A 278,690-nucleotide genomic window follows, 5' to 3' on the forward strand; every position below is an offset into this window, starting at 1 on the left:
ATCTTGTCCCTGTCATCCCTCCCTCTCTCAACTTCCTGGCCACCAAGAGATGAGCACCCATATGCCACTTGGCAATGAGTGACCATCCTTTACCAGTGAGATGCTCCTGGAGCTGAGGCCGTGGGATAGCCAAGTGGTGATAGCACAGGTTTGTCCCAAGATGAGTTATTTCAATGGTCTATGCCATGCCTTGGTCTGCTCATCTGTAGAGTATGCTAAACAATGGTACCCAGGATGACTTATTTCAATGCTCTATGCCATGCCTTGGTCTGCTCATCTGTAGAATATGCTAAACAATGGTACCCTCCACAGGGAGGTTCTTAAGGCTAACAGATAATGTGCTCAGAATTCGGTTTGGCATGAAACTTGACTACATTAAATGTGATCTATTCTAGCTATAAGCCACATGGGGGATTAAAGTCCAAATCAATGTCAGGCCTAGTGGTACAGATCTGTGGTCTCAGCCACACGGGAAGATAAGCAGGAAGATCACAGTGCAAGGCTTGCATGGGCTACAGGGTGACTACAAGGCCATCTGGGCCATTTAGTGAATCCCTGACTCAAAAAGGTTAAAAGAGGGCTGGGGGAAGGGGTACTATAGTACTACTACCTAGTCTAAGGCTCACTCTCCATTACCAGAGAGAAAGAAAGAAGGGTGGGAAGAGAAATCTATTAAAATGGCCGGCCGTGCTGGCTCACACTGGTATTTAGCAAGCGTTCATCATCAGCCTGGGCCGCTGTTTCATAAGCTGGGTGTGGAAGTGTGCACCTGTGATCCCAGTACTTGGAGATAAATCAAAAGGAACTTGAGTTTAAGGCCAGCCTGGATTACACTGGGAAACAGTCTCAAAATAACAATAGCAAAACCCCAGACTTCAGTTATTCTGTTATTTCACACAATGGGAGTGGTTTCTAAATGTATTAACTGGGACAGACAGCCAGGCCATCATGGGATGGGGGTTGTGTTGACTGGCCTATAGACAGCGACGTCTCCTGCACACAAACTGCTTGGTAGATTCATGGTTCAGTCAGAAGAGTCCACAGCTCCTGGAAGGACCCTCACCTCTCTTCTAGACCTTCCTACTCAGCCTTTGAGATCGGGGTGCCTCCCATTAGAGGGATTAGGAAGAGAATCGAGACCGGTGAGAAACGGTGGGATTAGAAGCTAATGAGAGAGCAGCTGAGAAACCTGATCTCCGCAGGCTGCCAGCCTGGGGGAAGTGGGCAGCTGGAATGTGAAGTGGGGTGGGGTTGGGTGTAGAGAGTTACCTAACTGCTCCAGAGTGATACACCAGGTGCCCCAGACAGTGGGAAATAGCCCAAGGTGGGCCATTTCCCTGTGGTCCCAGCCGTATCAGGGGCATGAGTCAGGCAGAATGCCAGCAGGCAGCATCTGGAATGTTCCACATCCACCTCTGGAAAGAACCCTGAGAACATTCAGAAAAGAAGCCCGGATTGCCTCAAAACTGAACATCTAGGATGCCTACGTTAGGGAGACTGGACCTGGGACAGTCTTGGGCAGAGTGGCTTAGGCTAGTCTAACTATGTTAACTAAAGCTAGCTCAGGATAGCTTCTGCTAGTTCTCTTGAGGCAGCTTTGTTTGTTTGTTTGCTCTGAGACAGGGTCTTGCTATGTAGACCAGGCTGTCTTTGAACTTATAACCCCCCTGCCTCAGCCTCCCAAGTGCTGAGATTATTAGGCACATGCTGGGTTGGAGCCTTTCATAGAGACAGTAATTGACAGTTTGATATTTCCCTTACCAGTGCTTCTCAGAATGGGAAGAAAAGAGTCCCCCATCAGTGAACAACCCTGGGCAGTCAATCTTCTCATCCATGGAAGGAGGAAGAGCAGGCAGCCTCTGTTAGAAATGACAGACCCAGGAAACACCAGGCTGAAAGGTTTTACAAGAAAATCCAAAGCAGTCCTGGGCCTCAGGCCCATCTGGTGTTAGAATGTGGAAATGGGACGGGACAGAAAGTGAAGGACACAGGAACCTTCTGAGCTACCCGCCATGGAACACCAGCTTCTCCACACCTCGGTGGATGCCTCTTGCCTGTCATATATGAAAATCCCCTAAAGACATCCTTGCCCATAAAACCATGCTCCTGTCCCACCTAAACTCTCAGAGCTAATGGAAGTTGTGCATAACCAGAAGCCCCATATAAAGGTTCTGGGAAGACATCAGGAGCAAGATGCCTGGCCTTTCCCGATATTCAAGTGCAGAGGACCAACTCTTTGCAATGGAATCTGAAAGACATCGGAAAGGTAGCACCAGTCCTGTGGAAAAGACCAACCTTCACCAAGGTCCTTTGAGTTCCAACTTCTGTCCCAGCTAGCTTTTCCCCCTCCTTTCTACAGTGCCAGGGGTTGAACAGAATTCCCACTGAATAAGTACATGAGGCAAGCTCTCTCTGAACTGCACCCCATCACACAGCCTGTCTGCCTCTTGACTACGTGTACTTGCTACAACTGAAGGGTATGAACTTCTTCCAACTTTTAATATGGCTCAGGTGCTGGTCAGCGGGCCAGGCATTAGACTTCTGTTCTGCGGGAGCCAGCGGAGACTTTTGGGACATCCTTTGTTAGGAAGACAAGGATACTGAAGCTTAGGGATCTCTACCCCTCAGGAGTAGAGCTCATCTTTCACCCATGGAAGATGACGCATCTTCCACAGACGCATGGAACTCTCCCATCTCCAGGTCACTGGGGGCTAGAGAGCTCTGAGAGGGGCTCCCAGGGAAGACCAGTGCCTCCTTTGCAGCTGCTGCATCTGGCAGAGGCCCTCTGGGCCTGCCATTTCCTCCAGACCTGTCCCAGAGCCAAACACGGGCCCTCACTTAATCTCAGTTATGTAATGTGCAATCTAAAGAGTTGTCCCAGGGGAGGCGCCTGAGCCACACCCAGGAGTGGGGGAAAAAGGCTCCAGCTGGGTCTGGCAGACAGGTGAGGCTGAGCTCCTGCCTTCAGTAGTCACTCACTGCTCCTCAGTCTCAGTCAGCACCATGAGTGGCCGAGTTGGAGACCTGAGCCCCAAGCAGGCAGAGACCCTGGCCAAGGTGAGAGATTCCCCCCACCCTGTACGATCTCAGGGGAAACGTCTGAGGGATGGGGTGGAAAGGATGGCCAGGACCTGCCTCCATCTGTTGATTCTGCATGTCCTTGACATGTCACCTCCAAAGGGGGTTTCATCCTCCACAGCCGAGTGACATCAGTCCTGACCAGAATGATGTTAAGGGGAAAGCTGCACTCTGGCATCCTGTGGGTGACATGTGCAGAAGTCGGCTCACACTCACACAGGAGCCAGACCAGACTGCTTTACCTGGCAGTTGTCCCCACTACCTCCTCCCTTCCTGCCCACTAGGTGGGAGCTGGAGGATGCAGCCCTCTGCCCTCGGATGGAATCTTTTTCCCTGGGACCCTGAAAAGAATGCTAATCTGTAAGAGCCAGACGAGAGAAACAGAATAGAGTGTTTGGTGTGCCCGCAGCTGAAGGGAACAAGGACCCTTGATCATGAACCCTGCTCTTCCTTCCTTCCTTCCTTCCTTCCTTCCTTCCTTCCTTCCTTCCTTCCTTCCTTCCTTCCCCCTCCCTCCTTCTCTCTCTCTCTCTCTCTCTCTCTCTCTCTCTCTCTCTCTCTCTCTCTCTCCCAGAACCATGTTTTTGTAAAGAATAGGAAGATTTAGCAAATGCACCAAGTGAACCAGGGAAACCCCCAGGATCCTGTCTACTCACCCATTTATGGATTTCTCCTTCCACTCACCCTTCTCTCTAACCTTCTTTTCACCTGCCCATCTTTCCTTCTATCTACATTCATCCATGCATGCATCCATCCATCCACCCATCCATCCACCCACCCACCCATTCATCCACCCACCCACCCATCCCCATCCACCCATCCATCCATCCATCCATCCATCCATCCACCCACCCACCCATCAATTGATTGATCCTTCATTTTTCTCTCCACCCATCCAATCGTTCTTCCCTCCATTCTGACTTTGCTCACACACCATTTTCCACCTCCCCATCTGAGCTGCAGCCCAGCTCTCCTATCCATCCATTATCCCATGCTTCTCTCAAGCTGAGTCAGACTGAGAGACGGGGGAAGGAGAGGTGGATGGCAAACCTTTGAGTTGGGAGGTCAAGGCTCAGTGTGAGAAACATTAACAGGAATATTTCTTTTCAGTTCCGAGAAAATGTCCAGGATGTGCTGCCTGCCCTGCCAAACCCTGATGATTATTTTCTTCTTCGCTGGCTCCGAGGTGAGGAAAGAGGTGGGGGGTGGGGTTGAAGATCGGGGGGCGGGGGGGCAGCAAGAGGACCTGGGTCTCCACAGCGCTGTAACAATCTGTGACTCTCAGAATCTGACTGCAACAGCTTAAGTTTCACAAGTCTAAGGAAGGGGAAAAAGAAGCAGAGTCCGACCAAGCCCCCAGGGTCCTCCATTGCTCTCACTAGTGGCAGGTAAGGCAGCCTTGTCCTACCTTTCTTTGCCTCTTCTTCCCTCAGCCAGGAACTTTGACCTACAGAAATCGGAGGCCATGCTCCGCAAGGTAAATACCATCCTGGAGATTTGGAGAAAGTATTCAAATGGGGGGAGGGGACAATCAGTGCCTCATACCCCAAACTCCATGTCCTGTTCAGCATGACGGGAGCTTCACAGGGCCTAACCACCCTTTTCATCTTCAGTACATGGAGTTCCGGAAGACCATGGACATCGATCACATCCTTGACTGGCAGCCCCCAGAGGTGAGCTGCACCCCTAAACAACTCAGTTTCAATTTACATATCACCCAAGAAGTTGCTGGTCACTGGAGACCATGAAGGAAAGACAACAAGCAGAGGTGATGCCCTTAGAAGCCATTAGTCCCATGAAGCCTTTTCTGTAAGAATAAGAAATAATTCCTGTGTCAAGAGTTCCAGCAGCCAGGCAGTGGTGGCGCACACCTTTAATCCCAGCGCTTGGGAGGCAGAGGCAGGTGGATTTCTGAGTTCGAGGCCAGCCTGGTCTATAAAGTGAGTTCCAGGACAGCCAGGGCTACACAGAGAAACCCTGTCTCGAAAACAAAACAAAACAAACAAAAAAGAGTTCCAGCATTGGCCAGGTGATGGTGGCAGACACCCTCAATCCAAGCACTTGGGAGGCAGTGGCAGGCAATCTCTGAGTTCAAGGCCAACCTGGTCTATAGAACGAGTTCTAGGATAGCCTAGGCTACACAGAGAAACCCTATCTTGATAAACTAAAGTATTTTAAAACTCCCTGAATGAGTTCATTTAATCATCTGAACACTATAAGGCAGGCGTTATCGTCCCTTTTGTCCAGTAAAAATATTCAAGCAATTGCCCAAAGTCCCACAGTCCCATTGTGAGTCTGGAGTTTGAACTTAGGCCTGTTTGGCCTCCCAAACTTGTATCTGGGTCACTATAACCTGTCAGTCCCTCTATGCTCCAACCCCAGAGTTTCAAAGTGTCCTGTCCAGGTGAAAAGCAACTGCTGGACAAGGGTCCACCACTGGTAAGGGTAGGACCAACACTAGGGTCACAGTAACATGATAATCATAGCTGTGGGCAGTATGTCATCATTGCCAGCACTGTCTTGGAGAGCAAGCATCTGAACCATCCTATGCAAGAGGAGATGGGATGGAGCTCCATCACTTGCTCAAGGACATGGAGCATGGCAACAGCAGTGCATCTATTTAAGTTATACCTGCTGGCTTTCAGAATGACATTATCCATTACTAAACCAGACATGAAAGACATTGCAGGCAGGACCAATATGCCCTGAAGCCTGAAGCCAGGCCTGGCTGATACTGGGCCTTTTGTATTCACAGCTGTAAACAAGGCCCTCCCTTGTAAGAGCCTCAGTGGTTTCACTTGGGACCAGGCAAACCAATGTTTTATCCCATGACAGGATATATAGAGACTTGGGTATGATAAGTTAGTCAGATCTGGGGACTCCTAGGGAGGTGTGTGATTCCAAGGGTCATGTATCTTTCTATGCCCAGGTGATCCAGAAGTACATGCCTGGAGGCCTGTGTGGCTATGACCGTGATGGCTGTCCTGTGTGGTATGACATCATTGGGCCACTAGACCCCAAAGGGCTGCTTTTCTCAGTCACCAAGCAGGACCTGTTGAAGACCAAGATGAGGGACTGTGAACGTATCCTGCATGAGTGTGACCTGCAGACAGAGCGGGTGAGGGTCTGACTCGGTGGGGTGAGTGACTAGAGGTAGGAGAGACTGCCATGGCCCATGGTCCCAAGAACACATCCATGTTCTCTCTACCATGGTCAGAGGGGTCTCTGGTCAAAAGCCCCCACTGCTTATCAGCTGTGTGACCTCAGAAAGTCCCTTACCTCTCTGAGCCTGTCTTCTCCCTGTTGACAGCGTAGTCTGCACTGAGTAAAGAGATGGCAAGACAATCCTCAGCTGTTATGGGGTTACAGCCTAATAAGCCATCCCAAGTTAAAAAAAATACCATTGGTTGGAGATACACTTAGAACACATAACCCACCCAGCATCATAGCTTAGCCTAGCCGGCCTCACATATGCACAGAGTACTTTACTAGTCTACAGCTGGACACCGGAAGACAGCATCCTCATGAAGATCACTAGCCCAGAAAAAAAATTAAAATTCAACATTCAGTCTAAGGGTTTGTGTGAACGTATGTTGCTTCACACCATCGTAAAGTTTTTAAAAATCATTAAGTCCAACTATTGTCAGTGAAAGGATGGGTAGATGGATGATGAGAGGTGGATGATGGGTAGAAGGATGATGGGTGATGGGTAGGTGGATGGTGGGTGGGTGGATGGTGGGTGATGGGTGGGTGGATGGTGGGTAGGTGGATGGTGGGTGGGTGGATGGTGGGTGGGTGGATAATGGATGGTGGGTAGGTGGATGGTGGGTGGGTGGATGGTGGGTGGGTGGATGTGGGTGGGTGGGTGGATGTGGGTGGGTGGGTGGATGTGGGTAGGTGGATGATGGGTAGGTGGATGGTGGGTAGGTGGATAATGGATGATGGGTAGATGGATGATGGGTGGGTGGATGATGGGTGGGTGGATGATGGGTGGGTGGATGGTGGGTGGGTGGATGGTGGGTGGGTGGATGGTGGGTGGGTGGATGGTGGGTGGGTGGATGGTGGGTGATGGGTAGATGAATGAGTGTGGAGATGTACTTGTTCTTGTCCACTTGCTACTCTGGGGATGGAGTGGAGGTTGGAAGCATCCTGAAGAGTCATGTACTTGAGCTGCCAATTCCCAAGCCTATGCTTGACCTTGAGCATTGCTCCTTGCTCATCCTCACAGCTGGGGAGGAAGATTGAAACCATTGTGATGATATTTGACTGTGAAGGTCTGGGACTGAAGCACTTCTGGAAGCCTCTGGTGGAAGTATACCAGGAGGTGAGGAGGCCCAGGGGTGGACACACTCACACACATGCATGCATACACACATATGTACATGCACATACGTGCACACACATACAAGTTCACACCACATACACATACAACACATACATACACATGCACACACACATGCACACACACGCACACACTCACACTCACACACACACACACACAAATGCACACACTTGGGTGACCAGCTTGGCCTGCTTTGCCCTTACAGTTCGCTTAAAGCACAAATTAATAAAAGGTGGTTTCCTTCCTAGCCCCACCCTTAAAAGAAACCTTAATAGGTCTCCTGGGGAAAGCACAAGAGAGCACAGAGCCTGTTTCCACAAACAGTTCCAGCCCTGTCAGTCCCTTGTTCTGAGCCCTGGGCAAGTTATCTCCTGTCGGTCATCCCTACCCACCCTACACCCTCCATGCTTCTGCTTCCTCCACTCCAGCCTGGGGACAATGAGACCCAGGAGTGAGCCTGTAAAGCACATGCACAGAGCTGGGCAGAGTCTGAAGCCTGGCACACTGCAGTCACCATGGTTACCATCTGTTGTTAGAGTGGCTGTGTGGTTACTATGGACATTTGTTTCTAACCATCTGAGGTGGATGCTGTCCCTCAGAGGCCAATGGAGGTGATACCTAAAAGGGTCTTTCCTCTAAAACCTCCAGACAGGATACAGCAAAGGAGGGGGAGTGGAGAAGGTGTGGGCTCTGAGGGGCTCTCTTGCTTCCACAGTTCTTTGGCCTCCTTGAAGAGAATTACCCAGAGACCCTGAAATTCATGCTCATTGTAAAAGGTAAGTGAGGTGTGGCTCCCCATCCTGAGGCCTCCATAGGGGTGTCTTTCTTGATGCCTCTTCCTGGGGCAAACCATCTGGTGTCTGGCACAGAGAAAGGCTCAGGAACTGCTAACATCTAGTTTCACTCCAAGAGAGGCAGCTCTAAACTCAGCCCCCCGCCCCCGAAACGTCTCTTCACTTCCCTATGGCCATCTTTCTTTCCTTGGGTTGTCTGTGGCCCTAAGCTGCCCAGGGTGGCCTTGAACTTACTCTGAAGCCCACATAAACTTGGCACTTGCAATGTTCCTGCCTCAGCCTTCAGAGTGTATGGAATTACAAAGCTACACAACTATTTATTCTCTTTTTCTTTCTTTTCTATTTTTAGGGGCATTATTTTGTTTTTGTTTGTTGTTTGTTTATTTGTTGAGACAGGGTCTTGCTATGTAGCTCTGGATAGCCTAAAACTTATTATATAAACCAGGCTGGCCTCAAACTCACAGAGATTACCTCCCCATCCCTCCCAAGTCCTGGGTCTGAAGGCATGCACCACCATACCCAGCTCATCCTGCTTTTCTGAGCAAGTTATCTTCTCCTTGAAGGCCTCTGAGCCCATGCCTGTGGTTCATGTTCCTGGCCTGGCACAATTCTGGGGGTTCACTAATCATTCAGGTTGCTGTTGCTCAGGTATGTAGGTTGGTAGAAATGTGGCTTGTTTGGTAGTTGGTTAACTCATTGCTTGGCTGACAGTTTGTCTGAGTAGCTAAGTAACTGGGGATGGGTTGAAGGATTGACTCGGATGGCTGACTGGCTTTTAGCTTGGTTGGTTGTCTGGCTAGCATCTTGATGACTGGCATGTTGGCTGGCTGGCTGGTTTGTTCTGCAGCTGGATTTGCATGGCCAGCTGGTTATTTGGAGATTGACTCTGTCTGAATGGTTTGTAGCTGGATAGAGAACTGGATCAGCTACTTGGTTGGTGGCTGATTAATTTTCTGTCTGGCCAACTTGTTAAGTTTGGTGAATCAGTAAATTGTTTGTTAGCAGGCTACCTAGTTTGTTGGCACTTGGCTGGATGTTGGTAGACTGGTTAGCTTATTGATTGTCTGATGAGGAGGCTGATGACGGGCTCACTTGTGCAGTGGGTAGGTGACTGATAGATGGCTAGTTAGTTGGCTTTCTTGGGTGTGGGTCTGAGCTGACCAGGTTCATTATGACTTCTGTATCACTGGCTCTGTCCATTGTGGAAATGTGGCCCAGTGGCTTGATCTCTCCCTGTATCTTTCAGCCACGAAACTGTTCCCGGTGGGCTACAATCTCATGAAGCCATTCCTGAGTGAGGACACACGAAGGAAGATCGTGGTGTTGGGAAGTAGTAAGTCCTTCCAGAGCCCTGCCCCCAGGCTTCACACCGAGGCTGTAGAGTAAGGCTGGTCCATCCCCATGCTTCACACCTAAGTTGTAGAGTAAGGCTGGTCCATCCCCATGCTTCACACCTAAGCTGTAGAGTAAGGCTGGTCCATCCCCATGCTTCACACCTAAGCTGTAGAGTAAGGCTGGTCCATCCCCATGCTTCACACCTAAGCTGTAGAGTAAGGCTGGTCCATCCCCATGCTTCACACCTAAGCTGTAGAGTAAGGCTGGTCCATCCCCCAGGCTTCACACCTAAGCTGTAGAATAAGGCTGGTCCATCCCCAGGCTTCACACCTAGGCTGTAGAGTAAGGCTGGTCCATCCCCAGGCTTCACACCTAGGCTGTAGAGTAAGGCTAGTCCATCCCCAGACTGCTACAGCTAGGCTGTAGAGTAAGGCTGGTACATCCCCCAGGCTTCACACCTAAGCTGTAGAGTAAGGCTGATCCATCCCCAGGCTTCACACCAAGGCTGTAGAGTAAGGCTGGTCCATCCCTAGGCTTCATACCTAGGCTGTAGAGTAAGGCTGGTCCATCCCCAGGCTTCACACCTAAGCTGTAGAGTAAGGCTGGTTCATCCCCCAGGCTTCACACCATGGCTGTAGAGTAAGGCTGGTCCATCCCCAGGCTTCATACCTAGGCTGTAGAGTAAGGCTGGTCCATCCCCAGGCTTCTACACTTAGGCTATAGAGTAAGGCTGGTCCATCCCCAGGCTTCACACCTAGGCTGTAGAGTAAGGCTGGTCCATCCCCAGGCTTCTACACTTAGGCTATAGAGTAAGGCTGGTTCATCCCCAAGCTTCACACATAAGCTGTAGAGTAAGGTTGGTCCATCCCCAGACTTCTACACCTAGGCTGTAGAGTAAGGCTGGTTCATCCCCAGGCTTCACACCTAGGCTGTAGAGTAAGGCTGGTCCATCCCCAGGCTTCACACCTAGGCTGTAGAGTAAGGCTGGTCCATCCCCAGGCTTCACACCTAGGCTGTAGAATAATGCTGGTCCATCCCCAGGATTCACACCTAGGCTGTAGAGTAAGGCTGGTTCATCCCCAGGCTTCACACCTAAGCTGTAGAGTAAGGCTGGTCCATCCCCAGGCTTCACACATAAGCTGTAGAGTAAGGCTGGTCCATCCCCAGGCTTCACACCTAGGCTGTAGAGTAAGGCTGGTCCATCCCCAGGCTTCACACCTAGGCTGTAGAGTAAGGCTGGTCCATCATCCCTTCCAGTGCTCAGCACATTGCCTACAGCCACAGGCTCCTTCTCCATCTCATTACATAGAATGGAGACACTTCCTACGCCCCATTCCCTGCCTTGGCCTCGGGTGAGTGAGAAGCAAGGCCTCCCTGTCCCCTCACGTTTCAGCTCCACTGCTTCTCAACCTCGGCTCTATGTGACCTGGCTTTCTTCCTGCAGTTGCAAACCCAGTGCTTTTAATGGCAACTCTGACTCTGAAGAATACCACCTTAGGTTATCCTCTGACCTACATGCACATGCACAGATGTATGTTTGTGTTGCATGCACATGTGCACCTACACATAAGCCATATGGACAATATAATTTGGTTTTATAAAACCAAATGTACTGGGCTAGAATGATGGCTAGGCTGCCACCAAGGTCGATTACCTGGTTGTCCCCAGAGCCCACACAGTAGGAGGAAAAAATTGACACCCACAAGTTATCCTCTGACCCCCCACATGTATGTTGTGATCTGTGATTCCCCCACAGACCATAAATATAATTTTAAACATAACAAAATAAAACATATATATTAAACATAGATTTTTAGAAGGAAATACAAACAGAATAAATCATTTTAAAGGTATTATTTGTATTTTCCTATTTTCTCAATTTTGCATAAGTAAAAAGTGATAAGAAAAATGTACTTTTAATTCTTCTTTTTGTTTTGCATTTTAAGATGCAGTGGCCTCAATCTCATCATCCTCCTGCCTCAGTCTCTTGAGTGCTGAAACTACTATCATTGTATGCCATTCCCCTGACAAGAGTTGTTTTTAAAAGTGGCAAAAGTGGGTTGTGGGTATCTCAGTCACCAGGCATTTACCCAGAACATGTGAGGCCCTGAGATCCATCCATGGCAGTGTAAGATAGATAGGTAGATAGATGGGTAGATAGATAGACAGACAGACAGACAGACAGACAGACACGATAAGATGAAGAAAACTAATTCTCTCTCTCTCTCTCTCTCTCTCTCTCTCTCTCTCTCTCTCTCTCTCTCTCTTTCGAGACAGGGTTTCTCTGTGTAGGCCTGGCTGTCCTGGAACTCACTTTGTAGACCAGGCTGGCCTCAAACTCAGAAATCCACCTGCCTCTGCCTTCTGAGTGCTGGGATCAAAGGCGTGTGCCACCATGCCTGGCAAGAAAACTAATTCTCAAACCCGATCAGTGAGCCAGTCCCAGTACTTGGAGGACAACCATCCCTCAAGCAGAGCATTCAGTTCCTCTAACTGTGGAGGAAAATCTAGGAACAGTGGCTGGGGTCTTATGCTCCTCACTTTCTCTTCCTTCCCAATACCCCAGCTCCTACCTCTACCCATTTCCACTAAGAATAAGAGCTTGGTGGGTGAGAAAGCAGCCTGGCTGTGGGGAGGCACCAAATCCTGGAGCAATATGGACCCAAGTCCTTTGTTCCTCTGAGGCCAACAAGGCTCAGTAATTTGGCCCTAGTGTTCCAGGCACGGTGCTGTTTCCCACTTCCCACTGGAGGGAAGGACAGTGCCACTGCCAAAGGATTAATTAAGGTTAGCTGCAGGGCTAGGACCACAGCAATCCCCCAGCACTCAGGCTCACATTATACCTCACAGTTGTGATGGTGAAAGAGGCAGGTAACTCTCTCGACAGAGCTGCTCCCACCACAAGATCTCAACAGGTCCTGAGTTCATGGTGCTTTAAAGTCCCCTTGAGACATTCAAGCAACTCTCAGTTTTACTACTCATGACTTGGAGACCTTCAAGGTTGTCCAAACCCATCAGCCAAGGCCAAACATATTCCCATAGCAACTGGATGCTAGGAATAACACTTCCTACAGCCTGAGGTCTAGGTGACTTGGGAGTTATCCCTGGCTGTCTAACTCCCTCAGTGTTTAGAGACACATGTTCAGGGTGTCCTGGTGGGTATAGGAGGCTGTCTGGTCCCTTCCAGATGTGATAAGCATCACTGAATCTTCCTCCTCCCAGACAGCTGGAAGGAAGGTTTGCTGAAACTCATCAGTCCTGAGGAACTGCCTGCCCATTTTGGGGGGACTCTGACTGACCCAGATGGGAACCCCAAATGTTTAACCAAGGTACGCAGAGCCTGGGGCCAGGAAGGGATTGGAGGAGTATAGCTGGGTTCCTTTCCTACCCACCTATTCATTTTACAAACATCTCAAAATAGACCACTGGGTATAGAGAGCAGGTGTTGAACTAGGTGTGTCCAGTTTATCGGGACTTGATAATGAGAAGATGTACAGAGAAAGATGAAATGGAGAGTTTTTTATTTGGAATTAAGCTGAAAGAGGCTTCCAGAGGATTGCTAGCCCTCTTAGAGAGCCAAGAAAAGGTTTGGGGAAGGGGAGTGAGAATCTTCCCAATAGCAATAAACGTGTGTCTCGCAAGAGAAATGACTCCAGAATCTATTATAGATCAACTACGGTGGGGAGATCCCCAAGTCCATGTATGTGCGAGACCAGGTGAAGACCCAGTATGAGCACTCAGTGCAGATTAGCCGTGGCTCCTCACATCAGGTGGAGTATGAGATCCTGTTTCCAGGCTGTGTCCTCAGGTAGGAACAAATGGCCCCTCCTCCCATAGCGAGGCTCTGGCTGCTCAGGAGCCCGTCACACTGAGCAGCAACCTGTCCTCTTCCAGGTGGCAGTTCTCATCTGACGGTGCAGACATTGGCTTTGGAGTTTTCCTCAAGACCAAGATGGGGGAGAGGCAGAAGGCTGGGGAGATGGTGGAGGTGCTAACCAGCCAGCGCTACAATGCCCACATGGTGCCCGAGGATGGGAGCCTCACCTGCTCAGAGGCTGGTGTCTGTAAGTCCACCCGAGCGCTGGCTCTGGAGACAGGAACCACCTTCACATGGTTTAAAGGATTAACATGGGCAGTGGCCCCTTTCCCCAGACACATAGTCCAGGTTAAAACCCTCACTCATTCTCAAGTCATATTCATGAACAGTTACTGTGTGCCAACAGTCAGACACATGGACCCCAAGGAACTGAGGATGCTTGGATCACAGGACACAAGCATGGGACAATAGGGCAGGTGGCACTTTTCTCATGAGGTCAAGAGAAGTAAGCCAACTTATATGCAGCCTCAACGCTGAATGTCATATGACCCCATGACAGTCTCAATGTAGTTGCACAAATGCAAAACTGTACCCAACCTGGGAAGGACCATTGTTGGTGTCACCCGTTGTCTGAGGATTAAAACCATTACCTCAGGCTTTGCCCAGCATGTGCTTTGTCCAAGAGGACCAGGAAGCTTCTGTTGCTCTCAATATATGCTTCATTACGTGAGCATCCAGGTGTGAATACACCTGAATTAGCATCCATTGTTCTTGCTATCTGTTGATGTAACTATAGCCAGGCTGGGTGATTGTCAAGAAGAGGTAGTTTCTGTTTATAGGTCCTGCTCAGGGCAACAGGTCCCACGGGGAGGTAAAGGACCAGCTCGGCGAGCACAGCCAGTAGGAACTCACCTTTCCATCTGTCTCCTAGATGTCCTGCGCTTTGACAACACCTATAGCTTCGTCCACGCCAAGAAGGTCAGCTTCACGGTTGAAGTGCTTCTCCCAGACGAGGGCATGCAGAAGTACGATGAGGAGCTCACCCCTGTCTAGGTGGATCCCCAACTTCTCAGAGGCCCCAACCCTCTGTTTTCTCTCTTCTCTCCTTTAATTCCTAAATTGATCATTAGTCCGGCTTACTCTGTGACAGCAGTGAGCAGAGAGAGGTTGCCCGGAAAAGATTTATCTGCTGTAATCAAAATCTAAAGTTATGAAAGGTTGGAGGTATAAAGATTGCAAAAGAGAAAGAACCACGAAGGGAAGACAGGAGATGGGTGTCCTTGGGGCCCAAGAATAGGAAAATGACTCTACTTGGCCTCATCTCTCCTAAGACGTTTGCACTTGAGTCCCTCCCTGTGAGCTGTGAGCATCTTGGGCTGAGATTATCAGAATCCTTTTTATTTCCATTCACTGAATAGTAGATGCTTACTGTAGTTCTGTAAGTTAGACAGAGGACCAGAAGTCAGGGAGCACGAGGCTTACAGAAATTATAAGAGAGACCAGGCAGCAGATTTCAGCACCCCGGACAGCGCCGCCCTTGCCGAAGACTCGTGCCATCCAACCTAACAGTGGTTTCCTTTTGGGAGTCTCAGACACAAAAGCTCTATACCTCTGGCAGGAGGTGCTGGCTTCTGATTTTGACTGACCCAGGGGCACATTATTCTCATAATCACTTCCTTCCTTTTGAACTCACGGCTCATATTTTAAACCTTTTATAGAACTTCCCTGGGGCTGGAGAGAGGTCCTGAGTTCAATTCCACATGGTGGCTCACAACCATCTGTGATGGGATCTGATGCCTCCGGGTTGCAGGTGTACATGCAGGCAGAGCACAAAAATAAATCTAAAAAAAAAGTTAAAAAAAGAACGGAATTTCTCCCAAAGCAAAGAAAGTCAAACAACAACATAACAATAATGGCTACTGTTTGCTGAGGATTGTCACTGTTCCAAGAGCTTTACAAGGTAGGCTCATGCCATCCTCACACCACCACAATACACTTTATCAGAGCCACTTTATGAGTGAAAAACCAAGCTCAGAGGCTAAGTAGCCACTCGGTGACATATAGTCTTAAGCAGCAGGTCTAGGACCTGAGGATTTTGTTCTTTATTTAGTCATAAGGCATTGCTCTAAATTGCTCCATAATGGGCCCTCATATGATCCTGCTCTGACAAGAAGATATGGAGTGTTTTCATTGCCCTGCATCTTTGAGTAGAGCTATTGGATACTCCCCATCCCTCTAAGCCCTTTTTATAAATAGAAGAGATAATCCCCCAAATTGGGCAGCCCAGCTAGTGGAGACCCACAACGTGTGAGGAGGTTCTTCAAGAAGCCGCACAGAGAAGCCGGGCGTGGTGGTGCATGCCTTTAGTTCCAGCACTCGGGAGGCAGAGGCAGGCAGATTTCTGAAGAAGAAGAAGAAGAAGAAGAAGAAGAAGAAGAAGAAGAAGAAGAAGCCTCCCAGAGGGCTGGAAGGGCTTGTGCCCCTTGTCCAGTGACCTGTCCTCTGCTCACACAGATACGAGAATGATCACCTGATGCTTTCCATGCCCCTGGAGACCTGGGACAAGGCAGACAGGGCCAGGGTTCTAGCTTCTTTTTCAACTTCCTGACCCATGCTAGGTGCACAGACATTGGCTTGAGCCCTGGCCCTGACATAACTCTTGCCAAGAGATGATTAATTGATTAGTTAGTTCATAGAATGAAAGGAGGCCAGAACCCAAGGGCTCTGTTGCTTCTATGAGATGCTCTGTGGAAACAGACTAAGAGCTGAGTGCAAAACCTGACACTCACCAAGATAACGTCATTCTGTGGCGGGGAGCAGAGTCATGCACAGACCTGTGCCTACACTTCAGGACACAGGCTCTTGTGACCATCTTATATATAGGGACTGTCTTAGGGTTTCCATTGCTGTGATGAAACACCATGACTAAAAACAACTTGGAAGGAAAAGATTTATTTCTCTCAGTTTTACATAACAGGTCACCATCAAAAGCCTCCCAGAGGGCTGGAAGGGCTTGTGCCCCTTGTCCGGTGACCTGTCCTCTGCTCACACAGATACGAGAATGATCACCTGATGCTTTCCATGCCCCTGGAGACCTGGGACAAGGCAGACAGGGCCAGGGTTCACATAAGGCAGGATCCTGGAGGCAGGAGCTAATGCAGAAGCCGTGGAGGCACGCTGCTTACTGGTGTGCTCCTCATGGCTTGCTCAGCCTAGTGGCACCAGACCAGGGCTGCCACCACCCACAATGAATTGGGGATTCCCCAGTGATCACTAATTAAGAAAATGCCTTACAGCCAGATCTTATGGAGGCATTTTCTGAACTGAGGCTCCTTCCTCTCTGATAATTCTAGCTTGTGTCGAGCCATGACAGAAACTGAGCTTCCAAGAGCATTGGCCTCATTTTCTTCAGCCAGTGGTTGGTAGAATTGGACCAGGGCCAAGGTGTCCTCTTCACCTTGTGACCTCTAGTTTCCTGTGTGATATCCCAAACAGGGTGAGAGTTCCTCCCGCTTTCTGAGCAGGCACGGTAGGGGAAAGTAACTGAAATCACAAAAGAAGAGAAGAAAGATGGGAAAGAGAAAGCTTTCAGACTTTGAAAGACTCTTTTTGAGTGATATTGGATGGTCCTTAAAATGTATTCATTACCTGACAATAAAGTTTAACTGAACATCCCATATCTTTTCAAAACTATTTACCCGTTCCTCCGTCACTCCTCTTCCTCCCATGCCAACCCTTCCTAGAATCCCCTGAATACACATCTCCTCGACTCCATGTCTTCTTTTGCTTCAACTCCATGTCTCCTTTTGTTTTTCTAACCCACTAAGTCCAACCAGAGCTGCCTGGATGCTCGATGCTCATGGGTATAGGACTCTAGCCACTGTAGCATGGGCAACCTGCCATGGGCCACACTGTTGAAGAAGATAAACCCTTCCTTCCAGAGGCCACCAACTGTCAATAGCTCTCTGGCTTGGCAGCAGACCTTGTGAATCCCATCCCTTTATGTACTGGAGTATTGCATGATTGATGGTATTGCATGATTGATGGTATTGCGTGTGCTGGCAACTGCAGCTACTGCAAGACTGAGTGCATTGGTCCCACCATACCCAGAAGATTCACTAGCCTCTGACTCTTAACAAACTTTCTGTCCCCTTCTGTGCCCTGTGCAGGGAGTGACAGGTGTACTCCACTTATTCTCTGCACTCTGGCCAGTCGTGAGTCTGTACTCACCTCCGTGTCCTGAGTAGAGATGATCCTCTGCTGGACGTGGGAGTTGCATCTGGGCATAAGGTTAAAAACTTAGAAGGCACTGGGATACTGCATCCCTTTAGCAAAGCAACAGCAGTTGGTTCTATGTGCTCTCCTGTCATGGGTTCTCGGCCAGGTTTATTGTACCAGCGTGAGCTGCCTCCTGCAGAATAGACCTTCATTCCGATTGGTTACTCCAACATCATCCATGTTGTCACTGCACTGTGGGCGTATCTCCCCAGACTGCTCATAACTGTAGCTGACACCATACTCATCTAAGACTCTTAATGGCTTCTCTGTGCCTGTATAGCACCTCCTGGCACTGTGGAATCTAGCCATCAGGGAGGATGTTTTCGGATCACTACCAGTTTGATTTCTGTGTCCTGTAATCAAAGCGTGTGGTGTCTTCAGCGTGAGGCTCTGCCTGTCCCAGTAAGGTCTGGGTAACCAAGAGTGAGGACAATCATTTTACTGTTTGGGGGGTCTGCGGACCCCACACCAACACCATGACAAAAGGTATTCCACGCCTGTCACTGGCACATTTGTTTAATTATCTATGGCTTCTGGGAGGAACATTCTGTGTAAGGTCATGCTAAGGAAAACTTTTAAATACACGTTGTTTAAGGAAGTTTATAAAACAGTAGCTTTCACAGAGCTTTTCCATATAACTTTTCCCAAACACCCCTCTCCCTACGTCACACTGTGCTTTATCTGGCAAGTCTATAATGAAGAATGAGGGAGAGAAGCAAGTGGAGGGGGACTGGAGAGACAGTCCAGAGGTCAAGAGCACTTCCTGATTTACAGGGAGCCTGAGTTTGTCTCCCAGCTCAGATGCAGTACTTCAGCTCCACAGGAGCCAGCTCCCTCTTGTGGCCTCTATCAGCACTGCACTCATGTACTCAGGGTAAATTGGCCCTCGGAATGCAGTGTGGCAGCACCCACATTTTGTGCAAGGCACGATATGAGAACCTTGGAAGAAAATGGCTGAGCATCAGGGATACAGAGCTGGAGAGAGGGGACCCCCCCCACCTCGTGCCCACTGAGGCAGTGGAGTCAGAAGACAGAGTATGAGCTCTCTGCACACTGGGAGCCAGTGAAGCTGTGAGCGGTGGTGTTGGTATTTTTTTGTTAGGGCTCCTCTCCCTGCAGCTGAGCAGAGAGACTCACTACCGGAAAGATGGAAGTGTGCTGTGCAGGTGTAAAAGAAACCCAAGGTTTTGTTTCTTCTTTCTTCCCTAAGAACCCATTGCCAGGGAGACAACACCAAGGGTCCATGTCTATCTCCTAACACATAGTGCAAGAGAACAGGAGTGCCACATGAAGTGACGGTGGGGACAGACCTCTAGAGAGATCAGAATCTTCATTGTAAATTTATTGAAGAATTGCTTGGAGTTGGTCATGGTGGAATATACCTGTTACCTGACACTTGGGAGGTGGGGACAGGAAAAATCAAGAGCTCAAGGTCATCTTTGGCTACATAGGCAGTTTGGGGCCAGCCTGGGCTACACAACTATACTCCATGCAACATTCAGAGCGCATTTCTAAGATATCCTCTAGAAACAGGCAGGGCTTGGCCTCCTTATTTCGTTTGGTAAACCAGTGTCTCCAACACCCATTTCCTGAGGTGACCTCAAAAGAGCCCCAGCAGGAAAGCAGAGTGACATGAAGAAACTCCCCAGCAGAGCCTGGGGTGCCCCCATAGCTCCTCGCCCACACCTCTGAGCAAGAAGTCATCGACACAACACTCCGTGTCTTGGGTCACCTTGTGCTCCTGGATGGGTCGAGACCTGGAAACCAAGACTCAAGGAGTTAGGTGAGTTGTTCAAAGTCACACAGCTTATGGAGTCTGTCCCTCTGAGTGCTCCAGGCTTCAGCTCTTTCCTGCTCCAGCTCGAGACACCCAAGGAAGAACCATTGTTTTAGCATCCTGACAGCCAGAGGGAGGTTGCACCTGTGGAGCAGTGGTTCTCAGCCCTCTGAATGCTGCAACACCTTACTCTAGTTCCTCAGGTTGAACCATAAAATCATTTTCATTGGCAATCCATAGCTGTAATTTTGCTTCTGTTTTGAATTGTAAATATGTCTGCTCTCCCGTGGTCTTGGGTGATCCCTGTTAAAGGGTCATTTGACCCCCAGCGGGGTTGTGACCCACATGTTGAGAACCGCTTCTCTAGAATGACTCTAGAATGTCTTCATTCCTGCAAAATAGCTCACAGTGGCAAAGCTTTGGGCTTGTCACCATCATGACATTTCCTGGAAACATTTGATTTGGTTAATTGGTTGGTATTGTTTTATTTACGGTCTGAGACAGTGTCTCTTTATATAGCTCTAGCTGTCCTGGAACTCACAATGTACACCAGGTTGATCTCAAACTATTGAAGACATTTACGGTCAGTGTGATACTGTTACTGAAAGACCCACAACGTGAGGACTCCCCCACGTTCTGACTCAGGAGAGGCGACACCCCAAAATCACCCACAAGAAATGGTTTTGCTGCAAACTGCAAGAGGATTTTTATTCAAGAGCGCTCTCGGGCCCACGGTCATACACCACTCAGGGGTAGAGGACCGTGGCGCCCCGAGTAGCTGGATAAGGGGGTATTTAAAGGAAGAAACCACAACTCAAGGAAGTGGGGAGGGCATTGTTGGAAGATACCAAAGATACCAGTTAAGAGTCACAAGGAAGTGCAAAGTCACATTGTTCAGGTTATCTCTTAAGACAGTTTCTAAGAGCCCCTAACAATAGCACATACTTTGAATTAACACTCTTTGAACCCAGGAAACGTGTGGGTGGAGGGATCTCGCCATCTGTTTTATGATTAGCATACCTTGGAGCATTGAGTCACAAAGGTCACATTTCCACGCCTGGGCCTAAAGGCCTAGAATTTTGTTTTTACGTTTTACTTTTTCATTCCCCACTTCTACTTGTTAGTAGTTCTAGTCTTTCATTACATTACTGCACACTTGACATTCTGTTCTTGGGGCACTCAGCACAGGAAACTATAATGAGGACTCATCTCTACCTCGTCTCTTTCCAAGTCTCAGTGTGTAGCATAGGCTGACCTGGAACACACCATCCTCCTGCCTCAGTTTCCTGAGTACACAGATCACAGAGATCACAGACCTACCCTGGTTCACCACTGTGATGGGGGCATCCAGAGAATGCTGCAAGCTGGGAGAAGCAATTATGTGGACATGGTGTGTCATGGGGAGAGATAAGACTCCAAGGACGGTGGCTCTGAGGGGCCATCAGAAGTCAAGGAACGTGTCTACCAAAGGAGGACTTGGGAAGATTCAGCCCCACAAGATCTGGTCAGAAGACTCTTCCTTTAGGCACAGAGCAGAAAAGGGACCTCCTACACATTTGTGAGGGTATGGTCACACACACACACACACACACACACACACACACTTCTGAGGTCACACAAACATTTTTTCATTAAGGTGCAAAGGAGGACAAGGTCTTGCTCTGCAGCCCAGGATGGACCTCAAACTCACATTCTTCCTCCCAGAGCCTCTTAAGAAGTGGGACTGCAGGCCTGAGATAGCATGTGTGGCTCAGAAAATCCTTACAGATGGAATCCCTCAATGCTTTGCTAAGACTAGCAAGTCTTACACCTGGATCAACCATCAGGCGAGACAACTCAGTCATTTTAAAGTGGATACCTTTTGTTACACTAGTGGGAGCCAGCAGCAGTGGAGTCGCCACCCAGATGAACATCTTTCCAGCCATTCTCCTGTGATCTTTTTGGTTGCTTCAGATAATTAGGAATTTCACACCGAGGGGACAAAGGCTCAGGAGCATTAAATGACTTGTCCAAAGCCACACAGCCTATGGGGTTCGTTCTGCCCTGACTGAAGAGTGCCACAAGCCAAGTGGTGGCATGGGGGTGGCCTTGGGAGCTTGTGCCTGCAATGACAACTCAGGAGCAGTTCGCTAAGAGACTGGTCACTATGAGCAGTTGAACCAGCTGACAAGCACATGTTAGGATATGCTGCCCCCTAGTGGCTATTTTGAGTGTTCCCTAAAACTAACCAGGACTTGCCTGGGAACCCAAATGCCAGACTGCTTGTTCTAAGACAAAAAGGCACAAGGGCTTTTTGAGCTCCTTGAGGCTCATATGAAATATCTCTAGAAGGTTCCCCTCCCAAAGGAACTGGTACAGCAGACGAGGGTAAGTCCCACACCAACAGAGGCCAGCGGGGGCTAGAGTGGACCCAAGGCATCTTCAGGAAAAGGTGATGGGCAGAAGGCCACACTTTCTGAGAGTTGGGAGCAAGGATATGAGGCAGGCAGACCTTAGCCCCTCTGCTCTGCTCTGCCTAAAGCCACAAGTCAGGTGTGACTGACCCTGGCCTGAGCCCTCACAATGTAGGTTCTACCAGAGAGGCAAACTCCCACCTGGGCTGTATCAGCCAGACTCCTCCCTGTCTGGAGGGTTAGACTTCCTGTTTCTCCAAGCTTCAACTAGCCTTGTCTCTTACACTAGAAAGCCACCCAGCTCACTGACACTGATGACAGAATCTGCTCCTGGTGACACCAACATCATCACCTACTGTGGGTGAAATGGTGGGGTCTGAGGAGCCCTTCCCACCCAGCAGAGTTTTGCAATAGTGATACCTGATCACTCAGTCTTTCTAAGTCTTGACTGTGGAAATGAGGCCCTCTCCACAGGGGGACAGCCCCGTGTATAGCAAGGCCTGTGTCTACTATGTGGACTCAGGCCAGGCTGTGGGGCTGTCCCTTAAACCTGAGACTGCCTAGGAACAGTTGTGTTCCTCCGTCCCTAGCAGAGGGTTCACGGAACCGCTAGGGCAAAGGGCATCTTCGAAAAAGAGTAGGCAGCCCATCTGAGATCTATTTGCCCAGCTTCTTGCCTGTGGAGCAAAGCTGGCTGGTAGGAACTGGATCCAGAGCCAGCTGCTGGTTTTTCAGGGATTAATGAGCTGTCAAACAGCCATGTCAACCTTCTATTGTGGTGACAAAAATGCCTTTCATAACCTGAGGGAGGGACAATTGGCTTTCATGGTTTCTGAAGTTTTAGGTTGTGGTTGGCATCCGGCACTGTGAGCCTGGAGGAAGGCAGAATGTCATGGGGGAAAGGATGTAATTGGAAAGAGACGCTCAGTCTTGGTGCTGAGAAGCAAAGACTGAAAAGGGCAGGGTAAGAAGTAACCTTCGGGAGTAGAGCTTGTGTGTGTGTGTGTGTGTGTGTGTGTGTGTGTGTGTGTGTAGGAGATGGTAATCACTATGGGCACTAAAAGCCCAAATGATCAGAGTGCTCATCCCTTGATGCAGGAGCAACCTCCCTGGGGCCTTTCCCATAGAACACTAAAAAGACATTGTCCTCCAGCCAGAGGCCAGGGAGGGACGGACCCGCCTCATTGACAGCTATATCCCAAGGCTTCTAGTGAAGGAATGCAAGGACCCAAGCAGGGCTATCTTGTCTGAGTCAACACCATCTGGCCAGAACCTCCCCTCTGTCTACTGCCCCTTGACGCCGGGTAAAGTCATACATCAACTGGTTGCTATGTGAACAAAGATAAGCCCCCAGCCCACAGGAACAAGGTCCTGATGCCCTTTTGCTGACATGTAATCTTTCTGTTAATGTTTGAATGAGCCAATCCCATACCTTTGTTGAAATTCCTCGCACCCCTATCCCTTTTTCTTCCATAAAAACCCCTAACTTTTGAGCCTCGAGGCTGACATCTGTTATCTCCTGTGTGAGATGCATGTCGGTCCAGAGCTCCGTCATTAAACTACCGCGTGTATTTACATCAAGGCGTTCTGTTCGTGATTCTTGGGTGCACGCCTAGTCGAGAGTTGAGTGGGGGTTTCCCCACTAGGTTCTTTCACTAGAAGCCACTGAAGGTCAGAGTTCTTCAGCTGCAAGTGGAGGTGGGAGTGCTATGATTCGAACCCACATTTTCATTAGCTGTTATCATCAATGCCGGAAATGAGGGATTAGAATGGAGAAGTCAAGAGCAGCAAGCCACTGGGAAAGCTCAGCCTTCACAAAGAGGCCCAGGCAGATTTCAGCCCAGAGAGTGTTGGAAGTGTTGAGCAATCCTCAAACCCAGAAAAGCCATTCCTAAGAACCGTCCTCTTCTATCAAGCGTTGATGCCATGACAGGTGGCCCTGAGATTGTCACCAGTTGTACCAATCTGGAGAAGCTGAGGTTAGTAGAATTCTAGAGACTCATTTGTTTGCTGTTTTGTTTTGTTTTTGTTTGAGATGGGATCTCATTATGTAGCCCTGGCTAGCCTAGACTGTGTAGACCAGGTTGGCCCTGAGCTCACAGAGATCCACCTGTCTCTGCCTCCCAAGTGTTCAGATAAAGGTATATACCACCATGCCTGGGTAACCAATTCTGTCTCATGACCCTTCCTCAAGCTGTCCCTTGATTTTCCTCTATTAGAGTGAGAAGCCATTACCCTTGGCTGACACAACCTCTCTCGCATGGTACAATGTTAAGGGTCGCTGGTGAATCTCAGGACAATCTATAGGGCCTCCAGGACTCCAAATGCTTCTAGCCCCTGAGCCATCTCCTCACCCCTATTGAGATTATGTATATCTGCCGTCAGCAGCCTCACTGTTGGTCTTCCTTTCTATGCAGCAGCTACCTGTAACAAGTTGCTGTCTATGTATTAAGTAGATAATTCCAGAGATAAGTAGTGTGTAAGTCTTGAATAGCTCTTATGTGATTGTGTATGTGATTGTCACCATTTTATTTTATTATTGCCACTGTAGTTGGTTGCAAAAGACTCTCCTGTAGCATGTAGTTTAAAAAAATAATCCACACTAATCCGGCTAGGCACTGGTGCTCTCCCCCACCCCCATGGTTCCTGCAGCCAGCTGCTGCCAAGCTACTCCTATCTTCCCAGGACATCCACCCCCTGTGGCTAGCTGGCAGAAAGCCAGCTACCACTAGTTCAGATTCCCCTAGGCCCATAAAATGATAACACCAGAGACTTGTAATATACCAACCAGGTTTATAAGAGTAAATCTCCAACCCCAAAATGCCCACACAAAGAACACAAAAGTCAATTGATATAAATACACACTGCACACCTAGATCAGGCAAATGTACCTACATCACTCTATTTCCCATCTATGAAACCCCCAGCTACTTGTGGCTTCTCCAGACCATGTGGGTCAGCTCCATCCCCTCCTTCTGGTTCCATTTCGTCTCTCTCATTCTGTCTCATCTGACCTCTTCCTCCTCTTTCCCTTCTCTAAAACTTTGAGCTCCACCCCCTCCTTCTACTGCCCAATCACAGGCTTTAGCTTTATCTGACCAATTAAGACTTCACCTACGTACAGGCACCCCTTTTGAGGGAGCAGAAATAACAGACAGCCACTAACAACATTCTCCTGAGAGCCAAACTGCCACCATCCTCATGAGTTCAACTGTGTCCACTCACAAAAGACAGTCACAGCTGGGCTTTGTTGACTTGACTGTTTTTCACAGGACAGTGTCCAGCCACTTCTCTCAGCTAGGTCTGTGCAGGCCTGTTCTAGTGGCACGAGGCCTCAGAGAACGGCTAGACATATCTAGGTCAGAAAGGACTAGGGAGATGGTTTCATCTCTATAGCCATGGGGAAGCCATCACCCATGCTGGGTGCAGGTCTTCCTGTGTGTGCTTTAGGGTCATTTGTGCCCCTGTTTGCAACTCCTCAGGCATGCTCTGTAAGCCTAATGAGATCACTGGCTTCCCAGGGAGAACTTCAGTGGAAATAAACTGGTTTGTTGCTGGGGAGATGTTGCCTAGTTCCCTGCAGGGGGTTGGCTTTTAGGACATAATTATTATAGTTAAATCCCTATTCCTGTGTGTGCCAGAAGAGACACAGTACAGAGAGTCTGCTGGCATCTGTGGTTTGAGGTGCTATTGAAAGGAATAGCTTCTGGCAGTCAGCTATAGCACATGATCTCCCCAGCTGTGTCCCAGGGCTTCACGTGGATGGTTTCAGAGATGACAGGATGGGTGTATTTTCGCCATGGAAATGAACAATAGAGTCTTCCTATCCTAAGGCAGCCAGTGGTTAAACACTGACTAGCAACATCCTGCTCTGGCTCCCCTGCTAACCCAGGAGGAGGATAGATGGCACGACTCACCTCTCCAGATCTAGATCCTAAGGATCAGAGAAGGCAAACGACCTAGCAGAGGCCTCACAGCAAAACAGCTACAAGTAAGGCACAGACATGCTCTGTCTTCCATCCATTTCCTTGGATTTTCATTTCCTTTTTAATAGACAAACAAAACTCCATTGTGTGCCACATTTCTATTCTTCACTTGTCTGTGGGTGAGCCGGCTCCGTTTCCCAGCTATGGTGAAGAGAGTGGCAAAGAAAATGGATGTGCAAGTATCTTTGCGTGAGGATAAAGGATTCTCTGGGTCTAAGCCCAGGAGTGCTGTGGCTGGGCCAGATAGCCATTCTCTTTTTAATTTTTTGAGGAGTCTTCATACTGACTTACATAGTGGCTGCCCTAGTTTGCATATCACTAGCAGCGGATAAGGGTCCCTCTTTCTCCATATCTTCTCCAAAATTTCCCAATCACTTCTTACAAGGCCTAGAATCCAGTTCAGACTCCCTGCCACCGCTCTTGAGAGCCCCCATCACTTGGACAATATGGCCGGTGGTGGTTTGAATACACTTGGTCCATAGGGAGTGGTACTGTTAGGAAGTGTGTCCTTGTTAGAGGAAGTGTGTCACTGTGGGGTGGGCTTTGGAGGTCTCCTCCTATGCTCAGACTCCACCCATTGTGGAACAGTCAGTCTTCTGGTTACCTTTGAACCAAGATGTAGAACTCTCAGCTCCTTCGCCAGCACCATGTCTGCTTGCATGTTGCCATGCTTCCTGCTATGATGATAATGGACTAAGCCTCTAAAACTGTAAGCCAACCCCATTTATAAGAGTTGTATTGGTCATGGATCTCTTCACAGCAATAAAACTCTAACTAAGGTACCAGGGACTAGGGTATTGCTGTGACAGGCCTGACCATGCTTTTGTCTGGAGGAATGTGGATTTGGAAACTTTGGATTTGGGAAGCAGTGGAATGCTCTAAGAGGGGCTTCATGGATCATCCTAGTGGGAATATGAAGGATGTTGGTGCTGAGGGGGATTCGAACCGTAGGAGCCTGACTCTAGAGGTTTCAGAGAAGAGGAATTTAGTATGTTGCCTGGAGATCATTCTTATGATATTTTGGTGAAGAATGTGGCTGCTTTTTGCCCTTATCTGAAGAGTCTGTCTGAGACTAAGGTGAAGAGATTCAGATTAATTGCATTGACAAAGGAAGTCTCAAAAAAGTCCAGCATAGATTTTTATCCTCTGGTTTACTCTCGATAAGAGCAATTTAAACAAGTATAGCAAGGTTAGAAAGAAAAAAATACAAAATGTATCATTCAAAGAGTAAAGGGGTCCCAGGAAGTGGAGTGGAGCTAAACCAAGGATATTAAATGGGCTTGGGACATGATCCCACCCAACTAAACTTATTCTTTGTGTTTGCAATTAGACAAGAGATAGTTATAACATGTTAGACATTATTATTATCAGGTTATTGTTTTCATTTAGACCTTTAATCTGGAATGAACTACAATCCAGAAATGAAGGACACACCTGGGATCCATATCTTGAGGCTGGAAGACATAGGCTTTTGATCCAGATATTTTTGTTTTTATTTTTGTTTAGTTTAGTTTTGTTTTGTTTTTCAAGACAGGGTTTCTCTGTATAGCCCTGGCTGTCCTGGAACTCACTTTGTAGACCAGGCTGGCCTCGAACTCAGAAATCTGCCTGCCTCTGCCTCCCAAGTGCTGGGATTAAAGGTGTGCGCCACCACCGCCCAGCAATCCAGATCTTGACAGGGGATGATGCAAGCTTTTGATCTGAATCTCGAGGCATAGTGGCTATGAGAAGCTTAGGTCCAGGCATGGTGGTACATGTCTTTAATCCCAGGAGACAAATACAAGCAGATCTCTGAGTTCAGAACCAGCCTGCTACAGAGAAAGTTCCAAGTAAAGAAAAGCTTAAGTCCATCCAGGCACGGCAGATCAAGCCTTTAATCCCAGCACTCAGGAGATAGGCATGCAGATCTCTGAGTTTAAAGTCAGTCTACAGAGCAAGTTCCAGGATAGCCAAGCTTAGTTAGAGAATAAATTCACTGAAAACAGAAAGCTGGTAATAATGTAATAGAACAAGGAGGGCATGTTGCAACCCCAGCATGCAGCAGAACTCCACAGCTCCAGCCACATGGCATTAGATTTAGAGTAAAGAATAGAAGGGGTTACTAGGGCAATTGATGCTTGTTATCTGGAACTTAGAAATTAGTTGGGATGAAGAAGAGACCAGTACCACTGAGGTGAAATATTCTGGGAAGTGTTTTCTGAGAGCACAAAGAAGCTGTGTTCCAAAGATAGCCAAGGTCATACCTTTTGCTGCAGCTGAACTTGGTAATGTGTTAAGAGTCACTGGTTTTGAAGGCAAGAAAGTGTCATGGATAGTAGCTGAGGCTTGGCACCATGAGAGGCCAGGGAAGGCCATTGGTGAGGGTGCAGCCTCCTTTGCAGTTGATGGCCCAGGATTGAAGGGGTCATGCAAAGAAGTTGAGGCTTGGCATCATGAAGAGCCTATGAGAGGCCATTGGTGACATCTAGTCAAAATGATGCCAGCATTTTGGAGATGCCAGTACTATGAGATGATCACCAAGAACAGCAGCAGCAGTGGAGTGGAATCAAGCAGAGCCTAGAGTGCTACAGAAGGCAGAGCTGGAGAAGTGACCCAAGTCCTTTGGAGCTCAGATCATGTGTGGATCCCAGACACTGAAACAAGAAGCTGTAAAGTTGAAGTTGCCTTGGAGACCCTAAAATGTTAGAGATGCCAGAGCCATGGGACACCTGTCAAGAAAAGCTGCTAACAGGGAGTGGAACCAGCCCAAGAAAAAGAAGTGTATTGCGATCATCAAAGCTGAAAGGAGTTGGACATCAGACATGGAGATGCAGACCTTGGAGTCTGTCTAGCTGGGTTTTTATCTTGGTTTGGTCCAGTATTTCCCCACTGTGACATAATGTGTATTCTGTACCATGATATGTTGGAAGTATGTGATCTTCTTTTTTATTTTGATTTTCTAGATTAGAGTTAAGTAAGTGATTACATGAGTCTTGGAAGAGACTTTGAACTTTGGACTTTAAAACAATGTTGAGACTGTGACAGACTATGGGACTTTTGAAGTTGGACTAAAAATATGTTGCATTATGCTATGGCAAGGTATGGCCCCCATAGGCTCATGTGTTTGAGCAAGTCTTTGGAGACCAGGAAGTGGAATGTGGTGGTTTGAATACACTTGGCCCATAGAGAGTGGTACTGTTAGGAGGTGTGTCCTTGTAGGAGGAAGTGTGTCACTGTGGGGATGGGCTTTGGAGGTTTCCTCCTATGCTCAGACTCCACCCATTGTGGAACAGTCAGTCTTCTGGCTACCTTTAGGTCAAGATGTAGAACTCTCAGCTCCTTCTCCAGCACCATGTCTACCTGCATGCTATTATGCTTCCTGCTATGAAAATGGACTAAATTTTTGAAACTGTAAGCCAGTCTGAATGTTTGCCTTTATAAGAGTTGCCTTGGTCATGGTGTCTGTTCAAAGCGATGAAACTCTAAGTCACCACCCCACCCACAACACAAACACCTCCCACTTCTCTCCACCTAGACCTTCATTTCTGACTCCTTTTTTCCCTTTTTCTTTTCCTTGGATCTGATATTGCTCTTGAACAGGCTTGAACACATCCCTCCCTTGTTCTCCCCATAGCCCTTCCTGCAGAGCCAGGAGACCAGCCCACTTCTCCCTCAGTTTACCTGTTCCAGAGGAAGCACTGTGCTGTGGTCGCAACCCTGCTTATCCCCAGGAAGAGGAAATGAAAAGGAGATGCCATTTTTGAAAGTTTTATTAGGTTAGCACTTGGGTTGTGATTGTCCTGCCTCTCACCAGGCCCAGCAGCTCCTGCAACAGGAACAGGCTGGCCAGAGACTCTGCCCTGAGTGTCCCAAATACTGTACCTCTGTATCTTTCCCTAAGTCGCTCAGCCACACTACCACAAAGTGACTTAGAATAGCCAGAAGACTGGCTCTCACTTGTCACATGATCTCAGTATTCCCTGCCCTCTCTGGGCCTTAGTATTCTTCTCTTCCATGGGAGGAACTAACTTTTCCATCAGAAGGTGGGCCCGGGGCTAAGAGGAACTTTAGTGAACAGAGCACTTGCTGCTCTTGCAGAAGAACCAGATTCAGTTCTCAGCACCCGCATGGGGGTTCACAAGCATCCCTAACTCCAGTCCCAGAGGGGTCTAATCACCTCTTTTAACCTCTAAGGGTTCTGCACATACATACAGACATGCAAGTAAAACACTTATACACATAAAATAAATACTTTTAAAAAAAGATTTCAAAAGACAGGCCCAGCCAGAGTTCGTTCCCACTCAGCACAACCGTGGCCACTGAGGCAGACAGAATTGGGTCCCACCTCAGAACTCACTGCCACTACTCCTCGGGGCCTTCATCTCTAAGCTCCCATCAATGTGAACCCACCCAGATGGCAGTGCCATGGACCCCAAACAGCCACGTATCCACATTCTTTGATGTGAGTGGGCCGACCCCAGGCAAGGCACAGGGCAGGGTCAGGGGGTGCTGGGCTTCTCCACTGACGGGTACAGCTTGCGCAGGCTAGAGTCCAGGAGGAAGTCCACTGACCTACAGAGAGAGAAGGCCTGGTGAGCAGGTAGCCAAGGATGAGGAGATGCAGGAAACACAAGGGCTAGGGGAAAGACTCTCGATGCATGGTACCAACAGCAACCATGTCAAGATACATTCGATTATTCTCTTCCCTTAAGGAAGTCATGCTTACACCCCTCCCCCCAAGGATAACAGCCATATTCCTTTTTTTTCTACAGCTGGAGAAATTGAGGCACAGTGGGTAAAGGACTCACCATGAGGTTCAGGGTAAGCTATGCTCCCCTCCAGCCTACCCCTGCCACCACTGAGGTGCTCCCACCCCCTCTCTTTCTCTCTCTTAGATTTTTTAAAAAATAATTTCTGTAGCTGAGCAGTGGTGGCACACACCTTTAATCCCAGCACTTGGAAAGCAGAGGCAGGTGGCAGGTGAATCTCTGAGTTTGAGGCCAGCCTGGTCTACAGAGTGAGTTCTAGGACAGCAGGGCTACACAGAGAATCCTATCTCAAAAGAACAAAACAGGGGCTGGAGAGATGGCTCAGTGGTTAAGAGCACTGACTGCTCTTCCAAAGTTCCTGAGTTCAAATCCCAGCAACCACATGGTGGCTCACAACCATCTATAATGAAATCTGACGCCCTCTTCTGGAGTGTCTGAAGACAGCTACAGTGTACTTACATATAATAATAAATAAATCTTTTTTTTTTAATTCTGTATTTTTTATGTATATGCATGTTGTGCCTGCATAAACACCTGCATGCAAGAAGAGAGCATCAGACCCCATTACAGATGGTTGTAAGCCGTGGTGTCTTTTCTGAGAATTGAACTCGGGATTTCTGGAAGAGCAGACAGTGCTGTATCCACTGAGCGTTCCCTCCAGTCTGGTCCTACCTCTAGTGCTAAAAGCAAGCACACAACACAGGGTTGGCTACTCAGAAGGACAACTGCTCATACATGGGCCCCTCATCTGAGGGAGCCAATGAGAATCTTCCTTGGCATCTTGGCTATCACTACGGAGAAGTTTTAATGGGGTGTAAGATGTTGTAAGGGACAGGACACCATGAGTCACTGGGACATGGCAGGAGAGTGAAACCCACAAGGACGGGACGGGGAGAGATGCTGAAGGATGGATGAAGGTTGGGAAGATGAAGGATGCTGTGTGGCAGTAGCGCTCAGATGCTTGGATCCAGCCGTGCGGAAAACATCCTAAGACTTTTATTTTGTATTTACCTTGCAAACTAAGTTTGACTCATGCCGATATCAGCTCCCTTCAATCCAGCACTCCTGGCTAACTCTGGCTATTTTGCAGCACTGGTCTTTATTTCTGTGAATTTACTTGACCTTTGTCCAGTACCCATAAGGCACTCTGCTTCCTTTTCTGCCGCTCTGCCGCTCTAGCTGATAAGAGCACAGATGGCCTCTCTACTTCAACCCTGCCTCTGCTGCCCCGGTTTTGTGCCCACAGTTCACAGCCTAACTCTACCTGCAGAGTGACTGGTCCCTGAGACCAGAAAGGCCCCTACCTGTCGATGGGGTGGATTATGACGGGGATGGCCAGCAGTCCAAGTGTGGTGGTGGTCCATTTGCGGACAGTCGGGGGCCAGTGGGTCATAGTACCCAAGACATAGAGAGAGGCAGCACACAGACGGTTGATGGTGAAGCCTGGGATAGCCACAGAGGCCAGAGACTGCCACACAAAGGTGTCGACCACAGCCAGGGCCATTCTGGTGTTGCGGCCTGCTTCAGGGCTTGGCACCTGAAAGGTACAAAGACATTTAGCCCAGCTGGGGCAGAGGTAGGAAACCTATAGACAGAAGCATGCCGGTGGACCAAGGAGGAAGAACATGCGGAGGTAGTAGGGTAGAAGGCAGCTGGGTGGAGGACTGGGCTGTACTACATTCAGGGTTGGGGGTGATTTGCCCACATCCAGGAGAGGTACCAACTGTCACCTCCTACCCAAATGGTTTGGTCGGGTGGGGATGAACAATCCTACAAACAAGATTAGCTTATGGACTGCACTATGAGACGCTAACGGGGATAGGGCTGTCCCCACTGCAAGACTGCATACCACCCACACTAGGATGGGTTGGAAAGGGTTAATTAACACTCACCTCTCCTGCCTTCTTGCCTTTGTCTATGGCATCGGCCAGGACATAGGAGCTGGACACACCATAGCTCAACCACACCACAGCTGCAGGAACCAGCGAGCGGAAAGCCTCCCCCACCTCATTGGCGTAGCCTGGAGGGAAAAGGCATTTAACTCTCTGGCCCTTTCCACAAGGGGGCGCTACACAGAAAGCTGCTTCTAACCCTAACCTCTTAAACTACAGTGCGGCAGGTGACCTCAGTCAAGTAACTTTACCTTTTGGTTTCTAGGCCCGCGGACTGACACCGACAATGAAGTTCATGGCTCACTGATCAAAGTCCCCAGCCGTGGTTCTGGGGATCTGCACCAGGGAGGCGACCGGAGGCCACCGAATCACTGAGGGTGGGCTCCACTGACCAGTATCAAGTGCCAGGTCTTTTAAGGCCTTACCTCAGCCCGCTCTTACAGTCAGCACCCGACAGGAGTGCCTCGCATTCAGCCCTTTTTACAGAAGAGAAAACTGAAGCTTAGGAAGAGCCTGGGAAAGGCAGACTTGCTAGGAGTCCAGATCCTCTGACGCCATGGCTAGTGCACGGTCATGGCAGAGGGCAACCCACACACTCGGTTTGTGCCTCCAGAAGAGCCCCGTGGACAGATCTGAACCAACAGGGTTGTGTGACCTTGGACAAGTCCCTAGCCTTCTCCTGAGCCCTGTCTCCAGGCCAAGCCGAATAAGAACTAAGCCCCTTTTCAGACTCCAGATCGGCAACCCGGTCCATTGCTTCCCCCCCCCCCCCGCCCCCAGCCCCTCCGGAGTGGTGGGGTCGCTGCGTCTGTCACTCCCACGCTCACCCAGGTAGCGCACCCACGTGTCCCGGTAGAGGTCGCGCTCGGCGCCCTGCCGCTGCTGCTCCGACATGACTTCCCCGGCAAGGTTGGAGTCGCTGCAGATTAGAGTCTCACCACAACTGTGTCTCCACTAGCACTTGGCTAACACCAGGCAAGAACCCGCCAGTAGTCCGAGGCTGAAGGACGGGTCCCGCTATCGCTAACGCCACTGCAGGGAGTGTCTGAAAATTGCCTTATACAACATCCAAGCCCCTCTCCTAGGCTTGGGTTTTGCAGACAGATGGTCTTGTTTTCTCTGAGCAGTTAATGCAAAACTCTCCCAGACATGACTAGTTTTTGGAGTTAAATAGGTCAGAGTTCCAATCGGAGAATGGAATCTTCTTAGGTGTGCGGCTTCTAGGAAAGGTGTATTTCTCTGAGCCGCGGTTCGTGTGTAAATGGGAGGCGTGCCAACATTCACTGCCTTAGACAGTCGCAAGGACTAATTAATTATAACAGTCATCATGTGTCCAGTAGACTCAAGTTTGCTTCCTTAAGCTCTGGCACTAGCGTAGGGTCCTACTTTACAGTAGGGAAATAGAGACACAAAGAGGACAGCCACTCTCCTGACTCATGCAACTGTTAAAATGGAAAAGGGAGCTAGGGAGTTATTACAAGGGGCAAAAGCACTCTGAATCCTCTGGGATTTCAGAGGGGCAATGCTATGGCCCCTAGAGACAAATCCTACTTGGGCCGCCTAGTAGATGTAAGCCACTTACACACACACACACACACACACCGCCCCTCCCCCCACTCCCCACCCCGGTCCCAACGACCACGTCTGTAAAGCAAAATGGGTGAGAATGGAGAGATGGCTCAGTGGTTAAGAGCGCTTACAGCTCTTCCAGAGGGCCGGAGTTCCAGTCCCAGCATCTACACGGGTGTCTCACAGCCATCTGTAACTCCATCTCGGGGGAATCTGACACTTCTGGTTTCCACAGGCAGCACCCACCTCCCCCAAACACACACACCTATACATTCACACATGAGACACACAGATAAATTCAAATAAATATGGCCTTAAATCTCTTATAAGCCAGGCATGGTGTTGCATGCTTTCATCTCAGAATGTAGGAGGCAGAAACAGGTAGTATTATGTGCGTTCGAGACCAGCCCTGTCTACACAGGGAGTTTCAGGCCTGGTTGGAGGCTACACAGTACAAAAAATATCCAGCTAGGTAAGAACAGGGTCTTATCTAGCTTTGCACAGTTCTTTTAGCTTTTTTAGATCCGAAAGGTGTATACCGACTCCCTTCGGAAGCCAGTGTTTTCAGCCCGTGTCTTCTTGAAACTTGTGGGTCACCGGGGACTGAGCCCGGCGCGGGTGGGAAGGTAGAGTGCTGGAGCGGAATTAGGAGACGGTCCCTAAAGCCACGTGACGCTAACCCTCGGCCTCCCTCCCATTTAGTACCCGCTGCGCCGGTCACCGCGGGAGAACCGCCCAACCCGTCTGGAACCACCGAATGGGGCGGGGCCTCCGCCCTCACCGTGAAGGCTCTCGGGAGCATCCGAATGCCTTGAACAAAGATGGCGGACGACGCTCACCGGCTGAACCAATCGGAAGGCAACTTGTTAGGACTTCGGAGAACGTTGTCGCGAGAGGAGAGGAAAGGGACGTTACTGTCTCTCTGTGCGTGCCTGTGTCCGAGTGTCGTGAGAGTAGAGGGGAAAGGAACAGAACATGTGTGTGTGTGTGTGTAATTTTAGCCTGCTACTTGGCATCTGAAAATTTGGGGTCTAATGTAAGAGACCGCTAGGAAGCCGGCGATGGGCAATGAATTCTGCTCTTTGCTTTGAAAATTGATCACTTTATTCATTGGTTAATGTACCTAACAGCATTGTAAACCAAGGCCAGGCTGTGCCCCTGAGATGTGTGACTAGATCCTGGGTAGCCTCGGCCCTCTCTGCTTGCCATCCCTGCACCTGCCCAGAGCTCCCTCCGCTTCCTGAGACGAGGCTGGGCCAACGCCTCGTTCAGAGGAAAAGGCAGACCCCGCAAGGGCCTGGGGCATCCTTCCTGAATTCTGGGCAGCCTGTAACCTGGCTCTCAAGTTGTGTGGGGTCAAGAGCTTTTTATTGCAAGGTCACCTGTGCCTGGCCCCCCTCTTTACCCTGGCTCAAATGTTTGCCCAGCTATGGCTACCTTCCCGGGAAACCGCCCACCCTGGCTACCTGCATCCCCAGGCAAGAGGAAGCCACTGCTGCTATTACACGCCTCCACAGAGAAGGGCCCACCAAGCCCTTGCTCCTGTCAGGAGACTGGTTCTCAGGCACTGTGGGAGACTGGACTGGGAAGTGCACTCAGTGCTGTCTCAGCCCCAATTGTCATCTTTGTGTAGGGCTGCTCAAGCGGAGGGTTACTTAGTGAGAGGCTTGGGGCCCACCCACCGCCTCCTTGGTCCTTTCCTATCTATGATCCCTGAAATTAATTACCCTTGTGCTTGTGGAGGGTTTAAACAGGCAGCCAGTGGAACCCAGGAGTTAATGAGGTTCTGGGGGGGGGGGCTGTTAGCCTTCCTTCCAGTGCTGACTTGGGTTACTCCTGAGATTGGGGGGGGGGGGGGACGAGAGACTCAAGGCTTATGACAAAAAGTTTCAAAGAGCTTTGGATACCCATCACATCTAGTGGCCTGCTACCTTGCAACCATCATTACAATCATGGAGGTTTGGTCCATGTTCATTTAGGAGCAAGTTTCTCCCCAGCAGCTGGCTTCCCTGAGTATGACATCCAATCGCTTCACTTCTTTCTAAGTTCTTCCCTGCCACCATCCTGTGTACCCTTCCCTCCCTGTCTCAGCTGTTCCTGGGCAGGTGAAGTTGGCAAAGTCTACAGGGTAGACATCATTACAGCCGGTCCCTGGAGACCCCTTAGTATTCTGACGACGAGGACCCATCTAGCTATTTATCCTCATTCTGATTCTGAACAGGAGCTCCGTCCAGTCTGAAGTCTTCCCTCCAGCCCAGTTTCTTTGGGCTAATTGGTTGCAGGAAAATGACTAAAGAAACTGACAGGAAGACATTGGGGGGGCCAGGCCTGCTGCAGGGGCGAGGTGTTATTTGGGGGTGTCTGCCCCCTGCTGGTTCATCTTCTCTTCGGCTGCTTTGTCTGGAAGCAGGACCTCCACGGTGAAACTGACTTTCTTGGCATGGATGAAGCTGTAGGTGTTGTCGAACCGCAGAACATCTGAGGAAGCAGAAAACCAAGCATTCAGGCAGTTCCCCCCAGAGGTAGAGGGTGGTGAAGGGACTGGTTTGTACTGACTGAGCAAGGTGGTGTGGTAGGAGATGGAGGCGAAAGTGGTGTAACAGCCCTTGGTCCCCTGGAACTCAGTCTGGATGAGTGTGTTCAGAAAGTGAAAACTGGTGTGAAAATGCAGAACAGGCCAAGTGAGACGCGGGACAGAGACTCACATCTGTAACAGCTTGGAAGGAAAAGGTCTCCAAGGCCAAAGTCATGGCTTTGTTACACAGGCAGAATAATGTTGGCAGCCTCAGTGCTTGTGAGGATACAGTCTATGTGTGAAACCATGGGTTTGTAGTCTATATGTGTGATCCCGTTCTTCCTCACAACTCTGAAGTCAGCAACAGTCCGACTTTAGCTCAGCTCCAAGGGTTCTAGGGCACACGGTGAGCCACAGTGGGGTTGGGCTTCCTTCTGGTTTGCATTCCTGACTGTAGTACTGTCTCGTTTGGACCCTGGGAACCCCAGCCCGTTCTGCTTCCCTGCAGACTGTATGAATCAGCTGCTTACCCTCTGGGAAGATTGACGGGACCAGGATGCTCGCTGCACGCCTGCCCATAATGACAAAAGGATGGGCTGGTCACAGAAGGAAAATTGCCCAAGGGATTTGTGCTGTAATCCATATAGGGAAACACTTTTCTGACATAAAAAGAAAGAGCTTTAGCTGGGCATGGTGGTACCCCTGTAATCCCAACACAGGAAGGTAAGGGTCAGAAGTTCAAGGGCAGCCTGTACTATATATACACTGTTTGAGTCCAGACTGGCCATATAGACAAAGGACAGGGTGTTGGGAGGAATGTCTAAGATACATGCAGAGGCTATGATAAGTGTAGAACAATTTGTAACATTTTTGTTAATTTCTGTGTAAAACCAAAACGTTTTGGCCTTTTTGTTTGTCTACACTCAGAGATCTCTGATCCTAGCACCCAGGAGTAACTCCACAGCCCTTTTGAAGGGAAGGTTTTCTCACATCCTGTGGTGAATGTGTCTGAGCAAGCACTTGCCAGGCTTGTTATGGAAATGTGTCTCTGAAGGGACAGACACCCTTTGGTAGGCTGGCAGGTGAGAAGGCTGTTAGCTGTGCTTTCCTCTGGGAAGAGGGTGGACTCAGTTGGCAGAGACAGCTTCTAAGCCCTGGCAGTTGAACAGGCTTGCTTTCATTCTCAGCCTGTCTCTTTGCAAGCTTGTTCCATTTCACTCAAATGCCCCTTCAAGACAGCTAAACACAGAACAAAAGCAGCAGGGCCTCCCTTCTGGGCCGCTTTCTGGCTTTCTTGACGTCTTCCCCTCTTCTCACCCCTGGATAGATTGCATGAGGCGGGTAGTTAGCACAGCACCTACAGACTCCTAGTCCCTCGTCTCTGCAAGGGGCCCTGCAGATGCCCTACTCTTTCCTCTTGGTTCTGATGACAGCCTTGGCAACCCAAGTTCACTGTACTGTGATCTCCTTAGACCAGCACTGAGATGCAAGGGCCTTACAGCAGGCACAGAGGAAGGGGCTGTCACTGCCACTCCAGCATCCGAATGTCTCAGTGTGACACTAGTCATGTACTCACAGGCTCATGGAGACCCAAGGGAAAGATGCTGTTCCTTAGGGACGCAGAACAAAAGGTATCCTCTTGCCCTCCCATGTTTGTAGTGGAAAATGTCTAAATTACAGGTCTAGAGCCAGAGGTTTGGGTTAGAGCTCTTGCCTAGCATGCAGGGAGCTCTGGGTTGAGTTCCTGCTGCTTCATAATTACTCTATTCACATTGGCTTCCTTTTGTTTTCCTTATATTCCAGATAGAGTATTGATTTTAAAGCTGTATGTAGGGGGCTGGGGAGATGGCTTAGCGGTTAAGAGCACTGACTGTTCTTCCGAAGGTCCTGAGTTCAAATCCCAGCAACCACATGGTGGCTCACAACCATCTGTAATGAGATCTGGCGCCCTCTTCTGGAGTGTCTGAAGACAGCTACAGTGTACTTAAAGCATACAATAAATAAATCTTTAAATTAAAAAAAAGTTGTATGTAGGTGTGTTACATTATCTCTGAGTTTCATTTCAGAATAGTAATGGGGACAGTAGACACTGTAGGAAGGAAATGTTGGTTCTTGGATTCAGAACTACTTCTCTGGGGTTACCTGGCCCTCAGAAGCACGGCCCTCCCACCTAATCCATGGTCTCTACAACCTTGCCTCCAAATGACACCCGGTCCTACCTCTCCTCCCATGCTGCCTTTCCATCTGGGAAGGGGAACTTTATGCTGTGGCCTGACTCTGCTCCTCCATCAAATAAGCAGACCCCAGGCAGGTAAGCGATCTTGCAGGGAACAGATCCAAGGAGGAGGAAAGTCAGCAAATAAGCAGACCCCAGGCAGGTAAGCGATCTTGCAGGGAACAGATCCAAGGAGGAGGAAAGTCAGCAAATAAGCAGACCCCAGGCAGGTAAGCGATCTTGCAGGGAACAGATCCAAGGAGGAGGAAAGTCAGCAAATAAGCAGACCCCAGGCAGGTAAGCGATCTTGCAGGGAACAGATCCAAGGAGGAGGAAAGTCAGCAAATAAGCAGACCCCAGGCAGGTAAGCAATCTTGCAGGGAACAGATCCAAGGAGGAGGAAAGTCAGCAAATAAGCAGACCCCAGGCAGGTAAGCAATCTTGCAGGGAACAGATCCAAGGAGGAGTAAAGTCAGCAAATAAGCAGACCCCAGGCAGGTAAGCGATCTTGCAGGGAACAGATCCAAGGAGGAGTAAAGTAAATTGAGGATTTGCAGTTCCATCCTGGTTGTATTGAAAGCTGTTTATCCTTCAGATACGAGAGAGAAGCAACTGAGTTGGAGCCCTCCAGCCCCTCCATGGCCTTTGGGGAAGCACTTCCTTGATCTGAGACTCTTATCACATCAAGGATAAATGTCTTGTTTCTTGGACGGTCTGTGGCTAGGAGCCTCTAGTATCCTCTCTTAGTGTCTACACTAGTAACATAATGTGTAAGAGAGCATCTCTTGTCTATCTCTACCATAGCTTCTTCATCTCTTAAAAATTTATTTTAATTTATGAGTGTCTGTCCTCATGCACATTAGAAGAGGGCATCAGATCCCATTACAGATGGTTGGGAACCACCATGTGGGTCCTGGGAATTGAACTTGGGACCTCAGGAAGGTCTCTTATCTGCTGAGTGGCGTCTCCAGCCTTGAGCTTCCTCGTCTTTTAAAGAAAAGTAAACCTCCAGTGTATAATGAGCTTTTTCCTTTGTGGATGACAGTGTCTAGCCTGTGCTAAGCCTTGTTCTTAGTGCAGCAGAGTGCATGCATTCTCCTGAGATCTGGCTGCTCTCTAAAAAGGGTGACCCTGCTCCCCGGGGAGCTGGATTGTGTACAATGTACCTGAAGGTAGGGAGCACCAGAACTGCAGGCTACTGGGTAGAAGGATCTGCAGAGCTAGTACAGATAGCCCTGTGCCGCTGCCTCAGCAACCGAGCCCAGGATGTCTCCCACCTCCCTCATAGCCTCCGGGAATGCTCTGCTCTCCAGTTGTCCTGGTAATAATAACACTGATGGGCACAGGTGCTGAGTCGCATGCTCTGTCTCTGACATCACACCATAGCCTCACAGATCTTATCACATGTGAGCTGGCATCTCTGTAAGATCCCAGTTGCAGCAATCAGGAAACAGACTTAGGAAGGCTGAGTCATTTGCCCAAGTCTACACACATAGCCAGCGGGGCAAGCCCAGCTCAGATCTGAATGCAAAGCCCTAGCTTGGCACTTTTCTACCCTCCATCCTTTGGCTCTGTCAGGAAAGAAATTAGAAATTTGCCTGGCTTGTGTGTGGCTGGCATACATTTGTTCTTTTTATACTATTTACTAGTACTATACTATATATACTATATCATACTATACCATACCGTACCATACCATACCATACCATACCATACCATACCATACCACATAACACTGTAGAATATAGTTACAGAAATAGTGGAAGAGAAAGCCCTCTATAAGTATCCTAAGTTAGTGTAGGTTTCCCAGAGTTCCTTTCTGTATATACTCTTTCCCCTCAACCTCAGTAAACATGTACCACACACGCAGCATTTCACATTTACCTGCTTAATGTGAATTAACATCTTAGCTGTCAGTGTGTCCTTTTTAACGGCTCCATGGTGCTTTGCTGTAATAGATGGACCTTTTTGTGGCTATATGCTGTGCCACTGGCTTTATCAGCTGCTAGGAACTTCTTGGTCCCTCTAGCTTTATGTATTTGTAAAGGTTTCTGTTGGACACATTTGAGGACTATAACCTCCGGGTTGAAGGGATTTAAGCCAATACCAAATGACTGTCTGTGAGGGTTTCTGACATGTGTAAGCTGCCTTCCCGTGTCCTGGACCTGCTTTTTGGTCAACCTGGAGGTGAGCGGTGCTCAGATTTCAGGGCTGGCCTTTTTTTGGCATGCTATGCCCTGTGGAGATTCCCTCCACCCACACAGTCAGTTCTGCGTCTCCTGCTTCTAACTGTCTGGCTGCTGTCTCGGACCTAGTCAGCCTTGGACAAAGCCTGTGTACTTCAGGCTGGCCTTAACTTACAATCCTGTCTTAGCCTCCTAAGTTCTGGCATTGCAGGAGTGCTCCACCATGCCCAGCTCCCAGAAGTAGATGTTCTGAACTCCTGTTCTCACCTGTTACAGTGATTCACCTCTTCTTGGGAATATCAGGGCAGAGGCCTAGCCAGCTGTTAGTTATCTGGGACCCCTTAAGCAAGGCACTGCATTTTTACAATTCTACTTTTCCTGTGCCAGGACAGGTGACCCCAGAGAGTGCCCCTTCCTGCACTAACACCGTGAGGTGACCAGTCCTCTGAGGAAGGGATACATCATAAGCAGAAAGGTAATGTGCTTCAAGTGTTGCCAAGACTCAGATACTTACAGATGCCTGGCTCACTGCAGGTGAGGGTTCCATCCTCAGGCACCATGTGGGAATTGTATCTCTGGTTTGGCAGCACCTCCGTCATCTCCCCTGCCCGCTGCCGTTCCCCCATCTTGGTCTTCAGGAAAATCCCAAAACCCACGTCTGATCCCTCCGACATAAACTGCCACCTGCAGAGGACATCCACCCGTGTGTGTATGTGTGTCCATAGCAGCTGGGTTCTTCCACCCCAGCCTACCCACTGGCGTTTACAAAAGCTCGGGTCCCTAGAAGCAGCCAGTCCTACCTGAGGACACAGCCCGGGAAAAGAATCTCATACTCCACTTGGTGGGAGGAGCCTCGGGAGACCTGCACGGTGTGTTCATACTGCTGCTTCACCTGGTCTCGCACGTAGTACTGCTTGGGAATGTCGCCCCCATAGTTGATCTAGAAACAGAGCCCGGGGTGAACTGGGGTGCACATCTGAGCTAAGGTCCTCCCCACTGACATCCAGCCGGTGGCCCATACCTTAGATTTACACTTGGGATTTCCGTCAGGATCTGTCATGGTGCCTCCGTATTCCACAGGCAGCTGGTCAGGGCTGATATGTTTGAGTAAAACCTCCTTCCAGTTTGCTGGCAGGAGAGAGAAGGACAGAAAGGTGTCACTAGGCAAGACTTCATACCTGATGGCCAGCCCTGAAGAGGCAGAAAGGTGGTGGGCCCTACCCTAAAAGGATATATGTGTGTGTGTGTGTGTGTGTGTGTGTGTGTGTGTGTGTGTGTATAAAGTGTATGTGTGTGCGTGTGTGTGCGTGTGTGTGTGTATAAAGTGTGTGTGTGTGCGTGTGTGTGTGTGTGTATAAAGTGTGTGTGTGTGTATAAAGTGTGTGTGTGTGTGTGTATAAAGTGTGTGTGTGCGTGTGCGTGTGTGTGTGTGTGTGCGTGTGTGTGTGTGTATAAAGTGTGTGTGTGTGTATAAAGTGTGTGTGTGTGTATAAAGTGTGTGTGTGCGTGTGCGTGTGTGTGCGTGTGTGTGTGTGTGTATAAAGTGTATGTGTGTGTGTATATATAAAGTGTATGTGTGTGTGTGTATAAAGTGTGTGTGTGTGTGTATAAAGTGTGTGTGTGTGTGTATGTGTGTGCGTGTGCGTGTGCGTGCGCGTGCGTGTGTGTGTGTGTATATAAAGTGTGTGTGTGTGTGTATAAAGTGTGTGTGTGTGTGTGTGTATAAAGTGTGTGTGCGTGTGTGCGTGTATGTGTGCGTGTGTGTGTGTGTGTGTGTGTGTGTGTGTGTGTGTATAAAGTGTGTGTGTGTGTGTGTGTGTGTGTGTGTGTGTGTGTGTGTGTACACACATGGAGCACAGTTGTGGGCAGGAGAATCATCAGTTTGAGGCGGGAAGGTGGCACTTCCGGAGCATGTGATATGTGCTTATGGAGTTAGGAAGAGCCACTACCCAGAAAACAACCCTGTCTGGTCCAGGATTCAGAAACTGGGTGCTGCTGTCATCACGGCGACTGACCAGCTCAACAACCTCAGGAACCTACTGCATTCTGAGCTGCCTGCTGTGCAGGATTGTGAGGGCAGCAGAATGAATTGAGGATATCTAAGAGGGCTTTGTAAATTAGTATATTACCTCTCCCAAAAAAGGATACAAACATCAAAATAAAAGCCAAATGGACAAAGGTGGGAACTGTATTCCATGCAGAGGAGCACACGGCCGGACCAGAAGTCTTGAATCCACGGGTTCTCACCCAGTGATGCTGATCTCCCCTCTTCTCCCACACTTCACTGGGCTGAGTCATGATTTACTGAGTGAGTACCTCACTGGAGAGTGACCTCTTAAATGGGCTTACTTGTCTGTACTCTGCCCACGTCACTTGTGTTCTTGTTTTGAGCAGATTGGCTGCTTTTTGTTGTTTTTCGAACCAAATCCTCTCCTGAATGGAGCAGCAATGCTGAGAACTATTTTCCTAAGAAAGACTAGCCTGGCACAATACCTTAATACCACAAACCACTCTAATTATATAGACTATCAGCTGACTATCAGTCAGCAGCTCCAGGCCGGGGACTAGCCTCACGTCCTCTGCACAGATGACTGTAACTCTGACTGTCCTGTGTCTGCCCACCCTCGGGTATCTGTGGCCTTGGGGTGATTTCATTGACACTGCTAAACTCCAGTGACCACCCGGAAGTAACTTTTATCTCTCCTCTGTTGGGGATCTCGGTTCTTCCCAATGTGCCTAAGGCACATTTGGTTGAAAGAATTTTAAGTGTGGGTAGGAGAACAGACTGAACCTCCTACATAGCTCTGCTGCCAGGGAACCAAACCACCTCAGCACTTGGTGGGTGGTAGCAGCAGTAAAACCAGAAACCATAAAAACTGATTGCTCTGACTTTCTATCTTCTCCCGGCTGAGCGGGAGAGCTGGGTTAAGGCAGAGGCTTTCCCATCTCTAGGAAATACCTCCACAGCCAACACTGGCACTCTGGCGCCTAAGCCCCTCTCTTTGTAACAGGGTCTCAGTAACCAAGGCTGGCCTTGAATTCACTATGTAGTTTCAACCTGCTTCTGCCTCCCTAGTCCTGAGATATCATAAATGTATTTTTGTTCTTTTTTTAAAACTCTATTGCTGTCATATGTGTGTGCAGTGCATGTGTGTGTTGGGGATGGTGCATGTGTGGAAACAGGACAGCCTTTGGGAGTTGTTTCTCTCCTTCCACTGTGGAACCTGGCAGTCTTGACTCAGGTCATGAGCCCTGGATGACAAGCATCTGCCCACCTGTGGAACCAACCCAGCCCATACTGTTGTTTTGAGACAGGGCCCCACTAGGAAACCTGGGTTGGCCTTGAACTTAGAACCCAGCCCAGACAGGCCTGGAACTGGAGCTTCTCAGCCTCCAAAGTGCTGGGATCATAGCCGTTCACCACCTTCCCAGCCCCAAGTTGCCGCTCTCACTTGACCTTAGCCCAAAGGTCAAGAAGCAATTCACTCTTTAATCCCAGCACTCGGGAGGCAGAGGCAGGAAGATTTCTGAGTTCGAGGCCAGCCTGGTCTACAGAGTGAGTTCCAGGACAGCCAGGGCTACACAGAGAAACCCTGTCTCAAAAACAAAAACAAAAACAGAGACAAAAAAAAAAAAAAAGAAGCAATTCACAACCACCCTGTGCAGTGCGTTATTTAAAGCAGCCTTGTAGGCACCTTCAGAATCTCTATTACTCCTGCCAGCTCAGCTCCAGAGCCAGTTTCAGTCCACCTTCATAGCCATCAGTCCACTCCTTGTTGCCAGGGGACCTAGTTCTTGTGTGTCTTCCTGGCTGGTTTTGGGGTCACACATTCTCCCCACTTCTCTGCATATACAGTCCCTACTTCTTTGCCAGTGTCACTAGTGACTTCCCACTCTTCCCCATGAGCTCCGTTTACTCGGCCTGCACTTGAACTTGGAAACCCCCCCAAAGTTCACTTCAGACTCCTGCATGCTCAGCATAGGTAGGTCTTGCGTGGCCAGCCTCAGTGGGCCCACATTCGTCCCGAGAGTTGTTCGCTCCGGCCGAATACTACTATCCATTCATTATGTGAAGCCCATTGAACTCTGATGTTTTGCTTCCTAGGTAAGTTGTAAGCCCAGCTAGCCTTTCCTCCTCTTTCCCTGAGGATACTGCCTCAGTTTACATCATCTCTTGCATGGGCAACACATGGCATGCGACCCGGCATCTGGCTTTCATGGCCTTGCTGCTGAGTACAAGCCAGTTGTGGAACTCTCTGCCAAGCACTTCTCTGGTGCTCAGGGCCTACAGAGTCATGATCTAGCCTCTCAGCATGGTGTCCTGGATTGTGGCCTGGCTCTGGCTCCCTTTTCAGTCTTGACTTTTGCTATACCCGGCTTTGTAGTTTTTACTTTTCTGCTTTGTTTCATGTGGCCAGCTCTCTCACGTTGCTGTATTAGCTTGGGCGGACATGGCTCTCATATCAACTCGGGAGGGATGGGTGTTGTGCCAAGGTGTGACTGTACATTGTGGTTTCCTCTTTCTTCCATGTATCACACCATGCACGTTTGTATCTCTCTTCCCTGAGAGCTAGCCAAGGGACTCTGTCTTAATAATCCTGGCAACGCAACACCTCATCCTGGATCTGGCACAGAAAAGGTATTTGTCCCAAAATGATCTCCATGGCACCCTCTTGATGCTCTTTCTAGTGCCTTCTGGTTTGTTCCATGGCCTTTTCTCTGAAGTCCCCTTTCCCCTAGCTTAAGCCCCTCAAGGATAAGAATCCCATTGCTCTCTGACTGCATGGTGAGCCCAGGGCTTGCTTCTAGAGTATGTGGAAAAGAAAGTATGTCCTTATGAAAACAGGAAGGTGGGGAGCCGCCAGTTACCATGCAGACGTGGCCAAGTCCAAGAACCACACCACACACAACCAGTCCCACCGCAAATGGCATAGAAATGGCATCAAGGAACCCGGTCTCAAAGATACGAATCTCCTAAGGGGGTTGACCCCAAGTTCCTGAGGAACATGCACTTTGCCGAGACGCACAACAAGAAAGGCCTGAAGAAGATGCAGGCCAACAATGCAAAGGCAGTGAGTGCGCGCGCAGAGGCCATCAAGGCCCTGGTGAAGCCTCAGGCCATCAAGCCCAAGATGCCAAAGGGCCCCAGCCGCAAACTCAGCCATCTGGCTTTTATCGCTCACCCCAAGCTTGGGAAGCAGATTCAAAGCTACATTGCCAAGGGTCAGAGGCTCTGCCAACCAAAGCCCAAAGTTCAAACCAAGGCAGAGGCCACAGCTCCAGCTAAGGCCCAGGCTTCAGCTCCAGCCCAGGCTCCCAAAGGTGCCCAGGTCCCTGTGAAGGTCCCATAGGAAAGGCTCCTGCCAACGTGAAGACAGACAGACTGCTGTGGCACACCTGCCTGCATGCTATTTGCAGATTACCAGTGACCTATATTGTTTTTACAAATAAACTTGAGGCAAGGGAGAAAAAAAAAAACATAACAGGAAGGCACAGACTGTCTCCACTTGCCCCTGTGTCCCAACTACTCCTAAAGCAGAAGACAGCCCCCGAGGCTGTGGCCATACCTCTAAAGCCAGAACCAACTCGGTTCACACACCTCTGTAGAGTCTGGGCTACTTACCCCCCAGAACCATGATCTTCCTCCGAGTGTCTTCACTTAGGAAGGGCTTGATGAGGTTATAGGCCACAGGAAACAGCTTGGGAGCTGGAAGAGACAAGACCATGTGAAGCTGAGAGCAAGATTAACTCAGTACCACCCACCTCTGCCCATGGGCTCAGCGGCTCAGCGTGAGGCTCAGCCAGGCATGTTTGAGGTCCAGCTCCCAATCTGTGCAAGGGTTGTGACCACCTAGCTTCCCACTATGGCAGCACCAGCCTGAAGCCTACTGGGCCTGGTGGCTCAAATGCTCTGGGAGCTGTAAAGCATCTGTACAGGTTAAGGTCAACGTCAGGCACTTGGGACCTTAACCTTGGGTCAACGTCAGGAACAGTGACCTCTTTGGCTCACTGTTCACTCAGTCTGCCCCCAAGTAATAGTTTCAGTCTCGTGTTCCCATGTGACTTCATCACCAGAACTTCGCAACTTACCTTTAACAACAAACAGACGCTTCAGTGTTTCAGGATAATTTTCTTCAAACATGGTGAGGAACTAAGGGATAGAATTGGTCTAGTTTCAGTAGCTCAGGCCTGCAGGCCACGGCGCCCCCCCCCACCCTCTGAGTAAGCCAAGCCTAGCTGAGCAGTTCCTCCTGCCCCCACACCCTGCCTCTCACCTCTCCATAGGCCTCCACTGCAGGTTTCCAGAGGTGCTTGAGGCCGAGTCCTTCACAGTCATAAATCATGGTGATGGTCTCTATCTTCTTCCCTAGCTACAGGGAACAGACAGACAGAGGCAGCCATCACTCCACCCTGCTGGAGAACTAATTCAGGGTCCATGCTGACCGCTCAGGTACACACAGAGCAAGCAGTGCATGGGGGCTGGACCCAGGTTTTTCACACGCAGGTATCACCTATGGAGGGATACTGACCTAGACAAACTCCTCATCTTGCAAATGACTGGGTGGATCAAGATCATGTCTGAGGTCCCCTCTGTCCTTTGGGTTCTCCTGAGGGCCTCTGTCTTCCTGCCAATGACTGTGCTCCCTGGTAGCACCAATGCAGCCCCTGGGCCTCTCACTCAGGCATAGATGCTCTCCATCTTGCCTAAGCTCTAAGGAAGCAGCAAGTTGAACCTCTCTTGTGTGCCCAGCCTCTCAGGGGTTCTGTACTGAGTGGGCTCTTTGTGAGCATCTAAATAATAGTGCTGAGAGGCACCCACACTTTAATACTTCTGCAACTTGTGGGTGGGGGGTAGGGGTGGGGAAAAAGGTGAGGGACACCTCCGTCTTGGTCCTCAGTCCTTCCTTTCTTTTTAAAAAACTTACATTTCTCTCTCTCTCTCTCTCTCTCTCTCTCTCTCTCTCTCTCTGTGTGTGTGTGTGTGTGTGTGTGTGTCTGTCTGTCTGTCTGTGTGTGTGTGTGTCTGTGTGTGTGTGTGTGTCTGTGTGTGTGTGTGTGTGTCTGTGTCTGTGTCTGTGTCTGTGTCTGTGAGTCCATGCTACAGTGTGCAGTGCAGAAGACAATTTGGGGACGCTAGCTCTCCTCCTCCACCCCATAGGTTCTCAGCCTTGCTGGCAAGTCTGTTTACCGGCTGAACCATGTCTTCAGTCTTTGTCTTAGCAAGGGAACTGTCGCCCTGATCTCTTGAAAGTACACTTGGAAAAGCAGGGGTTCTGGGTCCATCTGTGCCAGGAGTACCCCCACCCCCATACTTGCCCAAGGGTAGCTTAGTTCAAAATAAGATCTCACTGGTCCTCACAGAAACAAAAGTTCTCCAACAATGTATTGAGATGGTTTTCTTTGTCTTTCTGGGTTTTCTGTTGAGCTGAGAATTAAACCTAGGCCCCTGCCTGTGTGAGGCCAGCTGCCTTTCACTGAGCGATATCTCCAGCTGTAATAATTTATAGTTTTTGCTTTTCTTTTGCTTGTGTCTAGGGTCTCACTATATAGTCCAGGCTAGCTTCAAAATCAAGACCCTCTTGCCTCGGACCTGTAGATCGTGGGATTGCAGGCGTGTTCCACTCAGCTTGCTGCAATGCAAGGTGGTTTTTGCTGTAGTGGGTGGGGAAGCCCTGAGTGTGCTGTGAGCGCTGTACCAACTGAGATCCATTCCTCGCCCTAGTGAGGTCTTCTTAAGCCAAGCGTCTTCGGGTAAAGGACTGCCTTTCATTCCCAGATCTTCCCTGTACACCGTTCCTATACTTTGTGGGAATTCATTGTGGCAATAACAGATGGGAATTTTAAGTTTTACTTAGCAAAAGCATGACAATATGGAGGTGCAGTTCAGTGGTGGAGTAGAACACTTGCCTAACACACACACAAGGCCCTCCCTGGGTTCAGTCTCCAGGCAAAGGAATGGAGGGAGAGAGGAAACGAGAGAGAGAGAGAGAGGAGAAGAAAGATGGATTGGTGACATTATGTTCATCTAAAACCTTGAGATGTCAGGTCTATGAAAAACAAACCCTGAGGCTGTGCCTCCACCCATATGTGACATCCTGCCTCTCCAGGAATGCCTCCACCGTGATCCAGTCACTTTCGGTGGCAGGTAGGCCACCTACCCACCTTTGTGGTCTGCTGGATACACTCCTGCAGAAGCAGCTCACAGTCTCTCATCTTGGTCCTGAGCAGGTCCTGCTTGGAGGCGGAGAACAGCAGACCTTTGGCATCCAGAGGGCCGATGATGTCGTACCAGACAGGGCAGCCGTCCAAGTCGTAGCCACATCTGCCGCCTGACAGATACTGTTGGATCACCTGGCCAAAGACATAGCAACAACACCTGGTGGGCAGGCCCAAAACATCCACGTCTTTCCCGGGTTCACTGGTCTCTCCTTCCACCTCTCTCCCTTGGGTGCCCGAAGATACCTATTTTGCAACTCTAGGGACTCCTTTGGCAATTTCAGCCATGATATGAACTGTGAGTCTTAGAAGCATCCTTACACAGGAATGGAGTGGGATAATTTGTCCTCACCTCTGGTGGCTGCCAGCTGATGATTTTGTCAATGTCCTTTTGCTTCCGGAATTCCACATGCTGCAAATACACAGATTTAGGAAGTACGAAGCGGAAGAATTAGGAAGCATGAGGTGCGTGGTGGGGGTGGGGTCTTGAATAGGAACTAGGTCAGCACAAGCCGACCACCAGACCACAGGTGACCCCTAAAAGGACCTGAACAGGAGTAGAAAAGGAGGCCCCAGTTTCTTCAGCTACCTCAGCAAGAATATCATTGTTGATTGCTCCAGAGGTAGGAAAACCTGATATTTCCAGGGAAGGAAATGCACTTTGTCCCTCAGGGATAAAGCAACAATCGTTGGCTGGGTCACACAAACCAAAATCTATGATGGGGTGGGTGATGGGTAGGCAGGAGAAGTCCAGGCAAGATGTGAGTCAGATGGGAGGAACCGTGGTAGCAATGGATGCTCACCTTTCGGAGCATGGCCTCTGACTTCTGCAGGTCAAAGCTTCGGGCTGCAACAAAAGCATGGTCATGGTTGGGTGTCAGACTGCAGGTCTTAGGGACCCGCTTTCAGGCTGGGGCCAAACCCCCTTGTGTCCCCCCAGCCAACTGTCAGCTTTGGCTCAGAGCCTTCACTGAGGGCTTGCAAAACAACACAGCCCTGAGTCTGTGGAGTAGACAGGTCAAGTTCAAGGCAGTTGGGAGTGGGGTCAGAGTATCTGGGCATATAATCAGGTAAAGGGTCATATCTCAGAGAAAGTGAACCCTGGATCCTTTTATCAATTGGCCATACCCCACAAGGACAAAATCTATCTCTGCCACCGCATAACATCGAACCCTGAGAGATTGAGCCACAGTTCAAAGATGAACACAGCTACCCCAGAATCTGGGGCCAGAGTTGGCCGAACATCTTGGAAAGGTAGAGGAGTTGATATGCCTCCAGCTAATCCTGACATTTCTCTAAAGGACCCACACATTCTTTAAAGGAGTATAACGGGTTTTTGAGTCAGTTCACCTGGGCCCACTCCAACAAGTTGTTCTCAAATCTGAACCCAAGATTTCACTGTCCCTGAGGCCACTCCTGATAACCAGGGTTGCCATGAGTACCAGTTGTATGTTGCTCTCTACTCCAGAGACAGGGTTGTCTCCGGTCATGCAACAGCCCTCCCAAAACATGCATTCTGTGCGGTCCTCCAGGGCCTTCCCTCCCGCGGTGCATCCTGTCCTTGGAAACGTCTTGTCTCACACTCGACTTCGTGACCATCCTAATGCTTCCCTTTTGGATGTTGTCCCCCTGGTCAGGGCACTCCCCAGTGAACCTCATGAGCTGAGCCCAGGTCTTGTTTGCCCCTTCTCCGATAAACCCTCAGAATTCTCTTGGCAGCAGTCATGCCTTTCATTCAAGTGGAGCTTAGAGTCAACTGAAACCCCAAATCCTTCACACCTGTGTGCCAGCTAAGCCTCCACTCCCTCTATAGAGAGGCGGGCCCTTCAACGCATCTCCCATCTGTTCACCACAGTCCCCTTCATTTCATCTATTCAAAGAGTTTCTGAGACTGAGCCATTTGGCCTCTGATCTATGACCTGTCCCTCCTGGCTGCATGTCCTCCATGGATTTAATTGGCATCTAGATCTGCTGATAGCCCTGGAACCCAGACTTACAGGCTGCCCTTTGGGCTGTAAACGACCCCTTCGCCATTGCTCTCTGGGAACGGGAGCATACACCCTGACTCTGCACTCCTGAAGTCCGATCCTCTATCTGGGTCAGGATGGTATGTCTAAAGGTCTGACAAACCTGGGTGGGGTGCCATGGTAGGCTGAGACAGCTGGCTCTCAAGTTTAAAGTCAGCCAGGACTACATAGGAAATTCAAGCTTACTCATGCTATGTATTGAAACACTATCTTAGAATGAGAGAGAGAGAAGAGGAAAGAAAGGAAGACGGGAAAGGCCAGTGAGATGGTTCAAAGGATAGAAGGGCATACTGTGCATGCCCAGCAACCTGACAACTTTAGTTTGCTCCCCAGAATTCCTGTAATGGAAGATAACTACACAGAGTTATCCAGTCCCCTCCACATGTGCACCGTGACATACACTCCACATCCCCCAATCTCTCTCTCACTGTCCTTCCCCCCTTGCTCACCCCACACATACTACACATCTTAAAATACTTTTTAAAAACGAGGAAGGGTTGGCCAGGCCACCGCCACCATGCATGCCAAGTCCTTGCTGGCAGATCTGAGCAGCCAGTCTGGCAAGCTGGGCTTTGGAATTTCCTCACTACCACCCTTCCTGTGCCTCCAGCAGCTGGCACAGCCTTTGGACAAGTGTAATGCTGGTCTGTGTTGCAGCACCTCCACTGTGTGTGTTTTACCTTGGACAAGATACTATGTATGCCTGACCATACATACATAAGAAGCTAGAACTGGGGCTGATGAGATGGCTCAGTGGGTAAGAGCACCCGACTGTTCTTCCGAAGGTCCAGAGTTCAAATCCCAGCAACCACATGGTGGCTCACAACCATCCGTAACAAGATCTGATGCCCTCTTCTGGAGTGTCTGAAGACAGCTGCAGTGTACTTACATATAATAAATAAATAAATCTTAAAAAAAAAAAAAAAGAAGCTAGAACTGCACGTCCTTTTGTAACACAGGAGATAGACCATGAAAATGAGTTTCTCACAGAAGAGAGGAGGACCCTTATCTCCCGAGAGAACAGGGATCCAGTGGTAGTTAACAGTACGCATCCTTATCTGGGGAAACTTCTCCAGTTGACGATTATCTGCCAAGAATCCAACCTTCAGGGTCTTCTCTGCTGTGTCTATTGAGTCCGGTCTTTCTAGGCCCCTTCCACGCTGCTCACCAGCACCTGAAAGCCTGGCTTGGGGCACTGAACAATAGCTTGGCCCAGGAGCAGCCAGGTTTGCCCATCCCATGGCCCTGTAAGCTGCAGACTCAGCTATGCTATGCTCTCTCCCAGGGCTCCTACTGCCTCTGTTCCGTCTTGCTCACTGACTTTCCTTGCTGGGGTGGGTACCCAGATCTCACTTCCAGCCAGAGAGGCAGTGGAAACTCAAGTGTCTGTGGAGAGGGCCAGCAAAAAAACTGAACCCCAAGCTCATACCACATTCTACTGCAAAGGTCTCCTTTAGAATCAAAGAGGTGAGGGGGGAATAAAAAGAGGTTGGTTTTTTGTTTTTGTTTTTGGGTTTTTTTTTTTTTTTTTTTTTTTTGGCAACAAAAGCCCTAATTTAAATTCGGAATAGGGTCTGATTAAGCCAGAGCTGCTGCCCAAAAAATCGGAGACACAATACACTACAGAGAGGAAACTTCCTCTGCTTTATGAAGCAGACGTTGAAACCAGAGGTGTAACTCAGAGATAGAAAAGCTTGCCTGGCTGGGTGGTGGTGGCGCACGCCTTTAATCCCAGCACTTGGGAGGCAGAGGCAGGCATATTTCTGAGTTCGAGGTCAGCCTGGTCTACAGAGTGAGTTCCAGGACAGCCAGGGCTACACAGAGAAACCCTGACTCCAAAAAACAACAAACAAACAAACAAACAAACAAATAAAAAAAATGCTTGCCTGGCATGCACCAGACAGACCCTGGATTTGATCCTCAGCAGCTCAAAGATGATTACGAGGCAATGCTTGCCTTCAGGAACAAGCAGCTCCCTTCAAAGAAGGAGCTGTGGCTTGCTGGAAAAGGTGCTGGCCCTGATTGTGCTTTGTGCCCTCAGGGAAGTCCCCTGCCCTGACTAAGTTTTCTCATCTGGAAAATGGGAATGGCCATCCTACAAGGGTATGGCTAGTCCCAGGCATAGGCCCTGGCTAAACTATCAAATAGATCTTATACAAGTGGTTCATGCCATCCCAGGATAATGCTAGCAAACGTTTAGTGTCTAGGAAACCAGCTGCCAAGACCCCACACTGGCCCGAGTGGCAGAGCTGTCCAATGGCTTTCTCTCTCTCTCTCTCTCTCTCTCTCTCTCTCTCTCTCTCTCTCTCTCACACACACACACACACACACACACACACACACTCCTCTGCCTCCTAGCAGCAGCTCCAGGACCGGATCATCTTGGAGCTGGCCCTTTAAGGAGACTACTATCTTCCCACTTTCCCTGCCCACCTTCTTCTAGCCTTACCCTTTCAGCAAATGCTAAGCCAAAATTTCCTCCAGCATAGACTGACTTCATTGCCACCCCCACACCACCCCTCCACCCTCTCTAGGTGGACTGGGAAAGGGGCCAGATCATACAGGTGGCGGGGTAAGGGTGGGCCAATGACACTTCCAGAGGCCCATACGCATCGCTCTCCTGGGTGCACCTGTCCTGGGGTGTTGCTAGCAGGCCTCCAAGAATAAGTCAGCTTTATTAAATTTCTGGAAACAAAAATGACATCTATTTGTCTGTTGCTAGTCTTCCGGGGCCCAGAGATGTGTGGATATGCCACAGGGCAGGTCTTGTCCTCTTAACGTTTATGACAGAATTCTACCTAAAAACTGGAGCTCTGCTCATCAAACTCTGGAGAATTTTCTCATTTATATGTCTGGCAATAAAATTTCTATAAAGAAAAATGAAAGTGTGTCAGAAGAGTCCGGAAGTTGGTACCTGCCTCGAAAAATGGAAAAGGAGAGGGAAGAGGACACAAGGTGTAGGAGTAGGGGCCGAGTCTGATCCTGACACTAGCAGCATGTCCCCACCATTCCACAGTTGGTCCTTGTCATGCCATGTCTTGCAAAAAGGTTAGGCACCCTGCCTAATCCACTTCTCAGAGGAGGAGCCTAGAGATCTGTGACCTTGGCCCAGATGTCACAGCCACGCTGGCACATGGCTAAAACTAGAACTCAAGACCCTGGTCTGTGGAGGGGGGAGTAATGCCTTCCTCAGTCCCCAAGCACAGTCCCCTTCATTCAGGCTGACAGGATCAGGACCCCTGGTTTTAATCTCAGCTCTGGCTTCAACTTTCCACATAGTAGGGCCTTTCTGGGCCTTAACTTTCCTTATGTCTGCAGAGCAGACTTACAAAGTAAACGAAAAGGCTGCTGACAGTCCAGACCCAGAGACTCGCATCTTCTTCCTGCCTGCAGCTCACCCAGCAAGTCCCTTCACCTGTCTGAGCTTCCGTGTCTGTATCCTGTAGAAGGGCTGGGGCCTGGGGGGATTGCCAGCTGTCTTTCTGTCCCAGCCTGCCAGGGATTCCAGAGGACATCCTTCTATTGTCCAGAACACACCCCTGTCCCAGCCCCTCTTCCCTCACCTCGGAGCCATCGAAGGAGGAAGTAGTCATCTGGATTGGGCAGGGTGGGCAGCACGTCCTGAACATTTTCTCGGAACTATAGGGAGAGACAGCTGGGTGAGTGGGCGGGCCCATCTCCCTCTGCCCAGAGCACTCCTCCATCGGGGCCTTTGCCAGAGCCCTCCTTTACAACGATTGTAGACACTGGCTGTGTTGCAAGGGGAGCTGGGTAGGAGAGGAGGGCACAGAAAGGGAAGAGGACACTGCCCTGCCTCACTTATGAGCATATCTCCCTGCTAATCTGATGGGCAAGTGGGTGTGTTCCCAGCCAACAGTGAGAGATAGCAGGCACTCTGGCCATGCCACAGCAAACGCTGTCTGTATGCCAAGCACCTGTCATGTGTACAGCACTGGTCTTGGCACTCTCCCAGAGTCTTACATCTCTCCCAGAGCCCCTAGAGGTGTCGCTGTCCCCATTTTACAGATGGAGAGATGAAAGACAAAGAGGCTCAGCAACACTTCCAACATCTGGATGCAGATGTGAGTCCAGATCCAGGCTCTTTCCTCTGCAGCCTTCCTGCCGCCTTGGTAAAGGAATGGGGAACAAAGGAAAGGAAGCTGGTAGTCTCAAATGACTTTGTTCAAAAATGATAGTGGAGCTAGTTTGAAAGACTACAAAAGAAGCCAAGGGAGGGGGGTGGACAACCATGATGGAGCAGACAGCTCCTGCAGGTGGCCACAAAAGGGAAACATACTAGGAAAGCCACCAAGGGAGGTGGACAGTGACCCAGGATAGCCACCCCTATCCCTGATCTCTCACTACCCAGTAGTAAACAGGCAGCCCCAAGCCTCCTACAACAGCAGAGACCTTTATCTGGTTACTGACCTGTAGGACACCTCCAGAGAGGACCAATGAGGACTGGCCACCTCTGCCCTTTGCCTTAGGTCAGCTAGGTCTAATCAGACCCTCCCATCCCCCAAAAGCAGCTCCCAGAGTTAGGACAATGGTCATCTAAACAACAAGCAGAAGGCCACCCTTCACCAAGGACCTCACCTAGCCCCTGGCTTAATCCCCACCAAACCTATGCCCAACAGACTTAGCCTGCACGTCAGCAGCAAACCTGGCATGGGAAAAAAGTCACACACAGCAGCCACATCTGCTGCCACACTCTGGAATAAATAAGAAACTGCACAACTGGGAACACTGGGGCTGGACCCCATCAATTCTGATCCCGTGCAACTGAGGAGATAAAGTCTTTTGGCCAGAAGTGCCAGCTCCCGAACTTGAATGGAGTAGATAAGTCCCTGTCTGCCCAGGTGCCAAGGCAAAGCCTGGTCAGGTCCTTTCCTTTTGAGTGGCATCACTAAGTTCAGGCAAGGGTCTGGGTTGCCAGGGTGGGGAGAGCTCTTCTCTCCGAAAGGATTCCAACCTAGTGAATCCCGGACATCTTAGACTTCACACACAAGAGGTGCCCGACAGACAACTCCTCTAATTTCATCGAAGAGCACAGCACACAGGACAGGGTTTGGCCCAAGGTCGCACAGTGACTTAGTGCCTTGAAAGAGCTAGGGGGAGTTTGCCAAGGAACTGTCAGGGACCCTTCCATATGCCACTGCCCCAAAAGAGAAAAACCTCCCGGAAATGGGAGGAAACCTGGGGCCCTGCCCCTGTCCCACGGCCCTGCTACCAGTCCCTGCCAGCCCGGAGGATGAATGTTGCCTTTGTGCCCTCAGCTGCCTCCCAAGGCTTCCAAGCAACCACTTCTTCCCAAGGGGGCACCTCTGGGGCTGCTCATGCTGAAGATCGCGATGACCAAACTTCCCGAGGTCCTCACCCTGAAGGAGAAGCGGTCCGCTGGGCACTAGCCAAGCGGGGGCGATCAGTCGCCCGCCCGCGAGGACAGTCCCTTACAGCCGCTTTTCAGCCAGGAGCGAGGGCCACAGACAGACCAAGAGCAAGCTCACCTTGGCCAGTGCCTCCTCCTGTTTGGGGCTCAGGTCACCGACTCTGCCGCTCATCGTGGCTCAGCCTTGGGGCGCGGTGCCTGCGGCAGCTGATGGAGCTCCGACTCGTTTGCCGCCGCCGCAGCCGCTGGAGTAAAGTCCCAGTCTTTGGCCGAGGCCCCGGGGCTGGCGGCCAAGACCCGCCTCTTAAAGGAGCCCGAGGGGCGGGGCGAGACGCGCAGAGGCCCTGGATTGGAGCCAGAATGCTTGCTCATACACCTGAGGAGCTACTTGGGTCTGGATCCTCATCCTAACCAAGAGGAAGCTGGAAAGCTCTAGCAAACGACGTCTTCTAAGGTGCGACTCCACAAGGCTGGACCGGGCTGCTCTCATAGCTTTCCTTACCCCAAAATGTTGACAGCTCTCTGGTGCCCACTGAAAAGGGATGCCCCTTAAGCGTCTTTCTGCCTGTAGGAACTGTGGTGTTCACTCTGCCATCTGCTTATGGTCACTACTACCAGCTCTGCTTGGGAGTGAGAGTTGACCCCCAGGGTTGCCGATGTAACTCAGTGGCAGAAGGCTTGCCACTGAGTTACGCGCACGACCTTAAGTCGGATTCCCAGCACTGCATGGTCATAGTGGCACATTCCAACACATACCTGAGATCCCAGCATTGGAGAAGCAGAAGTTCTGATCACCCTTAGCTTATTTATTGGGCTTGAGGCAAGCCCAGAATACAAACAAATAAACCAAATGGAGTGGACAGCCTTTTCCCTCTACCTGCAGAGCAGGCATGGTAAAGACCATGGCATCTAGCTGAAGAGAAAGGAAGACCAGCCTCCCCACTAAGACCCAGGTCTCTGCGTCTGATCTTCCCTGCTCTCTGGGAGCCACACCTGAAGCTCTCACATCTCAGTTGGCATGCTCTGCTTCCTCTGTGGAAGTGAGGAGGCTCAGGTTTGAGGGCCCGTGTCCCACGGGTGTCTACGGGGTCCTTTGCCTCACTGCACTGTTGCTTCTTCTCTAACCGAGGGTGATCATGGGCAGGAGGCTAATGGAAGTTAATGTACACAATTCTCAGGTTTGACTTCTTGTGGCCACCTCCTTGCTGTCCATTGCTGGCTGCCTAGCCAGATCTTGGCCGTAGGCTAGACAGAGAGGAAACCACACTGGAAGCCAGAGCCCACAGCAGCCCTGCTGTGCTTATCTGCTTCCCAGCTCTGGCCAAGAGCCTGCGGACTCCCCGCTAGTGACAAGTTTGACTAGTGAGTGGGTGGACTCTGACAGCTGTAGCCTAGCAGCCTCTTGTCCAGCCTATACCATCAGACTGCCTCCCGCCCCCCAGTTACTACTTCTGGCTCACACAATAGAGTTCATAGCCTTCTCCTGCTAGAGCCCTCGCCACTTTGATCTTACTTCCATGGTGATACCTGGTCACAGGGCCAGGGCCATTTTGTCTTCCTACTGTATGCCAAGCAGGAGGCATTGTTCTGGAACCCAGGAATATTTAGACACCACCTTTTGGTCCCAAACTTACTAAAGAGAACACAAGAGCAAGGCAGATGGCCAAGAAGAAGACAATCCTCAACTTCTTTCGGCACAGTAGCCTGAGCTAAGTTCTGGTGGCAGGTGCAAAGTGTAGCTACAGTCAGAGATGTGGAGGCAGCAGAGTGACCAGGGTGGGGCAGGACACGTGGTGCCTAAAACCTTGGTGCGACCTTCCTTAGGAACATTGACCTTCTAGACCGTGAGACCCACGGGACACACTGCCTTGCTTCAGTTATCAGAGTCCTACAAACCCTGCATCCTGCTCCTATAAACATGGATGGAGCATGGTGGAACACATATGTAATACAGCACTCAGGGCTAAGGTAGGAAGGCCAGCCTGGGCTCAAAGAATGACAAGTATTGGAGGGGAAAGCAGGGGGGACAGAAGGGGAGGGTCTTGACGCTCTGTGCTGGGGGTGGTCTGGAAGGAAAGTGAAGTCAGCCCCATCTCACAAAGCTCATGTGGCCTCGCCTAACAGCACAGCGGCAGGGATGGGGGCCAGGGTGGGGAATAGGCTCAAGGAGGCCATGGCTTGCCCAAAGTCAGCAATAGCATGACAGATGTAGGGTACTGGGCGATGGGAAAGTATCAGTTGGACCCCTCCTTCATGCTGGCATTAATGCAGAGGTAAACCTCAGCTGCCTCAAATCCAGGTCTCCCACCTGTCTCTCCTCACCCAGAAACAAGGCAGGTGGCAATAGGCCTGTTCTTGGCATAGGAAAGGACCCTGCTGTGCCCCTAGTGTGGCTTCCTGATCTGATGAAGGGTGGGCGGAGGGGTAGCATGTGGCTGGCAGGCCCAGAGGCTGACCTCAGCAGAGTTTCTAGGCAGTGCAGGTGTCCCTGGTCACTTGGCTTCTGGCTTGGTACAGGGCAGAGCTGCCTTCCTCGCTGGATGTGAGGCCTTCAAGAGCCTTACAGCCTCCCAGGGCCAGTGTAGAGCCTACTAAAGAAAGTAGAACAGCCCCTTCTGCAGCCCCCAGCAATTTAAACCCCCGTGCAGAAGGCTTCTCTTAGAAGGGCTGGTCAGTCCTCTAATGGGCAAGTCACATGGTGTATGGAGGAAGCTGAGGTGAGGGGTGTTACAGAAGAGCACCTGCAGTCAAGACGAACCTGCCTACAAGGTCCACTCAAAAAGTGACAAGGGGCATGTTTATTCCAAGGGACTCAGTCCCTAAAGTCTCTCCCCAAGCCCAGAAGCAGTGGATAACCAAGAAAAAGACTGAGCAAACAACTCGCCCCTTCCAGCTTCCGCTGAGATTTGCCATGTTCAGCCCGTGGGGAGGCCAACAGTTAATCTGATAATATAAATCCTAGATAAACAGTCTGGAGACTCCTCGGAGCTGGCTACTGAGGCCCTCTCCTTCCTACCTTACCTTTCCTCCATTTCCCTCCCCCTGCTCTGCACATCTCCCTCCCTGCAAGGTATACTACTTCCCTCTGCTCAAGAGCCATCACTTGCTGACCCTTCAGAAGTCACCCCATCCCACTGTCTGGCTTCAAGGCTACTCCATCTCTTCCCAGCATTCTTTGCAACCTGAACTGCCAAAAAAAATCCCCATTTCCATACACTTCCTTATTGGTCAGAGATGTTCCCTGCTGTTCCCTAAGCACATGTCTCCCCTCCGCCCCTGTTGACTACTCTTACTTCTTTCAGCCAGCTCTTGCTTGGCCCTCAAAGCCCTGACCCAAAGCTGTTGCCAGCACCATCTGCCCTATCTGCCCATTGGAATGTGACCTCTGCCAACCAGAAGCCCTCTCTTGTCCTTCACCAGGAGGACTCTTCCCTGTTGTGACTGTCACCTGGACTGACAGGAAGGACCTGACCGCCAGGGTAAGGCTGCCTGCCTGGACGTAAGCTTTGGAGGCATAATGTGTGTGGTTCTGAGTGCACCTTGCTGGGGACTGAGGCAGAGGAGGTATGGACAACTAAGAGAAGAACTCAGGAGCTTTAATTTTAGGAATTAGGGCATTGGGATTTAAATTCTTCTAGGGAGCAGCACTGGGCACAGGAAGAGCTCTGGACTGGAAGTGTCAGCCTTGTTCTGTACCTCAGAACTAAAGTGTTATGGGGGCTATTCAGCACCAGCATGCATGGGTGTGACAGCAAGAACGGGGGCACCGTGTTCCCTCCGTGGTCACTTGCTTGTGCCTCCGGGGCCTCCTCACCCAATGGAGAACAGTGGCCTCAGAGTCAAAGTCCCTCCCCTGGTGCCCTGACCTCAGATCTCCTGATGCCCATAGCAGACAAAGTGGTACAAAGATTGTCACAGGGGTGTGAGACAGAAACACAGCCCGCTCTTTTAAACCCTTCAACAAATATTTGTGGAACACTCTACTTCCACAACCCCAGGGCCATAGGAACTTTCTGGAAAGCCCTTGAACTCAAAGGGCAGCCCCAGAGGAAGGTCCTCTCCTCTTAGCCCTGCCTTGTGGGGCTGCAAGGGCCTCAGGTTACCTCTCTTCTCCAAGTGCTAGTAGCCTAGCATGCAAACTAATCCTTGCCTTTTCCCCTGGGGCCACTGTGGGAAAGTGGTGAATGCACAGGGAGGGCGGGACGTCGTTGTTATTATTATTGTTGTTGTTGTTGTCATGGGTTATTTGAAGACAATGAGAAAATGAGAACTAAGTCCATCCCTCTCTCCCCTGGGTTGCCACTTCCTCCTCCGTTCCCCAGTCCACCCTGGCTTTGTCAAGAGATACCAATCCTCTCCCAGACCCACTTCCCACACCTGAAGCCCTCTGATTAAGTCCCTTCCCGGGTATCACTGTCTAATCCCTAAGTCCTTTCTCACCAGTCTCCGGTTGTCTCAGAGAGTCAAATCCCTTTAGAATGAGGTGGCCCAGTTAGCTGCCAAGGGAGAGGCTGGGGGCAGGGATCTGGGGCCTCTGGACTGCCTCAGAGGAGACTAGAGGACTGGAAGGGTCCCTGAAAGCCTTACTTCAGTCTGGGACTAGTCGGCAAGAGGCTGGGGACTTCCCAAGTGAATGTGTGTTAACACGTCTGCTCTTACCCTGCATCCAAGATGGAGGCCAGTTCTCAGCACCAGGTCTGTTCACTCCCCACCATGGACTTGGGAAACAGAAAGGTGGCCCGCCAACTCTGGAACCAGACCACCTGGTTCTGTTACTTAACAAAGTTAGTTGTCACAGTCCTCAGGTTCCTATTGAGAAATGGGAGTGAGAACCTCACTACCTCACCACTGGGGTTAAGTAAACTAGTTTATGGAAAAGATACCTAGAACCTAGCAAACGCAGCAGCTTCTGTCTGCTCTCACTTCCTGTTTCCTGCCCCAGACTTTCTGTAGGCACCACCCACAAATCATCTGGGAGTGGCTTTCCTGTGCCTGACTACAGACTGAAGTTGCCCCGACCCCCATGCCTACCTCATTCTGTTTTGTTCTCCGTGTGGCGCTCAGCTGTGGTCTGGAATGGGATGGCAGGGTATGTGATTAGGGTTACTCTCTGTTCTCAAGGGCAGGAGCCGTTGTGGGCCAGAGCCATAGCTGTGTGCTCAGTGTCTGGACCTCAGGTGGATGGACAAAGGAAGGGCCAGTCTGTCCCTTCCTCCTCACACTGTGTGACAGTTGCCTGCTGCCACTCTTCATCTGGCCTGTGTGACCCTGGATGACTGACCCAGTGACCCTCTCTGGGCATCCAGGTGGGTAGAGGGAGCTATGATGGCACCCCAGGGACCATCAACAATTCTCCTGTGTTGGTTTGGGTTTCATGTCTGCAAGGTGGAGAGACTTCAGAATTCTATGCATGCCATCCCTAATGTTTAAAATTCCTACCAACTCTAGAACCAGAATGTCTCTTGTTATCAAATGGAATCTCAGGCCCCTAGGCCTGGGATTTGAGTGACCTGGGCGTTTCTTCCCTTAAGGCTCTTTCTGTACAAAATAACCCACCAAACCGGGAGTTCCAAGGTAGCAACCTTTCCCCTGGGGCTAGGATGCCCCCTGGTGGTAGTGTGCAGCATGGCTCTCCCGATTGTTAGAGCGTATAACCTGCATGTAGTCTGCACTTCCGGCCAGCACCACAGTCCATGGCATGCCTCACCTACCCTGATGTCATTTGCTGGGCCTTACCTGCTGGAGGAACTCATTTCACAGTTAAATGAAGTTTCACTGTTAGGTGGAGTTTTGGAGAGGGGGGCTCACCTCACTGACTTTACTGTGTTCCTCATTACTGATACCAGTCCCCTCATCTGCCACTGGGGGACATATCTATCTCTTGCCTCAGTCTGGATCCTCCTAGGGCTTTAAGACTTAAGAAAAGATAGAAACTGGGGTCCCCTCCGTTTCCAGGCCAGGGTCAGGAAGCCTGGTATAACCAGAAACAAGCGGGTTGGAATCAGAGCATGTGGGGTGAAAAGGCCCAAATCTTTTCATCCAAGATCCATACAAGCTGGCCAAAGGACAAGTGGCTTGCTTGGAAGCACGTGATGGGGAAATAGCTGTCCTGTCCCTTCTGGCTCCCCATCCTGTCCCAGAAGTCAAGCAAGCTTGAGCTGCAGACCTGTCTCCTTCAAAGGCACTGAAGGTGTTGAGCATCCCGTCTGTCCATTGCTGGGAATGGATGGTCTGCCTTGCTCCCAGTCCTTGCCTTCAACAAGACCACACCTCTTAATCCTTCCTAAACAATTCCACCAATTGGGAAACAAGCATTTAAATATATGAACCTATGGGGCCATTCTCATCCAAAGCACCTTGACCCCATAGGCTCGTGGCCATATCATAATGCAAAATTACTCAGTCCAAGTCCAGAAGTTCCCATAGCCTTTTGGTCTCGATACTTTAAAGTCAAGAGTTCAAAGTCTCTTCTGAGACTGAAAGCAATCTCTTAGTTTTACCCCCTAATTTGTCCTTACAAATTCACATATTTCTAACATTCAATGGCAGAAAATATCAAACCATTCTGAACGGCAGGAAAGGGAGCACAGAGAGGAAATATTGTACCAAGGGAGACCAAAATCTAGCAGGGAAAATTTCAAATTCTGTGGTTCTGCCCTTCTAGCTTTGCTGCCTGCAACATCTCCCCACCCAACCTCCTGCCAACCCCAGGCTGGTTCCACTCCCTGTCTATGGCTCTCCTTGCAGGTACCCACAGCTCAGTCACCTCCTACATCATGGGGTCTCCAGTGCAGCCCAGTTTTTACCTTCACAGCATCATGGAATGGCCTCTCAGGGTCTTCAAGGCAGGGACTTCCCTGCCACACATTGCCTGGCCTCAACAGCTCTCTTTAAGCATGGAGGAAGATTCCACAAGCTCTTCACTTTTATTTCCTTCGTGACACTGAAACCAGACACACATGGACAGCACTGCCTAGCTTGACTGTGCCCTTGGGATGGAACCTGCCCCCCCCCCTTCAGTCACACTAGCATCAGCTTTCATTTGTGGCTTTTTTTAAGAGCAGAAAATTCCTAGGCCTTCTCCTCTCACAGTTGTGAAGCTTAACTTGTGGGGTCTTGCCCGGGGACCCCCTCCCTTCATTCCATTTCAGACAGGTCTCTCCTTAATCTCTTTTCCTCTTTCAGCACCAGCCTTGGCTCCAACATTAAGTTACCCTGGTGCCCTTTCTCTCTTTAAGCTGTGCATTTTGCCTTGTTTGCTCATTTTCATTGTAGAGTGATCACTACTAACTCACATGACAGAGTCAATGTTAGTCTGTCTTGAAATCTCCTCTGCCAACAAATTTAGTCCATTGTTTTTCAATTTAGCCTCAGGCAAATTCTTGGAACAAGAGCAGAAAAATAGCTACAGGCTGCCAAAATATCACAAGAATGGTCTCTAGCCCAGGTGCTAATATTGTCCCCTCTGACATGGGCCACCATAGTCTCCACTGCTCTCAGTACTACTGCCTCCCAAGCTCCTACTAGGATTCCCCATTAATCCCCATTTACAGTGTTCAACCATTTTCCTAGTCCAACGTTTCAAAGACTTCTATATTCTTCCCCAGAATAGCACAGGCAGGCCCTTCATAGCAAGAGGCTGCTCCCTGCTACCAGCTTCTGTCTTAGTTACTCTTGATTGCTGTAATAAGGCACTACCATGACCAAAGTAACCCATAAAAGAGTTTGTTTAAGTGAGATAAGGATCCAGAGTGTTCCAGTCCATGATGCTGGAGCAAAGCATGACCATCGTTGGCTAGAGCAGCAGCACAGGTCTCGTCTCGATGGCAAGTTGGAGGCAGAGATTTCAGTGGGGCTTGCATGAGGCTTTGAAAACCTCAAATCCTGCCCCCAGTGACTCACGTCTTCCACCTCCTAATCCTTCTCCAACAGTTCCAGCAAGTGGGAACCAAGTGTTCAGACATGTGAGCCTCTGGGCGCCATTCTCATTCCAGCCCTCAGGATGCCTCCGTTGCTTCTTCACCTTTGTTTTTGAGGCAAGGTCTCTCATTGAACTGTGAATTCTGTAATTTTTAAAAAAGATTTATTTATTTATTTTACATATATGAGCACACTGTAGCTATACAGATGGTTGTGACCCATCATGTGGCTGCTGGGAATTGAACTCAGGACCTCTGCTCACTCCAGCCCTGCTCATTTGGCCCCACTCACTCCAGCGAACTTGGTATTTTTGTAGACTGGCTAGGGTTACAGAAACCCATCCGTTGCCGGTTTTTATGTGAGTACTTGGGCCTGAACTTGGGTCCTCCTGCTGCCTTAGCAACCGCATTACCCACTGAGCCATCTCCCCAGCCTGTGTTTGACTTCTTGAGAACTTGCCAGCCATGGACAAGGATTCAAGTTTCCCCACACCTTCACTAACATGTACCATGTTCCAGCTTTTAAGGAACTGTCACAGAGTGTTTGAGTAACTGTCTTCAGAGGGACTATACTGTCGTATGTTTCTGCTGAGGAACCATTTTGCACTCATTTTGCCTGTGACATTGCCTATGACTTTATCATTCTATAGGTTGCTGATGAAATAGTTCCATTTTCCACTGAATGATCTTGCCATCTGTTCAAATCAGTTCTGTGAAACCTGAGAGATGGCTCATAGGATAAAAATGCTAGACATTCTTCTAAAGGACCCAGGTTCAATTCCCAGCACACCCTTGGCCAATTATATTTGTAACTCTAGTTCCAGGGGACCCATTGCCCTCTTCTGGCCTCTGTTGGTACTGCATGTACACAGATATACATAAAATAAAAAGAAATCCTAAAAAGTAGAACAGGAAATCAACTCTGTGGATGTATGGATGATTTCTATCTAGACTCTCGGTTCCTCAATTCTCTTCCATTGTTCACTGGCTCTCTCTCTATGTGTCTTTAAGATTTTTTAGTTTATTAATTCTGTGTTTTCATGTTGGGGTGGGTATGGGTCCATACGTGAGTGTCAGTGCATTAGAAGGTCAGAGAGGTCATTGGATCCCCCTGGAGTCGGAGTCATGGATGAGTGTGAGCTGCCTGATGTGTGTGCCGAGAGCTCCAGGCCTGAGATAGAGCAGGACTAGCTCTTGGGCACTGAATCATCTCTCCATCCTCTGTCATGTGAGCGCCACATCATTGGACTGCTGGAGTTTTCAGAGTGAATCCTGTGGCTCCTGATTCTGGAGTCCTCTGTTTCAATATGCTCTGGATATTTGAGTTCTTTATAATTCCGCAAGCACTGGGGCTGGGCTCAGTCCCTTCACTGAAGGCCATTACAGCTGTGACAGGGATTGCACAGTTTTTCTGTTGCTTTGGGTAGCACTAGTGCTTTAGCAATATTCCTTCTGCTACTCCATCAGTGCAGACGCCTTTCTGGGTCTGTCTGTCTGTCTGTCTGTTTGGTCTTCTTATGCATTTCAGTAACATTTTATAGTTTCCAGCGCACGCGTCCTTTACTTCCTTGCTTGTATTAATATCCACAGATATTTCATTACTTTGTATAATATTACTATGTTAGGTTACTACCTTAATTTATTTTTAAAATTGTCTGTTGCTGGCAGATAAAAGCAGACTGACTTTTGTGTGTTGATCTTAGACACCCCAGTGAGCTTGTTGGGCTTCTTCTTAAGAAGTTACCTTTTGGGCTGGAGAGACGGCTCATTGGTTAAGAGCACTGACTGCTCTTCCAGAGGCCCTGAATTCAACTCCCAGCAACCACATGGTGGCTCACAACCATCTGCAATGGGATCCAATGCCATCTTCTATTGTATCTGAACACAGCAACAGTGTACACAGATATATGAAATAAAATAAATAAATAAATCTGTAGAAAAAAAGAGGTTGCCTTTTTCCTTTTTTTTAAATTTTTCTTGCCTTTATTTAAACAGTTCTCAAAACATTTGAGTGAATTGGGCCTCCTTTGGTAAGCAAAGGACCTGAAAATCATATTTAAAAAATGAACAGGCAGTCTTCATCCAGGACAAGGTTTGATGATCCCTTCGCTCCTTCCATACTTTGAAGCACCCAGTATTTTCATATCGTCTAAATGCTAGAAGAACAAGAGTCCATCTGTGGTGGGATGTGTTGTCACTTGCTGATAATTAGTTGAAATACCATTATCTCCTTGTAACAGCCTTAAGAAACAGCCCTTTAAAGGCATGTATCTGTAGCTCTTATTCCCTACTATATATATACAGATTACATAAAGGCCGACACATCCACATTAATGTAAGCATTAAGCACTTGCTGTATGGGAAGATTTTTGTTCTAATACTAGCAGCACAGGGTTACAGTGTATTTTTTAACACTTAATCGCAGGTATATTGAATATAGCAAGTTTCATGGACTCCTGAAAGAAAATTATTTTTATTTAACTTTTTACTTTTTTTACTAATAACTTAAGAATGGTTCTGGTTAAGCATTGATATTTAGAAAGAAAAGTAAAAATCAAACTTGTTTACTGTTGCTCTTTGCCGTCTGGCAGCGTTTTACACACAGGCTTCCGTCTTCAGAATACCCTGGATTCCGTAGGAAAACCTTCTAAATGAAGTTTTTTACAATAGAAACTTCCCAGCAGTCAAAATTTGGACTGTAAAAAAAAATACATGCAAAACATACTTTTCTGGAAACACTTAACTTTGAACAAAGCGCCGAACTACACGAATGCAGAATGAAAACAGCATTTCAACTCCACCAAAAGTAGTCGGCATAAAAGGTGTAAAAGTCCCCTAACTTCACTAGGCACTGTTCACTTTTTAAACAGGAGACAATAGAAAATATTGTCCACAAACAATATCCCAGCTCTATGGCAGGTTTCAGAAAGTCTTCAACTTCATGCTTTAGTAGCGACGAGGTGAGTAGGATCGTGATGGAGAATGTGACCTGTATCCTCCACGACTGTAGTAAGGAGAAGGTGACCGTCTTCTGTAAGTCTCATCCCTGTCTTGAGCTGCTCTCCATCCACCTCCCCCACCTCCTCCTCTGTGTGATCTGCTGTAATAGCCCCCGCCATCATACCCCTGATCGTATCCTCTGTCATAATAGTCTCGGCGGTGTGAGCTGCCATAAATGGCTCTCCCCATATAAATTCCTGGTGTTGGGGTATGGGGCCTTTTTGTTATAGAGAAATCGACTCTAATTCGTCGCCCATCAAGCTCCATTCCACTGGCATGTTCTTTAGCTTCCTTGGCATCATCCACATTTTCAAAATATACAAAGGCAAATCCTCTTGAACGTCTAGATTGCTGGTCATATACAATAGACACATCAGCAATGGGGCCATAGTTAGAGAACACTTCTCTTAGGTCTCTTTCTGTGCTGTATAAGCTCAACCCAAACACGCCAAGACAACAGTTGGGGTCAGGATTTGCCCGATTCCCAACATGACGCCTTCGAGTAGACATGGGAGAATGGCTGTGGCTGTGGCGCCTGCCATAATCTCAGCTGTAAGACCTGCTCCGGATCGTCTATGCGAGCGAGATCGTGATCGTGACCTTGTATAATGCCTTCTAGAACTTCTTCTGGATCTAGACCTGTGAAAATTTCCCTGATCCGTGAGCACTTCCTCTTCGGGAAGCAGAACGGGAGCGCCATTGTTCTGCTCGCCCCTGCCGCTCATGACTCCGGGTGGGTCGCTGTCAAGAAAAAACCAAAACCAACCAACCAACCAAACAAACAAACAAAAAGTGCCTTTTGTACTTAGCATCCCGTAAGAGTCGTTTGTGCTGCAAAGCATTCATCTCTGGTGCGTGATAGTCTGCATATGAAGAATGCGCTCTTCATCTCTTCTCCTAGTCATAGAGAGCTGGGCTATGTCCAGTCTTTCACAGTGCAGTCTCGCTTTGTACATCACAGTGGGGTGGTTCTCAGCCAAGACCTTACATGGGAATTATCTCTCTGGAAACCCTTTTACAACTAACAGAAACAAGCCTGCCTCCAGTGGTACTGATACGGAGTGACTAAGTATGACTTAGGGGGCAGAGGTTTGGAAGTTGGACTGTTGATTTGAGGCAGGTCTCGCTATGTTGGCAGTGCTGGCTTTGACTCCTGGGCTCAGTCCCTCTGCCTCAGCCTCCTGAGGATCTGGGATTGCATGTGCCTGCCACAGCATCCAGTTTTATTGCTTGTTTGCAGACGGGGTCTCACTTTGTAGCTCAGGCTGACCTTGAACCCACAATCTGCTTGCTACTAAAATGCTTGCTATTAAAATGCTTAGTGTATGGGCATGTCCCAGCATCTTAGGATTAGTTAGGCTTATTTTTTAAGATTTATTTTTAAAAATAGTATTAATTGTCTGCGTGGATAATCATTATTCTATGTGGGACCGTGAAAGGCAGTCTGCTTTGGTTGAGTGAGGCTTGCTCCGGAGACTCAGTAGAAAACTCTACAAGGGACAGAGCCACGTTCCCAGAGACAGGTGCCTGACACCACAGAGGCCCCAACTCCATAATTCTGTAACTATCAGTCTGGCAGACAAATCCCTAAACCCCACCCTCACAGTTACCTGACAATAGCCAGGCATGCTCCTCTCCACAGCTACCCTGCAACTACAAGATAACCCAGCCCACTATGAAAGGAGCTGCTTGGGACCTCCTCTCTCTCTTAAGCTCTCACCTTTCTTACTCTAATCTCTAGCTCTCCTTCTAGCCTTCCCTTCCCCCCTCTCTCCACGTGGCCATGGCGGCCTCTTTCTTTTACCTTCTCTCTTTCTCTCTGCCTTTCTACAATAAAGCTCTAAAACCATAGACCGACTCTGCTCATCAAGGCCCTTAAGTGTTTGAACAATAGAACCGCGTCTAACCTCCCGCCAGAAGGCCTTCCTGCGCTCCAGCCACGGACTATCCAAAGACTCCCGCCTGCGTGGGAACCACCCAGCGTCCCCTCTCCCCCTGCCTTCTGCTCACTTCTGCCCTGAGGCTGACCAAGCTGCCCATGGGGCCTCCACTTTGTTCTCAGTTCTTCTGTGGTGTCCAGCGGCGTCTGGGATGCCCAAGACTGAAAGCCTGTTATCTCTGGCCTCTGTGAGACCCAGAGACCTCAGACTGCCTCTTGTCCACCTCCCGTGGGCCGGGGACCATGGCTTCCCACAGCCAGACACCCACTCTGGGCCGCTTGGAAAGCATACTGCAGTTCACCACGTCTGGCCACTCAGAGCACCGGAACTCTGGTGGGACGCAGGTTTTCTCCCACTCCCTTTATTCCCTCATGCCCACTGCTCTACAATTCTAAACTAGATACTTATAACTAGAATGCCTACACAAATGTATGCATCCGGTTTCCCTTGGAGAAAATAGTTTTCTAGTGTGGCTGTTCCTTGCTAGCACAGCAGCATAGCTAAATCCTAACCCCTCAGCTGAGCGGAAATTCTAATTCCCAAACAGTACCTGACATTGTCCGACTCCAGCTCACAGGACTTAAAATTCTTGGTTTTTTTTGCTCAATAGTTAATTCTGCCAGGTTGTGGTGGCACACGCCTTTAATTCCAGCACTTAGGAGGTAGAGGCTGGTGGATCTCTGAGTTCAAGGCTAACCTGGTCTACTTAGTGAATACTAGTCAGGGCTACATAGAGAAACTGTCTTGAATACTCCCCTCCCCTCAGAATAATTACTTTTAGTTTTTCAACACCTCCCACACCACGAAGGACTGAATCAAGGGCTCATGTATGTAAAGCACGTGTTCCATCTATGACCCACATCCTCGGCAGACTTTCCACATGTATAGACCATTCTTGTCCCCTTGTCCATCCAGTCCTATTGATGGTGTCGCCTTCGTTTACCTGAGCGTTATACATTCCGGGGATGAGTCGTTTAGCTACAAATATTTTCTTCAAGTTTGGGGCTGAGGTTTCTACCACTTTACTTATTTACATCCATGCTCATGGAGGGTTTTTTGTTTGTTTGTTTGTTTGTTTGTTTTTTTGGTTCATGTACATGTCTTCCTAGCTGGATCTCCACTCATACACTGAGGCAGGTCTTTCACTTGGACTTGAGCTAGCTAGCTTAAGGGGTTCTCTGTTTCCAGCTTCAGGAGCTGGGATTATAGCCCAGTGGCCACCTAATATTTAAACCAGTGTTTAGAGGTGATCGCTGGTTCCCACACCTGCACCGCAGTCTCCCCTGCTGAGTGGTCTCCCCAGCCCTTCTTTTGCCTTAGTGTGCTATTTTTCACTTTATCGTGGGCACATTATTTATTTTTAAATACTATTTATTTATTAATACTTTTTGTCCAATAGGGTTCCTATAGCTGTGATAAACACCATGACCAAAAGCAACTGGGGAGGAAAGGGTTTACATGGCTCTCACTTCCACATCATAGTCCCTCACTGAAGGAAGTCAGTGCAGGGATCTGGAGGCAGGAGCTGATGAGGAGGCTATGGAGGGATGCTGCTTACTGGCTTGCTGGCTTGCTCCACATGGCTTGCACAGCCTGCTTTCTTAGAGAACCAAGAACCCTGAGGTAGCACCACCCACAATGGACTGGGCTCTCCCCTGTCAATAAAGAATGAAGAAAATGCCCTACAGCCTGATCTTATGGAGGCATTTTTGGGAGTGGGGGTTAAGATGGGGTTTCTCTGCATAGCCCTGGATGCCCTGGATGTCCTAGAACTCACTCTGTAGACCAGGCTGGCCTTGAACTCAGAGATCCAGCCGCCTCTACCTCCTGAGTGCTGGGATTAGGGTGTGGGCCACCATTGCTTGGCTTGGAGGCATTTTCTTAACTGAGGTTCTCTCCTCTCATATGACTCCAGCTTGTGTCAGGTTGATATAAAACTGCCCAGCACATTTTTATATCTAGTTCTGCATGCAAGGAGATCGCATGTATCATGGCACATGTGTGGAAATGTACGTCAAAATATGGATGTGAGTGGGGGAATGTCAAGTCATGGGTGAAGGCCAAAGGACACTGCAGGAGTTGGCTCTCTTCTTCTGTCATATGAGTCCCAGGGATAAAACACAGGCCCTCAGGTCACCAGGCTTTACCCACTGAGACATCCTACCAACCCTATTTTCTATGTAAGAACTTTTTTCATTTTTATTTTATTCTATGAGTGTTGGCCTGCTGCACAGGCATGAAGTGTACCATACACATGCAGTAGCCTACAATGGCCAGAAGAGGGCGACAGATCCTCTGAGACTCTCAAGCAATTGTGAACTCGCAGTCCATGTGGGTGCTGGGAATTAAACCCAGATCTTCTGAAAGAGCAGCCAGTGCTCTAATTACTGATCCATCTCTCCAGTTGCTACACACGTCATTTAACATCTTTTTTTTTTTTTAAAGAGGGTCTCACTGTATAATAGGCTGGTCTCAAACTCCTGCTTTACCCTCCCAAGTGCTGGGATTACAGGCATGCCCATCATAATGTAGTTTTTCTGTCATTAAAAACAAACAAGCCGGGTGTGGTGGCGCACACCTTTAATCCCAGCACTTGGGGGGCAGAGGCAGGAAAATTTCTGAGTCGGAGGTCAGCCTGGTCTACAAAGTGAGCTCCAGGACAGCCAGGGCTACACAGAGAAACTCTGTCTTGAAAAAACAAAAAAACAAAAACAAAAACAAACAAACAAAAAAAACAAGACCAAAAAAACAAACAAACAGCTCTCAAGCACTTGAAATCATCAAAATCGTGTTCTCTATTAAAATGTTAAAGTTGTATTTGAGTCTTTAATTCACATGGTTTTCCTTATGCACGGTGCAGTAGGGGTCCAATTTCACGTCTTTTCCCGGTGGTACCTAACTTTGTTGTGATTTAGCAAAGAGCAAGCCATAGCACCTCCTCCCAGGTCCCCAAGTGCAATACCTCCTCTGACAACCAATTTTACATATGTGCTGACTGATTTTATGTCAATTCCCTGTTTGCAGGCCAGCCGAGCTTCTTCTCTACATCTCTGTCTCCTTCTGGGAATATTTTAGTCATTGCATCCTGGTGGCTAACCAGGTTTCTATTTTCTGTAGATTTTAATATTTTATTACAAAGTGGGAGGGGGTGTTGCAGCTCATTAGCTCTTTGCCCTTTTATCAGGGTACAATTTGTAAAAGGCTCAGGTTTCAGATTGAGCCAGCTACCAGCAACCACAAACCTCTGGGCTGAAGGACAAATTTTCGGACAAAAGCGGAACCTTCTCATTCCAGTAAGCACTGGCGATCATGTTAGAAGCAAGGCAGTGCAGGTTTAGATCAAGTCCATTTTACAGGCGAGGACAGCCCAGTGCTCCGTGCCACTATGGCTCTGCCTGGTTTGTACAGCTTCGTGTGCCCAGCCCTCCTCCCTGCTCCTTTAAAACCATGGCCTCAGTCTCCCCATCTGCTTTCTGTGATTCTCTGCAGCCTGCTCGCTGATCCCATGAAAGAACACTGACCCAGAGGAGGATGAGACATAGCCTTGACAACACCGTAGGTCAATCAGCCCAGACCCTTATACCTCCCTCGCCCCTACATTTCTCCAATCCTGAGACAACCGCACCTATCTCCACTGACAGACAACTTGGTGAGCTCTCCAAGGCTCTAAGGTATTTGCTCCATCGCAGCTCCTCAGGCCTCCTACATTAGGTTTCTCAGGAGCCACCAGGAGGCGCTCTCGCTGTCAAGCACCAACTCAGCCCCCCCCTCCCCGCACCGCCCCCTCCGGCTGCGGCCCCGCCCCTCCCGGTGCCGAGCCCCGCCCTGTCCGGCGCGGCCTGGCTCACTCTGTTCTCCCGGTCCCCGGGACCTTAGACTACGGCCTCGCCACCTCTCCGGTCGGATCATGGGCTCTGCCGATCGCCCCGCGCTGAGGTCGCCTTCGTTGCCGCCCCCTCCCCCATCGCCGCCGTCGCCGCTGCTGCTACTGCTGCCTCTGCTGCCTTTGTGGCTGGGCCTGATGGGCCCGGGAGCGGCGGCGGACGGCAGCGAGCCGGCGACCGGGGAGGGACGGGGCGGAGCCCGCTCAGTGCGAGTGGATGTGAAACTGCCGCGGCAGGACGCCTTGGTTTTGGAGGGCGTCAGAATCGGTCCGGAAGACGGTCCGGAACCTCTGCTGGGTGGCCGCCTGCTGCTGGTGAGCTCAGCCCCGCCTAAACTTGCCATGACCCTCGGATAGACCCCGCTGTCTTCATCCAGAAGCTAGCCCTTGACAGCCCAGAATGCTACTACTTCCCAGCCTTCAGGAGTTGGCAAACCTGACAGCCACATGCCCCTTCCACACTCATTCCCGTACCCGTACCCTGACCTTGCGTGCTTTGTGGCAGACCCGGGCTGCCTCTTCTATTCCCCTTGCCTCCTTCTTTTCATGGCTCCTCGTTACACAGATGGATGTCGTGGATGCTGAGCAAGAGATACCCGTAGATGGCTGGATTGCAGTGGCATATGTGGGCAAAGAGCAGGTCGCCCAGTTCCACCAAGAGAATCAAGGCAGTAGCCAGAAGGCATATCCCAAGGCTCTGGTCCAGCAGGTGCAAAGGGTGTTTGAGGGAAGGGGAGAAAGAAAATGCATTCGAAACATCTGCTAGAGCCAGGCTAACAGGTGGCCTATGAGGAGCCTTTCCAGAGAAGCCCTGGGCCCGAGTGGGTCAGCAAACACCAGTATGGAGCATCAAAGCAGTGTGATGGGGAGGAGGTGGAGAGACTTGCTGGGGAAAGTGGACCTGCTCTGGTGATAGGAGCTGGCAAGGGTGGAGAGCTGCTTTGCTAGGACTAGGGCCAATGAAAAGAATTTTGGATCCTACAGAATGAAAGGAGCATAAGTTTCTCACACACATGATAATGTACAAATTTCTTAAAATCAAGAATATTCTTTATGTAACTATGGTGTAGGAAAGTTAGCATCTATAAAATGTTGTGATCTATGTTCCATAACTAAATATTGCCTTAGTCCACAACCATCGTGTGTTGCCTTTGGCTGTCATTATCTCTTCGGCCTCCAAAACCATCCCTTAGCTTTGGCTTGACTTCAGGGAGCTTATAGCTAGTCTATCCAGATGTCGGGCTCCTGAGAGCTGGGGCCGTGGGTAAGGCAGGTGTGTGACAGCCTCCCACCTTCCGTCTTCCCTTGCAGATGCGTCGAGCCCTTTTCCTGGGAGCCTCTGCCCTGCTTCTCCTCATCTTAAACCACAGTGTGGTCCGAGAGGTAACCTGGCTTGGACTGTGAGGGTGAGCAGGTGAGGGGACAGGGGCCGGAAGCCTGCTGACCCTGCCTGTCTCCTGCAGCTGGATGTATCCCAGCTTCTGCTGAGGCCAGTGATTGTTCTCCATTACTCCTCCAATGTCACCAAGCTGTTGGAGGCCCTTCTGCAGTGAGTTCCGTTTGTTCTGGGTGGTCTGATGCCTGAGTGCTGTGGGTCTCTTGCTTTTCGATGGGCTCTAGGGGAGGAGACTATCTCTGAAGAAGGCCCTTACCTGTTGGCCCTTAAACTCCTAAGGTTGAAACTGGGGGATGGCATGGGAAGGAGAGGCAAGATCTGGGAAAAGAGCTGCCCTATGGGCAGAGGGGACTAGTCCAGCATGAGGAAGCTGGATGCCTGGCTGACAGGCTATTCCTTGGTCTGGCTGCGTAAAAACACGGGCAAAGAGCAGCCAGGAAAAGTCTGGGAGCCAAATCAGAAGGCCTATGGCAACAGTGTCCTTGTGTATCCACTGCAAGAGGATGAGTGTAGGCCTCCCTTCCCAAAGGCCTTCTGTCTGCTTCCCACCCATGACTCTCCTCTCAGGAGGACCCAGGCTACTGCTGAGATCAGCAGTGGAGAGTCCCTTTCAGCCAACATCGAGTGGAAGCTGACATTGTGGACCACCTGTGGTCTCTCCAAGGATGGCTACGGAGGCTGGCAGGACTTGGTGTGCCTGGGAGGTGCTCAGGCCCAGGAGCAGGTAGGCCCAATGGATCCTAGGACAGCCCTACATACATTCGGCTGATTACTTAGAGTGGATCATGTAGTAGTAGATGATTAGCAGTGCCATGACAGTTGGCCTAGGTGGTGGGCAATGGCTGCTGATGCCTTCATGGTCTCTGCTCAGTGTGGCCTTCACAACTTTCTTACTTGAGCCAGTTTTTCCCCAATGGGGATAGAACCAGGGCCATGTACATGCTAAGCAATGTACAACGCTTCTGGTAGACAATGTCACCTCCACTGGGTCATGTCTTGCCACCTACAGTGTGCCTTACTCTCCAGCTCCCATACGCACCCTGACTTCCTGCCTCTGGGCCCGACCAGTGATTGGTATTCGATCCTCTTCTCAGTCCTCCGCTGGCTCGTGGACCCCTCATCGCTCATTTTGCCTTCCTGCTTTGAATGTTTGCTCCTCTGCTCATAGCCCCACTGTCTGCTCAGCATGCCTGGGCTGTGCACTGCCATAGAAGCTCTAAGCCTGTATGTTAGAGAGAGTGACTGTGTGTCCTTGTGGCTATGGCTGTGTTTTGTGTCCACATCTTCCAGTGCTTGTCTTCCAGGGATTCAAGGTGTTCAAGTCCACAGCATTTCTTGAACCCCAATCTGTACAGGTTGAAGGGAAGTAGACATACTCTCTTCTTCTACTGCATAGATTCCAATAGTTTGTGATGTGGGCCAGTTTCAAGTCAGACAGGTTAAAACCCTGGCTCCTAAACTTTAGGTGAACTACCTAAGCCAGGTGCTTTCCTGTTCTCTCTCTCTCCTCCCTCTCACTCTCTCCTCCCTCTCTCCCTTTCTCTCCCCCCCCCTCTCTCTCCCCTCACTTATTGGGGGGACGGGAAGCATTTGGTGAAGGGCAGAGGGATAGGTTACATCTGGGAGAAGAGCAGGCTGGGGAAGGGCCTCTGTGGCCTGGAGGTGAGAATGTATAGCTTAGTCCAGGCTGGCAGGGACAGAGGACAAAGCTGAATAGCTGAGAAGGTACTGCCAGCCAAGATGGGGGTGGCTATTCCATGTTATACAGCCATGGCAGGTGAAATGTTCAAATGATAGCCGGGCAGGCATCTCTAGGAACTGCCCTGAGCTGGGAATGTGGAAGTTGCGCTGAATCAAGTCCTGGCTGCTCCAGACCACAGGCTGCAGAGAGGCTCTTCTTGATGGCTGACTGGCCTGCCACACTGTAGTACACACTGCACAGTAGTCTGCACTGTGGCCAGGGAGCAGCTAACCACTGTCATTCCGTAGGGCTGACCCACAAGCTGGCAGCAGGCACAAGCTCTTCCAGGTCAAAGCAAAAAAGACCTGAGCCCAACCTTGGGCTCAGACTAGATGCCACCACTCCACTGTGATTAGAGGGGAAAGAGGCCTCTAATGATCCCAGTGCTGTCACCCCAAGCAAGGGCTGGTTTTGCTGCATTCACAGCTCCCAGACTGGTCTAGGATGGTAGCTCTTTTGTCTGGTCATTTTGACCCTTCTCCTTTGCTGTGATGGGAGTCAAACCTATGTTAGGAAGAACAGTCCCAGGATTTATAGGGCTGTTCGGACATCCCCCCCGTCTGCTGTGACAAAGAGCTACTAGGAAAGCTGAGGACTTTGAAGTGAATTGTTTTTCAGTCACAGTACATCTAAACTCGGTGTAAAATGGTGTGCCTGGGTGGGAAAGCCCCTGTGGCTTGCTGCTTCTGCCACTTCAGTTTCATTCCCCCAAAGACTGAGTCTCCAATATGACTATGTCATACTAAAGGGCCTGGAGGACTACCCAGGACAGCAGCAAGAGAGCCCATGGCCTATGGGTATGAGGAGGGCTGGGCAGGGGGAGCACTTACCCTGAGCGTCAGGGGATGCTCCTGGAGCAGTAGGTCAAAGGTGTGAAGAGAAGGGACAATGAAGATCAATTTTCATGACAGGGGAAGTGTGGCAAGGCAAGGGACAAAGGAGACCAAGGCATGGCTGTCAGATTGCTGGTGATGTCCTGGGCGTGGGGGTGGGGAGTGCTTCGTGCTTCTGGTTGAAGAGAAAATGACCATAGCACAGAAGCACTCCCACCAGCTTTGTCTGTGGCTTCAGGTGACCATCAGCTTAGATGACGGTGAGTGGAGGATGTAGGGACTGAGAACAGCCGAGGAGGAGATCTGTGCTGGGGCACAGTAACAGGGTATTAGGGAGACATGCGACTCTCCATGGAGCTGGGGCAGACCCGGGAGAGCACATAGGCCAGTGGCATGGAGACTTCAGAAGAGCAAGCGAGGGGCTTCCACAGGCAGAGCCCCTCAGTGTTTCGGGGGTTAATATCCCTGGGGGAAGCATGTGGAGCGTTCTCAGTGCCCTGACATCTGCCTCCCTTCGCAGAAGCCCCTGCAGCAGCTATGGAACGCCATCTTGCTTGTGGCCATGCTCCTGTGTACAGGACTTGTGGTTCAGGCCCAACGGCAGGCGTCAAGACAGAACCAGCAGGAGCCTGGAGGCCAGGTGGGAGCCAGACGGTGGAAGCCCTCATACCCGCAGCCCTTGGGCCTGCAAGACTGTGGCCATCTTCTTCCCACAGGAGGATTTGTTCAAACGCCGTGTGGTTCGGAGGCTAGCATCTCTCAAGACTCGGCGCTGCCGGCTGAGCAGGGCAGCACACAGCCTTCCAGAGCCGGGCACTGAGACGTGTGCTGTGTGTCTAGATTACTTCTGTAACAAGCAAGTTAGTACCTAGGCACAGTCAGCTACAAGCTGGCCTGTGGCGTCCCCAATCCTGCTCCCAAGAGACCCTCAAATCTCCAACCAGGACTGTCTTCCAGTCCTTATTATGGCTGGCAAAAGCATACCTGGCAATGGCCTAAGAGTGCTATATGCACAGTCCCGGTGAAGGGCACAGGTCTAGCTCCCATCTAGAGCCTGTGCCCCTCCTCTCACCCTGTAGTGGCTCCGGGTACTGCCCTGTAAGCATGAGTTCCACCGAGACTGTGTGGACCCCTGGCTGATGCTACAACAGACCTGCCCACTGTGCAAGTTCAACGTCCTGGGTGAGCACCAGGGGCCAGGTGGGATCCTGGGCTAACTCCCTAAGCCCCACCTGATGCCTCTTTCCCTGTCTTTCCTTTCCTTACAGGGAACCACTACTCAGATGACTAACTGCCCCAGTGGAAAGTCTGCAGTTCGGGACGGACCCTTCCCAGCCTACACTACAGGAGAGTGGGATGGACAGACCAGCTAGCCCTGTGGGCAAAGGAAAGGTCCCACCATGCCCATGGCGGGTAGAAGGGCCTCCCAGCTCCAGGCTGAACACAGAGCCGGACCCAGCAGGCAAGGAGAAATCATTAAGAGCCCTTCTCTGCAAACCTGGGGTATTTGTGTCTGTCCTCATAGGCGGCTCCCACAACTCTGGGAAGAACATACGGCCATTACACCTGTCCCCAGCACTCCGGAGCGTCAGTGTTGAGTTTTATGCTATCTATTGGGGGATAGATGAGGGGAAAGATGTGTGGCCATGGGACCCACTGGCAGGAACCTGTCTTTCAGGCCAGGGCCTGATCAATGACTTTAAAGTGAGCCTGCTCCGTGACCTGCTGCCTGTCCAGCTGAGTTCTTCCAGGCTGGCTGGGTTCAGAGGCCTTAGAAACCATCTAGTGCTGTATTTCTTGGTTGGGCTAAATGTTACTGACCAGGATACTTGAGGCCACAGAATCTATGTGGTGCATCTGCAAGGGCATCATTAAAAGGAAAAAACAAAAACACAAAACAAATGTTTGGGTAGGGAAGTTTTAATAGTAAAATAAACATGGAATCTATTTTAACATAAATCTGTTAAGACATAAATCTGTGTGATGCTTTAAGATATTAAGGAAAAGATGGGTATGTGGTGACATATGCCAATAATCCCAGAAACATGGAGGTGGAGACAGGAGGATTCATAGTTTAAGACCAGCTGGGCATAGCAGTGCACCCCTTTAATCCTAGCACTGGTAAGGCAGAAGCAGGCAGACCTCTGTGAGTTCAAGGCCAACCTGGTCTACATAGCGAGTTCCGGGACAGCCAGCACTATACAGAGAGACCCTGTCTCAATATAACATCACAAAACAAAAAGTTCAAGGCTGCTGGGCAGTCCCTGCAATCCCCTTGTTCTTTGTCCTCTGGGAAGGGAAACCAGAGGATCATGAACTCCTGATCATCCTTGGCTGCACAGGGAGTTTGAAGTCAGCCTGGGCTACTCTCAAAAAGAAAAACAAACAAAATACCAGTCACCTTGGTTTCTCTTGCTGGGAACAGGTAGAATTCTTAAATTCCTCAAGGCCTTGCACTCCTGGGCTGCACAAACATACCTTGCATAATCTTTAAAATATTGACTCTAAGACATTTTAGCCCCTGTGAACAGGTTATGTAAAGTGACCTTCAGATGAGAGAGGCAAGGACTGGGGCATGGGGAGCTGGTAGAGCACTTGCCTAGAATGCACAAGGGCCTGAATTCAGTTCCCAACACTAAACACTAACAATAAAAATGAGGAAAGCATCTGACCAACACACAAGCCCACGGAAAGCAGGAGGAAGTAGAGGACCTTGGGGCATCCCATACAGGACACACATTGTCTGCTGCACACCCTCCATTTCTTTCTCTTTTTCTTTTTGAGACAGGGTTTGTAAGTGGCTCTGGCTGTCCTGGAGCTTTCTCTGTATACCAGCCTAGCCTCAAACTCAAAGAGAGACTCCTGCTTCTGCCTCCTGAGTGCCAGGATTAAAGTGCTACCATGCCCACCTCTGCTGCCTTCTTGAAGATGGGTGGTACCAATAAGAAGCCAGGCAAGGAAGGCTCCTTGAAGCAGCAAGGCTCCAACCCCACAGCCTAAGCCTAAGCCTAAAGCTCTGTCACAGCCAGGAGCTTGTAAGAGGACTCTTGCCCAGAGCCATCTAAAGGAGCCATCCTGAGTGATACCTTAGTTTCCCCCTCTGAGCACCCTGAGCAAAGGGCCTGATCAAATAGATGGACTTCTGGACTTTTTTGATTGTTTCCTATCGTTTTATGCCTGTCCATGTGTTGTCTGAGTTAGGTCCTTGCTATATGGCATAGGCTAGCCTCAAGCTCTCAGTCTTCCTGTTTCAGCCTCCCTAGGGTATGTGTCACCTAAATGAGAAGGATCTGGCCTACTGCCTGGCACAAGCGAGAGTGAGTAAGTAGATGCTGACTCAGCAGAGGCATGGGATCTTCAGCAGTCACAGGGCCTCTCTCGGGGAGCTGTGCCCAAAGCTGGCTCTCCCCAGGTAGAGTGGCTCAGAGCCTCCAGTCTCCCCCAGAACCCTTGGGCTGTTAAGAAGCAGAGTTGGGCCAGCAGTAGTGGCGCACACCTTTAATCCCAGCACTTGGGAGGCAGAGGCAGGTAGATCTCTGTGAGTTCAAGGCCAGCCTGGTCTACAGAGCTCTAGGACAGCCAGGGCTGCACAGAGAAGTGCTGTCTTGAAATACACCCCTCTCCAAAAAAGAAGCAGGTTGGGAAACCTTCACTATTGACTTAGGCACTCAAACCTACACAATAAATAATGCCACCCACACTAGGTGAGTGTGCCCTGAGAAATCCTCAGTAAAAATTTAGAGCCTGTCCATCACAAACAACACAACTCAAGGTAGGCTAGTGGCTTGCTTAGAAGAATGACCACTGTGTGCATGGTGTGGCTGGTAGCATCCTTGCTCCATCTTGTGTCATCCTGTAACTGGGTGAGCCCCACGGCTGGCTAAGGTATCCAAAGGCCTGGACTGTCCTCCAATGATTTGGTGGGGCTCTGACTTCTAGGACTTAAGAGGGACTTCCCAGTTGTTCCTAGAGGAACAAGCTCCCGGTGAGCTGCCTGGTGCCCTTTGGTCCTGTATCAGATGTAGAGCCCAGGTGGAAGGCAAAGGCAACACTGCTCTCTGCCTGCCTTGCTGAACCAGAGGTCCAGCTCCTAGCCTAGCTCGTTGTTTCAGATGTGTCCTCATACCCCAAGCCCTACCCCGAGTGCTGGCCAATGGATGTGGAGTTACCCCTCAGCCGTTTCTATGGGACACAAAGGCTGGGCTTCACTTGGCTCAGATGCTGCCTCTCAATGTGGTCCTCCCACAGCGCCTGCCAGACACAGACAGGAAGCTCCCAACTCACGCGAGGCTACCATTGGCCAGCAACCAACATGGTGGGATCACGGAGGACCTTACCCAACAAGAAGGGGAGGTCTGTTCCTCCAGCTCAGCCACACTGAGGCCAAGATCGCAGTGGGCAGATGGCTGGGGCTTTTATTCCATGGGGGACTGCTAGCCACCTGCCCTCCAGCCCTACCCCTGCTGCGGGTTACGTGGGCCGCTCCTGGGGCTGGTATGTAGAACCAGCCTGACGGTTCGGTGAAAGCTTTCTCCTCAGCCTGGCCAAGGCCCTTATGGGATTCTGGGTGCAGGATGCTGAATGACTTCCATCCCCCAAAGAGAACTTGCTGGGCAAGCCGCCGGGCTGCCGAGACGGGGATGTACGGAGCCCGCCAGGATGGGTCCTGCCTGTGCTGCTTGTCCTGCTGCCAGGAGACTGCCGTCTGCCTGTCAACCTAAGGGAAGAAAGGAACAGCAACCCTGTGATCAAAGGCACCATAGCACTTATGACTTATCCGCCTGGCCTCAAGGAAAGCCTTACTCACCCTGAGAATGCACTCTGGGCCTGGGCTGGAGGGGTTGCTCCCTGGATGCCCTTGTAGGGAGGGGACCAGAGCTGGCCCTGCGGGACCATCTGCAAAGAAGGCAAAGTACAGAAGGGCGCAGGAGTCCCTCCCTACACTATAGAATGCCATAAGGTAGATAGAGAGGCAGAATCCCAAGCTAAACCCACAAGTCCTCTTCACTAACAGACAGGGCTTGGGAAGCCACCCAAGGGCCACCCTCAGCTGCAAACTCTGGGGCAGGCAATATATACTGACTCTTGAAGTAAACTCATGAGGGGCTGTAGTGGGATTGTGAGCTAGAAGGCTTGGTCTTTCATAGTCTCATACTTTCTGACATATGGAAATCCTTTTTTAACTGTGGCCTAAAGCCACATGTCATGAAGTGGCTCTCACGACACAATCTCAAATCCTGCCTGGTGGGAACCCTTTCCAAATAAAATACCCAAGCCCTTCAAAGGTTCACCTTGAGGCCTCCCTGCTGGGCCACCTCTCGGATTTTGGTCAGCATCGACTGGAGCCGCTTGTTCTCCTCCTGTAGGACCTGGATACGGATAGCATTGGCTTGCACTTGCCTCTCCATGTCCTGCGTGACATTGCTAGAGCCTGCAGAGACAGATTTGAGCCCCACCTCACAGAGTCTGCCTCTGTGTCCAGTTGGACAGGGCCTCCGAGGGTGGAGAGGGATAGCACCCCAGGCATCCAGCACTTATCCTGTCCAGGCTTTTACCCCACCCTGATGCCAACCTGCTGTGACAGCGAGAGCCAGGGAAGGCCTAGAACTTGCAGGTTTGGATGTTGAATAAAACAGTGGGTCTTGGGACTAGAGAGATGGCGCAGTGGTTATGAGCCCTGGCTGCTCTTCCAAAGGTCCTAAGTTCAATTCCCAGCAAGCATTGTGGCTCACAACCATCTGTAATGGGATCTGATAGCCTCCTCTGGTGTGTAGGCATACATGTAGACAGAGCACTTATATACATAAAATACATGAATAAATCTTTTAAAAAAATAGAATGGATTTTATTCAAGGCCACTTGTCTTTGGCCTGGCAATGGTACTACTGGGTCACAGGAAGTCGCCATGTATGGTCTTCCTTACACTGTGGCCAGTGGGCAAATGAAAAGCATCCAGCTCTACAAATTCAAGCAAGCTGTTGCCCATACTAGATCTCAGCTTTCTAGTTCATAAAAAAGGTGTCGGCTGGAGAGATGCCTCAGTGCTTAAGAGCACTTCCAAAGAACCAGGATTTAATTTCCAGCACCCACATGGCAGCTCACAACTCCAGCTCCAGAGGATCTACCCTATCTTCTGGCCTTAAGGCACCAGGCACCAACACAGTACACAGACATAGATATATGTATATATACATATGTATATATGTACCCAAAACATCCATACGCAAAAAAAAAAAAAATGATTTAAAAAAAAATTTGTAGGGCTGGGGAGATAGCTTAGCAGCTAAAGAAAGATGTTTGCCACCAAGCCACCTGAGCTTACTTCCTGGACACTTAGACCCATGTGGCAAAAGGAGAAAACCAACTTCCATGTTTGTCTTCTGACCACACTCCTGAGGTGGCAGGTACACACATACAATGTAAATGTACAAAAAGGTTTTTAATTTTAAAAGAAGAGGGTCTGGGCCAACCTCAGAGGCAGTTGTGGGCAGCAGACGGGCTGGCACTAAGCGTTCAGCAGTGACTTCTCACTGACCAGCTTAGCAACACTGGACCTCCTGACAGCTCTGGGGAGGATCCATCCAACCTAGGGCCTTAGAACTCTAGAAATGCTGGCAGGAGAACCGAAATCACCTGACAGGATCCTGTGACAGTGTAGGTGCCCAGTGATCCTGACCATAGGGTCCAGGATACTGGACAGTTGGGCCTGTGTCACTAAAAATGGTCCCATGGTATATGACAGTAGGAAAGGAACTCTGGAAGTTGAGAAAGCCTGGCATGTGGGCAGAGCATGTGCTGAAGGAAGACAGGCCTGTGCCCTGCATCGGCTCCAGAGAGGTGAGCAACAGATGAAGTGCTGGTGGCTCTAGAGCCACACGGCTCAGGCTTGCCCTCCTGCCCCCACCCCCATCTCCTCTGGCTGAGAGTGAGAACAGCAGCAAACCCAGTCACATCCAGGCAAGCTCCATGCCCAAACGGGCCCCACCCTGCCCTTAGCAGTACCCCAGGCCCCTACTTTGGATCTGGGCCTCCTCTGGCTGGTGCAGGTCTGGGAAGGCCACCAGCAGCCGCTCCCGTTCCTTCAGCTCCTCCAGCTGCTGCCGTAGCTCAGAGATGGTCAGCTGCAGGTCTGTAGTCACCTGTTCCAGGTCCTGTTTCTCCTGCTGCAGGCTCTGCAGCAGTTCCTGGGGCAAAGAAAAGCTCAGACCTGGCTTTAAGTTCCCTTGGGGACACAGAAAAGGCACACACACAAAAAAAAAACCATCAACAATGCTAGAGGCTCCTCAGAGGTGAGGATTGCCTTCTCACCCTACCCCACTGCACCTGCTGGGCCTGTAGCTGGCACTGTTCCTGCTCCCTATCGCTCTGGAGGCTCTGCAGCTGCTCCTCCAACTCAGACCGCTGGGCCTCAGCCTCATCCAGACTTCCCCGCAGCTCTTCCCGCTCCTGGTCCAGACAGTCCAGCTGCTGTAGCAAAGTCCTCTGCTTGGCCTGCAGGGACTAAATAGGGATGGATATGCAGGGCGGAGGTAAGGACCCTGCAGCCAAACTAGCCTCGTTGGACTAAGGGGGCTACAATGTGGTGTCTACAACCTTCTGTGCTATGCTTGGATACAAGAGACCAGCACGCAGTTGTTAACATGCAGCAGGTAGATGTATGCCCGTTGGGATAAGTCCAGGACACACTGTCTAGAAGGCAGTGGATGACCCAACTTCTTTCCAATCATACAGTTCCCACTCTCTTCCTTAAGTCTCCAGTGTCACATCTGCCTGTACCCTGGCACCTATTAAATATAAAGTCCTGGCTCTGCCTCTCAGTGGCCTGGGGCTCAGTTTCTCCATTTACAAACTGGGAGACAACAGAAGTATCTACTTCCTTCTGTTACAGCAGGGAGTAAGGATAAGAGGGCTGCAAAGCCTGAAGCCCAATGTCCAGACTGTAAGCCTCACCTCCTGATGACGGACCATGCTGTCGACGCGGGCCTTCTCCTTGTCCAGCTCCGTGCTGGCCCAGCGGATCTGCTGGCTAGCCCCGTCCAGCCGCCCCGCCAGCAGCTGCACTTGCTCCTCCAGCTGCTGCACCTGCCTCTCAGCTGCTGCCCTACGCTCCCCTTCCTCCTCCAGCTGCTGAGCCTTGGCCTCTGCAGGATTGAGGGAGCAGATACAAAAGGGAGCCCTGGGTGGGAGTCTCTAAAACACCTCTCACTGGGACTAAGGGGAGGTCACATCACAGATCTGAAGCCCAGATCACAACATGGAGCTCAGGAAACCATGGGGTGGGAATGGAATACAGAAGGCACTCTCTGCGCACTGATATTGTGACTCCAGTTGGGACCATCATCAAAGCATAGAAAGTAAGAACCTTCCGCTTGTGGTTCCTATTCTCTCTGCTCTAAAGGCTTGCAATGGAAGCGGAGGTACATGCCTGGCTATACGGTGAGTTGGAGATGTGAATGGGGGTCCCACAAAGGGGCTTCTTACCCATGGCCTGTATGGACTTCTGCTGCTGCTTCAGGTCTCCCTCCAAAACGGCCACCTTTGTCTTTAGGTCACATGTTTCTATAGCAGCCAAGAGAGAGGCCTTTAAGAGGATTACTTGGGCCCATGGCCTTTAAGCCCAGTGCAGCCTACATGGTGAAGGCAACCATCTAGTGTGCAGGGGCTACTTGCATTGTCAAGGGAGACCTGGGGTAATTCTAGGGGGCCTTGGGTCTTACACACTCCACAGGAAGCTTGCTGCATTACCTGTGGCTCTCTGGACCCAGCACTCTCCACAGATATAATGGTGAGACTAAGAAATGACAGTGACTTCTTGCCCTAAGCCTTCAGCCAGCAACAGTGGGTCCCAATACCTTCCTTTTGCCCAAGAGCTTTTGCCAAAGCTAAGAGGCTGCTCTGTTAAGGCCGGGTGTTGGGGTAGGGTTAGGAATGACCACCTGGAGTGAAGTTAGAGTAACAACCCAGCCCTCTCCCCTTCTGATGGGGCATGTCTGCAGCTGGGCTCCAGGAGTTAGTCCCTAAGAGGACAGAGCCCCAGTGGCCCAGTGTCACCAGCTGGATGTCTACACCCTTCCTGCTGCCTTCCTGTCCAGGGACTTCTGGCCATTCCCTAGCCTGGGTTTTTTCCATGCAGATTGCTGGTACTCAAAGCCTGGTCTCTGACAGGGAGGAGGGATGGTCATCTTAAGGTCATGCCAGTGTCTGGCCTCTGGGAGTAGACCTGTGAGCAGCTGATGCCTGTCATGCTCGCACTTGGCCAGGGTCCGCTCAGCCTCCTCTGTCTGCCGCTGCCGCTGCCCTTGCTCCTGCTGCAGGGCCTGCTCCAGCTTGCTCACCTGCTTCCTCAGCCCATCCTTCTGCCCCTCAGCGTCTTCCAGCTGAGCCCTGAGGGGCCCAACAAGCTGGGTGAGGGCCCCCACATGTTTATTGAGACGAGTCAGGTCTTTGCTCTGCTCTGCTGCCCAGTGGCCCACGGTGGCAGCTGGCAGTGGTTTAAGCCCCAGGCTGTCCTTCACCAACTTCTGGAACTGGCCCAAGGATGAAGGCAAGTTTTGGCTCTGACACAGGCTGATAACAACCTTGCCCACCTCCCACAAGCTGCCCTGGACACTGGTGCAAGCATCACAGGGCACCAAGGCTGTCTCGACGGTCTGGGAGTAGACGCTCTTAGTTTTCTCAGAGGTTCCACCTGGGCTCCGCAGGGAGACTCTGACAGGGATGCTCTGCAACCCTTGGCAGATCAAAGGCAAGCCTGGCACCGGGGAAGGGGGCTTGATGAACTTGGCAGTCATACATTCCGGGCTCCTGGCTGGTTCACCCTTAGCTGTGGGCTTGGTGATAGAAATCTCCCCTTGGTTTGCTCTTTTCTGGGGTCAAGAAAAGAAAGGGAAGGCAGATGAGAGAGATAGGCATGGAGTGACAGCCTTGCCCAATGCTTAGATCTTCAGGTGTTAAGTAAACTTGCATAAATCACAGAGAACCTTCTTTTTCTCTCAAACGCAACCAAGGCCTGGCCTCTTCTCTTCTGCTCTCTCTGCTCGCACCCTAGGCTTTACCTGGTTACATATGCAGGGAACTGAGAGGGTACCGGTTAGCTGTACCGGTATCAGTCACAGCAATGGCTGCTGGGTTCTTCCTGGTCTCATGCCACCCTAACCTCTCTGTATCAGGCTCCTCCCCCTTGCAGTGACAGTATGCTTTCTCACGGGCTGACTGAGAGACTTGATACCCTGTTAACAAATCAGGCTCATAAAAAACCCACAGATGCAGGCGGTGGTGGTGCATGCCTTTAATCCCAGCACTTGGGAGGCAGAGGCAGGCGGATTTCTGAGTTCAAGGCCAGCCTGGTCTACAGAGTGAGTTCCAGGACAGCCAGAGATACACAGAGAAACCCTGCCTCAAAAAACCAAACCAAACCAAACAAAAAACCAAAAACCAAAAACCAACCAACCAAACAAACAACGCACAGATAAACACACTGAGGTTCAGACTGGGAAGGCATTTTCTAAAGTCTCACTGCATAAATGGCAAACCCTGAAACCTAGACATGACTCCCAAGGCCTGCTTTCTTGACTGCAAAGCCAGCGGGCCTCGAATGGGAGACATGGGCAGTGGGGAGGCGGCAAAGGATGAGGTACATGCAGTGGTGTGGTAAGAAGCTAGAATTGTAACAGTATGTGAGGGCACCCACAGTTAGGGCCGGGATGACCCACCTGGGGGACTGCCTGCTGGTAGAGCAGGCCCAGCCTAAGCAGGTTGCTCCAGAAGCGCCGTACTGTAAGTCCCACGGACATGCATGGCCCTGCAGCCCGGGCAGGAGGCATCATCTGCTCCACACTGAGGTTTTCCAAGTAGCTGGCACAACTCTGAAGCAGCAGCAGGAGCCTGTGGGCAGAATTGCTAGGGTGGGCTGGGGCCAAGGTTGGTACTAATACAGTCTTCATATACCAGGGCCTTTGAGTTCTCGGGGATTGGCCTGGACATCAAGAACCTAAAGAGAATCCATGCCAGCTTCATGTTCAACCCAGGGCCCACTTCCCATCAGGTGCCCCCTGTAGCTTCTGTCATGTGGTTCCCTGGTTGAGCAAGGAGCTGAGGAAAGGCGGCCTGGCTTGGAAAGCTCTAGGTGAGTAGCTGCCTTCCTTTACAGATGACAGAAAGAAACTGCAAGCGAATCCCAGTGTCCCCAGGCCAGCTGGGCAGGGCAGGGCAGGGCATGTGCATGGTTTCCTGGTTCCAGTCAGAGGCAGCTCCTTCAGGCTTAGCAGTCTTGTGACAATTGAGACTTGGGGTGAGGACAGCTAGGTCTCTTTATGCTAAGCTCAAGTTTCGAGTAAGTACTAGTGTTAGGGGACACAGGTGTTAGAAAGTATACATTTTCATGGCTAAGACTTACCTTAAAGGCAGAACTGTATGTTTGTGACACACACCTGGATGGTAAGGGGTTGGAGCAGGGGGTGTGGCATTCCAACCCTGAGGCCTTGAGAGGAAGTACCCACTGCCTCCAGGTCCGACCTCTGGGTCATCGGGACAACATTGGGAACAGTCTGTGTTCTCTGAGAGCGGCCTATGGTGGGAGATGCTATGATCGATGTACCCTTAGCCAGGGGCCCACCATTGATATGTCCTGAGCATCTCGAAATGCCACACTGCTGGACAGAGGCCACGGCCTTTGCTCTTGGGTTCCCAGAGTGAGCTTAGATTCAGTGGCCTCTGGCAGAAGTTCCTTTTAGACACAGGAATCACTTATACACAGAGGAAGCTAGTACTAACTCAGAAGGAGGCAGAGCTCAGCGGGGGAGGTATGTCAGCAGCACCTTTTACAGAAAATGGGTGGTCAGGGCCTTGGTGGGTGAAGGGGTGCCCTGCCAGAGCCAGGCAGGCCTGGAGGAGCAACAGCACAATGCCAAGCCAGGGGAGAGGATGTGTTCTGTGCTCATCCAGCAGCCCTGTAGAGGGTGCTTTCATATCCAGAGTGCCTCCAGGCATTACAGGACTACCCTGCCTTCTGTCTCCAAGAAGGTCACCCTGCAACACTTGGGATGCCCACTGGTCCCCTCCTGCTTTATTAGCATGGGCAGGTTTTCAGTGCCAGGAGCCTTGGTTGTGGTCCTCACAAGGAAACTTTAGTGACAATGTAGAGATGGTGGGGTGACAGGGAAGAAACTGGCCTTTTTCTAGCAGGGCTGGGGATGGGAAAGACACCTCCCGTTTTTGGTCTTGCGATGCAGAGAGAGAAGACGGCTCACAAGATGCCAGAGCCTGGGATGAAAATGCTATGCAGTAGTGTTCCCGACACACAGAAACCTGAGGTGAAAGCAGGCAGAGTTGTAGTATTGTGGGAAGTAAGAGCAGAGGGGAGAGTGGGGATAAGGACAAACACTCTGAGGCAGACAGGACAGGGAGGCACAACACAGTACATCTCTCAATGTCCAGGTTTGGTCCAGGCCTCACCTGTCAATGACCAGCTCCAGCAGCACGGCATGGGACAACTGTGTGAACTCAGGGTCACCTGGCACATGGTCATAGTGCTCCAGAAGGGCCACCATGTCAAGGTCGCAGGCCACACGATCAGGGAACTTCCAGGAGGGGAAGCGCACAGGCCCAGCACGAGAGAACACATCCACAATGGTGCCCTGCAGGTCGGTGAGGTCCTTGCGCAGGCTGTCCATACAAGCCTGGCTGCCTAGCAGGTGTGCCATCCCCACAGCTCCTGGGGTTGAGAGAGGAGCCATGGCCAGCCAAAGTGGTGTGGCTACTGCCAGGAGAGCCTTATAAAACCCCCATCCTGCCTACATGTTCCACATCTACCTCTGAATTTAGGGAGAAACCCTGAGTGATCAGCCTTTTAGAACTTGGTTCTGGATGTCTTGGCCAGCCTCCCTTTCACCAACTCCTCCCTGTGACTACCCTACCTCCAGAGAACCTGCTTGCCCCAGGCCTGCCTTGCTATATGGGAGCAGGGATGGATCTCCTACCTATAGAGAATAGAGGAAGCCCTGAATGAGTGAAGTCCTGGATAGATGTATGCTACTGATATGAGGACAGCAATATCAAGGACTGCAGCGCCTCAGACCCCGAGGGAATGGCAAGCTATCCCTGAGGTACTGAGTTCAAGTGTTGACAGTGCATGTCCACAACCGCTTTCTCCCTGCTCCCTGCTGCTTCAACATAGCTGGCTGGTCACAGCCTGAAGACTGAACACCTTCAGAGACTGTGTCTACCAAGATTAGCTTAACCTGTCTCCTTGATACAGCTACAGCCCCACAACTGTGCTCCTTGTTTATCTATTGTAACCCTGCCTCCTTGTTCAGCAATAACCCTCCCTCCCTGTTCATCACTAATAAACACACTATCCGTCTGGGATGCTGTAGTTTCTCTATCCCAATCTTAGCTTTTCTCTGTGTCTGTATTTTCTTCATCCCATGTCAGGTTTGCATCAGGAGTCATGGCAGTAGACACAGCCAAAACACATCACAGCTTCAGCATGACAGGGGATGCTAGAACCCCACTATCCACCACCCCAGTGAGCACATGCACTGTGCCCTTTGAGCTCATTACTACATGACCTGATCACCAAGTCTGAGACTTGAGGACCAGCCTGGGCCCAAAGGTACTGGGAAACTCAAGAGATACCCAGGGTGGTCTGTAGCCAACTCTGGGTTTCCCAGATGACTCCTTCTGCCCTTACCTCTCACAGATGTTTGCCCATGAAGCTGGAGTGGCTGACTATGTCCAGCTTTTGGACTAGGCTGGGAGGCCTGGGATTCATGCAGGTGCCTGGCTTTCTGGCTCCTGGCTTCCTGATTCAGGGCCGGCCGCAAGCGGCCCTCCCATCCCTGGGAATGGATATACAGGAGAGTGAGTGAGGACTCAGTTAAGAAGGCATCCTTGAAGGATGGGAGCCATATGCTGGAAGAAGAGCTGCCCCAGGTGAGAGGAAGGGGTGAGGGAAAGAGTGGGGAGCACGCCGCCTTCAGCCCGTCCAGAGTGGGCAGCTTCAGTGGGTGCTGCCCCTCCCCAAAGCTGCCCCTTTTATATACAGACAGGCCAACACTTGAGTCCAGAGAAGCCACTCAGGCAAGGAGGAATTTATAGTCTAACATCTTTCTTCCATCCTTAGGCCATGTTGCTTCTAGAGCAGCCGTGTCCAAACACACACACACACACACACACACACACACAACCAAACCAAACCAAACCAAACCAAAAAATCCCTATAGCACAATGAATGGCGCCTTGAAAACTAAGAAAACAGCAGAAGCACAAGGATACTTTCCCATCCCCCTCTTCCTCTCCCTTCCCTGAAATGCCGTAAAGCAGGCACTCTGACGGCCCTCCCTCCGTCCCTTCATGTGATAAGCATCCTCTGGAAAAGCTAGGTGGTAAGGAATAGCACAGGAGAAGAAAAACAACCAAACCTGGAGCCAGTAAGATGGTGAGGCAGGTGAAACACTGGCAACCTGAGTGTGACCTGCAGAGCTCATCCAATGAGACAAGGAGAACATCGATTCATAAAAGCAGTCCTCTGACCGCCACACAAGCACGGTTACACATGTGGACACGCACACATGAACACGTTTATATTAGTAAACAGGTGAAGTTTTTAAAAGGAATAAAATTGAGCAGGTCTATTTTGGTGTGTGGCTTGTCTGGCACAGGCTTATCTACTGGTGGCTTGGTTACCCGATGGTGAGCTTTGGGGAGGTGACTGATATGGAAGGTTTTGACGTATTTATTAGGTCCATAGATGCATAACATGATGGCATTTCTGGGAGGTAGTAGAAAGTAGAAGATGGGGAAGAAGTAGGTCACCAGAAGTGTGTCCCTGGGGGCCATGGCTTGCCCTGGACCTCCTGTCTATAGCAGGTAAAGAGCCTCCCCCTCCACTTGCTCCTGCCATCTCACCACCAGCCCAGAGTCAAGGGGGAACTTAAGTCTCTGAGCTAGAGAGCCAAAATGAATCTTTCCTCTTTGAGGCAACAAGAAGAGATGCCCTAAGCTTCCCCTCTGCATTACTGTTAGAGCATAGACTTTATCTTCCAATTATTTTATTTTGAATGGCTGTTCATAAAAATACAAAGATTTGGGGCTGGTGAGATGGCTCAGTGGGTAAGAGCACCCGACTGCTCTTCCGAAGGTCAGGAGTTCAAATCCCAGCAACCACATGGTGGCTCACAACCATCCGTAACGAGAGCTGACTCCCTCTTCTGGAGTGTCTGAGGACAGCTACAGTGTACTTACATATAATAAATAAATAAATAAATAAATAAATCTTTAAAAAAAAAAAAATACAAAGATTTCCTTGTGTCTTTGGGGTCTTTGCTTCTGAAAGCTCCAAAACATGAAAATGTATTTAATTTTTAATTAATTAATTAATATATTTTAAAGAATGTGATAGTTTGTTTTTTGTTCTTTGTTTTTGTTTTTCGAGACAGGGTTTCTCTGTATAGCCCTGGCTGTCCTGGAACTCACTTTGTAGACTAGGCTAGCTTTGAACTCAGAAATCCACCTGCCTCTGCCTCCCGAAGTGCTGGGATTAAAGGTATGCGCCACCACGCCTGGCAGAATGTGATAGTCTGGATGAAAATGGTCCCTACAGGCCCATATGTTTGGTTCCCAGTTAGTGGAACTGTTTGGATAGGATTAGGAGGTGTGGCCTTGTTGGAGGAGGTGTGTCATTGGGGGTAGGCTTTGAGGTTTCAAAAGGCCCAGTCTCTATCTCTCTGCCTGCATCTTTCTCAGACACTGCTCCAGCACCCTGCCTGCCTGCCTCCATGATAATCATGGATTCATCTGCAGGAGCTGTAAGCTAGCCTTCCGTAAATGCATAAATGCATCCTTCCATAAGCTGCCTTGGTCATGGTGTCTCTTCATACCAATAAAACAGTAACTAAGACAAAGCATTTGAAATGTCTTTGTTATTCTATGTTACATTTCTGAAGGCTTTGCCTGCATGTGCATCCCTGGTGCCTGTGAGGTCAGAATAGGACTGTGGATCCTCTAGAGTTGCCCGTGGTTATAAGCCACATGTAGGTGCTGGGAACTAAACCTGTGTCCTCTGCAAGAGCAGCCAGTAACCTGAGGCAGCTTTCAGTCCTTACAGCAAAATACATTTTTATGCTTTTCTGTCTGTCTGTCTGTCTGTCTGTCTCTCTCTATGTTTATGTGTGTTTTGTGTGTGTGAGAGAGAGAGAGAGAGAGACTCACTATGGACATATAGACCAGAGAGAGAGAGAGAGAGAGAGAGAGAGAGAGAGAGAGACTGACTCACTATGGACATATAGATCAGGCTGGCCTCCAACTTAGAAATCCACCTGCCTCTTCCAAATGCTGGGATTAAAGATGTGTGGATCCAGTCCTGCCTTTCTCTTCTCTTTCTTTTATTTTCTTCCCTTTTCTTTTCCTTTCTTTTCTCTGACTAGATGTCTTATTAGTTTTAAGGTTCTCAGTCGTGAAGATGAGTAAGTTAAAATACTACTTTCCCTCACCTAAGCCACATCATCAGAAGGAGTATAAAGGAAGCTGCTGGAGAGACGGCCCTCTTGTAGAGGGTTCAGGTTAGGTCTCAGCACCCTCAACCATTTATCTGTGACTCTGGTTCCAGACAATGTGACGCCGTTTTATCTTTGCAGGCACTGTACACATGTGGTCGCCAGACATGCCTGCTGGCAAAACACCCACACATACTAGTATAAATAAGTCTTTTTCAAAAGGATTTTGTTTAAAAAAAGAAAAACACTAGAAAGGGACTTTAATTTATTTAGCACAAATTACTAAAAATATTACTTCAACATGAACTCAGTATGAAATTAATATTTTCATACATTATGTTTTAATTTTTGAGACAGGGTCTCACTATGAAGTTCTGGCTGGCCTGGAACTCACTACATAGACCAAGCTGAACTTGAACTCATAGAGATCCACCTGCCTTTGCCTCCCGAGTGCTCGGATTAAAGGTGTGTATCACTATGCCTAGCTAGTCATTTTTTAATTAATTAATTTTATTTATATTTATTTACTTATTTGTATGTTGTTTGTGAGTGCCCATGGAGTCTTACAGGCTGGATCCCCCAGAGCTGATGTTACAGGCAGCTCAGCCACCTGACACAAGTGCTCAGAATTGAACTCAGGTTTGGCTGTCTGAATTAGCAATCCATGCTCTTAACTGCTGAGTTCTCTGTCCAGCCTGGCTTTTTTAAAAAGACAGTTTGGTGGTGAGCATGATGGCCCATGCCTTCAATTCTAGCTAGTTCAAGGCCAGCCTGGTTTACAATGTGAGTTTCAAACAGAGAAATCCTGTCTCACAAAACCAAAATCAAAACAGCAGTCTGCTTGGCTGGCCTGGACCTTGAGGAGGATGACTTCCAAGACTTTCAAGTTCCAATCCTTATGCCTGTACTTCCCAAGTGCTGCAATTAATTATAGGTGTGCACCACCATATCCTGCAGATGCTGGTGTCTGAACTCGGGCTTGTGCATGCTGGGTAAACACTGTGCTTACTGAGCTAGACCTCCCAGCCCTTTCACGTTTTCTTTAATATTTATTAAACCACCAAGTCAAGTGTTTATTTGAACCTCATGGTTCATATCAATTTGCACCAGAGACTATTTCAATTATGAAATATGAAATTTATAACTATTTTTTTGGTGATTTGAAACAATGTCTCTCTACATAGTCCTGGCTGTCCTGTAACTCACTATGTAGACCAGGCTGGCCTCAAACTCAGAGATCCACGGTCTCTGCCTGTCAAGTGCTGGGATTAAAGGTGTTTACTACCACACCTGGCCCTATTTCAAATCCTTGAAGGCCACTTGGGACTGGCTAGTGGTTAAAGTACAGCAAGAGGCTCAAATGCTTTGTGTTCATCAACAATAAGATGGAACATCTGCTACCTGCTAGGGTCAGGCAGGGCATGGTGACACAGGCCTGCAATCCTAGCACTTAGGAGGCTAAGGCAGGAGGAGTGCAAGTTCAAGGGCAGCCTGGGCTATATGTGAAACTGTGGAGGAGGGGAGAGAGATCCTTCAGGAACACTAAGTACATCTGAGTTTCCCTACAAGGAATAACACTCACATCCAAACAAACACACTGAACTCATATCTCCCATGCGTTGGCTTGGCAACTGCCTCTGGAGAGATAGTGCAGCCCAGGAGATTATGTCCCCAAGGAATGAAGTGGGGACAATGGGGAGAGCAACAATGAAAGGAAACATCCTGGAAAGGCCATGAAGGAAAGAAAGCAAGCAAGAAACCCCAGTCTGGGGAGAAGCAGATTCAGGAGGCAAAGCACTTTAAATTCCTGAGCCAAAAGTATTGATCTGTTTCCTGGGCCACCTTGGATACCAAATCCCATGACAGTCTGGGTCAAAACATCAAGAATATTCAAAAGTAAGCAGAAATTATGGATTGGCAGTAGAGCACTTGCTTGACGTATAAAGCCTTGGGTTAATCGTCAGCACCAGAAACATGAGCACACACAGAATATTCAAGGTTACTGTCTATTGATTCCTTTAAAAACAGAGAGTATGCTGCAGTATGCACAGGCAGATGCATAGTGTGGAAAGTGAAAGAGCCTATGACATGGACTTGCTCTGGGACCCCACAGGCGCTGGCTCTAATGGAACCGGCTTGATATGAGAGGGGCAGCAGCTAATAATGTTACCTGATGTTTCCTGATTCCCAAAGAAGGGTAGGAACCTTTCCTTCTCTCTGTTCAAACCTCAAGTCCCCCTTTCTCAAGCAACTGCTGCCACATCTGCAGTCCATGCCAGCCTGCCCACTGAGATTCAGTCACCACTAAGAAAACATTTTGAAACTCTAAAACCACCTACATGGCGATTTCCAGTCTCTGACTGTCTTACTTAATGCTTTACTGCTGTAAAGAGAAAACGTGACCAAGGCAACTCTTATAAGGATGATATTTAATTGGAGCTGGCTTACAGGTTCAGAGGTTCAGTCCAGTATCATCAAGGGAGGAGCATGGCAGAGTCTAGGCAGATGTGGGTTGGAGGAGCTTAGAGTTCCACTTCGTTTTCCAAAGGCAGCTGGCAGAAGACTGGCTTCCAAGGGGCTAGAAGGGGTAATAAAGCCCATACCCACAGTGGCACACCTAATCTAACAAGGCAGCACCTATTCCATCCAACAAGGCCACACATACCTCTTAATAGTGCCACTCCCTGGGCAAAGCATATACAAACCACCACATTCCACTCCCTGGCCCCCATAGGCTTGTTCAAACATATGAGGCTATGGGGGCCATACCTAAACACAGCATCATGCAAAATACATTTAGTCCAACATCAAAGGTTCCCATACTCTATAGCAGCCTCAGCAATGTTCAAAAAAATTCCAGGGGCTGGAGAGATGGCTCAGCGGTTAAGAGCACTGACTGCTCTTCAAGAGGTCCTGAGTTCAATTCTCAGCAACCACGTGGTGGCTCACAACCATCTGTAATGGGATCCAATGCCCTCTTCTGGTGTGTCTGAAGACAGTGCACTCATATAAATAAAAATAAATAAATAAAGTCTCTTCTAAGATTCAAGCAGTCTCTTAACTGTAATCCCATATAAAGTCAAAAATACTGGGACCAAAGCAAGACAGAAAACCAGCTGGGCAAACTCCAAAGTCCATGTCTCCACATCCAATGTCAAAGCGCTCTTCAGATCGTCAGCTCCTTTCATCCTTGCCGACTGCTGTTGGCAGATCTGGCAGTCAGCAGCAGCAGACTTCATTCTCCTGGGCTGGTCCCACTCCCTGCTAGCAGTTTTCCTTGGCAGGTATCTCATGACTCTGGCATCTCTAACATCTTGGGGTCTCCAAGGCAACTTCAACTTTACAGCTTCTTAATCTAACTTTTATTCCAATGTCTGGGATCCACACATGATCTTTTGGGGATCCTCTAAAGGGCTGGCATCACTTCTCCAGCTCTGCCCTCTGAAGCACTCTAGGCTCTGCTTGACTCCAGCCAACTGCTGCTGCTGTTCCTGGTTATCATCTTATCGTACTGGCATCTCCAATACACTGGGGTCTACCACTGCAACTAGGCTTCACCAAGAGCCTCTCATAGGCTCTCTTCATGGGGCAAGCCTCAACTCCTTTGCATGACCCCTTCAGTCCTGGGCCATCAACTGTAACTGTAACTGCACCTTCACCAATGGCCTTCCCTGGCCTCTCACGGTGCCAAGCCTCAGCTGCTCTTCATGACACCTTCATGCCTTCAAACTAATACTGCCTGGGTAACTCTTACACACTGCCAAGTACAGCTGCAGCAACAACCATGGCTATCTCTGGAACACAGCTTCTTTGTGCTCTCAGAAAACACTTCCCAGAAGATTTCACCTCAGTGATGCTGGTCTCGTCTTAATCACTAATTTCTTAGCTCCAGCTAACCAGCATCAACTGTCCCAGCAATCCCTTCTACTCTAGACTCTAAAGCCAGAGCCACACAGCCAAATTCTGCTTCCTGTGGCTGGAACCTGATCCCCTTTATTATCTTACCAGCTTTCTGTTTTTCAACTCCCTCACTGCCTAAGCTTGGCTATCCTGAAACTTGCTCAGGAAATTGACTTTGAACTCAGAGATCTGCATGGCTTTGTCTCTTGGGATTAAAGATATGTACCACTACGCCTGAATTATGCTTTTCTTCATCTAGAACTTGCTCTGTCCCAGGCTGGCCTTGAACTCAGATCTGCTTCGTTTTTTGTCTCCTGGAATTAAAGGTGTTAGCACCATGTCCTGGACTCTGTAAGGAGGGATGCAGAGGAGGTGGTGCTGAACCAAAAAATGGGGCTAAAGGTGTAGTAAGTGGGACTCTATGGCATCTTCAAAATGCCAGGCCAAACAGGAAAGAAACAGGGGCGAGGGGTGGGGCGCTGAGGGGGCGAGGAACCGGCCAGAGTCAGGAGGGAAGTTCAGAGTCAGAGGATGTGGAATGGCTTACCTGTCTCCGGCGTCGCAGCCTCAGCTCTGTGTCTGTCTGGCTCACAGAACTTCCTCCAGAGCGTCTGAGGCTCCGAGAATGCCTCGCAACTCTAAGTTGGGAGCCCAGGCCGCTGCCTTGGCAACGGCGTACCGCGCCACGGAGCAGGCGGGGCGGGGCTGGAAGTGCGAAACGGCGAGAGGGCGGGACCGGAAGTGCTCCCGCGGCTTCTCTCTCTGGGTCGCCGCCATCTTGTCATTGAGTTGGATACTTCGTGTGGTGATCTTTAATCTTGTCGTCGCACCGGTTGTCGCCACCGAGGTGGACTGGCAGCCCTGAGCGTCGCAGTCATGCAGGCCGGACCCGTGCAGGCGGTACCCCCGCCGCCGCCAGTAGCCACTGAGTCCAAACAGGTATCGTGCCCCGCGCTCCCTGCCTGCAGGCCTGCTGGAGGCCTCGTTCCTCCCCTCCGCGCGGGCGCTGTGGCACTGCTGCTGGAAGCTCAGGCCACCCCGAAGGACATGGAGGGACTGCAAGTCCCAGGAGTCAGCGCGCTGAGTTGCCTTCTGGTCTCGAAAAAGATATCCCTAGAACCGGACTTTTCAAAACCAGCATGCGGACCTGCACCCCCGGCTTCCTCTGGGGTCTTATGTGAACCACGAAGCCTCCATTCAAAAAGAGGAGAGCTAAGCAAATCATTCTTTCCCCTAGATTAGGAATGGCTGCGTAAATACAGTATGGCTAAGGAAACTTGCCCTGTTTTGTTTTTAACTGCGTCCTCGGATGCTAACCCAAGAGAGTCTGCAGTCTACAGGACAGACGTTCCTGTCAGTATCATGGAGCGTTTATGATAGCCTAATCCGAGCCGGGGACTTGAAGCCCTTACTACCTTTTCTCTGTTTTCACAGCCAATTGAAGAAGAAGCATCGTCAAAGGAGGATCCCACCCCTTCCAAGCCAGTGGTCGGCATTATTTACCCTCCCCCGGAGGTCAGGAACATCGTCGACAAGACTGCCAGTTTTGTGGCCAGGTAACAGCTGCTTCTGCACAGAGGGAACTTGTAGTATAAAGGTCTTTTAAAGCAGCACAGGGGCATCATGGGGAGTTCTAGAGGCTCTGGCTTAGACTCCTTACTTCTTCCAAAACCACAGGAGAGCAATGAGGTAGGTGATAGATAGGACTGGTATGGTTGACATACCACAACAGTAATCGCAGTGAAAGCCATGCCTAGCTGTGTAGTCACTAGGAGTTTCTGCTTCCAAAACAAGTCTGTGGAAATTCCTGGTAGCTTCTTTGTGGCTGCTGATGTGCATATGCTGTGTTAACCTGAAGAAAGAAAAAGAAGAGTTGATTATTCTCATTGTGAAAGGACGACTTTCCCAGAGCCTCAGCTGAATCCAGAGCAAGCTGTTCAGCATGTTAGCTAGTTTCCAGGCAAGGTGAACATTGGTCAGGATTCCTCAACCTCCTCATCCCACATACTTCTGCACCCTTGGATGGAATCTTCTAAGGGCCACTTGACTTCCAACGGTCAACACATCTCCTGGCTTAGGGCACTTATAGAGTATTCTTTTGGCAGCCAGCATCATTATCCAGTCTGCAGATGTTTAGTTTGTCCTTAGAATCCTTAAAAGAGAAAAATCCTATTACCACACTTAGAAATGAGGTGATTTCACAGTCAGTCTGAATTTCTGGCTTTTCCTGAACCAGGCTGCTTCTTACATGGCAGAGCTTCTTGGCCTTGAAGTGTGTACAGGACGTGTGTTGTCCAGGACCCACACTTTGTCACTCCCTTTAGCGAGCATCCCTACCACCTTGAATCATTTAATACTGTTTTGTTCCCACCTTCCTAATGAAGTGACACATCAAAAGAGATTCTGATTGGTAAATTGTACTGTGCACACCGTGAGAGTTCAGATCACTTTGCAGACTTTAATTAATTTGGATTTTCACTGAAAAGATGCCTCACGATAGGGCATTGAGTGTTGTGTGTGATTGGCTAATATTTAATAATAACCCTAATGCCTTCCCCCCTCTCTCCTGTGATGCTAATAATTGGGGAAAGGCTGTTGCATAATGAAGAAGAGCAATCTTACTGTGAGGACAACCCCTGTCAGCTGTTGTCACCATTAGCTGTTTCCTTCTGACCATGGCATCCTTTTTAGATACAGTAATAGCAACACAAGTACTGTCATGTCTTGATTTTCTTTGCATGCTAAATTGGAAACATTTCCTAATTTTTAGTTTCCCTCATGCTGCATGCTTTCTATGGAAAGGTTGCAGTGTCCAGGCTATGTGTTTTCTTTTGAGACGGTTTCCAGTGTTTCCACTTGGTCAGTGAAGCTGTAAGAGGAGTTTGCACACTGTCTTTCCCTTATAGAAGGCTTCTTCTTTTTTGTTGTTGTTGTTGTGTTTGTTTGTTTGTTTGTTTGTTTTTCAAGACAGGGTTTCTCTGTGTAGCCCTGGCTGTCCTGGAACTCATTCTATAGACCAGGCTGGCCTCGAACTCAGAAATCCGCCTGCCTCTGCCTCCTGAGTGCTGGGATTAAAGGCGTGTGCCACCATGCCCGGCTAGAAGTTTTCTTTAGAAGGAACTCTGTGTGAAACAGTAACGGCTAAGAGAGCATTGAAAGCTTCAGGGATTGGGGAGACACCTCAGTTCAGTCAGGTGTTGAGTACAAGAACTTGAGTTTGGATCCCATGGTGTATATTCCATGGATACCCATGTTAAAGCGAGATTGAGCAGTGGCTACGTCTGGTAACCTCAGTACTGGGAAATAGAGACACAGATTCCTGGAGCAAATTGCTATGCTTCATATTCAATGAGAGAGCTTTTGTCCTTTGCCTCAAAAACTAAGGTGGGGCCAGTGTATTCATGTACTCTGAAGGTAGGAGCAAGTTGATCTCTATGTTTGGGGCCACCCTGGTCTTCATAGCATTTCAGGTGAGCTGGAGATGCATGGACCCTATCTGAAATAAATATTCAGATAAATCTAAATAAAATAAGGCAGGGAATGATTGAAGAAGACAATGGACATCAGCCTCTGTACAGGTGCACACAAGCATGCACTTAGAAACATCTCAAGCAGTTTTCCCGAGTAGCTTCCTATAATTATGTTATCCTGCTGTCACAGCCAAAAATAAATAAATAAATAAATAAATAAAATAATAATAAAAAAACACAACTAAATTCTCTTAAAAATAAATACTCATTACTGGGCATGGCATGATACATACCTGTAATCTTGGTGCTAGAAAGGACTATTGGAAGGTAGAGACTAGCCTTGTAACACAGTGGGCCCTGTTTTAATGACAGGAAATGGAGGCTGGAGAAGTGGCTCAGAAGTTAAGGCCGCTTTCTGCTCCTACATAGGACCTAAGTTTGGCTCCCAGCACCCATGTCAGGCAACTCACAACTTACAGAATCTGAATACACATGCATGTACACATGCCTACACAGAGTCAATTTTCCTTTCCTTTCCTTTCCTTTCCTTTCCTTTCCTTTCCTTTCCTTTCCTTTCCTTTCCTAGAAAAGGAAAACGAAGTGGATTGCAGCCAGTCATGGCACATACCTTCAAGTCCCATAATGTATGAGGCAGAGGCAGGTAGATGTCTGTGAGTTCAAGGCCACTCTGGTCTTGTGAGTTTTATATCAATCAAAGCTAAAAACAAAAAATAAATGAGTTGGTTGTGTAGCTTAGTGATAGAGTGAGTGTGTGTTTCCATGTATAGAATATGATTTCTATTTCTAGTAGTGTAAAAATCTCACCATGTTTCCAGATGGGTTTTTTTATCCGTGGTGATCATTTTTGTAGGGATTCTAAAATCTGAAGTTGAAATGACTCCATGGATAATGTTTGCAATACAAGCATTAGGACTTGAGCTTGGGTCTCCAGCAACTGCAGAAAAGCTTGGGGGAGGGGGGGTGCTTGGGGGAGGGAGGTGCGCGAGTGCGCCTGTGTGTGTGTGTGTCTGTCTGTCTGTCTGTCCCCAGCCCTGATGAGTAAAGGTAGGCCACTCCTTGGAGCTTGCTGGTTGGCCAGCCTGCCTAACCGTGCCATAATGGTGAGTTCCAGGTTCAGTGTAAGACCCTGTATCAAAGACTAAGAATGAAAATGATACAGGAGGCCTCTGGTCTCCATGTGAGCATAAACACATGCGTTTTCCCCCCGCCCCCTCAGAAACTGCAAATAAATTCAGATCTTGCTTTTGCATGTTTTACAGTTAAGGGGCAGGTCAGAATCTTGGTCTGAGAGAGCTGGTATTTAGATCTCTCCTCTGCTAGGCCACATACTCAGGAGGCAGGCGGTGGGTATCTGCAGTCAAGTCTGACTTTGTAAAAGGAGCTTTTTCTCTGTCGAGTCTTCCCATTCCTGCATTTTCCTTTCAGAAAGCTAGATTGGAAATTACCTTCAAAAAGCCCTGCCAGCTGGGCTGAGTTAGAGTCAGGCTCTTCTGCTGAAATCTGTCTCTTGTGTTAGAGGATCTAATTCTAAAATTAACAGTAAGCCAACTTAGAGCACTGGAATTTCTTGGAATAAGAACATCTGCCTTCCCTGATGTGTTGAGACCATGGCTTAGGAGGCAGTACTGCAAGAGACAAGCAGACCTCCAGGCATGGGACCTGATCTGGCAGGACCCAGAGCTGTATCCATCCTGCTTGTGTATGGTTTGCATTACATAGGGAGGTAGGAAATGCTTCTTTCCACAGCATGAGGTTCTAATTGGCCTAGTGCACAGTCAGATTGAGACCTCATGTATTAGTCACGCTACAGGGCGGGACCAGAACTTGCTAGAGGCCAAGGCTTCCACAGTCTCTGCCTCTGGATCTGTGGTGATGGCTAATCTTAACCTTAAAGTTGCCTGCATCTTGTCTGCTGCTCTGTTTAATTGACAGAACCATGGGTGTGAAAGTCTGGAGAAAGCATAGCCTATCTGTCACTAGTCCCTGGAACCTTGGCTTGGTATATTTGGGGCACCTCTGAATGCAGGCTTCTGGCCAGAGAATCAGGGGAAGCCCCCAGGGTATCTCCTGATAGGCCAGTCATCTCCAGTGTTGGTGGAACTGCCCCTTCTAAGCTACACAGTGGTAGCTGCCCTCTGTGTTTGCAGACCATTGTATTCAAAAAGTCTTGAGCATCTCCTTAAATACTACTTAAGTAAATGTTTTCAGTATTTGAAGATACAGAGGAAAAGTGGTATTAGCCACATTTGACATATGGGAAAAAGTAGTGAACAAGAAACTTGAAGGTATCTTGTGTCTTTTTAAGACTTATGTGCCTTTTAGCAAGTGTGATACTCGGAGCTAGGTTTGGTGGCACACTTAACTGCACCTAGAAGTAAAGGTAGGCAAGTCCTGGCAGGGCCAGTCCTTAGCCTGGACTTGGGAGACTGTATCTCAACAAATAAGAGAAAAAAACTATGGTTCTTGAGTTATATCCACTGAGACCCTAAATATCAGGATTCTCCAAACATTTTCATTATCCTGGAGTACGGCATTTCTTTAGTGTGGGTATACACCCGTATGTGTGCATGACATGGACACACACATACACATGGATCAGACAGAGTATAACTTGATGAGAGTCAGTTCGCCCACCCTTTTACCAACTGGAACCAGAACTCAGAGTGTCCATCATGTCAGCAAGGACCTTTACGCACTCAGCCACCACACTGTAGCCTTATCCAGGATATATACAGAAGATAGAAATCTTGCAGAGCAGTTTTTCCTTCGTGAACCTCCCAGTCATAAATGAAGTTACTTTAGGCAGTACTTGGGCAAGACATTAATACTTACTAGCTGTTCAAGGTTTTTATCCTTTTTGTTTTTATGGAGCTTGGTACCCAATCCAGGGCCTTTTCGACCTTAGATACGTACTCTACAGTTATGCTGCATTCTTAGCCAAAGAATAAGTGTTTTATTACAAGAACTAAGCAGTTGCTCAGCTGATTGTGGGTATCAGAAGTGGCAGGGGAGCTAAGGAACGGCTGTGGTGGAAGCAGCCAGGCCCACACTGTCTGGTGGCACCGACTGATTCCTTGATGCTCAAAAAACAAACAGCTTCCTCAGTGCTCCAGGGCAGCTCTCCTATCCTTAGGCATGGACTGCTTGGTGAGTGGGTGGTGGCACAGATGGTGAAATAGAAGGAGATTTGGGTCTGAGTGGTCACAGAGGTTGTAGAATTCTTTTTTTTTTTTTTTTTGGCTTTTCGAGACAGGGTTTCTCTGTGTAGCCCTGGCCGTCCTGGAACTCACTCTGTAGACCAGGCTGGCCTTGAACTCAGAAATCCTGCTGCCTCTGCCTCCCAAGTGAATTCATTCTTTGGTATGTTGTTTATCTTATTTTAATTTTTTACAGAAATGGGCCTGAATTTGAAGCTAGGATTCGACAGAATGAGATCAACAACCCCAAGTTCAATTTCTTAAATCCCAATGACCCTTACCATGCCTACTACCGCCACAAGGTCAGCGAGTTCAAGGAGGGGAAGGCTCAGGAGCCCTCAGCTGCCATCCCCAAGGTTATGCAGCAGCAGCAGCAAGCTACGCAACAGCAGCTGCCCCAGAAGGTTTGCAGTCCAGCCTCTCTTTGTGGGTTAGTGGGCGGGCATAATTATCTCTGCTGTGCACGATCACAACCACCATGGGCAGAAATAAAGTTACCATCAGCTTCTAGAAGCTTCTGCACACTGGTTGTGAAGCTCTGTCCTCCAGGCTGAGGTTGTGAAGAGCCCAGCAGAGCAACTGTTTAACCAAGGCTTATGATTTATTGACCCAAGGAGTGAGGGTTAATTTAATTGTAGTGTAGGAGCAACCTTTTGGCCCAGCTCAGCTGAAGGAAGTGATGTAGCCTTGTGCCATTCCTTCCCTTCTGTTGGGGCTGCTTCAATACCCAGTTGGTGCTGGGGCCCAGGAGTACTGACGGTCAAGAGTGTCTGTGAAGACAGAGAACCAGTGCGTTTTGTCAGCTGGGTAGAACTGGCCTGGTCTCATCATTTTGCACCTTTCTCAGACTTCTGTGGAAAAGGCAACCTTTTATTTGGCTGTGAGAAATAAAAGTTGAAGTCATGTTTGAAGCCTTGCATTGCAATTGCTGCTTGTAGGGCCTAAGGCTGCTGTGGCTTTCCTCATGTGTAAAACTACTCACAGTACCTGTTAAGTTTCCTGCTTCTCTTGGAAGTCATCAATGGAATTTTTTGCAGTAGGAATCACTACACACACATGGACCTTACTGTATTTCCAGCCTCTTAAGTCGTATTTTACATCTGATTTCCTATATATATTTGCCACCTCTTTAAACCTCTGATGTCAGGACTGGAGTAGAGCTGTAGACTGTCTCACTTGAAGCAGATTAGGGAGTTGAGGCACAGTTGGGTGAGACACTGATAACACCAATCTTCTAGCAAGTTCCAGTGATATTCTCAATTAAGAGTCTGGCTGTTCTGCTTCAGGGTTAGTTTACTCCTGTTCTGTTCGTGTTCTATACTCTCTGTCTTAGGTCCAAGCCCAGGTGATCCAAGAGACCATAGTACCGAAGGAGCCCCCTCCTGAGTTTGAGTTCATCGCTGATCCCCCCTCCATCTCAGCCTTCGACCTGGATGTAGTGAAGCTGACAGCTCAGTTTGTGGCCAGGAATGGGCGTCAGTTTCTGACCCAGCTGATGCAGAAAGAGCAGCGCAACTACCAGTTTGACTTTCTCCGACCCCAGCACAGCCTCTTCAACTACTTCACAAAGCTGGTGGAGCAGTATACCAAGGTGCTGGGTTTGGGTCCGGGGTAGTATAGTATCTCACCACTGGGTATGCAGCATCCACTCTGTCAACAAGGATATTTGCTTTGTGTGACATATGAATCCCAGCTTAATGTAAAGTTTTGGTTTAAAATGCTTTTATATATTTGCGAATGTGTGAGAGAGAAAGTGCGAGTGTGTAGGTGCTTTTGTGCCCTGCCATGGAGGTTGCTTGGCATCAGAAAACAGCTTTCAGTTCTCTCAAGCTTCCATAGCAAGTGCTTTTACCCTATGAACCATCTCGTTGGCTCTAAATCTTTTTGTTTTGTTTTGTTTTGTTTTGTTTGAGACAGGGTTTTCTTTGTGTAACAGCTCTGGCTGTCTTGGACTAGTTTTGTAGTCTAAGATGGCCTCAAGCTCAGAGAACCACCCGACTCTGCCTCCTGAGTGCTGGGATTAAAAGTGTACCTTAAATCTTTATTTCCCCCCCCTCTCTCCCTCCCTCCATCTCTCTCTCTCTCTCTCTCTCTCTCTGTCTCTCTCTCTCTCTCTCTTGACAGTGTCTTACTGTGTAACCCCAACCCTGACTGACCTTTGAACTCACTCTGTAAACCAGTCTGGCCTCAAATTCAGAAATCCTTTTGTCTATAGGATCAAAGACATGGGTCCCCACATCCAGCTTATATTGTTCTCTTTAAATACCTCTTGGTATTGAAGAGACGTGTTTATAAACTGCTGTTATTAGGTGGTCATTTGCTGTGTGACAAGACTAGGTAGCACTATCTGCTTTTAGGTGTCTGCATTGCCACTTGTCTGCTCCATGGCCTGAGAAGCAAGCTCTTAACTGTTACCTACTTTAATTCTCACAGAACTTTTAAAGTGGTGTTCTTCAACTTTCACAAGCAGAAACCAGCTAAGAGCCATGGTTTCATGGGGCTCGGGTTCTTCTCAGTGGTAGAGTTGCTTCTCTAGCATAAGGTGCTGGGTTCAGCACTGTTCTTAAGGAAAAAAGACCAAAAAGGGATGAAGTGTGAAATCATTCATGATTGCTTGGCCTCAGGCTTGTAAGCGATGTTGCTGAGATTCAAGCCTTGGCTGTCTTTATCCTATGGAGTAACTTACATGAGAAAAAGTTCAGTATGAATCAACTAACATTGAAGACACATGTGCAACATCTTCCCAAGGGCCCTGATAATGTGTACAGCAGCCACTGTTCTCAGTTATCCTGCCTGGAGTCACACAGATGCTGCAGAGCTGGGACTGGAGAGCTGGCACTTTTCTTTACTCTCAACCCTAGGTCGCACTGCTGCAGTCAGGAATCAACATGGCAAGCCAGGCATGGTGGTGCACACCTTTAGTCCTAGCACTCTTTGTTGTTGTTTGTTTGTTTGTCAAATGACTGGGTCTCCTCCTATAGTGTGGTTTCATTCTGTAGACCAGGCTGGCCTTAAACTCAGGGAGATCTGTCTGCCTGCCTCTACCTCCTGATTGCTGAAATCCCAGCACTCATGAGGGAGGATCACTGAGTTCAAGGCTAGTTCGTGCTGCATAGTAAGTTCTAGGATATCCTTGCCTACAGACTGAAATTGTCTTTAAAAAAAGAATCTGATACAGTAATCTAACATTTAAAATTTGTCAGAGAGCTGGATACAGTAGCTAACACTTGTAATTTAAGTTCTATGAAGATTGAGGAGTACTAGGAGTTCGAGGCCAGCCTGAGCTCTTTGAGAAACTTTCTCTTTTAACAATAAAATGTTTGATATGTTACAAAGGCTTCTCATCTGTTGTGGGTTTACCAGTGGCATGTTTTTCTTGTTTTTCTTTTTAGTGGAATGGCCTACATCTGTTACTAATATTTAGAAGCAGTGCTAGAGATTTAAGTTGAAAGGACTTATAAGTACTGTCTCTGAAGAATAAAGTTTGAAGTATTTTAAAATGTGTTTTTGCCAGGCATGGTGGCGCACGCCTTTAATCCCAGCACTCGGGAGGCAGAGGCAGGCGAATTTCTGAGTTCGAGGCCAGCCTGGTCTACAGAGTGAGTTCCAGGACAGCCAGGGTTACACAGAGAAACCCTATCTTGAACAAAAAACAAACAAACAAAAATGTGTTTTTAGAAAATGACCAAATCTAGGATCTGGTAGAGCAGTAAAGCAATGACCGAAACCTAAAGCCACAGGATTCTAAAGTACACAGTCTCGGGGTTGTGGATTTTTAAATGTTGTTGTATCTATTTGTATTTTTTGTGTATGAGTTGTTCTGCACCACTTGTGTGTGGGGCCGTGGAATTGAAAAAGACTATCAGATCTCCTGGGACTGTAGTTATAGATGTTTGTGAGCCACCATGTGGGTGCTGAGAATCAAACACAGACCTCTGAAAAACAGGCCCTGCTCTAGCTGCTGCTGTCTCTCTAACCCATATCAGTTCTAAGTATGGCCTAGGTTCAATTTGAGCTGCTTCCATAGTAGAAGTTCTCATCTCTATTTTGTTACTTTTTTGTTTCTTCCTCTGACTTCGGCTATTGGCATTGACTCATAACTGACTGGCACTGGAGAAAGCTGTTCTACCAGATAGATTCTAGGGGTAGGGATCCAAAGAGGGGCAAGGTAAAATTGTGCTGCTTTGTGGGTGGAAGCTGGGAGGATTGGAATGGCTGCTAGAATAAAGACAGTCGGTGTTCCATTCCTCGGGAAATGCACGTTACACATTATTTGTAGTTCTAGCAGTGAGAAGACAGGAGTCTGTCTTGATGGAGATTCTTAGTGGGTAGGAGAATGCAGGTGTGGAGCCTGCGTGTTGGATGGAGATAGCTACTCTGCGTAGAGGGTATAGAAATACTGGGAAGAAAGGAAAGAGGTAGCTGCGGTCCTGAACGGGACAGCAGAGGAGGACTTTTCATTTTCAAAATGATAAAGGTACATCAGTGTCACTTAAGCAACTATAACAGCCTGTTCTAGGAAACCTGCCTATGGTTTAAGTACTTTTCTGGGAGTCCTAGAAATGGCTTTCTCTAAAGGTGCTTTCTTAAGTGGAAGCATCAACATTGGAGAAGGAAAAGCACGTTCTAATTGTTAACTTGCCTAAAAGCTCCACAGGTGGAGCTGGGATTCATCTCTTGTGTCCTTTGATGGGCCAGCAAGGCGGCCTCTTTGTCTTAGATCCTATGTGATATATTGACAGTTGCTCTCATCCTCTTTCAGATCTTGATTCCACCCAAAGGCTTATTTTCAAAGCTCAAGAAAGAGGCTGAAAATCCTCGAGAAGTTTTGGACCAGGTAAACACAGAATTTCCTATTACCAGCAACCATGCAGTGGGTTCTCTTTGTGTGGGTTTTGTTTTTGTTTGGAAACCATCTTTGAAGCAGTTCAAGTTGACTTTCCCTAATCTGAAATTTTAACACTCCAGAATCTGAAGCTTTGTGAGCACCTACATGACACCAGGAATGCAAAATTCCACATCTGACCTCATGTGATGGGTCACTTCCAAAGTGCAGGTACACCGATGTCATGTAAAATTAACCTTCAGGCCTGTGCATGAGATCAAGTACAATATGTACGTATTGTATGTAATGCCGTTCAGGTTTAGACATGAGTTCCATCCCGGGGTTTCTAATTTATCATGTCTATGCAGATATTCCAAAACTAGAAACACCACTAAAACAAACACCAAAGCATCTCAGGCGAGGAGGGATGTCAGCTTGAACCTAGGCCTGGGGTGTGCGTCTCCTTTGTTCTCTCCAGAAGCCTTAGCTACTTTCTCTTCCCTCCTCTGGGCAGAAAACCCTTTTCCCAAGCAGCTCCCTGGACGGCAGGGGGACAGGCTCCTTTTGAAGTTACCAGGGTTTCACAGTTGAGCAGGCATGTTGGTGCTGCTTGGTTTTAACTGAGAGCCATTTCTCAAGACTCTCAGATTGGGGCTGCTTTTATAGATGCCAGGTTTTCTTTTTAAATTTTTAAAAATGTTTGCCAGGTGTAGTCCAACCTAGTCCCTAGTCCAACCACAGATTCATAAGTTCAAGGCCACTCAGGGCTAGAGAAGGAGCTCCTGTCTCAAAAAAAAAAAAAAAAAAAAAAAAAAGCCCTCCCCACCCCCAAAAACGTCTTTCCGTTTCATACATATAAATACTGATTTTTAGATGTCTTTGCCCCTCCCCCTTTATTTTCTTTCATTTTCCTCTGCACCTTCCACTCCCCTTCCTACTTTCATGCCATCTTTTGGGGACAGGGAGTGACCTACTGAGTTTAGTGGAGAGTTGTTTACACAAACACGGGATGAGACATTTACTGGAGCATGGCCCACTTATCAGGGACTACACCACTGAAGAATATGACACCCTTAACCTAAGCCACCCCTAATGGCCAGCAGTCCACAGTCCCCCAAGGAGGGATGGCATTTTTGATGACCCGCTGGAGGGTTCAGTGTTGTGCGGGTAGCCACAGCTGCACAGCTGGGGTTTGGGTACAGAAGCTGACTTCTCTGCATAGCTCCCATCTTCTGGTTCCTACACATTTTTTTTTTAAGATTTATTTATATATTATACGTAAGTGCATTGTAGCTGTCTTCAGACACACCAGAAGAGGGCATTATCCGATCTCATTATGGATGGTTGTGAGCCACCATGTGGTTGCTGGGATTTGAACTCAGGACCTTTGGAAGAGCAGTCAGTGAGTGCTCTTACCTGCTGAGCCATCTCATCAGCCCCTCTTACACACTTTGTATTTTCTCTTGTACAAATGATCACTGCACCTACGAAAGGATAATATGAATGTCCACGAAAGGATAATATGAATGTCCCGTTGCACTGAGCATACCACTGTCCTTTATCTCCAGCACGAGTCTCTGCATTGACTGCCGCAGGGTGTAAGAAGTTTTTCTGCTGAGAACTAATCGTGATATAAACTTTGATAAACTTTGAACACTGTAACAACATGATCACCTCGCAATAAAACAACAACAAAGGGCAGGGGTTGGGGGATGTGATTGGTTTCCCCTAGGGCCAATGCCATGCAGCCACTTGCAGTAGCCACTAACTTGTGACCAGGTTTACAGTACCAGTTACTAGGTTTTCACGCATATTTACTGCAAGGAAGTTTGCTGCTGCGAGCACAGAATCCTTTTCTAACTCTGGTGGAAGTCCCCTTATGAATATAGGGGGTACAACTCCCTCGGAAAGATATCATGACGCCTCACTGTAGGTGCTATTTCCTGTCTCCATAGGTTTGTTACCGAGTAGAATGGGCCAAATTTCAGGAACGTGAGAGGAAGAAGGAAGAAGAGGAGAAAGAGAAGGAGCGAGTAGCTTATGCTCAGATTGACTGGCATGATTTTGTGGTGGTGGAGACAGTGGATTTTCAACCCAATGAGCAAGGTTGGTCTGGCAAGAGAGTGCCTCTAGGTGGGAGCCAGAACCCTAAAGGTCCCAGGGAGCAGCAGAATCAGGCACTGGACTTTATTAGTATTTGTTTCCCTCTATTTCAGAGGGCTTCATTTGCCCAAGTTAAATGCAATTCAACAGCTTACTACTATGTTAGGTTCTGATATCCTATAGGTAATGAAATGAGACAGTTCTGCAGCCTCTGGGGAGCTCACAGACATAAGGGTGGCCTCTTTTCTTCTCTTTGTTTTGTTTTGTTTTGAGACAGCTTATGTTTTCTAGAGGAACAGAACTCAGAGAATGAATCTGTGTATATAAAAAGAGGATTAGAGGGACTTACAGGCTGTGATCTAGGGACAGAAGGCTGGATGTCTCAGCTGGTCTTCATTGGAAACTTAACTAGGGAAAGAATGTTTGAGCAGCAGGCTATGTAAACTTTGCAGGAGTGTGAGCAAGCGGGTGAAAAGCAAAAGCCTCCTCCCATGTCCTTTGACATAGGCCGCCCTAGCAGGTATGGCCCAGATCAGGATGGGTCTTCCCACCTAAGTCCCTCACAGGCTCAGCTGCTTGGGTTTTTAGATAATTCCAGATGTAGTCAAGTTGACAACGAAGAATAGCCATCACACAGGGTCTATATGTAGCCCTGGCTGTCTTAGAACTTGATGTGTAAACCGGGCTGATGACAAACTCACAGAAAGTCCACTTGTCCTTAGCCCTCCAAGTGTTGGATTCAAAGCTGTTTGATTGTAACATAGCCAACCCTGAATGCTTTTCTCCCTGGATTACCCTTTTCAGGAAACTTTCCACCCCCAACAACACCAGAGGAACTGGGAGCTCGGATCCTCATTCAGGAGCGCTACGAGAAGTTTGGGGAGAGCGAGGAAGTGGAGATGGAGGTTGAGTCAGATGAGGAAGATCAGGAGAAGGCCGAGGAGACTCCTTCCCAGCTGGACCAGGATACTCAAGTACAGGACATGGATGAGGTAAATTCCTAGGGAGGTTAAGCTTGACCTTTTTCCTGGAGCCAAGGCTCAAAAGGTAGTGAACTCGGGAGACGCCTTACAACTGTTCAAGCCCAGGCAGCACATCGCTTCTTTCCAATTCCAGAAACAAAGATTGAGTCATGGGAAACATCTGAGAGCGGTGCCAGCCTTGTATGTTTATTGCCTTCCCTTTGGCTCAGCGTCCCTGGTCCCAAGCCACCCTCCAACAGCCCTGCTAGGGGATCTTACCACCCTGTGCTTTGATGCCTTTCTAGTACTTAGGCCTAAAGGATCACTAGTTCCCAAGCCTGTCTAAATGTAGCCTACACATCCTTTCAGACGTTTCTAACCCTTCCAGCCCGGCCCTCCAATAGCACAGAATCCTGAGCCAAGCTGCTCTCCCCACTCTGAAAGAATTTGTGTACAGCTTGAGAAGAAAGGGCCCCAGTGTCTGTGGGAATTGACTCCTTCTCCTTCTCCCAGCATTGCTCTGGGGGCAGCTACCATTTAGTGCTGACTTGGCTCCTGTGTTTCTCCCCTGGATGTGAAGTGCACTTGGCCTCTTGGGGCTGCCTGGTGCCAGCTGCTGGAAATGCCTGGGTGGAGCGTTAGCACCGCGGTCTCTGATGTTCCCATTCATGTTGTGAGGAAGCAGCTTGGCCTGCTGCCGCCTGACCTTAGCTGCCCCAGGAGACTTAGCACGGGGACTGGCTGGCAGGGACTAAGGCTCCTTGCCACCCTGAGAGCTGCCAGTGGTTTTGAGCTTTGGGAGGTGGCCTTTCATTTCCTGAGTTGTGACATTGCTTTGCTTTTTAGGGTTCAGATGATGAAGAAGAAGGGCAGAAAGTGCCTCCACCCCCAGAGACACCCATGCCTCCACCTCTGCCCCCAACACCAGACCAAGTCATTGTGCGGAAGGACTATGATCCCAAAGGTACGGTCCTGCCTCCCAGTCCTTGTTATATTAAAGAGAGTCGTGGTTGGTTTTATGTGCTTTTCAGATGGGCTGTTTCTAGGAGAGTTTGAGGTGGCCCGTATGTTACAGGCCTCATGGTGGGAAAGAGTGCAGTCATCTCCAGGTTCACGTGGTAATGAGTGGATGTTTTCCGTGAACGATGTCTGAATACACCGCTTTCTTAACCCAGTATTCTTACTTAGACATCTGTTTCCTCTAGCTTCCAAGCCCCTCCCTCCAGCCCCTGCTCCCGATGAGTATCTTGTATCCCCCATCACTGGGGAGAAGATTCCTGCCAGCAAAATGCAGGAGCACATGCGCATTGGGCTTCTTGACCCCCGCTGGCTGGAGCAGCGGGACCGCTCCATCCGAGAGAAGCAGAGTGATGATGAGGTTTATGCACCAGGTGAGATGGGATGGAGGCTCCCAGCCTGTAGCTTCTTTTATGCAGATACAAAATGGTTGCGGTCAATGAGAGTTTGGGAGGTAGGTAGGTATAGCCTATGATATTGCAAAGGATGTATGTATTTCCCAGGACACTGTAGAGGAATCCTCCAAAATCTGGCACTGGCAGGGATGTCACTTGTCTGCTGGTATCCAATAACAAGATCTAGCAATCGGAATATTTATTCCTTTGTTCTTTTGAACTTGTGGTTAAAGCTCCTTGAGTGACACTCACTAATTAGTCTCACTGCCAAGTATAAAGCAGAAGGATAGGACTGGATGAGGTGGTGCACACCTTTAGCCCAGCACTCTGGAGCCAGAGGCAGTTGGATCTCTGTAAGTTCGAGGCCAGCCTGGTCTGCTTAAGAGAATTCCAGGACTACACAGAGACCTTGCCTTTGTGAAGTGGGAGGTGGGTGTGCTACCTAAGGCTTGGGACTTGGTCTTCGGTCCTGTTACTAGGAGTTGGACAGGCATCACGTCTTAGGCTTACTGCTGCTCTGGCCCTCCCCAGACCTAGAGGATGATGACATGTTGGGGCCCACAGCCTGTGCTGTGGATCTGCTCACTCTACATTCCCAGAAAGCTGCTGACTTGTCAGAAGGGTGGGTACATGCTTAGTTTCCCTTCCTTTCTATTTTGTTGTGTAAGGTCTGGATATTGAGAGCAGCTTAAAGCAGTTGGCTGAGCGACGTACTGACATCTTTGGGGTAGAAGAGACAGCCATTGGTAAGAAGATTGGTGAAGAGGAGATCCAGAAGCCAGAGGAGAAGGTGCATTTCCAGTGAATCCTAGTGCCTTCCTGCCCTCTGTCTCCCACATGCCAGTTCATGACAAACTATGTCTTCGCTTTCCCATGCAGGTGACTTGGGATGGCCATTCAGGCAGCATGGCCCGGACCCAGCAGGCTGCCCAGGCCAACATCACCCTCCAGGAGCAGATTGAGGCCATCCATAAGGCCAAGGGCCTGGTGCCGGAAGATGACACTAAGGAGAAGATTGGCCCCAGCAAGCCCAATGAAATCCCTCAGCAGCCACCACCTCCATCTTCAGCCACCAATATCCCCAGCTCAGCACCCCCCATTACATCAGTGCCCCGGCCACCTGCGGTGAGTCAGAGGCCACCCTGTGACCACATGTTCTAAACCTTGGTCCTTACGGTGGGATGATGCTCTCGTGTAGGAAGGGCAACTGGTTTACAGTAGGGCTGGGATGCTACAGTGGGTGGAGTTGAAAGAGAAAAAATCAAGTTGAAAGTGGAAACTTCACCGGGTGGTGGTGGTGCACACCTTTAATCCCTTGACTTGGGAGGCAGAGGCAGGTGGATTTCTGAGTTCGAGGACAGCCTGGTCTACAAAGTGAGTTCCAGGACAGCCAGGGCTACACAGAGAAACCCTAAGTAGAAACTTGTAGCCTGATTTTCTACTGCAACGGAGATTTGGATTAGTGAGTGAGCTGAGAGGCAAATGGGGAAGCAGATTTGAGGCAGAGGACTGTGGGCTTAATGGTTCTTTGAGAACTGGTGGTCTATTGAGTAAAGGAGGTCAAGGTCAGCCTCTTTAATGGTGCTGTCTGCCATGAATTGCTGGTTGAATCTGAACCACTAAGTCCCAGGTAAAAAGTATTACCCTGGAACTCTCAGCATCAAGTTTCTATCATTGGCCTGAGGTGAAACTTGAGTCTCAGTGATGAGCAGAGTCCAAGTTGTCCAACCCCCATCCTGAGTGACCAGTTGGTGTGTTCTTGAAGCTGAGCCTTGGCTTCCTGTGGCTTATGTGTCTCCTCCTACCCTCAGATGCCACCTCCAGTCCGCACCACTGTTGTATCTGCAGTACCTGTCATGCCTCGGCCACCCATGGCATCTGTGGTCCGGCTGCCCCCAGGCTCAGTGATTGCCCCCATGCCACCCATCATCCACGCACCCAGGATCAATGTGGTACCTATGCCTCCTGCAGCACCTCCCATCATGGCGCCCCGCCCACCTCCCATGATTGTGCCAACAGGTCGGTGTGTAGTGTTGCTTTCTCATCTCATGGGTTAGTCCATAAAGCTGTGGTTAGCCTTAATGATGGCTGTTCCCACTGAGTATCCATCCCAGAGGAAGTCTCAACTGGGACCTGGGAGCCATATTTCTTGTGAGAGACAAGAGACTGAGATGGCATAGCTAGTGTGTCTACATTTGGTGGTCGGGTCCTTGACAGGTCCAGAAGCCTGACAATAACTATTTTTTGGCTGACCTTGCACTGCCTCCCCTTTCCTGCTGCCTAATTCGGGCAGCCTCCCAAGGCTCCCTGCCAGGGAATGTGCTGAGTGACAGACTCATCAAGGCATGGCACTTCACACCTCTTACAGAGCAAAGCCTCGAAATCACCCGGCAAAATCTCCCTAGTCCTGCCTCTTGGGCCTCTTCACCTCTTCTGTACTCACTAGGCAACTGTTCCTTGTCCTTGCAGCCTTTGTGCCTGCCCCACCTGTGGCTCCAGTCCCAGCCCCAGCTCCAATGCCTCCTGTACACCCCCCACCTCCTATGGAGGATGAGCCTCCATCCAAGAAACTAAAGACCGAGGACAGTCTCATGCCTGAGGAAGAATTCCTGCGCAGGAACAAGGTCTGTGACCCAGGAAACTGCTTGTGCCCTGCAGTATCCGGCAGCAGCATGGGTTACCCAAGCCCCAGTTATGTACTATCCCATGCCTTTAGTTCCTGGGATGTCAGTCAGCCATACGAAGCTTCTGGGGATGTTTGTAATGTGAGGTCAGTAGCTGGGAGCTTGTGGTAGTGTGGACTCCTGTGGAGATGCGGCTGCTAAGACATTATCACAGGAGTGAGGTGACAGATCACTAAACCAGCTCTAGGAAGTCTCGCTCAGCACAGTTATTAAATTCAGATCTCTCTCTCCCTGCTCTGGGAAGGTGCTCATTGGAGTAGGATTCTGCTGGCATTCTGGAATAAGGACTCTATATTGGTACTGGTGGTCTCTGACAAAGCTGTTAGGCTTTGGTGAGAAGGCAGTGACAGTCCCAAGAGATTTGGCCCATAAATTTGACAAACTAGCTAATGTGTGTCTATTCTTTGAACACCTACCAAAGGTTCAGACTATTCTCTTTAGTGTTCCCACCAGTCTGTTTTGACACAGGCAAGCTTAGGTGTCTTGTCTGCTGAGTTTGAAACCAGTACTTCACAGACCATATCTTTACCCTGCTGGTCCTTGAGTTTGCAGAATTCAGTGGAATTTTAAGGAATATTTAAGGAATGGGAATGAAACAGTATGATAATATACACTTACAATCTCAGAACTCTAGAGGCAGGAAGTTTGAGGTCAGCCTAGGCTAGCCCTGACCCCTACCTTTAAGCCTGTCTAGAAAAATAAAGAAGAAATGAAGCCTGTGTAGTGTCACACCTGGTATCAGCAGTAAAGGGGTGAGAGGGGCAGGAGTCGTTGTTTGGATGAGCAACTGATAGCACAGCATAGTTCCTAATTGGCTTGGGGCTTTCCAGACATAATGAGCACTGCATTTTGCAGGGTCCAGTATCCATCAAAGTGCAGGTACCCAACATGCAGGATAAGACGGAATGGAAGCTGAATGGTCAGGGGCTGGTCTTCACTCTCCCACTCACAGACCAGGTATGTTTTGCCACCCCCAGTTGGTACAGGTGCTTTGGAGTCAGTGGGTTGGGTCAGCTTTTTCCAGATGGTCTTAACAAGAGAATGAATGAACTTTCTGTGATCCCACAGGTCTCTGTCATCAAAGTGAAGATTCATGAAGCCACGGGCATGCCTGCGGGGAAACAGAAACTACAGTATGAAGTAAGCAAGGGTCCTGCCCCTTAGGTTCCAATTCCTCTACCATCCCTGAAACAATCTGTAGAAAGTATGATGGAGAGAGACCTGGATGAGGCCATCCTAGAAGTGATCCAGCTGGAATGCGGGGGCAGGTGGACCTAATAGTGCTGGGTTCTGACAGCATAGTATAATTCGGGTCTAAAAGCCTTGGTCTCTGGATGGGGAGCAGACCAGTGATGGGATCTTAGGCAGCCTGGTTGTTTATGGAGGTGCAAAGGGGTATTCAGGTTTTCTGGGGCTTCCTCTCTTCCTGTGTGAAATAGGGTGTTGAAAAAGATAATCACTAAAGGTCTTTTGACCTGAGAAGTCAGCTGTGCCTTTTAGTTTGGTCATGGCTAATGTTTGGGAAGTTGAAAACTAAACCAAATGTTGACAAAGTTCCTTACTTTGCATCTGTTAGAAAGAAGGAAGGAAAAAGAGATGTTCTAGAAGAAGCCAAAGTTCCATACTTCGCTGACCTTCCCTTAAGCTTCCATAGTAGTGAAGTCTAGAATAGCAGTAAGCTCAGTTGTGTGAGGCTGCATGTGGTCAAAGACAGGTGGTGTCCATTAAGACATTTGTCTGTCTTCCAGGGCATCTTCATCAAGGATTCCAACTCCCTGGCTTACTACAACATGGCCAGTGGTGCTGTCATCCACTTGGCCCTCAAGGAGAGAGGCGGCAGGAAGAAGTAGCAAGAGATACTGCAATTGAAACCTTGCCATTGTACCTCTTTGCACCACCAATTCCAGGAGTGTCCCTGGGGCCTCAGGCACAGCCTGGGCATTTGTTTCCCTCAAAGCCAGTCTACGGAATGAATATCTTGTTTCAATTCTGGATTGGAGGTCCTTCAAGGAAGTCCATTAGAAGTTGAATACCCAGGGTTGTCCCACAGGACAGTTTCACACTATCGAGTGATGCTTAGTTAATAGAATATGGTTAATGCCATTCATCATTTTGTATCATGCTTTGGTTTCTTGAAGCCAGGCATAGTACATGCATGCCTGTGATCCTGGGACTTGGGATGTGTGGGCAGAAGAATTAAATGTTCAATGTTCACCTCGGCTGTATAGCTTGAGGCCAGACTGGGCTGTGTGAGATACTGTGTTTTGGTTTTTTGTTGTTGTTGTTGTTTTTGGTGGGTTTTTTTTTTGTTTTTAATTAAAAACCGAACACTTCTTGGACCTTCATGGAAGCAGTTTGTCCCTGCCATCCACAGACTGGCTTAGAAAGCTCTGCCATTCTTACCTATGCAGGGATAGCTAGTGCACAACAACTCTCCTAAGGACAAGGGTGAAATTCCAAGTCAATTAATAGGGAAACAAATGGATCGCTGAGCTTTGGGGTCTCTGCAGTCTTGATGCTTATAATATGTTTTTGCTGCCATCGTGCCTTTCAAGTACTTCTAAAGCATCGTGGCTGGGGAGATGCCTTGGTGAGTACAGTGCTTACGGTGCAAGAACTGATGTAAGAGCCACTAGAACAAGCCACTGCTACCCTGTGCACTAGGAGACAAGACAGGCAGAGTCATCCTAGCAGGCCAGTGAATGAGAAAGACCTGGAAGGCAAGGGTGAACACCTATGGCTGTCTTCTGGTCTCCATGTGTTTGCCGCAGCATGGCTTTATAGAGATACGCACGTTCTATATTTGTACGTTTTATATTTGTAAAGCTTCAGGACCCTCCACCATGCAGTAGCCATAGAACAAGGATCAGTAGCTTTTTCCATACCTCAAATCGCCCATCACTTGATAGGCATAGCAGTTTTAGTGGTTTGCTCTAGGGTGGGCAAAGGCCGTTCATTACTATGTGTGTGGTTAATTATGCCAAATCCACATACTGACCTAAGGGCCTTGTATCTAGTTTACTACTACTGTGTTGTATTTGGTATTTTTGTTTTTCTTTGGTTTTGTTATAGCTCCACTGGAACTTGCTATATAGGTTAGGCTGGTTTTGAACACATTGAGGTCAGCCTGCTTCTGCCTCCCAAGTGCTGGAATTAAAGGCATGGACCGGCAAGCTTGACACTGCTTCCTGTTGAAGCACTTGTGTAGCACCTGTGGAGTCCTTGTGTGATTATTCTTGTTCGAGGTACTTAGGGCAAGTCACATGCCCTCCATCCCATGGCTCAGAGATGAAGAGTAAATCCAAAACATGTGCCTCGCTCTTGGTCACTAACTGCTGTCCTGATGTGGGTTATTATTTTTGGAGTTGTGGTCTTGTGGAGGCATGGGTGGTGTTGCTGTGTGTATTCAGAGGGAGGGGAGAGTGGAGAGTGTGTTGATAAGCTGTAAACAAAGCTGGTTTCTTTTTGGAGGACTGCATGTGCTGAAAGCTTCAGAGTTCCCAGTCCAGAAGCAGTATTCTAACTCCCAGCCCCTCCACCTTTTCCTTTCTCAGCCGAGGCCTCTACAGCACCAGTCACTTGGCTCCATTACACATTGTTAGGCGCACATTTAAGATCATTGATGTCATGCTAGTCTGTACCCCTGTGTGACTTGGCCTAGGAACTAGTGCAAAATTTGGTTTGTTGGTGTGCTTTTCTGGTTTAGGAGCCTGAAACAAGCACACTGTGCTAGAGACTAGTTGGGTAGCACCAGAAATCCCCTGGAGGGATTTCCAGGAGGAGGAGGGGGTACTGTTGTATGGGAGGAGCATCAGGAAGTCTCAGAGAATCCATGCCTAAGAGCTCCTTTTTGGTATTAAGGACATGGCATTATGTCAGGGCATATGCCTCTATAGATTGGCAAACCCCACAGTGCCTCTATGGCTGAGGCTGTGACATGAGACCAAGAATGTGACTGGGTAGAATGCAAGTGAATGGGCCCTTTGATCCAGGCTCGGGAGCTAACAGTTCCCAGAATTCCTGAATGAGTGCCTGTCCTGACTCACATTCACTTGGAGGCTCATTGACCACAGAGCCTTGTGACCTTTGGTGGCCACAGACCAAGATTGTTTTCTAGCACTGCATGTCCTACAGTCTTGTAAGTTTAAAAAGTGCTTATCCAAATGTAAGTTTTAACATTTTTATAAAAATAAGTTGTTCTATTAAAAAATAAGTATCATTTTTATATGTATTATGTATAAATTACTTTGGTCATACGCCCTCCATTATCCTCATCTTTTCCTAGCAAACACTTCTTTCCAACAAGTTTCCTCATGTTTGTGTCTGTGTGGTGTGTGTGTCCCACTGCATCTAATTAGGGTTGTTTATTTGATCAAGGCTAACTAATGGCTATACCACTAAAGAATATACCTTCCTCTTCCCAGCATCTGTTACCTACCTGTAGGTCTTCAAGGAGGGTAGTACCTTAGGGTTACCCCACTATCATCTCCCGTCCATGATGTTAAGTCCAGTTTCCTGCAGGCAGGCCTGGTGCTATGAATCCATAGGTACAACAGCCATATCATGATGAGCTCCGTTGACTACAAACAGTGCTGATAGATTGTTGCTTTCAGAGGACCTTAGTTCCCAGCATCCATGTCAGGTGGGTCACAACACATAATATACACATACATAGGGGAAAGAAAAAAAAAAACTTTAGAAGTGTTCTGGAGTTTAAAGAAATTAGCATTGAGAAGTAGAGAGATACTTCAGTTGTGAGAATGCTTACCAAATAAGCATGTGAACTTGAATTAGGGGGCCTACACCATACAAAATGGAGTCACATCACACCGTATGTTACCTCAGCACTGGGGGACAGAGACACAAAGATCCCGGGAGCTGAATTGCTGAGTTCATTGAAAGACTAGTTCAGAGAATAAGGTGGAGTGTAATTGAGGGAGACCTTGCCATTTCGTGGCTTTTCACACACCCATATGCACCTGTGTACACACATGTACCCTGACACACACCAAATGTGCCTTTCTTGTTTCGAGGCTTAAGAAGCAAATAACTGACATCTCTATTCTTTCAATGACTTTGCACAAGGACACATACTAATTTAGGACAGCCGTGAAAGTGTGCCATGGTTGAAACTGTTAACTCCACTGCTATCCCTGTAGGCTATGGTGGGGAACAAGACAAACATGAACTTGGAAGTTGTGAACACTTATTACCTGTGCCCACTGTTTACTGGGAATTACCAAGTATCAAGTGCTTAAGAACATGTCACACTAAAATCTCAAAATAAAGTTTGTTTTTTTTTTTCCTAGTATTTCATTTTACTGATGAGGAAATAGTCTAAAAGAAGCTGGGCATGCTAGTTCCAGCTCTTTGAATGTGATTAAGCAGGGCAATTGTTTGAGCCCAGGAGTTGGAAGGCAGCCCAAGTAACAGGCCCTGGTTCAGGAAGAAAAAAAAAAAAAGGGCCTTAGGCCTCAGAATGGTCTCTTCTGTTTCTGAATCTGCTACCCTGAGATTTCTGGGTATCTGTGTGGTGTTTACACTGTCAACTTGGACTAGATTTTGGAGTTACATAGGAGACAAACTTGTGGGCATTTCTGTGAGCTTGTTTCCAGGAAGGTTGACCTGGAGAGGAAGACCCACATGGGTGACAAGTTAGGGAAACCATTCCATGGGCTGAAGTGCAGGAAAAGAGCTGGTGGCACATGCCTTGTATCTCAGGGGTTACATAGTGGATGGAGACTTCTCTCAAGACAGGGCGAGAACAAGGAGAACTACTAACTACCCCCTCTCAGTAACTGACTGGATACTCAAACTGTGACCCCAAATACATGAGCCTCACTCACTAATAAAAGTACAATCTGTATATTTGCCCCTGGAAGGCTGAGTGATAAGGTGTTTGGGAGATAGAACCATAGGACCAAGATGAGGTCAAACAGGGATACTACATTATCTGCTGGTTCTATCTGGTTCCTCTCTCCATCCCTGGGATAGGCACTCTGTGCCTCCTGGGATCTCCGTTCAGCTATGGGAAGGAGGAATTTCCTCCCAGATAGTGTTTTAAGAGCAAAATGGCCTATGCCTGCACCTATGTCTGCTATTGCCATTTGTATGGAAAACCAGAAGCAATTGGAATGTAAACTGCAGGCCTTCAAGAATGTCAGGCTATGTGGCATCAAAAAAATGGGTGGTGAGTCATTCTGTGCTAAATCCCTTTCTTGGAGCTTGTTTCAGACTCTGTAGCTTGTCTCTCCTCGTTATCTAGGGAGAGTCAAATGACCCTGGGAAATTATACAAAAGATGAATGAGGAACCACTCTAAGAACTGACAAACTTTAGGACTGAAAGTTGTATGCTGGGGTCAAGTGCATAGGAGTGTAATTGGCCCAATTCTTTTTCTTTTTTCTTTTTTTTCTTTCTTTTTTTTTTTTTTTTTTTAAAGATTTATTACATGTGAGTACACTGTAGCTGTCTTCGGACACCCCAGAAGAGGGCGTCAGGTGGTTGTGAACCATCATGTGGTTGCTGGGATTTGATTGAACTCAGGACCCTCACATAAGAGCAGTCAGTGCTCTTAACCACTGAGCCATCTCTCCAGTCTCAATTAGCCCAATTCTAATAGAAGCATTTTGTGACAACTGAGGTTCTAGAACTGCCATAAACTAACCTGGGATCTTAGACAACTGACTTGACTTTATAGAACCTCGGTTTACCTACCTGTAAAATTGGGCAAGTATAAAAGTACTAAAAGACATGTACTAAAAGTGCATTTTCCCCCAAAGAAACTCCTATTCGGTAAAGGTCATTTCCAGTCCTCCCTCACTCTCTGGTAACCATTATTCTTTGTACCTACAGATTTGCTGCTTCTAGATATTCCAGTATCTATGATTATTAATGATTTTGTGTGTTCAGTTTTTGTTTGTTTCTTTGTTTAAGACAGGGTCTTGTCTTGCTTACCCTTTCTTTTTTGCTTTCAAGATATATCTACATTGCATACTTATTAGTGCTTTATTCTTTTCATGGCTGAATTATGTCCATTGTATGGACATACCACATTTATACACTCTTAATTGGTGAAAGTCATTTGAATATTTTTTCTTTTTCTTTTCTTTTTCTCTCTATTTGACCAGGTAGCATTATTTTCATTTTTCTTCGGTAGAATTTCCTAGGAGGAGGATGCAATGTTTGCACAACTCTGTACGGATGCTAAAGAACCATGGGACTGTACCTTTTTTTTTTTTTTTTTTTTTCGAGACAGGGTTTCTCTGTGTAGTCCTGGCTGCCCTGGAACTCACTTTGTAGACCAGGCTGGCCTCAAACTCAGAAATCTGCCTGCCTCTGCCTCCCGAGTGCTGGGATAAAAACCACCACGCCCAGCTTTGTACTTTTTTTTTTTTTTTTTTTTTTGAGATAGGATTTTTATTTGTAGCCCAGTCAGTCTGTCCGGAACTTGTAAACTGTTTTAGCCTACAGAGTACAGGCATCTGTTATCATGCCTAATTTATCTTTAATTTTTATGTATTTGTGCATGTGTAGGTGTGTCGGTGGGGTGATGGAATTTAAATATAGGAAGTATGTATATACCTTAAATAGATGGAAGTGGTGGTATGCTAACCATATTTCAATAAAACTATTGGGGAGTCAGGCAGGATAGCCCACATCTGTAATCCCAGCACTTGGGAGACAGGGAGGGCCCTAGACTACATAGTAAAGTCAAAGCCACTTTGGAGACCCTATCTCAAAGAAAAACAATACAAATCAACCCTCACCAGAAAGGTGTTGGGAAGAAAAAGGTAGAGCTTAGGTCTGATATATATATATGTGTGTGTGTGTGTGTGTGTGTGTGTGTGTGTATGTGTATATATATATATATATATATATATATATATATATAATTTGGTTTTGGGTTTTGGTTTTTCGAGACAGTGTTTCTCTGTGTAGCCCTGGCTGTCCTGGAACTAACTCTGCAGACCAGGCTGGCCTCGAACTCAGAAATTCGCCTGCCTCTGCCTCCCAAGTGCTGAGATTAAATTAAAGGCGTGAGCCATCTTGCCCGGCTGTTCTGTATTATTCTTATAGGGTCTCCCACGAGCTAATTTGCATCCCCCTAAGCAGAACAGCCAGGTGGTTCAGATCCCTAAGCCCACTTGCGTCTCATCACTGTTCTTGAAAATGACCTGGCGAAGTAGCGCTACCCACGACCCTGTTTCCCATGGAGGCAGAGACCTTAGGACCTCTAGGGAAGCCCTAGACCTTCTGCCAGAGAGCAGCAGCAGGTGACACACCAGCTCCGGGCCAACCCGGAAAAGCCAGACGAGCTAGTCCAGGTGAGTTTTTGTGATTGGCAGCCAGGGAAGGCGGGCCCTTGGTGACGGTTGTCCCGCCCCCTCACGTCGGTCCACTTGGCGCCAGGCTGGAGGAGGGGCGAGGCTCGGGACCCTCGGCACCCATTGGGCGCGTGGTGGGAGCTCCCTGGGTATCCGCCCCCAGCTTTGTGGCAGCCAATGGGCACAGTGCGTGGGAGGGGCGTCGGCAGCGTCGGCGGAGGCCGGGCGGCTCAGGCGGCTGAGGTGGCCGCTGGCGCTCTGGTGGCGGGCGCGGCCGATATGGCGAAAAGCAGCAGAGAGAATGGGCCGCGCGAGCCCGCAGCAGGCGGGAGCCTGTCTGGGACCCGGGAAAGCCTGGCCCAGGGCCCCGACGCCGCCACCGCCGACGAGCTGAGCTCGCTCGGCTCCGACTCGGAGGCCAACGGCTTCGCCGAGCGCCGCATCGACAAGTTCGGATTCATCGTGGGTTCGCAGGGCGCCGAGGGCGCGTGAGTAGCTCTGGGGTCTGGGCCGGGCGCGGGACCAGCACAGGCGTGGGCCTGACCCACCAACGTGTCTCCACTGTCCCAACCCCACAGATACGCCGCAAGCGGCAGCCTACTTTCTACCTACGAACAGAAAGGCCATTCCCTTCCTCCTGGTCTTCCCCAAACCGACTGATCCATACCCTCCAAGGAGAGTATCCCCGATGGGGGTTTCCCATCTCCAGCTCATAATCTCGCAGGTTACTCTGGCCTTAAAGCTTTGCCACCCCCTGACACGCGCACAGATGGCTGCCCCATACTTTGCCCACAGCTATTCTCCATCTCCCCCTACCCCACAGAATCCTTGTCTCGCCACCTCAGTATCGGCACCCCAGGAAATCTTAAGACTTCAGGACTCCGAGCTATTCCAGGTCGCGCTAACCCTTACCTCCAGACACATATCTCAGAAGGATTGACACTGGCCAGCCCCCTCCCAGAGGGTCCCATCTTGACTCCCAGTTTCTTTTCATCATGGAAAGGTCTCTCCTCATTACACACCCTCTGCCAAAAGGCAGCTTTGTCCATTGTCACAGGCAACAGGTGGGCCGACACTCCTTCCCAGTAGTTATAGGGCACCTCAACTCTAGGACTCCCCTGTCAGCTTCATCACAGGGGAGCCAGCCAGTAGACTCCCAGGCTGCCGTGTTTATGTCCTTCCTTCCCAAATCCAGATCTAGGACTGGAGAAGGAGGGAGACAGCACCCCACCCTTGAGCTACCAGGTACCCAGCTTTCCATTAGAGAAAGCTGAGGCAGGAGTAACACCTTCCCTCCAAGCTGAGCATGTTGGGCTACAGATTTGTACACAGCAGAACCCCTAGAAGCCCGCCCTCCCAGAGACTGCGGATGCGATCTGGTGGTCTCTTCAGGAAGATGGCCTCTAGATCCTGCTTTCATTCCACTTGTCTTGTGATAGGAGACTAGCGCCATACCCAGAACTGACAAGCCTCCCTGTCATAGTGTACCTCCCAGTTTATAGAGCCTCACAGGCACCATGGAAGCCCTACGCCAGTATATATTCTCCCTCTCCTCTGACTGATTGTGACTGCCCAGGATGTCCCCAGCTGTTCTTGGGACTTACAGAAGTGCTTGATTATCTTAAGAACCCACTCCATGAAGCTGTCCCATATAAATGTCACTTCCACCATATCACCCTCCCTCCCCAAGAGTCTCTTATTCACGAGGCCTCCTCCTCCTTAGAAGGAGAAAATTTTAAATCCAGGCCTCTGACCTATGTTTCCTCCCACCCACTGGATCTGTCTCTTCCAACCTTTCTTTCTTGCTCACATTAGACTAAGCCTGGTCCAGTTCAGAACCAGGAGAAGCCCTCATTCTCACCTTTCACCCTGTATGAGCTTGTGGGAACCTAGAGAGAGGGTTTAGGCTGTGTTTCAGTTGGGGCAAGATCATCAGGGACCCTTCCTGGGCCCTTCCTCAGGGATCAGGGGCCCAGGAAGGGTGAGGTCTTGAGGGGGTGGGAAAGGAATTCTCAGTTTTATCTGTGGGGTCTTGGACGTAACAGTCACGTTTGCTGGTAAATTCTAAAGCATGAGAACTCTTCTGTGGTTATTGGATTTTTACCCAGATTTCAGGGTGCAGGGCGATATGATAGAGTGAGGAAGGGCCAGATTTAGGGATCCTACCTGCTGGCTGTGTGACCTTGGGTAGATCTTGAGTCCCTAGCCTGTTTAGTCAAGGGAAAAAGTAGTGTGTATACCCATTGCTGCTGAGGAACATGAAACCGGATATATGGAAGCATCCCGCACCATGCCTGGCACAGGAATAGCCCAAGAAATCGCTTTCTTTCTCCTTCTAAGGGTCTGAGAAATGAAGAGAAAAATTAGGGCGTACCTCTGGTATTTGTGGGAAGAGACGCAATGGGAGCACCTCCCTTTGGCTCTCATCCCAAAAATCTCAGCCTGCTGTTCATCTTCTCCACCTTCCAATAGCACACTTAGGATACAACCCCACAGGTGCCCTCCACGTCTCTGATGTCTGTTAGGCCAAGTCTGAAGTGAGACCCTAGATCTGTTTCTGTCTCCCTGCCTCGTTTCCTTCAGCTTGTCCATTAGCAAAATCTCTGGTATCAGAGAACTTGGATCTTCCTTGTTTAGTTTATACTGTGTTTTGAAAAAAGCCAAAAGTAAGTCCCTGCCCAAGGCCATACGAGGGGAAGTTTGTGACCGCCCTGAACCTAGTCTCGTGGTTGAGGGCTAGGAGTACATGTGCTATCCCAGAGAAGTGAAACATTAGCACAAATGGCCTGCAGAATCCGGATGGAGACTCTGTCTCCAGATTAAAGGTCTGTTTCAGACATCGGGGGCCAAAGGTTGTCCCAGCACAGGTCAGTTTTGGTGGTTGTCAAGGTCTGTGGGAATAGGAAAGAAAACAGAGGCTTCCTCACTCTGGTGTCTGTTGCATACTGGCCTAAAGTATATCATAAAATTGTGAGCTGAGCTGGAATAGATCTTAAGAGATTGACTAGTATAGCCTTTATATAGAAGATAAACAGAGGCCAGAGAAGCAAAAACTTGCTTAAGATCACATAGCATATTACATACATAAGATCACATAGCATATTACATACATAAGATCACATAGCATATTACATACATAAGATCACATAGCATATTACATACATAAGATCACATAGCATATTACATACATAAGATCACATAGCATATTACATACATAAGATCACATAGCATATTACATACATAAGATCACATAGCATATTACATACATAAGATCACATAGCATATTACATACATAAGATCACATAGCATATTACATACATAAGATCACATAGCATATTACATACATAAGATCACATAGCATATTACATACATAAGATCACATAGCATAGAGCTAGAACTGGGATGCAGGATGTCAGACTCCCAAGTCAGAGCCGCCCCCAGCAGGAAATGAGTTGGCAGACAGGTAAAGTGAAGGTAACTAACAGGAGTCTGCCTGCCATCACCTTCCCTTGCTTCCTCAGCACTTCAGACACCCTCAGCAGTGTAGGAGGCTAACAGGAATGACCAGAAGGGTAAAGCATGTTGTCATTAGTCCAACGAGCTTAGGGCTGGACCAGCCAGGCTTATTCCAAGTCAGAGACTGAATGAAAGTGGACTTAGAGATGGCCCTATCACACAGACCAGTGTGAAAGAGCATTAGCCTTTCTTTCTCAGTCTGTTAGGGGAAAAGCTGGGGGTTCAGCACAGAGTTCCCTATGCTCTTTCACCTTTTCATTTTGCCATTCAGCCTGCTCTGTAGGGAACCTTTAGTGGGCTTGAAGTGTTCCCTGACTGCTCTTGAGCACTGGCCAAAAGCAAGAAAGCAGCTAGCCCATGAATGGCCCTGTGGGTGGCACAGGCACAGGCAGTGAAACCCCAAGAAGACCAGGTATAATGAGCAGGGAAGGGTAGGAAGGGAAGAGCAACCCGTCTGATGGTCTTTCTGCAGCTGAAAGTTGGTCCAGAGTGGTCCTAAGCAAAACCCCTGGTAGCTGAAGAGGTAAATCCCTAATATTCCTCTCCTTTTTCCATGTGACTGTCAGCACTAGCCTGAGGCTGGAGCTTCCTTCCCACCCAGCCTCAATCTGCTCAGTATGTAGGCCAGATGAGTCAGAAGTTATGCTCTTTGGGATCCTGTGGGCATTGGCTTCCTGTTAGGGGAGCAAATGATTTGAGCTGAGCTCAGGGAGAAACATCTGGAACAGCATGTTGTCTTCTTTAACCCCCCAGTTCCCTCTACTTCTAACCAATTACGTCAGACCAGTGACTTTGAAAGTCATAGAACTGGCTTAATTGGCATCCTTACAGATTGGGCTATGCCAGTTTTTGTAGAGGTGGGGCCAGGCCCCTCCTGGCAAGCCAGAGCCTGCCTGTTTGCTGCCGTGCCACCGCCACCTTTTTTACTTTGTAAGCTCAGACAACCCACTTCTCTTGGGCTTTGACAGGTCCCAGGAGAGCACGGAGCTGGCAGTGAGCATCCCTGGGTAGCCTGTTTGGAAGAATATGGCTGTTTATGTGCGGTCCAGGTTTCTGACTCTAGACCATGAGCCCCCCCCCCCCCCCCATTTGTTTCTTTCCATGTTCTTCTCTTGGCCTCTAAGGAAAATCCAGTTTGATGGCCCTGTTCTCAGACAAGATCTGACTTGGTAAAGGAGGAGCCAGCTCACCAGCTGCTGTCCTGGGAAGGTGCCTGTGTGTCCACTTGCTAGAAACCCTAAGCTGTGGGAAAGAGATAAGCGGTGGAGCCTGCTTGATGTTTTGTCTTCCCAGCATCTGGCCTGAAACATGACCTGGGGATGGGGGACAGCAATACCTGGCTGAGGCTCAGTCACCCAGTCTATTTCCCTCTCCTCCCTCAACCTCTGGAGCCTGCTTGTCTGTCTGACCTTGACCATGTTGCTTCATTTCTGGACCCCATTGTCTCACCCATGTAAAGGTTATACTAATACTGACCTTTGGGGCTTGCTGTGAGGTTTAAATGAACTGATGTGTAAAAAGAGCCTGAGACAGAGAGGTGCTCAGTGAATCTTCTTCCCTCATAAAGACTGGAGTAGTTAGAGAAGTAATGCACCTCCCATCTCAGGTTACAGTGAGGCCCTGCCCTGTGGGCAAGAGAGACCCATAATTCAGGTGAACCTCACTCTCCATTCTGAGCCCAAGCGCCTACAGAAAAGTGTGCCCCAAATTTATCACCTGATAAATCCTGAAGCAGCTGGACCAGGTAGGTTTTCCCTTCCAGGTCGGTTCTGTGGAGGATCCTAGAAGGGGGAAAATTGGCCTGGCTGCCCCACTGGCAAACCAGCAGACTGGGTTAGAAGCTCCTTTACCCAGGGTTTTAGAGCAGCTGTCAAAACTTGGGTTTCTCTTTCCTCTTTCCTTTCTCCACTTTTCCTACCCTGACTCTACCCTGCTCTGTTCCTTGTCTGGCTCTTTAGAGGCTGGCACAGATTGGCTCTTTACTTCTGCTTAGGTGGTGAGGTAGTCAGCCGATGCAGCAGCCTGGGGAGCCAGCCAGCCAGCCAGAGACTTTGTTTTGCTAGCTTAGATACTTACGCAGTGAGATTGTTTCCCAGACCCTCTTTTGAGTGTCTACTCTGCCAGATGCTGTGATCGGGGCACGCTGAACAAGACCTCTCTGTCTTGTTGCCCTCAAGGACTTCAGACTGGTTGGAAGACAGAACCACAAACAAATCTTAGCAATGTTGAGTGATAAAGGCTGTAATTGAGGTGTGCAGCTGCTCTTAGAGTCAACAAGAGGAAGCAGCAGCTTTGCCTACAGGAGCCTATGAAGAAGTGCCATTTGATCCCAGCACTCAGAAGTGACAAGCAAGGTTTTTTCATTGAACAGAGGACTTATGTGCAACATTCCACCAAAAAGCCAGCTGTTAAAGAAGTTTAGTGTGCTAAGAGCAGAGGTGGCAGGCAGGATGGAAGCAAGGTTAGGCTTGGAAAAGAGGCTAGACAGACAGCCTTGAATGCCAGCCTGAGACCTGTGTTTTAGAGGAGTTAGTTGTTGAAGATGGCAGAAAGAGGACTTAGATCTCAGGTGATGAGAGTATCATGAGAATCCAAGATGGGCCAAAAGAGCTCTGGTAGGACTCTGAAGAAATCTATAGCCAATGGGAGGCAGAGCCTGGCAAATCATTTAGAGCTTGATCGTGACTAGCCCCGTGAGTGAGAGGTGGAAAGGCCTCTTACAGGGCCTATCCTAGAGTCCTTACAGTGGGCTGCTGCTGACTTAGCTATGTCATATCCCTAAGGTGCATAGCTTGGCTGGAATGCCCAGGGCACATGAAGGGGCTCTTTGTGTCTTTCTAGCTGGAGAGAGAGTTGGCTGACCTGACTGGGGGAGGCAGGATGCTAACACTGGGCTTTGTGGTTGCTGCCTGGTAAACAAATTGGATGGTAAGAAAAGCTGCAAGGAGAGCCAGGCTCCTCTCCAAGAGGCTCGGAGTGAGCCTGAGGACAAAGGAGTCCTACCTTAGGGAGCTACAGCAGCTAGACAGGGGATTTGGGGCTTTCAGAGTAGTGTAAACTGATCAAGGGGAGGCAAATGACAACCAAGGCCAGTTTGAGTTAATGGATTTCTTCTACCTGGTTTCTTGGCTGGAACCGGTGAGTACTGGACCTATGAGAAGCAAGCTCTAGGGGCACACCAAGTTTTAAGAGATTAGAGATTCTGGCTGGAAACATGGCTTTAGGCTCCCATATGGAGAAAGTACTCTTAACTAAGTACAGGGGTACTTGGTACCAGCTTCCCAATTGACTCCTATGGTTCATGGCTTAAGCAAGTCCCCTCATTCAGTTACAGGGCTACTTCCCAGCATTTACTATGTGTGTAGCCCTGGGTCAGCTTCTGTATAGAAAGCAGTCTTTCTTTCAAATGACTTAGAGTCTAACAGGGAAGTCATACATTAGACAAGTAGTTACAGGTGCAGCTGTGTACAAAGGATTGTGAGGCTCAAACAAGATAACTGGATTAAGAACACAGTACAAACAAAGGCCTCTGAGCAGGAACCAAGAGACCCAAGTCCTAGGCCTCCCTGAGCTACTAAGTATCTGTGTGACCTTGAGAAGGCTGCTTGGTTTTTCTAAGCCTCAGTTTCCCTGCAGAGAAACTAGAGCTCATCCATCTCAAACATTCTGAGAAATGACCTTGGAAAACTGTTTTGGTAGGTAGCCCAGGACAAGGGCTTACTGTGGCACATTCTGCAGAAACCAGTGCTTCCAGAATATTTTGTCCCTCTTGTGTAAGATGCCCCTTTGTGCACAGGACCAGTGGTCTTCATAGATGTGGAAATGTGATCAGATTGAGGGATGTTTTATCTCTTTGTTTTTTTCTATCAGATTTGTCTTTCTTAATCTAGTTATTTTTTAAAAGCTTTTAGTTTTTGAGATTATAATAGAATTACATTATTTTCTCTTTTCTCCCTTCAAACCATCACACATACCCCAACCCTTGTTCAAATTTTTGTCATTCGTGTGTGTGTGTGTGTGTGTGTTCCTAAATATAAAATAACCTGTTGTCAGTACAGTGTTATTTATATGTCTGTTTTCCAGGCTCACCGTTTGGTATTGGATAACTAAGAGGTGAGCTCTTGCCTGGGAAAGACTATTGCACTCTTCAGCATTTCTTAGTTGTCTGTGGTTCTTTGTATAGGGATGGGTCCCTGTGTGCTTTCCTTCTTCCTCATTAGCATGTCTCGCTGTCAGCGCCGTCCTTGTTCAGGTCATGTTTGACAGCATGTTGGTGATACTTCCTGGGTATTTATTTATTTTTGAGACAGTGTCTCGCTGTGTTTCCAGTGCTGACCTGGAACCCCTATGTAGACCAGAATGGCTTTGAGCTCAGGGAGTTCTGCCTGACTCTGTCTCCTGAGTGCTGGGATCAAAGGCCTGTATCACTACACTGGCCCATATCATCTTAGTCTTTGGTAGCAGTTACAGAAGTAATGGGAAAAAGTTATTTGGCTTTGTGTACAGACAGGAAAACTGACTGAGCAATGGATGAAACTAGGCCTGCTATCTGGGGTCCCAATTTTCCACCCTACTAAAGCTGATAGCTTGTGGTCTCTCTTCCCTCTTCCTGTCAGCCCAGCCTCAAATGCTTACTTGTCCTAATAGGTCTTCTGTGTTGTTTTGGTAGCTGAGTTGTCACAAGGAAGAGGGAAGCTCTTTCTTGTCTCGTGTACACACACACACACACACACACACACACACACACTCCCTTACATGTATCCTGAGATGAGACAGGTACAGCTGAGTGTGAGGAATCCAGAGAGGGAACCTAGATTCTGGAAGGTCCTCCTCCTCGGTGCATCTGGGTCCTGGTCACTGTATGGATACAGCAATCTTCCTACTCTGCCCTCTGGAAGATGCTTTTTTTTTTTTTTTCCTTCCTTTTTCCTCCCTGGCTTGACTTACAGGGAAGGACAACCTGGATGTGAATCTGGGAAAGCCCAAGTTTAAGACATCAGCAAATTTAGCTTCCAGTCTTCCTTCTGACACTTTGGAGGCATGTGGCTACCTTGAGTCCTTCAACAGGACATTGGTGGCATTGGAGACAGAGGTGTTAGGAGGAAGACATCTGAAAAGCATCCAATACATTATCTGTCACAGAGGAAGGGCTCTGTGTCCTTGGTGCATCATGGTGACTTTCATACTTTTACACATGTGTTTTTAAAATTTATTTTGGGGTTTTCAAGCCAGGGCTTCTCTGTGTAGTGCTGACTATCCTGGAACTTACTTTGTAGACCAGGGTAGTCTCAGAACTCAGAGATCCATCTTCCTCTGCTTCCCAAGTGCTAGGATTAAAGGCATATGTCACTACACCACAAGAGCCAGGCAGATCTCTGTGCGTTTGAAGCCAGCCTAGGCTTCATAGTGAGGCTGTCTTGAGGTACACACATACATAAAGTAGACTCAGCTCTCTCCTACTTTCTCCCTCTCTCATTTGGGCTTCTAATGCAGTTATAAAGAAGTAAGTACAGGCATGAAGATTCAGCTCCCCTCGTGTGCTCTGCTCACTCATCCCATGGTCTTGGGGCTAAGGCAGGAGAGCTCAGGAGCTCCCTGACCTACCAGAGCAAGTTGGGAATTCCCCATTAGTTCCTTATTGAGTCATTTGTAGCCAGGCCCTCTGACAGCCCTGCCTCTGGGACTGTTCTTTCTTCTCTGTGGCCTGTGAAGAAAAAGCAGAAGTGAGAGCAGAAGTCTCCTGAGAATTTCAGGACCAGTGTATGGTCACAGGGTTGTCTGGTCTTGTACCCTGCTAGTAGTCACCTGAGGAAGAGTCTGCCTCATGATTACCACCGGCACTGTTGCCACCAGCACGCTCCCTTGATGTGCCTTGTGATCCTTTGTCCTGGCTTCCCAGTACTTCCTAGGTGACCCTTCCATTCTCTCACCTTTGCAGTCATAATGCTATTTTACAGAGGAGCTCGCATGTAGCCCAGGCTGTCCCTCGCCTTCTCTCACTTATTTCTGTGAGATGTGCTTGTCAGTATCGCCCTGCTTTATGTCACCAGAAGCCTAATCCCAGATTGCTAAAGTGACTTGCAAAATGTCACACTGCTTGTGGGTTGGAGTCCATTGAGCTCTCTAGTCTTTTGGGATCAAAGCTTGTGTGCATCCAGCTGAGTAGACAACACTGAGTCCTGAAGTTGGGTAGCATAGTCAGAGAAGAGCAGAGGGTCTAGCCTCCCCCGCCAAGGCTTGCTTGCTGTAAACCCTAGGCAGCAGTTATGAAATTCAGATTGCTGAAAATCTGAGTTTTCTCATGTTTCAAGTGGGGTTGGTAATTGGAGAATGACTCTCATGGGCTTTGTTACCAGGGTTAAATGAAATGATATCAATTGGATACTGAGCAGTGGCTGATGCTTAGCAAGTGCCTGGGAAGCATTATCATGGACATGCAGTTAGTTAATTGAATAGGAGAGCTGTAATGTTGTAAAAGGCCACTTGAAGCACATCTGAGCTCAGCCCTCACAACCTACAGCTGCTGTAAGGCTGCAGAGGGAGTGCTCCTAAGTGTTTATCTGTCTTGTCTCAAGGCAGAGATCAATATTCCCAGCTTGTTGCTGAGAACTCAGGCCTGAGGTCACAACGCAAATCGGTCACCATGTGTTCATCAGGGGCCAGCCAGGTACCAGGAACTGTTCTTAGCCTGAGACACGTGGCGAAGAATGGCCTGATGGGGCTCTGGAGAAGCAGATCTCCTCGAGGAATGCTGCCTCAGCAGAGCGCAGGTCAGGTGGGGAGGCCCGACCTGCTCTGCTGGACCGCTCACATTCCCCACACAAGCCATGCCCTTCCTATTAGCTTGCACTTGCACATACCTTTTGCCTGGTATGTACTTTCCACTTCTCTCAGCCTAGCCACTACCTGTCAGCCTTCAAACCCCAGTTTAAAAGTCCGCTCCCCAAACATCTCCATCCTCACCCTGGGGACTTCTTGCAGATTCCTCGCACCTTTCACAAGCTCTGTGTTAGCAGTTTGTGTGCATGTGAGTTATTTATCCACCAGCTGCCTCTCTGAAACTTTGGCTATATTTTATTAATCTTTATAGCAAGGCTGTGGAGATCTGTGTATAGAATGCACTAGGCTGATTGTGCTGTCCTGGAACAGTTAGAGGCTGTATAGAGTTGAGAGGCAGTTTTGCATGAGGTCTTCAGTGGTGAATGGAAGCCAGTTAGAAATGGAGCGAGGCTGAGGGGAGTGGCTCAGGGAGGGGACACCTAGAGGTAAACCCAGGAGTGAAAGGGACAGAAGGATTGGAGAGCCAGGGCCTATAGTTTCTGTTGGAGGGGGAGCAATAGGGAGCCATGAAGAAGTTCCAGCAAGGAGGGACCTGTGTGGACACAGTGTCAGGACAGTTAGGTGAGATCTGTCAGTAAGGGTTAACAGTTTGATAAGGACGGCCTGGAGAGTCTCATATAGATCAGAGTGGACTCTGGGCATCTACAAGGGAGATTGTGACCCAGGTACCCAGCCAGTCACAGGCAGAAAATTTCAGGCACCACTCTGCCTGGCTAGGGTTGGGTTTTAAGGAAATGATATCTTCTGCCAAGAAAAGACTCCACAACTTCTTATAGTTGTCCAGGAGAACTGCCCTGGGGGGTTTTGCTATCTGGGCCCTTTCCCAGTTCAGTGGACCAGAAGAAGAGGGATTCCTAGATTTTTGGAGTCTGTAAGACAACAGGGTGGAGCTGAGCAGAGTGGAGTGCTGGGCAGAGGCCCAGGATGCCAAGGCCAGTGAAGGGTGGAGAGAACCTGTTTACCATTGTGCACTGACCCAGAGCCGGAAGGAGCAGAGCCAGTAAATGCCTCATGGGAAAGAGAGGCAGGCCCAGAACTTGCCTCCACTGGGAGCTAGGGAGAGTAAAGTAAGCTGGACTCTCTCACCCAGGAGCCACTGACAGCCAGCTCCAAGGCAGAGTGGCCAGCACTAGACTACTCCAGACATCACCTTTCCCTACCACTCACAGCATGTCCTTGGGCAAGTCACTTACCCTCTGGGCACAAGACCTCTCCAACTATCTGCAGAGATTTCTTGTGGTTTGTTTGTTTGTTTGTTTGTTTTTAGAGACAGGGTTTCTCTGTGTATACCCTTGGCAGTCCTGGAACTCACTCTGTAGACGAGGCTGGCCTTGAACTTACATAAATCCACCTGCCTCTGTCTCCTGGGTGCTGGGATTAAAGTCCCATGCCACCACCACCTGGTTGGAAAGAGTATTCTTAACTGTGTGGTCTGTTTGGCCTGACTAGTAGCCATTTGCATACCCTAACCTACCTTCTCCCATATTCTAATTTCCTTTCTAAGAAACTAACTTTCTAAGTACTAAGTGATGTACTTTAAGGCATCACTATCTTTTACAGTAATGAATGCTAGAAGTTGTCACCCAGTGTATAGAGCAGGCCAGCCTCTTTATCATTTCTCTTCCCAATTCCCCTTCCTTCACTGTCTCTGGACTCATGATTAACCATACTTTCTCTGCATATTCCTAATTTTCCACACTTTGCTTGGACCTCCTTGGGTGATCTTGTCTTTATCCTGGAGACCCAGCTGTCATATCCTTCTGTCTTTCTCAACTTAAAGGACAGAGAAGAGTGGGGGAAGACTGTGTTATGTATGGGACACACTACACCTATTAGACAGGAAAGACTGTGTTATGTACGGGGCGCGCTACACCTATTAGACAGGTGAGTGACTGCGAGGCAGCCTCAGCCTCAAGGACATCTAATATGGGCAGATTACTTAGCCATGCTGAGTAGAGGTAATAAGAGCAACTTCCCTGGGGAAATGTATGCCCTGTAGTGGCTCAGCCAAGTGACTACATGGCCAGTTCTTGAAACATGTCATCTTTATAGTTGTTCCCTGGGCTGGTGACATAGCCACCATGTTACAGATGAGAAACTGGAAGCTTAGAGAGTAGGGAAGCCTGTCTCTGTTTCACACAGCTATGAAAAGAAGTGATAGAAGTTAGGAATTACTCTTTATGTGTCATAGAGTAAATGACATCATCTCTTGGACCTCTGTGACTTCCCAGGTAAAATGAGGGTGATCTTGTCCTACATACCTCCAGGAACTGTGTTTGGGGACTAGTCAGATGAGGAAATGAGTGAACACTGTGTCTGCAAATATAAGTTGTGAACTGGCTGCCGTTTTCTGACTAGCCACAGAATGTGTTTACCCGTCATTGTAGTCCTGTGTAATACAAGGTGTATATTATGGTTCCACTAAAGATGAAGCAGAGTTGGGAATGCGCCCAGGGTTTAAACCCAGCTGTCAGCAGGTTGGGGGAAAGCACCAGCTCATGGTTTTCAGCTAATAGATGGAGGAACTAAAGTGCATTCCTAGGTCCGTTGATCTCAGGGGTGTCTTCACTCTCTATCTTCTTCCATGTCCCATTTAGTATCCCTGGCGAGTGAGATGAAAAGCATCAGTCTTGTGGTCTGTGACTTTAGGAAGAGCAACAGCTTCAGGTTCACAGAAGTGAAGCTTGTAGGGAGGGGGACCAAGGATAATGCCCATAACGAGTGTAAGGGTCCTGGGCACGTGCAGTAGCCTTACTAAGTTTGCCAAGTCAATGTGTAGAGAGCAGAAGTCTAAAAAGACAGGCAAGAGAAACTTCCAGGAACCTTAGGAACTGGGCTTGTGGAAGCTTGTAGACAGTGGGGTGTGTGACGTATCCCTGCCACCTTGAGCCACAGAATGGCTCAGCACAACTAAGTCTGGTAGCCTAGGAACCTGGCTGGTGTAGTCAGTTCCCACCTTTGTCTTCTCTGAGCTCCCTGCTCAGGAGGCAGAGTTAGTGGCAAACAGCACTTTACCTGGGCATACCGTCTTCACCTGCAGTTGGCCGTGCCTGCAGTGCCTGTCCATCCTATTGGCCTTGCTGAGCAGTGTTACACATAGGCAGACTATTCACTGTAGCTGTGAAAAGAGAGGAGAAGTTAGACTCTCCCCAAGGCCTGGAGATATTGCACGCAGATAAAAGCATGCAACAACATCTGGAAAAGGGTCTAGTTTCCCCACAGATTACTGCAGGGAGTCAGAGACAAGCCTGAGTTATGTGGCAGAGAGAAGCTCTGGTTTAGCCACTTAGTTTCTAGCTTTGCCTGACCCTCTCTGATCTAGTCAACTTTCTTTATTGTGCAAGTGGAAATTATAGTTAATCTATGAGGGCACTTTTTCATTGGGCATTAGAAAGACAAAGAAAATTACTATAGGTAGAAGTGCCTTCTATGCCTGAATATAATACATGTGAAAGTAATGGAATCCTAGAGAAAGCCATAAATAGAGTTAGTCCAGAAGCTCAAGACCTGCTTCAGTCGGCAGGGACAGTACTAAGTAATATGAGCAAGCCCACAGTGTCACTACACTCATCTCAGATGTGTGTCTCCATCCATTCATGCTTAGGTATCGGAATCGATCAGTTTCGAAGGATTATACGTAACTTTACATTTCCTTTTTATACTTATTTAGTTAGTGTGTGTGTGTGTGTGTGTGTGTGTGTGTGTGTGCACACGCACACACAGTGGTCAAAAGACTACTTAGAGGAGTTAGACATGTAGATCTCAGAGACTGAACTCTGGTTGTCAAGTTTGGAGGCAAGTAACTTCACCCACTGAGCCAGCCACCTCACTGTCCTATAATTAGCTTTTTTGTTTGCTTGAGTCTCAGTGGGTAGTCCAGGTTAGCCTCAGATTCATTGCATTACTCCTGTTCTGCCACTCAGGTGCTGGAATATATGCCACTATGCCCAGCTTACCTAATTTTAAAAAACTGTATGAAATTGATTTGAAAAACCAGAGTACATATTTATACACGTAAGGACAACTCATTTCATAAAACATTTCAGTTATATGTATGTTCACAAAGTATAAAATGTGAATTTTACTGTAGGTCTCAGTTCAATGTATGAAAAACAGTGTTCTAGGTCAGGGTGAAGTTGGAGAACAATAAATGACATTCGGGCATACAGGTGGGCAGGCTGTGAGGATTGTGTGGGTTTAGCTTCTCATTGGGTAGGACTGGGTCTAGAATATGGCCATGGAGTTAGACAGCCCTGGGTGTAGTTTGCTTCTTACAGCTAGATCTTCTGAAAGGTTCTTAACTTCACTAAGTCTGGGATTCTACTCTTTTTTTGTTTGTTTGTTTTTCAAGACAGGATTTCTCTGTGTAGATCAGGCTGGCCTCGAACTCAGAAATCCACCTGCCTCTGCCTCCCAAGTGCTGGGATTAAAGGCATGCACCACCACTGCCTGGTGTATTCTTTTTTTTTTTTTTTTTTTTTTTAAGATTTATTTATTTATTTCATGTATGTGAGTACACTGTAGTAGCTGTACAGATGGTTGTGAGAGCTATCATGTGGTTGCTGAGAATTGAATTTAGGACCTCTGCTCGCTCCGGTCCAAAGATTTATTTATTATTATAAATAAGTACACTGTCTTCAAACACACCAGAGCAGGGTGTCGGATCTCGTTACAGATGGTTGTGAGCCACCACGTGGTTGCTGGGATTTGAACTGAGGACCTTCGGAAGAGCAGTCAGTGCTCTTAACTGCTGAGCCATCTCTCCAGGCCTGGAATTCTACTGTTAATGAGGACAATGATATTGTCATGGGGGTTATATTAAGGAAATGTACATGTGATACACACGTGTAAGAGAAAGAATTAGCTAAGTAGTAAATGGTGACTAATGCTGACTGCTGTTTTCGATGTCGCTATTATTGGGGGTTTGATAGTCTATAAGACCCTGAAAGAGCGCTGTGACTGAGAGCAGAGAGAAGAAAGGACATTCAGACTAGGGTGGGTGGGTGACGAGATAAGTATGTGTATGTTTGGTATAAGAGGGCCTAAGCATTGTGTAGCACCAGAAGGCATTGCTGAAATTACAGGGAGAAGTTAACAGAAAAGTTTTGTCCAAGCATGGGAAAGAACGTTTAGCAGTAGAAGCTGTTCAGTGCCAGCTGTCCCTGAAATGGGACACCTGAGCTTGCACCCGGCTTCTCTCTCAGTAGGAGCAGTGGCTCACACATTCGTACTACCAGGGGAAAGCCACGTTAGGGCTTCTCACCGACATGCTGTTTGAAGACCTCCCATCCTCCCAGCTTCACCCCACAGCTCCCGCTTGGCATCCCTCCAGAGTCAGTTCACAGCGTAGCCTGTCCACGGATAGAAGAAAAAAGCCGAGAGAAGGAATGGGAGAGGGTGGCTTGGTGGCTTTGGTAGTGAGTGGTTTGTCTTGTTTTTGTTTTGGTTTTAGATTTTATTTTTATTTGCTGTGTATGTCTACATGTATGTTTATGTACCAGTGCCTGTGAATGCCAGAAGAGGGCATCGGATCCTCTGGAACTGGAATTGTAAACAGCTGGTAGTGTCATGTGGATGCTGGGAACCAAACGTAGGTTTTTTCTAGAAGAGCAACCAGTGCTCTAAACTGCTGAGCTAGCTCTCTAGTTCCCACAACACTTCCTTGTTGTAGAAAGACTTCCTTCACCCAGAACAGGTCCTTACTGAGTCTACTGAGGGAGCCTTTATTTAACCTTTTGAGTTTTAAAAAATGGACATTCCGTGTCTAGGGGCTGTGTCTATTTCTGCCCCGCCAATATCCAGATTACATTCTCCTGTTGGAAGAGAAGCCATTTAAATGAGTGTATTTCCTCAAAAATTTCCCAGTTTAAGGTTTTAAATTTAAAACATTTCGAGGCCAGCTTTATCTACAGAGTGAGTTCCAGGACAGCCAGGGCTATACAGAGAAAACCTGTCTCGAAAACCCAAAAATAAAAATAAAAATAATAAGATAAACCATATCTTCTGATTAATATACACATTGAGAGCAGTATCAGTTGTTGGCTTTCTGAGATCCTGCCTCATAGTTGGTAAAGCCTAGAACCAGCGCTGACTTAGAATCTAGGAACATGACCTTTTGTTTTCTACCCTATTTGAATTCTGGTTTGATGCTTGATACTGGGGCTTTGAAACTGCCAAAGCTATCAGCTGACGTCGGTTGAAAGAACTCTCAGCATGTTCCTCTCTGATTGCACTTGAACGAATAGGTATCTCTGAGGCCCACAGTCATATTTTACCAACAAAACTAGACCCCAGGGTTGAGGTGTCATACAGGCCGGATTTAATCATGTGTGGAGTCTTTGGCAACTAGCAATTTCAGTTGTAAGGTTCATCTTGACTGAGCCTTAGTTTTGTTATCTACGAAGAGGGCTCAATCAGATGTTATCACCTTCATGACTACTAAAACTTCCTGTTGCCTCTTGCGAGCGCCCTACCCTCTGTTTAGTTAACCAGAAGGCTCATCCCTCACTTGTTGCATACTCGGATACTGTTTTTGATATAAATGTCATCATGTCTGGGGGTGTAGTGTCCTTTGGTTTCTGCTTCTTGGGTATTCGGGGGTTGCCTGAACACGTATATCCTTTGGTAATGTACTTGACCTCAAGGCTTCAGCACTGCTTTTTTTTTATATCAAAGAGAGAAAGAAAGAAAGTGTCTTTGTGTCTTGGTTCTGCCTCTCGATGGTGAGAGATAGCAGCTTGGAGCACAGTGACTTGTGTCCTTGTTGAGGGGCCCAGTTTATTATCCTAGGCAAGCTCCTTCTCAGCTGTCCTGTTCCAAGGCTGAGTTCAGGCTCAGTTCCCCAGATAAAGTGCACTGAACCAGAGGACTTGCCTCTTTGTGTCCTGGAGGCCTCAGCTCTGCCAGGGCCCCTCCCTCTGTTCTTGCAACCAGTAAAAGTCACAGCAACATGTTTCCTTCCGGCAGAGAGAATCAGAAACTCCAACCCTGGGCCAGGCCCAGCTCTACCATGTCCTGTTCCCAAGAGCTCCCTGGAACTGCCTCAAGTGCCTCCCACCCCGTGTCCCTGTCTGGAAAGGCATATTGGGCTGAATCTCATCTTTAGGCTATAGAGGATCTGGCTTAGAATTGAGTTCCAGGTTCTTTACTGATTTTCTGTTTGACTCTGAGCAGGATTCTCTCCCTGAGTATTTAACCTCTCTGAGCCTGTTTCTCAGACTCTGTCATGTCAATCCTTCCTTTTGTTCGTTAGTTCTTCCTTTCTTTCTTTCTTTTAAGTTATTTGTTTATTCACTTTACATCTTGCTCCCTCTCCCCTCACACCAATCTTTTCTTAATACTGTCAAGTACTTTAAATTTTTGTAATGATTTACTTGTTTTTATTTTGCATGCATTGGTATTTTACCTGCATGTGTGTCTGTGTGAGGGCGTCTGACCCCCTGGACCTACACAGTTATGAGCTGCCCTGTGGGTGCTGGGAACTGAACCCTGGGGAGCCTCTAGAAGAGCAACTGGTGCTTTTAACCACTGAGCCATCTTTCCAGCCGTTTATTTATTTAGGATGTCATCTTTCCCAGCTAGCCTTAAACTCCTGCCTCTACCTCCAGAGAGCTGACATTATGTCCAGTTTATAAAATACTACTTTTCCTTCTTTTTTTCTGGTGGTGTTGAGAATTGATGAGAGTGCCTGGCAATTTAGGCAAGTACACTACCACTGAGCCACCTCTCATTACACCATGTACTGTCTAACTTGAAGAAACAAACAAACAAACAAAAAACTTCACAAAAGCACAACAAAGCAATAGACAAATGTAAGGTTTTGATAACCTAATAGTTTAAAGTGCATCTGAGGAAACTGTATGTGAGAGAGTTGTGCATGCACAGTTTGTGTTGTATGGTTGTCCGCTTTGCCATCACTCTGTAGGCTGGATGAGAAGGCATCTGTAGAACGCCTGCATGTTGGTCTCCTTTTCTTCTCTGCCTTTGAGAGTTGTGTGAATGCGGGCATCCTCAGGGCTTATCCCCTTCAGAAGCCTCACGGAGGAGCGAGGTGATTCTGCTTTCTACTTAAGACAGGGTCCCTTCCCAGCTCACCTCTGCCTTCTTTGGTGCTGATCTGCCTGGACTGATCAGTACCCATCAAATGTCAATTCCACAAGGGGCCTGGGGACAAGTCTTCTTAGCCTGTTTAGAAGTGACACAGCTGCTCAGTTAGAAGGTGGCATTTGAAGGGACTTTGAAGTGTCTGTATGACTTTAGCACGTGAAGACACTCAGGGAGCATTCCAGCCAAGGGTTTGGCATGCGTGGAGGTTGGGTGATGGGGAATAGCAAGGGTGTAATTGGGGAAAGTCTGAGTAACCAGCTTGGCTCAGGTGAAGGGGCAAGCATGTTATTTATGTATTTGCTTGACTAGTTTTTCATCCAGCTTTCCTCCTAGTGTGCTGGCCCCCTGAAGAGGCTTATTTACTAAGGCAGGCCCAGGACAGGAGTGCTCAACTCCAGTGCAAAGGCACATACTCAGTCTCTGCCCAGAGAGGCACGGTATCCCTGGCCCCCGACACGTCAGGAGAACAGGCACTTGCCCCTGTTGTATCTGGCCTGTGACTTTTGTGGCTGGGGTAGCAAGCACTCTGCTCATCTGCAGTAGGGCACCATGAGTCTACAGACCTGAAGGAGGTATACAGACACAGGCATTGTGCTGCTGGGCTGGCCAGGTTGCTAGCTGGGGCTAAACGCAGGGTCTTCGCTTCTCTTGACACATCTGATACCCTGGCCTCTGATCCACAGACTGGAGGAAGTTCCCCTGGAGGTGCTGAGGCAGAGGGAGTCCAAGTGGCTGGACATGCTCAACAACTGGGACAAATGGATGGCCAAGAAGCACAAAAAGGTAAGGGACCTGGCCTTGGGCCTGCGGCTGGGGGTTAACAGTCTGGGAGGAGAAGGAAGGAGATGAATGTCACTGCAGGAAATCAGGGGCCTTTCCGACTGTTAGGCTGCCGAAGGTCCTCCACTAAAAGTGAGCGGCAGAAGCTGGCTCTAGGGTGGAGCAAGGTTTGTACCTGGCACATGACTTCAGAGAAGACCACAGAGAACTCTAGAGTTAAACCAACAGCCCTCACGGGTAACTTTGCTTTACCCCTGCCAGAAGAAGGGCTGAAGATCTTCCTAGTATTGGTGCAGCGAATGTGTGAGGGATGATTCATCTCTTGACTACAGTAATCTGGCTAACACCCCAGTGAGATTCATTCTAGCGGTACTCTCGCTTTACCAGTGGCCTAAGATTTGAAGACAGGCAGTAAGCTTTAGTTTCTACACTATTAACTACCACAGGAAGGGCCTTCTTCACCACCTAGACAAGTTGGTTATTTTCTACTTGTCTCCTGGGCAGAGTGGAAAGAAAGAAAAGTAATCCTACAATTTACAAGTAGTTTTATAAAAATGAGAACACCCATTCCCTGTCTCGTTAGAATGTCCTTAGGTCCGGGCTTGCTCATCCTATGGGAACCCCACACTCACCCACCATGCTGAAGCTGTGCGTTGGTGTCTTTGGGAGCCCTTTGTGGTGCTTAACTACTACCTGACCACTCATGGCCACAGACTCTGTATATTCCAGTGCACAAAGTTAGGCCATTACCCCAGTCTAGTTCTGTTTGCCCAGGCAGGGCTGGAAGTCAGGAGTGAGTGTGGGCTCAGTCTCACACCTTGTCTTCATGCGTGAGCTGTGTAACTTAGGATTAGATGTCTTCCCCTTTTCAGACACAGTCGTGAGTACAGTGGGAGTGATAAGCCCTTTATGAGGATCCTTGCAAGGTGGTGACAGGAAGTGCTTCACAGACCGCCAGGGGAGAAGCTCCCGAGCCTGAGCTCATTCTTGCTGTTCTGAGCTCAGTTCCTGTAGAGTGCGTGATAGACTCTGTGCTTAGCATGGGAAAGGAGAGAATCAACCCTCCCTCTTCTCTCTCCCCCTCTTCACCCACCGAGTGCCTGCTTGCATGTGTGCTTGTGCTTGTGCTTGTGCTTGTGCTTGTGCTTGTGCGTGTGCGTGTGCGTGTGCGTGTGCGTGTGCGTGTGTGTGTGTGTGTGTTTGCTCTAGAGATTGGGCTGGTCTCTAACTAGTTTGTCTGCCTCCCTAGTGCTAGGAGTATAGGCATGCACCACCATACTTGGCAAGATCAGTATTTTTAGGACACTTATTCTCCAGTTGTTCCCTGGTTAATTTTGGGGTTCTGCCTTCTCTTTCCTCCAGTTCCTGATTCTTTTGTAGCCATGGGGAGTACCTGCCATGGAGCATTCAGCAGCCCTTCCTTTTCCCTTTGGCTTCCCCTACACCATGGGTTAAGGTTAAAGGCTGCCTTTGCCCAGCAGAGGCCTTCAAAGTCACGCTTTAAGTAATTCATTGTACTCAGAGACCCAGATCAAGACGGCTACCTCAGCTGTAGGCACATTGGCTCTCCCCTGGTAACTCCTGCCCGGCTTTGGAAGCATGGCTTCTTCCAGTACAGGAAGGATAATAACTGTTTTGGAAAGTAGGCTCAGACCCAACATTTCTCCTGGACATATTCATAGTCCTGGTAGGAGGGTGTCTTCTTCCACCTCCCAGTCGTGCTCAGGACAGAAATGGGGGCCTGTAGGGAGTCAGGGATCTGCCTTCCCAGAGTTCAGCAGGCAGGGTGTCATCAGGGACCTCCTTTCAGTTTGCTGTAGAGATAGGTAGTTTTTGGAGTATCTGGCAGCACGTCCCATGTGCTATCCTAACTCATGCTGCCCGTCCTCCCTAAGGCAGGTTGATGACCGTCTCCAGCACCTTTGTGCAAAAGACTAGGTGTCTGAGAAAGGCTAGGTATCCCCTTGACTCTCTATCCCCTGCCCTGGCTGTGGCGTCCATGAGGGTGTCACAGTGGGCTGAATGTGCTCCGTGACCGTCCGACAACTCGCACATGTGATGGACTTGGAGAAGGATAGCATACTCATTTTGCCCAAGTGTAAGATGGTGTAGGACCTGAGGCTCTGGGCTGTCCTATGTCCCACTGCCAAAGCCTGCCGAAAGTGGCTTCCTTAAGATGACCCTTGTCTCACAGCAACAGGAAATTGTCCTCAGTGTCTGGTATTGTTCTCTTCTGCTCTCTTCTCTCCCAGTTTTTAAGCAGTCGGAAGCCCCAGCTTGGCTCTTGTGAGTAGCCAACTGCTCTTCATGACTGACTGCATTCTACAGCCTGCTGTCTGTCTCTTTCCTAGTCCTTAACCCGCTCCAAGCTCTGGAAAGTTCTCTTGCCTATGTTGGTCATCAGGAAGGTCCTTTGTGCCCCTCTTCAAGAGGGACTATTTGAGGGGCTTTCCAGTTGAGGAGAGTTAGGCAGCAGCTGAAGCCCTTGGCCTTTCTGCACCGAGTATCTTTCTGGGATGATGTGGAGAAGAAGCCCCACACTAAGCACAGTTCTCACTCTGATAGAGCCTCTTCCAGCTTCATTGTGCATTCTAGAGGAATATGTAATGTCGTTCAGATCTTAACCCAGGTGAGAGGCGGCTGGCCCAAGGTCAGTGTGGGATTCAAACCCACATCAGCTGCTCTCATGCCACAAGCACTTGGCTCTTTGATCTCAGGCCAGGCTGCTTCTCACAGAGGTAAGAGAGGATCACTGTCTGTCAGCACTATCCTCTCTGCCACCGTCCCACATGCTCAGGCCCTCTGCCTTTGCACTCACCCACCTGGGAAGGCAGGTGGCTTCCCTGAGAACTTCCTTTAGGATCAAGCCCAGGAGGAGACCACTCCTTCCCCTCATCAGGCCTGAGGGTCTAGTGAGATAGGAAGTGCACAGAGCTGCATCTCCAGCCTGTGTGCCACAGTGTGGAAGTGGTAGGGTTTCTGATTATGGGATGAGATTTCCCTAGTCTGAGGAAAATGTTCTGTTGTTTATTTTGTATTTGTTTCAAATTGTCATAGAAGTATAGATTGTACATTGAGCATATTCCCACCTGTACCTCTTTACTCTCCTTTCTCTGCCTCTTTAGTACCTTCTGTTCCCTTAAACAGTTTTGTGACTTCTTAAAAGACATGGTAGTAGGCTGTCTATGACAGCACATGCCTTTACTCTGGATCTCTGTGAGTTCAAGGCCATTCTGTACTACACAACAAGTTCCAGCCTAGCCTCCTGAGTGTTCGGATTCAAGGCATGTGACTGATAATGTCTGGCCTCTCCGAGGTATACCTGAGGAGAAGGTTTTTATTGTAGACTTGAGGGAGAGTCTTTCCAGGGGCATCTGGAAAGTCCAGCATAGGGAGAGAAATAAGGAGACTGAACATGGCAGCAGACTGAACTGGGCAATGAAGGAGGTAGGCGCGAGAGGGAAAGAGAAGAGAGAGGGCAAGAGAGGGGACCAGGGAACAAGAGCACAGGAGCAACAGAACTGGTGGTGGGATGGCAGGTTATATAGGGAGGAGAAGCTGGAGGGAGGGAAGCAGCCAAGCAGAGAAGTTTAAGGTAGGGAGTGTGGTCAGAAGAGCTGAAGGGATCCACAGATACTGAGTGGGCCTGAAGCCCTACATTTACATTGGTGGGCTAATAGCATCACAGTTAACTGTCTGTCCTGGTTTCTTTGAGATCTGACAGCACACACCATCATACTTCTTTGTATGAGGGATTTGAGGAAAGTTTGTTGTCTGCAAGGATCCCAGAACACATTTTCCATGGATACTAAGGGTTGGCTATAGTTCTGGGGCCCAGAATTCTGTGGTCTACCTCTGGAATGCCTGCATTGTCATTAGAGAATAAGCACTCTGCCATCACCTGGTGGCAGCATGTCTAATTGCAGTCCTCATCCTCCCCGTGGGCTCTGCTGTGCAGGGCAGAAAGCCCCAAGCTCTTCCCTTTCTGCTCTTGTGGGTAGGCTCACTGAAGGCCCAAGCAGAGGAGCTGCCGGGGTGGGTGCATGAGCGCAGCTGTTGTTTTGACTTTCAGATTCGTCTTCGATGCCAGAAGGGCATCCCACCTTCTCTGCGCGGACGGGCTTGGCAGTACCTGTCGGGAGGCAAGGTGAAACTTCAGCAGAACCCTGGGAAGTTTGATGTGAGTTTTCCTTTCTTTCTTCACCAGCCTGTTGTATCTCTGGGTTAAGCATCTCCCCTGGCAGTGGATCCCCTGTATACTATCCTAGACCTCAGTAAGATGGACATCTTTGCTCACAGGCCTGACTGCTCAAGAACCACATTGTCCCAGTCCGAGAACCATGCCTACTGAAGCTGTTGTTCACTAAGGCTCTGCCCTTAGCAGGCCCCAGTAGAATAGACTCCATTACGGTTCTGCCACCTTACTCTAGCCTTTCTCTCAATGGTTAGTCAAGTTTGCTTTCATGGTTGAGCACAGTGCATTTCTACACAGCTCTTGGTCATCAGGAAGTGACCCCCAACAGCTTCCCCGGTTGATACTTTGAATATTCCAAGGGCTGTGTGTTAGGACCACAAAAGCCTTCACTTTTCTTGTCCTCCATCTTGTACTCTGTATTCTGTCTCTAAGCCTAACTTAGACATGATCCATTAGGTGGTCTTCAGGGCTACTTGGGGGTCAGAAGCCAGTCAGTCAATCAATGGTCAGAGACCATGTCTTCTCTATCCCTTTCCCTATCCACCTACCCATGGCTGGCATGGTACAGTATTCTTCAATTCACTAAGCTGAGCAACTAAGCCTGGAGAATACCATAGACACATTTGGCTTCCCTGGGGTTGCCCCAGCTTACCTGCCAGACTTGGCCCAGGCATCATGGCTTCCCCCAGGGTGTTGGGACTAATGGCAGGCAGTGAGACAGAGCTGCCAGCCACTAGGACTTTGTTGATATCCTTCATACTTCAGTGAATAACTTCTCTCTGGCCAGACCTGTTGTCTGTGAAGAGTGTGCAGGGGCAGGGCAGGGCATTCTGGAGTTTACACTGTTGACCTAGAGAGGCTCAAGCTATTTGTTGGCAGCACTTGGGCCTGGGGACAGAGAACGTGGTTAGGTGACAACACTTAGCTATGAATCAGGGTGATTGATAGTCCCACATAGCACCAAGGTCAGGTCCCACAAGAGCAACTTCTTGACTCTAGAATATTCCTTCTAGTAGCTCTGTCTCCTGTATTCCAATGGACTCTGTCCTGGTCAGAGTTGGTGGTTCAGGAGTGGGTGCTCCACCCACACACAGTCCAGAAGGCTCAGAAGGCTGTGAGTAGCTAGCCTACTGGGGGCACTGTCAAGGAGTGTATCCTTGGTGCAAGGAAGTACAGAACTTTGTTTTGTGTTGGAGGAGTGGTTGTTTTTTTGTAGGGGGGTAGGAGGGCTTGTTTGGTTTTTGTTTTCTGATACAAGGTTTCTCTGTGTAGACTTGGCTGTCCTGGAACTCACTTTGTAGCCCAGACTGGCCTTGAACTCAGAGATACTCTGTTTTCTAAGTTCTGGGATTAAAGGCTTGTGCCACCACTTCCATGACAGAAGCACAGAGCTTTGTTTGTGTACAGAATAGTGACCAAAAAGGGACTGGTCACCCCTGAGATGTCTGGTAGGATGCTGATGAACCCTAGTACCTGGACAAGCACGTAACACCTGGCAGATGTCACACTCCCTTCCTGAGCAGGTGACACCTGCAACACAGGATGCAGGCAGCAGAACAGCTGGGTTTGGTAGCTCTGATTCACATCTGCTCTCAAGTCCCAGCTCCATTTTTCTAGTCAGGAGGCCTTGGATAAAAGACTTCCACTTAACCCTTTAGTTCTCTTGTCTCTGAACAGAGTGTAATGACGGGATCTGTTTTGGGGTAGGGAAAGGGCCAGCAAGTTCCATATGTATTGGATACCCAGTTCTGCATCTGGCTCCAAGCAGAGGTAACACCTGTAGCTCTTGTTGAGAAGAAGCTTTCTGTCTGAAGGACAAAACATTATCCCTGGATAAACTGAGCCCTGACTACTGTGATTCTGGCCACAGCTGGAATGGATGCTTGCTCCTAAGACTTCCAGGAGTTAGGATTCCTCTCAGGCTTCCCAGGGTCCTGCCATTGTTGCCTCTGTGGGTTTCCTTACATGTCTTCAGGAAGGCCTGGTTCTATGATGAAATTGGGGGCCGCTGGTGCCTAATCCGGTCCCTGAGACAGTTGCCTTCTACCAAGGGTGCTCCTCACTGCTTCCTGACATTATGCCCTGCTTCCAGGAGCTGGACATGTCTCCTGGGGACCCCAAGTGGCTAGATGTGATTGAGCGTGACCTGCACCGGCAGTTCCCATTCCATGAGATGTTCGTGTCCCGAGGAGGCCATGGGTAAGCAGGCTAAGTATGTGGGCTAGAAGGTGGCGCTAAGCTGTCTCTTCGACTGTCAGGAAAGGTACAGTGAGCTTGGCCGCATGGGTGTGAAACTCTACTGTTGCCCTTTACCTTCTGTGGGCTGGCAGTGTACTGACCCACTTTTGACTCTTGCGGCTGCTTGCGTGATTTACTCTCCGGGCTGTTAGAACTTTCCTGGTCAGGCCCTCTTGATGTAGGGGAAGGGATAAGTGAGGTTGGTGGACAGAGTCAGGAGGGGGGTGATGTATTGGGCAAGGACAGAAGTATCCAGCAGGGTGGCCCTCTCTAGCCCTTCCTCAGTCTGTCTCTATCCGGCATCCAGCCCTAGTCCAATCCTTGCTTTCTGTTTGAATCCTGTCATTGGGTCGGTCACAGGTCGGAGGGTGACTACAAGCACATCCTTTTCCGGGAAGGGCAGGGCAGGTTCTGAGGCAAGCCTGTAGACATGGAGTACAGGGAGGTGATGGGCAGTAGTCAGCTCTTGCCTTCCTATCCTGCTTGACCTCTTCATAGCCAGCAGGACCTGTTCCGTGTGCTGAAGGCCTACACGCTGTACCGCCCTGAGGAGGGCTACTGCCAGGCGCAGGCACCCATTGCTGCTGTGCTCCTCATGCACATGCCTGCTGAGGTACCTAGGACCTAGGCGGGCGGGTGGGCACTGGGACCTAATTCCAGCCTCAAGGGCTCACGCCTCTCTCACCCACAGCAAGCCTTCTGGTGTCTGGTACAAGTCTGTGAGAAGTACCTGCCTGGCTACTACAGTGAGAAACTGGTGAGTACCTACATAGCCTGAGATGCTCCAGGCTGAATGCCTTCTGTGGCTGCTCCAAGGCCCTCCCCCTTCACTCATAGCCACCCCAGGCTAAAGCCCCAAGGCCTGATAGAAGCCACTCTTGTACCAGTTACACGCTCACCTCCATCTGTGCCTCGGCTCCCGGCCATGCCTCATTGACCTTGGCCGAAGAGCTTGTTGCAGCTCCACTCTGTCCCGCCAGGATGCCTTTCCCTCAGCCTTCACCCCATGCGCGGAGCTTTCCTTGACCTTGACAAGCAGGAGTTCCCATTCCTGTAGTGTTTGGGACACTCAGCCCCATTGTCCCTCCCCCATTCTGTGTCCACGGACTATTTCAGTCTCCCTGAGGGGACCGTCTTGTGTCTGGTCTGTCCGTCTGTCTGCCAGTGCTCTATAGGCTCTGGCTACCTGATGAATTACTCCATGTTGGCCCAGTACTAAGAGCTCACAGGGGGCTGTGGTCATGGCTCTGTGGCCTTGATGTCTCTTCAGGAGGCAATCCAGCTGGACGGCGAGATCCTCTTCTCACTGCTACAGAAGGTGTCCCCTGTGGCTCACAAGCACCTCAGCCGCCAGAAGATTGATCCCCTGCTGTACATGACAGAGTGGTTCATGTGTGCTTTTGCCCGCACGCTGCCCTGGAGCTCTGTGCTGCGAGTTTGGGACATGTTCTTTTGTGAAGGTACCAGACTATGGTGGATAGTGGGGGGTGCAAAAGAAGCCCCAAGCCTCCTTGAACTCATCACCTGCCTCCCCGCCCCGCCCCATACAGGAGTCAAGATCATCTTCCGCGTGGGGCTGGTACTACTGAAGCATGCACTGGGCTCCCCAGAGAAGCTCAAAGCCTGCCAGGGCCAGTATGAAACCATCGAGCAGCTGCGGAGCCTCAGCCCCAAGATCATGCAGGAAGCCTTCCTGGTTCAGGAGGTGCGGACCTGCGTCTCCCACCTGCTATGGGAGGGAGGGGAAGCTGGCAGTTGACTTTGTATGGCCCTGCCCCAAGGGTTGACTGGTAGGCCAGGTCAGGCGAGGTGGACAGGGACAAGAGGCACTGTGAAGTGTCCCCACTAGCTAGGCCACTCCACTCTGGGAACAGAGCAGAGCTGTGATCTACAGCCCCCTCAGTTTTCTTTTTGGATACTTGTTTTTCAGAGGCTACAAATGAAGAGATACATACATGGCCAGCTTCTATGGGGGATCATGGCCAGGCTGATGACAGTGCATGTAGCAGGGGCAGACATACAAGGTCATCTGTGCCCACTTCCAGCACTGACCCCATTTTACACTTGAGGAAGTAGGGCTCAGAGAGGCAAAATTTCAAAGTGACTTTCCTTTGGCACCAGCTGAAAAGTGATAGGGCTGGAACTGGAGCCAGGCTGCCCTAGTCAGTAGGTGACATACTGGCTAAGAGTGGGGTTGCCCATGTCAGCTCTGCCCTGCCTCCTGTCCTAGATGTAAGGAGAGAGGGGTGTGTGGGCTATAGGTAGTGTCTCTTCTGAGACCGTGGCTCTCATGTTTGGCACTCAGACCACAATGATATCTTCCCTTTAGCAGACAGGTAAGGGAAGCTGGTGGGCAGGAAAGCAGAGGGGAAGGTCATCCTTCCGGTGCTCACCTGCTCCTCATTGCCCCAAAGGTGATAGAGCTGCCTGTGACGGAGCGCCAGATTGAGCGGGAGCACCTCATCCAGCTGCGGCGCTGGCAAGAGACGCGTGGTGAGCTGGAGTGCCGCTCTCTGCCCAGGATGCATGGTGCCAAAGCCATCCTGGATGCAGAGCCTGGTCCCAGGCCTGCCCTGCAACCTTCACCTTCCATCCGCCTACCGCCAGATGCAGCCCTCCTCAGCTCCAAGGCTAAGCCGCACAAGCAGGCCCAGAAGGAGCAGAAGCGGACAAAGACCAGTGCGCAACTGGACAAGTCCCCAGGCCTCAGTCAAGCCACAGTGGTGACTGCTGCAGGAGATGCATGTCCTCCTCAGGGTGTGTCCCCAAAGGACCCGGTCCCCCAGGACCCTACTCCTCAGAACTTAGCCTGCCACCATTCCCAGGAGAGCCTGACCTCCCAGGAGAGTGAGGACACCTACTTGTAACCCCGGGAGCTCAGGCCTCCGCGGGGGTCTTCTCACGTCTTACACGGTTCAAAGACTGACAACACTCCAGGTCCTCTGCGCCTGAGGAGCCAACTGCTTGGCCCGTGGGCTGGGATAGGATCTGGCTGGTCCAGTACAGAGTCTGCCTGGGCCTCCTTATTTATTTTCTCTTGAGTTGAGCTGGTCCAGCCAGCACAGGCAGAAGCTGTGGCCAAAGGGGTTGGGTCTCAGCCCCATCCTTCTGGGGAGATGTTACCCAGGGGTAGGGTGCTGGCATGCGGGGAGGCGGTGGGGTACTCTTTGTGTAAAATAGATATATGGTTTTGTACGGAAATAAACAGGCTTGTGTATAGAGCTGTGTATAGTTAGGACCCAAAGGGCTATCGCCCTTCATCCCGGGAGCCCCCCTGAAACATACAGGAGCACGGAGTCCAGAGCCAATTACTGTTCTTGGCTCTTCTCTCTCGACCCATCTTTCTTCCATGTTCACCTCTACACAGAAGAGTCAGTCCAGGCTAAAGCCCACCACTGGGCAGAACAGGAAATAGTCCCCAAGGCCTTGCTCTGTGCTTCTTTATTGGGGATTGGGGGTAAGATCCTGAAGAGGTAGCTAAAGGCTCCAAGGCCAGACCTAGATGCTGACCATAGCAGGGAGTAGGGAGAAACAGACTTGGAGGAGCTTCCAGGCGTTGCCTGGGCCTAGGCTGCATTGTCCTGGTACAGCTGGGAATACTGAGTCTGGAGAGGCGAATGGTTACCTGAGGTTCAGGGCAGCTTCACATTCTCTGCCTCCTGCTTCTCAGCCCTGTGGCTCTCCACTCTGTCCACACTTGCCGTGGTGAGATGAGGAGCTCACTTAAGACCCCAGTTAACTTGTGAGCACTCACACAGTATCAGGGGCTGCCGCCAGGGCAAGGTACTGCAGGCGCCTGACACAAGCCTCCACCAAAGAAAGACAGGTGAGGGGAGAAGTGGGCCTCCTTGATAAAGCGCTACTTTCTGTTGGCTGACACGGTCCACATGCCAGGCTGGGCTTGTGTCTGACATAAGAGGAGTTCAATGTCCTCCTCCTCCAAGTGCCACATTTGCACCCAAGCCCCTCACCCAAGTGAGCAGAGGGCGGTGGAGGGTCAGGCAGGTGCTCAGCTACAACCTGATAGTTGGCGGTGAGGAGAACAGGGTGTCCCTGGGAGAGGCCCCCCTTCTGCTGAGGAAGCAGCTTTTCTAGTCAAACAATAGTGGTTGTTCCTGGCCTGAGACCAAGCTGGGCCAGACCATAGCAGGGGACAGGGAGGGAGGGACAGACTCACAGGGAGCTTTTAGGCATTGCCTGGGCCTAGCACGTGTTGTCCTGGTACAACTGGGGAGACTGAGGCTAGAAAGGCAAACGGTTACCAGAGACTCTGGGCAGCTTGCACACTCTCCACCTCCTGCCTCTCACTCCTGTGGTTTCCTACTCTGTTCACACTTGCTGTGGTGAAATGGGCTCAGCCTTTGAAAAGCACCCCCCAACCCCCTTAGTTCTCCAGGGGACAGGCCAGGATGTGACGGCTGCACACTGTTCCATGAGAATTATCTGGAGCTAGCAAAGCCAGGAACAGGACTGAGCCCAGCTTCCTTCTGCCTGTGATGCAGGGTCTGGAGCATCAAGTCCTGCGTGGGCCTGTTGGGTCTTGATCACACCCAAGGCCTGCTTTAAACTACCTTGTTTAAAGCCTCCAACCTGAAGCCGAGTGTCTGGGCCAAACAAGGGCCCTTTGGAGCATGCCCCATCCTGCCGTGAAATCAACCTGTGCTTGCTCGTTTCTGCTCAGCCTTGGGGTTTTCTTAAACCTTGATCACTGGGGTGTCTGCCAGTGCTTAGGGGCCTTCTTGGATCTGTAGCTAATTTAGATGTGTTCAGGCCAGTTGAGTTCTGCAAATGATGAGACGCTTTAAGAAAACTTCAACAGGGAGGTCTCTGGTTTGATACCCAGGGAACCTCAAATACTATGGCCTGTCCCCTCAGTGTCTGAGCCCTGGGCATTCTCACTTCAGGTACTTAGGGTTGTCCCTGGAATAAGATTCAGAATCTAGGGGTAAGGGCTGGAGAGATGGCTCAGCAGTTAAGAGCACTGACTGCTCTTCCGAAGGTCCCGAGTTCAAATCCCAGCAACCACGTGGTTCACAACCATCCGAAATGAGATCTGATACCCTCTTCTGGTGTGCCTGAAGACACAGTATACTTACATATAATAAATAAAATTTAAAAAAAGATTCAGAGTCCATAGTATGTTGCTTAGACAGGAGAGGAGGACCCTTTTTCGGTTCCTCCCCTCAGTGGGGAGCATTCTATTTCAGAAGTTGTTTGACTAAAAACTGCCACACCGGCCAGGTTTTGCTGGTCGAAACAACAACAAGATAGGGTTGCAGTACTATCAAACCAACCTTGGGCACCCCATTCTTAGGGATCTTTAGTCCTTACTGTCCTTGTCAGCTCTGCAGTCCCTGCCCCCTACCCCCGGCAATAAAAGGAAGATAGGCTCCAACTCAGCTGTTCCGCGGGTCTCCAGCCTAACCTCCCCACTCCGGAGATTTATGGACAGCTCTGGCCCCAACAGAGCTCCAGCCCGGCTTCCAGCCTTCCTACAGTCCAGACAGGGTTTTTCTGTGTAGTTCTAGCTGTCCTGGAAGTCACTCTGTAGACTAGTCTGGCCTCGAACTCACAGAGATCTGCCTGCCTCTGCCTCCCTAGTGCTGGGATTAAAGATACACACTTACCACCGCCAGGCTCTGCGTTTTAGTGGCTTTAACCATAAAGCCCACGTGCGAGCCTGGAGGATAGACAGGGAGGGGACCAGGAGCTTCCAGCACGTTCCCAAACCCAACACAGCGGGCGTCCAGCGGAAAGGGCGTGTCTGGGGCGTGTCCTTGAAGGACTCAGATGGGTGAGGGCTAGAAGAGTGGCTTTGGCAGAGTTTGAAGGCAGCCCGCAGCGCCCGGTAGGCAGGGCTCAGGAGGAGGCGTGGCCACTTCACAGTGGCTGTGGGGCGTGGCCGCCGAAGTGTGGATCCCTGGCTGGGCGGACCGGTAGCGGGCGGTGCTTCTTTAAGCCCGGCGCCACCGCATCGCCTCCTGCCTAGGTCTCGCTGGCGGCCAGGCCGGGGCTGCCGTATCTGCGATGGAACTTCACATCCTAGAGCACCGGGTGCGAGTACTGAGCATTGCCCGTCCGGGCCTCTGGCTCTACACCCACCCGCTCATCAAGCTGCTCTTCCTGCCCTGTCGCAGTCGGTGCGCACCCGGGTTCACGAGCGCAGGTCGGGCGGGTGGAGGCTCCTCTGCCCCTCTGGGCCAGGGGCGGAGGACTAGAGTCGCCGCGAAGCAGCGGGTACCGGGTGGGGACGCTAGCCACTCTGGCCATCATCCAGCCTGGGCCTTACCCTTTCTGCGACGCCGCCTATCCGGCCCGGAGGGCCCCGCTCCCAGGGCTTGTCAAGGTGCAAACTGCCTGGAGTAGGCAGTGTAGTGGGGGCATGTGTTCCTTGGCAGGCTGTAGCCCCTTTCTAGTCTCCTCACGTTAACTTTTGAGAGTTGTCCAGGGGGACCCAAAGCCTTCCACTTCTGTGGAATGGAGGGGAGATCCCAAATATGGGATCTAGACTCATTGATCCAAGGAAGAGAGTGAGGCCCGAGTGCGGGTCCGGAAGGCTCCTGGTGGGGGGTCCTTTAGTGCTGCTGGAGCAGACTTCATTTGCTGTCTCCATTCCATTCACTCTAGGCTGAAAGTCTTCCCACCCCTTCCCTCCTCCTAGGTGCAAGTTCTTCAGCCTGACTGAGACTCCGGAAGATTACACTCTCATGGTGGATGAGGAGGGCTTTAAAGGTCGGAACTGGTTCCTTGTTTGCCTCTAAGCAGTATTCTTACTAAGTTTAGGGATCCAGCTTCCCAGAGAGCTTAGACCCCAAAGGAATATAGGTCCGGGTTCAAACCTTCCATCACTCACTGAAGTACTGTGTGGGATGGAGTCGTGACCGTTTGACAAAATTTGTGAGAGTTTTATAAACGTAAAACCCACACGGAGCTGAATATGAGTCCCAGGCCAGCACAGGTGGCCATGGTGTCTCACAGTTTTAGGGGAAAATAAAGGGGTTCCTGCAGCTGTTTTACCCTGAACATTATTTCTTCTTGGACTTGTCTCCCCAGTGGAAAGCAGCCCCTCCCTTACTGGCTTGGGAAGCCTAGGCGGCTGAGAGTTAGGGAAGGAATGCAGGGGCAGGCAGCAAGCCCAGAGCAGGGTCCAGGGCCTCCTGGCTGAGTCTGAGTGAACAACAGCTACCCTGGCCCTTGTCCCTGTTCAGGACTGGGACCGGGGAAATGACTTCTGGCTTCCATGTCTGCCTGCTTGCCCCATCCTCTAAGGCCTGGAGTCTCAAGCTAGCCACCTAGAGTTTGGCTGAGCCTCCCTCCCTAAGGACTTAGATTCCCTGTTCTGTAGGGAAATCTGTCTGCAAGGGAGCTTTCCCATCAGTTGGTCACTGGGTGCCCTCTGGTGGTGCTTTGAAGCCCATGAAGTCCATTTTGCAGATAGGAAACAGACTAAATGGTGTTTGTAATCCCAGCACATAGGAGGCTGTGGCAATAAGATCAGTTTAAGTTAAATCTCAGCTTAATCTACATTGTAAAGGCGCTGTCTCAAAGCAAACAAAACGCCCCAAAACACACTTGTCTCACACAGCAAAATGGTGTAAAAAGAAAAAAGAAAAAGAAAAATCTGGGCCTTGAATCTAGTTGTGAGTTTGGAGTAGTAATGCTCACTGAGAATGCTCGCATGATGCACACCAAGGTAGAAACGATAGGAACCGGCCCTGAGCTCTGAGTCTGTCAGGAAACAGATCTGATGGGCAAGGTTTAAACAGAGAAACTGAGAGGCGGAGAGAGCTGACTAACCAGGCATGTACCTCCTGCCCACAGAGCTACCCCCATCCGAGTTCCTGCAAGTGGCTGAGGCCACATGGCTGGTGATGAACGTATCTCACAGTGGCTCCGTGGTGCAGGCTGCTGGAGTAACCAAGATTGCCCGGTCTGTCATTGCCCCGCTGGCTGAACACCATGTGTCTGTTCTGATGTTGTCCACATACCAGACAGACTTCATCCTGGTGGGTTTTGGGCAGGTGCTAATGCAGGTCATACGCAGAGGGACCTGGTGTTGCGTAATATGTGTCCTTTGCCTTGACCCAGGTACGGGAGCAGGACCTGTCTGTGGTGATCCACACACTGGCCCAGGAGTTCCAAATCTACCGTGAAGTAGGCGGGGAGCCTGTGCCCGTTACTGGAGACGATTCCAGCAATGGCTTTCCCCAGATCCAGCACGGTGAGGTCTGCCCGCCAGCACCCAGATTTAAGTGGGACCTTTTCCCACGGGAGGGCTTGTCTTTTAAAAGGGTGCAAAACACTCTCACTGTATGAGATGGGCTAGCCTTTCCTTGACCTGCCACCAGGGGTCGCCCCAGTCCAAGATAACCTTGTGGCCCCTGTCTCCTGAGCAGGGCCCAGTCCCACGGTGCATCCCATTCAGAGCCCTCAGAACCGCTTTTGTGTCCTCACACTGGACCCTGAGACACTGCCGGCTGTCGCCACCACCCTCATCGATGTCCTCTTCTACTCCCACAGGTGGGTCATGCGTGCACGTGATCTCTGCCTCCCACTACTGTTTCCTGCCCTCTGCCTTTTGTCTCATCCCTTCTGTTACTCTGTGTCATGCTCAGTGCCTTAGGGTTCTGACAGCCTGTTAGGCCTCAGCCAGAGGTGTCGGCAGAGCCACTTCCCAGCCATATACTCCCAATCCGGCTCTCCCTCTGCTCAAGGCCTCTGGCCGTTGGGGCTTATCCCTCAGGAAATCAGGGGTCTCTCACAATGAAGTAAGAGATTCAAGGGCCTTCCCAGAGCTGTCCGGCTCCTCCTCTGTGGTCTGCTCGTTAGGTAATGTTCCCTGCCATCATATCTCTTAAGTGTCCCCAAGGAAGCGGCCTCGGGCGGTCCTGAATCAACGTCCATTCCGTTCTTCGCTTTCTCCCTCATCGAGGGGTACATCTCCATTGTCATGGATGCAGAGATCCAGAGAAAGTATGTAACTCCTTCCTTAATTCTCCATAGACCACAGACCCTCAGCCAGCCTCAGGGAAGGTGGGGGAGGGGTGCCAGGTTCCGAGGTTAGCAGGACAGGCCCTATGGGTCAGGCTAGATGGGGGTGCGTGAAGTGCCTTTCCCATCACCCACTGCTTCCCCAGGTTCCCCAGTGACCTCCTGCTGACCAGTTCTTCTGGGGAGCTGTGGAGGATGGTGCGCATCGGGGGACAGCCCCTGGGCTTCGGTGAGGTCCACTCACTCCCTGGGGGGGGCGGGGAGGGCAAGCCTGTGGGTCTTCACAGCATCTAAGGTAAGCCACCCGTGTCTCCAACCCTCAGATGAATGTGGGATTGTGGCCCAGATTGCGGGTCCCCTGGCGGCTGTTGACATCTCTGCTTACTACATCAGCACATTCAACTTTGACCATGCGCTGGTGAGGACCTGGCTGGGACGGAGGTTCCAGCAAGCACACTGAGGTCCCTTGCGGGGGGAGGGGGGGGGCAGCATCACAGCTAGTTTAGGGGGTCGGGCATCCCTGGCCAGAGTTAGCCTGGCGTTTCATGCTGTACACTCCCTCCAGGTTCCTGAAGACGAGATCGGCTGTGTCATTGATATTCTCCAGCGAAGGCAGGAAAGCCAGGCTTCCAAGGACCCATAGGGAAGCACCAGACCCCCAGCATTCCCGTAAAGCCCCCCGGGGCTCCAGAAACTTTTCTGAGCTTCAGAACAAGTCCCTGGTCCTGCCAAGGGATCCTGGTTCTGCTGTCTGTCTGTCAGCTGTATGGAGCTGGGACTCGTGGCCATGCCTGGTTCTGCTGTCTGTCTGTCAGCTGTATGGAGCTGGGACTCGTGGCCATGCCTGCCCACAAAAGATACCTTGGTGCTTGGGGCTTAGATCCCCGACCCAACATTTTCTATGTGACCTCAGCAATGCACAGAGCCTGCTTGCCTGCAGCTGGAGCCGCCTCTCCCCTGGCTAAGGCTCACATCCCCGGGCCGGGCTCTGACCTCCAGCCTGCACTGCTTTCCTAGCCAGATGAGTTCAGCAGTGCACTCCCTTCGCGGGACTCCGAAGGAAGAATTAAATCTCACTTTTATTTTCATGACTGTTTATATAAATAAAAGACTTGCGGATTTGTGCCCTCTGGTTCTGAGTGACAGCTGGCGTCATGTCTTGGTCTCTCCCAGACTTGTCCCCCCGTCCTTGGCTTTTCAAGCAGTTTATGTATGTGACAAATGAGGAACTGAAGCCTCCAGCACATTTGTGACTAAGTCATGTGGTTCATCTCTAAAGTAGAGCGTCTCTTAATTCGTAGTTACTTACAGAACAACCTAGAGAGTTCCCCACACTGGGAGAAATTCCCCTGTCCCTCTTACCTAAGAGTCCCCTGGCTGGATCCTGGAGAACCTATCCAGGAGGTCTCAAAGCACCTTTCTCCAAGGCTGCTGTCTGCAACCCACGGGCCTTGCCTGAATGCTTATGCCCCTCTTACGGAGAAGTCACACACTTTATGACACTTGGAATAGTGGCCAGCCAGGCCTTTTGGGGTTTTTTTGTTTTTTTGTTTTTTTTTTGAGACAGGGTTTCTCTGTGTAGCCCTGGCTGTCCTGGAACTCACTTTGTAGACCAGGCTGGCCTCCAACTCAGAAATCCGCCTGCCTCTGCCTCCCAAGTGCTGGGATTAAAGGCATGTGCCACCACGCCCGGCTTTTAATGGATTACTTTTTTTTTGGTTTTGGTTTTGGTTTTTTGGTTTTTCAAGACAGGGTTTCTCTGTATAGCCCTGGCTGTCCTGGAACTCATTATGTAGACCAGGCTGGCCTCGAACTCAGAAATCCAACTGCCTCTGCCTCCCAAGTGCTGGGATTAAAGGCGTATGCCACCACGCCCAGCATAAATCTTTTTTTTTTTTTTTTTTTTTTTTGAGACAAGGGTTTCTCTGTGTAGCTCTGGCTGTCCTGGAACTCACTTTGTAGAGCAGGCTGGCCTTGAACTCAGAAATCCGCCTGCCTTTGCCTCCCAAGTGCTAGGATTAAAGGCGTGCACCACCACTGCCCCAGCCAGGCCTTTTGCTGCTGAGGTGCAGGGCTATTCGGGCAGACGGGACCCTAGAACCCGATGGAGTCCTCCTTATCCTCTATTGCTATGTACCTGGGCACATCTGGGCCTGGATTTTTCTGTCATGGGGCCTCCCACTCAGTAAGATCAGGACTCCATTGCAGGGGCCAGGGCTGCACACATGCCCTGGGAGGTTATCAGGGACCTTCAGCTCAGCCCCGCCCATGCTCGGGGGGGGGGGGGGGGGGGGGAAGAAGGGTGTGACTTCTGTGTACCCAGGTCATGGTGAGTCCCTAGAAAAGCAACCACACAGGCAGTCTTCTGGCAGGATGCCCACCTGGCTCAGAGGACCCCCTCCCCCAAGGCTAGAGCCTCAGGTTGCAGATCAGATGAGCCTAGAGCACAGCCCGGCATGGTGAGTGCGTGGTGAGAGGCCTCAGTTTCCCCATGTGCAGGAATCAATTCCTTCCGGGACCCTGGGAGGGAGTATTTCTTTGGAGTTTGTCTGTGGTTGGGAGTGGGATGGAGAAGTCCTGTCTCCTGTAATAGGGAAATAGTGTAAGCAGGCTTGGGGGTGGGCAGCCTGCACTGGAGGTGGGCCAGGACTTCCAGGGCTGCTCAGCAGGAGGCAGGAGCAGGAGGTGGATTTGTCTGTTGCTAGCACTGCTGCATAGCACACGGAAAGCTGCTTCTCTCACTGACCTCCGCTCTGGCCTCTGGGGAAGAAGGGCTGTTAAGATGATGAGCTGTTGATTCACACATGATAGTCTTGTCCTCATTTTGCATAGGGGGAAATGAAGCCCAGAGAGTGACTTGTTTAAGGTCACCACACAGGGATAACAAAGTAGAAAACAAAATAGAATTCTAGAAGGGTCTGGGCTGAGAGGGAGGGAGGGAGGGAGGGAGAGAGAGAGAGAGAGAGAGAGAGAGAGAGAGAGAGAGAGAGAGAGAGAAACTGACTTTAAGCTGAGCCCTGTAGGGTGGGTAAGATTTTGCAAGACCCCTTGTAATCCCAGCTGTCTGCATTGGTGGCTGGGTGTCTGCTGCTGGTGACCGTAATTGTGTGGGCAGGCACGAGAGGTCTGGCCCTGTCTCCTCTCTGACCCTGGGCTGGACAGAGTGGAGATATTGAGCAATGACCCCTGTCTGTGTCACTTTCCCAAGAGGATCATGGTGTTGGGGTTCTGAGCCATGAGTACCAGTTCTAGGGGTGTCCAGAACTTCTTTTTAGGGGGTTAGTTGTGGCATCATGTAGATGTGGGTGCTGTGTGTATGTGTGTATGTATGTGCAAGTGTGTGAGTATGTGTGTGAGTGTATGTGTGTTTGTGTGGGCACTTGTGTGAGTGTGTGTATGTGAGTGCATGAGTATGAGTGTAGATGTGAGTGTATGTATGTGTGAGTGTGTGTATATGTGAGTGTGTAAGTGTATGTGTGAGTGTGTGTGAGAGAGAGACTGTGTGTGTGTGAGTGTGTGTGTGTGTGTGTGTGTGTGTGTGTGTGTGTGCTGGGGATCTCTTTGGTGCTTACATGATAACGTGCCCTCTGCCCCTATTGCTTTTCTCCAGAACCCTGTATCCCATGGAAGTGCTGGCCTGTGGCTCTCCTGCTGCTCCAGCTCTCCTTGTTGCCGCCATCTCCCCCACTGTCTCCTTTCCTGCTGCCCCAAAGCAAGCGCTTTCTACCTAGACCCGAAAATGCCACCCACTTTCCAGTCCCTCCCTCCCCCATTGCCTCACAGCACTTTCTGGGTGTTCTTCTTCCTGGTCTCCTGGGACCAGTGCCTCAGTTTCCCTGTCCTATCACTGCACCTGTGAGTTGTCCCCCACATGTCTCCTGTGGAGCACGGCCCCACAGCTGAATTCCTTCTCCTTAGGAAGATGAGGTGGGGGCTCCCACTTATGCATACAACCTTGGAGAACCTCTTGACTTTCCTGAGGTGTCTGAGTGTCTCCCTCCCTCTCTCCTGCATCTTTCCTTCTCCCTCCACCCTTCTTCTCTTCCCAGGGCCTCTCCCTTGCTGAGCTTCCCCAACCTTGCTGTGATCTGAAGCTCTTCCTTAGTTTCCTTCTTGGTGTGTGTGTGCTTGCATGAACATGGGAGTATGTGTGTGTGGTGTGCTTGCATGAACATGGGAGTATGTGTGTGTGCTTGCATGAACATGGGAGTGTGTGGGTGTGCTTGCATGAACATGGGAGTGTGTGGGTGTGCTTGCATGAACATGGGAGTGTGTGTGTGTGCTTGCATGAACATGGGAGTATGTGTGTGTGGTGTGCTTGCATGAACATGGGAGTATGTGTGTGTGCTTGCATGAACATGGGAGAATGTGTGTGTGGTGTGCTTGCATGAACATGGGAGTATGTGTGTGTGCTTGCATGAACATGGGAGTATGTGTGTGTGTGCTTGCATGAACATGGGAGTATGTGTGTGTGCTTGCATGAACATGGGAGTATGTGTGTGTGCTTGCATGAACATGGGAGTATGTGGGTGCAGGGATGCACATCTCTGTGAAGGAAAGAGGTCAAAGTCAGGTGGCTTCCTTTATGGCTTGCCACCTCATTTTTGAGATAGGGTCTTTCACTGAATCTAGAGCATGTTCTTGCTGGCCTGGCTGACCAGTGAGCCCATGGAACATGCCTGTCTTTGACCCCCCAGTCCTAGGGCTTAAGATGGCCTCCAGCATGCCCGGCTTTCACATGATGCAGGGATCTGACCTTAGGATATCATGCTGGCACAGCATACACTTCACTACCACGGCTGTCTCCTTGGTTCCCTAACTTTAAAAAAAAAAGTTGTCTGTTTTTTTGTTTTTTTGTTTTTTTTTTCTGAGACAGGGTTTCTTTGTATAACTCTGGCTCTGTCCTGGAACTCACTTTGTAGACCAGGCTGGCCTCGAACTCAGAAATCTGCCTGCCTCTGCCTCCTGAGTGCTGGGATTAAAGGCGTGCACCACCACCGCCTGGTCTATTCTATCTTTATGAGTGTGCCTGCATGCATGCATGAATGTATGTGCACTACTTATGTGTCGTGCCTGCAGATGTCAGAAGAGGTCATCAGTCCCCAGGGACTGGCTTTAGAGGTGTCTGTGTGTGGATGCTGGGAACTGAATTTGGGTCCGCTGCAGGAGTAGCAAGTGCTCTTGACTGCTGAGCCATCTATCTCTCCAGTCTCTTCTCCAATTTTTAAATTGAGATGACATTTGCATAATTTAACTTTTTTTTTTTGTCTTTCCTGAGAGAGGGTCTTGTTTGGAGGTCAGGCTATTCTGGAACTCATGATCCTTCTGCCTCAGTCTCCTCAATGCTGGGATTACAATGGGTGTGTTGATAGCTATTTAAAAGCGAGGGATTCAATGGTATCTGGCACATTTGCTCCAAAATCTTTCACCACTCCAAAAGGAGGCCCTGTAATACATTGGCAGCCAGGCCACTCCCATCCCTCCCTGCCCTGCCCACAGCCAGTCCATAGTCTCTCTCTGCATTGCCCTCTGTGGTTTATATTGATGGAACCATACAACCCAAGTGAGACTTCTGTCCTTGCTTCAACTTAGCTTAATGTTCTTTGTTTTATGTGCACTGGTGTTTTGCCAGCGTGTGTGTCTGTGTGAGGGATCAGGTTTGGGAGCTACAGACGGCTGTGAGCTGCCATGTGGATGCTGGGAATTGAACCTGGGTCTTCTGGAAGAGCAGTCAGTGCTCTTAACCACTGAGCCATCTCTCCAGCCCCCACCTCACTGTTCTTGAGTGTCCTCTGCTTTGGGGCATGCCCTCCTCATGGGTGTTAATCTCCATTGTACAGCATGCTACATTTTGTTGGTTTGTTATCTTTTGAAGAAAGTTGGGAGTTGTCCACTTTGGGCTCTTAAACGCCTAGTCTGAGTAAGGTGGTATGGTTCTTCCATCTTGATTTTAAGTTCATTCAAGAACAGAGTGACCAGGAACTCCCCTAACACCTTCCGATTCATTGACTGGTGCCAGCAGGAAGCTGTGTGGAAACAGGGTGCTCTGATGGCCTTGGAGCACAGGGTAGGTTTCTTTTCTGTATCATGTGCAGTTTCTTTGGGGTCTTTACACAGCCCTCTCCCAAGTCATTTTCTCAGTGGATTTGCTGGTTGGCCTGGGATACTCTCCCCTTCCACATCTTGTGTGTGTGTGTGTGTGTGTGTGTGTGTGTGTGTGTCTGTCTGTCTGTCTGTCTGTCTGTCTGTCTCTGTGTGTGTGTGTCTGTGTCTGTGTAAGACAGAATTTCTTTGTGCAGCCCTGCCTATCCTGGAACTCTGTAGACCAGGCTGGCCTTTTTATTTGTTTGTTTATTTGTTTGTTTGTTTGTTTGTTTTTGGTTTTTCGAGACAGGGTTTCTCTGTATGTCCCTGGCTGGCCTGGAACTCACTCTGTAGACCAGGCTAGCCTTAAATTCAGAGCTCCACCTGCTTCTGCCTCCTGAGTGCTGAGAATAAAGGCCTGCACCACCATGCCCAGCCATGACTTCTCTTTCATGTTTGTCTGTCTCTGGGGCTCAGCTCCTAAATGTAAAGAGGCAGTGATGTGCCTGGTTTGCATGCATGAGGATCTGAGTTCAGATGCCCAATATCCAGGCAAAAGTTGGGGGCTGTAGGGCAGGTCTATAGCCTAGTATTGAAGGCAGAGACAGGCAGATCCCTAGAGCCTGCTGGATAATCAGTCCAGTTAAACTGGTAACCCAAGTTCAGTGAGAGACCGTGCCAATAAATGCATACATACATCATACATACATACATACATACATACATACATACATACATACATACTGTGGAGAGTGACTGAAGAAGACACTGGACATGGACTTCTAGCCTGTACAACACACACACACACACACACACACACACACACACACACACACACACACAAGAAAGTGGGAGTCAGCCCTCCATTGGCAGCTCCTTTTGTGAGACAAGCAGGTGCTGCCTTTGTGGACCGCATGCCCAAGTAAACTTTACAAGGGAGGGAGACGTGAGGGAAGTTTTTTATTTTTTTTTTCCTTTCAGTTACTTTTCCTGGAAAGTGTTGCAATCTAGAGTAGTCAAAAAAGCAAATTTTTGAACATGCTATAAAAAAAGAGTTAAAAAAAAAAAAAAAGGAAAGAAAAGAAAAGTCAAGGAAAAAGTCAGCATGTTTTCAAAGCTGCCCAGAAGCCAGATCATGCACTTCGGTGACAAGGGTGACAGAAACTTGATTCCTTGGGAAAGGGACCTACGAGCCAGCTGGACTTCCTGAGATCAGCTGCTCTGACCAGCAACCCTGGGTGCTGTCCTTCTGGAAGCCTGGCCACAGACTTGATGCACACGTGCCAGCAGAGAGTGCCAGGGTTCTGCAGGCTTGGAGCCATGAGTTCCTGTGCTGCGGCTTCTACAGATGGTCGCAACTGCATGGCCGTGCCGATGATCCCTAATGCTTCTCCAGCACCTGCCATTACCTCCCCCTCCCCCACCCTGTCTGCAATGTGAGCACTGGACACACTTTCCCTCCCTGTTCTCTCCCCATCCCAGTCTGACACCTGGTGCCGTGCCATTTAGCCCCACTCAGCATGGTCCCTATCCCTCCTCCTGGGGAGAGGCTGTCACTTTTGCTATCCCTGAGCCACTGGGCAGCATGAGTTCTGGACAACCCATTGAACGTGTTGGTGGGTCTCTTAGCTTAGGAAGGCTATCTGGATTCCAGCCTGCATCTTCTCCCCTTCTGACCAGCCTGCAGAACTGAGGCCATTTACGCCTCAGTTTCTCCATCTGCAAAATAGAACTGACTCCTAAAGTATCTGTGAGGATCCAGTGATGTGCCGCTTGTGAACATGTAATTCGAAGCCTGGCACATGAAACATCTACAAACCTAAGCCTGCCCAGTTTATTGGGGCCGGGGAACCCAAACATTTCAAGAAAGAATCTGATATTTCAAAATAGGGGTTCTAAGGGCTGGGCAGATAGGTGGATTGGTGCAGTGTTTACCAAGCGTGCAAGAAGGTCTGGATTCAATTCTCACACCTTCTAGGCCTTTGCATGCAGTAGTGGAGGCAGGGAGATGAGAATTTCAGTGTCAGTGACATAGTAGCTCAAGGCCAGCTTGGGATACATGAGACACTGTCTCAAAAAAAAAACAAAAACAAAAAAACAAACAAACAAACAAACAAAAAGGGCAGGGTATTTCTATGTTGTCATTACAAGAAAAGTGGGGACACAGCTAAACTCCTATTGTGTTACTGTGAGACATGGTGTTTCCCTTGAAGTGACACAGCTCTGGGGGTGGGGCTCTGCCTCTCGCCTCACAAGCACAAGCTGGGCTCATCATGGGTGTTGGGGGTCACTGGGGGCAAGCAACCCAGACACTGCTGGACCACCTCTGCTCTGTTGCTAGCTTGTCCGTCTGCCTGTTGTCACCGTCCCCGGGGCTTCCCTCTGTCTGGGTTTCCCTGAGGCAGGTCTAGTCACAGGCTCTGGGGCGGGTGGCTCACCAGTCTGGGTGGTGGGGACAGAGAGAGTCACAGATCTGAGACAACTCTCCAGTCATCTTTTTTCCCTCTCCTCTGAGTCAGGCTTCAGACCCCCTGGCGGGGTCAGTTACTCAACACAGAGCACACCTCTTGGCAGGCCAGGTCCCAGGAAGACCCTATAGCAACTAGACAACATGGGATCTCCTGGGCCCCACGACCTCTCTGACCAGGCATGTCCTTGCTCACTGGGACTTACGTAACCCTGCCTTTCCCAACTGCCCCAAAGCCACTCAGTGACATAAACCAGTGTGTGCCTTTGTCTACCCCAGGAACTGCAAGGGACGTGTTTACCAAATGCCTGCTGAGGGCCAGGCTCAGCCCTTGAGTGACACTAAGTATCTCAGGAGGTGCCTGGACCACTTGCTACAGTTAAAAAAAAATTCAGATACAACCCTTATATCACAGGCTAGTCCTCATTCTGTAAAATAGCCTCGTCCATAGAGTCATCTGCAGAGCTCTGTGCTTTTCCCTCAGTCAGGGTTATGACGTCATCTCTACCACCAGTTCTAGAATCCTCCTCAATCCTCCTCAAACTCTGCTGACAGTCACTCCCATCCTGGTTCCCAAACCCTGGTGCCATTCTGCTGTCTGTCCTGACGTCGTGTGTGAGCATCACTATGCAGTGTTAACAGCCTTTCTTTTCTTTCTTCTTCTTCTTTTTTCTCTTAAGCTCTTTTGAGACAGGGTTTCTCTGTATAGCCCTGGCTGTTCTGGAACTCGCTCTGTAGACCAGGCTGGTCTCAGATTCACAGAGCTCTACCTGCCTCTGCCTCCTAAGTGCTGGGATTAAAGGCTTAGGCTATGACCACCTGGCCTAGTTTTGCTTTTTTTTTTCTTTTTCTTTTTCTTTCTTTTTCTTTTTTTCTTTTTTCTTTTTTTGACAGTCTCAAGTTTTTATTCAGTGGGTCTCTGTGTCTAGAAGAAGGTGTTGGGGCTCTTGGTGGTGAAGCATGGTTTGTGCTGGCGCCGCCACAACACACCATGGGGCAGTGGGAATTTGATTTTGGAGTCGTGGAACTGCGGCGGCACTTGCCAGCTGCAATGTCTTCCACCTTCATGATCTGGGTGGACACAGGCACGGTGTCAGGCACCCATGTCTCAGCAGCACTGTGGGACTGCACCAGCAGTGGTCAGGTCCCCGTACTCCCGGTACAGCTTGTGTGTGTCACTGCGGGAGTTATAGCGCGGCCAGATGCCAAAGTTCTTCACGAGCAGGGGTAACTTCTCAAACACCTGCCCGCAGTACACAATCTCCCCAGATGACTTCTTCATCTTCTTCAGTTGCGACACGAATTACCAGAAGTGGGACTTGGCCACCACATGGGTGCAAAGATTTGCATTCCGTACAGAGGTGCTGTGTGGCATTTTGGGATTGGCAAGCAGCGCCCCACCACCTTGTACTCCGGAACCATGCTCAAGGCCTTCATGGCACTGCATGCTCATTCACCGCCAGTCACAAAAGGTAGTTTTGCTTCTTATTGGAACAAGGGTTTTGTTTTGTTTGCCTGATGTGGTGGTGCACACCTGTAATCCTAGTGTTTGGAAGGCAGAAAGATTGTTGTGAGTTCGAGGCCAACCTTGATTATAGTGAATTGCAGATTAGTCTATGGACTAGCTATTTTACAAAATGAGGACTAGCCTATGGTACAGAATGAAGGCTAGCCTATGGTACAAAGGACTGAGTTTAGGAGTGAACTGGCTGGGCGTACTCTTTGTGCTTCTCAAAGTGCTTCCCAGGCAGTCTTGCATGTCTTATACAGCCTTCTAGTGTCGCTGTGTCCTCACCACACCTGTTCCTTTCTGTCTCTGACTCCACCCTGAGTGGTGCAGTGTGGCTCTGTGCCTTTATAGTACCTCATGATATTGAGCAATCTTCCATACACTTTTTTTTTTTGACACAGGGTCTTTCTACATAGCTTTGGCTGTCATGGAACTCACTCTATAGACCAGGCTCACCTCAAGCTCACAGAGCTCCAACTGCATCTGCCTCCTGAATGCTGGGAATAAAGGTTTGTGCTTCTACCACCAAGTTCCTGCCTTTTTTCTCCAGGAGGAAATGACTGATCAAATCCTTTGTTTGTGTGTGTGTGTGTGTGTGTGTGTGTGTGTGTGTGTGTGTGTGCGCGCGCGTGCGCGCATATGTATGTATATGGTATGTATATGCATGTGCACGTGGAAGCATTTCGTGTGGGTTATGAGAATGGAGGTCCCACCTGTGCTGTGCAGCCGGCACCTCCCCAGCACACTGCCCAAGTCATGGCCCTGCCTGGCTCCCAGGGCCTCTTTTTTCTTTTTTTAATCTTTTTTTTTCTTTTTAAGATTTATTTATTTATTATATACTATAGCTGTTTTCAAACACACCAGAAGAGGGCATCAGGTCTCATTACAGATGGTTGTGAGCCACCATATGGTTGCTGGGATTTGAACTCAGGACCTTCGGAAGAGCAGTCAATGCTCTTACCTGCTGAGCCATCTCGCCATCCCCTCTTTTTTTCCTTTTCAGGATCTTCTGTACCACACATTTGCCTTGATCTCACTGTGAGCTGAGGTTGACTTTGAACTCCTGACTTCTGTTTCTGCACCCCAAAAGCTGAGCTCACAGGCATGTGTCACCAAAGCTTGGCCTTCTGCCCATTTTTAATCGGATTGTTTGTACTCCTCATTCAATTGTGCCATTGAAGTTTACAGAGAAGAGAAACTGAGGCCTGGGAGATGCTGTCGACAGCATCAGGCTCACAGGCAGTAGAGGCTGGACCTTGAATCAGTGTCCACCTCTGCCACAAGAGTACAGCTTAAGCCTCAGCAGAGCCAGTCCGAGCAATTAAAGGGGCAGGGCCCTCACAGCCAGAGGGTGGGCCGGAAAGGCTGGGAGATAGCAGTTCTGAGGAAGCAAACCCACCCTCTCTCTCTTTCCACATCACGCGGACCTGGCTGACGTGGCCCAGGAAGAGGGGACAACCCGGGCCCTGTGGTTGAAATTCTATTTATACTGACTGTTGCAAGCCTTTCCTGCTGGCGACAAGGACGTCACTGGGCACTGACCTCACCAGAATCGCTGACGCATCTTCCCTCACGCTTTGCCTGGATGGTAGTGAGGCAGGCCTCTCATCCTCTGGGCCACTCCCACTGTCCCTCTGCGTACAGTACCCTCCACTCCTGTCCCCATAGCCAACCCTGACTGTTCTTACAACCTGCCATGGGCTAGCCTGTTCCCCAAGTCAGAATGTACAGTCCTACCTCACGGCATCAGATGTGACTGTAAAGAAGCAAGCAAAAGCGGTCATGGGTGAGCTCTGATTCAGCGCCACTGGATTAGGAAAGAAATTAGGAGGCAGGAAAGTGGCTCTATCAGTATAGGGCTTGCTGTGCAAGAATGAGTACCTAAGTTCAAATCCTCAGAACCCATGAGAAAAGCCAGGTGTGGCCATGCAGGCCTGCAACCCCAGCACTGAGTAAGGACTGGAGCGGGAAGTGCCTAAGGCTCTCAACTGCTAGCCTAGCTCCAGATAAGTGAAAGACCCCATCTCAAGGGATGAGACAGAATGACAGAGCAGGCTGAGTGGTGTCCTCCTCTGCTTACAAGTGTATCCATGTGCATCCACACACCACCTTCACCACACAAACCATATGAACACACACACACATACGATATACATACATCCACATCTACCACACACACCATACATACACACCATATACACACATGTACACACATACCCCCACACCCTATGTATACACAGATACCATAATAATGCACCATATGCACTATATATAAATGCTATATAGACACACACATCTACACACCACCTCCACCACACACACATCAGATGAACACACACATACACCATATCCACATACCAAATCCACCACACATAACATACACACACACATATGTGTACATACCCCCATACCCTATGTATATACACATACCATATGCACCATATATAGACTCCATATATACACACATATTCACATACAACATACATACATACATACATACATACATACATACACACTCTTTATACAAAGGTAGAGAGTAATAGAGGAAGACACTTTACTCTGCTTAACTATGACCTCTGGCATCTGCATGTACAACAGGAGTATATGCACTTCCCCTCATAAATACATACCCACCCGTATATCACATAAAAAGAATTCAGGAAACTGAGTGGTGGTTGTGGTGGTGGATACCTTTAATCCCAGCACATGGGAGGCAGAAACGGGCAGATCTTTGAGTTGAAGGACAGCCTCTTCTCTAGAGCGAGTTCCAGGACAGCTAAAGCTACACAGAGAAATCCTGTCTCAGAAAGAAAAAAACAAGGAAAATAAAAACAAAGAGATCAGGGGACAGAAAATGCAGAAGGGGGTGAATGGTTATATAAAGGCACAGTGGAAATTTGGCCACCTATAAGCCAAGAAGCAGCCACGTGGGGTAGCACATTCCAATGATCCCAAGATGGGGAACGCAAGGCAAGAGGACTGAGAATCTAAAGCCACTCTGGGTTGCAGTGTGAGCTGGAGGTCAGCCTGGGATACACAGATGAGAACAGGCCTGAGTAAATCAACAGCAAAGGAGAGGTACCTGGGAGCATCCAGCCCCAGAGATAGCCTACTCAAATGTCTAGCCTGTACAATGGTAGGAAATACATTGTGTCCTTGTCAAGGCTGCACAGCTTGTGGCCCCCATATCAGAGGACTCATTAACTGTGTGCGGGAGGGGGGTGAAAATAGAAACCAGGAAGAAATGGGCTCCTCCGGAAGGAAGGCAGACATGCTCCTTTTGAGATTCCCCAATAACACCATGTTTTACATGATCTGCCATCTAGGGAAGGATGCTGTCTACAGGAGGCCCTGTGGAGGTTCCATGCACACACCACACAATTTTTAGAAGGGTCTGCGGCTTCTGCAGATTTTGGTGTCTTTGGGCAGAGGCCCTCCCATTTTGATAGTTCCGGGAAATAAATATGCACACAAGCCTTGCTCTTGACCTTAGTCCCAGTGGCCTGTCCAGCACAACCCTCTGGCCCCCAGCTAAGACATGCCTTCAGACACCAGGTAAATAAATGCACGCTCTTCCTTTCTTCCTCTCCTTTTCTGTAGTAGGAGGAAACCCTCAGGGTGTTAAGCTCTGAGGCTAGGCGCTGGCCTAGGTTGACGTGGCAGCCCCTTTGACTTTATTTAATTGAATTTATTCCCTTTGACTTTATTTAATTGAATTTATTTATTTATTTATTTGAGACTGTATGCCCAGCTCCTGATTTTGCTTTGAGATCAGTCCCCTTGTCTATCCCAGGCTGGCCTCTGATGCACAGTCCTGTCTCAGCCTCTAGAGAAATAGAGATTACAAATGTGTACCACGCCATCCGGCTCTGGACACCTCCCCCAACTGTGCAGGTGTCCTCCAACAGGGCAAGTCACCCCTTGGCACCTTTATTCTAAACAGAGGAGGTAGTGTATGGTCCATGGGAGAGAGGAAGGAACAACTGAGGTGAAGGAGGGTCTCTTGCCAACATATGGGTTCCGAGAAGCACGACATAACACTCTCCGGCTAGATCTGGGGCTGCTTGGAGCTTCCCTCTGTCTCCTTATCACAGTGAGAGCTTGAGTGTAGGGGTATAGGGACTGTCCCAGGATGACATCACGGATATGAAATGCAGAAGGATCCCTGACCAGGGCCCTAGGGAACAGCACCCTGGAGTGGGCAGAGGTAAGAAATTCAGTAGGAGGAAATGAAGACTTCAGAAGGATCTAGTCTAGACTGTACTGGGGAGTTGCTAACAAGGGGGACACTCTGCTAGGTGCAGAGAATATGTGGATGGGGGCACAGTCGCCTCCTGGATAGGGAGTGGGGGGGTTGTTGAATGAATATATGAGGGCCAACAGCAGGTACAGCCTAAGGATGCTCATTCTAGCTTGGCAGATGTGCTGTGGCTTCCAAGCATGGCCTGTGGATCTGGCTCAGCCTGGGCCTCAGTCCCTCAGTGCGGAGAAGCAGAAGACCCACCCATGATGGATCGCTATCTTTCAGAGAAAGTGAAACCTTGTGTCCAACTGTCGCAGCTCCCCCACCCCTCCCTCCAGCTTCCCCTCTGAGCTCACAGCTTCCCGGTCTCCCCCGCCCCCTCCATCCCATCCCCTGAAAACCAGTACTTGGAATTCAAGCCTAGTCTTTTCTTTTTTCTTCAAAGGCTTTTTTGCCTTTTATGTCCATGTTGGCAGTGACCTTGAGGGGTGAACCAAGGAGTGCTTTTCTCTCTCGCTTTCTCAGGTGGGGCTCAAAGTAGCTGAGTGACTTGCCTCAGACAACACAGCGACACAGCGTGTCACAAGCTTTGAACCCGTTCTCTAATTTCTCTTGCTCCAAGGGTCCTAAAGGACCCTGTCTACAGAGAGAGGATCTGGGATTGGGAAGGCTGGGCGAGGACAGTTAATAGAGACAATGGAAATGAGTTGGGCTAGAAGATGCTGACCTGGGATTAGAGGCACAATCTTTGGGGCCCAAGTCTGGCTCTGTGCCCAGAGCCTGGTGGTTTCCGCTCACAGATGTCCCGACAGCCCAAGCGAGAGGGTGGGAAGGGCACTCAACAAGGAAGATGTCTGGCTCCCTTTAGCCCTAAACCTTCGTGTCCTAGGAGGTTGGTAGTTTCTGGACCAGGGGTGGCCTCCCTTGCAAGTCGTGCTCTGACCCCTGGACTGATCCCTGAAGATGATACGGACCCCCGTGCTGCCCGCTCACCCCAAGAAGGCTGAGGCTGCGGTTTACATCATCCTTGGGCGTGGGGCTGACCTCGAAGAACGAATTCGAAGAAAACGGGAGGAGGAGCGGGCATGTCATGGCGCATGGCGCCCATTGGCCGCCTGGGGAGACTTTGGTTTTTGGGGTCATGTTCCCAGAAGGCCTGCCCTTCCCCCTCCCCCTCCCCACCCACCTCACGAGATGTTGGCCAATCGCCCCGTCGGGCATAAAGTGGCTGCCAGCCTGCAGGACACCCAGCCAAGCTGTGTCACCCCTGAGAGGCACGGGCCAGAGTACCAGGACCCAGTATGCAGACACGGCTTCTAAGAACACTGCTCAGTAAGTACTTCCTTCCTTTCTACCATCCCAGGGCGCAGCTGGGCCAACTGGCTGCTGTAGGCACCCTCTGCCCTTGGGAGCTGTAGATCAAGTGAAGGATGTGGACGAGAGGGAGAACTAGTAGGGCAGGGATCCACTGAGACCCCAGCATAGCCACAGGTGGAAACGTAGTATTTCTGGAAGGTATTCCAGAGGGAGGCGTGAGAGAGACCATGCCGGGGACCAGGGCATGAGGGAAGAGGAGAAAGAGTGAGAAGAGTCTGGAGAAGCCCAAGGCAGGTAGGGGATGAGCAGAGAAGGAAGTTCCAGATCTGCGCGGAAATGGAGCAAGGGGCTCACTTCTTGCTCTGATTCAATTCTCGGGGTCTGGGGCAGATGCAAAGTCAGCCAAGCCAGAGGTCCTTAGATCATCCCGCCACTCATACAGCCACACCCACACGGGGACAGGCAAGCAGAGCCATCTATGTGGGAACAGGTCCTCCCTCTCAGTAAGGTAGGAAGTCTCACCTGCAGACCAGAACCCCCGGTGACCGGGGCAGGTACTGCAGTGCCTCACCTAGGTCTACGGGCACACCCCCACAGGCACTGGTCCATGTGCACCTGTTACAAGCTCGCTGTGGACCCTCACTGGCAGTGTAGCTGCAGACACGGGGGAAGATGGGGAGGGGACTTGTGGTTGGCACGCCTGGGCTACAGGCCCTCCCCAGGGGCGAGGGGGTGGGGTGGGGTGGGGCTGGTTGGTTTGTAGGAAGGGAAGGATGGTGTCGTAGCCTTCCGGGCCATTGCACCACAGGCCCCTTCCGACCACGTGGCTGCCGGTGCCTGTGAGGGTGGGGGCCTGCGAGCTGGAACTATGATCATCTGCCCTCACCCCTACAACCTTCTCCTGGGCTCCCAGCAGTCCTGGTGTGTGCGTGTGTTAGGGGTTCGTGTGTCGGTGGCAGGAAGGGCAGGGCGAGTGCTGAGCATGGGTGACCTGGACAGGCTTTCCTCTCGCATCTTGCTCACCTTTCAGCAGAATGGCCGTCAGCACTGGCTGGCCCAGTGAGTGGAGAGGTGCTTTTTCTGGCTCTGTGAAAAGAGCTTAGGTGACCTGCTGCCCTGGGGCTGCACCTCAGGACAGACCCCTGGTCAACTCTATTCTGCCTACAGGGAATGTTAAGGTCTATAAAGTAGTCAGGAACTTAACCTGTCAGTCTTAGGACAGAGCTAACCCTTGTATGAGGCCAGATATCTTATAGAGGACTCTCTTGTCTGTTCGTTATGCCATAAAGTCAGGACAGGGATGCTGGAGGCTACAACCCAACCTCTCCCCGAAGAGCTGCAGGGAAATTGCAGCCACCACCATCTCCTTCACCCTGTTTGGTTTATGGTGGAAGGTGGTAGCCCCAGTGAGTGCTTCTGTGCAAACCCAGACCCTACTGTGTGCCCAGCTCCTCCCCTGGGCTGGACAACCACCAGTCAGGTAACTGATGCGCTCTTCTCTGCCCAGGTTTGACCCTCAGTCTCCTCATCCTGAGCATGGCACTGGCCAATCGTGGCTGCTCCAACTCTTCCTCTCAGCTCCTCAGCCAGCTGCAGAATCAGGCGAACCTCACGGGGAACACAGAATCACTCTTGGAGCCCTATGTAAGCCTCAGCCCTTAGGGTACCTGAACCTCAGAGAATCTTGGGGACTAGTGAGAGAGTGAACACATGGAGGACCAGGAAGGGGCAGGAGGGGAAACTGAGGCATTCTAGGGACGGCAGAGCTGCTCCGCTCCCAGTTGGTTTTACGAGACAGGGTTTCTTTGTGTAGCCCTGGCTGTCCTGGAACTCACTTTGTAGACCAGGCTGGCCTCGAACTCGGAAATCTGCCTGCCTCTGCCTCCCTCCCGAGTGCTGGGATTAAAGGCGTGCGCCACCACCACCACCACCACCGCCCGGCCCCAACTCCATTTCCTGACTGTCTGGAAAGTTTGGCATTTGGTTCTAGGTTCCCAGATGCAGCAGTGAGTGAACCTGTCAGGGCTCCTGCAGCCCCCACCACACCTAGGGACCCTCACTCTATCCACTGCAAGCACAGTCACCCCAGGGCCCTGACAGCCCTCCTGCCCATCTCTGCTGGCGTCAGATTTCTCTTCATACCTTGGTTTTTGTTTTGTTGTTTTTTTTTTCCATCTCTTTGTTGGGAAGATCATACAAGAGCTTGTGTTTTTTTGTTTGTTTTGTTTTTTGTTTTTTTGTTTTTGTTTTGTTTTTGTTTTTTTCGAGACAGGGTTTCTCTGTGTAGCTCTGGCTGTCCTGGAACTCACTCTGTAGACCAGGCTGGCCTCGAACTCAGAAATCCACCTGCCTCTGCCTCTCAAGTGCTGGGATTAAAGGCCTGTGCCACCACGCCCCGCTAGAGCTTGTGTTTTAAAGGCAGCCAAGACGGGTTTCTCTGTGTTTGAGGGGTTTTGTCATGCATTCCTCCATCTCTTCCTTCCTCAGATCCGCCTCCAAAACCTGAACACACCTGACCTGAGAGCTGCCTGCACCCAGCACTCTGTGGCCTTCCCCAGTGAGGACACACTCCGGCAACTGAGCAAGCCTCACTTCCTGAGCACTGTGTACACCACACTGGACAGAGTCTTGTACCAACTGGATGCTTTAAGACAGAAATTTCTGAAGACTCCGGCTTTTCCAAAGCTGGACAGTGCCCGGCACAATATCCTCGGCATAAGGAACAATGTTTTCTGCATGGCCCGGCTGCTCAACCACTCCCTGGAGATACCTGAGCCCACACAGACAGACTCTGGGGCCTCACGGTCCACTACAACACCAGATGTCTTTAATACCAAGATAGGCAGCTGTGGCTTTCTCTGGGGATACCATCGCTTCATGGGCTCAGTGGGGAGGGTCTTCAGGGAATGGGACGATGGCTCCACACGCAGCCGGAGACAGAGCCCGCTCCGGGCCCGGCGCAAGGGAACCCGCAGAATCCGGGTCCGGCACAAGGGAACCCGCAGAATCCGGGTCCGGCGCAAGGGAACCCGCAGAATCTGGGTCCGGCGCAAGGGATCCCGCAAAATCAGACCTTCCAGGAGCACCCAGAGCCCGACGACCAGGGCCTAGGTTCCCTGGTAGCCTGAGGACACACTGACAGACAGCATAGTCTGGTGATACAGGATGTCGCTCTCAGAGGCTTTCAAAGCTGCTTCTGTCACCAGGGGTCACACAGAAGAGCACTTTAAGGGGTGAAGTTGAGTGTCCCCTACTACCACTCAGGACTTCAAGGATAGTGAGGTTATTGTGTCCCCACTCCAAGCCTCCAGTCCTAGTGGGGTGGCTGGGTCGGACCACGTGGGGCCGGAGGTTTTCCATTGATTCAGGGGTCTGATGACACAAGCTGATTCACCACAGGGCTGGCTGGGCTGAACCCCTCGGGCTGTTGGTCCTTTCCTCTCATGACTTGAAACTGTTTCCTCCAGACTTCCTCCTTTCCCTGTGGCTGGGTTCCAAAGAGAGGTCTGATCCGGTGCTCTCTCTCATGCCTTATCCCACTCAGGACAGATACCTGGACCTCTGGGTGACCTCACACTTGGCAGTTGCGACAGGGGCAGGGTGTCCTACCAAGGAACACTGATCTGGGCGTTCAGGGAAGAGAGCTCAGAGCCTAGCTTGTTCCCTAATTCTCTGTGTGACTGTGAGCAAGACACTTTATTTATCCGAATGTCAGCGTTCTCTGTGGAAAGCTGTGTTGTGTGTGTGGGTCCTTAGGTAATAGCCCCCTCTGCCTGTCAGCTGCTGGACTCTGACATAGGGTGGACATCAAAGTCTCTGTAAATGGGAACCTGTGGTGCAAACGGTTGTGGGGTGTGTTTATGGGAGATCTCCCAGTGCCTAAAAGCCCTGTTTTGGGTCCTCGCTGCATGATGCTCCCTCTGGTGATGTGTTGTGAAATTTTTCACAGGCTGAACCAGTCCTCTTGAAAGGTCTCAGAAGCTGGTGAGCAATTACTTGGAGGGACATGACTAATTTATTGTTTTATTTTTTATCAGTTTAATCCGTTTTATATTTATAAGGCCTATTTATAATGTATATTTAATGTTAATATTTTGCTAACATATTTAAAACCTGTCTTGTTTCTAAAGCTGGTGTCAGTCTTTTATTATGGGAGGGGGTTTTGCAGCCTTCCTGATCTCAAGGTGGCAAGGGCCAAGATGCCAGTTCTCTAGGATGGGCTAGCAGTCACATGACACACAGGGCATCTCCTTTTTCTTAGCTGTGTGTGTGTGTGTCTGTGTATCTGTGTGTGTGTGTGTGTGTGTGTGTGTGTGTGTGTGTGTGTGTGTGTGTCTGTGTGTGTCTGTGTGTCTCTGTGTGTGTATGTGTGTGTGTGTGTGTGCCTTGTGATAGGCTTTTCCTGGGGAACTGCAACACAATTCATCCCAGAAAGGGAGCCCATGACAGGCTAAAGTCCAAGTCCACGGTGATGAACCGATGAGTTGTTACTGGTGTTATATACAGGAGAGTTGGTGAGGGCTTACTTATGAGAGCAGGGATGGCCCCACAGCATCAAAATCTCTAAAGAGCCCACCCAGCACCCTGACAGCTGGAACAGGAGCCCCGAGCAGGGTGTGGTCAGCAGGCAGCCCACTCTCCCCTCCCTGTGTGCTCAGCGCCCTTCTCAGGCAACACTCACCTTTATTTTCTTGGGAGGGATCCCCCAGACTCGAGGTTTTATTCTCCCTGACCTATGAGCTTTTGCTTACCTCCAGAGGCTATTGAGCTTCCAGGGAAACTGCGGGCGAATACCAAGCGTCTTCCTCAGTGACTGCTCACCTTTTGCTAGAGGTTGTTTCTGAACCTGGAGCTGTGTGTTTGCTAGGATCGCTGCCAGAGAGAGCCAGAGACCAGGGTGACTTTCCCGCCCGGCTTGTGGGGTTACAGACACATGTCACCTGTCCCCCCTTTAAAAGATTTTATTTTTATCTGTGTATATTTGTGTTGGGGGAGGGGGTTGTACATGTGAGTGACTAGAAGAGGTTGTCAGATCCCGTGGGACTGAAGCTGTAGACAGTTGAGAGGGAATGCAAGTCCTGAGAACCAAACCCCAGTCTTTTGAGGAACACTAAGTGTTCTTAACTGCTGACCCATCTCCCCAACCCTGGAAACAGATTTCAAACAACCAAACTTTGCGTCTTTTACAAAAGATGTATTTATTTATTTTAAGTATATGGGTGTTTTATCTGCATGAATAGATGCATTCTAGAGGGGGTTATCAGATCCCGTGAGACTACACATGGCTGTGAGTCACCATGTGGGTGCTGGGAATCGAACCCAGGACCTGGAGAAGAGCAGCCAGTGCTTTATAATAGCTGAGCCATCCCTCCATCCCCCCAAACTTATACATTTAATAAAAGCTAGATGGATGAATTCCCCCACATTGACAGTCATGTGCACTGTATGGCTGTCTTTAAACAAGTCGCTTGTCTTTCAATTTAGTTTTTGTTTGCTTGTTTTGGTCTTTTTTGTCCCTGTCCCTTTTTTTTTTTTTTTTTTGGTTTTTGGTTTTTGGTTTTTGGTTTTTGGTTTTTGGTTTTTGGTTTTGGTTTTTGGTTTTTGGTTTTTGTTTTTTTCTGAGACAGGATTTTTCTGTGTAGCCCTGGCTGTCTTGGAACTCACTCTGTAGACCAGGCTGGCCTCAAACTCAGAAATCCACCTGCCTCTGCCTCCCAAGTGCTAGGATTAAAGGCATGCCATTTTTGATGTTATAGCTATGACCTCATGTGGAGTGGCTGGCTATAACTCTAGGGAAGACTGGTCTTTTAATATATACAGTATCAGGACTCTTATCTGTGAATACTACCGATCTGTTTTATTACATTGGTTTTAAACCAGATTTAGTTTGCAAAAGTAAATGGAAAACCACATTATAAGGAAATTAAGTAACAATATAGAATTCCTTCAAATTTTAGAAAATAACTTTCTCTTTATGTTATGAAATACTAATAACATCAATAGAAATGAGATTAGAACTGTTAGAAATCAGGATTTTGTAGTCCTTGCAGGCATTACTAAATCTTTTTCTTTTTCTTTTTCTTTTTCTTTCTTTCTTTCTCTCTCTCCCTCTTTTTTTTTTCCATTTAGGGTTTCTCTGTGTATCCCTGGCTGTCCTGAAACTTGCTCTGCTGACAGGGTTGTCTTTTAACTCAGAGATCTCCCTGCCTCTGCCTCCAGAGTGCTAGGATTATAGAAAGGTATGAGCTACCACCACCCAGGAAACAAATCTTTCGTATGTATGTTTGTAGCCATGTAGCCATGTAGCTCTGACAGATCTGGAACTCGCTTTATAGACCAACCTGGCTTTGAACTCACCGAAAGTTGCTGTCTCTGTCTCTGGAATTTGTATGTGCACCACCAATGTCTGCCATCTTTTTATTATTTTAATGGTAAGAAATGGAAATAGTAGTTGAGAAGGAGTAATTGTCATGTTAACCACTTCATTTCTATTAATGAAATATAAATATTATTTAATTAATATTTTAATCTTGGCTAGTTGCATCATAGGACATCTTAGATATTAATTTAACTAAGAAACAGAGCACTTCAAATATAGAACACTACAAAATTATTAGAGTTGTTTTTTTGAGACAAGATACACTCCAGTCTTCAGTGGTCTAGAACCCACTCTGTAGATCAGACTAGCTTCAAACTCACAGAGATCCTCCTGCCTCTGCCCCTGAGTGATGGGATTACAGGCATATGCCACTCTGCCTTAATATGAATTTTTAATTTAAAATTTAAAATTATCTCATTCACCATCTTTATTTCTTTAATCTAAGTGGTCACGCTAATTAAGTAGCCTCTCTTAGTCCTTGCCATAATTTTGTACTTTTGAATGGTATACTGGATATGTGACCAAACGTAGTAGTTGGAATTGGAACTTTGTTTTCAAAATATTTGTTTTACTATGAGCCAAAAGGAAACTGGAACAAGTTAGCAACTTGAGCACTCACATGCCAATCTTGTCCCAAGTAAATGGAGTAAAATATAAGGGCATATAGACAGCTCATACACACATAACCATGCAGAAGACAGATTGTGTGTGTTTCTTTCCTTTCTTTCCCTTCTTTCCTTCCTTTCTTTTTTCTTTTTCTTTTTCTTTTTCTTTTCCTTTCTTTTTTCTTTTCTTTCTTTCTCCCTTCCTTCCTTCCTTCCTTCCTTCCTTCCTTCCTTCCTTCCTTTCTTTCTTTCTTTCTTTCTTTCTTTCTTTCTTTCTTTCTTTCTTTCTTTCTTTCTTCTTTTTTTTAGCCAGAGTTTCTCTGTGTAGCCCTGGCTATCTTGGAATTCACCATGTAGAACAGGCTGGCCTCAAATTCAGAGATCTACCTGCCTCTGCCTTCTCTAAGTGTTGGAATTAAAGGTGTGTGCTGCCACCACCACCCGGCCAGAAGACACATTTTGAAAAATCAAAACCCAAGATTTTGAATGTTCTTGTTTGTTGAAACTGTTATCTCTTGTAATCCTCACTGTAGAAATGAAACAACAGAAAGGTCTTTAGCAAACATATATATTCATTTTTTTAGACTTTTTATTGAAAACAAATGTTTTTATACAATATATTCTGACCAATAGATCCACTATTTATTTTCATGTAGTCCACATAATAAAACCCTTCCATTTAACAGTTTTATATTAAGAATATTTTGGCAGAGCTGGAGAGATGGCTCAGCGGTTGAGAGCACTGACTGCTCTTCCAAAAGTCCTGAGTTTAATTCCCAGCAACCACATGGTGGCTCACAACCATCCGTAATGAGATCTGACACCCTCTTCTGAAGTGTCTGAAGACAGCTACAGTGTACTTACATGTAATAAATAAATAAATCTTTAAAAAAAAAAAGAATATTTTGGCAGTAGGGTGTGTGGTGCATACCTTTAGTACCAGCCAGCACTCGGGAGGCAGAGTTATCTCTGTGAGTTCAAGGCCAGCCTTATCTATAAAGGAAGTCCAGGACATCCAGGGTTGGTACATGGAGAAACCCTGTTTTGAAAAGACAAAACAGGCAAAAGAATATTTTGGCTAGGCAGTGTGGCACACGTCTTTAGTCCCTGCATTCAGGAGGCAGAGACAGTCAAAATTATGTGATTTTTTGTGTGAATCTATGACTAATATGCAAATGAAATTAAGTTTTAAATGAATGCAGTTAGAACCTATTTTGGGATGCAACCCCTCTCTCTCTCTCTCTCTCTCTCTCTCTCTCTCCCCACACACATACACACACTCTGATAAATTTTATAGATCAATAAAATCTTTATCCTATGACTCTTATATAAATAATTAGAATTTTAAGTTTTTATAAAACTCTCAATAGACTCAATGACATCATTTTGATGGATTTTAAGAAGTTCAGAGCATCAGGCCTTTAGATTTTATTATTATTATGTTTATTGTATTTATTTTATGTGTGTATTTTGCTTGCAAGTATGTCTGTGTACCACTTGTGTGCCTGGTACCTGAGGAGACCAGACGAGGAGTCAGATGCCCTGGAACTGAAGTCCCAGATGGTTGTGAGCTGCCGTGTGGGTGGTGGGGATTGCACCCGGGTCTTGACTACTGAGTAGTCTCTTTACCAGGCTTTTATTTCGTTTTATTTTTGGTATTTTGTTTTTTGAGACAGGGATTTTTTGGAATTCACATTATAGACCAGGCTGGCCTCTAGCTCAGAGATCCCCCTGCCTCTGTCTCTGAATGCTGGGATTAAAGGTGTGTGCCACCACGCCCAGCATTATCAGGCTTTGAAGTACACCACTAAAATACAGTCAGTAAGTCCTCCCATGTATATTGTAATTAGGAATGCCAAAAATAAAAATAATTTAGCACACAATAAAAATGAACTTTAGAAAATGAAATGGTTAGAGTTTGTTGAATTGTTTTTCACATACAATACATGAAAACAATTGTCATAGGCATTACACAAGACATTACATGGAATTCAGGGTACTTCAAACAGTAGGTTATATCCCTCTATCTTCAAGAAGCGGGCTGGGTGTGGCTCACCGATGAGCACTGGCTGCTATTCTAGAGGGCCCAGGATCTATAACAGGACTTTCTCAGACCCTTCAGTGATATAAATGACACAGAGGCTTATGAATATTTTACAGCTTAGGCCTTTTGGTGAGCAGTCTGCAGACCACTCTAACCCTAACTCTCTGTCCTGCCACGTGGCCAGGGCTACCTTTCTGCTCTGTTTACCTTCGTGTCCGCTGGCTCATTCTCTTGTGTCTCCATTTTTCTCCCAAAGTCCCTATCTCCGTCTGGACATTAGGTTTTCCATTTCCTGCCAGGCTATTGGCCGTCAGCTCTTTATTACAGCCAATCAGATACAATTCCAGATTGCCTTCGGCAGTTGAGTAAGGAACAAATATTTACAAAATAAGAGATGGTTGATGGGTCTTAGAAATAACAATACTAGGTCCTGCCAGCATCCAGCTCTCTGCCAGTGCAGAATTAACAATTGAATATACAGAGACACACCTTCACACAATGTGCCCCAACAGGAATCAATTCCAGATGTGAGAAAAAGTTAGCAGCTGTATACTCAGCTTTTTGGCAGTTGACACAGCCGGAGTCATCTGGGAAGAAAGATCATCAAACCTGCCTCCATTGGATTGCCTGTAGGCAAGTCTGTAGGCATTTTTCTTGATTAGTGCTGGTGGTCCTGGGTTCTATGAGAAAGTAGGCTGAGCAAGCCAATAAGCAGCGCCCTCCATGACCTCTGCATCCAGGAGCTGATGCAGAGGTCATGGAGGGTGCTATGGAGTTCCTGGCACCCCCCCTCCCTCCCCCAGTGATAGAGTATGAGAAGGTATAAGCTGAAAAAACCCCTCCCCGCTCTCACGTTGCTTTTGGTCCCTGTGTTTTCTCACAGCAACAGAAACCAAACTAAGATAGTAGCATAAAAGATCAAAAGATGCGTTTGTCATGCAGGCTTAAGATAATATCACTTCCTCATTTAAAAGCTAAACAGCCCAGGGAGAGATGCCTTTACTGATGAAAATGTTTTTCTCAATGTATCTTTAAGCCAAAGTATGTATGTGTGCATGCATGTATACATATATACATACCTATATACATATACATATATGTATGTGTGTGTATGTATAGATATATACTTTTAATTTACAGTGAGGTAAATCATATTCCTCATGACTGTATTTGTATATGAAAGAAAAACGAAAAGAAAAGAAATGAAAGAAATGCAGGTTTTGGGGTTAGGCACCAGCTAGTGTCCAGTAGCCACCCAGGTTTTGGTTTCCTAATCTAGGCGTGGTGATACTGGCCTGCCTCTTCTCTTGACGCACAGACCTGTCCCATATAGCCAGTTCCCCAGCTACCTTTTTAAAACTCTTATAAAGTGAAACCACGTGGAAACTTTACATATTTTGACCTTAAAGGTTAGAGAAGTCAACCTCTCACTCAGAACTCTGTGGGGGAGGGAGCAAGTGGAGTCCTGTGTATACCGCTGGCTTTCCAGACGGCAGAGGAGGCGGGCAGGAAAGCAGAGAGCAGTGGTAAGACAGCAGAGGAGAAGAGTGCTCAGAAGCAGCTGTTGCTAAGATGCTGCTTTGCGGGCCAACTCTCAGCGTTCACTGGGATGGCCACCCCATCCCTCACCCCCTCCCAGCCACTGGGTCTCAGGGTAGCACTGTACAGACGTACAAGGGGGTGGGGGTCAAGACATGTCTTATGTGCATCTCCCCAGATGAGCTACCAAGGTTCCCCTCAGACCCAGGAATGAGGTGTGTTTGTTGGGTTTCCCATAAGGCCATTGTGCTGCAGGGTTTCCTGGTACGTCTGGTTGGAGGGAATTTGATTTTCTTGTCTTCAGTGTCTTTGTGATGGACGGAGCTCACATGTTCCTAAGCTGAAGTCAGCAAGGTTGCCACAGGCGGAGGCCACAGAGAAATGTAAAATTTGGTATTTGAAGAGTATCAGAAAACAAAGGCCAGCTGGGCGGTGGTGGTGCACGCCTTTAATCCCAGAACTTGGGAGGCAGAGGCAGGTGGATTTCTTTTTTATTTTATTTATTTATTTATTTATTTATTTATTTTTGGTTTTTCAAGACAGGGTTTCTCTGTATAGCCCTGACTGTCCTGGAACTCACTCTGTAGACCAGGTTGGCCTTGAACTCAGAAATCTGCCTGCCTCTGCCTCCCAAGTGCTGGGATTAAAGGCGTGCGCCACCACGCCCGGCTGGCAGGTGGATTTCTGAGTTCAAGGCCAACCTGGTCTACAGAGTGAGTTTCAGGACAGCCAGGGCTACACAGAGAAACCCTGTCTTGAAAACCCAAAAAAAAAAAAAAAAAAAAAGGAAACAAAGGCCAAATGGTGGTAAATCAAATACTACCAAAATACAACCCAAAAGTTCAAAGGTCTGAATGTGAACAGGAGCCGAAAATGAATCAGTCAGAATTCAAGAATATCTTGGAGCGTGGAGCTCCCGAAAGAAGCAAACAAAAACCAATAGATGCCTCAAACCAAGCAGAAAGGGTCTACCAAACCGGATCCTTAAACAACTAGGCCAGAATAGATAAATGGACATTGACCAAACCAAGGGAAGTCTGAGAGAGCTGGGGAAAGTGCTCACTACAGTTCACGAAGAACACCGGTGAGCTTGGACTCTGTGTCTCTCCAGGTGACTCCTGGTAAAAAGTAGATGATTATTTTCAGAGTCCCGTGTTGGGTGCTAGAACAGTTAACTTGGAAACCATTCTCATCTCAAAGGATTTGCCAAATGCTTTATTCTGGAGCCGAATATGAGTGACCATGGACTGGAAACACAGACTTCCACCACTTGGAATTCCATGTTCCAATGTGGACATAGCTTCTTACATTTTATAGTAACAGGACAAAGGGAATCACAAACTATGACTAGAGAGATGGCTCAGCAGTTAAGAGCACTGACTGCTCTTCCAGAGGTCCTGAGTTCAAATCCCAGCAACCACATGGTGGTTCACAACCATCTATAATGAGATCTGATGCTCTTTTCTGGTGTGTATGAAGAGAACATATGTACATTAAATAAATAAATCTTTAAAAATTTTTAAATAATAAAAATAAATCTTAAAATGTCATAAATAAGATACATTTCAAATACATTAGTGGAAACATCAGAGATTGTGTGTGTGTGTGTGTGTGTGTGTGTGTGTGTGTGCATGCCTTTGTTTATGATGAGTCTATATGTGCTAACAGCTGTATATGATGGGTGTGCATGTTGATAAGTTTGTGTGTTAATATGTGTTGTGTATTTTTCTGGCCTCATCTTGAAGCCTAAATGTTAGTTTTGAAAAAGACACTTAGAAATGTATTTTTTTGTGATGGCGTATGTGGGAATAGGGTGTGTTTCTATGCTGGCTGGTCATGTGCACAAGCCAGGTGTACTACCGTCATGTGTGTAGGAACAGAGGGCACAGGTCTGCCTGGCGCTTGGGTCACAGTAAGTGTTGTCAGTGTTCTTGGAATGATTCACAGCCACACCCCTGCCACCAACACCCCACTGGCAGGTCAAGAAGACACAGCACATAGGACACAGTGGTTGGCAGTATAGCAGAGACAGGCAGACCTAGACAGTTTGTTCTCCTTTCAGATCCTTCTGTCTGTCTGTAAGACAGTAGGCAAATTAAGGGTCCCAGAACCGCAGACTGCCCATCTGTGGAACACACAAGGCAGAGCTTATGAGTTGATGTGGGTTAACCTGCTTCCTGATGCATTTGCAGTAGAGTTTATGCCAGAAGCCCAGGAAACCGGGGCCTCCAGGCCTACAGATCCTGCCTTGGGAGAGGGACCAAAGGCACGGGAGGTCCTTCCCACACACCCCTCCCTCCCCACCTTCCTTCAAATTCAAGGCTTCTTCTTTTCTTTTCTTTCTTTTTTTTTTTTTTGGTTTTTCAAGACAGGGTTTCTCTGTGTAGTCCTGGCTGTCCTGGAACTCATTCTGTAGACCAGGCTGGCCTCGAACTCAGAAATCCGCCTGCCTCTACCTCCCAAGCGTTGGGATTAAAGGCGTGCGCCACCACCGCCCGGCTCAAGGCTTCTTTTTTTAACTAACTTATTGCATATATATATATGAATGTATATATCTCCATATGCCTTAGGCATGTAGTAAGTTAGTATGTTCTTTTCCCTATAAGGGGCCCTGGATGTAGCTCAGCAATGGAGCACTGGCCTAATATCGGTAAGGTTCTAGGTTTGACCTCCAGCATTACTAGAAAGAGACAAATGTACATGACCTGACCATTCCCTGTCTCTCCCACTTTCTGAAATAGGGGACACAATGAGACTGACATGGGACTCGGTTACCAATTCGAGGCTGTAGCTTTGATGCCTGAGAGTCCCATGTAGGTTCTCCAGCAAGTAGCTGTGGGCTGGAACCATTAGAACTCAAGCCCCTTCGGCCCTGAAACAATGGCATCTTTCTGGTCCTATCTCTTGCCTCTGCACTAAGCTCCAGGGCAAGGGGCAGACAGACAGCAGACCAGGAAAGGAACCAACAGGAGCCTATAAGGTTGCATGAACCGGGCAAACACAGGGGATGATGTAACCCTGACAGCAAGGATCAGGCCATGTGGGTAGTCAGGCTAGTGTCTGGAGAGATGACGTCCTCAGTGTGGTCCGAGTGACGTGCAGGTATGAAGGGGACAGCTAGGGCAAAGGCCCCCTGTATTTAAGGGTCAGAGGTGAGCAAGTAAAGGACCGTGCTTAATCACAAAGCCCAGAGAGGAAGCGTGTCTGACAGAAGCTCAGAGGCTAGAACCAGAGGAGGCGCCCAGAATTCCCATGTAATCATGGAGGGCGGCTGGCTTCCTATTCGGCAAGTACTTCATGGGGAGATCCATTACCCACACTGGCTGTCCCAGGGCTCCCTCCTACCATATGGTCTTTGCCTATGAAATTCCTGCTGTCTTGAATGCTGTTCTGTTTGTTTTGTTTTGTTTTGGCTAGACTAACCTTCCTTCTTTACAGCTGTCAGCTCAAGGGCATAGGGCTGGGGCCATGGCTCTGAGGTTAAGAGCAGACACACTGTTCTTGGAGAGGACCTGGAGTTTGGTTCCCAGCAACCATTCGGGTGGTCTGTCCTGCCCACAGCTCCAGCTATAGAGGGACCCAAATGCCTCTGACCCCCACAGGCACCTGCCCTTACATACCCACCCACATAATTAAAGATAAAAGAAATCTCAAAAGCAAAACCTTAGTCTTTTTTTTTTTTTTTTCTGCCCAGGTCGCCAAGTTGGTTGTGCATTTTCTCAAAGCTGATTCACGTGGACGCGTTCTCTCTGTGATGTCTGCGTCCCTGAGGACTTTCCCAAAAGGCCTGCGGTGAAAGAGGACAGGGTCATCATCGGCTGCCTTCATTGTTTTCTAGCCAAGCACAACAATATGCAATAGGAGCTTAACAAGAAGGGAGGAGATAGGCCCAGCCCTCAGCCCAGAGAGGATGGAGGATGGCTGCTCAGGAGCCAACCGGAGAGTCCACTCTGCCCATCCCAACATCCCCACAGCTGGAGCACTGGGTTTGCCAAGTCAGTGGACTGGCTCTCTCTCACAGCTGCTCTGACCACAGAGGAGAAGGGGGCTTTCCTTGGCCTGAACTGCTGGGAAGCTGTGGGTGGGAGGTGGCACCCCCAGTTTCCTGAAGCAGAAGGGGAGCTGGGTCTGAGGCAGGCGCTGAGGTTACCCACAGAGAGGGCAGAGGTTGGTCTGCAGAGGAAGGGCAGGGAGGCCTATGGCTGCCCCACCCTGGCTGAGTTCTGCACCCCTATCGGGGAGGGCTTCCTGATTTGCTTTTGGCCTGGAGCAGCAGTCATCCTGGGAAGTAGCTGAGGATGCTCCTGGCTCTGTGCAGGAGTCTCAGGTGCATCACCTAAGTCAACAAAGATCTATCTGTCATTCATTGAGTCACGTGCACGCGTCAAGCTGATGTCTCCCAAGGTTGGCTGTTGTTCCTCCCCAACTCCAGGAGATGTGGAGGCGTTGTAGATCCTAGCTTGCCAGCCTCTCTGCCAGCCCTGTCCACAGTCTGTGTTGTTTACACCCCTCCCACAGAATTCCAGCGCACCCCTTCACTCTTCTTCCATTATTCAGTGTTCCTACTCCACACCCTGATGCTTCACCTTCCTCTCACTCGATGCTCAGCCTCGGTTTCCCTGCCCCAGCCAGACACCTGCTCCTGCCACACAGTTCAGACACCTCGGCCTTGGCACATCTCTTCCCTCTCACAAAACATCCACAGCTCCTCCCTGCCTTCTAGCCAGGAGCCTCCATTCTAGACTTGTCAAGGTCCAGCACTTCCCGGATCTAAAGCTGGGCCTCTTCTCAGGTCCCACGCTTACGTGTTAGTCACTGCACTGTAGTGGCTATTCCTCGTTGTCAACTTGACTAAATCTGGAATGAACTACACTCCAGAACTGGAAGTGATCCCAATGTGGAGGCTGGGAGATACAAGTTTCTGACCTGGATCTCAGCATGGAGATCTTGAGGTGTAGTGGCTATGAATCCCAGAAGATTAAGACAGGGAGACCTCTGAGTTCAAGGTCATCTGGGAGAAAGCAAGTCCCAGGTCCAGGCGTGGTGGCTCACACCTTTAATCTGGGCCACACCTTCTGCTGGAGACCTACGTAAGGACACTGGAAGAAGGAAGATTTGCTCTCTCTTCTTTGCCTGCTTGCCTTGCGGGACTGAGCAACTGCTCGATCCTTGGTCTTCCATTCACAGCTGCTGCTGACCATTGTTGGGGAGTTGGACTATAGACTATAAGTCATCAACAAATTCCCTTACTATATAGAGACTACCCATATGTTCTGTGACTCTAGAAAACCCTGACTAATACACTGCTCTATGGCTGTGATGAAACAACATGACCAAGGCAAGTATTACAAAGAAAGCATTTAACTGGGGGGGGGGGGGGGTTGCCTGCTTACAGTTTTAGAGGGGAGGGTTAGTCTACTGGTGCAGGAACAGTAGCTGAGAGCGTCATATCCTGATCCACAGGCATGAGAGAGAGAGAGAGAGAGAGAGAGAGAGAGAGAGAGAGAGAGAGACTAGATCTGGCATTGGCTTTTGAAACCTCAAAGCCCAACCCCACTGATGTGTCTCTTCCAACGAGGCCACACCTCCCAATCCTTCTCAAAACAATTTCACTCCCTGGTGGGTGACTAAGCATGAAAATATATTAGCCCTTGGGGGCCATTCTCATTCAAACCACCACAGAATCCCTGCCCTGTAGTTGGGCTACCTCTCAGGCCCAGCACACTCCTACCCTGCAGCCTGCCTCCCCTTCAGGCCCAGCACACCCCTACCCTGCAGCCTGCCTCCCTCTCAGGCTCAGCACACCTCTACCCTGCAGCCTGCCTCCCCTCAGGCCCAGCACACCCCTACCCTGCAGCCTGCCTCCCCTCAGGCCCAGCACACTCCTACCCTGCAGCCTGCCCCCCTTCAGGCCCAGCACACCCCTACCCTGCAGCCTGCCTCCCCTCAGGCTCAGCACACCCTACCCTGCAGCCTGCCTCCCCTCAGGCCCAGCACACCCTACCCTGCAGCCTGCCTCCCTCTCAGGCCCAGCACACCCCTACCCTGCAGCCTGCCCTCCTCAGGCCCAGCACACCCCTACCCTGCAGCCTGCCTCCCCTCAGGCCCAGCACACCCTACCCTGCAGCCTGCCTCCCTCTCAGGCCCAGCACACCCCTACCCTGTAGCCTGCCTCCCCTCAGGCCCAGCACAACCTACCCTGCAGCCTGCCCCCCCCCTCCGGCCCAGCACACCCCTACCCTGCAGCCTGCCTCCCCTCAGGCCCAGCACACCCCTACCCTGCAGCCTGCCCCCCCTCAGGCCCAGCACACCCCCCACACCCCTACCCTGCAGCCTGGGCCCCTCTAAGGCCCAGCACACCCCTACCCTGCAGCCTGCCTCCCTCTCAGGCCCAGCACACTCCTACCCTGCAGCCTGGGCCCCTCTAAGGCCCAGCACACCCCTACCCTGCAGCTGCCTCTCTGAGCCCTCCCCCACTCCCTACCCCTTGCTCTCCTGCAGCTCAGGTACCCCCATCTCCTTGGACTCAAGGGAAGGGCTGTGGGGCTTCCCTGTTTCTGGCACCCCCAGAATGCAATATGTAGAGTCTGCACAGGTCCTGGGCACATGTGTAATGACATTCAAGACGACCCGCCATGCAAGTCTCAGAGACAGGGCTCTAAGCAATTGCTTCTGAGCCCCAGTGGAAGATGAGCCCCTATAAGGTGGCTTACACAAATACACTGGTGTACTCTCCACTGTCCTGAGAAGGGACAGAGCACTCGCTGTACTCCAGGGAGCAAGTCCCAAGGCCAGGAATACAGAGAACCCCAGCCAGTTTGAAGCTGAGGTTTCTGGAGTTCTTTGGAGGGGGTGCTAAGAGGTTTGGGGGGGTGTATGACAGTCACAGACCTAGTCATTGATATCTATCACACAAAAGCTGAGCCTGGAGAGATGGCTCTTCTGTTGACAGCAGTGGCTGCTCTTGTAGAGGACTAAGGTTTGGATCCTAGGACTGAAATGGTGGCTTACAACTGCTTGAAACTTCAGATGTAGGGGATCTGTTGCCCCTGTGGGACCCAGGCACCATATACACAAAGTTAAAAATAAATAAATGAATAAAAATGTTAACGTTCCCTCGGGTAAGAGGCCCGATGGTCAGAGGAGGGTCTGGCAGATGCACTTTATGCTCCAAGGAGCCCACAGACTGGACACTCACAGCCTGGACACAACAGAAGCCACACGAGGACCTGGGGCTTCCTGGGGCCTCTGTGGACTTCACTGTTCCAGCTGACTTTGTTTTGGTGCTGGGAACAGAATCATGGGCCTTGAACATGTACACAAGAGCCCTTCCACAGAGCGACACCTCAGGGTTTCTGTAATTTGCTTCTGTTTGTTGCATAGGGGATCTCACAGTGTAGAGTCTAGGCTGGTCTTGAACTTACAACCCTCCTAGATGACAGTGGTGTGCCACCACATTGGCTTTCTCAGACTCATTAAAAAAAAAAACAAAAGCCGGGCTTGGTGGCACACGCCTTTAATCCCAGCACTCGGGAGGCAGAGGCAGGTGGATTTCTGAGTTAAAGGCCAGCCTGGTCTACAAAGTGAGTTCCAGGACAGCCAGGACTACACAGAGAAACCCTGTCTCAAAAACACCAAAAAAAACAAAAAACAAAAAAAACAAAACAAAAACAAAACTTGTGTGTGCACTGCACATAAATGTGGTATTTACCTGAATAGGTCACGTGTGGACATCAGAGGGCTTTTTTTGTTTTTGTTTTTTTTTAATTTATTTTTATTTTTAATTTTAATTTTTTTAAAGGATTTATGGGGCTGGAGAGATGGCTCAGTGGTTAAGAGCATTGACTGCTCCTCAGAGGTCCTGAGTTCAATTCCCAGCAACCTCATAGTGGCTCACAACCATTTGTAATGGGATCTGATGCTCTCTTCTGGTGTGTCTGAAGATAGCAACAGTGTACTCACAAACATTTATTAAATAATAATTCCTTTAAAAAAGAAGAAAGACTTATTTGGTACCACCATTAACCCCAGCACTTGGGAGGCAGAGGCAGGAGGATCTCTGTGAGTTTGAGGCCAGCCTGGTCTACAGAGCGAGTTCCAGGACAGCAGTGCATTTAAACCCTGCATTAAATTAAACCCTGCATTTAAAAAATGATTTTATGTTTATTTTAAAATTATGTGTATATGTGCGTGTGAGTATGGGTGCCTGTAGAGGCCTCTGGAGCGGGGGTCACAGGCAGTTGTGAGTCACCTGACATAAATTTTGGGAAACAAATTTGAATCGTCTGTCAAAGTGCTCCCGTACTTCAACCACCGAGCCCTCTCTCCAGTCCCTCCAACTCATCATTTCTTCTTTAGATGTATTTATCTTATGCATATTGTGTTTTCTCTGCGTGTCTATCTGTGCAACTGATGCCCCCAAAGGTTGGAAGAGGATGTGGCATCCTTTGGAACTGTAAGTCAGCTTGTGGGTACTGGGACTGAACCTGGATCCTCTACAGGAGCAGCAAATATCTTAACCACTGCGCCATCTCCCCAGCCGCATCCACCTTATTTTTCTGGACACAGTATCTCATTGAATCTAGACACTGACATTTGCCCAGGCTGCTTGGCCAGCATGCATCTGAGATCTCTCAGTCTCTGCCTCCCAGTCCTGGGGGTCAGAGGCTGCTGCCATGTAGAGATTCAAGCTCAGGGGGTTAGGCTTGCATATCAAGCACTTTACCCACAGAGCCATCTGCTAACCGCTGTCCCAGGTTGTTGTTGTTGTTATTACTGTTTTCTGAGACAGAGTTTCTCCTCTGGCTGTCCTGGAACTCACTCTGTAGACCAGGCTGGCCTTGAACACAGAGATCCACCTACCTGCCTCTGCTTCCTGAGTGCTGGGATTAAAGGTGTGCGCCACCGCCCAGCCCCAGTTTTAAAATGACTTTATGTGTGCAGTGTTTCACCTGGTCCTGGTGTCCTGGGCCCTACAGAGGTTAAAGGGGAGTACTGTTCACCAAGACATTTCTGCACTCCACCCCTTCATCCCAACTTTAGCGTGATTATTTTTCTCTTCAGTGAGAGACGAAGACCTTACAGGTGAAAAGATTGTGACCTCTGCCCTTATCTTACTCATAGGCCAAGCCTCAGTTTTGCCTCTGCACTGTGTGTTGTTGGAGCCCACTTCCCTAAAACAGGGTTTCCTGGGAAAAGTGTAGGACTAATATTGCTCTAGGCAGGTTTGAAAACTGTCAACAGTCCCTCCTTCTCTCCCTCTCTTTATACTTTACTCTCCTCCCCCCTTTCCCTTCCCTCCCTCCCTCCCTTCCTCCCTTCCTCCCTCTCTCCTTCTCTCAGTCCCTTCCTTAATCCCTTCTTGATTGCTTTTTTTTCTTTTTTCTTTTCTGTATCTCTCCTCTCTTAGTCCCTGTCCCCAACCATCTTCTGGCCGTCCATGGCAAGCCTGCCCAGGCAGTCTACAGAACTCCTTGTAGCACCAAGAAAAAGGTCACAGTCCACAGAGAATCAAGAGGCCCTCAGCAGCACAGGCAACAAAGTTCCTTGCTTCCCGGAGTATTCCCAAGGGCAGGGCTTGTCCAGGGAGGGACGAAGGTCCCACAGCAGGTGGGGCCCTGAAGCCTGGGGCTGATTGCAGATCAGAAGGGCCAGGTAGCTCCCCGGGTTATGAGGTGGGGGCTGGGACAGGGGCAGCTATAGGCCTGTGGCTCTTGGGACAGAGACAGAGGATGGTAGCTGTGCACACAGCCTGTGGCAGGTCTGAGTCAAAACACCTAAGGTTGACCCCAGCTGGTCATGAGGAGAGCTGCCCAGTCATTGCCTTATGCTGGCTTGGGTCACCCAGACAGGCTAGGCGCGGCCCAGTCAGCTGTGACTCAGGCCATAGTGGCTTTGCCACGCAGCCCAGGGGCATCAAGTACAGGGACGCCCCCTCCCCACACCCAGCCCTGCTTCTCCTTCTAACAACACCTTTCCCACCACCGTGTCAGGCTCCATCTGTGGTGTGGGTGCTCTACCTCTCTGGTCCTCAGCTTGGGGGTGGGGTGGAAGTGGGGGGAGCCTCAGGCCACCAACTTCAGACGGAAGTCAGGTGGGGGGCAGGGTGAGGAGCCAACGCCAGAGGAGCCTCAGGAGGAGAGGGAAGCAGAGGGGCCCAACAACGATGGTGTCACCCTGAAGACTGGACAACTGTGCAGACTGTGGAGGGCTGCGAGACCACGGTAGGATTCCCTTGAGGGGGCAGGGCGGAGGGGCACTGCTGCACCCCACACTTATCCCCAGGAGGGTAGATGGTCCATCAGTTGCTCCCCTGTGGATCAGGGGCACCTGCTGGCCCACACAACCCTCCAGCATTCGCTCTCCCTGTCTGTAATGGATGCATTGTAAGTCAGGCTTGGAAGTCTCTCTTGGAGGATGGCCAAGCAAAGCTGGAGAGACCAGCTGTGGAAGTGTCCCGTGGGTTAAAGTTCACAGGATGGGTAAAGGGCAGTGGAGAGAGCACATGGATTCCAGGCTTGCATTGTGCCATCGTGGTAGGGTCAGCCTGATTCTAAAGGCAGTCATGATTTCTGCATCCCCAGGGGACTCAAATCCCTTTTCTTTTTCTAGAGTTCTGAGCTTGCAGAGGCCTCATTTACCCTCCGGTAGATGGAGCAGTGGAGGGCCGTCCCTGTCCATTCAAAATGGGCTGCAGCAGTCCACGGGGACCATCATGGGTGCTCTGGGGAACTTGATCAGCCAAGGTCATTACTCCTCTGCCTTTGACCTTGGGCCAGATCGGAGCTTGGCCGGTCTTCGTCCCCCCCGCATCCGAGCTCCAGGACAGTGACAAAGAGAGAAAAACAAAAACCAAGTCTGTGCAAGAGCCCCCTGCGTTGGGTGCTTGGCATCCAAAATTCCAAGAGGCTCTTACCTCTAATTTGTCAGTGTTCCTCCAAACCTGCTAGGGGGCTGACAAAAGGAGGGGACATTGTTCCCAGGATCCTGTCCATGTCATGCCATGCCGGGACAGGACAGTAAGGGGAGCCTGGGACTAGTCTGTACAACCAAGTGGTTTAGTTTGCTTTGATTCTTGCCTCTTGCTGTGTGAATTTGGGCAGTTCATTTTCCTTCTCTGGGTCACCGTGGCCCCCTGCGAAGTTGACAGTCTGATCCCCACCTGGAAGAACTGTCAGGACAAGGTGGGAGCAGGTAGCAGGACCAGGAAAAGGCCACTGCCCCCTCCCCCAGAGCCATGGCAAGGCTGTGCCCCATTGACCACTGAATGTGGTTCTGGCACCTCCTTGTGGCCAGTCTTTTGGGCTACACCTTGCAGATATTAGGACAAAGCTCTGGAAGCCCCCAAGAGGAGCCTTCTTCCCTTGTGTTGGTGAATGGCCTCTGCCCACCCCCATCCTGCACCCCAGACACCCACTCACTTCCTCAAATCCAGTTATCCAGCCCCACCCACCTACTGGTACGGACTGAACAGGCGAGCTGGCGAGCCGACTGTACTTGCTGATTCTGGGCAGCAGGTGGCGCTGCTGACCAGGGCTTGGAGCTGCTAAGCGTTTACAGGGCAAAGAACCCTAAGTTCAGGTTTCAAGGTTATAGAGGGAGCCCATCCACACCCCCGGCGTCAATGACTGGATCTAATCAAGGCAGTAGGATCTCAGGGAGCGAGTCCTCTCTGGAATCTTCACAAGCAAACTAGTTTGGAAGTCTTGGAACCCAGGACAAGCACCAGGGCATATATTATCAAGGATGGCCCACTGACTTGTTGTGTGGCTTTGGCAAAGTGGCATGCTTTCTCTGGGTCTCACCTTTGCAGCTGTACCAGATAAAGATGTCTATAATAAAGGTGTATCTTGTGGCTTTGCCAACTTAAGATTGACGATCCTGTTATCAATTTTGCACACGTCGTAGCTGAGGTTTAAATGATGACGCCACCTGCCTGAGGTGGCGCACCTTGTAAATGACAACTAAATCTGAGTCTAAGGTCTGACAGACTCCAGGGTCCACGGCCCCTCTGTTCCAGCTAACAGAGTCGCACCCTGCTTGGAAAGACAGGCAAGGACTCTGTGTGGTGGTGGGGGGTGCTAAGATGACTGTTACAGAGAACCATCTTCCCTCTAAGATAGTCTTCCCTCTCAGCCTGCAGGTCCAAGTCTTCGCAGAGGAGATGCCACAGCTGAGGGGTGACATGAGGGTTGGGCACAGGTCTCACCTGGAAAGGCAGGGAACAGAAGCAGGATCCAGGGGTCAGGTGGGGTGAGGTTAGCTGGGCAGGAGATCAGAGTGGATTTTGTCACGGAGCCCTGTGGCTGATAAGCACTGGCTACCTGGAGCACTTAGGCAGCGAGGGTTGCTCCCCTGGGATGACTGGCCCCAGAGCTCCTGACAGATCTTGCTGCCCTGAGCATCTCCTAGCTGTCCCAACTACCCGTTAGATGTCCCTGGCCTTACTTCAGAGAGGGCGGGCTAGGGTGGGAACGCGGGGTTTTGCATCTTCGGTGACCCTGGACAATTCAACTCCTGAGCTTCAGTTTCCAAGTGTGACAAAGGAGAAATGGGAGTGGGCTGGAGGCCTTAGGGGGTCTTCTGAGCACTCTGTATGATTTTCTGGAGTGGATTGGGGGGGGGGTGTCCCTGAGACTGGCATGCCAATCTTGAGCCCTGGAAGGGTCTTCGAGATTTGCAGAGACCCCAGGTTTTGGGACTAGTATGAGACAAGAGTTGATTGACCCTGTGCTTCCTGACAGGATAGCCAGTCCTGGCTATGGCCCACTGTCCGGGCAGCTCCACCTGCTTCTGTCCCCACAGCCGAAAGCTTATTCTTTTCTTTCCCAGGAAGTAGACACTTCACTCTGACGAGTCTTTCTCCCACCCTCACCTCACTATGGAACCCTTCATTCTTCTCTCTCATCTCCCTCATGTCTCCCCTTCCTAACATCCTTGGCGGGTGGGGGGACCTTTTTTCAAGTCTTCCTGGCACTGAGGTTTGTAGTCAGGGCTCGGGCCACCTCCCCAGTGTCACCTCTTAGTCCGGTTAAGTGGCCCTTGTGAGTTTAACTAGAAGGGGGGACAGAGATGAGGCCAGGCCCTACCTCTGTGGCCAGCTTCCAACTTCCTGTGTGTCTGCCCACTGTTGCTTCCTGTTCTGTTTATTGCCTCCAAGTTCAGGAAACCAACGGGTGCCCCACCCCCACCTTACACACCCGTGATTATTTAATAGCAGCCGTGCTACAGTCTCTCGCTCTCTTTTGGAAAACCCAGTGGGGAAAGGAAGCTGACAGCTCGAGCTCTGACATCAGCGTTGTCCCTGAGCCAAAAATCCAGGGTGGCCGGGGTGGGAGGGGCAGGGCGGGGAGGGAACCAGTTGCTGGTGGCCCCCATGACACGAGGCTGCCCTAAGGTTCCCAGGGACGGGGGCCAGACATCGAAAGGCAGAGACACAAGGACACATGCATATTCATGCACAGGGTCATGCCTGGCTACCACCCAGACCCACACAGGCTCACACAGGCATGGACACACACATGCATTCATGTGTGTATGCATGCATGCTCACACACTTGGGGTGAGGGGAGGACTTGCAAAGCCCAGCTCTGTTTTAGCCTCGTGCACACACAAACACTCTAATCAAGTGCATACACACACACACACACACACACACACACACACACACACACACACACACACCAGGGCCAGACACTGATGAACGCAGACTCAACACTGACACCGCACAAGCACAAAAGCTCCCTGAGACACAGACACAGGCTCCGGGAAGCTCCTCATTCTCAGGGATTCTGTAGAGCGCCCTCTTCTGGACGCAGCTGGGCCCCTGGCCTAGGCCACCCTGAAGGAGCCCAGCCACTTCCTCCTGTGGTGTGTATGAAGGGCCCCTGATGCCTATGAGCAAAGGCTCCGTAGTTGTGACTGTCCCCAGCCTCACCTAGGCAAGGCAGGGAGCCCTGAGGGTCTAAGGCTGGGGGAGGAAGTGGTTCTGGAGAAGCCGGGCTCTGCAAGGGACTTCGTCACTGCTAGGCCTGATGCCAGGCTTCCACCCCCACACCATGCCTCTGGCCTGCCCATACCTGGGCCCATAATGCACCTCTGGCCCATTCCTGAGCTGGCTTTAGTGGAAGCCACAGTTGAAGTCAGGCACCCTGTGCTGCTGACTGCTGACAGGCCTTGGGCAAGTCACATAGACCGTGTGGGCCAGGCCTTCGTTCCTGTGGCTATCTGTGGACAACTGGGAAGAGTGCTTCAGGGGGCCATGCTCGCCCTGGCAATGTTGATGTATTTTGTCATCCCATTTTTCTTTGAAGGTGCTACTAGCTCCTTGTAACTTGTACCTGTGACTCGTGAGGTGCTAGAGGCCGGCGTGAGAGCATTGTTCTCCATCTCTGTGACCTGGACATTCAGGAGAATAGGGCCAAAGTATGAATGCTTATTCAACATGTACACAAACTCCTGACCTGGGGGAGAGCAACCTAACTTACAGAAAAAGGACCGGAGGGTAGTGTTAGGGTGGGACTGGCCACCTACCATGCCACACCCTGGCCTCTGGCCCTACTGAGGGTCAGCTCTGTGGGCTGCTATTTCCTTTGCTGTTTCTAGAACTGAAGAGGGGGAGGGGATGCAGACACTCTGATTCACCTCTAGGGGCTTGATTCCTGACGCAGAACTAGTCAGGAAGTGTCGGGGTGATGCTGGGGCTGTTGGCTGTTGGCCAGACTACTTGAGGCTCTTCTTTGGCTCTGAGCGGGTGCCATTGGTGCCTGCCAGAGATCTGGTGGGGGGAGGGTAAGAAGCTGCAGATTCCATGGCAGTGCTCGGTCTGAGACAGGACTGACACAGGACGGCTTGCTGATATTCTCCAAGGCTGACCACTACCAGGGTCCATGTCCACCCCCAAGGACTGAGAGACTCAGAAGCCAGGCCAGCCCTAACCAGCAAAGTATGCTGAGTCTCTCCAGGCCTGGTCCAAACTCCCTATTCCCCGTTGGCCAGAGTTGACTGAGCATCTACCCTGAATTGTTTTCAGAGGGGAAACTGAGGCTTAGAGAGGAGCCATCAACCAGGGCCACACAGGCAGTGTTCGGCTACCCAGTTCATCCAGTGTTCCACAAGTAACAACCCTTAAGTATTAACTTAAGGGTATCAGCGCCACAGTGCCTCAGAGTCAGGGCTGCAACTCTAAGGACACCCTCATTTCTCAAGGCTGACAATGGAGCCGCCTCTGCCTTTTGGGGCACGTTATCGACTGCCTAGTCCATGCCAGGGACAGTCTCAGGTTTCTCCTATTTCCTTTGACACCTGTCACCAGCTAGGGCCTTGAGAAGCATCCTCCAGCCCCCAGTTTCCTCTCAGAGCACAGTTTTGTGCTCACCTTTCAGCAATTTCAGGTGAGATCGCCAAAGCCCAGCTGAGGCTCTGTGTTTTGAAGAACTGAGATCGTTCAGGGGAGGACGCAGGGAGAACGGGGGGGGGGGGGGGGGGGGGGGGGCTGGCCTGCCTGTGGAGCAGCTCAGCATCTGGGTCATTGGTCTTGGGGAATTCCCAGTGCCCAGAGAGCTGCTTCCTTACCTGCTGAGTAACCACTGCCCACACAGGATGCCTGGCTGGCAGGCCACCTCCCCAAACCTTGCAAGCAGTCACTGCTCTGCTGTCCTCTCTCCTGAGTCTGAGAGCCCCAGGGCCCAGGAAAGAGACAGCCCAGCAAGCAGGCAAGGGGCTAGCCCCCACCCCCGCGTTTCCCCCCACCCCCTACCCCCGGGGGCTCTGCAGGGGGAAGCTGGTGATTCAAATTCCTTTGAGCTGAGCTTTTCAGATGGGGTCTGGGGGTGAATCAGCTCCTGGCTGGTAAGGTCCAACCAGCAGCTTTCTTCATCTCAAGCCCTGATTGGGGGTGTCTGCCCTGTGTGTGTGTGTGTGTGTGTGTGTGTGTGTGTGTGTGTGTGTGTGTGTGTGTGTGAAGGGTCCACTTCCCAAAAGCCACAGAGCATGTACCTCACTGAGCCAAATCTCCAGCCTGCTTCTAAATGAGGTCAAAGTCCACACATGCTTCAAACCACCAGAGCTCCTCCTACCTTTGCCCAGACCACTTTCAAGGTGTAAAATGCTTAAAAATAGACGGGATCTGCAGAGTGGTCCCTCCTGACCATCACTGTCTGGAACAGACCCCTTTCCAAGCCCCCAGAGCCCAAGCAATCTGTGCCTACTTGAAACAAGAATGAACACCAAGGCTGAGTGAATGGGTCAGGCTGCAGGGGGCTGAGGGGTTCTTCCTTCTGAAAGCCATTGCCTCCTAGAGGGGTCACTGGATCTTGCAAGCCAGAAGCTCTGCCGTTAACTCTTTGTGTATAGATCTTTACCTGCCACCCCCTTAACCTCCATAAGTGAAAAGCAAGTGGCTATGAGGTCCTGGGAGAGAGTTGTGACTGTTGAGTGAAAGCTAATGGGAAAGGCAAGGCTGACTGGCCCTATGTGTCAAAGTGGACAGAAGAGAGGACTCTCAAGGGCTTTGGGAAGGCCCAGGCTAGCTTAGGTTTCCAGACCAGTCTACAATCTCACTTCCTGGAGAGAAGCACTGGATACTGCACCTGGGCCTGGCATGGCAGCCCCTATCCCTGCTGAGGGATTCCCTGGGTGGAAACGGGCTGTCCCCCTCATCCTGAAGCCTGTCAAACCCCTAGCAGGCCCAGTGTGCAGGAGCTGGACAGGCTGCAGATGAAGTCACAGCTGGAAGAGGCTGGGCTGGGGCTGCCACTCCAGGGCGGGGCCCAGGGTCACAACCCTGGGAACAGGCAGCCAAGAAGGGAGGATGTCTTCTGTGAGGGAGCAGAGGGAAACACACATACAGCGGCACAGAGAGGGAGGGACGGATGCAAACCCCCAGCTCACGCCAGCCACGTTGCAGGCGGCTTGAAGACAGAGGCTCAGCTCTGCTTGGAGACCTTTCCTGGTGCCTCCTCAGAGGCCTGTCACAGGTGGTGCTCAGACATGGACTGGAGCAGGAGGCAGGGCCTGGTGCACCAAGGGGCCCAGAGCACTGGGGGAGCATGGACTAAGTCAGGTACTGTGAGAGGGGAAACTGAGGCACAAATGAGTCAACTAGTTCACTGAACTCAAAAGGTCCTCTTATCAGTGTCTTCTGGAACCTGTTCCCACCTCCTGTTTCCTGCAGGGTGGAGCCGAGATGAAATGACTGTTGAGTGGACCCATGTGGGGGTCTAGTGATCCAGAGAGCAGTGCAAGGCCTGGAAGTGCTCTGGAGGGATGTAGAGGAGAGCCAGGCACAGGAGTGGGGCCGTTAGGGATGAGGTCCTCCGTGACTGGAACACGCAATGAGGTGTTTAGCCTTGGGGGCAGGAGGTGGATAGAGAGGACCATGATGGCTTTCTGGGCTGATAGAATTGGGGCCCATGTAAGGACACCAGGCAGAGTCAGACAGCAGCTGTTCGGAAGACGTGATGGTGGATGAGGGCCGATTCAGACCTGGTGTGCTCTGAGTAGTTCTGGTGCGGTGGCGCTGGGATGTGTGGGGTGTGGAGTCACATGCTAACCTATGTGTACAGGAATGGTGAACCCCAGACAGGGTCACCAATGAAGAGACAAGGTGTGTCAGGATGCAGGGAGAAAGAAAGGGTGCCAACCTGGTGGCTTCATCACTCCACTATTCGAGGCTCTGCCAAAAGACCACAAGAAACAAGAATCTGGAGGGGGCGGGGTGTATGTGTGGGGGCGGGGCAAGGAGAACAGACACAAGGCACCCTGCTAGGATAAGAACACCTGAGTAGATCCTGAATATGGCTCAGGGCAGGAGCTAGGGACATGGGGGTGAGCGAAGGGGCTGGAGAAGCCAGGCAACGCTTTGGTAACCCTAATTGTCCCACTTGGATCTGGGGTTAGGTCAGATGGAAAGGTTGGGATAGGGTCCCCCAGCGCAATGACACCTCCAGGTCTAGAAGGACCCAATGGCTCGGGATAGCATGGCCCTAGGTAGGTGTGTTTGGTCAGTGCTCTCTCGCCGAATGCTTCTCTGTACTGCTTCATAGTTAGTGGGGAGACCCTGGTCTTATTTCAGCCTGTCTTCTTCCCCACTGTCCCTCAGAGAGTCTCTAACCTACCAGCAAGGACCTGCCTCGGGATCCTGCCGTAGACCTGTAAGAAGCACCTGTTAGGAGTCACCTTTGTACTCTGAGGCCAAGCACTAGGGGCTTCCAAAGAGTGTCAGCCATTCCTAGGCACCCAGAGGAAGCAGGAGCCCCATTTTGCCCAGCCTCCCTGATCATTGCTTTAGGGGTCCCTTCAACGTAGTAAGGCTGAGTTCTTGCCCAGATAGTTCCCAGATAGACGATACAACCTCATACTCTTACCAGTCCTCCATAGAGGGGGCATGCTGATGGCTGGGGGTGGGCAAGACCCTCTGGCACACTGGCAGCAAGCCCCTTTGTGTCTTCTCTTTACCCATTGGCAATGGACAGGCTGGAGAAAGGCCACCCCTAAGGTGACTCCCAGCGTCCACATTCTGCTTCACTTTATGGCTGTCTAAAGTTCAAAAGGGCCCCGGCCCCCCTTCTGAGAAACTGCTTCTCAGTGGAACCCCAGCCTGACTCCTTTTGCTGCCCCGCAAAGCCCCACCACCACCAGGGGACACAAAGGTAACCTCCAGTCTGTTGCCACCCTCCCAAACCCAGTTGAAACTGGAACGTCTGAAGGGGGGCACAGGCTGAGGACCCCTCTGAATCCCCCTGAGACCCTTTCCCCACCAGACCCATCTGCAAAAAACGCCCAGAGCAAACCACTTAGGAAAACCACAGGGCGGTTTTTTGTTGTTGTTGAAGACTTCATTATAATTTTATCAATCAAATTCTTAGAAGAAGGAAAAAGTCTGCCCTCCCCACCCTCCCCCCTCACTCTTCCCCCCTCCCCCTTCACTCTCACTTTCTTCCATTCATAATTTCCTATGATGCACCTCAAACAACTTCCTGGACTGGGGATCCCGGCTAAATATAGCTGTTTCTCTCTGTCTTACAACACAGGCTCCAGTATATAAATCAGGCAAATTCCCCATTTGAGCATGAACTTCTGAAAACGGCCTGCATCTAAGGTCTCCTCCAAGGCCCTCTGGAGTCCAGCCCATAATGAAGGTCTTGGCCGCAGGTAAATCCATGCGCCGGGCGCCGATTTAAGAGTCCCGGCTGCGGGCGCGCCGGCAGCCTGGGGCGCTGGGCGAGCACCCGCGGGACACCCGCCCGCCGCGCCACTCGGACACTTGGGGCGCCCGCGCAGTCCGGGCCCGCCGGAGGCGCTGGGTGGCGGCCGGGAGCGAGCGCCGCACATGGTCCGGGCACCGCGCGCCCAGCCCGCCGGGGCCAGCAGGTTGGCGGTGAGGGACCTGGCCGGCGTAGCCTTGCTCCACCGCCTTCTCTCCTCGCCCCACTGCTCTCCTGTGCTGCTCTTACTTCTCCGCTGTCGCCTAGATTTACCCTCCCTCTTTCTTTTTCTTTCTTTCCGCTTTCTCTTTTCCAACTGCGTCCCGGGCTGCTCCCTGGGAGGGGCGCAGGCGGCTGAGCAGCTTGCAAACTCCGGCCAGGACCGGCGCAGGTGCGGCTTCCGTCTGCTAGTCCCTGGAAAGCTGTGATTGGCGCGAGATGAGATGCAGGTATGGGTACCCCCGCAGCTATTCCGGGGCCCTAACAGTGTTTGGGGATGCTGAGATCAATAGAAGACTCCAGGGGAGTAAACTTAAGGTTCTAGGGTCTTTTTAGTCCCAGTATGGGGAGTTCAGGTGGGAGGTCTCCAGCCTCCCTTAAGAGATGACTTCAGCCTCTATCACCTTCTGGTGTCTTTAGCCTGGTGTTGGAAAGGCTGGAGCTGGGGTGAGGGGGCCGGTGAAGCTAAAAGTGAAGGACGGGCAGGCGCCCCGGGGGAGGGGTGATCCTCGACAGGCCCGGACAGCTCCCGGCTCTCCTGACACCTTTCGCTTTCCTCTTGCGTGTCCGCCTGCGACCTTTCCCCACCCCGGCCTCTTTCCTGGTTGCACCACTTCCTCTCATTCCAAAGTATGTGGATTTTTTTGGGCGGGGGGGGGGCTGTAGCAAGCAGGGGTGAAAGATGATTTGGTTGGAGAGTGGGCACCTGCAGAACAAACAGGTGGAAAGTTCTCTATAGGGCCTCATTGAGGAAGATGGGATTAAAGGCAATCGTTTTAGGAAGCCAGAGTCTAGTGGCAGTTTTAAGAGATGGTCTACAGAAACCCCAGCTCCCAGCCTGCACGGCCTGCAAGGGGTTCAGCTCAGAGTTCTAGGCTCCAGTGGGCCAATGGACACCAACCAAGTTAAGAATCTGGCCGGTCCTGGAAAGGGGAGGACGGTTTATTTCTCTTCCCCTCTGCTGGACCTAATACCATCCATCTAGGGTACCAGGAGGGATGAGGCTAGATGGTTGAGTGCCCCCGCCCCCCAGACCTAGCTTTCAGTTGGTACAAATGGCTCCCACCTTGATACCTTGCCTCTTAATCCAGTGGCATAGATGGGGAAACTGAGGCCTGGGAGCAGGGAAAGAGAAAGCCAGAGAGCCAGGGAACCTCAGTAGAGCAGGAGACTAAAGGCTGATGGAGGGTGGGAGGGGGCAGGAAGGGCCTCGCTGAGGTGCCCCCCCAACCCCCGTGCCGTGACCCTCAGCCAGGCTTCTTGCCTTTCCAGTCACCCTCCGTGTCTCTTCCAGGGATTGTGCCCTTACTGCTGCTGGTTCTGCACTGGAAACACGGGGCAGGGAGCCCTCTTCCCATCACCCCTGTAAATGCCACCTGTGCCATACGCCACCCATGCCACGGCAACCTCATGAACCAGATCAAGAATCAACTGGCACAGCTCAATGGCAGCGCCAATGCTCTCTTCATTTCCTATGTAAGTTACTTTCCTGGGGTACTGAGGAAGGGGGGGGCTGCCTGGCCCGGAGGGGTGCCCTTCAGAGCTGGAAGAGCGCTGTGGGAACCCATGGCTCCCTCCCCACACCCTAGCCAAAGCACAGAGACTGGTGGGCACCACTCGCCAGCAAGTTGGGGTGAGCGGCGGGGACTGTGCTTTCTGTCTTGTCCCATGGCTCAGGGTACCAAAGAAGAGGCTATGCAGTGAATGGACAGGGAGGTGTCATTGAAAGCAGTGTGTGTGGGGGGCCCAGGAAGAGGCTGGGGTGACTGAAAGTGCAAGTGTATGTGGTGTTCTGGCTGAGGTGACACCTGCGACATGCCACATTTCCTCTATCCATTTATGTCACCGTGACCTTGGTGAGTGAGTTCACATTTCTGATCATTGCTGACTAATGATTCTAGTTGCCTACAGGGCAGCAAGTGGAGTCCCCATGTCACAGGTGGGGAAACAGAAGTGCAAGAGCTTGCCCCAAGGGTTGGTGGCGGGCTAGAACACTCACCCTGACTCCCACATCACCTCTCCTCTCTTCTGCAGTACACAGCTCAAGGGGAGCCGTTTCCCAACAACGTGGAAAAGCTATGTGCGCCTAACATGACAGACTTCCCATCTTTCCATGGCAACGGGACAGAGAAGACCAAGTTGGTGGAGCTGTATCGGATGGTCGCATACCTGAGCGCCTCCCTGACCAATATCACCCGGGACCAGAAGGTCCTGAACCCCACTGCCGTGAGCCTCCAGGTCAAGCTCAATGCTACTATAGACGTCATGAGGGGCCTCCTCAGCAATGTGCTTTGCCGTCTGTGCAACAAGTACCGTGTGGGCCACGTGGATGTGCCACCTGTCCCCGACCACTCTGACAAAGAAGCCTTCCAAAGGAAAAAGTTGGGTTGCCAGCTTCTGGGGACATACAAGCAAGTCATAAGTGTGGTGGTCCAGGCCTTCTAGAGAGGAGGTCTTGAATGTACCATGGACTGAGGGACCTCAGGAGCAGGATCCGGAGGTGGGGAGGGGGCTCAAAATGTGCTGGGGTTTGGGACATTGTTAAATGCAAAACGGGGCTGCTGGCAGACCCCAGGGATTTCCAGGTACTCACTGCACTCTGGGCTGGGCCATGATGGAATCTGGCAAAGTTGAAACTTCCATAGGCAGAGCTTCTATACAGCCCAGCACCAGCTAGAAATGGCAATGAGGGTGTTGGTCTGAGAGATTTCTGTCTCACTCACTCACTCACTCACTCTCACTCACTCACTCACTCACTCACTCAGCCCCTTGCTTGCTGGGTGTATGAACAAGCTGCACAAGTTGTCTACAGCAGACAGCAAAGGGCTGGGAAGTGTCCTAGACCCCTACAGAGTCACCATCATCTGGTCCTTTGCTGTCTCTCAGAGAAACTTTGGAAGGCTTGGTTGGGATGTGAGAGAGCTAAGGGGACTGGGATCCAGAAGGAATCCTTTTATTTTATTTTATTTTATTTTATTTTATTTTATTTTATAAGTTTTGTGGGTGGAAGGGTACCCTGGGGTGGAATGATGGAATGTGTCTTCTCTTGAGTTGGATGAGAGAGTTCAGGCTTAGAGACTGTCAGATGGAAGAGTCTAGGTCACCAGTGTTCAGGCTCCCACAGAAGCACAGCGGCCAGCTTCCAGTTGTCAAAGCCTGACGAACTCGGTTAGCTTCTATGCAGTTCCCCCCACAGCCTGGCGTGGTTGGGGTCTGCCAGCTGGACCTAGAGGTGAGGTGTGTGCAGGCAGGAAGAGGCAGGCTGCAAAGGCAGGTTCCCAGAGTCCTCCCGGGGAAGGACCTCTAACTGTCTAGGAGTCAGGGAAGGAGCAAGGCAGCCAGCCATTGCTGAGGCAGTAGCCGACTGCAGCTCTCATCTGCTTCTCAACCCCTGAGAACAGGTGATCTTGAGCAGACAGACAGGTAGCATAAAGTAGAATGTCGGGTCTGAGGCCCCGGAGGTCGCAAAGGTACTTGAAGGGGACCAGAGGGCTGTCTTGGGTCCCTGGAGCATGGAGAAGCAGAACTTGAGGTCAGGGTCTCAGGGAAGATGAGGCCCAGAGTGCTGTGTTTGATCCAGCACAGCTGTCTATTTATTACTATGTCCTATTTATATTAACTTATTGGTGCTTTAAATGGCAAAGTTAATTCCCCGAAATGGTATGAGGCTCCTTCCATGGGAGCTGGGGCCGAGACTCTCCACCTAGTGGGGCCTGGTCTGGAGGCACATGATTGTTACAGGTGCAGCTCATGGGTCAAATCAGAGAGCTGGCTAGCTCCTCTGTCTCCCACTGTGACTCACTTTTAGGGTGTCAGGGTCCCCCAGAAAAAGCTGGGCCAGTTTGTCTCTCTGCTTCTGTCTCTGTCTCTCCGAGTCTGTCTCTGTCTGTCTCTGTGTCTCTGTCTCTTTGTCTCTCTCTGTCTCTGTCTCTCTCTCTCTCTCCCCGCCCCCCCCCCTTCTCCCTCTGGTCTCCAAGGGGGTGGAACAGTTTCTTGTTGTTTTGTCCCACTGAGCTCTCTGGCACCCCCTAGATTCCTGCTATGCGGTGCACCATTCATAATGAAGTGAATGGCTCTGGAACCTTGGGCAAAACTGATTCCTTCCTCAAATCGTAGCTGAGGAGTGCTGAAACATCCTGACCCGGCACCCAGCGTGCTTTCGACCAGCATGGAAGCTCCTCGGGTGGCCCGAACACCCACAGAGGGTGAATACAGGAGGTTGGAGCAGTGCAGGCCCTGAACTGGGCCTGAACAGCTGCCCAGTGCGCCAGAGAAGGGGAGATCAAGGCCCGAGACGCCTGGGACACAGACCAGGAAGCTGTGGTCCTTGCTTCATCGCTGCCTTCCCACTCCCGCCCATGTCTGGGCTCCCAGGCAGGGAATCCGATCTGATCTCTCCTTTGTGCTGAGGCCAGGCAAGCAGAGGAACGCCCTCGATCTGGGAGCAGGGTAGGGAGGAAGGCAGCCAAGCTGGGGCAGTGGCTGACTACAGAGCTAGCTGCCTGCCTCTCAGGCTCTGAACAGGGCGGTCCTTAGCAGTTCAGCAGTGGGATTCTGCTTCACGCGGTTTTGCACCTTTCTCTGTCACTCTCTAAGCACTTTACCTGGACGGCAGGTGGACAGGCCCTGGAGCTCTGGCTTAGGAAAGGCCTGGAACCATAGATGCAGCAAGGAGACTATGGTGGGGGCCACGCGTGTCAGCGACAAAGTTACTCCACCGTACTCCTGTTGCTGCGTCAGGCTCATCTCAGGACTGGCTGCCCTTCTCCAAGCTGAGAGTCAATTTGTCTAAAAGCCAAGATGATGCCACAGCCTGGGGCCTGTTGGGCTTTGTCATCACTTCACATTTGTATGGACTTGGACTCTCTGGGCTCCGCCCACCTGGCAGCTTTGAAGGCTCAGGGACCAATGGACTCTCTCCGTGCACGCCCCCGTCCCCCCAACGCAACCACCTACCTGCGTCTTACTCCATCAGTTGCCCAGCATCCCAGAACCATTGAGCCTTTGGGGAAAACAGACTTTAGGGGCAGGTAGTTGCTCACCTGACATCTTTCACCTGGAAGCATTGACTTCCACCGAGCATAGTAGGTAGTGTGTCTGGACCAGAGAAAAAGGGATGGGGCATTTTGCAGTTTATCCAGAGAGAAGCAAAGGGGCCTTTATTTATTATTTAAAACTTCAAACCTGAAAGCACTGAGAGTTTACTGGTCTGCCCCCCTCCCCCCACTCTTGTCTATTTCTGTGTCCTTGATCCCGACTCAAGCAACCCAGCTCTGCTTTGCCTGCTCTCTGGAGCAGACATGGTATGTGGGCCAGGACCCCGGAGTCTTGCATGGTAGCGGCTTCAGAAGGGAAATGATATGGCTGTCTGCATTCGGATGACTCCCCAGTCCCAGCCCAGCCTCTCCTTTGCACTGCTGCTCTCCCTCTTTCCTTTCCTTTGGAAGGGACTTGGCCTTGGGTGACAAATTCCTCTTTGATGAATGTACCCTGTGGGAATGTTTCATACTGACAGATTATTTTTATTTATTCAATGTCATATTTAAAATATTTATTTTTTATACTGAAGGAGTGTCTTTTTTTTTTAAAGAAAAAATGAAATAATAAAGAACTCATTCTTGTTGAGCCTTCTGGAGTGCATTGATTTGGTGAGGGCTTGTGGGGGAACCTCCTGTTGGGACTATAGGAGGATTGGAAGATGAGATTTCCTCCATCGGTCCAGGAGGGGTAGGAGGGTGGTATTTGGGCCCAGAAATAACAGTGAGTGGTGTTTAGAATATGAGGTGCCACTAAGAGAGGGGACCGATGGCTTCCATGGGTACTGGTGTGACATCTCACTAAGCACAACAGCCAGTTTGTTCCCGGTTAGCTGAGGAGAGAACTGAAGCCCAGAGCGAGGAACTGAATATCCAGAGTAATCTAAAATGTCGAGGTCACCCCTCCCAGTGAGAGGTGACCCCAGCTAGTCCCCAGCCCAATGGGTGTGGGCCCACTCAGCTCCCAACCCTCATGTTCTCTCTGCGTGGAGTTTCAGGGATTTGGAAATGGCGTCTGTCTGGAGCTCCGTCACCCAGGAAGGGTCCACAGGCACAGGAGCAGCATCAACATTGGTCCAGAGGCTCCTATCAGAATCACACGAGACATTGTGCCCTAAGTGGGCTAACTAAGCAGCCATGACAGCATTTCTGCAAGGCTTTTTTGGGGGGGGTACCGATGGCTCTCAGGGAGTGCTTCCTCCCACAAAGAGATGCCTTCTCCACAGCACCCTTTCTCTATTCCTTGGGGAACAATGGGGGTCAAACTGTTAGACACAGATGTGTCTGGTAGGTCCCCTAAATATCTCCTGTACTTTGCTCTGGGGTTTGAATCTTGGGCTCCCCCTGAGAGATTCATTATGGAAAGCAGAGCAGAGTTTCTGCATCTATGAATTGGTACACAAATGTGTATCTTGGTTGTTGCCTGGAGGCAATGGCTAACCCTTCTGAGAAGATACCAATGATGGAAAGCTTTTTAGGCATTGGTAAGTCCAAGGCAGGAGGTTACAGAATCATCGGGCAGGCATCTTCAGCCAGCATCTCATCTTCTCTCTGCCAGGATAGGACTGACTGCCTCCCACTTCTCCAGCTCTGCTTAGTATGGGCTTCGCAGGGAGCTGGTGAGGAATGTGGAGTCCCAGTGTCTTGCCTCAGTGATGAGAGGCTGCAGCTTCAAAAACCAGCCAGACTCCCTGGGCATCTGTGGATATGTGGAGTGAGAGGAAGGCTACCCTCACCAGCCCCTCATGACATCACCCACTAACCCAGCAAAGTGGCCTGGGCCTGGCGACCAACATCGGGAAAGGTTCTGAACATCCCCTTGCTGGAAGCCCACGTGTCCTTTCCTCCTGCGGGCAGATGAGTGCTGCCCCGCCCAAACAGGCCCTTATCCATCCTTAAACCTTATCTACAGTTCAGGGAAGAGCAGATTGAAGATGCTTAGAAGCACAGTCAGGAGCTGCAGGGGTGTGGACCTAAGGCAGCCTCTGGGGTTGGTTTCTCACCCAGGGCTTTGGTTCTTGGGTTGAATCCACCACCTGCCTGCCCTCTGGGAGAGGCCCTGGCCTGGCCTGATGGAACAATGGACTATTAAAGGCCATTAGGTCACACTGAGAGTACTGTGACAATCACTGTGTGATAGGAAGAAGCGGTGGTGGGCCTGCTGTGCTGGGAAAGGTTGGCTGGGGTCCTTGCCTCTCTCCATCACCGTTTATCTCTCAATCTATGAACCTGTGAGAGCAATCAGAGAGGAGAGCGGCCCTCTTTACTTAAAGTGGTGCCCGAGGGAGCTAAGGGACAGAAAGACAGAGATGTCATGTGAATTGCATGTCTCGCCTGGCCTAGCTTGTTTAGCCAAGGATGGCAGGGACAGGAAGCAGGGTGAATGTCACAGCCCAGCTGCCTGCTTTGCTGTGAGAGTCTCATGGCTCCCTGATGGTTGTGGAAGGGAAGGTTCTGCTAACTCTGAGTCCAAAGGATGCCAGGGACAATCTGGAGAAGGTCAACCAATATCCCAACAATTGCTTCCCTGATGGTAACTGAGACCCAGGTCCTCAGGACCGGATCACAAAGGCCTCATGCTCTTAGGTACATGATGGAGCTGTGGGATGGGTAATGTGCCTATAGGATTCCATTTGGGTTCCCAGGAATTCAAGAGGACAAGGCCCTTGATGTAAGAGGACAATTGCTAACAGACATTCCACTGGTTCCACAAGTCCTCAGGCTTAGCTGTTTACAAAGAGACATCATTTGGTAGTCACCATCTGTTTCTGGCCATGGTCTACACCTGGTGACAGCAAACATGGTCAGAACTGATAAGGGTCTTTTTGTACCAGGCTTTTTACCTAAGGGGCTCAAGGGTTAACGTAGAAGAAAGAGAATTTCCTGAGCTAAAACCCAAGTTTTGAAGAGAATACGTCAGGAGAATTCATTTATTGTAGCAAACCACCCAGTTTTCATCAATACACGTGAATGGCATAATGGAGCCCGAGTGTGTTTATCTCCTGATTATAGTCTTCATTTTTCTCAAAGCAGTGAGCAGCAATTCACAATGGAAAGCACATAAGACATACTGATGATAACACTGAGAGCCAACAACAGAGAAGATACAAACTGAGTAAGGAGACTAAGACCAAGGGGTGGGGTGAGGGTGTTCCAGGGGGCAAGGGGCCACACAATGACCGTGGCCAGACTGCAAAGATTCCTGGCAGCAAAGGGAGAAAGGGAAACATGATCTTGTTACGTGAGTCTCACAACTAGAAAGGAGGAGGCTTGAGGCAAGCATTTCTGGGGCGTGGGGCTGGGTTCCAAGGGGAACTTTCCCCAAGAAACCCCCGGCCGGTGGCAGTGGGTAGCCAGTGGCACCATGGGCCCTACTGTCAGCAACACCTATATCCCCGGAAGAGATGGATTTTACTGAAGTCGGTGCAAATGCTGCAACCCAGTGCAAACCAAGCAGGACTGTACAGGGGTTCAGGTGACAGATGTGTAGCGGGGCTTTGATCGCCCCCTAAGGGGAGACTTTTGAGTCTTGGTACTGAATGCCTCTCAGAAGCCTCCATCTGCCCTCAGGATTTCAAAGCTCTTTACGGGAGGGAGGAAGGACGCAGGGTTTCATTTGTGCCCCTGGCTACCCTTGAACTCAGGACCCTCCCTCAGGCCGTCACCACCTTGTCCTCTTTCTTCTCTTTTCTTTACTCTTTTTCTTGGAGATAGAGTTTCTCTGTGTGGCCCTGACTGTCCTGGAACTCGTTCTGTAGACCAGGCTAATATTGAACTGAGAGCTCCTGCCTGCCTCTGCCTCCCAAGTGCTGGGACTAAAGGTGTGCGCCACCACTGCCCGGCTCACTTCACTTTCAAAGCCCTTTATGTTTCCTGCGTGTGAGAGTTCTGTGGTACGTGTGCTTGTGTGAGGCCAGAGCAGCACAGCACAAGCTTTCCTCCATTGGTCATTGCTCTTCTTCATCTTTTTTTTTTTTTTTTTTTTTTGGGAAAGGGTGTCTCATTGAACCTGAGGCTCACAACAATTAGGCTGGCCTGGCTGGCCAGCAAGCTCCTTGAATCCTCCTGTTCTGCCTCCCCATGCTAGGATCAGGGGCCTGTGTTACTGTGTCCCTCTTTTTCCCACGGGTTTGGGGGATCCAAACCTGGCTCCTCATGCTTGTAGGACAAAGGCGCCACTGCTATCTGTTTTACCATCTCTCCAAACCTTCAAATCCCTTTCACTGCTCTATAAGAAACCCATGGAACAGGCGGCGGGGCCTCTCCAGGAAGGCTCTGCGATGGGCAGAGTCCTGCAGCCAGGGTGAGAGGCTGAGGAAGAGGCAGAAAAAGAGACTGGGCCAGGGGGCTAGGGCTTGTGGCCTTGAGTGTCTGTCCTCACCTTGTTCCAAGGCTACTTGAGTCCTTTGGGACCCTGACCGAAAGTCTTTGGCCACCAACTTTGGCATCCTGGCAGCTTCCGGGGCTTCCTGCAGTCACAGAGGCCCAGCTTGAATCTGTCCCTTTGATTTGGGGAAGTCTGGCTTCACCCTAAGCGCCAAGTATTTCAATTATGAGGACGTGGTCCAGCCCTGCCCACTCCATCCAGCCTCGGGGACCGGGGGCGGGTGTGTGTGAAGAAGAGAGAGGGAGCCGCAGACGGACCACAGATGGGGACCAGGCTGGGGTTCAGCAAGCGGAGCAGACAGGCTCTCTCCACTGTACTGACACTGAGTGAAACCGCTGGCTGAGAGGAAAATATGTGTGAGGCATTTTTCTCATTCTTAGCAGCCTGGCCAGCTCCTGCCCAGACGGTCAATGAATCAAAGCCCAGAAGGGCTCTACCTGTCAGCAGCCCGTCCTGGCTCCTCCAAGGCCCCATGCCTCTGGGCCTGCAGGCCAGCTGGAACCCTCCCAGCTCCAGAAGGGATGATCTTCAGTCTACACAGGCAAGGGACACGTGGAAACCCAGAGGTTCAGAATCCTGAATCCCCTACTGACCGCTCTCCCCATCCCAGCCCCTACCAGGGCCGTCATTAACTTCTGCCCTATCCTGCTCACAAACACAGGTCTGGGACTGATGCCCTAGAGCCTGTGACCCCAACTTCAGGAGATGTATCTTTACAGATGTCACATATTAGGGACCTCAACAGGCAATATCTTGGATTATCTGTTCAGCCTGAATCCTAAGGGACTCTTAGACTCTAAGAAGAGTCTAAGGGACTCTTTCTAAGAGATACACAAAAGCAAGACAGGAGACATGGCCATGGAAGGCAGACCGAGTGACACTGTGGGGCCAGGAAGGGCTTTCTGGAAGCACGGTCCTGCCAATATCTTACCTTTACACTTGTGGTTCTCAGAGAGTAGGGGAAGAGTGTTTTGTTGACGGAAGGAAGCCACCTACTTGTGGTGATGTGTAAGGACAACCCCGAGACACTGCTATGGGTGTCTTGGGTAAGTGTTCTCCGAAGGCTTGACCCCTTAAAGAAGGGTGCAGGGAGCTGGAAAGATGGCTCAACAGTTAAAAGCGCTTGCTTTTACAGAGGAGCCACATTTGATTCTTAGCACTCACACAACAGCTCACAGCCATCTATAACGCTGGTTCCGGGTCATGAGGAGTCCTCTTTTGACCTCTGAGGGCACTAGGCACCCATGTGTGGAAAGCACTCATACACAGGAAGTAAGATAAATGTGTTTTAAAAAATGAGCCTCTGGATCTGGGGCTCTGGGGAGGGAGCCGCGATAGGGATTGTGGGAACCTTCTCCAGGCTCTCGCTCTACACAGTGCTGCCTCATAGCAGAAAGCAGGCCGTGGTCCTCAGTCTCAGACTTCCAAGCCTGTACATCACAGGACAGCTCTTTTCAAGTGGTCTCAGGCATTTTGTTACAGCAACAGAAAGTGGATTAACCTGGTCCCCAACACACCCACATCTCCGCCACAGCGTCTCTTCTACCTGTATCAAAGCTACTCATCAGATTCTCTGTGGCCTGAGGCTGTCCCCCCTCACTGTGTCCCTGTTGCTCCCCTCCTGTGTTGTGGCAACAGCCTTCAACAGCCTTCATCTCCTTGCCGCAAGGCCATCAGTCCGATCAAGCCATCTCACTTCAAAAGTTTTAAGGTTTCTGCAAGAGATGCCAACAGGATAAGGCCCATTTCTTGTCAGTCACAACCTAATCCCCACCTCAAGGCCGACTTCATGTGTGTGGACAGGGTCCTCAGGCACAAGGCCCTGAGCCTGTTTAACAACCTACTGTAGCTGCCTGGCATTTCCATTGTACAGGCTAACCTTCTGAGCTTGCCTGGTTCTCAATGTCTCTCTCTAGCTGCAGCAGGGGCTTAGAAGTTTGCTCAGCCACACACCGTCCACAGCCTGACTTCGGCCTACCATTTGGTTTGGTTCTTCCCTTTGTCTAGTATGTCAGCTCTCTTTTGCTATGTCCGAGATTCTGATTCTTGAAAGCTATTCTGCCAGAGGTTACTTAGTCATGAATTGTGTGAAGTGTTCTGTGGCTCCGTAAGGTTGGGTTCTTCTGGGTCAATGTTAGCTCCTTGGTGTGCTTTTCCAGGGTTGTGCAATCTATCCAACTTTCTCTTGACAGGATCATATTTCACAAGAACCTTGCTCTTTGAGCGCCTACTGCATACATACAGAACGTGTGTAGATTCCTCACCTGGGTGATAGCAACCACACTTTCACTATCTGGGGTCTGGGCTAGCTATCCAAACACACTCTGTGTGTAAAATGGGAACACCAGCCAGCACTGTGCATGCTCTGGAGAGCTTAAACATGGAGAATCTTGCTGGGTCTGGGGTCATGAACCTGTAATGACACCTATACAGGAGGCTGAGGCAGGAGGATCACCAAATGCAAGACTTGTCTGGACTACAGAGTGAATTCAAGGCCAGCTTGAGAACTTAGAGAGACTCTTGTCTCAAAGTAAGATGGATATAGTTCAATGTAGAGAAATTTCCTAGCACCTTGGGTTCAATCTTTAGTAACAAACCCTCCTAAACAAACAAACAAACAAACAAACAAACAGCAGCCAGAGTCTCGGGTCTTGGTCTATCTCCGGGGAAAATTGGGGGGCGTGGCAGAGATAGAGCGAGCTGTGAACCACTCCTCAGTTAGGCATCTGGTTGAGGCTAAGCAGACTCATTCCAGCACAACTAACAACTGCTTAAGGCCATTCTCCTCCCCAGCTGTAAACATGTTTTCTAGAACTCTCACTAGAAGCCTCATTTACAGAGATAGGACTCTGCCACAGGTATTAACTGCTCTTCTCCCCCGAGGCATCCATACCTACATGCGGACAGGGTTTCTCTGTGTAGCCTTGGCTGTCCTGGAACTCACTCTGCAGACTAGGCTGGCCTCCAACTCAGAGACCCACCTGCCTCTGCCGCCCAAGTGTTAGGATTAAAGGTGTGCAACATCACTGTCCCGCCCTGCTCTTCTCTCTCTCTTAACGCTCATGCTTAAATTTACATTAAAATCTTTAGTAAGACCTCTAACTTGGCTTTGTAAAATAGCTAGTCCTGAAATTATTTTCCGAGTGGAAGTCACAAACTTAAGGTTGTCCTGATTCAAGTTCCCTAAAAGATTAGGGGAATTCCTCAGGCTGTCATGGGTGCAGCTAGGGAGCCCCTCACTGCTGGCAAAAAGCCTTGTTACATTCAGCACTTGGAGGGGAACCTCGGGGGTTAGGTTCAATCCAGATGACAGGAGCAGAGGAGCCTTAAGGCACAGGCCCCGTGGCTTCTACTAAGTTCCTTGAATTCTAGGGTCCACAGCCTCCTCCTAAGTCCCAGGGCAAGCAGCTGCGACAAGGCTCCATCCAGCCAGGTAGCACCTGCATGTCAGTGCCCCACCTGCTACAAGCATCATGAATTTTGGGAATCCCCACACCCACACTGTCATAGAAACTGTCAGAAGGCTAAGCCCAGCTCTCCTATAGGGTAGAAGAGGAGCTTAGGTGTCTCCCAGTCTAATGAAGAAAGCTCTCTGCAGACTCCGTGCCCTGGTGCAGGGAGGTCCAGCTTCCTGGAAGCATAGAAGGCCAGGCCGAGGGAGACAGAGGCTGTTGGAGGGGGCTGGGCATGAGGTCAGGCCCACGTCAGCCCTTCTCTCTTTCTCTTAACGTGGCTGGGAAGAGGCTGCTGAGCCGGTGCCAGCCACAGAGGAGGTCTGTCCCTTGCTTTGGGGCCAGACCACAGGCAGCTATGCTGGGCCTCAGCCAGGCCCAGAGGAGGGGCATTCTCAGCCCCCAGCTCCTCTCTGTCTGGGCCTTGGGACCCCTCCCCATCCCAGATCTCAGCAGCGGTCCAGGGCTCTTCCAAGCAGGTGAGGTCATTGTCTCCACCAGACCAGCCTGACGTAAAGAAGTCAGCCACCCACATGGCAGGGTGCATACACCCGGGTGCCCCTCTCCCTGTGGCAGCCCCGGGCCCCTGACTCTCTCCAAGGGACCTGCAGGAATCCACTCCAACACCTGCTGGAGGTAGAGGTGGGTGGGCTGAGAAAGAAAGAAAGAAGAGATGGTCTGTAGGGCCTTCAGAGCCGGCCTGTGTCCTGCAGAACAAGCCCGAGTGAACCTGGAGTCAATTTGAAGCAGACAGGTTCTGGAACCTTCCCTTCAGCAGCGTTACATACGTGCCCACGGGACTCTGTTTTGCTCATGTCTTGGCAATGTCAAACCCTTAATTCTGTGTTTGGGCTTTCCTGATACTGTTTGGCTGGATTCTGAATCCTAGAAGATTCTCAGAGAATGTTTGGGGAGATCGGGGGCCTTCGGGCCAGGGATGGTAGCTCTCAAGCCCAGAACAGGCAGCATCAGGAGTTCTCATCCCTCACCTTGGCACTCAGGAGATGTTTTTAGCTGGCACACACCAATTCTGGGGGATCCTGGCTTCAAATGGTCTAGAGCAATGCTGGGATGTTGCCTAAGCATGTTCCGCAATGCTCTGGGCAGTCCTCACCTGTCAAGAATCATCCCTCTGCTATTGCAGGGAGAAGAGTATATGATAGTATAAATAAATCTACAACCATAATATAAATAAGTAACAATTAATGAATATAATAAATATATAGGAATATAAATAAAACTATAACCATAATATAAATAATAAACAAATACAATAAGCACAATAACATACATCTATAACAATAATATGAAAATTAATAATATATAATATATCAATATAAATAAATCTATAAATCTACCCACCAATCAGCCACCTCTCATCATCTTGCTCTGTCTAATCTGCTCCCTGGTCACAGTGACACTTGCGACGTGATCCAGAGCTCCAGTCCCACTATCACAATATGGTTCTTCATCTGTGGATCTGTTTGTGCACACACATGCTCTCCTGCATATACACACACATGCATAAGCATGGTAATTAGAGAAGTCACCACTGTCACCTTTGCAGCTAGGACTGGGTGGCCCTGGGACCTCCATGAGCAGGGCAGGCAGTTCTTTATCCACCTGGAGCTTCTGTGTTACTGGGACTCTAGAGGCAGCCGCACCGCACTCTCTGAGCTTTGGCCATCAGATCAGGAAGGGGGGCTGTGTGAGCTGGCACAGGCTTTGGGGCCCCGAGTGTCCCAGCTTAGTCTCTGCCCCTGACCAGCTCTGCGGGCCAGGACTCCTCATATTCCTTCTGAGTCCCCATTTCCTTATAAGTAAAATGGTGGATCCTGCTCAACTCCCAGGCTGCTGTTAAGACAACGAGGTATTACACAGAAAATACACGTGATGTCACCTACACAGTAGCATTCCATGACAATGGTTGTTCTTTTCCTTTTCATTAGGTTTCCAAGCCAGCTCAGTCTACACGAATGCTGTCAGCTCTAGATGCCCCACCGGTCTAGGGTTGCATACAAAGTACATTTCGATGTAGCTGAACATCCTGAATTTTGACATGTTAAATTCAGCTGCCTGCCTGGTTTTGTTGTTGTTGTTCTTGGTTTGGTTTTGTTTTTTTTTGTTTGTTTGTTTTTTTTTTTTGTAAATAAAGCTTTATTGGAACATAGCCAACACATTAATTTATGTATCCCTGTTTTGGGGGCTATGCCAGAGACCGGTGGTGGTGAAAGACGCTATGACGGTCCATGAGACTTGTAATAGCTGGTGTCTGACCTTCTGCAGAAGAAGTTGGCAGAGCTCTCACCGTGTCTGGAAATACTTGCTCAAGAGTGATTGGTCCGTGAATTGGGCCTGTGGAGTAAGTGCTCCTCACTTAGGACAGAGAAAGAGGTATGCATGGGAAGCAGAAGACACTCTGTCACCCTGGAGACACAGCCAGAAGAAGCAGGCGGTGGGGTTGGGGGGGGGGAGCTCTAACCTGTGGAAGGGAGTGGAGAGGGAGCCTGGGATCTAGACCTGGATCATCACTGACATTTGGAAACGCCCTTCCCAAAATCTACTTACATCCTTCATTAGTTTAATATGTGCTTATGAAATTTGCTTTATGTTCAAGATGCCGGCTGCACACAGGTCCCTGCTCTTAAGAGCATCCATCCTGGCAGGATGAAGGAGGAGGAGAAGGTCTGTAAGCAGACAGGATACTGGTAACTGCTAACAGGATGAGTCTGAGAAGGGAGGCAATGGCTTAGCTGAATAAGAGCTCACTGCAGAGAAGCCTGCTTCCCCATCCACTGCTCCATGCCACTAGCTATCCACTGGCTTATGCCTCCTAAATCAGGGTGAGAGCTGGAGGGGAGCAGGTTCCCAGAGAAGCATCTTATACTGTCCTGGCTCCGGTAGGAAGGCTCCTCTTGGGGGTTTCCTGTACAGTTCAGCCTCTCTGGGCAGAGCCCGTTTCTAGCCCTTCTCTGCAGTTGGCTAGCCTTCTCTAGACCTCCAATCCCAGTGTCCTTTGAGGTAGGTAACAGATCATAACAGGGTGGTAGCCTTACAATGGGTAGGCTATGCTCCTCGAGGCTTCTGGCACCCAATGGCCTCATCTCACACCCCAGACTCCCTCTGCTTCCAATCCTGGCATATGGACCGGTTTCTGACGGGATTAATCTGGTGAGTGGGTCACCTGTGAGGATGACTGATGGGGATGGGAGACCGGGTCAGGAAGCCTGCAGCTCAGAAGAGACACTGGAGGCCACACATTCACATTTCCATGGGGAGGGGGGGAGGTCTTCAGTGCTCTGAGGCAATCGGGTGACTAACAGCCAAGTTTTAGGTCCAGGGCCAGTTGGTAGGTGTGGAGGGGGTATGGGGTGTGGGTGTCAGACCCTTTGATATATAATGTGTGTAAAACTTTGTTCTTTACTGGCAAGCAGGGCTTTCTAGTTTTCTACCTTGAGCTGACCTCACAGGCACTCCTGGACTTAATTCCACAGTGCTGCCTCTGTGGGTGGGAGAGGCAGGCCTCATTCTACAGGTATTCACTTCATAGCAGGTACCAGGATCCTGTTGGGGAGCCCAGGACCCCTCACAGGAGGCTTGGTCCTCATCACTGCGGAGGGTAAGACACCAGCTGAGTAGGTGCCAGGAGACAGAGGCCCAGAGACTGCATGGGTGTTCTTGCAAAGGCCTTGCCTCTCAGCCCCCTCTCTCTCTCTCTCTCTCTCTCTCTCTCTCTCTCTCTCTCTCTCTCTCTCTCTCTCTCTCTCTCGTCTGGTGCTCTTTCCTTCAGAGCAGCATTGACCCAAGACAGTTCTGCTGTCCTCGCCTAACAAGGACGGTCATCAGTATTTAAAGAAAAACAAGATTTTTGTACTCAAAAAAAATTTTGGGCAATAGAGGATTAAACAAGGCAAGACAAAACAAAACAGGAAGTCTTTATTGTGGGGCTTCTCAGAGCTTTCAGGACAGCTGGGTGGGAAAGGCGTGTCCTGCCTGCCTTCTCCAGCAGCCCTTCCAGGTCCGCATTCCACTGACACCATCTGGGAACCGTTGACCTAGCCACCTCTTCTGTAGGTCCCAATAGCAAGTCCAGTCCTGACTCTGCCCTCCCCACAGGCCCCGCCCTCCCCACAGGCCCTGCCTACAAGCAAGCTCCTCTTACACTGGATTGGTCAGAGAATCTTTTCTGTTCTTCACCAGACATTTAAGCCATGGCCTAAGGGTTTTATCATTAAGGGAACTGGACACAGCTCCTCCTGTCCCAAACCACCTGCTTTACCCTGCATCTGCCACGAGAGAGGTCAGAGCTGAACTCTAGGCTGCCGCCCTCACTCCACTGAGTACTATGTCTTTACTGGGATCTAAGTCGCAGCCTGGGCTAGCATAACCTTTCTAAAATACAAGCTAGAATCAGAGAGATGGCTCAGCAGGAGCTTGCTGCCAAGTCTGAGGACCTGAGTTTGATCTGAGGACCTGACTGTGGTCACTTGACCTCCATGTCTCATCGCATAAATAAATAAAGTTAAAACAAAGTAAGTGAGGTGCTCCCTGCTCAAATCCTTGGCAGACCCCCCCCCCCAGCCCACCCCCTGGCAGTAGCCTGAAAATCAAGTCAAAAGTCTACCTTTCAGTTTCTTTCCAGCTCATACCTTGAGCATCCCTCCTTGGTCATGTTCTCTGGGTGATGTTAGTCTTTCTTGGAGTGGGCCTCCTCCCTGTGAGAACCCTTCACACCCCCAGTGACATCCCCAGTTTATGCAATGGCCTTGAATGTATCTTTCTGTCTAGTTAGACCCCAGACTCCTTCTCTACCTGCAGAGTCCAGTCCCTGACTGCACTGGCCCTCTTATGCCCAAATTGTTCCAGATACCAGAAAATATAGGGACCTCAAGGGGACAGTAGAGCCATAGGTGGGCTGCACATTCGAGATTCTTTCTGTGTCTTCCTTTTCTGTGGATCTTTTGAGTCACCAGACACAGAACACAGAACAAGCTCTAGCCTGGACTAACTGATGCAGTATATCCTAGAGGTCCCAGTTTCACTGAATGACACATGTCCAGCATCACGAACATAAAATGAGGTATGAGATGACCAACTCTAGCCTTGGTGCAATGGTGATCTTCCCAAAAGACAGACACAAGAATGTGATCACATTTGCCAAAAATGTGGTCACTGTAGATGTAACTAAGTCAAGGGTCCCTAGATGACACCATCCTGGATTGTGAGGGGAGTGGGTCCCTCAACCTGCAGGAGGCAAGGTGGGACCTCTGGATGGTCTGGCCTCCAGAACTGCAGGCGAACCTAGGTGCCTGCTGTTTTAAGCCATAATTTTCTGTGGTTTACCATGGCAGCCACAGGGAAAGAATTCTCTCTCTCAGGGCCTCTCCCAGATCCAGTAAGACAGTTTTAGCATCTATCTGGAAAGATGTGTGTGTGTGTGTGTGTGTGTGTGTGTGTGCGTGCACACGAGCACACATGCGCGCGCTCATGTGTTTGATCTGAGCTATGCATCCTTGGATACCTTGTCTTCCTTTCACATCACTCCTTAATTACCTTCTAGAACCCATGGCCGTAACAGATGGAAGAATCCCTCAAAATGTCTCAACCCAGTAGCTCTGGTTGTTCCCTCTGAAACAGCTCCCTTGTCACTGGCCTGCACAGTCCAGGAATAGCATAGTTATTCTAGTCCTGGTGCAACCCTCTGTCTACTCCCCAGCCTCTGCCTTCACCAGCAGAGTAGACCTTGGCCCTTTGTCCTAATAGCCGTGTCTTCATGGATTTCTTAGTGGTCAGTGGTTAACTTGATCCTGCACCCAGGGCACTCACTCGGCTCCTGCTTGTTTCTGGTCCTCTTCGTGTCAAATGTCCCGGTTTCCAGGTCAGACTTGGCTCACACTTGCTCCAGCCTTGGTGGGTGGGTGTGGGAGGTCTCTGATATCGAAGCTGAGGCCTCCACCATTGGCAAATGATATCATCTCTCTGACTGTCAGTTTTCTCAACAGATAAACATCAAACCAAAACAAAAACCTGCCTGGCAAAACTCCAAGGACAGAGTGGATGCTTGCAGAGCCCAGCCTGAGACAGCTCTCCTCTTGGGGCTGTGGCCATAGCTACCAGCATAGGTGCAAAGTCGGGGTGTCTCTACTCTGGGCTTTGCCTTCCAAAATCAGCAAAACTTGCCTGGGTCTGCTGGAGCTCTTGGTGTGTAACCCTTTCTGGGATAGTGAGTCTTTGCCAGGTTCTGTGAATTCTTGTTTATGCTGAGACCCACTGAAATAAACAGATCCTCAGCTGACCAGAATTTTCCATTCTGAGATGTTCAGGGAAATCCCAGTCACAGCACTTTGGAGCTCCCAGGACCCGCTCTGTAATGTGGACAGGCATGGCACCATTAGGTGGGGGCAGTTGTAGCTGTAGAGCCTGAGTCTCAGTTGGGGCTGTAGGGAGACCCATAGTAGTACTGGGGTGGGGGGTTGACCCAGTGCCGATTTGCATGAGATTTTCCTTAAGAAGTAGGGTTTCTTTCACTACAGGCATAATAAAGATACCAAAAGCTTGGAAACCACCAATTAGGTTGAATCTTCTGTGCTTTACAAAGGAAACCCAGGAAGGCGCTCTCACAGGGCTGTGGCTTCCATGTGGCCCGTCATATGGGTGTGGCTTCCATGTGGACCCTCACAGGGCTGTGGCTTCCAAGTAACCCCTTACAAAGCTGTGGCCTTCCTGAGGTCTGGGCTGTGGCTTCTACTTAGCCCAAATGTTCAGTTAACTGGACCTTCTACCTCCTGCCGTTCTCATTATTTCAAAGCGCCCTCCTTCTAGCTTGGGAGAAAGGTACTACTCGGGTGTCTGATGTTTGGTGGACAAGTCTGGGGTTCCCACCCTTTGTAAGTCATCCCTTCACCAGATGGGGGTTCTGTCTACACCCTGCATTATCTTTCTTGTGCAATGGGTTGTTTTCTGGATCAGAAACCTGTGCCTAGGGCCCAGATAGAACATCTTACCAGCAGGCTGCCTCCTGAGAATGAACTTGGAGCCATGCATGCAGAGTTAGGCTGCCCAGGATGGGGCCATTGGACAGCTATACATTTCTCTTCTCACACAGGACAGCTTCCAGAGTGCTGGACGCGGTGGGGCACTGGCTGTGTGCAGACTCAGGATACACACTCAGGTGACTCTCCAGAGGTAGGTCACACACACAGATACACAAACCCTATCCCTTTAGGGAATCACTAAACAGGAAGACCTGCATCAAGAGGAAACTTCATCTAGAGTGTAGGTCAGTGTCGACTTACCAAGACAGAGCCATCATTAAATGGGATGTTTCATCCAAGGCTCACCATCACAGAGGCCTCTGGAGGTGGGGGAGGCTCAAAACGTGGGTGATTCTTGGGTTCCTTGTGTACAACGAAGGCATCATAGGGTCATTGGAATGTTAAAAGCCATCTAAGCTACTCGCTCATAATCAGGGATGGTTTTACCCGGCTACACATGCACTATCTCGGAACAGGTTTAGTTCTCTCAGTACTGGGAGAGCACTAGGAGAAATGGGTGAAAGGCAGGTTGCAGCCAGTGAAAGGACAAGCCCACCTCACAGGGTGTCACTGTGAAGCCGGGCTCTGGGCTTCTTACTCTCCATATTTATTCCATCTCCCCACTGGTCCTCGCCATGGTGCTGCGGTGCCCTTGGTGACGAGGAGCTTACGGCTTGATTGATTTGCTTTTGTCCGTGGTTCTCGGCCTAGGACCCTGAGCTTCCTGGTGTGACAGGAGTTCAGAAGGCCCTCTGTGTTCCAGAGGGGCTCTGTTCCGTATGTTGGAGGAAGGCTCCGGAGACTAAGATCTTAAGGGAGGCCTCACAGTTCTCAGTCATTAGCACTCTTGCTTACCCGATGAAGTCTTCCTGAACCCAGAAAGTCTGGGCTCAAGAGGTTTCTGGACAAGAAAGGTTCCTTCAGGGAAGTGTCAGAGAGATGGGAGTTCTTCCTCTCTTGGGGGTGCCTCCTCATCTGCAGCCTTTGTAATCCCTGTGACAATCCTGTCCACTGTGGTGGTTTCCCAAGTTCTGTGAGGGGCTCAAACAAACTAACGGAAGGCAGGGAGGGAGTGTGGGAACCTGTTTTATAGTCGGCATGTGAGCAAAAACTCCTGGCATGAGCTGGAAGCAGACCCTACCGGTGAGCGGCGAGCTTGGCAGGACTGAGTGGATTCAAGAGCACCCAGCTGTGTCATGAACTTCCGAGTTGCTTGCTGGTGTGGTCACAGAAATGTTCAGAAGGAGAAACTGAGTCAGAGGTGGATTGGCTTCTTCCTTATGTAGCCTCAGACGCCCACCTCAGGTAGCCCGTTCTGTCACAGTCCTTTGTCCACGTTCCCATTCCTCTGCTCTCGGGGCTGACACAGACCAACTTCATTCAGCCTTTGGCTATGAAGCCTCTGCACATTTGAGGACATCTGTGTGAGTTTTCTCTATCATACTGAACAGCCTCTATGGGACATTGCCTCTGTGTGTGTGTGTGTGTGTCTGTGTGTGTGTGTCTGTGTAAGTGTATGTGTGTGTGGCTGTGGCTGTGTGTGCGTGCATGTGGCTGTGTGTGTATATGTAAGTGTATTTGTGTGTGGCTGAGTGATGTGGCTGTGTGTGTGGCTGTGTGTAAGTGTGTATGTGTGTGTGTGTCCAAGTGTGTGTGGCTCTGTGTGTGTGTATGTGTTTCTGTGTGTGTGTGTGTGTGTGTGTGTGTATGTGTGCCTGTGTGAGTGTATGTCTATGTGGCTCAGTGTGTGTGTGTGTCTGTGTAAGTGTATGTGTGTGTGGCTGAGTGATGTGAATCTGTGTGTGTGCATGTGGCTGTGTATGTGTATGTGTGTATGTGTAAGTGTGTGTGTGTGGCTGTGTGTAAGTGTGAGTGTATGTGTGTCCAAGTGTGTGTGTGTGTGTGTGTGAACCCAGGGTTTTGCACATTCTAGGCAAGGTTCTATCAGCTAACCCAGGATGCATGACCTAAATGTGGAGCTGGTCTCCTGCTCCTGCAGAATCCCAGGCCTTCTGTCACCTGCCATGTCAGCTCAGAGCCAACAGGGCTAAAGGAGAGTGGTGGAGTCCAGGAGCCCCAACACCTTGGCTGCCTCTACAAACCTCAGCTTATCTCCCACTGAACAGAGAAGACACCTTCAGGCCTTGTTTGTGCTGTGACCCCACAGAGAGCAGAAGCAAGGTGAAGTCACAGACCAAGACAGCACAAGAAGTGCCATTATGCCCTGCTTAGCCCTGTCCTAGAACCTTCGTCGCTGGCCAGGGATTGAATTCTGACTCTAGAGACAGAACTGTAAGGATGCCACACCTGCCTTAGAGAACAAAGCAGTCATCCGTCTACAGTGCAGAAACACTGGCTAGAGAGTCCCAGTCATGGGGTGGGAGGACAACAAAACAAAACAATTTCAATGACAACACAGTGGCATTGGCTGCCTTCAGATTCAGGACCCATAAATCCCAGGGCATCAGGGACTCAGGGGCCAAGGCAGAAAGGAAGAGATTGTAGGACTTCTGAGACTGGAGGCAATGGAAGGATGAGGGAGGCCCTGTGGATTCAGTGTTGGTAGAGTGTGATCTGCATGGCCTATGCCCAGGTCCCTGCCTCTCTCTCACACCCACCTCCTCTTTCACTTTCTCTTGTGGCTTCTGTTTCCTTCCTCCCTTCAAAGCTTGTGAGCTATCACCTCGGGAGCCTCTCTCTGTCTTTTCTTGGAATTTGCCCAGGAGGTGACACCTGCTCTTCTGTTTCGATTTCTCCTCAGGCATCAGTGTTTCCCCAGGGAGGCCCAGGAACAGGGTTTCAGGGGGAGGACAGCAGGCCATCCTAACAGACAGGAAGGCAGGCATGTGTCACCTGGGCTCACAAGTCCCCCTGATCGCCTGCCCTGCGTCCCTCCACGTGCTTGCTGATGTCCTGACGAACTGTTCACAGATCTGACCTCCCTGATGTATGAGTTCTGTCAAATCTAAACCTTAAACTTTTCTTCCCTCCCAGACAGCCTCTCCCTATGGAGTTCAGGCTAGCCTCAGGCTGGCCTCTCCTGTCCCTGCCACTGTGGAGCTCAGGCTAGCCTCAGGCAGGCCTCTCCTGTTCCTGCCACTGTGGAGCTCAGGCTAGCCTCAGGCTGGGCTCTCCTCTCCCTGTCACTGTGGAGCTCAGGCTAGCCTCAGGCTGGACTCTTCTGTCCCTGCCTCTGAAGTGCGGGGACAACAGGTGTGCACCACCATGCTTGCCTCTAGCCTTCTCTTTTTGACATAGCTTTATAGAGATAGGGTGCTCCACCATTCAACCCTCTCATTCAAAAGGGCAGTTCAGTGGCTTTTAATGTATTCAGATGTATACCTACAACCACAGAGAATTTTAGAACATTTTTTGTAACTGTAAAAATAACCATGGCTTGGCATGGTGGCACAGATCTTTGATTCTAGTACTTGTGAAGTTCAGGCTCACATAGCCTGGGCTACTGTCCTAATACAAAAAAATTCACATAAATGCACTCATTTGAGTAGCCTTTGAGGACCAATGTCTGTCATTTAAGTTAGTGTTTGCAAAGATGGCCCTGCTGGAACATAGTTTCTTTTTTCTGTTCTTTCTTTGTTGTTGTTGTTGTTGTTGTTAGAACCAGGGTTTCTCTGTGTAGAGGAGCCTGGTTGTCCTGGAACTCACTCTGCAGACCAGGCTGGCCTTGAACTCAGAGATCTGCCTGCCTCTGCCTCCAGAGTGCTAGGATTAAAGGTGTGTGCTACCACCACTGCTGGCTTCCTTCTTTTCCTGGCTAGATAACATTCTATTGTAGGGACAGAACATAGTCTCTTCCTCTGGTTATGTAGGTAATCTTTTTCTTCTCTTTTGAGAAAAATCTCACGGACTTGAACTCACTGTGCAGCCATCAACACCCTTGAAATTCTGATTTCTCCTCCTTCCACCTCCTGAATGCTGAGATTAGAGGCTCACACTACCATGTCCAGTTCATAGTGTACGGGGAATCAAACCCAGGGCTCCATGCATGCTGGGCGAGCATTCTCCCTCCGCAGCCTGCGGGTGTATTTTGGCTTCCCTGAAGAGCGCTGCTGTGAATACTGGTGAACACATATTAGCATGGATCTAGTTTTCATGTCTCTTCACCATATACTTAGCAGGCAGTTCATCTCTACTTTCAACTGTGGGAGGACCAATAGGCAGTGCCCCATAGCACCAGCGTGGAGCCATGCCCCCAGGAGCTGAGTACATGGGTCTTGGGGTACCCCCCACTTCATGGCTCGTCAAGTTAGAATGTGATTTTGGGATTCTAGTCATGTCAGTAGTGCGAATGGATCAACCTTGTTTGCGGAGCAATGAGGCCAGGCAGTGAGGTGGTCCTGGGCTGGGAGCATCATGAAATACCCAGCACCGAGGTGAGGTGAAGTATACAATGTACATACAGTGTAGATACAATGTTAGTGTAGCTGCTGGCACAGAAAACATCAACAGCACTGACCATTTCTCAGACTTGTCCCAAAGGCTTGTCTGATGGTTCTTGAGGGTGACATGAGGGTGGCATGAAGGTGGAATGAGGGTGGCATGAGGATGACATGAGGGTGGCATGAGGGTGGCATGAAGGTGGCATGAGGGTGGCATGAGGGTGGCATGAAGGTGGCAAGAATGTAGCAGGAAGAGCAGACTGGCATGCCATGAGGAGGCCAAGGCAGTTATTTCAGGATCTTATTTAGAAACCCCACGGCATCGCTTCTCGGCCTTCTGGCTAAGATCAAGTGTAGAAACCCCACGGCCACGGCCACGGCCTGCAAAACTGCTTCCTTCTGCAGTGGTCAAAGACTCAGCTCAAGGACGCCTCCCCCTGATGGTTTGAATTAGAAAGCAGTTGATGCTTTGTAGAAAAAGTTGAGGAAAACATTATTGTTGGAGAGACCAGTCCTCTCGTTGGCAGAGCAAACCGGCCTGGCCTGGCATTCCAGAGCACAAAAGCCTAAGCTGGCAAAGTCGGAGCCTCCCTGTCGGAACTTCCCTTCCTCCCTCCCATCTGGCCCAAGGGGCCTGGGAACCACTGGCTGCCAGGCGGGAGTTGGAGGAGATTCCTATGGCTCTGTGGGCTCCTGCACCCAGCAGCCACTCAGTAGACCGAGCTCTGACTCAGCTTCTGACCTGGCAAGGCCCTGGATGTCTGGCAGTGTAGAGAAGCTATCTGCCAGAGAGAGAGAACACTGGAGAGGGAGAGGTAGGGACAAAATGGCAACAGGCTGGCTGGACACAGTTCCGGACAGGAAAGGTGATGTTGCTGTCATTATTTTAAGGTTGTGGAAACTGAGGCTCAGAGAGGTGATGTCATCGGCCTACGGTCGGTCACATGGCCAGTGAGCCATGGACTGAGAACTGGACCAGAATGGGTCCAATGCCCTGCCAAAGGTACTGCATGGATGCCGGGGCCTCTGAGCATCCATGCTGCTACTCTCCCGGACATATTCCTTCTTCAGCTCCAGAGTTGGGTCCCAGGGAGACCTCCTTTCAAACTGGCCATTGTCCTTGTGGTGGCTTCTGCTTGGTCAGCAACAGTCAGAGCCTCGTGCCCAGGGCTGCTTTATCTCTCTCTGGTTTGTGACATTGGTGGCTGGTCTGTGTGGTGATTGTCGGATTCTGCACGGTGCTGATAATATCCTACGTAGCACAGGATTAAGCAGGCAGAGGGTTCCTCATGCCCCTCCTTGGCCCTGCTCCAAGTCCCAGCTCCTCCTTCCTCAGGCCCCTGAGTGTCCATGCCACTGAACTAAGGAGCCCCACCCCCAAGAACTGGTCCCCCCTTAAGGCACCCCTCTCCTGCTTTCCTTGGGCATGAGTTGGCCCTGGGTCTAAACAGCCCCATTGCAACCAATAGGTACAGGCACCTCTGTTTCCGTCCTCAGCAGAGGGGACTCTGGGCTCCACCCATGAGTTACTGAGATAACATGTGTTATATATAATAGCAGCTGGCTTGTGGCAGAGGCGCCACAGGAGGTCACGTTGACTTCCCAGCCCTTTGGACTCCCTGGGATGCTCCCCAAGTCTGGAATTCCCCCTTTTTTGTGGCCCTTTCAAACTCTTCCCTTCTTGGAAAGCCAAGTCCAAATTCCATTTTCTCCACAGGGTCATCCTGGACCTCCCTGGTCCCTGGACACCCCCACTCCCATGTCCCCTTTTTATAGCACTCAGACTAAGCCTTATCAGAGGATGAAGAAAGCGAGGTTTGGAAGGGTGAGCTACCAAGTGATTTCAGCTCTGCTGCCTGTTGAGCAAGGGCGAAGTGTGCGCAGGCGCAAGTGAGTATAGTCTGCCTTTCCCAAACTGTGCATAATTACTTTTAAAGGCTGAGCATATCAAGCGCATTGGTGCACACGAATTTCTAGTCCTAAAGGTGGCTAAGACAAGTAGAACTCTGCTTGTGGCCAGTCTGAACAACTGAGGGAGACCCTGCTTTACAAAGATCACATTTACAGTTGGGAATAGGTCTCACAGACATGCTGTTGGAAGGGTTTGTCCTCTGGTGGGTGGCATGTACCCTGATTTAGCTTTCACACCCTTGGGTGTGTAGTCTGTGGGTCTCTAGCCCTTGGGCATGGAGTCACACGTCAGCCTTTAGAGTATGACAATAACCAACTTGCCAGCCATAGCCCCTTTGGCTCCAGCCCTGAGGCACATCTGAAACAGACCTTCTGAGGAGTCTCCCAGTCCCAATTCAGCTTCTGAAGTGGCTTTCTGAAGACTATTCCAGACCATCTCCTATGGACCTGCCTCCCGGAATCTCCTGAGCCTTGGTTCTCTTTTGTTTCCTTGGCTGCTACAGTCACTAACCAACGGCTCCCCTTGCTAGATGACACGCTCTTTAAGGGTGGGAGCAGGTGCTGTACCATTGCCATCTGGTCCAGTGCTCTCCCAGTGCTGGGTGGGGGGACCTTAGAGAACTAGTCCTGAGTCCTGATCACTGACCTTCAGCCTCTCTTTGCCCATCTCTTTAGTTGGGTTATGTCCTACAACACTGCCAGGCAATCCAGAGCCTTGGCCGGGGCTGCTAGAGGCATCTCATTGAGGAGAAAGGGAGATTGTGGAAGGAGACTGCCTTCCCTTGGCTGTGATGGTCCAAGGCTTAGTGCAAGCAAAGTTGACTGGGGACAGTTGCATAGACTCTTTGGCCTGGTGGAGTCAGTGGTCCTGGCACCCCTGAGAAGGTGTGGCATCTAGGAAGAGTGGGGACTTGGGATGCTGCCTTTTTCAGGACCACGAGAGTAAATGTGACTGTAGTCTTCCTGGTTCTCTATGGGAGGGCTGCCCGCTCATCTCTCCGTCAGCTGCCTGGCTCTGCTCTCTATAGCTTGAGTCAGCAGTCCACCCTCCATCCCAGTCAGAGGCCAGTGCCTGGGCAGGCTGAACCCTGTCTTGAGAAGTTCTTCATTTCGGCTCCAATTCCCACCTGCTCTCCAGTGTCCAGGAGACGTCAGGGGTGTGGACAGCTTTCCCCTCCCGTCAGCACTAGAGACTGGCAACAAAGTCTGCTCTAACAGAACAATCACACAGTGACACTTGTCTCCTCTGGATCCATAGTTGCTCTAGAGATTCCCCAGGGGCTGGGAAGCCCATCTGGACCCTGCTGTGTATTAAGGCTATGTATGGGACCACACAGGTAAGTCTCGGGGAGTGGGAGGAGGGACTAGTAGAGGGACACTTCCAGCAACTCCTTTCTCATCAGCACACAGCTGGGCTGTGAACCTATTCGGGTCTCCTAGAGGATGCAACAGGGTCCTGAGATTGTCTGCAGTAGATGAGTCACAATCTGGACTCTGACGAAACTCAAATCTCTGGGACGGTTCGGAGCTGTGCAATGCTGGGGAAGTTATGCAACCTCTCTGTGGAATGGCCCATTAGAGATGACAACTATTTCACGGTGCTAAGGATGTAGGCTTACACACATTGGAGATCACAATGAGTATAGGTGTAATTATTACTGCTGGTAATGAGTCAAAGGGTTCCTCTTTCCAATTAATGTTTGTCCTCTAGCAGCCAGAGCCAAGGTCTTGCTGACAGAATTGGAAAGGTCTGGGAGATGAGCCAGAGGTTGATACCACAGCACAGAGGACACTGGGACCATGTGACCCGGGGGAAGACACTCCATCTCAACAGCTAAGCAGATGGCTTGCAGCAGAGCAATCTTATTTCCTAATTTGCTACCTGCTAGTGCTGTGGGGGAGATCAGAGAAACTGACGGGGGCTGTTCCTTCACAGATATTTGCTGAGTACCAACTGTGCTCTTGGGCTGGGAGGGGTCCAAGTCAAGCTCTCTTCTAGGACCACTGACAGGGAAGCCAGCACCGCAGGGATCAGTGGAAAAGCCAACACCCCACCCCCGCCCCCACAGCCCTCCTCTGTAGGAGGCTAGCATGTCGGGCCAGGCGCCGTGGTAACTCAGCAGTGTGACCTAACGGTTCACTCCTGTTCCCCCTCCTTCCTATCACGTGACCTGGGGAGCTCCTTAGGGCTCAGTGCTTGAGTCTCTGTTTGAGATGGACTTTGAGATGGACATAAATATGCACCTTTCTCCTGGCTCTGGTGTGGGGATTAAGTGGATTCATTTGCTGAGTACCTTACTGAGTAAAGTGCTCAGCACTAAGCCAGACATGTCTTAGGCATCACTGAAGGCTTTGAAAGTTAACGGCTTGCCATGACCCTGCCGTGACCCTGCTGCTTGGCACCTGATGATGCAGGTGTGAGTCTGTCCCTCAAAGAGTTGGACACCAGGAGCGCAGCTTGCAGCAGAGTTTCTCATTCATCTTTCTGTCTCTGGGCTATTTGTACCCTAGAATCTTTAGAAGACTGGACAAGACTTATTTCAAACCGTTAATAATAAAGTAGTTTTTTGTTTGTTTGTTTTTTATACTAGGCATCAAATCCAGGGCCTTGTGCATGATAAACCCATGCTGGATTTACACTTCAAACCCCATATGCTGGGCTTTAAGCACATCTCCCTTTGTGCTCATGAACATACTATTTGAATAATTGCTTTGCATTTGATATATTTATAATTTCCCATTTCTTTCTCTCTCTCTCCCCCCTCTCTCTCCTCTCTCTCCCCCTCTGAACACATGTGGCATGTAGCTGGAGGTTGATCCTGGGTATGTCCCTCAATCATTCATTCTCCACATTTTACAAGACTTATTACTAGTATGCATACATGCGTGCCTGCATTCCTTTCTATATACCCCAGGAGCCCAGAGGGCATTGTACCCCTGGAACTGGAGTTAGAGGCAATCGAGAGCCAGCTGATGTGGGTGCTTGGCATCAAACCTGGGTCCTGTACAAAGCTTCCTAACTGCTGAGCCATCCCTCCAACCTTCCTTAAGTTCCAGACAGGGTTTCTCACTGAACCTTGCTAATTCAGCTAGACTGGCTGGCCAGAGAGCCGTACCCCAACCTGTCTCTGCACCCCAACACTGGGATTCCATGTGAGCTCCACCATGCCAGGCTCTTATGTAGGTGCTCCTGTTTGTAAGACCAGCACTTTACCAATTGAGCTGCCCCATCCATGCTGTAGTCATTTTTAGATGTTCAGTTTAGAGGCCTGAGTACATCCATGCTCTTCTGTAGCCACAGATGCCTGCCATCGCCAGGACAGTGGCACCTTCTCCCCTCTTCCAGTCCCTGGGAACATTCATTCTCTCTGCCCTTGTTATTTGGACTTCTCTAGAACCTTCGGGTAAACAGGACCATAGGGTGTGTGTCCTTCTATACCTTAGATCAGTGCTCTCAAGTTCATACATGTAACCTGTGTCAGAATTCGTTCTATTTAAAGCCCGAATAGCATTCAGTATGTTGACCTTGCAGAGGATGACCGGAGAATAAGCAGTCTACTGTGCGACTCCACATATCTGTGCAAGGGAGGGGCAGGAGGAGGTCGAGGGCTCCCTGGGGTGCCTATGATTTGTGGCTTGCTGATGACAGCCACAGTCAAGCAGCTGAGACCGGGGCAGGTGCCTGTGCCCAAGGTCTCGTCAGATTTCCCACTAGGGCTCCAGCCTCCCTGCACCGTGACCTGGGGACAAAGAAGAAACTCAGCTGAGGCCTGTGACTCATAGGCCACCAAAGCCAGACAGGGCCCCCACACTTGGTCCTCGTGGCCCTTGTCATTAACCTGGGTAGTGAGCAGTTGTCTGGGAGTCCCTGTTCCCTTCTCCAGCCTGGCTCCCCAGGCTTTGGGGATGACCCAGTTGGCCCAGTAAGGGCCCTGACAATTCCTCCTTTCATAAGCTTTGGTGCTGACTAATGCCTCTCAGTTGGGCTCACACTGGGCCCTTCCACTTCAAAACCAGTTCCTGCCCTCCAGCCGACCCCTTGAAGTTCATCCCCCTTCCTCCTCCTGAGTTCCTCTTTCCGACCTTGACCTCTATGAAGCCCTCCCTCTCTCTGGGCCTTGATTTCAAGCTTTGCCTTGTCCCTGTGGTAAGCACTCCTCACTGAGGGGCTACTTCCATTCCCAGATGTCCATCCATAGGACATGGTAGCCAAACTACTCACATCAGACTCCTGGGGACTCCCAGGTATCACTCCATTGAGAGGACCCAGGCACTTAGGCCAATAGGTGAACTTTTTCTGAGCCTCAGTTTCTTGCCTCCTTTTGGAAAGACATGGGCTCTAGAAGGAGAGCTATGTTTGAATTCTATGTTAGGAAAATATATAGGATAAAGGTGGGGCAGCTCCTCTCTACCAGCTGGATATGAAGCACCTCCTGGAGATCAGGCCATCCCGAGCCTGAGCGGAGCTCACAGTCCAACAGAAGAGCTCAGAGGTGACCTGAGGAAGGCCATGGCTAGTCAGGAGCAATTGATCTCTGGCTCCATGACACAGTGATTCTGAAGCTGAAAATGGACTCCCATGGAAGGAAGACAAATGACAATTCTGAATGCCAGTGACTGTCCTTTTGGAGCTCGGACAGCATAAGAAATCTGATGGCGGAGATGGTGCTTGGTCTGGAATTGGCTCTCTCTAGTCTTTTGGCAGAGAGGGAGGGTAAGACTCCAGTGACCACCATGGCCTGCTCCTCTCACTACTGGGTCACTATGGAAATAACTTGGCAGTATCTGGGGGGGGGGGAGTAGGATGGGGGTGGGACTGAAAAGCTCCAGCTGGGCAGGCAGAGGCCATGATCTGGTCCCAGCTGGCTCTTCCACAGGCTGTGTGACCACAGCTGAGTCATAGTCTCTGACTGACACGTCCCTTATCTACAAAGGCTGGAAGTAAGATGAGAGGCTTTTTGAGGTCCTCCCCAGCTCTGAGACTCTGTAACGGCAGACATCTTTAAGGATGAAAAGCAGAGATGCTGAGCTAAAACAGATGTGGCAGGTAAAAAGGTGGATGAGTGATTGGGTCATGTTTTTCTCTCCAGTGTCCCATGTTGACATGGCCTTGGGTGAATTCTGCATTTATTATGTGTGTGTGTGTATATACACACACACACACACACACACACACACACACACACACACACACATATATATATATACATATAATTTATTTATTTTTATTTTATGCACATTGGTATGTTTTTGCCTGCATGTCTGTGTAAGGTTGTCAGATCTTGGAGTTACAGTCAGTTGTGAGCTGCCATGTGGGTGCTGGGAATTGAACCTGGGTCCTCTGGAAGATCACTCAGTGCTCTTAACCATGAGCCATCTCTCCAGCCCCATATTTATTCATTTTAATAGGTGGTCAACACAACATCTGTTAGCTGGAACTTCCAGCAGAGAACCTGATCATAGCTCCCACCTGCGGCTCTATCTCCTTCCTGAACAGCCTGTACCAAGGAGGACCTTCAAAGCCACAGGTTCCTTGAATGGTCCCTAAGCATTCTTCTCATCTCTCGGATCCCTCCCACTTCACCACCTCCCACATTCGTCCAGAGGGTTGGGGGATGCCCACGCCCTGACTGTGTCTCCCCAGGGGCTGACGCTGGCAGGGAGGTGACATCAGCTGATATGGCCAGGCAGAGACAGAGGATGGGCTCTGAGGGTAAAAGGGCGACAACTTCAGCTAGCAGGCAGCTCTGCAGGTCCAAGCTCATTCTAGAGCAGCCCCTCCCCCCACTCTCCTTCACAGCCTTGGTTTGTTTTCACTGTGCTGGTCCCCTGTCCTCGAAAGCTGATGGACCCTGGAACCCCATTCCAGAGGGAAAGCTCCGCTGGAGTCCTATGCTGAGAAGGGTCTGTAAAGACCTAGGTGAGGTGCCTAAAGGCTTGTTGAGAGGCAGTACCAGGTCATGCTTCAGACAGAGTTGCAAGGCTAAGTAAGTCCCAGTCACACAAAGCCAACAGTTCCATCTTTTAAGAGCCTGGGACATGTTTTTAAACTGTGGCTTTCTAATCAGTGACGTTTTGCCCTTTGCTGGCGCCCAGGGCTCCAGGCATCTGGACCCGGAACACGGATATGTGTGGGTGGGATGGGGAACTGTGCTGGCTGGCCGGAGACAAGAGTCAGTCTTTGTCTCCATCTTCACGTGCACCTGCCATCCTCAAACTCTTGAAAAACCTTGTGACTTTTACTTTCCAAACCTCTCTGAGCCTGGGGGGATGGGGGTGCCGGCCGGAGCCCACAGAGCCACATTCCGGTCATTCCAGCCTCCTCACAGCTCCTGGTACTGTAGCTGCTGAGCCTTCAATGTCCAAAAATTCCAGCTGACTCATCTGTGGGTGAACAAGGCCAATTTGAGGGGCGGGTTGTATCTCGTGGGGGCTATCTCCGTGGAGGTCCCCAATTCAAAAGGTGAGCAGGGCACGGAATGGCAGCCTAGATGTGGTTTCTGTTTGAATGACATTCAGGTGTCATTTGAGATGTCGGTACGAGGCAACAGGTAAGACACGGCTGTGCAGTAGGCCTTGACTGTGACCCCAGATCCCGGCTGGCTCCATCATTACCACTGTGTGGCCCTGTTAACCCTGGGGGTCTCAGACATCCTGTGAAGATGCTGAGAGCAGTGGTTCCCAAGCAGTAGAGGGAGATGAAGCAAGAGCATGCAAATGAGCATGCTTGCTTGTCTTGACCAACTGGAGCTGCTTAGCAGTGATGACCCGGATCGGGATGTCACCCCTTTGATGCAATGACGTGAGACCTGCTTCCGGGTGGGCAGGCGGGTGTGTAATCATAGCTCACTCGGTCCCATGGGACAAAAAGGCTGCCAAGTTGCATGGTGGTGGGAAGTCCCTGCTTGTTTTGGGATTCAGACTGGCATTTCTCTCTGAATTTCCCCATCAGGCCAGAGTAGGGCAGCTGAGCCCCCTGTGCGTCGGGTTCTGTGACCACAGGCAGGGAACAGGGCTAAGGGGAAAGGGCAGGGGCTTCTTTTCTAGTGTTCACAACTCCAGATGGCTTTTCTAGTGTTTCTCCAGACGCTGCTAACAAGGTCCATGCCAAGTTCCTCCTGCCTCTCCCTAGACTTGTCTGATGCCAAAGCATTTCTCAAAAGGGGGAAACACGGGCCTTCAGCCACTGTGTCCTCACGGGTTCACAGAGCCCCCAGCTTAGCCCCGCCCCCAGGTTGTCTTCCCAGGGACCACGGGGGATCCTGAGGTGTGGAAACAGGGTAGGTATGGAAGGCAATATGACCCTGGGATTCTGGTTCTCTGTTTTTATTGCCTACTCAAGGAAGACACGCAAGAGGCAGACACAAAGAGCCGGGAGACTCACACCTGTCCGTCCTCGGCAGGCTAGCGCTGAGGTTAAGAGACAAATAGCTGTGGGTTCAAATCCTCACCCTACTTTAGATGTGGGCCTTGTCTCTCATGTAAAGTGACTGTGACAACTGCCATCTCTGGAATTGTCTTAGTGTGCAGTATGGTGTCCCACACTCACGAAATTACGCTTATTTTGTCCTCCCAGATGAGGGCTGGTTTAGCTTTGCTGAACTTCCCATCTTCCAGATGGAGAAACTGAGACCCAGAGGCAGTTGGTGGGAAGAGAACTCAGCTGCTGTTTCCACATCTCAGCCACCTTCCGGGTCAGCTCCAGAAGGAAGAAGTCCCAGTGTCTGCTCTGGCCGCCTGGGGCAGCTCTCAGGGCTCCTGCCAAGAGCTGGTTTGGCAGCTGTTCTTCTCCTCTGTGCCCATCAGCATTGGTCCAGATGTTCCAGGCAGCAGCCTGGGAGCTCTGTCAGGTTTTGCTTGGGCTCTCCTTCCTCATAGCCTATCAATTCCCCGCCCCCCCTCAGGTCTCTAGAAATGTCTCTGTTAGCTGGGGAGAGGGCTGGGGTGGCTGGATAGCTTGTAACATGTCCCCTGGAATGGCTACAACACAAATTGGTTTGCCTTAGTGTTTTCTACTTAGATATCATTAGCTTCCAATCCCAACATGGCCAGTGCCCTGTAAACTGGGAGCCTGGAAATTCTGGTGACCTAAGGCAGCAAAACAGAACAAGTTCCCTCCCCGCGTGTGGAGCTTCACCGACTGACCCAGACTCTGGGAGGCAGGTGCCCTCGCCTCTTTTTCTGACCGAGAATCTGAGACTCAGCTGTTGTCTGTGTTTTCTCCACAATGGGTGGCTAGAGACCTGTTCTGTACCAGTGTCGGCTGACCTGTACAGTCTATGTGAGACAGACTGTCAGCTTTTTTTTTTTTAAGATTTATTTTATGTATGTGAGTACACTGTTGCTGTCTTCAGACTTCAGACACACCAGAAGAGGGTGCTGGATTCTATTGCAGATGGTTGTGAGCCACCATGTAGTTGCTGGGAATTGAACCCAGGTCCTCTGGAAGAGGAGTCAGTGCTCTTAACCACTGAGCCATCTCTCCAGCCTGACTGTCAGCTTTAAACAGAAGTTAGTCCTGTGCAAAGTCCTGGGCTCTGTGTGGTCATCAAAGGGTAGGTCATGTTGTTGTTTCACAGAGCCTCATAAGGCTCCTGGAGAGAAGAGCTACCAGGGATGTGTGAAAACCAGGGTACAGCTTGGTACGGTGCACATGGGACATACCAAGGGACTGTTTCATCTCTTGACAAATCCAACACAAACCCAGAAAGGCATCTGTGTTAGGAAGGATGGGTGTGCATGTGCGAGAGTGTGTTTTCATAAGTGTAAAGGTTCATGTGTGTTAAAGTGTGTGTGTGTGTGTATGTGTGTGTGTACACGTGTGCCTAAGAGTATGAGGGTAAATATTTGACAGGATCTTGTATAGCCTAGGCTACCCTTGGCTTTGGGATGACCTTGAACTTCCTATCCTCTGCCTCTGTCCTCTACCCCGTGGACTAGAGGCAAGTGCTACCGTGCCCAGATGTCTAGTTTGTGTTACACTGGAACTCCAATCTAGGGTTTTGTGTATGCCAGTGCATTCCCGTGGGAGGTGGGCCTCCAGCCCCAATTTTGGTTTTGTTTTGGTTTTTTTGCTTGTTTGTTTGTTTTGTCTTGTTTTACTGTGTAGCCCTGTCTGTCCGGAAACTATGTAGATCAGGCTAGCCTCGAAACTCTCAGAGATCCACCTGTCTCTGCCTCCCCAGTTCAGGGATTAAAGGTGTGCATCACCACGCCCTGCCCCCATAAATCTTTTAAAACACACTTATCTTTACAATCAATCAAGAGGCAGCAGGCAAGCATGCAGATGCAGATCCAGTCCTTAGTGGTAGCCACTCCCTCTTAGGCCCACAGCCTCATCAGGCCCAGCTTCCTGGGCCTGGTTGCTCTGGGCCCACAGCTGGCTCTGTACCTCAGGGAGTGGCCCTGTTCTATCCAGGGCAGATTAACTTCCCTGGGACCGGCTTTGTTTTGGCTCAAGAAGTAACAGCAGAGGCTGAGAGCTGAAAGCAGAGGCCTCTCCCTCCCACCCTGGGGCCTGGCTCTGTTGAAAACCTTTGATTTAGGCTTCTCAATTTGCTTTCCCTGGCTGGGTGTCCTGGGCAGAGGGGAAACACCTAGGACTTCAGCTATTTTGTCTGCTGCAATTTAGGAGAGGGATTTGATATCTAAGTGGAGGAGGTTCCAGCCGCAGCAACAGCAGCAGCGGCGGCGGGTCTAAGCTGTTTGTTTGTGGAGTACAGGGTGGGTGGGGTAAGGCTAGAACACTGTAATTGGAAGCAGGAGGCTAGAAGCTGACACTTCTGCAGATAAAAATTCTCTGCTGAGGGTCCGGCTTGTGTGATAGTGTGAGGGAGCCCGCTCTTGTGCGTGTGATCTGCCAAGGCAAGGCTGTGTTCGCTTAAATCTGGGTTTAAAACATTCTCCCTCTCTTCACCCTGGATTCTTTTTTCATTGACACATTTCTTCATTGACTCCTTAGGGATCATGAAGATCTTGCGTGTCAACTCTGAAGCCCTGCAGCACGTGCCTAGCCAGCTGCAAGACCTTTTCGGAGGAGCCACCAGCAGGCTTCCTGAAGGCCAGGCTGCAGCTCTCAGGTGTCTGCCATTGTCTCAGTCCCTGCCCCGGGTCTGCCACTTGGCACACAATAGGCCTTGTACATATTTGTCAGATGAGTGAAGAGTGAGGTCACTCACTACTGCTCCGGGTACACGGCCGAGCTAGACAGCCACAGTTCAGAGATCCTTTGAGTCTTTGAGCCAAAAGTATTTTGAGCCAATCCCAACTTCCCCCTGAATGCCATCCCCGGAACGATACTGAAGAGGTATACCAGGAAAGCCCTGTGATTATGTGAAGGTGGACATTATGTGTCTCCACAGGCCTGCAGCCAAGCTGAAAACAGTTCTCATGACTATGTCTCATCCCGGAAAGAAGATCCTTCATGGCATGGTCGCTTTCATCTCATCATGAGCTGAGTGTCCAATACTTACTGAGATGTGGTCCCCACGTTAAAGAACTTTAGAAATTGTAAGGCCGCGTGCACCCCTGCCCATACCTTGATGTTCCAACCCCCTTGGGTACCAAGAAGGACAGGAAGATAGAGAAAATGATGGTGACGTGGGAGGAGGAAGGAGCCCCTCACCCAGGCTTAAGCTCCTCACCAACTAAGGATCAAGAACTCCAGCACCATTAGCAACATTTGCTTAAGGTCATTCCCCCTTCCCAGCTAGAAGCCTACAATTTTCTAGGACTCTAACCAGAAGCCTCATTTACAGTAAAAGACACATTCTAAATCCCTTGTGCAACTCCAGTGGCTTCTGGTTTTTACCTTATCAGATTATAATCCCACCCTATAATCCATTTACCAAAAAGAAAAAAGAAAAAAGAAAAAAAAAGGCTTCTTAGCAACCTTTGAGATGTACTGAGAACCGCCGAAAGCGTCTGCACAGCAAATGCTGGCGCTTGACTTGACCCTTTCTTAAGCCCACACCACACTCTTTAGTGTGCCTTATTCTTTCCTTAAATAAAACCTTCCTCTTTGTTTTTAATAAACCCAACCACGCCTCCTGAGAGAATGAAAGGACTCCTTAGGCATGGAAGCGTCGGTGTGCCTCTGTCCCAGCAATCGTTGACAGTACCTGAGATTATGACCTTGTTTGCTAGTTTTTGGAGAGTCAAGCCAAGATGAGGCCATAAAAGGCCAAGCCTGGCAGTCTTCTGAGGGAGAGATTTGGAGATTGACACATGGGAAGAAAGCCACGTGAAGAGAGAGGCAGGAATTGGATCATCACAGCCATGAGAGATGGCATGATTGCCAAGCCCCTGGGAGCCCAGAGGGAGGCATGGGATAGCCCTGTGCGCAGAGCTTTCAGGAGGAATTAATCACTGACATGTTGACTTCTGGCCTCCAGAACACAGAGAGAATATACATTGGTTGGATTTGCATTTCTGGTTTTTTGAGAAGGCTCATGTATGTTCCCCCCACTGGGCTTGAACCGACAATCCTGCTTTAGCCTGGTGAGTGCTGGGGCTACAGGAGTCTGTGACCGCAGTTGACCTCCTTATGACCTCTTTAGATCACCTTGTTTGTGGTATTTTATTACAGTAGTCCTGGGACATTAATACTTTGAACCGTTACCTGCCTTTACTTTTATATCATTCTTCGCAACCATGTGGTTGCTTTTGAAACCCAAAGGCTACTAAGCTAGTAAAAAGGCTTGTTATTGGATGTAAGATAAATACAAGAGAAACAAGTCGAGGCATTCAACTGTCCCCACGGGCTACTGCAACTATAAATTAACATTCAGATAACAACAGTATTCGAGGCCATGACACCTAGCAACAACCTCGTGTGGGCTCTGATGAAGAGTGATAGGCAGAGGGAGGGAGGAGAAGCTGTACTCAGGATACCTTATGTGAGGATGGAAAATCTATTTTCAATAAAAGGAGATCTTAAAGGAGATATAAATGAAATGGGTATTGTTTAAGAAAATTAGATTTATAAATTTTTTTAGCTCCAAATTTCAATAAAAGTCACCACAGAACTTATTAATTAAAAAAAATCTATATTTATTGTTCAGGAGAAAATGACAAAGGCAATTCTGAAGAGGAAGGAGAGGCCAGCCCTACAAGCCATCAGAACACAATAACAAAAAATACTAAGAATGCAAAATGGCACCATGGGGAGACAAACGCTGAGTCAGCGCCCACCAGCCCCTCTGGAAACCAGGCCTGAGTGGGATGGAGTGTATTGAGAATGGGGTCAGGTGAGTGTTTCTGCTGATTAAAGATGCCCCTCCCCCAGGCAAGCTTAACCAAGTGCTCCTCAGAATGTCATTTCCACCCAGAAGGGCTCTGTGCTCACAGCGGGACCAACTCCGAGGCTTTCTTGGTAGAAAGGCGGCTCCTGTGCCCTACATGGCAATGGCATGAAATGCTATTCCTGAGTGTGAAGAAAGGGAGAGGCAGGAAGGACAGACGGTGGCTGATGCTATCTGCTGACCACTCCTGAATGTCTAGGACTGGCTCTGCTACTTTCCGTACTCTGAGCAATCTCTCATAATTAAGTCACGGGGCAACTTTTCTCAGCTCAGTCATTCAAACTTCTGGAACCATATGAACTTAGAGAAGTATTCCCAACTTACAGATTTTATTTTCTCAGTTTTATTAAAAGTGTACTGAACATCTAGAATGTGCAAAACTCTAAACTGGGCTCCAGATGTTCCTGAATATTAGTGACACACAGTTATTTCTACAAGATGGATACTCAGGAAGCCGGCTCACGGAGCTGCAGAGGAAGCACCTAGCTGAAAGGCCATGAGCCACTGAACCAACTTAGGTTTTGCCACTTCATTATATGAGAAGGACTAGATTTGATGCAAATACAATAAGCTTTATTGAGAATGAGAAGCAACCAAAATGCTGGTGTCTGAAAGCCTTCTATGGCGAATGTTTGTTTGTTTGTTTTGTTTGTTTGTTTGTTTTTTGCCACAGTATGGGCACAGAGGCCACACTCCAGACACTGGTCTAGAGTGGAACCAGGGGCAGGAATCTGAAGATGAAACACTTCTGCTGACAACTCTGGGAAGGGCTGGAGAGATGGCTCAGCAGTTAAGAGTACTGGCTGCTCCTGCAGGAAATCCAGGTTCCATGATTTCCATGGTCCACATGGCGGCCCACAACTGTCAGTAATGCTAGTCCCAGGGGACCTGATGCTCTCTCCAGCCTTCTACTAAGGCAGCTCCATCACAGGCATACATGCAGGCAAAGCACCCCACACATACATCAAACAAACAAACAAACAAATAAACAAAGGCTGTGAAAGGAACTGTCACCTGTGGCTTGATTCTGTGGGTCGACAGAGGTAGTTACATCATAGGATGGCCCTAACTCAGATTGCATGGGCAGGAACCTAGACAAAGACTATTACCACCTGGAGGGCTTTGGGGATGGGGGGGGGGGTGGGCGCAGATTCCAGGCCAGCTCAGTTCATCCAGAGCCTTAGAGGAGGGAGCTGAACACTCAGGCATTTGCCACTGTCTGTAGCCCTCTGCAGGTTACATGTCAAAGGTTGAGGAGCAGCTCTCTGGCCTCTCCTTATCTGTACCTGGGCTAGACAGATATAAAGCACACACATTGGTACACATGTACACACATGTACACATTTGTAAAATCTTGTTCATGTGCAATAATTTCATTATTGCATTTCAAGAGTTTCACGTAGCCCATTCTGGCTTTAAACTTAACACTTCTTGAAGATGACTTTCAACTCCCGACCCCCAAGTCCCTAGCCACACCTCCTGTGCTGGGATTACAGGAATGTAGCACACCCAGCATACGAGGTCCAGAGGATCAAACCCAGGCTGCCATGGATGCTAAGAACTGCACCCCTAGCCTGCACTGCTGTAATGTTAAAGACGGAGCCGCTCGCGTGTATGCTGTAGGGTAACGCGGTGGTTCCGGGAATGAATACAAGGCCATGCTGGAGACTTAGCCCAGACCTTCGGTCTCATGCACAGCCCCTGGCTATTCTCTTTAAGCAAGACAAGCAGACAAAAACCCAAAACATTACCTCTTTCCTTTTGGATGTCTTGAGAGAAAGGTTTTAAAGTTTTATGAGCATGGAGCGCACCATGCAGTGGCTCAGGAGGTCGGAGGAGGGCACTGGATCCCCCAGAGCTGGAGGTACAAAAGGTCGGGAGCCTCCACGCGGGTGCTGGGAATGGAAACCTGGTCCTCTCGAAGAACAATAGTGTTCTTTACAGCAGGGCCATCTCTCCAGCCCCACGAGACAATTTTGATTTTTTTTTTCTCTCTCAGACATTTTTTTTTTTTTGGAGGAGGTCATTATACTGTAGCCCTTTTAGGTGGCCGAGGTCATTATACTGTAGCCCTTTTAGGTGGCCGTCTGCGTGATACGGAGATGGGAAGTATACGAGGCTTTCCTTTCTAGAAACATCTACTCTTCTCAGACGTTTGCTCTGATGGAGGCTGACCAGTGCTGACGTGGGCTTGCCCTGCTCTTTGCTTCCCACAGCCTTGTAGGTCAGAGCCCTTATAGCCTGATGCTGGTCGTTATTCAGTAATTCCCATGGAAAGGAAGGGGGCATCTCTAGGTTTGGGAATGGTGTGTGTGTGTGTGTGTGTGTGTGTGTGTGTGTGGTGTTAATTTCAATTCAGATTAAAATGAAGATGTTTAGAGACACACGTACATTCTGTCTCTGTCTCTGTCTTTCTCTCTCCTTTTGTCTCTGTCTTTCTCTCTCCTTTTTTGAGACAGGGATTCACTATGTAGCCCTGGCTAACTTAGAACTCAGCCTGTCTCTGTCTCCCAAATGCTGGGCTAACAGGTGTGTGGCCATGACACCCAGCTGAGAAAGCCCAGTTCTTGCCAGATGTACCTCCGCTCTGTCACAGAGTGGCTCTAACCACTGGTGAAGCATGCCTAAGGGCTTCCGTGCTAATTCTGAGAAAAAAAAAAACCAGTGCAGTTTTGCCCCTGGAAGGAGCTAGACTGGAGATAACCAGACAGGCCTCTGCACCCATCTCCCAAGCAGTAAAAAAGTGTGGAGGTGGGGTGTCAGGGGGTGGGGAAGATTCCTCATTTACATAGAAAATAAACTTCCTGTCCTATTAAACAATGAGGCATTCAAAATCTGCCCGAGTAAAAGTCCCCTGATGCAATGAGAGAGTGAGCAATTCCATGTCAGGCTGTTGTTATGGGATTTAAACATGTCCTAGCTAGGGCTTGAGGGGAAAGTCGGAGCCAAAGACAATAGCCTCAAACCCCACATGCGCAGGAACCTCATTCCAGCGGAGCTTCCTTAAGAGAGCCGGGCAGACTTTTCACAAACAGAGTGACTTCAAAGGTTGGGCCTGCATCAGCGCCTCCCTCCTCAACTTCAGCCCAGACCACCACAGGCCCCTTCGTCTCCCGGTTTAGTTTATAAGATTCTCACACACATTACAATGCAATTATCTGAGCTCATGGACCAACAGGAAAGCGCTCATCACAGGGTACTACTTCCTTTGTCAGGCACCGACCCTGGTCGCTGTAAGCTGATAGGCACTGCGCTGGCCACCGGGCACCCAGGCACACGATGCCCTTCACCCCAACACACCCAAGGCTCTTCGGTTGAATTCCCCAGGGAGGAGGCGGCCAGGGGATGGGGAACGGGGAAATTTTCTTACATCACTTGACGTGATTGCTTTCACTCACAGAATCCTGAGTCATGACTGTAGCCACGTTGCCTCCGGCTCTGGCTGAAATCAGCGGCTATAGATTTGGAAACCTGACTCCACGGCTGACTCTCATCCAGTTCATAGGAAGTGTGTATTAGTTTAGTGGCCCCTCTTCAGGCTGAAGTGCCTTCTAATTGAGGGGATTACGTGAGGAAAGTGGCTGTGTCGTGGCTTAGTAAGCTGATGCCATGCTAGTGAACAATATTTGACATTCGGCGAGTTTACAAAAAGGGCAGTCTCTCTGTTTGTTTGAACCAGATTAAGTGAAAGGAAAAGTTTTTCTTTCCCATCCCAAGACAAATGGGAAACACATGTTTTCCCCTTTTGACTTTGTAAGTACAAGGCTCCCCACATTTCTCCCCGCCCCCTCAGCTGAGAGCCTTCAAGGACCTCAGAGTGTTCCCTCTCTTCAGTGGCCAAAGCCAATACAGTGTGAGCCTTTATATTTCCAGACAGCAGGGCTCATGGACAGGGCCTGATTCCAGGTCACCACATGGGGTGTTCCTGAGCCTACAATTTTATGGGCAGATAAGATGGTAAAACCCGGTGCCAGGAGCCCCAGGCGCTGGGCTTACATGGAGAGCTTTCGCCCACATGACGCTATCAGATGCCACTTTGTTTACCTGTAAAACCATCCTTAAACAAAATTGAATAAATTTAAATAAAATTGCCTACATTCATTTCCAATTCTGTGAAGAATGTTCATATTCAGGTTAATTTATGGTTTTGGAGTTTTTGAGTTAGTGCCTCATTATGAAGGCCTTGGCTGGCTTAGAACCTGCTATGTAGACGAAGCTGGCCTCGAACTTATAGAGATCCACTCACCTCTGTGTGCCCTACCCCTAGGACCAGGATCAAAGGCCAGAGCCAAGGGGGAGATGTCTCTGGATGAGGGCACCCTGCATATGGGCTCTGACAGTCCAGGGGCCCGAGGGAGGGAGGCCTCACAAGGACCTGCTCTGTTCTTGACTCACTGTGGCCTTGAAGGACTTCCCCTCTCTGGGAGCTGTCTTATCTGAGAGATGAGGCTGGACAGCTCTGCCCCTGATGTAGCAGTTCAGATATGTGACAAGCCTCACTGTGGCTAGGGTGTACGGTACTCTGAGTTCTTTGGAATGAAAGGATCATTCATCTTAGAAGATAAGTTGTTGTTGTTGTTTTTTTTTTTTTTTTTCTTAAAAAATGATAGCTTATAAATACTTTTTGGATTATCAAAGGAATAAAGAAAAGTCAATTTTTAAAATTTGCTCTCATTAAGTTGCCACTTGTTCAGAATAAGTGCAAAATGCCAAACACGGAACATAAAGAGCTGGCACCGCGGCCTCCATCTGGCAGAGTGGATGGCAGCTCTCTTGGTGATTCCTGCCTCAGGATTTCACCCAAACTGTCCCAGCTTCGACTTACTTCATCCCAGTTACTTCAACACCAGAATCCACTGGGACCTCCACAAGAACACTGGGGTCATTCGTATGGCTCACTGTGCGTGCGTGTGTGTGCGTGCGTGCGTGTGTGTGTGTGTGTGTGTGTGTGTATTTTGGGGGAGAGGGCTGGAGTATCTAGATGTGGTAGCAGGAGAAACTTCTGCTACTCAAAGCCATCCAGATTTAGAAAAATATCTGTGTACGTGTGTTGGCCTACATGTATATAATGAGCATAGCTTGCATTCCTGGTACCCACAGAAGCCAGAAGAGGGTGTCAAGTTCCATGAAACTGCAGTTACAGTCACTTGTGAGCCTCCATGTGGGTGTTAGAAATGGAATGTGGGTCCTCTCTAAGAGCAACAAGTGCTCTTAAACTGCTGAGTCATCTCTCTAGCCCCCTAGACTTAATTTTTTTTTTTTACATATTTATTTACTGTATGTGTGTGCATGTAAACATGCACATTCATGGGCTTGCTATGATGCTCTTCTGGAGGTCAGAGGATAGCATGCAGGAATTGGGGCTGCTCCACTAAGGGGGTTCCCAGGGATTGAACTCATGTCCTCAGGTTTGGCAGCAAGCACCTTTAACCATGAAGCCATCTCAACTGGTCTAACTTTAGGCTTTTTAAAGTCAGTCCTCACAAAACCTCAGCCCTACACTGAGTGGAATTCATCATAAATCCCAGCCGTTCACAGGTCTGAGCTACCTGAGTGTAGCCCCATGCATCTCCCTGTCTGAGACAGTCGCAGGGCTGCTCTTACGACATTTCCTTGTCAGTCTGAATGACCATCTCTTAACAGGTTTTAACAGACTCAGTTTTCAGATTCCTAGACTCCATTGTTATCTTTCCCTAGACAGACTTCAAGCTGAATGCTCCAGGTCTCACAAAGACAAATGACTTTTGGACTAAACACAATGTTTTAAGTGTTTGGTGATGGTAGTCCCCTTCCTAGTATTACTATCTTTAAAGCAGTTAGAGTAGGTTAGCGATAAGACAGTTACTCTGCTTAAAGAACACAGAAAGCTTTCTTCCCACCAAGTAACCCTTCCTGACGAGTGACTAAGGTTAGCAGGTGGCCCCATTCCTTGCTATCCCTAAGCGACCTGGACCCTTCTAACTGGGGCTCTGATTTTCCATGGGGTTCACTCGTCCAAGCTAGGTTAATGCCAAGGTCCCAGATGAAATTAGCATGGAAAAAAGGGAAGGCATTTTCTTGTTAGCATTTGACTCAAGATATCTTAGGCCCATGCCATGACCTAAAATGCAGCTTAGCTTTGAGCAGTTGTGTGAGAACTCCATCCTAACACGCCACTAGTGTTATTGCTCATAGGTCTCAGCTACCTTTCATTCAACCTCCCGTCTGAGATAGTAGCAGGGTTGCCCGTAAAAATTTTCCTTTTCTGATGAAGAGACCAAATCAATATCAACGTCAAGACAAAGGCCAGTGTGCTCCCTGTTCTGCTCCTTGTGTGCCACCTTCCACATCTGGCCCTCCACATCTGGCCTCAGCTGGAATGCCACATCCTCAGAGAGACCTACTTGCCAAAATCCTTCTACTTTGGACACTATCACCAGCACTGTCATTTGGGGGGGGCACTTTGATGATATGGGAGGTGATAGTCCTTAGGCTACTTCCTGTTGGTGGGGTGGTTTGGGAAGAGGTGGGGCTGGAACACTGGCCCAAAGTTGGGGCTCAAGTTGGTTGACAGGCGATGGCAGGAAACCTGGGGAAATTCTGTCAGAAGCTATGGTCTGTTGACTGCAGTTATTCCACTAAGGGCACTCATTATTCTGGAAAGGCCAGTGGCCAGAGGGCTGAGGAGGTGGAGAAGCTAGGGCCTCAAGGGACTCTCAAAGGAAAGTCCTTTATAGGAGATGGCCCCTGGGGGCTGTGGCTCATGAGCCAGGGAGCTCGGGTAAACCTTTGATGCTCTCTCTCTCTCGATCATGCTGGCTCACATTGTAGCAACAGTTTTCACTTAGGAAGAGACAAGTGCCTCCTTTTTCAGCTCTCAGCAAATTGAAGGCTCCATGGTTTTCAGGACTATGGAGGTGAGGGAGGTGAGGCCATTTTTGAACAGTTGCAGGGCCAAAGTAGATTCCTGGATGGTGTCTGCAAGCTGAGTGGAGATCTGAGACAGATACAGACGAGGGACAGAGGTAGAGTCAAGGAGGTCAGTGGAGGTCAGTGCTTGGGCTAATGCTGGAAACTTCCAGGTACTCACCGGACTCCCTAAAACCTACATGAAATTGAAGTTGACCAGAAGAGACACAAGTTCCAGACGTACCAGCAGGACCATGCTCTGTAACCTGTACTGACTCCTCACTGCAGAGACAGTAGTGATCAAGTGCCAGCCAACAGCCTGACTAGACACACACCTCTGAGCTATAGCAAAGTGAAACCTGAAAACTACACAACAGGAACAGGTTTAAATTGACCAAAGGAAATTAAATATTTCTGATCCTGTGATACGGTAATTTTAACTGTTCTTAAAGTTTTAGTAGCCAGTACCTATAATTGTTACCACAAGGGCAGCAATCACTCACAGCAGCTCTGCTAATATAAAGGCTTACCACTGGCGTGTTACATTTTGAACTTTGAAAATATAATACCATATTATCATCTTTAATACTAGTTTTTTCATATACCTTAACTTGCTTCCTCAGACCTTCACAACTTGCATAAATCTGTCAGGTTTTTTTTTTTTTTCATCCTGGAAATACCTAATAATTTACTATGAGACACCAGTGTTTGATTTTTGAGAGTAGTCATTGAAAAAGCCCTTTAAAAATCATCATCTCAGCGTGCACCCACACACATACACACACTTAATTTTTAAGCCAGTGACAACCACATGCTAGTTTTGAGCTTGCTGTCTCATTGAGAAAAGCTTTCTCACTAGGAAGTCAGTGCTAGGAAAAAGCAAAGCCTAGCTTTTACATTTGAAACTAATTTAGACTGGCAGGTAACTGAGCCTCAGTTTCAAAGATGTTTCATTTGAGGGTCTTGGGTAATTTAAAGTTTCTTTTAAAGCTCTCAAATTTGTATCTTCAGCAGCAGCAACAGGTGCATCTTTTGAACCCAGTGTTATTGTAAAGCCAGAATGTTTTTGTTTTGTTTTGTTTTTTATTAGGTATTTTCTTCATTTACATTTTCAATGCTATCCCAAAAGTCCCCTATGCCCTCCCCCCAAGTCCCCTACCCACCCACTCCCACTTCTTGGTCCTGGCGTTCCCCTGTACTGAGGCATATAAAGTTTACAAGACCAATGGGCCTCTCTTTCCACTGATGGCCGACACGAGCTCCGGGGGGTACTGGTTAGTTCATATTGTTGTTCCACCTATAGGGTTGCAGATCCCTTTAGCTCCTTGGGTACTTTCTCTAGCTCCTCCATTGGGGGCCCTGCGATCCATCCCATAATCAGCCTCCAAACGCTGACACTTTTGCATACACTAGCAAGATTTTGCTGAAAGGACCCTGATATAGCTGTCTCTTGTGAGGCTATGCTGGGGCCTAGCAAACACAGAAGTGGATGCTCACAGTCAGCTATTGGATGGATCACAAATCCAGAATGTTTTGAAGGTGAACCCACTTCTAGCTATAAGTGGACTAATCAGGCAGGCGGCAGCAGCTTGGGGAGGAACTAGCCAGGACTGCTCGCTGCTTGCTGCTGTAGCAGCTGGTGGTGGGGTCTGCTGCCTTGTCTGCTATAGATAGGGCCTGTCATTGGGAGGCATTAGGTAGGAGTTAAGCATGGAAGAGCCAAGAGGAGACTAGAGGAAGGAGGGTGGGGTGTTGGCTGACATCTTCAGCAGTCCTTTCAGCGAAGGCATTTCCTAGAGCTGTGAACATTAGTAGTGCCTGGTAGTTAAAGGGCAGACTCTGTGGCCTGATCAGAAGAGACCGGCAGAGCCCATTTGGTGGAGCCAGCACAGCTGAAAGCTTCCTTCTGTGAACTGACTACAGTCGGTATGTGACAGAGGAGAGATACAAAGTTCGGAAGCTTAGAAGAGAACGAAGGAGAGAGGCTGTCCTGTGATAGGAGATCTCGAGCCAGTGTGGCGAGAGAACACAGAGAGGGTGACCAAATGTGAACATAGAGGCCTCCTGGGCCGATCTGCTGCTACAGCCTGCTGCCTGTGGGCAAGGCTGCCATCCCTAACTGCTGGATCAGGCTGTTTGGAAAGATAGGCAACAGGGCAAAGGTAGGTTCTCTCAGTTGTTCCAAAACCTCCCAGGGACCTTCCATATTTTTCAGTAGTGCATGGGATAAAGGGCTGGTGAAGCTCTGGAGACAGCCAGAGCAGGGTTCCATTGAGTGCCTCTCAGAGGTGAGAGAAAGCAGGCTTAGTAGGACCTAGACACTCAGACAAGGGGCCTTAGCTTCTGCTTCCCAGAGGGGATGAGCAACAAAAGCAAAGTTGGGAATCCAGGTTCTTTTTTTTGGGGGGGGGGGGAGAGGTTCGAGACAGGGTTTCTCTGTGTAGCCCTGGCTGTCCTGGAACTCACTCTGTAGACCAGGCTGGCCTCGAACTCAGAAATACGCCTGCCTCTGCCTCCTGAGTGCTGGGATTAAAGGCGTGCGCCACCACCGCATTAGTGTCAGCCAGTGGACAAGGAGGTCCTTCAGATGCTGGACAGAGGGGGGGAATTCCAGAGGGAGTTGGATGAAAACAGAAGTATAATTTAGCTGTGATATCCCTGCTTAAACATGAAGTTGGACAACTAGGGACAACAAGGAAGGAGTGAGCAATAGGTGACCCCAGGTGAACAGAGTGGAGGTCCTGTAGCCCTAGGCTGGTGGGACTGGCCATTAACACCAACCACAGAGATCTGAGGAGGATATGTCTTACCAGAGTGAGCTCTTACCAGAGTGAGCAGGAAGTACAGCCCCAGGATCTATTAGAACAAATAGACTTTACCCTAGGCTCCCCTGTGGTTGTTGGGGGCTGAAGTCCTGGTCTTCAACCGCTAGGCCAGGACATTTGGTTGCCAGACCCAGAGGATCAGAAACGACCCTTTTCTAAAGAAGATCCTTCTCCGTGGAAGAGGAACCTGGGGAGTGGCCACGTTAGCAAGATGGAGAGAGACAGTCAGCCTTCCTGTGTTTAACCTGTCCACAGTTTGGGCATGGCCCTGGTGCTGGGTGAGGGGAAGTGTGCTCTCTGTCCAGTGACCAGTGGTACTGAGCTTGAAGAAAGCTCTAGGTGGGGTGTGGTGGTGCCCCACCGCTTCCCGAGGGGGCCGCAGAGACACTGCTGGAGCCGGGTATTTCTGTCCATCACAGGAAGCCTTTTTCATCCTTTCCTGCTTCCAGCTCATTAAACACCTTAAATATCATATTCTACAGGTCTCTCTGAGCACTTTGAGGACTGTCATCTAGTCTCTTAGGCTCTCTCTCTCTCTCTGTGTGTGTGTGTGTCTTTTCTATGTCTCTCTCTCTCTCTCTCTCTCTCTCTCTCTTGAGACAGGGTCACTCCACTGTCCTGGAACTTATTATGTATACAAGGTTAGCCTCAAACTCACAGAGATATATATACCTACCTCTGTCTCTTAAGTGCTGGGAATAAAGGTAGTTCCACCATGACTGGCAAATTCTCTCTCAATACTCCTGATTTTGAGTATTATTTGATATTAAACAAACGTTAAGTTACTTTCAATTTACTTTTAGTTACTTGCCGTAGGCTTAACCTTGACATTATCTACAGAAGAGTGTTGTGGGTTTGGTAACATGCCACTTATGTTAATTGGGCCCCCCAAATTGCATGGGAGATGCTGAGGCTCCCCGTCCCCAGTTGGTCTTGATTGGTAAATAAAGTTGCTAGCAGCCAATGGCTGGGCAGGAGACAGAGGTGGGACTTTTGGGGTTCCACTTAAGTACACAAGGGACTGAGGAGGAGGGGAAGGGATAGAACTGCCAGGAAAGGAGCAAGGTCCAGGCCTGAGAGTTGCAGAAGAGAGAGTATACCAATCACGTAAGAGGGGAGGGGGAGAAACCCTGGGCGGGGGGAGGCTGACAGGGTCGAGGGCAACAAAGATGGTATATAGATTATAGTAAGTAATAACTCAGGAATATCGGAGGGGGAGGTGTTAGCCATGTGGAGGTTTGGGAGTTTTCCAGCCATTGAGCTGTTTAGGGCACATTAAAATATAAGGCTCTGTGTGTGTGTGTGTCTGTGTGTGTGTCTGTGTGTCTGTGTGTCTGTTTGTCTGTCTGTCTGTCATTCAGGAACCCAGAACATTGAGGAGCGCATGTCTACACCACCGGGTTGATTTGAGCAGGGTTAATTGGTGACTGCAATAGAAGACGACATGATAGGAGATATAAACTGGTCTCGTCCTCGAAAGCTTGTCCCTGTAAATGAATTATGATTATACTTAGCACACCTAAAAGCATTATTGTTAGCACATTAAAATTTTTGACCATTTGTAAGGTGACTGACCATAACTTGCATGTTTTAATTATCATCAACAGTTTACAACAAACTAGCAAGGTCAGAATTTTATAATTTTATTCCTGTTACATTTGAGCCTTAAAATTTGTAATTTTGAATTGAAAATCCTTTAGCATCAAAGCAATCTTTAAAACACAAGTACAGACCATGGAGGGACTGGGACACATTTTCCTGAGTCTTCCACAGCACAGTCTTACAAAATATCACAGTTTCTAATATGACTCAAATAGCTATAGCTTAACAAGGCCAGTAACAGCATAAGGGGTTAGTCAGACATCTTTAAGTCAGTTTCTGTTAGCCTGAACCCATTATAACCTAAGGAATTTATAAACTTTGATCATCAAACATTTGTTGTTTGTTAAGTCCTATTTTCCATAATCCCCATTCCTGATTTTGTTCTTTCCTGTTATCTTTGCTCTTAGGACAAAAATTATCATACAGAATCCATCCGTGTCCAAAATTTAGAGGCCTGCTGTTTCCTTAATCTAAGGAAAACAAACCCAAACTCTGCTACATTTTAAAACAAGAGTTGAATCTAATTTACATATATGACACACTGTAGGCAAATTAAGATTACCTATGCATCGATATGTAGCTATCAATCATTTTTTTGTTACAAGCTTTAATCTAACTTTTTACTCTGCTTGGAGTTTTACAGAATTTTAAAAACCACACCCCAGTGATCTTACAAATCCTCAGATAAAAAGAGTTTACATTTTAGCAAAAGCTTCAATGAGAGTAAACAGAATCAAGGAAAGACGGGTGGGTGGTCAGAGAGCCAGATTCCTGATTACATTAGTCACTAGGAAGCTCTACTGCAAACAACTCACTCTTAGTTCTTCTCAAGCACACAGTGTCCTTTCTCTGCGCTGCTCTGTTTCGTCTGTCCATCTGTCCCCTCTTCCCTCATGTTCACCCTCCCAGATCTTCCCCCTCGACAGAGACAGGTGGACAGCTTGACCCCCAGGACAGAGGCTTTAAAGAACTTTTAAAGACACTTGGGTCTGTAGTAAGCAGGCCAGATTTCATCTCCAGAGCGTGTGACAATATCCAATACTTAAGAGACATTTGATCATCTATAAGCCCGAGCTGGTGATCAAAGGAGGGATGATGGCAGGCACAGAGCAAAGAATGCTTAGAAATAAGAGATTTTTCAAGAACGAAGAGTACAGAAAAAAGAGATAAAGGAATTCAAAGTGCAGTATGGTGACAGAAGTCAAGATCTGTGAGAATTTGAATATGAGTCTGTCAGTTTCTGGCCACTGAGACTGATCTAGTTTGCACTGAGTTCAAGCTTCTTGGAGTAAGACAGTGTGGCATAACAGAATCTCTGAGGAGGAAAATCCAAGGAGGGAAAGAGATTAGAGAAGGCAGGGGAGAGGAGTCCTCAAGTCTAATGAGAGCCTGTGCTAGTTCAGGCTCCAGTAGGCATGAGAAAGACAGAGGAAGCTCTAAGAGTTGGCAAGAGACAGAGCAGGCAGGAAAGAGATGTCCTTAGATGGGTGGCAGAACAAGGAGGAGTTCCGGGGCACTTAGAGAAGGAGTCATAAATAAGAGCCCTGCCAGAGGGAGAGTTCCATCAACAGCACAGAGGAAGTACAACGCTGTAAGGAATAAGTGTCGAGGGGCAGAGTCTCAGTTTGAGGACACCTGCAAGCTGTCTAGAAAAGCTGCCTAACACACCAACAGGACCTTGGTAGCAAATTCCAGAGAGAGAGAGAGAGAGAGAGAGAGAGAGAGAGAGAGAGAGAGAGAGAGAGAGAGAGAGAGAGGTTCCGCAAGCCAACAAAAAGCAGAGACAGAGCAGGCAGCTCTCAGAGGACTCTTGCCTGAGGAGCCAGGAAGAGACAAGATGGGGAGAAGAGTAGGTGGCCACTCTACCAGTGGGAGGGGAATGGCTAAGGAGATGGACTGTAAGATTTGGAGTTGAACATGGTGAGAGGTAGAAGCCAGAGTAGAGGTGAGTAATCCACATACAGGAAGGCCAAATCAGCACTTTGCTTTAGTTAGGAGGAAAAGGACTGTTCAAAAAGGGGGGACCCAGGTTTGGGTTCCAAATTAAGAAAGGGCATAGTGAAACAATTAACTAGACCACTGCATGGGCAGAAAAATGTATTGGGGATCAGATTACCAAGCTGTCTTGGGCAGTTCAGGGGCTGTTTACTGAGACGAGCTGTGCTGAATGACCGGGAACAGGTACTCTTGCCTGAGGTAGCTGACGTTTGAGGGGCAGATTTAGGGAGGTTTCTGGCAAAAAGAGACCCATCTCTAGGCTTTTGTTTGCCCAATAAGTTCTTTGCCCAGCCAATGTCCTTCTCTTTAGGGCATTGTCATCAACACTGCCATTTTGGGGGGCCGTTTTAGACCTAACAATATGTAGTCACAGGAGCAACCCCATATTTTATGACTAGCTTAAAGTACACACATACCCAGTACACCCACACACTTACTTTCTGGATGGCTGGAAAAAAATATGCACCCTTATGCACGCTCTCACCTCACCCCCCTCGTGAACCTTTTGGTCAGTTACAGGAAGGCGATAGTTCAAACTGAAAGGAAGGCAGGTCTTCTTTTGATATGTCAACAAACAATTCATTTATCCCTTCTCATTTTGTACGGTCTGAAAGTCTGATGCATGTGTGTATGCTGTGTGTGTTTCCTTATGTCACTGGCAAACAGCAGTGGATATGGAAAGAAGAAGTGGGCCAAAGCAGAGTTCCGTTATTGTGCTGGGCCCGTGTCTGTCCCGCCATCAATCCATCATAGGTTCTTCAGGGATGGATATTTACTTGTACCAGGAACATGGCCGCCTGAGTCAGATGCCCTGCTGAAATAGGAGGCACATCAGAACCCGAACTGATCCACTTCACCTCTGCACAGAATTACAGAAACTATGCAGAAAGACCAGGACCAGAGGGCTTTAGCATGCATGGTACTTACTGCCGAGCTTACCCGCCTGAAGCTTCGCCTCAAGAAGAGAACCGACTCCTGCAAGCTGCCCTCTGACTGCCACATGTGCACCCACCCCCACACACACTTAGAAAAGACCAAGTTATAGTCCAACTCCAGCATCCGCCTGACTCATCTTGTGAAACAGAAATAACCGCAAAAGCTAAGAAATGATAACTCAGAATGTTTGACTCTTTAGTATTTATTTTATGTATATGAATATTTTGCCTGCATGTGTGTATGTGTGCTATGTGTGTGCCTGGTGCCCCAGAAAGTCACAAGAGGGTGTTGGATTCCCTGGAACTGGAATTACTGATGGTTTGAGCCATTGTGGGGGGTGCTAAAAACGGGAAGCTAGATCCTCAGCAAGAGCAGCAAGTGTCCTTAACCATGGAGCCATCTTACCACCTCTCCTGACCCAGGTTTCCTCTGTGTAGCCCTGGCTATCCTGGAACTAGCTCTTTAGACCAGGCTGCCTGCCTCTGCTTTCTGAGAGCTGGGATTAAAGGCGTGTACCACCACAGCTGGCTTTGCCTCTTTTTTTTTGATTTTTGGTTTTTGTTTTAGAATTAATTTTTTTATTAGGTATTTTCCTCATTTACATTTCCAATGCTATCCAAAAAGTCCCCAATACCCCCCCCCCCCACTCCCCTACCCACCCACTTCCACTTTTTGGCCCTGGCGTTCCCCTGTACTGGGGCATATAAAGTTTGCAAGTCCAGTGGGCCTCTCTTTCCAGTGATGGCCGACTAGGCCATCTTTTGATACATATGCAGCTAGAGTTAAGAGCTCTGGGGTACTGGTTAGTTCATAATGTTGTTCCACCTATAGGGTTACAGATCCCTTTAGCTCCTTGGGTACTTTCTCTAGCTCCTCCATTGGGGGCCCTGTGATCCATCCAATAGCTGACTGTGAGCATCCACTTTTGTGTTTGCTAGGCCCCGGCATTGTCTCACAAGAGACAGCTATATCTGGGTCCTTTCAGCAAAATCTTGCTAGTGTATGCAATGGTATCAGCGTTTAGAAGCTGATTATGGGATGGATCCCTGGATATGGCAGTCTTTAGATGGTCCATCCTTTCGTCACAGCTCCAAACTTTATCTCTGTAACTCTTTCCATGGGTGTTTTGTTCCCAATTCTAAGAAGGGGCATAGTGTCCACACTTTGGTCTTCGTTCTTCTTGAGTTTCATGCATTTAACAAATTGTATCTTATATCTGGCTTTGCCTCTTAATGATTATGGTTCTCTTTGCAAATCTTTACAAACCTTAGACAAACCAAAGCCCCTTGATTACTTTTACTGCTCTTACTGTTCATGTGTGTAGGCAAAGGTCAGAGACAGCCTTGTGGAGCTGGCTCTCTCCTCCCATCCCTTCCACCTTTGCACGCATTCCAGAGACTGAACTCAAGTCGTCATGCAGGGCATGCGCCTTCCTGGCTTCGCCATCTTGCCAGCCCAGTGCCTGCAAATCTTTCATCTTTATCTCAACTCTGTCATTCTGGAAATCCCACCACACCAGTCTATTTCTCTCTCCCCCTCTCCCTCCCTCTCCCTCCCCCTTCCCTTTCTCCCTCTTCCCCCTTCCCCTCCCCCTCCCTCTCCCTCTGTCCTTCTCCCTCTCCCCATCCTTCTCTCCCCCCCCCCCACTCTGTTCTCACCCTCCTTTCTTTCTATCCATGATGGAATTCCTTCAGGGCTTGCTGCTGCTGCTGCCTACTACGGGCTGGCTAAATGCACAGCTCACTGAGCCCCGCTGAGGCTTTGCTTCCCCCAACAATGCACATTGAGCTGACCGCTAAGGTTCGCTTAAGAACCAAGCCACACTGAGAATCTGGCCACACTCAGGTACTATCATCTTGTAATGTGTTTTTGAAAATTGGAAAACAAAACGTTGTTATGTGAAAAAGTAAAAATGAAAACCTAAGCAAACCTCAGAACTATTAATTTTTAGTCTAAGGGAAACTACGATGTTTGATATCACATTCTAGGAACTAGGGAGGTAAGGACAGATAATTTAATCTAAACTACATTACTACATTAAATTTTACACACTGACTGTTCTAGCAGCAAAAGGGGTAAACCAAAATCCAGAGCTATGAGAAAAAAATGTTTTCAGAAATATCTAGCCATTTTTCAAAAACTATCCAGTTGTCTCTTGAAATAATGGCTGCTTTTGAGTTACAGGTAGACGCTGATAAAAACAGTTCTGAGGGAAGATCTTCTTTTTCTTGTGCTCATGGATTCTGAGGGTTTCATCCATGGCTGCTTGGCTCACCTCCTTGGCAAGAACATTACAGGAAACACATGGAAGAGGAAGCAATTTACCTGGTGACAGACAGGAGCCAGAGAAAGGAACTTGCAGGGAGGAGACAGGCAAAGTGCAGCAGAGGGTGGCTCTCCACCCACCCGGCTCCTCCCCCTAGACCTCATCTCCATTCCAGCCCGACCCAGAACACTCCATCCATGTGATGGTCTATTCACACACACACACACACACACACACACACACACACACACACACACACACACCCGTGCCCCATATGTGGACAGCCCTTCGCAGGTGCGCCCAGAGGTATGTATCTGTCAGAGGTATCTATGTATCTGTCAATCCAGCAGACAGTCGAAGTTAACCAACAAATTTGGTGTCCACAGGAGATTGATGAAGCCACAACTCCCCCTCAGATATTAAAGCTGACATGTTTAAGTCTCTTGTATAAATCAGCACAATATTTATATACACCCTTCTGCATAACCTCATGCAATGTAAAGAGCTGAGCAGTAGTTTAGGGAATAATGACAAGAAGACAGCTCAAAAGCAGTGATGTGTGCCCGTGTGTGTGTGTGTGTGTGTGTGTGTGTGTGTGTGTGTGCGCGCCCGTGTGCCTCTGTGTGTGTGTGTCCGTGTCCATGTGTGTGTGTGTGCCCATGTGTGTGTGTGTGCCTGTGTGCCTCTGTGTGTGTGTGTGCCCATGTGTGTGTGTGCCCGTGTGTGTGTGTATGTGTGTGTGTGTGTGTGGTGGTGGTGATCCCTCCAGGCAGGGCTTCCCCAGCTATCTCTGTCAATTTAAAACACTTTAATTTATATATAAACTATCAGTGTAGAGGCCACTAAGTAACTGGCAGAGACAGAGGCCATGCTACATTACATTTGGGGGCCAGGGAGGAAAAGGTAGCTATTAGATTGAGTCCAACTCCTCTCAAAAGCAAATAAAAATTGTATGGGGTGGGTGGGAAAGGCTCATTACCTGAGTCTCCCAGACTTGAAGAGGAAGCCCCCTCTTCTTCCAGGTGCCTCACTCAGAAAATTTCAGACAGAAACCTTTCCTCTGGGAAAATGCTGATGAGTGTATTTGTGGAAACTTTGCACTATAAAAGCCCTCTTCGCTGCTCACTCTCTGAGCTTTAATAAATCCTGGATTAGCATGAAAACCACCCAGGCACTAACTCTCCACATTTCCCGACGCACTGTCTGGAGTTGGCTTCTTCTTATTGAGTAACTTCCCTGAGTTGGAAAACTGCCCATTGCCTGGAACTCAGGAAAACCCCCCAAATCCGAGCAGGGCAGTAGCATCCCCACACTTCTGCTGCAGGCCGGCCGGCCTTTCTCCCTGGTTTCTTTTTCCTTGCCTTTGCTCTCATTCATAGCCATTCAGGAGGTTTGTGGGTTTTTTTTTTTTTTTTTTGCTGGGTACTGAGCCTGGGACCTTGTGCACACTAGAGAGGCACCCTACCAAGTGACATCTCCTCACCTGTGCTGCTGCTTGTCCTCTTCTTTATAATAAAAGTGAAATTTGAGTTTACTCTCCAGCCCTCTGAATTTACAATGCATGGAGTCTCAGCTGCCCCACCTCTGCTCTCAGGCTTCTCCCACAGATAGGAGGCAGCCTCTTTTCCGTGGCCTCTCAGCACTCCCCGGTCTTCAGAGGAGTCCCTCAGTTTCGAGGACACTGCAGTGCTGCAGCCGTTCTCTTTGGACAGCCAAAGGACTGTTCCCAGTCTTAACAGCTTTGCTGGCTGGCACTCCATGTGCGCTCACAGCCATTTCCGCTGTTTCCAAGGATGTCCCTCTAGCCTCCACCTGCCGTCCTCCACTTCCACCTGTTCTTCGTGCCTCTGGCTGAGCCTCTCAAGAGCCAAGATCCTCGGCCTTGCTATAGCAGCCTGTTGGCAGGTACTCCGTGCCTATGGAAGCCGAGGTAGGAGAACAGAAGAGTTTGAGGCCAGCCTGGAGTACACAGGGCCTTCCTGCCTACAAAATGGTAAATGAAATATGCTTCAAGTGCATTTTGGTTTTTTTTTTTTTTAAAAGATTTATTTATTTATTATATGTAAGTACACTATGTAGTTGTCTTCAGACACTCCAGAAGAGGGAGTCAGATCTCGTGATCGGATGGTTGTGAGCCACCATGTGGTTGCTGGGATTTGAACTCCTGACCTTCGGAAGAGCAGTCGGGTGCTCTTACCCACTGAGCCATCTCACCAGCCCAAAAAAATATGGAACGCTTCACGAATTTGCGTGTCATCCTTGCGCAGGGGCCATGCTAATCTTCTCTGTATCGTTCCAATTTTAGTATATGTGCTGCCGAAGCGAGCACGCATTTTGGTTTTTTTAGTTTTTCTTAGTTGTTCTTTTCTTAATTGTAATTATACATATATAAGTTATATGTATGTATACTATATATACAACTCCCCCTCAGGCACTAAAATTGACATGCTTAAGTCTCTTTTATAAAATAGAACAATATTTAGTATTATTATTTTTATTAATCATTCCATTTGTTTACATCTCAAATGATATCCCACTCTCCCGTTACCCCCTCCACCCTGGCCCCCCATCCGACATCTGCCCTCTCAAAACAGCACAATATTTATGTACATTTTCTGTATAATTTAAATCATCTCTCCATTATCAAACCTCAGGGACTTTAAAGAGCTGAACAGTAGTTTAAAGAACAATGCAGTGTTACACATGCACTTCCCCACAAGTACACACACACACACACACACACACACACACACACACACACACAATAGCTTACCATTTTAGTCAGGTCCAGTGGTGGTAGCACAACACTGTACAGCCATCACAACCATGCATTTCCAGGTGCTCCTTGCTGTAAAACTGACACTTCTGTTCACTAAGCAATAACTCCCACTCCCCTCTCCCTTGCTCCTGGCAATCACATTTCTACTCTCTTTGAACTTGCTCCTTCTTGGTGATTCTTAGAAGCAGAATAATGCAATTGCTATCGTTTTGTGGCTGGTGTATCTAAGCATAATGCATGTGAGCTTCATCAGTGCTGTGGTATGTATTAGACTTTTATTCCATGTTAAAGGTGAGAGGTATTGCAGTGTGTGGATATTGGTATTCCATCCTGTTTGCCCGGCCAATGCACACAGACTTGTATTTTTTGGGTCGTGACGTTTGTACTTTGATAGTGAGGGACGGCAGGTTGTCAGCAGGATGAGCCTTTTATGCAGAGAAAGAATGGCTTCGGGGGTGGGGGGAGTAGAAAAAGGGAGTAATGAACTTCACTGTGAGGGCTTTGGCCTTGTTCTTAAGCAAACGAAGCAAACCAGCCCTGCCCATTCCTTCCTCCTCACCCCCACCAAGATACCACAGGACTCCTAACTTTTAGAGGGAGGTACATGTTATGTTTAGGAGAGCATTGATTGTGTGAATGTCTATGTACCACATATGTACAATGCCTTCAGAGCCAGATGAGGGTCCCTGGAACTGTCATTACAATGCTTGTGAGCTGCTGCTGCTGCTGGAAATCAAACTCTTTCCTCAGGAAAAACAGCGAGTGACCATAACTGCTAAGCTAGCTCCCCAGGGCTCACTTAAAACAAATTGTTTGTTTTATCGTATGGGTATTTTGTCTGCATCTATGCCTGTACATCACATACATGCCTGGTGTTCTTGGAGGCCAAAATTGTCTGATACCCTAGGTCTGTAGTTACAGATTTTTGTGAGCCACTGGGAGTTGACCCTGGATCCTCTGGAAGAACAATCAGTTCTCTTAATTGCAGAGTCACATCTCCAGCCCCTCTACAGGATTTAAAACTAATGGGACTAAAAAGGAATAATTATCAAATTTCAAGTTTCATTTGAAATTCAATAGAGCTAAATTGATTTGTAAATCACAAAGTTTTTAAACTTATTTTTTAATTTTAAAAATTATTGCTCTTTGTAAACGTAGTTTGATAATTCTCTTGCTTTGATTTAATATAAATTGTTATCTAATTTTAGCTGTGGCAAAAGGTTTCCAAAGAACTTGAGTGTTCTACCTGCCAAGCAGCTCATAGCACATTTCTTTCTTTCTTTCTCTCTCTTTCTTTCTTTCTTTCTTTCTTTCTTTCTTTCTTTCTTTCTTTCTTTCTTTCTTTCTTTCTTTCTTTCCTTCCTTCCTTCCTTCCTTCCTTCCTTCCTTCCTTCCTTTCTTTCTTTCTTTCTTTCTTTCTTTCTTTCTTTCTTTCTTCCTTCCTTCCTTTCTTTCTTTCTTTTTTTCTTTCTTTCTTTCTTTCTCTTTCTCTCTTTCTTTCTTTCTAGTTTAATTTTTTTTCTTTTTTTAAAAATTAGATATTTTCTTTATTTACATTTCAAATGTTATTTCAAATGTTATCCCCTTTCCTAGTTTCTCCTCTGAAAATCCCCTATCCTCCCCCTCACCAACCCACCCACTCCCCTGCTTCCTGGCCCTGGCAGTCCCCTATACTGGGGCATAGAACCTTCACAGAACAGGCTGGCGAGATGGCTCAGTGGTTAAGAGTACCAACTGCTCTTCCAAAGGTCCCGAGTTCAAATCCCAGCAACCACATGGTGGCTCACAAACATCCGTAACGAAATCTGATGCCCTCTTCTGGAGTATCTGAGGATAGCTACAGTGTACTTACATATAATAAATAAATAAATCTTAAAAAAAAAAAAAAGAACCTTCACAGAACAAAGGGTCTCTCCTCCCATTGATGACCGACTAGGCCATCCTCTGCTACATATGCAGCTAGAGCCATGAGTACCACCATGTGTTTTTTGTTTTTTTGTTGTTGTTTTTTTTTTTTTTTTTGGTTGATGATTTAGTCCTAGGGAGCTCTGGGGGTACTGGTTAGTTCATATTGCTGTTCCACTTATGGGGCTGCAAACCTCTTCAGCTCCTTAGGTACTTTCTCTAGCTCCTTCTTTGTGGACCCTGTGCTCCAGGACAAAATACCCATGGAAGGAGTTACAGAGACAAAGTGTAAAGCAGAGACTGAAGGAACGGCCATCCAGAGACTGCACCACCTGGGGATTCAACCCTTAAACAACCCAAAAATCCAGACACTATTGTGGATGCCATATCATATATATATACATATACATATATTTTTATTTTATTATTATTATTTTTTTTAATTTTATGAGACAGGATTTCTCTGTATAGCCTTGGCTGTCCTAGAACTCACTCTGTAGACCAGGCTGGCCTTGAACTCAGAAATCTGCCTGTCTCTGCCTCCCAAGTGCCGGGGTTAAAGGCGTGTGCCACCACTACCTGGCATTTCTTAATATTCTTGATATTTGGGAATTTCACATCATGAACCATGATCATACTGACTTTCGAGTCTTCCCAGGTCTGCCCCACACTCTTGTGACCCACACCAAAGAAGGAGAATGAAGAAGAAGAAGGAGGAGGAGGAAGAGGAGGAGGAGGAGGAGGAGGAGGAGGAGAGGAGAAGAGGAGGAGGAAGAAGAGGAGGAGGAGGAGAAGAAGAAAAGAAGAAGAAGAAGAAGAAGAAGAAGAAGAAGAAGAAGAAGAAGAAGAAGAAGAAGAAGAAGAAGAAGAAGAAGAAGAAGAGGAGGAAGAAGAAAGTCGTCATCCAATTTGTATTGTCCACATACTTACTGGAGCATGGTCAAACTCCATGCACATTTTTGGTCATATGTCAAAGCTATGTCTAATTTAAAAATGTTTATTTGATTGAAAAATTGATTTTTTAGATTGTGGATAGTGAAAGTTAGCATCAGACTCTTAGTTGTGTGTTGTGTACATGTGCCACAGTTCATGGGTTGAGGTTAGAGGACAAGGTGCAGTAGTTGGTTCTCTCCTGCCACCATGTGGGTGCTGGGGACTGAACGCAGGTCCTCAGGTTTGGTAGTAAGTGCTTTTGCTTGCTGTGACATCTCACCAGCCGTCTTCCCAGTCTGTCTTTCTTTGCTCTCAAACACATCCCTTAACTTTTCCAAGTGGAGTCTCTGAGAACGTACTCCCCTCACAGTCCCTATCTCATCTCCACTTTTTTTTTTTTAAAGATTTATTTATTTATTATATGTAAGTACACTGTAGCTGTCTTCAGACACTCCAGAAGAGGGAGTCAGATCTTGTTAGGGATGGTTGTGAGCCACCATGTGGTTGCTGGGATTTGAACTAAGGACCTTTGGAAGAGCAGTCGGGTGCTCTTACCTGCTGAGCCATCTCACCAGCCCTCATCTCCACTTAATAACGAGGCTGGGTCACTGTCAAGTTCAATCCCTATTCCTGCTCCTGTCATTGTGGACGTCTCCTGTCTGACACTGTTGGACACAACTATCATTTCCTCTAAGGTCTGTGCCTGTGTAGCCTTCTTCAAAAGACTTGGTATATGTTCTAGTTAGCATTGTCAACTTACTGTGGTGGTTTGAATAAAAATGCCCCCTCCACCCTTTCCCAGGCCCATCGAAAGTGGCACTATTAGGAAGTGTGGCCTTATTGGAGGAAGTGTGTGACTGTGGGGTCAGACTTTGAGGTCTCAGTTGCTCAAGTTACACCCAGTGTGGCCCACTTGCTCTTCTTCCTGCTGGCTGCTGATCCCGATGTAGAACTCTTAGCTCCTCCAGCACCATGTCTGCCTGCATGCCACCATGCTTCCTACCATGATGATTAATGGACTAAACCTCTGAACTGTAAGCCAGCCTCAAATAAATGTTTACCTTTATAAGGAAAATATGCCCTGGTCACCCACGGCGTGTCTTTGCAGCAATAGAAACCCTAACTGAGATACTGACAGAGTCTAGAACCACCTAAAACAAGAAAACCTTTCAAGTGATTGGCCTCATCAGGTTAATCTGTGGCTGTCTTGATTGTCATAGCTGAGCCTAGTCTACTGTGGGTGGTGCTGGTTCCTAGGCAGGAGGTCCTGGCCTGTGTAAGGAAGTCAGCAAGCTAGAAAGCAAGCCAGCAAGTAGAGTTCTATGGTTTATTCTTCAAGTTCCTGTCCTGGCGTCTCTCAGGGCTAGACTAGGACCTGGAAGTGTAAGCCAAATAAGTCCTTTATTCCCCAGGCTGCTTTATCACAGCAACAAGAGAAAACTAGAACAGTGTACTGGTCAGAATTCTTACAGAGGACCTTGCTCAAGCTCGACTACCTGAGTTTGAAACTCAGGACGTACATGGTGGAAGGAAACAAGTTATCTTCTGATCTCCCACACATGCTATGGCATGTATGAGTGCCACCCCATAAATCAATAACAATGTAATGACAATGAAAAGTGAAAAAGAATGAATTGTCTGTAGGAGAGAAACAGAAACAAATCCTCCTGAAACCTCAGGTTTCTAAAGCACTAGTCCAGGCTCAAACATAACTCCACACTTGGGCTCCAGGAGACACCCTCTCTCCATGCTTACATCGGTGCTGTGCCTCTGTTTCCCCTCTAAAGCTAATCCATGGTGCTTGCTGTTGCTTTTAATTTTAGACATACAATTAATATACTCTGAAATGTGAGTCCAATCCTGGTCACAGGAGTATTTTAAGAGTCAACTGGGATGCCTATACATCTGCCACAGAACTAGCGCTCATCACGTTACAACATTAACGTTGTTCCCTTCCCCTTTCTGTATTAGAAAACACTGTATTTCTTGTTCAAGCTTACTATTCCAATCATTCTTTTATAGAGAGCAAAGCAATGATGGTTGAGTTTTGAAATGCAGAGAGCATGGCGATTTTGAAATGCAAATATTTTCAAGAGTAACATGCTTTAAAAATAATTGAGCACTGTCTATGTTCTAGGAAAGGTGCCAGGGATCCATTCACTCCTTCTTCCTCGCTTGCCCTGAGGCGGGAGGTAGGGCAAGGACGCCTTCTTCTCTGACTCTTCCCAGGGAGCTTACAGTTCAGGGCAGGAGGAGGGGCCAGGCAGCCAGAACCCTGTTCTGGGTATAAGACAGAGAGTGAGAGAGGGGCACAAAGGAGGGCATTCCCGACCCATGTCAGAAAGACTGCCAGAGGGAAACAAGGACCAAGAGAAATCTATGAAGATGAGAAGTTGAAAGGCCACCAGCAGAGAACATGCGGCAGGAAAGGAGCAGTCTTCTCAAAGCTTGGGAGATAGAAAGGGCCACAGCATTGGCCAAGAGATGGGCACAGAGTATACAGCCTGCTGGTCAGCACCATGACCCTGGGAACTGCTGAAGGTTTTAGGCAGAGAACAGACCTATGCACATTTATACTCTAGAAAGGCCCTATCCAGCCCCTCGCCTGGCCTGGCAAGATGTGGTGATGCCCAAGTGTGGAGGCTGGTTCATGTACTATGGCAAGAATCTGAGTGGAAGGTTATAGCATCCTGAAATTTGCTTTAAGAAAGGAAGAAAGCCATCCGGAGAGATGGCTCAGGGGTTAAGAGTACTAACTGGTGTGAGGTGGAATCTCAGGGTTGTTTTGATTTGCATTTCCCTGGTGATTAAGGATGTTGAACATTTTTTCAGGTGCTTCTCAGCCATTCGGTATTCCTCACTTGAGAATTCTTTGTTTAGCTCTGAGCCCCATTTTTCAATGGGGTTATTTGATTTTCTGGAGTCGACCTTCTTGAGTTCTTCATATATATTTGATATTAGTCCCCTATCTGATTTAGGATTGGAAAAAATCTTTTCCAAATCTGTTGATGGCCTTTTTGTCTTATTGACAGTGTCTTTTGCCTTACAGAAGCTTTGCAATGTTATGAGGTCCCATTTGTCGATTCTCGATCTTATAGCACAAGCCATTGCTGTTCTATTCAGGAAATTTCCCCCTGTGCCCATATCTTTGAGGCTTTTCCCCACTTTCTCCTCTATAAGTTTCAATGTCTCTGGTTTTATGTGGAGCTCCTTGATTAAAACAACCCCGAGATTCTACCTCACACCAGTCAGAATGGCTAAGATAAAAAATTCAGGTGACAGCAGATGCTGGTGAGGACGTGGAGAAAGAGGAACACTCCTTCATTGTTGGTGGGATTGCAAGCTTGTACAACCACTCTGGAAATAAGTCTGGCAGTTCTTCAGAAAATTGGACATAGCACTACCAGAGGATCCCACAATACCTCTCCTGGGCATATATCCAGAAGATGTTCCAACTGGTAAGAAGGACACATGCTCCACTATGTTCATAGCAGCCTTATTTATAATAGCCAGAAGCTGGAAAAAACCCAGATGTCCCTCAACAGAGGAATGGATACAGAAAATGTGGTACATTTACACAGTGGAGTACTACTCAGCTATTAAAAACAATGAATTTATGAAAGTCCTAGGCAAATGGATGGATCTGGAGGGTATCATCCTGAGTGAGGTAACCCAATCACAAAAGAACTCACATGATATGTACTCACTGATAAGTGGATATTAGCCCAGAAACTTAGAATACCCAAGATACAAGATACAATCTGCAAAACACATGAAACTCAAGAAGAACGAAGACCAAAATGTGGGCACTTTGCCCCTTCTTAGAATTGGGAACAAAACACCCATGGAAGGAGTTACAGAGACAACGTTTGGAGCTGAGACGAAAGAATGGACCATCTAGAGACTGCCGCACCTGGGGATCCATCCCATAATCAGCCTCCAAACGCAGACACCATTGCATACACCAGCAAGATTTTGCTGAAAGGACCCTGATATAGCTGTCTCTTGTGAGACTATGCTGGTGCCTGGCAAACACAGAAGTGGATGCTCACAGGCATCTATTGGATGGGACATAGGACCCCCAATGGAGGAGCTAGAGAAAGTACCCAAGGAGCTAACGGGATCTGCAACCCTATAGGTGGAACAACAATATGAACTAACCAGTACCCCCAGAGCTCATGTCTCTAGCTGCATATATAGCAGAAGATGGCCTAGTCGGCCATCATTGAGAAGAGAGGCCCCTTGGTCTTGCAAACTTTATATGCCCCAGTACAGGGGAACACCAGGGCCAAGAAGTGGGAGTGATTGGGTAGGGGAGTGGGGGGGGTATGGGGGGTTTTCGGGATAGCATTTGAAATGTAAATGAAGAAAATACCTAATAAAATATTGGGGAAAAAAGTACTGACTGCTCTTCCAGAGGTCCTGAGTTCAATTCCCAGCAACCACATGGTTTGCTCACAACCATCTGTAATGGGATCAGATGCCCTCTTCTGGTGTGCCTGAAGACAGCTACTCATATAAATAAATCTTAAAAATGAAAAAAAGAGAGAAAGAGGGGGGAGGTGTGGAGAGATGGCTCAGAGGTTACGAGGACTGACTGCTCTTCCAGAGGTCCTGAGTTCAATTCCCAGCAACCACATGGTGGCTCACAACCATCCGTAATGAGATCTGACAGCCTCTTCTGAGTGTCTGAAGACAGCTACAGTGTACTTAGATATATAATAAATAAATCTGAGAGAGAGAGAGGGAGAGAGAGGGAGGGAGATTGTGTATGTGGAGAGATGGCTCTGTGTTAAAGCACTTTCTGCCCTTGTAGACTCAGTCCCTGGACTCAGTCCCCAGCACCTACAGAGTAGTTCACAGTCATCCTCAAGGCCAGTTCTAGGGGCTCCTGCACTCTCTTCTGAGTTGTGTGGGTACCAGGCATGCATATAGTGCACATACATACATATATACATGCATGCATGCAGGCAGGCAGAACACTCATACACACAAAATAATAAAACATTTGGAGGGCGAGAGAAAATTACTTGCTGTATATAGCAATCATGTGATTATATGATGTATATGAATAATGTAAGTTATTTTACTTCTAATTTCTGTCCATTCACAGATAACTCTTGTTAGGCTGATGAATGGTTTGTTCATGCTTACTCAGCTACTAGTGACTCTTAGGGATTTGGGGTATTAGAATATGTGCTTGTTTGCAGTCTCTTGGCAGATTGGCTTCCATGTAGAAATAAGGTGTAGGTCAAATGATTTAACTGTGAGGGAAAATATCTAGGTTGCTGTTCTAAGTGGCTTTTCGGGACAGCAGGATTGGTGGAGTGGCCTTCGGACATTCCAGAGGAATGGAAAGCAGGATGTGTGGACATAGAGATAGCAGGAAGCAGCAGGCATCAGGTCAGAGCCTCTCAGGAGAGGGTATAGGGACTCCAAGGCCAAACACTGACTATTGGATGACATTTGACTGCATTATAATAAGGCTATGGTAGAATTGGCTAGGTGAGGAGGGAGAGGACAGCAAGCCACAGGACACCCACTGTAACACCAGGCCCTGCCTCCTCATAAACTGTGACTGGGGCAGCTGGCTCAGGCTCTCCACACTATGGAGTAAGCCATACAGTTTCATGTCACTTAACAAAGGGAAGCCATCTGAGAAATTTATGGTTAGGCAATTTCATCATTGTGCAAACTCTGAGTTGGCATTCATATGAGGAAGTGATACAATCTCATGGGACCACCGCTGTCCGTGCACTGTGTCCTTGGATGCAGTGTTACTATGTAGTGTATGGTCATGCATTCAACTAATAGATCATTATTATTTATGTTTAAATCTTCCCCACAGAAAGACTACCCTTGACACTCACTGCTCCCCAGATCTCTGACTCTTGTCTTGAAGAGCATCTTTGGAGTCTGAAGACTGATGGAGTTGTGATCTTCAACAGCAGAAGGGGTTGGAGACCTTCTGCAACAGACTGTAAGTGGGATGGCCAATTAGTACTCTGTTCCAGGGCTTTGTCATTCCTCCCAAACTATAAGGGAAGACAAGGACAGAAAGAAGTGGGATTAGTTTTCAAAATATTGCATCAAGAAGATTTGGTCTTAGTTTTAGGGCTGAAGACAAACTGCATCTTATTCATTTTTCTGCCCGGCCCCACATCCTAGTTCCAAACAGTGCCTTTTGCATCACTCCCGGGCACCCTAGACCAGAGACTGGGAAATGGGCAAAACGGTGCTTTAAAGGGACAAACAAGAGGATAAAGGAGGACATATAGTTCCCATTAGAGAATATTAGTTCCCAAGAAAAAAGAGGTTTGGCTTAGTAATTAATATGCACTGATTTTTCTGGTAGCACAATTCAAGTCCAAACATTGGACAGGAAGTTAGGAAGAGCAACTCAGTGAATGCAAATTCCAGGAGGTACTTACTGTGAAAATTTATGTGCATATGAGAGTAATTCCCAGAGCAGCACTGAATGCTCACCTGGCTTCTCTGCTTGCCCACCTGAGACTGGGCAAACTGCTCGCAGGCGTACCTTCATTCTTTCCTTTTTCCTCCAAGATGGCATCAGTGACTTCTTCCTTTTTTGGGACACTGTTGTTTGTTCTGTTTTCTCCTGCCTCTTTAATTAGAGTTAGAAATTCAACCAATAGTCAGGTGAGTTAGTGTGTGTTTGTAATCCCACCACAAACGGAGCTGAGGCAGGAGGACTGTTCAAGGCAAGTCCAGGACATTAAGAGAAACTATGACTCATGCAGAATAATAAATTAACAAGGGAAAGAGTCTTTAAAGTCAGTTTCCTTTTCTGCTTCTGAAGTTAGCTCAGTACTTACCTGTGCTGTGGACAGGATGGTGCATAACTTGGCCAAAAGCTGTAACTTGCAGTACCAGTGAGAAAGCTGTCCTGGCTTTAGAGTCTTCTATTTAATCCATAGCAATGCACAGTAATAGTTTTGTTTTCTAGGCAAATGGATTGCCCCCCCCCCGCCCTGCCCCTGTCTTTGTCATCACCACAGTGATCAATACCAATAAAAGAAAGAAAACAGCCACGCTCATGTACAAGCTGAGGCCCCATGCTGTATTAAGGACATTGAGTTTCCTGCTGACTAGCCTTCATTTTTCTTCAGACACACTTCTCCCGTACCTCACAAATAAGAAGTGGACAGGAGGGGAAATGCTGAGAAGGAAAAAGCCACAGTGTTTCTAGGCTACATTTCTGCTTATGTTTTATTTAGTTCACTTTCAAGGTAGCCCTCAAATAAGGCCCCTCACTCTGTTCCACTGATCTTGAGTGCTTCTAAATTTCACTGGGCCTAGTATTTACCAAGTGGACCAAGAAAACCACTTGACTGGTGCTGAGAAGACTGCTCAGTGGGTAGAATGCTTGTCGTGTAGACATCCCCGGCACCTATGCAAATGCTGGGCAGGGTAGAACATGCCTGTAACTTCAGTGATTGGGGTGGCAGTGGCGATCAGCAGATCCTAGGGGCTTGCTGGAGAGCCAGTATAGTTGAAACTGTGAGTTCAGGTTCAATGAGAGACCTTCATTGTATAAACCAAACAGGACAGGACAGGACAGGACAGAAGAGCAGCAGAGGAAGAGACCCAGCATCAACCTTGGCATCCATTATAAACACGCATAGGTGACTGCACCTGCACACACACACACACACACACACACAGAGAGAGAGAGAGAGAGAGAGAGAGAGAATGATGAAATGCACAGAATTGGAGCCAGACTGCTGTGTTCAAATCCTCACTGTACCACTTCCTGTGATTTTTAATTGCTCAGCTTCTCAGTCTCTTGGTTCCCTATCTGTAAAGTGGGGATAAAGACTGTACCTATCTCAAAGGGCTGTTCTGGTAACTAAGGAGTTAATATGTGTAGCATTCATCACAGGCTAAACACTGCATTAAGTATCTTCTTTTAGCTTAGTCAAATTGTGATGAATGTCTCCAGCATGCTCACTATACATTTTCTAGGACACTCGTATCTGTGGTGTGTGTTACTAACTTAGATCTATGTTTGTCTTCAACAAATAGAGTGAGGGTGGATGCGTGACCTTTTGGTGGGTGGCTAAACTCTCAGTTGTTTGCCAGGCTGTGACAAAGAGCAGAGGTTTCCCAAGGATATACTATAACCTCCATCAATTGGTCCTAGGTGAATTACGGAAAGTCTAATTCCCTCCTAAACCACAGGTTTACTATCAGCATCGGATGAGTGACGTTTGCAGCGGTGGAAACATCCCTGACCTTTGGTGAAGTCTGCCCCTTGCTCAGAAGCTGCGATGCCCTGAGTAAATCTGTGTACAGCAATACTTTCTTCCCTTCCTCACGTAGGCCTAGGAGGGGCAGAGGGAAAGAGAACCAGCTTGTGGGAGAGAGATAGTCAAGTACTTGTGAAATTGCTAATGACTGACAGCCAGGGACGGTGACAGTGCAGACAGAGGCTGAAGAGACCCTTCCTATCATAAGAGAACACTCATGCAAAACTAAACCCAGCTTTAAAAAAATTCTAAGTCATGAAAAATGAGGAAACACATGGTTTCTGTTGTTTTGTCTACAGAACTGAATGGCTGAGATACGTTTTTATTTTGCAATAAAAATAGATTTGGTAAGTTCTAACTTAAGGACTGACAGAATGAACTACATTGAAAAAAATCTCCATAAAAGATGGGGTTCCTCCATCTGGGAAGAAGACCAGGGTATCACTAGAAATCAAATAAAATCAACACCAATGAAGTCTATTTCCAGCCCATGAAAAAAGAATCTAGAAAGGAAAGTCCAGATCTCCTGTTTACCCAGCTGTCTGTACAAAGTGAATTATTCATGATTCAGGGTGAATAATAAGCCTATGCAAATATTTGTTGCATTCTCCATTCTGAAGGAGCAGCAGGAAATGAAGTCACTATAAAATGAGTTAGTTAACTCTTGCTCTTTGAAATAAAGTGAGAAAATTGCCACCGATGCTTACTTATATACGTCCCTCCTCTCAAAGAAAAATTTTTTTCCCTCGGAGGCTTCTGTCCTGTTGGAAATAACAAAGTGAAGCCTCTGGTGTACTGTGACCTTTCTACGGTTTCCTTAGGAACTACTTATGAAAGGTTTTGTTTTTTCTCAACGTCGAGGGTTAAGAAGCTCACAGCAGTTCTGTAAGGGGAAACCTTAACGGACAAGTTTCCGAGTACTTGCCACTTACTGTAAAGTCTTACCTGCAAACTTCAGTTACAGGTTTTTGATAAAGGGAATATTACAATAATACTGATACCCAGCAGCTTTTAGCTGTTTTTATCTTTTCACTACAGAGTTGGCTGGACAGTTTCCGTCAGAACTGCCAGACTAACAATTTAGAGTAGTGGTTCTCAACCTTCCTAAGGCTGTGACAGTTCCTCATGTTGTGGTGACCCGTAACCATAAAATTATTTTCATTGCTGCTTCATAACTGTAATTTTGCTACTGCTATGAATCACAATGTAAATATCTGATATGCAGGGTAGCTGATATCTGACACCCAGTAAAAGGGTAGTTTGAGAACTGCTGACTTAGCATTTAGACCTGTGTTAGCATTTACGCAGCCTGTCCACTGGTGTACCGCAGCCTGTCCACTGGTGTACCGCAGCCTGTCCACTGGTGTACTGCATCCTGTCCACTGGTGTACCGGCAGCTGTTACTCTTTTGTTACTTCAGTACCTTTCATACTGTGCCACCACCATAGGCTGCCCCATCACCCCAATCCTATTTTTAAAATATATTTTATTTCATATCTGAGACAAAGCTTTACTGTATATACCAGGCTGGCCTTGAACTCATGATTCCCCTATCTCAAGCTCCAGATGTGAGCCATAAAGGCTCAGTTTATCACAACCTCTTAAGGTGGTAAGCTAAAGTATGATGGCTGTTCTATATGATACACTTACGAATGAATTTTACCAATAAAAACAGTTGCACCTTGAGTCTTGTCCTGAAGCTGACATGATTCAGAGTGTGGGCTTGTTTCAGTGAAACAGACTAGGTTCAAAGCAACCTCACTTTTGCTCAGCAGTGGTCTCTGGAGGAGAAGCAGAGAGCTGGTTGAGATTCTTGTGGATCAGGCTGTCTAGAATTGCTCACTGGTGGATGTCCAAGCTCTGCCCAGAAGCTCTCTAGCCCTCCTCTCAGCCATCCTAGAGCCCAGGCAGAAGGACCTGGGCCACTGGACCAGACCCAGAGCAGACAGACAGACTCTCAGGCAGGACTCATGCTTCCACCACCTGGTTGGTAAATTATGGGTGGAAATAAGGCTTGCCTCACATTTTGCAGCTAAGAAACAGGAATAGGCAGCTCATTTGGATTTGGATATCCAGGTAAAAGAAGAACCAGAATGAGACTATAGTCTAGAGGCTGAAGAAGATGGTTCCGTAGGCCAGAGTGCCCGCACGCAAGCACAAGAACCAGAGTTGGAATCTCTAGAACCAAGGAAAAGGCTGTACGGCTGCAGTCGACATTGCCGTTTAGGTTTGGTGAGAGACTTTCTCAAGGAAATCAAGTGCAGATTGCGGAGGAGACACCTGCCATCTTCTGGCCTCTGCATGTTTATATACCCCACTACACAGACAAAGACAGACATAGACACACACACAGACACAGATATACACACAGACAGAGAGACATGGACCCCCCTCAAGACTAAAATCTATACTTTCAACAAAACTCTATTAATTTTCCCATGCTCCTCTGAGGCAGACCATCCTCATGCTCCATCCAGAAACCAAGGAAACTATTGCTTGCCTGGGGTCACCACACAACCCCTCACACTGCACCGAGTGCTCCGTTTATCTTTTCCTTCTGCTACTGTAGCTTCTGGGCATCTGTACTGGGGAAATAGATCATACAGAGGAACACGAGAAGAAATGCATCCTTCATTAGGCATTAAGTTAATGTGTTGAAAATGATCTACATTTCCAGAAAAAGAGAGTTAATTCTATTACTCCTCTCAAAATTGAAATGCTAGCAAATGCATTCTAATATTTTCTTTCATTCTATATTGTCTAGAAGTAACTTTTCTTATTTAAAAATGATATTAACATTGCATCTCAAAGTTAATTGGCAATACAAATAAATGGCAAACTTTGGACTCAAATAAATGGTTAAGCAGAGGCTTGAAAAGCTTGGAAAAAATCAGCTTTGTACTCAGTAAACCTCACCCGCAAGTGAGCACTGCTCTTAGTCTTCACACTTACCCATGCTCTTTCTTTTTTTTTTTTTTTAAAGATTTATTTATTATTATATGTAAGTACACTGTAGCTGTCCTCAGACACACCAGAAGAGGGAGTCAGATCTTGTTACAGATGGTTGTGAGCCACCATGTGGTTGCTGGGATCTGAACTCTGGACCTTCGGAAGAGCAGTCGGGTGCTCTTACCCACTGAGCCATCTCACCAGCCCCCACCCATGCTCTTTCTCTCAAGGATCTATCTTTACAAGAAAAAAAAATTGAGACAGGATGGCACCATGTGGCCCTGGCTGACCTGGAATGCACTGTGTAGATGAGGCTACTCTCAAACTTACTGCCTCTGCCTTTCAAAGGCTGGGATTACAGTCATGACCCACAATGCCTTCCTCTCACAGGACATACTCTCACAAATCAGCGTCTCCTTGTTAGGAACTCGTCTCCATTATAAGTTAGTCCAGTGGATTCCTTCTGATACTGTTATAGCTGAGGAGACATTTCAATATATTGGGTAATTTCTTAATCTGTGGCACAATTATTCTTTTAACAGGCTACTCTTTAAGGGAGGCCTACTGGACATCACTATGAATTAACATTGTAGTCCAAGAAGAAGGCTCTTTGGAGACAAAAGTGAAACTGATACATTTTTGTTGAGAAATGTGACCAGGGGACTTAACCACACTCCTTGTGGTTTCAGAGGAACATGGAACCCATAGATAGGCAGAGATGCTTGTCATTCTTGGTAATGACATGACCACATCAGTTCTTTAACATAAAGAAGTGATTCTAGATGTTATAATTTCTTGGAAGCAGCATGGCTGATGTGCAGCACCAAAGGCAAATGAGATGCAATTCCGTCCACTGATGAGAACCTATGTAGAAAGGCAGTTGGCTGCTTGAAGCCAACTTGAAGGCTGTCAACAAGTTCTTCTGATATTAACCTAAGGTGCCCCTGCTCCAAACGTAGCATGCCAGGATGCAGCAAGGTCTTTATGTTGGAGCCTGGACATCCTCTTGGTTCAAGGTCGCTCTGGCTCCATAGTTAGGGCTTTGATATTTACCAGCTGTGCGATGTTGGCCACGTGGTTTCTCTATGTCTTAGTTATTCTATGTCTATGAGAACTGAATGAATAAGCACATGGACCAACGCCATGATTGGCCGTGCTCACAAGTCCTCCCACAATCAGCAAGGCCTGTACGTTGACAAAGCAGGTAGATGGGTATGTGAGCCAGTGAACGGAGCTAGCCTGCTAAGGGACAGGACGGCATTTTTGAAAGTGGAAGAAATGCTTTGTATCTTTATAGTTGTCTTAGCATAAATTAAGAAAATCCTTAAAACCTTCTTTCCCTGATCTTGCCTTTACTACAGGAGTTCAGGCCCTCAGCACTCATGTGAGTATCAACATTATTAATCTCTGGTTCAGTTCTCTGCCTCCGAGTGTTTTCTTTTCTAATTCCTCCTTGTATGTTCTCACTCACCCACACATTTGCAGTCACTTCAATAACCATGCCTAGATCAGTGCATGATGCTGTTTGTTTAAAAAGATACGAGTGTGCGTAAGCAGGCGTGTTTGCTTGTCTGTGCCTAAAATAGCTCGGAAAAGCTATATGAGAAAGTGGTTATGCTAGGTACCTTTGGGGCTGGGAAGTAGTTGGTGTGAGGTCAGGAGAGCAATGTCTTTATATACATCTTTTTGTTCCTTTTGAATTTTAGGTCATATGACTGTATTACCTAATCACAAACAAATAAATAAAATGTAGGAAATAGAGCGAACTCTGCCAAGTTCATCAACTTATTAAACAAATATTTACTGTGCTCCTACTGTACTTGCCAGGTGTTAGCAGAGTGATTGTGTTACACCAACTATGTGCCAGAGGCCCTAC

The 278,690-nt window shown here is 49.2% G+C and overlaps 10 protein-coding genes, 3 long non-coding RNA genes, 2 other non-coding genes and 2 pseudogenes across 35 annotated transcripts; 11 read left to right on the forward strand and 6 right to left on the reverse strand.

The window, feature by feature from the left end:
* The first annotated feature begins 2,904 nt into the window (after positions 1-2,904).
* Positions 2,905-17,042, forward strand: Sec14l3 (SEC14-like lipid binding 3). Of its 2 annotated transcripts, none has more exons than NM_001029937.2 (12): positions 2,905-3,057; positions 4,189-4,264; positions 4,512-4,555; positions 4,692-4,751; positions 6,008-6,196; positions 7,307-7,402; positions 8,136-8,196; positions 9,461-9,547; positions 12,772-12,878; positions 13,218-13,357; positions 13,444-13,613; positions 14,298-17,042. In NM_001029937.2, exons 1-12 carry the CDS (start codon positions 3,004-3,006, stop codon positions 14,417-14,419), a joined length of 1,206 nt encoding a protein of 401 aa, NP_001025108.1. In that variant the 5' UTR covers positions 2,905-3,003; the 3' UTR covers positions 14,420-17,042. The 2 variants fall into 2 exon arrangements, with proteins under 2 accessions (NP_001025108.1, XP_011242032.1); XM_011243730.2 differs by lacking the exon at positions 2,905-3,057 and adding an exon at positions 3,379-3,438 and having other exon boundaries at positions 14,298-16,923.
* A 6,442-nt stretch (positions 17,043-23,484) lies between these two features.
* Gm51935 lies at positions 23,485-32,794 on the forward strand. 2 transcript variants are annotated; one of them, XR_003949843.1, is made up of 3 exons: positions 23,485-23,793; positions 30,552-30,600; positions 32,706-32,794. It is a non-coding gene; the product is annotated as a predicted gene, 51935 (long non-coding RNA). The 2 variants fall into 2 exon arrangements; XR_003949842.1 differs by lacking the exon at positions 23,485-23,793 and adding an exon at positions 25,568-25,805.
* On the reverse strand, positions 29,533-33,483 carry Mtfp1 (mitochondrial fission process 1). The gene is made up of 4 exons (NM_026443.4): positions 33,268-33,483; positions 32,441-32,568; positions 31,853-32,085; positions 29,533-30,351 (listed from the first exon to the last, which is right to left on the reverse strand). Exons 1-4 carry the CDS (start codon positions 33,332-33,334, stop codon positions 30,279-30,281), a joined length of 501 nt encoding a protein of 166 aa, NP_080719.2. The 5' UTR covers positions 33,335-33,483; the 3' UTR covers positions 29,533-30,278.
* Positions 33,484-35,090: 1,607 nt separating this feature from the next.
* On the reverse strand, positions 35,091-56,781 carry Sec14l2 (SEC14-like lipid binding 2). The gene is made up of 12 exons (NM_144520.2): positions 56,677-56,781; positions 54,733-54,808; positions 49,946-49,989; positions 49,495-49,554; positions 49,089-49,277; positions 47,201-47,296; positions 47,016-47,076; positions 46,549-46,632; positions 41,947-42,053; positions 41,726-41,865; positions 41,440-41,609; positions 35,091-36,487 (listed from the first exon to the last, which is right to left on the reverse strand). The coding sequence occupies exons 1-12, from the start codon at positions 56,728-56,730 to the stop codon at positions 36,357-36,359; spliced, it is 1,212 nt and encodes a 403-aa protein (NP_653103.1). The 5' UTR covers positions 56,731-56,781; the 3' UTR covers positions 35,091-36,356.
* Positions 56,401-64,625, forward strand: Gm51934. Its single transcript, XR_003949841.1, has 3 exons — positions 56,401-57,012; positions 59,979-60,037; positions 61,680-64,625. It is a non-coding gene; the product is annotated as a predicted gene, 51934 (long non-coding RNA).
* Gm11957 (predicted gene 11957) lies at positions 66,447-68,224 on the reverse strand (annotated as a pseudogene).
* Positions 73,209-79,245, forward strand: Rnf215 (ring finger protein 215). Of its 4 annotated transcripts, none has more exons than XR_003949509.1 (9): positions 73,209-73,615; positions 73,866-74,009; positions 74,612-74,683; positions 74,764-74,849; positions 75,226-75,420; positions 77,791-77,910; positions 77,987-78,130; positions 78,350-78,452; positions 78,539-79,229. XR_003949509.1 is itself a non-coding variant. In NM_027859.3 (9 exons), the coding sequence occupies exons 1-9, from the start codon at positions 73,325-73,327 to the stop codon at positions 78,559-78,561; spliced, it is 1,140 nt and encodes a 379-aa protein (NP_082135.2). In that variant the 5' UTR covers positions 73,212-73,324; the 3' UTR covers positions 78,562-79,245. The 4 variants fall into 4 exon arrangements, 2 of the variants coding, with proteins under 2 accessions (NP_082135.2, NP_001350072.1); NM_027859.3 differs by having other exon boundaries at positions 73,212-73,615; positions 75,264-75,420; positions 78,539-79,245; XR_380981.3 differs by lacking the exon at positions 75,226-75,420.
* Mir3060 (microRNA 3060) lies at positions 77,416-77,498 on the forward strand. Its single transcript, NR_037220.1, has one exon. It is a non-coding gene; the product is annotated as a microRNA 3060 (primary transcript).
* On the reverse strand, positions 79,175-98,345 carry Ccdc157 (coiled-coil domain containing 157). 8 transcript variants are annotated; one of them, NM_177616.3, is made up of 13 exons: positions 98,211-98,345; positions 90,961-91,108; positions 89,724-89,982; positions 89,441-89,576; positions 87,983-88,154; positions 86,491-87,136; positions 85,752-85,829; positions 85,221-85,411; positions 84,594-84,770; positions 84,286-84,454; positions 82,562-82,701; positions 82,078-82,166; positions 79,175-81,987 (listed from the first exon to the last, which is right to left on the reverse strand). In NM_177616.3, the coding sequence occupies exons 5-13, from the start codon at positions 88,094-88,096 to the stop codon at positions 81,741-81,743; spliced, it is 1,851 nt and encodes a 616-aa protein (NP_808284.2). In that variant the 5' UTR covers positions 88,097-88,154; positions 89,441-89,576; positions 89,724-89,982; positions 90,961-91,108; positions 98,211-98,345; the 3' UTR covers positions 79,175-81,740. The 8 variants fall into 8 exon arrangements, with proteins under 8 accessions (NP_808284.2, XP_011241976.1, XP_030101641.1 ...); XM_011243674.3 differs by lacking the exon at positions 89,441-89,576 and adding an exon at positions 96,212-96,341 and having other exon boundaries at positions 82,562-82,639; positions 89,724-90,027; XM_030245781.1 differs by having other exon boundaries at positions 82,562-82,639; positions 89,479-89,576; positions 89,724-90,027; positions 98,211-98,327.
* Positions 98,346-98,405: 60 nt separating this feature from the next.
* Positions 98,406-120,593, forward strand: Sf3a1 (splicing factor 3a, subunit 1). Its single transcript, NM_026175.5, has 16 exons — positions 98,406-98,602; positions 99,098-99,219; positions 104,548-104,755; positions 105,685-105,942; positions 109,114-109,188; positions 111,132-111,282; positions 112,084-112,271; positions 113,088-113,205; positions 113,447-113,632; positions 114,322-114,443; positions 114,533-114,778; positions 115,465-115,672; positions 116,123-116,277; positions 117,193-117,294; positions 117,406-117,477; positions 118,086-120,593. The coding sequence occupies exons 1-16, from the start codon at positions 98,540-98,542 to the stop codon at positions 118,185-118,187; spliced, it is 2,376 nt and encodes a 791-aa protein (NP_080451.4). The 5' UTR covers positions 98,406-98,539; the 3' UTR covers positions 118,188-120,593.
* Positions 120,594-124,884: 4,291 nt separating this feature from the next.
* On the forward strand, positions 124,885-153,559 carry Tbc1d10a (TBC1 domain family, member 10a). Of its 2 annotated transcripts, none has more exons than NM_134023.1 (9): positions 124,885-125,151; positions 143,809-143,908; positions 147,978-148,085; positions 150,193-150,299; positions 150,837-150,951; positions 151,030-151,095; positions 151,609-151,798; positions 151,889-152,043; positions 152,753-153,557. In NM_134023.1, exons 1-9 carry the CDS (start codon positions 124,943-124,945, stop codon positions 153,203-153,205), a joined length of 1,503 nt encoding a protein of 500 aa, NP_598784.1. In that variant the 5' UTR covers positions 124,885-124,942; the 3' UTR covers positions 153,206-153,557. The 2 variants fall into 2 exon arrangements, with proteins under 2 accessions (NP_598784.1, XP_006514504.1); XM_006514441.3 differs by lacking the exon at positions 124,885-125,151 and adding an exon at positions 136,691-143,697 and having other exon boundaries at positions 152,753-153,559.
* A 2,658-nt stretch (positions 153,560-156,217) lies between these two features.
* Castor1 (cytosolic arginine sensor for mTORC1 subunit 1) lies at positions 156,218-160,461 on the forward strand. 2 transcript variants are annotated; one of them, XM_011243752.3, is made up of 9 exons: positions 156,218-156,392; positions 157,000-157,070; positions 158,160-158,344; positions 158,427-158,559; positions 158,735-158,858; positions 159,198-159,311; positions 159,476-159,558; positions 159,653-159,747; positions 159,895-160,461. In XM_011243752.3, the coding sequence occupies exons 2-9, from the start codon at positions 157,046-157,048 to the stop codon at positions 159,970-159,972; spliced, it is 837 nt and encodes a 278-aa protein (XP_011242054.1). In that variant the 5' UTR covers positions 156,218-156,392; positions 157,000-157,045; the 3' UTR covers positions 159,973-160,461. The 2 variants fall into 2 exon arrangements, with proteins under 2 accessions (XP_011242054.1, NP_082298.1); NM_028022.2 differs by having other exon boundaries at positions 156,277-156,478.
* An 8,305-nt stretch (positions 160,462-168,766) lies between these two features.
* Positions 168,767-169,317, reverse strand: Gm11956 (annotated as a pseudogene).
* Positions 169,318-174,836: 5,519 nt separating this feature from the next.
* Osm (oncostatin M) lies at positions 174,837-179,078 on the forward strand. Of its 2 annotated transcripts, none has more exons than NM_001013365.2 (3): positions 174,837-174,965; positions 176,458-176,594; positions 177,438-179,078. In NM_001013365.2, the coding sequence occupies exons 1-3, from the start codon at positions 174,935-174,937 to the stop codon at positions 178,059-178,061; spliced, it is 792 nt and encodes a 263-aa protein (NP_001013383.1). In that variant the 5' UTR covers positions 174,837-174,934; the 3' UTR covers positions 178,062-179,078. The 2 variants fall into 2 exon arrangements, with proteins under 2 accessions (NP_001013383.1, XP_030101513.1); XM_030245653.1 differs by lacking the exon at positions 174,837-174,965 and adding an exon at positions 175,712-175,871 and having other exon boundaries at positions 177,438-179,076.
* A 16,541-nt stretch (positions 179,079-195,619) lies between these two features.
* On the forward strand, positions 195,620-210,566 carry Lif (leukemia inhibitory factor). Of its 5 annotated transcripts, none has more exons than NM_008501.2 (4): positions 195,620-195,740; positions 204,549-204,669; positions 206,236-206,417; positions 206,976-210,566. In NM_008501.2, the coding sequence occupies exons 2-4, from the start codon at positions 204,651-204,653 to the stop codon at positions 207,384-207,386; spliced, it is 612 nt and encodes a 203-aa protein (NP_032527.1). In that variant the 5' UTR covers positions 195,620-195,740; positions 204,549-204,650; the 3' UTR covers positions 207,387-210,566. The 5 variants fall into 5 exon arrangements, with proteins under 5 accessions (NP_032527.1, XP_006514607.1, XP_006514605.1 ...); XM_006514544.4 differs by lacking the exon at positions 195,620-195,740 and adding an exon at positions 202,329-202,579 and having other exon boundaries at positions 204,549-205,171; XM_006514542.4 differs by lacking the exon at positions 195,620-195,740 and adding an exon at positions 202,331-202,579.
* A 12,953-nt stretch (positions 210,567-223,519) lies between these two features.
* Gm11958 (predicted gene 11958) lies at positions 223,520-242,200 on the forward strand. 2 transcript variants are annotated; one of them, NR_166831.1, is made up of 4 exons: positions 223,520-223,694; positions 224,922-225,001; positions 241,123-241,240; positions 241,523-242,200. It is a non-coding gene; the product is annotated as a predicted gene 11958 (long non-coding RNA). The 2 variants fall into 2 exon arrangements; NR_166830.1 differs by having other exon boundaries at positions 241,123-242,200.
* Positions 242,201-262,200: 20,000 nt separating this feature from the next.
* Gm24803 lies at positions 262,201-262,307 on the reverse strand. Its single transcript, XR_003949965.1, has one exon. It is a non-coding gene; the product is annotated as a U6 spliceosomal RNA (small nuclear RNA).
* Positions 262,308-278,690: the final 16,383 nt, after the last annotated feature.

Source organism: Mus musculus, chromosome 11 (assembly GCF_000001635.26).
Source record: "Mus musculus strain C57BL/6J chromosome 11, GRCm38.p6 C57BL/6J".
In the NCBI taxonomy this organism is placed as follows: domain Eukaryota; kingdom Metazoa; phylum Chordata; class Mammalia; order Rodentia; family Muridae; genus Mus; species Mus musculus.

What these genes read in the sequence shown, in the direction of transcription:
- Sec14l3 (NM_001029937.2), top strand. Translation starts at nt 3,004, where the DNA reads ATGAGTGGCCGAGTTGGAGACCTGAGCCCCAAGCAGGCAGAGACCCTG. An exon ending in TTGACTGGCAGCCCCCAGAG is followed by an intron (nt 4,752 to 6,007) that starts GTGAGCTGCACC and finishes TTCTATGCCCAG; the next exon opens with GTGATCCAGAAGTACATGCC. An exon ending in ATTCATGCTCATTGTAAAAG is followed by an intron (nt 8,197 to 9,460) that starts GTAAGTGAGGTG and finishes TGTATCTTTCAG; the next exon opens with CCACGAAACTGTTCCCGGTG.
- Mtfp1 (NM_026443.4), bottom strand. Translation starts at nt 33,334, where the DNA reads ATGTCGGAGCAGCAGCGGCAGGGCGCCGAGCGCGACCTCTACCGGGAC. An exon ending in AAGGCAAGAAGGCAGGAGAG is followed by an intron (nt 32,086 to 32,440) that starts GTGAGTGTTAAT and finishes TGTACCTTTCAG; the next exon opens with GTGCCAAGCCCTGAAGCAGG. An exon ending in ATAATCCACCCCATCGACAG is followed by an intron (nt 30,352 to 31,852) that starts GTAGGGGCCTTT and finishes CTCTCTCTGTAG; the next exon opens with GTCAGTGGACTTCCTCCTGG.
- Sec14l2 (NM_144520.2), bottom strand. Translation starts at nt 56,730, where the DNA reads ATGAGCGGCAGAGTCGGTGACCTGAGCCCCAAACAGGAGGAGGCACTG. An exon ending in CCTCCTTCGATGGCTCCGAG is followed by an intron (nt 49,990 to 54,732) that starts GTGAGGGAAGAG and finishes CTTTTGTTGCAG; the next exon opens with CCCGAAGCTTTGACCTGCAG. An exon ending in ATCCCAAGTGTAAATCTAAG is followed by an intron (nt 41,866 to 41,946) that starts GTATGGGCCACC and finishes CTCTGTTTCTAG; the next exon opens with ATCAACTATGGGGGCGACAT.
- Rnf215 (NM_027859.3), top strand. Translation starts at nt 73,325, where the DNA reads ATGGGCTCTGCCGATCGCCCCGCGCTGAGGTCGCCTTCGTTGCCGCCC. An exon ending in CCAAGGCTCTGGTCCAGCAG is followed by an intron (nt 74,010 to 74,611) that starts GTGCAAAGGGTG and finishes CTTCCCTTGCAG; the next exon opens with ATGCGTCGAGCCCTTTTCCT. An exon ending in GTGCAAGTTCAACGTCCTGG is followed by an intron (nt 78,453 to 78,538) that starts GTGAGCACCAGG and finishes CTTTCCTTACAG; the next exon opens with GGAACCACTACTCAGATGAC.
- Ccdc157 (XM_011243674.3), bottom strand. Translation starts at nt 90,004, where the DNA reads ATGGCTCCTCTCTCAACCCCAGGAGCTGTGGGGATGGCACACCTGCTA. An exon ending in CCCAGCAGGGAGGCCTCAAG is followed by an intron (nt 82,167 to 82,561) that starts GTGAACCTTTGA and finishes CCTTCTTTGCAG; the next exon opens with ATGGTCCCGCAGGGCCAGCT. An exon ending in GCCCAGAGTGCATTCTCAGG is followed by an intron (nt 81,988 to 82,077) that starts GTGAGTAAGGCT and finishes TTCTTCCCTTAG; the next exon opens with GTTGACAGGCAGACGGCAGT.
- Sf3a1 (NM_026175.5), top strand. Translation starts at nt 98,540, where the DNA reads ATGCAGGCCGGACCCGTGCAGGCGGTACCCCCGCCGCCGCCAGTAGCC. An exon ending in TGATGAGGTTTATGCACCAG is followed by an intron (nt 113,633 to 114,321) that starts GTGAGATGGGAT and finishes TTGTTGTGTAAG; the next exon opens with GTCTGGATATTGAGAGCAGC. An exon ending in CAGTGCCCCGGCCACCTGCG is followed by an intron (nt 114,779 to 115,464) that starts GTGAGTCAGAGG and finishes TCCTACCCTCAG; the next exon opens with ATGCCACCTCCAGTCCGCAC.
- Tbc1d10a (NM_134023.1), top strand. Translation starts at nt 124,943, where the DNA reads ATGGCGAAAAGCAGCAGAGAGAATGGGCCGCGCGAGCCCGCAGCAGGC. An exon ending in TGGCCAAGAAGCACAAAAAG is followed by an intron (nt 143,909 to 147,977) that starts GTAAGGGACCTG and finishes TTTGACTTTCAG; the next exon opens with ATTCGTCTTCGATGCCAGAA. An exon ending in AAGCCTTCCTGGTTCAGGAG is followed by an intron (nt 152,044 to 152,752) that starts GTGCGGACCTGC and finishes ATTGCCCCAAAG; the next exon opens with GTGATAGAGCTGCCTGTGAC.
- Castor1 (NM_028022.2), top strand. Translation starts at nt 156,366, where the DNA reads ATGGAACTTCACATCCTAGAGCACCGGGTGCGAGTACTGAGCATTGCC. An exon ending in GGATGAGGAGGGCTTTAAAG is followed by an intron (nt 157,071 to 158,159) that starts GTCGGAACTGGT and finishes TCCTGCCCACAG; the next exon opens with AGCTACCCCCATCCGAGTTC. An exon ending in GATGCAGAGATCCAGAGAAA is followed by an intron (nt 159,312 to 159,475) that starts GTATGTAACTCC and finishes CTGCTTCCCCAG; the next exon opens with GTTCCCCAGTGACCTCCTGC.
- Osm (NM_001013365.2), top strand. Translation starts at nt 174,935, where the DNA reads ATGCAGACACGGCTTCTAAGAACACTGCTCA. An exon ending in GCTTCTAAGAACACTGCTCA is followed by an intron (nt 174,966 to 176,457) that starts GTAAGTACTTCC and finishes TTCTCTGCCCAG; the next exon opens with GTTTGACCCTCAGTCTCCTC. An exon ending in AATCACTCTTGGAGCCCTAT is followed by an intron (nt 176,595 to 177,437) that starts GTAAGCCTCAGC and finishes TTCCTTCCTCAG; the next exon opens with ATCCGCCTCCAAAACCTGAA.
- Lif (NM_008501.2), top strand. An exon ending in ATGCTCTCTTCATTTCCTAT is followed by an intron (nt 206,418 to 206,975) that starts GTAAGTTACTTT and finishes TCTCTTCTGCAG; the next exon opens with TACACAGCTCAAGGGGAGCC.